Here is a 233,474-nt window from a genome sequence, read left to right as displayed (position 1 = left end):
CTTTACTCCTCAGACTACAAGACAGTGGAAGAAGGGGAGAAGGGGTAGCACAGGGTCTGTGCAGCTGGTTAAGCTCCCAGACATCAGAAGCTTGCTAACCAGGCTGCTTGACAATCCCCTGGCCAGCTCTGCACTGCTAACAAGTGATAACATAGCACACAGCTCGTCATGGTTTCACTTATACCCGAAATCAATAATTATCCTTCTTGAGGATTGAAAATTGCCTTAAAGTTTTTTGCTTCTTTCAGAACACCATGCTACTAGACAAAGGGTTGTAGAAAATACATGAATCTGTGATAAGAAATACATTCAGGATTTTTAAAAACCCTACTTCACTCAGTCTGTACTTCTTAACACACACACACACACACACACACACACACACCCCCAACCACACAACCCCCCCACACACACCCACACACACACCATCAAGCCACTGTGTATTTTGTTAGTTCTATCTCTTTAACCATCTATCACTGCCATCAACTTAATTTCTGACCAGGGACGTGGGGTGTGATGTAATCATGTGGTATAGTTGTTCGAACAATTCAGTGCTATCTGGGTATCCCTTTGCCATCTATCATCTAGAATTTTATACTGCTTTCCAGATCACTCACAGGAATTAAAACTCTTCAGGACATAATTTCTTTCCCAGCAATTTCTTTCCTTGTCAAAACCAGAAAGAGAAGTTCAATCTCTTTACACTGAAAAACCAAAAAGCATTAGACTATAAAGTCATGCTCAGACAGCTGTGCATATGTGTGTCTGACTCTGTATATCTTTATTTTTCTTTCCTGAAATCAAGAGCAATCTTTTTGTGAACACTGTATGTTGAAATTGAGCCTCATCTCAGCTGAAGCAGAGATCATGTCCTTTTGATGCAATACAATACAATCAACATCTGTGGGAAACAAAGCTTCACATCAGGGCTTACAGAGCGCAAACAAGAGCAGCCTGAGGGGGAGATAATCAGTTTACACACAACTTATCATACCCATGTTATCAAGATGGAAAACAGCAGCAGAAATTAGTCTGAAGTGAAATTTCATTTTAGTACTGCTCAGTATGTGACTGAAGAGACCACGCTGCAGTGAGCCCTTAGAAAGCTGCTGGTGAACACCAATGACACTTGTCATCTCAGCACATAAAGGGAGGTTAACTTTGTATATAAACTGAGCAATTAATTTGTCTCAGTTTTATAGTTTTTCCCATCTCTAAAGGCAAAGTTCTTGAACTGCTACTGCTTTTACAAAATCCTCAAGAAGAATCTAGTAGAAAATACAAGGATCTAGAGGATCAAGCACTATGAAACAGTCTATGTCCTGTAATTTGAAACACAAATTGCCATCTCCTGCCATCACCTCTGCAGCAGTGGCTGCTCACACTGCTGCCCCCATATCCATCACCATTCTCTCACACCATGACACAGTGTCAGAGGTAACAGCAGCAGTGGAAAACCCAGTGAGCAGAGGAGCAGCAGGGAAGGTGTGCTGGAAACACGTGGGACAGTGGTAGGTCAGGGAGCAGGGCAGCCACGTGATCTGTAGGTAGGAAGGTCTCCTCGACCTGCATCAGCTGAACACCAGCTGTGGAAGATGTGGAGTAGTTACAGGCTGTCTTATTGTTATGATCTTACAGAAATGCTGCTTTGCTGTTCTTTGGCCGAAGACAAAATGAGGAAAAATGTCAATCTAGAACAAAAAATATTCCTGGTTTTATTTTTTTTTTTTTTTTAGAAAAAGGCATTTTTACTTCTGAAATTTAGTATTTGACACCAAAATTACATTTAATTAATGCTTCTTTTTGAATTTACAACTGAATTTTAAGAGTTTAAAAACAAAGCACACCTCAAAACTGAACGATTTTGCATATTTGACCTACACCTGTGAATCACGTTGGTTCGATAAAAATGGCCTTTGGTTAATGACCTAAGCATCCCTTGGTTAATTAACTATTTGTCCAAACTAACTCACCAGGGTCTAACCAGGGTCCCAGGGGACATCTGCTTCTGTGCTATGAAAACCTCTAAAGAGAGACCCTCTGCCTGTCCCAGTAGCATCACGTTATAAAATATACTTTCTACTAAATTTTCAGGACTGTCTAGTAATCAACTGGTTTGTTTGTTTGTTTCAACATTGCTGTATGATGACATGAAACATCTATTGTTGCATTAATCATAAAAGAGCTCAGACATTTGTAATAGATCAGATGTTGCTAATCTAGTCTCAGAGAACTGAGGTCTGAAATGTTTTCTCAGAGGAACAAATGTCTGTAATTAACTGTATTATGTTAAAAGGTCTGAGAGTAGCCATTTTATCTCTATGACCTGTCCAGTGCCTGCCTTGAAATTGTACCCCTGTAAAGAGACTTTAACAGCATTTTCTTTATTCAACAGCTAGCATGGAAAGAGATTTCTATCCCACGTAACTGCTGTCTGGAGACACTGCTTGGAGCACATTACTTTTTTAAACAAAAAGCAAGCCTTGAAAGAAATATCCCCATTATATTTCAAAAGAACCCCAACTAATTCAGTATCGCTGCTATTTTATGGGTATCCCCCATTATTCTTTCCTTAATACAGAAATTGGACTTCCACTGCATTCAGGAGGTGTCATGGACCAGCAGGCATTATTCTGAGCAAGGCTGCCATTTCAACATTACAGCCTCCTCCCCATGCTCTATAGTCTCTATTGCTATCACCAATGTAATGAAGAATCTGATATGAAAGGCTGCAAAAAATTAAGTACCATTGCCATGAATTCTGTTCCAGCTGCTTGCTCCTCATTTTAAATTACAATCCTCTGCATAGCCACAATATCATAAGCGATAAGGATGTTACAAAAAAGTGAAGAAGTATCAAACTGAGGGAATCCTGGCTGGAGTATAGAGATGAACAGATGAGTAACTCTGATCCTATATGTAAAATAAAGAAGTAAAATGCATGCTCAACAAAATAAACTGCCAGCTGTGACAAATTAGTATTCCTCCTTTGACTGACTTGGAGTTATGCTGGTTTACATCAGGTGAGGATCTGCTCCATGGCTTAGCCTTGTCATGTATCATCAGTAATTTCTTTTCCTGTTATTAATTGTGCTTAGGTATTCTTTTCTACGTCATCATAACAATGGCCTCCTCACTGTAGCAACACTCCAAAATATATTGAGCCTCCTCCCTGATACCTTCAATTTCAGCCTTACACTGTAATGACTCTCATATAAAACAGTCCTTCCTGAAAAATGTAACACTTCTAAAACAAAAATTTAGAGCTCTACCAGTTATTGAGGATCTGACATATTTGCTTTAAATAACTGCTCTTCCTGTTCTAAACAGTTCTGTTGTTTATCACATTTGCTAAGCAACACATTTTCCAAATTCTTAGATTCCAGTTGCAGCTCTTTTACCCTCCTGTGTCCACTGTCAATGCTTCCATATAAGGCTGTGTGTTTTCTTACAGGCAATGCTCTGAATAGCAAAAAGAAGCTTTTCAGCTGTTTCATATGGCTAGTAGTCTTCAGTTTACTAGCAAAAAATGACTGCACATCCCATTTATCACAAGTGTTGAGCCCACGTCTTTGTATTTTCTCTCCAGGTCAACTGGAAAAACAGCAAGCCAGGCAGACAGGACACAAGCAACTGTGTGTACTCATGTAGTCATCCTTAGTGCAACAGCAACTACACTGCGAACTAGCATCACTCAAGTTTATTAAGTTAATTCTCCATGATCCAGCAAACATGAAAGCTTCCACTCTGAAGTTTTAGACATATTTCTTACAGCAACATTCAAAATCTCAGTATTAAGTCAATACCCTGCAAGGAAGATCCCATTCTTTATTTTAAAACAGAGATGTTCAAACAATACAATCCCTGAAAAAGAAAACTGCTAGGTTAAAAGAAAGGGTTGAAGTAAAAATCTTCACAGATAACCTGACAAAAATGTCAACAGAAAGTGAGAGTAGGTGGGTATTTCTTATATACTTTCAGCATCATTAATAGCAACATTACTTGAACACAGACATCAACTGGGTCATCGAGTCCAATTCTCTGCTCTCTCAGGCAATCGTGTTGTATAAACCAGTTCATAAAGCCTGCTTGTATGCTTTTTTCGCTCCACTAATAACCCCATAGATAATCTTTTGCTTTATATAATGCATAAGACTGAATATCAATATTATGAAAAGCGTGACAGTTGGTGCTTTAATAAGTTGCCTAGCAATATTTGTGATGCTGCCATGCATGTGCAGCACTACATCGCAACCATAGAGAGGCTACAGGGTAATAAACCACAAGGATTTATTTAAATCTTAGAGACCAGCGTTATTGTTTGACTCTTATGTATTCTAGTTTGCTAAGTAGCTGCTCGCATACATGACCTTCTTAGGAGATCACATTGCTAAAAAGTCAGCTGAACTGAACTTGTTATATACATGGCTATGTATATGTATGTATGTGTATATATGTACATATATATATGTATATATGTGTCTATACGTATATATATATACACACACGTATACATGTATAACAATACACTTCTACCTTGCCAGTTGTATGCATAATTACTATAAATGGCACAAACCAAACAATTTTGGTCACTGACCAACTAGAATTACTCCATGCAGACTTTTATAAAATCTGCTTCCTTCCCTGCGCATCGTCAATTGATGCCAGAATCATACAAGCAGAAGAAACTCCCCTCTTTCCCCTTATAAATCTCTATATGAAAGGTACGTAACAGGATGAGAAGGCATACAGAAAAGCATCACTACAGTTACTCTGGACTCAATTTCAACAGATTCAATGAAAAAATATGAGACAGCGCTTGGACTGTTTTTTCCCTGCTTTATAACAGTGGCGCGCTCTGAGCTTTGCTGCTTCTGAAAGGATCCTTGCAGCCGTTCAATGAGATTTAAAAACTTGGCCAGTGACGCAATCCTTATAGCACCTTTGACGTTACTGAAGTCTCTCATGCATACTTGGGCCAAGCTTGAGAAAGGTTAAATATGTCTCAAAAATATTACTATGCTGATGTCAATATTATTCACATTACAACTGTGCTAAGAGACCCCCTACCAAGGCTGAAGCCACACTGAGCCAGCACTGTATGCGCTGGTAGCTGGAATTCATGCCTGGCCCTAGGAGCACTCCATACTAATTGATTACGCAGAAGAAACAGAAGAGAAAAAATTAAGTTATAAGGACTCACTTGAAGCCAGTATTAGAAATCACATCTTTTGAATCACAGGCCTTTACAAAACCCAGTCCTTCAGCCTGTATATGCACTGAGCAATGAGAAATAATAATAGACACTGTGAAGCTACCTTAAATAGCATCTCACAGACTTCTCTAGTACCTGAAGATTCTCAGAGTCATAGACTTGTGCTGCATCTGCCACTTTCAACCCTCACTACTGACAAGTTCTCCAGATAGGAAAATTCAAAGGTGCAATTCTACAATTCCATCACCTCTGTCGCAAAGCCACTTTGAGAAATTGCTAGTTTCTTTGCCACTGAGCACACTGATGATATCACATACAGCATGTACATTTCAGTGCTACCACCTCAAACTCAAGAGTATTTACTTTGCTTTTATTTCCCTTTTTAAACGTGTCTTCAACCTCCTACTCATTCATTTCGCAGAATCTGAATATGCAAACACACCACAGTACATCTGGATCATGGATCATCACTTAAGTCTTCAATTCACCAACTAGCTCCTTCTGCTGATTCACAGGCTTAAACTTCAAATAAACACCACTCATTTTACAGTTTCTAAAGCAATCTAATATCAAAGGGAATCATTACATGAAAAAATAGTACTTCCCAGAAATAACAAGTAAGGTTATTCAAAGACATATAAATACAAAGTCACACCTTGAAGAGGCAGAAAAATAATTTCTAATATATGCATAGTTGACCTGAGCTGCAGGATGACAGTTTACACTGCACAAGATTGGCCATTCACCCATCATTTGTATTTGTTCCTCTGCCTGACAGTTTCCCCTGCAGCCTGGGTTGCTGGTATCCATGGCAGCTGGTGCATCCTGCTGGGGACCTGCCGGAAACACCCTTTGTATAGGGACACAAAGAAAGAGAGTACAGTGGGTAGAGGAAAGGAAATAACAGTTACAGGGTTTTGAAGTCAAAAGGGTGGCACTTCAATTTATAATTAGAAAAGGCATGTTAATTACAGATTATTGAAAGTGAAATAGGTCAGAAGACAAAGATATAAGTGATAATTAATGTACCACTAAAACAAACGCTAAAAGCCAAAACAACCCCCCCAAACACTAATTCTCTCAATAATGAATAAATAGTGAGTCACACATACTTTTTATGCCTTTTTCCTCTCTGTTCTCCTCACACAGAGGCAATTGCATTTTAAGAGCCAGTAGAGAAGACATTTCAGCATGGATCTCCAGAGGAGAGGGGAGAAGGGAGGGTTTCCAGAGACTCTGTCCTTAATTCTAGCCACTATCAGCTATATAATATAATTGAGGGAAACAAAAAAAAGTTGAAAAAACATCATGAGAGGGTTCTGCCAGTGGAGAAAATTATTTAAAATTCAATGTTTCAGCTAGTAGTGCCAAAGCGATACAAGGGTCAGAGGTGACTGGTAGCACAGGAACCCATTCTGTCTCCACAGCAAACTCACAAACTTTGAGCATCACAAGTTTGATGATTTCTTTAGGTTAAAGGGCTGCTAGTATTTGAAACCAAAACATTTACAAATAGCATATCTTGTCCCTGAACAAGGAATACCACAGTACACTCTGGGCCTGTAAATCTCTTAGTGGCATTACCACTTAGTGGCAAGCTGGAGCAAGGCAATCCATCCCTCATTACAGCACCACCTGAATACTCCCAGTTTATGCTTGATAGTAATAATAATAATCTTTCCCCAAGGCTTAGTCACTAAACCCAAATATTGTTCTCCTGAACTTCCTGGTGCAGTAAAATCTAGTGGAAGATATGAAAATAAATGTCTGACAAAATAGCCCTATAAGACAAGGTCATTTTAAGCCCTGACTAGTTACTAGAAAGAGACCTATTGATTACAATATGTGACTGATTAAGCCCTAAACCAATGCCTTACAGGACTATTTCTGTCAGACAGTTACTTTTAAATCTTTCTAGACTAAACTGCAACAGAAAAATCCAAGTTTTGTAGTTCATCTATGAGGTCAATGAGAATCATGAAAACTCTTGAAATAATAAAAGTAGGTAGAGCAATTACTGTTATGACTACTAAGCAATAAAGCAGGAATTTCACCGAGAGGATTAATAAAAATCCCAAAACATAAGAATGTTTGACTTGGTGAACATCTCTTTACTATCTATTATTTCTGCTAATAAACAAAACCAAAGAGAAAAATACACTCAGACCCAATCCTAATCATCTAGCTGCTTTGGAAATGCTAAGAATATGACCCACTGCAGTGCTTCACGCAAACGCTAATTAATTTCCTGCACCAAATCTCAATGGAACCATGGAATCCAGGAACAATTTGAAATTTGCAAGCTGAAGGAGATTGTAAACCCTTGTCAAATCCTCTTCTTCCACAGAAAGGAAACCTTGTGCCTGTATATCCCACAGTCTCACACACCACCCCATCTGCCCAATGCAGTCCCAACCAGGGACCATGAGCCCTTGAGTCCTGATCTTCCTTCAAAGGTGCTCATTAGAAATGCTAATGCTTTTTATGGGTAGGTGGGAAAGTAAAAGTGGAGCCATTACTTTGCTGCTTTCATCAGCTTTACTAGTAATTTTCACATTCCCTTTCCTCCTATTTCTTTTTTATCTGTTTTGAATTGGCCATGATTAAATCAATAAAAAAAAAAACCTTACCTAACAAATGAGTTACAGAGAAAAAACCCCAAAACAACCAAACAACAAACCAAAAAAAAAAAAAAAACAAACAAAAAAATTAAATTGTGCAGAGCTTTTACTCTCACTCATAACTCATGGAGTACAAACAGTGATTAGCCAATAATTATCCATTAGCAACAGAATTTTCTTATCATGTTAACACCCTTAGCTAGAAAAGAAGAAAGTCTACAGTAAAGTCTCTAGCATAAATGCCAGTATAAAGCAAGTTTAAAAATCACGCAAAAGCTAAAAAAAAAAATAAAAAAATAAAATTCAGTGAGCTTTTCTGACATTGAAATATTTAATAAACCTGGGATGACAAAAGATAAGAATTTTATTGAAACCAATTTATTTCTAATTCAAATATTTGAACAAAACACTGTGCATTGTATGTAGGTTTTTTACTTGCATTTGCACTATAAAAAGTTCAAGTCTCCTAGGCAATTTTTATATTGTATATTAAATCCACAGAAAATGGGCTTGAACATAAATCTCTCATTCAAATGGAAAACATTATAAAAGCCCAAGCCTTACATTTTAAATCTCCTAGCCTTCCTCTTGAAACTCGAGGACAGCTAAGATCATCTTTTAAGTCTTAACAGGAGGAAAACCACTTCAGGCTGAGAGCATGCTTAGGAAGCTGCTCCTAACTCCTCCTCGAGCCATTCCCCCATTCCTTTCTGTCATGTACTTGTGGCATGTAAGCTCTTTACTAATCCTTCTTCAAATGCAACACTAATCTCATAAAAGATACTTCCAACAGCCTTCCTTCCCCACATTACAACAAAACACAAGGTCCTTGTGACATTCTCAGTGGTCTTGCTCATGTCCTGGAAAAATTCTGGAAATTCATGATATAGGGCTGTAAAAAAAACTGAAGTCAAACTGCTGTGGTTGAATTTGAGGATCTTTCCTGTTTATTTCCTAAGCCTGGGCTTCTATTATTCCTTTTTCTTGTCTGCAGAAAGAGCACAGTACTTCCCCCATCTGTGGGAAGCTTAATCAATTAAGCGGAGTAATTTATGTCTTTAAAGCATTTCCAGATTATTATACAATAAGCAGTCTAGAATTGCATCAGTGGGTTAAGTTATTTGAATTAAATTTACCTGAGACCAACTAAAAGGAGATCAAGAATTTGAACAGAAGATGTGTGAATGCATGAAGTAATCAAGCCTGCATTTAAATATTGAAAAGCAGCACATTTAGAGTTATTACAGCCTGGGATAAGTGATAAACAAACAGTATTCCACCTGAACATATATTCTGTGGTAGAACTACTGAAATTGCAATACCCAGTATTATTCTTTAGAGAGAAATTAAATGCCATGGAAAACTCTCTTTTACATAAATACTGTTTTGCCCATAAAGATACCACAAGCACCCTGCTGAAATACATAACCAATTATTTTAATCAGATATTCCAGCAAAACCCCCACAGCCATGTACATTATGTCCAGTGATGGCACTGATAAGTGCTTGTCACAAAACATTAATTGCATTTCATTGAAAATACTCAAACAGCCTAAACAATTTCAAATATTGTATGCCATTTCTCTATAATTGGTCCAAAGAAGTATTCCCCTCTACCTTTCACATCCATGTGAAGTTAAGAATGGTTCTGTAACTTGATGAAGACAAACACTTTGATGTTCCTTTGTGTTAGAAGAATCTTTATGCAATAAATTACAATTATGTAAATATTAGCCCCTCTAGGGTAGAAGTGCCTCTTTCAGGCATAAGATGATTAGAGCAGAAAAATTATTAGATTTGTCCATGACCATGGACAAATTTGCTTCTTCAGGAAATTCTCTTATCAAAGAGTTTAATCCTATTCCCACTGAAGCAAGTAAATTTGGCCACTGAGGTAAATGGAAAGAGAATTCATTTCATCCATTCAGGCAGTACCCTAAAAGCCCAGATGATAATAACATCCCTAGTATGAATATTTAGTTACAGTCCTTAACACTGTCCTTTCAAAGCCGTGAATGCTTTTACTATTAACATTCCTTTTCTTCTCACATGAAGTCTCAGGCTTCTCTGAAAAACTGCAAAATGTTACTAAACCTCCATAACAGCTGGGCAGCAAGCATGCACGCCCATAATCACATATTGTGGTTAGTGCAGTGGGATTGCCTGGTGACGGGGCAGCACACAATTACATTGCTTTTGGCATTAAAGCTTAGTGGATGATAACTTGATCTGATGGTTGCAAGGCTGCAACAATGATTACAGGATTTGTGAGAGACAGGCAACTGTGGCTGTGTAAGAAGAAAAATGCATATGAAGTAAAGGATGTTTGTAACCCTGATTACATCATGCAGTCCTTTCTGTCCCCCTCACAAAATGCATAGTTTGTACTCTGCTCCTGGAGGCTTTTATATTATGCTTCAGAATCAGTTTGAGGTAGTAAGTAGCAAGCAGGTTCCTCTGTTCCTTTTCTCGTGAGATTATAAAAGGCTCCAATAGAGCTAAACTTTCATTCCTTAGGAGGAGACCAGTTAGCTTATGATTTGGTGTTGCTGTTTCCTTATGGTTTTTCTCATTGTTGAAGACCACAAGACAGACTGGATTCCCAAAGAATGCAAAGGAGATGGTGCCTCTTCACAGCAAGCAATACAGTAATAGCAGAGTGAATTTGAGGCTGTTTGTAGACCTATGAAGTTTTGATAAGGAAAGGGTGAAACAAACATTATTTGAAGATTAAGGCTTTATCCTTAAATACTGAGGCCAAAGACAGTACAATCTCCTGAATAATTTATGCATGTGCTGAAACACGTGAATTAATGTAGAGCTTAATAACGTCTTTTTCTTTTATACCTAGACTAAAATGAAAAGTGAACAATGTTACATTTTCATACTACAACACAGAGCATACTCCTGCTTCACCAAAGGTTTATGGTACCTTATGTATCCAGCACAGAATTAGGACAACATACCAGATTCCAAATATGTTGTGAAGTTTTGCAAATTTGAACTGTTTTCAAGAAGGGAGATTAACATCCCATAGGTTTGACATTTAGTGCTATGTTTTCATTCTGTAACACTTGCTCAAAATATTTGTTACACACACATAGAATCATAGAATAGTTAGGGTTGGAAAGTACCTTAAGATCATCTAGTTCCAACCCCCTGCCATGGGCAGGGACACCTCACACTAAACCATCCCACACAAGGCTTCATCCAACCTGGCCTTGAACACTGCCAGGGATGGAGCATTCACAACTTCCCTGAGCAACCGATTCCAGTGCCTCAACACCCTAACAGGAAAGAATTTCCTCCTTATATCCAAACTCCCCCTGTTTAAGTTTTAACCCGTTACCCCTTGTCCTGTCACCACAGTCCCTGATGAAGAGTCCCTCCCCAGTTGTGGGCCCCATTCAGATACTGGAAGGATGCTATGAGGTCTCCACGCAGCCTTCTCCTCTCCAGGCTGAACAGCCCCAACTTTCTCAGCCTATCTTCATAAGGGAGGTGCTCCAGTCCCCCGATCATCCTCGCGGCCCTCCTCTGGACTTGTTTCAACAGTTCCATGTCCTTTTTATGTTGAGGACACCCCAACTGCACACAATACTCCAGGTGAGGTCTCACAAGAGCAGAGTAGAGGGGCAGGATCACCTCCTTCGACCTGCTGGACACGCTCCTTTTGATGCGGCCCAGGATACAGTTGGCTTTCTGGGCGGTGAGTGCACACTGAAGCCGGCTCATGTTCATTTTCTCATCAACCAGCACCCCCAAGTCCTTCTCCGCAGGGCTGCTCTGCTTGCGTGAAACTAACATCTTTCTTTAGAAGAACAGCAATAATTACCAACAACATTGGTCAGTGTCTGTGTATTTTTTAAAGACCTGACTCCACAGCTGTCTTAGGGGGTGGAGAGTTAATATGTAGTAGAAGATTCCTACTTCAAGAAATGCTCAGCAGATGGGTTACTTTATTGTCCTAAAAATAAATTGTGACAGATGTGCTTCATGACTAACATGCCGAATCCATGAGGTAGTGTGTCTGCATTGAAGGTGAAGAGGGGGAAAACCTGAAGTGACAACTCTGCTTCACATATTGACATGACACTGGCTCCCCCCTGCCGAAAGGTCTATAAAACAATAGCAAGATGTTATTGGGAAGTAGCAACAAAACAGTTACTGTGGCTCAGCAGCTTCTTGCTGAGATATCTTATTCATGCAATTCAGGTTAGAGCCCAACATCATAAGCACTTCTGAGTTGGAACATCAAGGTTAGCAGCGCCCTGATACCCCTGGATTTACACCAACTTGAATGGACTAGAAAAATCATGGAGTGTTATGGGGGCATTTGATGTTTGTACCAGCAGGTGGACACACTTGACAGCCTGTCTGTGGAGTGTAAGTTTCACTTATTTCTATTACACACATACTGTGTTATACACACACTTATATGCATATGTATATGTGTTCATTAAATTCCACAAAGAGATTGATCTTGGTGTGCTCCTTCTCCACCCTCCTCACGGCCTTAATGCTTTATTTTATGCAGAATTGGTACTCATGCCTGGAGACACTGTGGCTGCCCCATCCCCGGAAGTGTTCAAGGCCAGCTTGTATGGAGCTTTGAGCAACTTGGTCTAGTGGAAGGTGTCCCTGCACATGGCAGAGGGTTGGAACTAGATGAGCTTATGATTATGAAGGTAACTTCCTACAGTTAAGAAGGTAACTTTCTAGAGTTCACCAGTACCCAGATGAAGAGATTAAGCCAGTGGTATCTGCTGTTTAAGAGCAACTCTTTGATTGTCTGAACCTAGAATTTACCATTTATGGAAGGATTACTTAAGTACCTACAGAAAGTTACATATTTCCCCCCAGTTTTCTAAGGCAAAATCTTTTGCAGCAGAGAGGGCTAATTGAACTCTTAAGTGATGAAGAAAAGCACTGACAAGTACTCTAGGAGCTAGAATATTCCTGAGCTGCCAGTGACCAGTGGGTCTGGCTCTGCCCCAGCCCACAAGCCTACTGAAGCACCTTATTGTAACTGATCCATGCACTTGAGTATAAAGGAGATTACACTCTCTGTCTAGTCTGAATGTGACTCAGTCCTGCAGCTTTTTTATTATTTTTTTTTTAAGAAGGCTTGAAAACAAAAGCTCTGCCAATCATGTTTGCTTTATCTTATCCCATAGACTCCTTTGTATAAGAAAAGCTGCAAAATACTCTTTTCAGTTTGTTTACCTGAAGCTCCATAAGCTCCATGCCACTTTGAAAGTGTAAACACATATAATGAGAATGCTTTTGTAAAGCATTAACTCACATTTTCACAGTGGCCTGTGAGCACTTTTATTTAATAGGTAATTTTAGGGTGACAAATACATTTATTTTAAATTTTAGAATGACATATATTTTAAATGATTTTCATTTATTTATATTTTTCAATTTAGTTTATATTTTAAAAGATACTTTAAATTTTTAGAATTACAAATACAAATATGACTAATTGTTGTCTTGGCAGCCTTCCTCAGCTACCTCACCTCTACACTGCTGACAGCCCCATGGCTGCAAAGTAAAGCACTACACAACATGATGCTTTCAGCCTGACCTTGAGAAACATTTCCATCCTTAAGAAAGGAATTATCCTGCTTTAGAGAGATGAGCGTGGGTACATCCAGGTATTTGTACACCATTCAAATAGAGAATCTGTTCAATCTTTCCTCACTATTTAGCAATAGACTAAGACTAAAGGTATGGACTTCGGCTTACTCAGCCTGCCACAGCAGATGCTTCAGAAATACACATTACATGCATTAAAATAAACTCCACATTGCAGTTATTGCTCCCAATAAGCAGCCTCTCAAACCCATTCTTACTATGCTTACTGAGGATAGTATATTATTCTGTAAATGATTTCCTACGATTCCAATGTGATAATCATAGGGTAAAGCATGATTTAAAAGGGTTATGCAAAGGAAAAAAATCAGAATCCGCTACTTATTTTGCACGCTTTGTTAGCCTCTCAAAAACAAACAAAACAGAGCAGCTTTAGCAAAGCAAAATATTAGAAAAGACACTTTTATTTTTCCCTAATCTTCAGTTTGATGAGAATCTGCCAGCACTTCACACAGTAACTACTTGTACGTGGCTTCGACTAACAAACTGCTAATAATTTAAACTTTTTCAGCAGTAGTATCACATTTTAAATTACTTTGGAGACTCTCTAACCTATCTGAATGCTATCTGATCTTAACCAATATTTTTTTCACCCTCTTTCAAAGAGTTGATACTGTACCAATGTACAAATCTGCAAATATTGCAGCATCTCTTTGTATTGTTACAAAGAAAAAATCATATAACCAGGCACCTATTTCTAATTTGTGGTCTTCACCAAATCGTGGTCAAAAAAATGTTAGCACAAAGATAAAATAATCACAGATCTCCTTTATGGCTATTCATCAGTCTTGAGAAGTTACCTCCTCACTATCACTTTTAAGACTCGGGACCTACTTTCCAAATGTCAAGGCAATTTCTCTGTAACTTTCCTTTCAGCAGTGCTGAGTCTCCTCTGCTGGTAATTTTCAGGTAACACAAAATTTCAAAATTACAAAAATGAGAACAGATGGTTTGGACTTAATTCTCCCTTTTCCTCCTTAACGCCAGCAGGAGAAGTTAGACTTACAGACAATTTTCTCTATGCTCACATAACTGGTAGGTTTCTCCAAATAAACAGATATTATGCAATCTCTGTTACTATAATTATCACGTACAGAAAACTGAAAAGACAACAGACCAGTGTAGGGTAATGGAAGAAATTATACAAGATCCTGCTGTGAGCAGGCTAAACTAGATTCCATAGTGTAGGCAGGTAGCTAAAGCCATGATAAATTACCACTGTGTGATATATGTTTCTTAAAATTGGAAAAGAATAGACCAAAACCAGCACTAAGATGGCTGTTGTGATGCATGAGTAGAAGGAGAAATAACTACATTAGAAATGTTCCAGATCCCTTTCAGCAGTGGAAATTAATGGAACACTGTCAATTAGCCTGAAACACTTAGCATAATGTATTTGGAATTTGCATGATGGATGGTTTATGTAACTCCATAACAAAATTCAACAGAAGAAAATTGGTTCCTTCAACTTCTGTAACTGTTCCTCACTAAGGTAAAACAAACAGAAAAAAAGTAAATCCATATAAAAACATTTCCCAGGGATAAAGTTGGGCATTTACTCCTGTGTTTAGGCTTTCAAACGCTCTCCAGATGTAAAGCCCTTGCTAAAAAGCCAAAAAAACCATTCTGAGCCTATGTGCAGTACGCACACCTAGCAGTTTCACAGCAGTCAACGAGACTCCTCACAAGCTTACCACCTTAAACCTGGGTGAAAAACTGAGAAACGGGTTCTAGATTTTGAATCTAAGTGTGTTCTCTGCAGTCACTACTGAGCTGATCCATTCAGCTCTGTCACCCTTCGAGCCCTGCATTGCAAAATGCTCCAAACGCACAGCTTATTTCAATAAGACATTTCATATGCCAGATGGACACACACTGGAGTGCCTGAATGAACCGGAGCCAGGTAGCAGGAGTGTTTTCTAGTCATTACCATACTGTTCTCTTCATGTAACCCCATTAGAGCAGAAATAGATCAGTGATAAGCAAATGCAGGATGCTGCAGAGATTGTAGCCACTTGGCAAAGTGCTAGGACCTGTCTCAAGAGCTGGTTCTTGTTAGACAAGAAAAGGAGAAACTTTCCTTTGCTAAAAAACATTTTTCTTCCTGCAAAACTGCAATAAGGCCAAACATGACAGTGCCCCTCCAGGACTAAAGACTGGATAATTCAATGAGAAAAACTACTTGCACGTTTATCAACAACATCTTATGACCCAAACACAAACGTCTCAGACAGCAGAGATTTTGGGTATTTTTCTTTAAAGAAATGCCAAGTCACTGTACCATCTTTAGGCTAATTATTAATTACCAGTGTTTTCCCCTCATGCAAATTCAGCCATTTGTCAAATTCCTTATGGAGTAAGAAGTCAAATAGATAATATAGAGAATATGTTTTAAAAGTATAAAATATTCTGCAAGAGGCAAAACCTCCCTGTGGTTGCTAATTATTAAGCCACATGCTGGTACAGTTATGTAATTGTAGCTGCACATCTTGCCTGCACTTTTTCATTATTTACTTCAGCAAGAGGTGGAATTAAAATAACTTCCTGCATGCCTTCATCAATAAAAAAAAAAAAGTCTTCTCAGACCTGAACTTTATGAAAGCCCCTGACAAAGCCTTTGTCAGATAATGCCTCTCACTGAACATTAAGCATGAATTCTTTGGTATTTGTCACCAGTATAGCTCCTCCCTTCTTCATGAAATTAGTGTTATTAAGTGTAAAACGAATGCTGTGCAGTTTCTCTAGCATAGACCTCCCCCCCCCCCAACTGATCTGTGGGTTGGAAAACATTATATAAAAAAGAAGGAGCCACAGATGGTCCTTCTGTGGCAGTCCAAGATGTTTAAGATCACCCTGCTCCTATTACAAAAGCCAAACAAAACCAATTAAAGCATCAGACACCATGGCACATATCAGAACTACATGTGCAGTTTGTCACTTTAATCATACAATTAAACCATAATCAGGTTACATGGAGCAAGACACCTCATCTTCTAGGGTCCCAGCTGTTCCCTCAGAGAAGTTGCAGCTAGGGGTTACACAGTCATCCTGGGATTTACAGGAAAAGACTTCTTAGCATTACCTTCTTCCTGCTTTCCCCACAAGGGTACTCCTGCAGTGGGTGCAGAATGTTCCCAAAAACTTCTCTCATGCCTACCCACCTCTGGAGCAGAGACCACTTCATAGAGAGGCAAGAGGAAGAGGGGATGGAAGCAGCCCAACTAACATTTAAAGATAAAACGAAGCTGAGACTGCACCTGAGAAGGTGTGTGGGATAAATTTCCAAGGGAAGTGAGGACAGAGATGAAGGTAAGACAGGGCGATCAAAGGGTCACCTGACATAGCACAGGCATGCCTTGACAAGGAATTTGCAGTGGTGTGGAAGGAGGAACTAGTGGAAAGCAGGTAAACACTGAATTTACATTTGAAGCTAAATAGATTTGAAACATAAAAATAAGAGGTTTATTTAGTTATCTGCTTATAATGAAAACAGAAATTGTCCCACTTCCAAGCAGGGAACTTCAGAATTATAAATTATTCTGGATAGGTGGCCTGCTTCCTAAGATATTTAGATCTACTTAAATTCAGTTCTGAGGCTATGGCTACTGAAAAATATAGTTTCTTTCAAATTTCACTCCACAGCAAACATTCGTAAAAGACTCAATATGGGCCTGAATATGACAAAATTACCATTTGCTTAACTATGGCTTTGATTTTCATATGTAATAGTGGCATTTTTAAATGTTAATTTGAAAACGCATAATATATACCCATGGTTAGCATAGGTGAAGAGTTCCGTCACTCATGACTCCAGCTCGAGCACTTATCACCATTCACTTCACTTAGTCAAGTGAAGATTTTATTTTACAACTCTGCGTTACACCCCAGTTTGCCAACCAATTTGGCATACATCTACATTGGTAGAGTGCCCCTCTGACCATGCCTGGAAGCCATCAAGAGCCCAGGGCAGATGAAGCCAGATCCTCTGCGCTCAGACTCCTTCCCTGAATAGAGCAATAGAAAGACCTGCAGAAATTCATGGCTGAGAGGTGGTAAGAACAATTTCTATAACTGCATTAGCTAGAACCAATTTCATGAATGCCCCTAGCCCATTTCTGTGCTGAGACAGGCTATGCGGAACCACCTTTGGCAGTGACTCATATTAATCTATTTGACACTGCATTGAAACAGACTGTCAATGATCACTCAGACAATAACAGAGCTCAAACAAGACAGTAGCTAACAGCCAGAGTGAAAGAATAGTTTTAGTCAAGACAATTTTTTCTTATCAATTTGCAGTTACTGAGGTGTAGAAGACAATATGGAGCAAGGACTTTGGAAAGAAATTTCCAGTAGGTGAAACGTAAGAATTGACTGGCATAAAGGCATTTATTGAGCCACAGACGTGCACCAGTGAGCCTCCAATATTAACTTGAACAAAGCAAGAAAAATATCTATAGGCTTCATGGTCAGTAGCCCTGGCTCAAACCTACTCAGCCAACATGATCTGTATGATGCAGGAAATTCCCTACCCTTCACAGATATCTAAATAACTCTGGGGGTTTGTGCCTTAGGTCCTTCTGCATCAATACACTATTTGAGACATGGAAAATTGTATTATTTCCTTACGTTAGCAGGTGACACAGGACACTCATATTGGATTAAGCACTGAAGTCACTACGAATTAAGAATTTCCACTACATATTTTACAGGGTCAGATACCCTGAAAAAATTAAACAGGTATCATAATCTCACCTCTAGTCTTGGATACGTATAAACATATAACTAAAAAATAAACCAACCCAACCATTCCCAGTCATTTGCTGTCATTTGTAATTGTTGTCTCCTGCTTATGCAGCTCAAATACCAGAGGGCACTTATCAAATGAATAGATTAAAATGGTACAATTTCCTCATTTAGTCCCAAGTAAATCAAGGAAAACACAAGGAAAAAGCCCAACAGCAGAGTTTCATTTACAATTCCCAGCCTTCAACCCGTGACACTAACAAAATTAAAAAGAAGGCCTGCCTAATAATGTTGTTTACTATTAACAAATACTAATACTGCCATCTCCCAATTTTAAGGCAATTACAAAAGGCAATTGAGAATACCTTTGAAAATGTGTTTTAGATTTTGTAAGCAGTCACACTGACATTAGACTAATGGAGTGCCACTAAAATCAGTTAAATTGGCCTGGCTCAAAGTTCAGGAAGCATCACAATATCTACAGCCAAAAAGTTAGCAAGAAGATTATGTCTTATCCAGCAAATATCACCATAAGCCTTTTTCATTCCCATTTTCCCAAAATTTAAAAATACTCTGTGTCAAGGAGCAAACAGATGCCTCATGCCTAAAAGTTGGACAGTTCAATTCCATAACTTGCTTGCTTCACAATTAACAATTAAAGAAAAAAATGATTCTTAGCTTAAACCTTCATAGAAAAATCCTTGTAACAGCCACATCAAACAAAGGGCCTAAGGCTGCATGATTTACTAGCAATTTAAGAGTCACTTCCTGCATGTTGAGACTGGGCATCTACCAATAGTACCAATCTTTCTTTCTTTGTTCTTTTATTTCTGCCTATAAAAGATTTCTATCAATACTGGATTGGAAACAATGTAAGTATATCCATAATTAACCATAAAGTAACTGAAAAATTCAAGTGAACACACAAATCCCACACCCACCCCCCCAAAATTTATTGTTTAAACTCAAAGCTTCACCAACATAGAATCATAGAATCAACTAAATTGCAAAACACCTTTAAGATCATCAAGTCCAACTATTCCCCCATCACCGTCAAGTCTGCCACTAAACCATGTCACTAAGGGTCTCATCTTTTGACCACTTCCAGGGATAGTAAGTCCACCACTGCCCTGGGCAGCCTGTTCCAATGCCTGATCACCCTTTTGGGGAAGAAATTTTTTCTAATACCCAGTCCAAACCTTCTCTGGCACACCTTGAGGCTGTTACCTCTTGTCCTACCCCTTGTTGCTGGGGAGAAGAGATCAGCCACCTCCTACATCAGCTACAGGTTTGGGTTGTAACATGGACTCGCCACTACACTGTTATAGACTCTTACAGTCTATGTCCAGCGACCCAACATGTGCCATCACTCACCTCCACAGGGAGGGCTCTCCCCTCAACCAGCTCCCAGACCCAGGGAGAGCCCCCAGCTGCAAGAGCTCTGCACCACCAGCAACACCGGGTGGACAGGACAAGAGCTGCACAAGAAGGAATTTTCCCTGGAGCCTGTCTCAGGGGAAGATTTGGTGGGATTTGGCCAAGGCTTTGGTGGGGCTTTGGCTGGGGGACAAGTGCACCTGCCACCCCTACCGACATGTACAGAGGATGACAAGCATGGCCAAACCAGAGCTACATCCAGCCCAGAGTCTATACCCAAAAAAATCCTTTCCAGGTTTTTAGAAAACTGGCTGAGAACTGAATGTAGTACACATACTTTGGGGGCTGGTATGGAGTCCATTAGCAATCCCCTTTTTCTGAGCTGCCGCATTTCCACTGTCGTTACGACCCTCCTGTTGCATCCCCCTCTACCCAACAGCACCTGCTGCTACACTGGCAATCATGTAGCAGACATTCTCGCAAGAAGAGCATGCAGCAAACATAAGTGACACTTCAAATTCTGACCCTGTTCCAGTCTTCTGAGTTCCTGCCACAGCTGATTCATTTGGCAAAGCTTTGCAGTGCTCTCAGGAAAGAGAGAGGAGAGCAAGACAGTAAGAGGATGCTCACGGAAATATGTAAGAAAGCTATGTAACATACTGTTATGTACTCTCCCAGCATCCTGTGATGTGCAGCTCAGGCAACTTTTGAGGCAGAGAGCATCTTTGTATTTAGCCCTAAGTGAGTTCCTCTTCCATTAATTTCTTTTATCTGCTCTTAAAAGCTGTGAAAGCTTTCAGAATTTATGTCATCTTATTACAAAGGCTTCCACATCCTGATTATATTGGGTGAAGAATACAAAGACACAAATGAAGATTAAGTTTCTGCTGTGGGCTTATTTTCTCTGAGTGCTCCTTCTACCCCTTGATCATCTATCAGCCTTACTCTCGAAGCTCCCAATTCTAAGGCATTTGGAAAAAAAAAAAAAAAACACACAAAAAAAAAACCACAATCAAAAAAACTCAAAAAACAAAACCCCCAAACAACACCGCAAAACCCAAAACCAAAAAACCTAAACCAATAACTTTATTATTAATCTTTATTCACTCTGTTAGGTGTCCACCCCCCCCACTATGTGCTTTTACGTTTAACCTGCCCGAGCCCACCAGCCATTGTATATTTCCCATTTGAACAGAGATTCACTTCTTGGTGGGATGTTATCTTGCTTACTACAGTCCCCTTATTCTGCTCTTCAACAACGCCTCTTTCTTTCTGTTTTCCAAAATGTTTTGATGAGTACGTTAGTTCTGTTTTTCTGGTACAAGCACCCCGGGTAGTACCCATCCGCCTGTAAGCAATTTTCTTTGGTTTAAAAACAATTCTATCTCCTTTTAAATGTTAAGTGCCAGCATTTTAATTATATTTTTGTTCAGATAAGCCTGTCTGACCTGTGTAGGCTTCCTCTACTACAGACACTTCCATAATTCTGAAAAAAACATTCCCCTCATCCGTGTGAGCTCTCTGCCATGCTCCCAGCTGCACAGAGACCTAACCCCTACATTTTCTTATCTTGGCTAACTTCTAAATGGAGCCAGGGGCTGGAGACTGCAGAAAAGGGCAAGTACAGTACGAATGTTGCATTCTAACCCTCAAGTGATCTGCGATTGTATTCAGTATTCCCATTATCCCAGATTAACAACCACTGTGAAGAATGAGCATAATTCAGGTAAGACTGTTAATGAACTACGTTATTATCAGGCTTATGCTGTTTCAACAGAGCACTTGTTCTGCTAAGTTGTGGCATTTCACAACAAGGACTCAAGTTGATGCAGAGACTCAAATCCTTGGTTATTATCACCAAGCCCTTTTTATCCCCTTGTTCGGTACTTTCCCAACCTGCACATGCGTACAACGTTCAATCACTTTGGCCACTGTGATACTCTCCAGGTAAACAGTCCAATCACAATGTTGCAGACCCTCTCACAGCCCCCACATCCTCTGGCCTACAACACCCCAGCTCATCACCTCAGGGCTTGTCATGCACCAAGGCCTCAGAGCTCATTCCCAAACTCTTTTTCATGCAAATCTTATCACCTTCACTCCCCACACTAAGTGAAGTACTCAATGGGCTTATCTAGGAACTGCAGTAGTATTGTATTTCTTATTGCCAGTAGTCAATGTTAGCAACATTTTTGCACTTGCTGACTTCAATTCAGAGGGCACAACTGCTGCCATTGCTGCTCTGGGAGGGCAAAGCCTGTGTCCAGGGAAAATAAAATAACACCAAGGTTGACAACTGCAGAAGTAGGACCTATTTGCCTTCACCATGTGAAGAAACGTCCAAGCCATGACACCAAGAAATGTGCCCTGTCTGTGCTAATTTTTGCCCACCTTTTGATTTATTTGGAAGCAATTAATCCTTTTCCAACCACCAAACCCCAACAGGCTCTGAAGAGTTATGCCAGAAGATTGCTAATAAATTGTAGTCAACTAAGTACGACACTGCTGACATCTTAACCTACCAGGCACACGGGGAAAAAGAAAAGAAAAATATAAAGATTAGGTGTGCATAAGTGAACAACAGTTTGATGCTTATTATAAACAAACCACACTCTGAACTCAAGCCCATGCAGTAGCTTAATCAGCAGGGAACATAATGGCAAATGAGGGCAAAATTAATCTCCAGTGTTATATCATCCTAAAAAACATTAAGCAACCTTTCATTTGTTTCAAATCAGTAGTTTTCCCACTGCTTTCATAGAAATTATTAGTACAACTATTGCTACATATTTGTTCAAAGCAATAAGAAGTATATAGTACTACAGGAAGGACACAAAGAATACAGGCACTTTCTCATCACTACACCTCTGAATTTATTCAACTTAATCACCAATGTCTTATTCAACTAATCCTAAACAAAAAGCTCACCCAAATTCGTCCTGCTGCTTTGAACTGAGCTGTTTTTCCACACTTAATTCAAATACGCTTTCCCTAAACAATCAGCACAACTTCGAATTGAACAGAAGAAGGAATAAAAGTTCAAACTCATTTATTTTAATGTGCTAGAAAATCCCTCATGATGCTCTGAATGCAAGCGCAGTGATTGGATTAGAGGGGAGTAACTTTGCCCAATTACATGTGACACGTGATAGATATTAAAACGCCATTTGTTAGGTAGTACTATCAGAACAAAAAAAAACCACCCCAAAACCAAACAAACAAAAAAACAAACCAACAAAACACCCACCCCCACCCCCCCAAAAAAAAAAAATCCAAACCACAAAGAAACCCACAAAGGAAAAAAAAAAAAAAAAAAAAAGGAAAAACTACATTACAGTTTGTACACACAAATTAATTCAGTAAGTTCTCCTCCCCACGTGCTTTGTTAGGGCAATGAGTAGCTGTATAGAAAGAGCTGTGTTTTGTTACTTCTATTGTATTGTATACTTTTGTTATGTTTTAAAGTTCAGAGCTTATGAACACCAGCAAAAGCAATCTCAGCTACCCTTCCTATATAAGTTTCAGTCCTGTCAAACAAACAAATTGTTACAGTTCGTGGTCCAGACTTCTAAAGCATTATGCTGTCTGTGCACAATATTGCCTTTCCCTCCATTTCACTCGTTTCACAAGCCCCCCCACCTTTTTTTCCCCCCTTATTATCAATTGATTTGCATTATCTGTTTAAACACAAATGTTACCAACCACCTTACTCCTGTTGTAGATACTAGAGTAGTCTAGAAGACATGACTGTGAATCTCTGGGGTCCTATCCTTCCAGGCTGACAGCTAAACATCTGGTCATCTGCCTAGACAGATGAATTTCTCCACTTTCTGACTTTGTTTTATGGATATTGTTAGAATAATGCCAATAACATAGAAATCATTAAAAGCATTTTGAACTCAAAAGAACTTCAGTGTTCAAAAAATTTCACTTTCTAAAATTTGTTAAACAGCTCTCAAAATGATATAAAGGAAGCACAAGCAGAATCTTTGATATAAAGGGCATCACAAGAGCTTACGCTGTATTGTTTTCTGGGATTCTGCACTAAAATGTGTATTAAAATACTGGAAAGGCAAAGATTCAGAGATCCTTCCTGTACAGTAAGGTGTACTACAGAGACAGAAGGAAATTGATATTGCATAGCAGATTAGAACAAAACAATAATCTTTGATCTGTTAACCTAGTTGCCTTGGTAACAAGTCTTCACCAAAAGCAAACCCCAAGAAGAAGAGTCTTATTTACTGGGGGGACAAGTCGGACTTTAAGTCTGCTTTCATTCAGAATATTTGCCTAATTTTTAATCCGCATCTCAAGTAAACAGCCTTGTTTTCATGACGTGTGCTAACAGTAGTCCCCATTAACAGTCTTTTACAAGCAAAATACAACTATCTTCTGCCATTCAATATTATTCATTTTACCTCTATGAGTAATGAATATAGCTTACCAAATGTTGAAGAGCTTTAAAATGCTTCATTATTCTTAGAAGCTTTGTAATGCACTTAGGAAAAATCAGAAAGGGTTTGGTGGGGTTTTTTCAATATAAAAATATGATGCTTCTTTAAGAACGTATTTCTATTTAACGTGTTAATAGTGGTCCTTAAGCCTTTCTTCTAGCAACAGAAACTCATGATTATTTAATTACTAACAACTCACAAAATGAAAGCATGGTTATATGGCAATATATACGCATGTTGTGGTGAAAAGATGGTCAAGAAATGGTGTTTCTTACCATAATGGTTTCCACTGACTATTCAGTCATAGCTGCATGTATTTTTTTTATTTTTAGAAAATATCAATAGCTAGTGGCAATCCATTAAAAATGTAAATAGAGGAAGGTGAGATTAGATGGGTTTTGAAAATTAGCTCTAAGGATGATGCAAAGGAAAGAACAGCCTCTGTTATAGATATGTCAAGTTAAGGAAATTGGTTTATTTCAGGGCTACTTGACTGTTTTTCATTTATTGCTGCGTCTGCAGTAGAAAAATCCCAATGTCATTTCTGAAGCCTAAATTCAAGTTTGAAAGGATTGAAAACCAATATTTTTTGCCATGCATTCACACTCTTTAATTTTGGCAGTTAATCCTTACACATAATGCATTCAGGTGGCCTGACCTTTCCACAGTCTAGGGACTATCATGTAAGGTGGTGCTTCAATCAAGAAAATAACTATAACCGATCACAGAGTTAAAACATCGCCAACCTGAAACACCAGCAAAACCGCAAGTCCTCTAGTGATCCCTGGAATTATAACAGAATACCACAATAAAGAGCCTACTTGCGTTGCACACATTATTCAAATACTCTTGAAACAATATTTTGCAACATTCAAAGTGTCTGTGTAGCAGTCCAGCTACTTCTCCAAAAACGAACTAATGAAGTTTCTCTTCACTTTCTATCTTACAGACAGACCAAAAGTAAGATTCCTCCCGGACCTCTACCTTCCACTTTGGCTCCCCCACTCCATGCGATTTTAATGTTAGGTTATTTTCACAATTTGTACCAGAAACACAGGTTTAAATGTTTTTCTCCCAAATACTAGCAAAGCTAAGCAGCATGTGAACAAAAGGTGGAACCATTCCTATAAGACATAACTGATATTTTTGAAGACTGCAAGTACCTGAGACATAGCTATGCTGTAATGCATCTTCTTCAAGTTAATAAAACTGAAAGAACCAGATCTCTTCAAGATTGTTACAGGTATTTACTGCCAGTAACAATTAAGCCACAGTAGGGAACTTATGGGTAAACAGAAAACTCTAGGATTAAATTTCAAGTGCATTCAGGCTAGCTACCCATTTAAAGTATATTCCACCAATACCATGTTGTAACCATTACTTTGCCATAGTATTATTACGTTTTTAAAGAAATACACATATCTGATGAAGAGAGTTTCAATTAAAAAATCTTGGGTAGACACCAAGGCTTAGTACTTTAAATGACTATTCTTTAAAAGCTCAATCCCAGGTCAAAAATGTCATTGCAGAAGCAAGAGACAAGCATTTAGAGCTCTTAGCATTTTAAGAAAATTCAGATAACATATGGGCAAAACTAAGGGGAATCAAACCAAACAAACATACACCCCCCCGCCCCAAACCCAAAAACAAGGAAAAGTTGCTTATGAAAGAGAATCGACAGGTTTCAGACTCAGAGACCATTCGACTGTTCTTAGATATCAGTCTTTGCTTTGAAAATCAATGCAAATGGCCAGAGATTCAGTAATCGAGTAACAGAGAAGTCATCTAGCAAAGGCATACAGGCACTTTTCACCTGGCACAGGTCCTGCTCTGTGTTCACAGCCTGAGATGCAGAGTTCAAGGCAGCACTGTCAGTGGTCCTCTATTAAAACATTTCCAAACTAATATAGATCCCTGTCTCCACTTATCAAAGTTAACTGGGCTTTTATGTGATTGAATAGAAACACACTGTCCTCAGGTAGTTTCATCTCTTTTTGTCAGAGGCGGGACCATATTAAGAGACAGGTTTCTTCTATTATAATGGTCTTTCAACAGAATCACACTACCTATCAAAGGAAAAAATGAAAAAAAAAAAAAAAAAGTCATACAGAGAGTCACAGCAGCCTTCTATAAACCCAGCATTTTAAGGACCACAGAGCCATACAGCACTTCCATTGTAAATCTGCAGGAATTCCTTTTAGAAAAGAGATAATTTAGCTACAGCCTTTACAGGTACATGAATTGGAATAACCATATTTCCATTTTGGGTGTCACTATTAGGATTAGGGGTAAAACTGTCTTAGAATTAATTCTTAATCATATTTAAAATAAAAATTCTCAAAATAAGCCTTGCTGATACTCCTAAAAGAATTCCTGAACTATCTAAAAGAAATCTCCTCCTAACGACCACTACCACCAAATATAGGAGGAACAATAAATTTGATGTAAATTTTTAGACAAAAGACTTCCTTTGAGTAAAGACCAATACCTCAATACAGAACACTACAGCTTTTTCAAGTTGCTCTTTTGCACATTTCTGTCTGTACCTTCGTAACACATTGATTAACATGGTGGCTGGTTTTATATTTCTGAATAATTTGTACTTCTAAATTTATACACCTATGGATAGCTTTAAACAAATGAGGATCTACCTGAGCAACATTATTTGTTGCAGTGACAATAATTTCTACTATCATTTAAATAAATCAGGATCAGCTGGTAGTTTCTATCAAACTGTTACAAAAGGGAGTCCTTTTCCATTTAACTTTTTCCTCTAAAGATACAGACAAATTAATTTCTTAGCCAGATCTCCTAAGGAAATAAGATTTATGGCTGAAGTTTGCATAACTTTAAAGACTTGTAAGTCCATTTGTGAACTTCAGCTGGGAAGTAAAAATTCTGAAGCACTGAAAATGCTTATAAACTTCATAGTGTGCTCAGGAGATAGGCCCTTGTGGTCCCTACTGATGGCAAAGAAGGCTGCAGAATGAACTTACTCTCCAAGAGCAGCAAAATAAGTTTAGGTTACAGACGTAAGTTCTACCTAATAAGGAATGCCTTGTGTTTTTAAACATTCTGATTGCCCCTAAAAGGTTTCATCACCAGAGGAGTGCTTAAGTGACATCTTATACTGCTTAGCCAGTGACTGAAGTAAAGCCTTTCACTAGTGAATCCAGGTATTACCTGAAATCCATTATCTGAAAGCATTCTAGCTGGCTCCTTGAGCAGGACTCTTGTTTTTGGTTCAGTTCCTAGCTGAACGTGAAATCTAAAACATTTCCTTATAAAGGCAACATCCCGATTGTGTGCAAAGGAGAATCCAAATGAACTATCACTTTTACTAAGCTTCCCAGATCAAAATTTTACATGGACCGCCAGGAGCTTAGACTGCTTCTGCCATTCGCTCTCCGGATAAGCAGAGGATTTCTGCCTCCAAAGCTCCTTATCCAACCCCATCCAAAAGCACTGAATGTGGTTCAGTGCTATTTCAGAGTAAGGCTCACTCCCTGCATCTCTGCAAACAGCATAGTTCACATTAGCCTCTCAGGATTTAGATATCCACATCTAAATGTGATGCATCTAATTCTGACACCTGCTATCAAACCTCTGCTGTAGACAGCAGCCTTAACTCAAAGAAGGCAGCAGAGTGACAGCCATCAACACAAAAGAAAGGTTGTCCCAACCTGAAATGTCTTTGGAAACTGAATTAACTATCATCTTCATTGAGATTTTGAAAATGTTGTTTCCGCTTCAACAAGAGTTGATTTAGAGAAAACAGTTCCAACTATTAACATTATTAGGTCTGTAGGAATCACACTTTTTATAACATTCCCATAGAATGTCTCATATTCAAACAGAGACTGAATTAGTATTACCGCTTAGTTTCGGGAGACCTCTACCTCACTTCAAAGCTGCCTTTCAGAGCTATCGGTATCAATGTTCAAATGATTCATAGTGTGCTGAAACATCTTCCAACTTCTATTAAATGCCAAAGAGCACGGTGTCAGCTCTTCATCTGCAGCTTTTGGTTAAGGTATATTCAACCCTACATGTAGCATATACATCCCTACTGCAACCTCAGCAACAGAGAAGAGCTGAGGCATTAACTGCAGACACTTAAGAGGTTTTCCTGTGCAAAAAGCAGTTCTAATAGCTAACCAATATTTAATTAATAAAATTCAGGGATCATCTCCAAGATAAGACTATAAATGGGAAGCTGCAAATATATTTAATTGGTTAATATTTAATATTAATTGATTAAATTCAAAAGAAACTCATTATTTGTACAAAGAGGACTTACTTAACAACACAAAATAGTCATCAGCAGAAAAGAGTCAGTGGCTTAATATAGAAAAATAAAAGACCACGGTATCTGAAGCCAAGTACATCTACTTCAGGGTTATTCGGAATACGAAAGAAAATTCCTAAAAACATTCCTTTAGAGTAGCCATTATATTTTGTGCTCGCTCTCTCTCACACACACAATCAACCTGGGAGACATTAGTGGTTTTCTAAGTCTCGATGGTTTCTTTATGTACCAATATATTTTTTACTATTGACATTATATCAGCCCAGTAATGTATGTTCAAGGGAATAAAAGATGTATTTAGAAGATAAAAATAACAAACCAACAAGGGTAAAAACTACATCTACATAGAACTTGTAAGAGAATATATGATATGCAACAAAAGGGGACATCCTTGTTGGAATGAACTATAAGCGTGGTAGCATTAAGCAAAGAGATTACAGGAAATTATAAGCAATGATGTCACCAGTTCAAGGAAACATGCACACTGAACTGTAACCTATCTATTTTTCCCTTTCAAGGTGTTAGACACATTCAGGTTTTTTTAATAGCTTTAATGCCTTTATTTTAAAAGATAAATTATGCACACAGGTTGCTACAGCTTATTTTGAGGCCTAACATAGTGCCACCTTCCTTGAGTTTTCTTACCTCAGTTTTCAGGTAATTTCTTTAAATATTCTGAGTTTCATTTCTGTTTTATATTCTCCAATTTTCACCCTAATACCACATCTCTCTATTTACTTTTCTCCCAGATGCCTACATTATCTCCTTTATCATGGAATTTATCTTTTCATCCTTAAATCTTCTCATTCGCTCTCCACTCTAATTCCTTTTTGCTTTCTGTGATGCAGCCTGACCCTTTATCAACTATTCTATCACCTTCCTGTCTTTCTTCTCTCACTAAAATGACTCCTGAGAGATGCTGTAGACTTGCAGAGCTGCATGAGAGACCCCCTAAAGATCATCAGTGTCTAGAGGACAGAAATTACAGTTCTTGACTTCTAAAAAGATCCTGTTTGAAAACTCTTCACTTTTACAGAGTCAGAAATTTTACAGTACCACCAGGATATTCTGAAATTGTCATTGCATTTTATATTCTTTTGGGGAATCTGAGGACTTTAAGATTCCTTTGTAACTTGAAATATCTAAGTAACTGAATGATGAGATGTGATTCTCTTCTGTGCTGCAAAAAGCTAATAATTCACAGGAGGCTGGAGGAATGAGGAACAACTACAATAAACAATGCCTGTCTACCAGTTCTCAAAATGCAGGCTACATGTACGTATGACAGCCTGCCAGTCAACTGGCTATGAAGGTTTTTATAAATTAACCAGAGGATGAAATTTCAGTGTATGGCCATGTGAAATGTGTTGCTAATTGTAATAAACCCGAGTTCAACAATAAGCCTCAGAAGTATCATTAAATACAGTGTATATTTGAGATTGCAGTGAGTTATGGCTGTATCCAAAGTACAAAGACAAACTCCTCTGATGACAAATTATAAATATATAGATGTCAATGAATGATTTTCAGAAAATACAGTTAATATCTATCAAATCAGTGCTGCAATTCTGAAGAGACATTTTTCAACACTGAACAAAATTACTCTTAATCCTTGCCATAGCTTCAATAACTTGGCTGTTAAACACAGTGTTGTGACATGTACTTCTCTATATAAAAGGCTGAAGTAACAAAAGGAAAAAAAAATAAAATCACAGTTAAACACATAGCTGAACTAAGATCTGATGGTTTTAAATATCCCCACTTGAGGTCTAAACATGACTGCACTGGCCAGTTATCTCCACCCCCCTCTCCCACCCACCCTATTTCATGGCATATGATAGCTAAGAATCAAATCCTTCCATTTTATCATCTGTCCATTCACTGTATAATCTATATGCAACGGTAATATTTTAATAATTCACCCATAATAAACTAGAGGTACCAAAATAACATTTATTATGGTATCTAGAATGCCATTTGTCTATTTTCTACTTCAAAAAGAGAAAAGCAGAGCCACCTTGGGTATCATGAACCCTCACCAAAAATTAGATACCATCATTACCTTTTATAAAACCAAGTAACCTAAAAATACTGAAAATGTAATAAAATGCTCACCATGCTAACAGCTGACACTTGCTGGGAGAGAAAGTGGCTCTTTTATGCCTCAAAGCCACAGCTTGCCAAAGAACCTGTTTACCTCTCATCAAAGCAAAAGGATGTAATAGAGGACCTTACCAGTATAACCTTGCCCTTGGGTCTTACATCCTGCATTCTGATACATGAGAAAGAAAAAAAGACAATTCCTCAGAGAGATTCAATGTCACTTACAGTTCCACAATCAGAAACATATTAAGTCTACCCCAAAAGCAAGAGAAAGAGCAGGAATCTTAATGATGCTCATACACACATGCACCTATTTTTCACCATATTAAACAGCCTAAAAATAAAGCACCATTACAACTGCTTTCTCTAATCCTCTTATGAAGATAAACAATTACTTAACTTTCTTTATCCTGCAAACATCATCCTTAGTCTCTTCACCTTTCAAGACTGACACAGACCTCTTGGGTTATATGGCAACAGGACAAGGAAAACCATACACACTATGTATTATGTTAACATAATAAACCAGTTCTCGATCCACCTCACTACTTGATCGTCAAGCCCACACTTCTTTAGCTTATCTATGAGGATGCTGTGGGAGACAGTATCAAATGCCTTACTGAAATCAAGAAAAACTACATCTACCGCTCTACCATCATCCCTCCACCTAGTCACTTCCTCATAGAAGGCTATAAGGTTGGTCATACATGACTTCCCCCTCATAAAACCATGTTGGCTGTTCTTAATGACCCCCTCGTCCTTGATATGCCTAGTGATGGAGTCAAGAATAAGTTGTTCCATCACCTTTCCAGGGATGGAGGTAAGGCTGACCGGTCTATAATTACCCGGGTCCTCCTTCTTGCCCTTCTTATAGATTGGTGTGACCTTTGCCATCCGCCAATCCTCAGGCACCTCGCCCGTTTCCCACGACTTACCAAAGATGATGGAGAGTGGCCTAGCAATGACCTCCGCCAGCTCCCTCAGCACCCGTGGGTGCATTCCATCCGGACCCATCGATTTACAGATGTCCAGATTGCATAGCTGATCCCTAACCCAATCCTCATCTACCAAAGCAAACTCCTCCTTTGTCCTGACTCCTTCTGGGGCTATAGAAATCCGGGGCCCTCAGGGAGAGTCTGCAGGAGTAAAGACAGAGGCAAAGAAGGCATTCAGCACCTCTGCCTTCTTTATATCCTCTGTCTCCAGGGCACCCACTTCGTTCAGCAGTGGGCCTATATTGCCTCTTGTGTTAGTTTTATTTGCTATGTATTTGAAGAAGCCCTTTCTATTGTCTTTAACCCGACTAGCAAGATTGAGTTCCAAGGAGGCCTTAGCTGTCCTAATTGCCTCCCTACATCCTCTAACAACTGTCCTATATTCCTCCCAAGCGGCCAGCCCCTCCTTACATAATCCATAGATTCTCCTTTTCCACTTGAGTTTGCCCAGCAGCTCCTTGTTTAACCACGCTGGTCTCCTAGATCCCTTACTTAATAAAGTTGTCAGTGTTAAATACTGACCACTGACCTTATGCTGCTGGATATAAGAATATTATTAAGCGAGAAAATGCATGGATTTAATAATATATGCCAGATATTTACTTTAAATAAATATTGTAGAATCAAGTGTTTCAGAAAATTAAGACATGCAATTCCAAGTTAACATAGGATATGGAATGAATGTCTTACCAAGGACAAACACAGCTTATTTCAGGACTTGTTGCACTAACTTCTGTCACCGGGATCCACACCGTGATTCCAATTTTGTCTCTCCTCTCAGGCTGCAGTGCACTTTAAATATTCTGTAAATCAAGAGAAATGTTTTTTCTTGAATGTGCTCTCTAAAAGATAAAAACAGTTCATGCTATAAGACAACTATGAGTGAGTAATTATCCAGGATACTCCCAAGTGGCCAAGTATTGTATACTAACCAGCAAATTACATCTGCTTACTAATACTGATCAAGATCAGACAAAGATTTTCCTATTGATTAACTGAAAAAAATATCATAAAGTGCTAGGTTAAAGAATGAAGTACCATGTTTTTCTCCACATTATTTCCACAGTATTAATGTCTTATTTCTTTTTATTTACTCATAAAAATATTCTACATACTGTAGCTATTTTTCTACAAAAATTTCTTCCAGGTGAGCAATTACAGTCTTCTAACTTTCCTCTATATATTTATTCAGTATTAAGACAAACTATCTTGTGACATCTTGACACAGTTTTCCCACCGTGCAAACAACCTTACTACGCTTTCAGTTAAGCAGCACTTCTAATGTGGACTTCTACTTTACCACCTACATTAATAACCACTTTTCTGGTTTAGCTGTAATGTGAAAAATTTCTATGAAGCTTAATGATTAATAAAGGCGGGGGGAGAGGGGGGGGTGTCCAAAAAAACAGCCCACTTTTTTTTTTTCCTGTTTACATACAAACTCCATTAAGTATCATGTTTTTTCATTCAGTTTGGGTTCATTGTTACCACTGTCAGTTGGATTTTTCAATTATCTCAAAATATTCTATTTACTGGATACATTATTGAATCCTCCACATGCATGCAGCATTGTCCTGATCAAATGAACAGATAAAACATAGCAGAAAGGATTGCAAAAAGCTTCATGTAGAGCTTCCTAATCCTTGTACTATCTCCTGAAAATTAATGAATTCCCTTTCAGACAAAGGAATAGGACCTGTTGCTACTGCAAAGGCTGAAGGTACTCTAGACAACAACAAAGCGACAAGAGGAAGAAGTTATACGTGGTCTTGCAAGGTTAACAATGCAAGAAACAAGGAGTAAACAACCTCAAATTAAACTAACTGCATTATATTCTATAATACAACCTAATCTCTGTGCACATGAGATTTGAGAAGTAGTTTGTAGCCAAGAACTGGTTAGGGTGCCAATCCTTCCACTGCCAGCATTTGACTCCTAACAGGTAATGGCAGACTCCTGCACTGAAAGCAAGCATCCCAGTTGTGCACACAGCACACCAAATGGCCAACCTCCCTCCTGAAGGGGCATGACCAGACACGACACTGTGGTGACTATTATAAGCACTTCATAATAGAGATCATTTAGGGTGCAGCATTGAATAAAAAAAACCCCAACAAATCATCTAATTAAACCCCCAACATCTTACTACTACAGCCAATATGAAACTGGGAAAAATTACAGGTAGCTGCTATTAATCAATACAGAAACAATCAAGAGTTTATTAATTCATATTAAATTCCATTCTTTAGTGAAGAGAATTGGCAGAGAGCAGACCTGAGACCAAATGCCTCAGCAAGGTAAGTGGGATTTTATTCCAAGTGTCAGAAGGAACTACTGGATGGCCGCACACAAAGAGTTGCGGTCAGCGGCTCAATGTCCAGCTGGAGACCAGTAATGAGTGGTGTCCCTCAGGGATTGCTGTTGGGACTGGTCTTGTTTAACATCTTCATTGCTGACATGGACAGTGGGATTGAGTGCACCCTCAGCAAGTTTGCCGATGACACCAAGCTGTGTGGTTCAGTTGATATGCTGGAGGGAAGGGATGCCATCCAGAGGGACCTTGACACGCTTGTGAGGTGGGCTGATGCCGACCTTATGAAGTTCAACCGCGACAAGTGCAAGGTCCTACACCTGGGTCGGAGCAATCCCAGGCACGGGATTTCCCAGTGCTGAAATAAAGACATCTATCCTTGTTTATACTAGTTACCAGCAGCCTACTACTTTACTCTAGAAATATTGCCATCAGGGTGAACGCAATCTGAGCTCTCTCTGAATTGGAAATGGACTGGACATCTGATAACTTTCCCTTTGAGCAAGGATATCTCCCGAGTTTTGGGACTCCTTAGCTGAGACTAAGAGATCCTTCTTTGCCCAAGGCAGAAAGATCCCTTACCTGTGACAGATCCTCAGTGATTGATAGCATGCCGAATTAATGCTAGTGAAACATTACTAATCCATGTAGCTATTCAATATTATCATAAACACTGTATAGATAACACCATTTGGCATAAGCCTATGTCCAAGACTGAGACTGGACCTAGCTGCACCTAGCCTCTGTAAAGAGTTAGAAAAGCAAGGGGGTACACTCTGAGCCTCATGACTCAATGGAAGTGTCATCAAAATCAGGAAACAGGAAGGTATTCTTTACACTTTGTGTCACCGCTCTCTGTATGAATTATTCTAACTCAATTCTAGCTCAATTTTTCTTGTATGTTTCTTCCATGCAGTAATTAATGAGATTAATCCTGCCATCGAACATTTTAAACCTCGGTAAACCATTGTTAAACTTTGTTAAATTCCACTGAATATATTGAACTATGTCTAATTATTATTATACCTCAATATATTTTTGCTGCTTCTGTCTTTCGAGTGAGGTGCATTCAACTCATCCGAGACAGCTGCACAATGATGAAAATGAAGATACCAGACCAAATGAAGAGCCCTTTTGTACAGAACTCAAATTATACCCAACCAAATTGCTAAATATACGGCTTCTGAGATTTAAGGCAAGCAATACAGCCAGGGAAGGACCTGGCTGAGGCAGAGGAGAAGCTACAGTCACTTGATTAAGAACAGGGCAAGCACTTGAGCAAGAGGAGCCATGGCAAGCATGAGAAGGAGCCAACAGCTCTTTTGCCTGTACTGACAGCTAATTCAGCAATCAGCTGTAACACAAAGCAATACAAGCTATGGTGTGAACATCCTGTTCCCTCAGACCAACCTCCATCTGTTGACCTGGTGAAGTGGAAAGATAGTACACTGCTGGTCATTTTCACCTCTAATCTACCAGCAACAGTTTTGCTGAGGAAGAGGCACATTCAGCAATCCCATACAGCAAGCTCATTTTGCTCACCTCCATGGGATGAGGGCTCAACGCTGCTCTGGGAAATGAGATTTGTGGTGGGTACTGTCCACTGGAAAATAAACAGGTGTCCTCCTAAACCAAAAATATACCCCTGAAAACAGGGATGATTGCCAAAAGGAGCGAGTTCGACTGCATCAGACAAGAAGGCACCTAGGTTTATCCATCTGGAAATGACTGCCTATCAATTGATTGTGATACACTGTTCCTTTCCATAATGCTTCTCAAATATGTAGATAAGCAAAATTAAAAACCAGTGATTCAAAAATAAATGTAGTTTTCCTTGAAAGTCTGCTTCCCTTAGATTTCAAGCTTAGCAAAATCTTAGATGCTGAAAAATATGTGTCATTTAGAGTCAATGTTTGAGTCTATAACCAGCCATTGTTTTTTATAATGTAAGGCACAGGGGCTTCACAGCCAGACATATATCATGTGGTGCTCGACGTAATTCACAAATTCTTTCTTTTTCCAGAATCACTTTACACGCATTCAGAAATAAAAAACCACCTTTTCCTAATTTGATCATGTATCTGCATAATGTTTACGAAGAGGCTGTACATCTGAACCTGCCACGTGGTGAGGATATATGCAACCAGCATTACACCAGTGCCAATTCCTTTCTTCCTTTCAGAACAACGTCAGACACCAATTTGGTCTCTTTTTCTGAGGCAAGATCTGCTTCCCAAAGCTTATATCCGAGTGGTCTATCTTGACCCAGTGCAGCTTGGCAGAACTAATAGGGAATAACTAGCTAGTAAAACATAAGGGCTTTTATCTGTGTTCTTTCTTGCCTATAGCACTAAACCACTTTTCTAGTAGAAATCCATGATGCTGCTTAGAATATTTTTTCTGTTTGTGCATCTTAATCTCCCAAAGGGAAAAGCATAATTTATAAAAGCCATAAAACATATAAGTACAGTCTTTGTACAATCATAAATACAGAGTGCTTTCCAACTGCCAAATGGCAGCTTAGCAGATGATTACCTGATCTTCTCTCTGACGGTTATTTCTCACTCTTACACCAAGGAATACTACTTTCTGAATACTGGTAGCATTGTGCAGACATTACTGATTACTTTGCACTGCTGCAGTATCCTATGGTAGTAGCCCCAGATATGGAAATTGTGACCACACATTCCTACCGAAGGATTCCCCAAGGGCTGGCCACAGCAGCCCCACTCAGACAGTCATTAGGATGAGGCTCTAGATGAAGAGCACACTCTTCTGCACAGCATGGGAAGGGAAGGAGCTTCACAGCACATTTCTTACCAATGAATGTCGCTAAGCAGTGCCTTTGCATCACAGAGCAGCTTAATAAAAAGAGAACTATCTCGCATGAGACAGCTGCTGATGACAGCCCTCCTGGACTCAACAGAGACAGACATTAAAATAATGCAGTGCAAACTAATGCAAAAAGCTGCACGCCTGTTTCTAGCTCTAAACAAAGGATGACATAATTTTTAAAAAGCCTTTTTCTAAACCCATCTGGCTGCTGGATGACTAATTATCATGAGCAGCTTCATCTGGATGCTCACAGGTAGTGCAAATGCATTAGAGATGGATGCAGAGTTCTGTGTAGAAGCCTATGATTAAGAAAACTAATGATCTGAGAAGATGATCTGTGGCAGAACTGGTTTGATTTTATTTTGAACTGGCTTTGGAATTCTCAAAGAAGCGTGGGTAAAAGTCCCTGGTAAGTAATTTGTGCTTGCTGATAGATGCTAAATGCCTCTCAGAAAGCATATAAGAAGTCCCTGAAATGTTATGGAAAGCCTGTGGATAAACAGATTATTACAGCCAGCATTTCTTCCAGTTAATGTATCCAACTGACAACAAAAATCACAGAATAATTTTAAGGTTGAAACGGACCTGTGGAGTTCATCTGATCTAACACCTTACTTTAAGCAAGAACTAATTCCACACATACTCTCCTTTTTCTTTACTCACAATATCACAAAATAATATTCAGTGTATTGAACAGTACCAGTACAAGTGCACGGGTACCTAGCAAGGTAGGAAGAACTTATCAGATGACAAAAGCCATCTTTATTCATACACTCACAATGCTGGAACTTAATGTTTTGGGGGTTTGGGTGGGGTTGTGTTTTTTTGGGGTGGGTTTGGGTTTTTGGGGTGTTTTTGTTTTTTGTTTTGTTTTTTTTTTTTTTACTTATTACAATCAGCTTAACACACAAGCCTCATTTCTGTCCAAGCCAGGGGCTTCCTTCTCTTGTGGAAGCAGTAACCAGCCCCCATAGGAGGCAAAATGCTCCACAGGACCAGCAGAAACAGAGATCCCATGGTGATGCAAAGCTCAGTGGAGATTTCAGAAACACTGCAATAGATTTTCTTACTAACACTGACACATACCCAACAACTTGGAGCAACTTTGATTTTAAACCTTTGTGGCAACCTGTGCTACACGGGTAAAATAAAAGGATTCAAACCAGGATTTGTCAGTTGGGACCCTGGCACCTGACAGCAATATTTTCAGTCCAGCTATATCTCTTGCAAGGACTGAAAACAATGATGTGTACCAGCCAAGTTTCAAATGTGGGTTTAAAGCCATAAGATTTTTAAAGCAGAAAATGAATTAATTTTATATAGCGTTAGTGACAGCCATTCTAGCCCTTGCAGCCACTACAAAATGGGATATAGAAAACAACTGATATTTTACTAGCACAGAATATATCATTTGGGAGTTCTAAAAAATGTAATTTGAAATACCCCAGCAGTACCTTATGGTAGCAAAGGTTTACCTCCCCCAGGCTTCCCTTTTCCCCTCAGCCACTGTGGAGGGGTGACATTTCCCACTGTTCATTCTCCCTTGAGCCCATGTCATGCGCTACAGGAATTGCATGGCTGCACATCAGATGCTGGGCTGACCCAGAAGAAAGCAGTGGCTGGTAAGGCAAACTGTATCTGTCCTAAGTTAAATACCTAGACAGCTACAGCAAACTTGCAGCATATCCAGCAAAAACATTATCTGGGTTGGGGTTTTTTTGATGGTTGATTGTTGAAAAGGATTTCCACAGTAAACAAACACTCTTGATGGACACCGAATCAACGCTACTGATGAAAAATGTCGGGCCAGGCATCCTGACCACATTCTCAAATTTTTCCACATTATTTTTTTTACAAAACCGGAAGCTGATAGGATTTGAATGCCATCTGATTAACTCCATGTTATTTTTTGCTTATTATTTGTCTTAGTTTTAAAGGTGTTATTGAAACCTATTCTATGTGAAAACACTGTCATTTAAATAATTATAATCATGAGATGGTGTATAAAAAAAAAAATCTTTCTTTTAACATTTTTCTTTCCCACTCGTATGCTTATAAGTAGGTTTTACTTGCATTGGAATATTCATGGAGTATAAATAATACAAAAAGCATGAAAGCCACTAGAGTGTAGGTAGAAAATTTACGCTCCTTTCTAGTTCTTATCTTTCAGTTAACTTTCTTATAACTGTACAATAACTTGAAGCAAAATCTCTCCTTTGAGAGAAACTACTAAGCAACATTTACAGTTAACAGTGTACTCCGCCTTTTAAATATACATACTGTCACAGGATATTAATGCAACAGTCTCAGACTCTGATAGCATAACACTGCTGGCTATTAAGAGCAGGGGTGGGATAGCTAAAGAAATCCTTGCAAAATCAAGCAAAGGCAAATTCTGGTGCTTAAGCAGATATTATGTGCAGGAAACTTTAAAATAACCTTATTTCCAGTCTCTGCCATGTCAGTTCTCTCTTTATCAAGCACAGCCCATTTTCCAAAACATTGTTTTCAGTTACCTCCCATTGGCTGGGTAGTTTTTCACAGGCATATAACTTTCCTTCACACCTCTACAGATACCATGCATTTAGTAGACAGAGTCTTGAGTTTGAAAACAAAAAAAAAAATGAAAGCAACAACAACAACAAAAAACCCCACCAAAACCCCAAACCAAACAAATAAGCAAAAAAAATCCCCCAAAAACAAACAGTAAGAAATTAATATGTATGTTTTTAAAGTTCTGGCTCATTATTAGACAGTGCCTTTCCCCAAAAACTGTTGTGGGTTTTTTAGTAGCTAATCAAACATATACTGCTTTATAAGCTATTAATATTGTATCTGCATAATTAATACTATATAGCAGTCTCGAAAAAGTACAAGTCAAAGTGAATACACTAATATTTTGAGAGTCATTTAAGAGCCAACCCTTTCAGTACACTCTAGTGTGGGTATGCTATTTAGGGAAACACAAATTGAAATAACACAGCTTTGTTCTCAGCTTAATGGCTATGTCTCCTTTGCTAACTCCAGAATTTTCAAAAAGCTAGCAAGCACTTAAATGAAGGTTTGGAAAAATTAGGTTATTTTAAAGCTCTCCTTTATAACCTTACTTTGCTTTATGAAACTTTAATATGGTATTTCAGTTTTATTCTGAATCTTTTGTTCGCCTTTTTAAGCCACCTAATACAATGGGCCCTCCCAAAGTCCCGAAACTATCCTCCAGCAATAGCTGTTAGCAACCTAGTGAGATTAGTTTTATTGTGGAGAACATTTCTGGGAGACTTTAGATGTTGACTATCCATTTAGCTTACTAAAGTTCTTTTTCAAGACTGGTGGTGAGCATTTTTGCCATGTTTGACTATTCCCTGAAAGAGCTAGCACAACAAAATATGCTAGTAAATAAGCCAGTAATCTTGAACGTCTTCGCCTTTAAGAACAGAACATTAAGCTAAACAAAGCCTGAACTGAAAAAGCCACAACAATTTCCCCATGATAGCTTACAAGATGCAGTCAACATTTCAGGTTATTTGTCCTTTTGGCAACTAATACGTTTCAACATTATATTGTTCATCTCTGAACTCTAAAGACAGATACTGAAGATTCATGTGCAGGTGAGCCTCAAAGGCAAAGATTGACAAAATCTTTTTTGTACATACATTATAGGAAGAGAAAGTAGTTTCAGAAGTGTGGGGTAAGAGGAGAAAGAAGCTGACAAGATAGAATAGGAAAAGAAAAGCAGTAGTTTTTTCCATAACAAGACTCCACCCATTACATACTTATATTTGCTTATAAACAGTAGAGGTATTTATATTTAGGGTGATACTAAAATTACAAAGGCAGTATACATTGCAAGGAGTGTTTCCATAGCTATTTCAGTATTCTTTCATGAGGTGAATTATTAAATTTTTATAAAATTAGTATTGCCACATTTTTTAAAGCAAGGGTGTGCTATCATGAACTAACTGACAACAATATGGAAATGCTGTGTACATTTGCAAGCAACAGACTTAAAATGGTAGCAATGAAGTAACACTACCTCATGTTTGCAATTGTTAAGAGTTATGCACTATCCTATTAAGAATGAATAATATATGATTTTACTTTTTTCTAACCCAGATAGTTCAAATTTTCAATGAGAAGTACAGTCATTAGGTTATTTGGGGTTTTTTTCATTTGTTTTTGGTGGGTTTTTTTTGTTTAATTACAACCTGGTCATACAGAATTTCCTTTGCCAAAATTATTCAGCAAATATGTATATAATTCTGAAAAGCGTTTGGCTTAGAGCTATCAAGTTTTGTACACGGATGTCATTTTGTGCAAATTATCTCAAACATGTTAGTATGTTTCAAAATAAGACAAGATAACAGACAAACTGTTCTAACTTTACCAGTTGTGGCAGATGGCAGGATGCAGAATGTCTGGAGCCTGCCAGATAGATGGCTTTATCTAGACTGGACAGCCTCAGAAGGCATGGTACAACGGATGGCAACAACCATCATTTTCTCCCTCCTTCCCTCCATCTTTTTCTGCTTATACCTTCCACATCCAAATCCAATAGATTCAGATCTTTAATCTCCTGTTGAAGAGAACATTCCCTAGTCTGGCAGCCCAGCTGAGAATGGACATAGGAACAGAAATGCCTCAGCACAGAAGTAGAACTCATCAGCTACTCTCTGACAAAGACCACAAGCATCTTTAGGGAAAAAGAAACAAGACAGGTCATTTTGCATATCTTACTTGCTTCTGGAAATCTGCTCTCTGGAAACCTCTTGAACCTCAGATGACAGGGCTACTAGACGCTCTAACTCTTTTTCTCCTTCATAAGTGTATCTGATTCCTTTCTGAACTCTTAGCTTTGCCCTCTATTGCACCCTGCAACAGTAAATACCATAAATTGACTATTTTTAAGGAAAACCAACCCAACCTCAAAATCTCCAAACCTCTGCTGTAACAGTATTGCCCAGGAACTTCATATCAAAGCCCTGCAAAAAGCAGCATCTCCAAACATAAAAAAATATTACAAACAGAAGTTATCACAGAATACCTCAAGTTGGAAGTGACCTTTAAGGATCAAGTCCAACTCCCTGCTTCTCATGGGACTACCTAGAACTGAACCATATGACTAAGAGCTTTGTCCAAGGCTCCTTGAACTCTGACAAGCTTGGTTATGTTCCTCATGAATACTGCACAGCTACATAGTTCAATTTTAGCATAACCAGCACTGGAGTTATTAAACCTAGTCAAACCATCTATCAGAAGAAAACATTCATTTTCCAAACCAGCCTGCCCCCAACAAGCTTCTCCCAGCCTATAGAAACCCAAATGTGAAAGTCTCAGTGCTCCTCCCACACAGGTGCAAGCAGAGAACACTCTGTCAGCTCTGCTCTGGCCATGGTTGGTACATGGTTCCACAGCTTAACAGAACTCTACTCCTCTCCCAGACGGCCTTAACCACAAGATTAGACATAGGTTATTTGTGTTACTTGCTCCCTAAATAGAAGTCTTCAGTTCAATTACTAATAGCAGCATATATTTAAGTATCATAACTCTGACTTCTGCTGGATCGCACTATTAGACTTGAACAAGGAAAAAGCAGGCAGAGATCACTTTTCACCATGCCACACCTCGAGATAAGCATTTTGAGAACTGCAGTGTATCAACTGCTCCCACTCAGGACTTGTTTGACTCCGAGTACACATACAGAGAGCTGGGACTACATGAACAGGTTTGCTGTGGAGGTGGTGAGGCGTGGGAGAAAACATCCTAAACCACAGGATAAATTTTGCAGCACTTTGGAAGTTACCTTTTATCTCACAGCAAAGACACTCAACACAGGAACTCTAGAGGGCAAAGGGGAAAGAAAAATTTGTGTCCTGGAGAAACAACCTCCTCTCTCAGACCTCTTGGAGGGAAAAAGCATTTCAAATTGCAGTAAAGTCAAAACACTCCATCCAGCCCTTAATAAATTTCTTTATATAGAGAGAGAATTTCGTAGCCAGGGCCCAAAAGTTCCTCTCTTTTGCGATTTTAATGTCAATACAATTTTTCCCTCACATGCACTCTTAAAATACATAAAGGTAGTGTCCAGCACAGCACTGCTTTACTCCAAAAAAACCCTGGACACACCTAGAAACTAAATGTTAAAGATCCTCACCTCAGTACTGACTGCAATGTAAAGGAACAGAAATTCAGTTAGCAAAAACTCTAGCACCCAAGTACCTGGTACAGTTTTACAATTTGTATCCCACATGGTGCCAAAAGCTCTAAAGGGAATTAGGAAAGATGCAATTTTTCCAAGGACATTGTGCACTTTTAAGCTAAAAGAGCTATCATATACTATTTCTTGAATCCCGCTTTCTAAATGTCTGAGAGCAGCCATTTCTGTTTGGCTCTGAAATTGCTTTAAAGAAGAGGGAAAACAAACAAACAAACAAAAACCGAAAAACCCAAAACTAATTTCCTTTTAATGGAAAGCAGCACTTTAATGTTATGACTCTCAACCTTTATTACCAATTTACTGCATATTCCATCCAACTGCCTGCATAGGAAGGTTTCCTTTCGATATACAGCATACCTTAAAAGTAATGAAGGTCCTTTTTTATTCATTGGAGAAAAAAAAAAAAAAAAAAGGAAATTATCCAAGTCTTTAAGATCTTTCCTCTGACTGTTCAGCAAAGGCTCTAATATTTGATTACTTTTCATATTTGTTTGTCAGATGTTGGTTTATATGCATATAAGAGGACTAGAAGATGTCTTCTATCATATTCCATGAATCATAGAACCATAGAAAAGTTAGGGTTGGGAAGGATCTCGTTCCAAACCCCCTGCCATGGGCAGGGACACCATACACTAGACCATGTTGCTCTGTTCAACCTGGTCTTGAACACTGCCAGGGATGAGCATTGATCACTTCTTTGGGCAACCCATTCCAGTGCCTCACCACCCTCAGAGAAAAGAACTTCTTCCTTATTATCTAACCTGTTTAAGTTTAAACCTATTCCCCCTTCTCCTGCTGCTACAGTGCCTAATGAAGAGTCCCTCCCCAGCATCCCTATAGGCCCCCTTCAGATACTGGAAGGCTGCTATGAGGTCTCCACGCAGCCTTCTCTTCTTCAGGCTGAACAGCCCCAACTTTCTCAGCCTATCAGATACACTGCTTAGATTTGGTAGAAGTAAAATCCAAATAACATCTTTTTATCTAACGATTTCTGACTAGTCACAAGAAATTATGGGAAGTCACAAGCACACTTACTGCAGGATACTGGAGTTACATGACAAAAATAACAGCGGTTATTACCGCATTTATTTCCACGTGGCCAGGCAACAGAAGAAGCTGGGTTTCCCCCAACATCCCCTTGAATACATCTGTTGTATCTCTTCCTTGAAAAATACATCCACAAGTGGAATCAGTGCTTCTGTTGCTTCTTACATTGCAACTCAACCTAGGACATTTTTTATTGCCCAAATCCAGATTCTAGCAAACAACCTTGATATCCTCATGCAGCAAACATGGCACCCTTATCTTTCTTTTTAAACGAATAAGAAAGGTCAATCGAATATTTATAAGAAACTGCAAAACTTCAGCATTCTTTAGGCTTAGTGCACTGTACTGAGTATGCTTGACAAATGCTTCAGCTTCTGTAAAACCAGGACAGTCAATAGGATATGTAACTGTTGGTAAATTATCTTCTCCTGGTACTATTGCAGCAACAACTAAACTGCAACAATAAGGAAGTTAGTTGCTGTCTTAGAGGAAGTACCCCAATAGAGTTCCATTTTCCCAGTGACCTAACACTACATTGTTTAAAAAAAAAAAAAAAAAAAAAAAAAAGGGTTTGTATAAACAAAGTGTCAAACCCCATCAGTTTAGAATTTCACAGACAGTACAGCATTAAGTGATGCAAACTAAATAACAGGAAATAGCTAAAATAAAACAAACGCATCTCTTGTGGACATTATCAATTAGAACCAGATTAAAAACACCCATATTCTCAGAAGCCCTTAGGTAAACTATTAATGGAGTAAAGTCACCAAGTTTTCCATGGAGTAAAAACTTATCCACAGAACAAGGGCTTCCCAAACTGTCTTTCCTACACATTTATATCTATTACACAGGGAACACAGGAGGTTCTGCATCAAATTGTACTTTTTAATTAACTTCAACTGTATTCACCTCCAGCATTTTGCAAAGTTAGCTCACTTGCACTCTCCTGGAAAAGCTTTTTTGAGAAAGTATCTGCAAAAGCTCTCAAAACCTAAGTGCTAGGCTAATCTAATAAAAGATCTCAAGCATCCCAAATAAAAAGAAAAGTTTCATAGTGAAACTGCCACCTTCCTGATAAATAGCTTCATATAACCTTGACTCATGTAAATAATTCATAGGATTATGCAGTAAATTGTTTAAAAGTTGCAGGATTTTTATAAATTTTATGAAACCTAAGCATTGTTATTAGAACAAAAGCATTTGCATTTGTTTTCCAGCTTCTTTTCAGAGTTTCCTCTGGGTGGAATAAAAGTGTTTTAAGCCAAGCTGCAGATAGTTACTAGTATAATTATGTATAGCAAAGAAAAGCATATTCATTAAAATATATCTAGCTGTAGAGATTCTCCACAAAGCAAAGACCTATAATGAGCAATAAAATGCTAACTTCAAATAATTACCTTAAAAAGAAGTGGAGCTGCATTACACAAACTTTATATTTAACTGAAATTCAACGTATCATTTAAATACATTTCTATCATGTAACATTTTAGAATCATTAATTCTGCTTTCTTTCTGCTGTTGAATACCAGTGCCACAGACACAGATGAAAAGTGGGTAAAAATCGTAGCTGCATATAGGGAAATCAGGATTTTATCTGGAAATGAAGGAACATCAGACCACCTACAGTCAGCAAGGCTTTGTCACTCAACCTCAGCTCCCCCTAGGACAACCATTCGGCCTTGATGGTTACTCCTAATACGTCTAAAAACCCGACAGTACTAGTCAGTCCTGCTAGGTTTCACTCTCATTGCCACTGAAACTATATATCCAACTTAAGGTTTTCTGGTTTATTACTCTTCTAGGAATAAAATAAGCATCTAGAGACTCCTACGTTTTGTCATGTCACCAGGTAAGATGGACCTATTTGCCTGGTGAGTCACTTGATCAGATTCACAGGCTAGTTTATGAGATTGGCAAAAAAAACCAGAGGTTAATCCCTGGCATTGTTTACCAGCTATACAGACCCTTAACACCATGCTGGTGACAAGGACACAAAGGTAAGCACCTCTATAGGAAAACTATAACACTTGTTCCTAACATTTTCCATTTACTGATGGCTCAGTTAATAAAATTAAGCTTCTCAAATTTTGTCAGTTTTCATACAAAGACATGACAATATGTTTTCTGGTAGGAATTCATGTGTCTTTTGGAAAGTAACTTTGGCTTTTAAAAATATGCCCTGTTTTTTCTGCACCTAGATAGTTTCTTTTTCTTTTTAAAGTCTTGTACTGTATTGTCAAAGTTTTATAACAGTTATCCTAAAAAGGTACTTACAGTAGCTAAACACAGACCAGCTTGCATGATAATAATTTAAAAAAAAAGTTCACAGATGGTACCAATAAGGTATGGAATAAGCTAAGATCTAATGACAGTGTACCTATTAATTTTCATCCAAGTTTACCCACACATACCTGGGCTTTGTATTACCACATTAAATAAATTAGGCAATGGAAGACACTTATAAAAGCAAATGTACACTACGATTAGTTATCCAGAAATGAAACAATTCTGATCTGGAAAATTCTGTTCATTACTGTAGCTTTGCTCATCTAATTTACTACTGTATTTGCCATTAATTCACTGAAAGTCAGATCTACAGCCATATTAACCTCATAGAGTGCAATTCCCCAAAATGGCGAGTTGCGTTTTGCATTTTTTACTTACTGCTAGCTAGCTGCATTACAATATTAAATTTGAAATTTATATTACAAATATTAAGCTGTGTTAGCCCTGGAACAGAAGTTAACTGCTTTTCTCATTAAATGGATTTTTTATTTTAGAGAGCATTTCAAGCTTGTGACAGAGTCAGAAAAAAACTTTAAATGAATGGGAAGTGCAGTACAGACAATGAGGAATATGTCAATGAGGAAGGTATCTTCTGCAAGTATTCAGAAAGCAGGATTTTACTTTGCATTTTACTTTGTCAAGAAGGTGCTGTCACACTAAAACTGTTAAATCTGCTACTTGACTCCAAAACACTCAGTACCTCTGGACTCCCTTAGACAACTCAGTCTTTTTATTTTTTTTTTTTTAATCTAAAGAAATTAAGACAAACACTGACACTCTTACCAGGACTGCTGCATTACACGTCTGTGGTTACGTGGTTATGGAAGAAGTTCTTTTCTGTAAGGGTGGTGAGGCACTGGAATCGGTTGCCCAGGGAAGCTGCGAATGCTCCATCCCTGGCGGTGTTCAAGGCCGGGTTGGACAGAGCCTTGAGTGAGATGGTTTAGTGTGAGGTGTCCCTACCCATGGCAGGGGGGTTGGAACTAGATGATCTTAAGGTCCTTTCCAACCTAACTATTCTATGAGTCTATGTTTCCAGCAGCCATGTTTCCAAGATTCCTAGTACAAAACCCAATAAAAAAATCAAAGAACGCTTCAAACAGGCTGCTTTTAACGTCAGACTCCCTAAAAAAAAAAAAAAAAAGAAAAAGAAAAAAAACCCCAACAAACAAACAAAAACCAAAACAACAAACAAATAAACCTCCTAGTAATATGTGACTAAAAGAGTAAAAATAAAGAAATGTTTTGAACATGCATATCTTTTTCTACATTTAGTGCTACGCAATTTGTTATTCCTTGTTATATTATCAGTCAGGAAAACAAAACAAAACCAAACACTAGTGACTTTTTCATGTGAAAAAGTAACTTAACAGCTAACCACAACAAAAATACTGCATAATATTAAATGCTAATAGTGACTGATGTCCATTGGTCCTTGGATAACTTCATTTGAACACCTTAAAACCCATTAGCAAGCTTTGCACTCACATCAAGTACTTCACCTCATACTCCTGTTTAAGATTACAAGCTTCCATTCAGGAGTATCGTCATAGCACTAAAGCTAGGCTCCAGACATTATTAGGATGTATGAACATGAAATCAAGAAGAAATCAGGTCCTCAGCTGGAAAGTCACAGAAACAACATGTATGCAAACCATTCCAATGCTATCACAATTTCTTGCCACCTAACACTGCCGTATCACTCACCCAAACACTCAACTGCACTGTCAGATCCACCAAACATTTTCAGACAAACCACTCAGCTCTACTGCTGTCTGATCAAAGCAGAACCCAGCAATGCAAAATCCAACCTTCTAAACTCGTAATTCAGTGAACACAGACACAAGATCTTTGGTGACAACATGCAGTTGATTGGCATAATAGACTAAATTCCACCACTGACTAGGAAAAAAATCAGGAAAGGGAGTGGGAATGCTGCCAGAAGTGGTGCACTCCAACTCCACCAACAGTCTCCAAGAGCCCAATATCAACCAGAGCACACAACAAGGAGTGGAAAGGAAATGCACATTTTGCCAGCAGAGCAAGTCTTCCACATTTTTTAGCAGCTCAAAAATTCAACAAAATATAGCAGCCTTTGAGACTGCATTTTCCACAAGAGACAATGTGGATTCCATGCTATACTAATTACACAATTGTTGATAGTACTAGCAAAACTATCTGCCAGTTGGACAGCCTTAGCCCACAACAAAATGCAATGTGTGAAATAAAGTCACCTCTTGAGGCACACGAGATGGCATAAACATAGCTGTTCTAGAACAGTGCAATGCACTCCTGGCAATGAAACTAGCTATTTCTATAGAAAATGTTCAGCAATTTGTTTGAAGAAAAACACCAAAATACATCCTAATCCACAGAGATAAACACATTCTGTGCCAGTTTGTTCAACCAGAGGACTTTCAGATTGTCTTAGTACGTGATTCCTCTGATCAGCCTAAACTGATACTAGATTTTTGTTCATCTGGAATTTTCACAAGTTAAACCTCATACCACCACACAGTTCTGTTCAGTCTTGGAAACTGATTTGTTCTAGTTCTTTTAAGTCTAGAACTGAAGCAAACCTCATCCTTTACTATAGAGAAAAACCACATTAGGAGTTAAGAAGCTCAGCTCTTTGCTGTTACCTGTGAAACATGTTATAGTTGGCATCAGGAGAGAATCAAAAATAGATCAAAGGATGAAATAATTATTTTTTCTTCTGCATTGCAGGAATAATTTCATTGTCTTAGAGTACATGCATTATATTATATGCATGTGTACATATTATACTGGAGAACATTCCTATTACACTATCATCTTTCTAATGCTTGACTACAAGTCATAAGGTCAATAGCTGTATACAAATCAAACCCAAGTAGACTCACTGCAGGTGGTTATTTTTTCTTGTGTTACACACTGCAATGTACAAGAAATATTCTTGCAAATAAAGACGCTTAGAGGCAAAACTCTCCCAAGGCTGTATCTGCCTAATTGCTGCTTGTTACCACAACACGATTAGTAAAAATTGCCTGTCACACCCTATCTATCTTTTAAAGAGAACACAGCTCTTCTTTTACATTGCTAGAGTGTTTCTGACCTACAGTTATCCGACTCTTAGCACCTTCCCATTCTCCTTGCAGCGCATTGGCAGTATCTCCATGGGAATAACAACTACTCCAATGATATATATTATAAATGAGCTCTTTACCATTAGCAGTCTGAGTTTTATAGAAAGAACATATTCTACAAAGCTTTTATGTCAAATATTTGCACACAAACATAACCTTGCACTGAAGACAAGGCTGGACAAAAGGCAGAGAAACTCCTCAAATTGGGAGCAGCAGGAGGCAAAGGGAGCACCTTGTAATGCTTTGATTTCTAATTAGAATGCAAGACGCTTGAGGCAAACAACGTATCTAAGCCAAGCAATTAAGAGTGCTGTTACTGTTCTTCCACTGTAAGACCCCTTGCCTTAGCAGAAGACAAAAAATCATTACAAAATGCTTAATGCCTCAATGTCTAGGTAGCTTTCGGGAAACAAAAAATTATTTCCATCAAAATACAGACTAGAGATAAAAGAATACAGATACAACTAGAGTAATTTCATCTTCTGGTTTCCAAGGAGACAGGTGACCTCTATATACTTCTCCTAACAAGTGTATCAAAGTTACAGGTTTTATGGCTTTACTTGCTGTAAGAAAGTACCTTAATACCACAGAAAAAACTGTCTCCTCCAAAATGAAATTAGTCTTAAGCAGAACAACTTGGGTAGTTAATCAATAAAGCTTCACTACTGCTGTCAGTTCACAAGCTTCCTTTTAAGAGAGCATATACTGTAATGTATGTTGCCAATCTTTATTTTAAAGAAGGAAAAATAAGGTAAGAAAAGCTCCGATATGGAAGCACAGATAGTATACTACAACTAACAGATGATCAGGGCAGTACACATTGGGCAAAACTTCCTGTGATCTGAAATCCATCTTTTTGCAGTCCACCAGCAATTCTTTGAAGCAAACATTTATGTTGCACCAGCAATTCTCTATTTCAGGCTTCCAAAATCTCAAAAGGATTCTGCTTTCTTCCTCAGCCAATTTCAGGGAACCTACTAGAGCCCACAGTACATGTAATCACATTTTCAATACTCTCCTAATCTACAAAAAGCAGATTTGGTTTGGCAAAGCACATAGTTAAAGAGATTCCCTGTCTTCCCTTACTTCTTTATCAAGTATCACTCACACACAACTATCTTTTTCCAGAGAAACTACTTCAAATTTCTCTATTTAAATTTTACCACCCATTTCCAGGCATCAGCACACATTTTTACTGTCTTGTGTCCCTTACCCTAATTTTCCTGCTTTCTTCCACATATTCATTTCAGGCCAAATACTCCAGTAATACAGAGATGAAGATAACAAGCTGCAGTACTCTGGTGTGCTGCTGTGAGTAAACAGCAAGCAAACAGCAAGCCTGGGGTAAGTTAGGGCTAATTTCAGGCTGTCTCTAATCTATCTCAACTGACAGTAATAAGAGGAAACCAAGAGCTCATCAAAATATCTCTAGGTACCAGTTCTACTTTGTAATTGTATAGCAGATGCTCAGGTTCTTTGTGATGCTTCTGAGATTAGCTTTAGAGCCCTATACTACTTGCATAGTAGGACTAGGAAAGTGGCTTTGAGATTCGCCATTGATGATGAGTCCCTGCATCCTCAAACACATACCTGGACACAGGCTAAGCAAAATATCCATGAAATGCACTGAGAAAAAGATTTGTTTCAGGAGACAAGAAAAAAAGCTGGAAGAGACAGTTATTTTGGAGCCGGCTAATAACACATGTGAGAATATCTATGTCTGAAGGTGTTTTGAATGAGATCATGAAAGAGAGGTCCATGATTTTGAGGAAAAATAAGAACTGAGGGAAGCTGAACAACAACAGAGCTATAGGTCAAACTCACAGAAACATTAAATGAAGTGAAATGCTAATAAACACAGGAGGAAAAAAACATCAGCATGTAGTGCTAGAATCAGGGGTTGCAGTGCAAAATGGATTAGCAAAAAGACAAAACCAGCAATAAGAAACCTAAAAAAACAGACCTAGAAAAATGTAAGTTTAAGACTTCCCCAAGAAGGCAAACAACTAATGCAATACCGCAAACACATTCAATACCCGGTTTTTGTTAACCTTCAAAGAAGACTAAGAGATCAGATATTAAGCACAACTGGTTATAAGAAAAACAGAACAAAGAATTTAAAAATGCCAGACAAAACACCACACAAAATCCACACACTCAGAGTCACAAAGATATCTTATGGAAAAAGATTCCTAGTTGTTCTGTTGCCCTTGATCCCATACCTGACAAAACACGCACAGAAAAAAAAACCCACAGAGAAGTGGCCTAGTGAATGCTTACAGTGCCAGTACCACTGAGCAGGACTTTGATCCACTACAAATTCAACAGCAGAACTGTCACCCAGGTTCTTTTACTCACCAGCTACCTGGATCATGGACTTTCCACTATTCATGATGAATTTTACAGACAGACAGCTTCTCTCTTCAGACTTCTTTCCACTACAGAATTCTGGTTTTATACCTTTTCGTTGACATATATGTACTGCAGTATCCTATTTTACCCCTTGATCAGTCAAGCAGGCCTTACACTCTTATTTGGCTTGTAATTCCCTCCGACTGTTTGTATAAAGGACAGTGTTTCACTGCAGAGGACAAATAGAATCACTACTCTTTTATTTTTGAAGAATTTTTTTTTTAGAGAAAAAGTGCTGAAATAACAGTTTTTGTGTTTTCCTATCCTCAAGGCTTTCTGAGAAATGTATATAGCCCATTACCTATAGCATTTTCCTACTACTGGAGGAGCTCTTGTTACACAGATAGAAGGGAAAATGAAGCAAATCAGAAAAAAAACCAAAATACCCAAACTTGAGTGCTCCTGTGTCCAGTGTAAATTCTCCTTTGGAGCACAGCCTCATCTGATTGCAAGACCCTTAGCACTCACAGATGTGTGGTACAACCTGACAAAGGTACGCAGCATCATTGCACTAACAAGATGAACACATGGCTCTTGCACTGATGTCTCTGTGACAGGGCATTTGCCAGAATTCCTGTGCTGATAAGCATTTGATCATACAGAAGCTTACATAAATAGGCAGACAGACCAAGCTAGATAAGAAGAGATGTGACACACACTGACAAATACATTTTGGGGGTGCAAGTCTTACAGCACAGTCAGCAGAAAGTCCAAGGCAAAATGGTATCTTATTAAGGTAAATCACATAGCATGAAGCAAGGCTAAGCAAGGTTATTAATCCTTTTCATCTAATAAAAAATAAAAAAGGTCTGCTGCATACAGTTTAAAGAAAGGTCAGACAAGTATGATCCTTAGCCATGGAATTCTCACTAAAACTGCTGCTCTTACAAAAGGCCTTCTTTTTCCTACAGACAAGCAACAAAGCATCTGTCTGTATTCAAAAGTCCACAAACTAAAAGCACAGTAACAGATTCCAAACCATGTATGCTATAAAGCTATAAATCAAAAAGCTGTAGTATGATTTGGCTAAGAGTGAGTGATTTTATTTATTTTTTTTACTATAATTGAAGCTCTTAAGATCTGTGCCCTTCTTGACTCCCAATAAACAGCTAAGATACATTTGTAGCTGCATGTAAATCTCAATCCAAGGGAAAAAAGGGAGATTCTTTACCTGCAGCAGAAAGTCTTCCAGGGATTCACAGTTGCTGGGTGCAACTTCTTAGGTTAGTGTCACTGAACGTTGTCTTCAGTCTGCTGCCTGGTGAGCTTTTAAGGCAGCAGGATGCTGACAAGACCTTAGCAGTCAGAACACCTGTAGCACTCCAGGAAACTAGGTATCACCAGACCCCTTTTACTTCTCATTGTTCTTTTTAGAAGAGAGTTTAAATGTGACAATAAACATGTGTATACCGGTAGCCTATCATAAGCCCCCCAGATACAGAGCATTTACTGAAATCTCTTCATGGAATGAATCTAATCTAAGATTAGGTCACTAAATTGTGCTAAGATCTCCTTCAGTCTGAAAATTAAAAAACTGATTTTGCATTACACAAGTTGTATTAACAAACTGTGTTTATGGATTAATTTTAATCTGTTTTTCCCGCTTCCAGCCTACTCTTAGAACATTAACCTTCCCAGCTAAATTCTACTATTCACAGCTAGGATATTGCACTTAATTCACAGTGAGTTCTTTGCAAATCAGTCATCTTAGGTTTTGAAACATGGAATTTATTTTATAAATACACTTCATCATCTAAAGGGTTAAATATTTTTAAAATTCTACCATTCAAATGGTTAAAGACGCATACTTGAGCAGCATATTTATTGAGAAGTAGTTTTGAATACATCAGTGAAAAACGTATTTAAGCTGAATTCAAGCCATATGAAAAGTCACGATACGTATACAGCTTTCCTACCAAGATCATGATGTGTCCACTGAGAAAGGCTGTACTACATACATATATGCTGGTTCACTCAGATGAAAGCCAGATTTTCTAAGAGATCAGCTGCCATGTAGAGATCATAGGAGGTTGACATATTTTTCAAGAGAGCACAGCACACAAAGTACTCCCTGTGCTCCTCATAAAGAGAGGCGCTGCTTGGAGAAATCTAGCCCTAAGGGAAGGGAGCGGGTGGAGGGTAGAGCCTTTTCCCTTATGCTATGAAAATGGAATGTAATTGCACAAGGACAGGCTACACACACACAAAAATATCTTTTTATTAGTCCTATTAGTATATATATGATACCGTTCTGTAAAAGAGGTAGTAATCTCTAACCATAAAAATGTGTATGTGTATATTGAGTTGTCTATGTAAAAACATACCTGCATGCTCTTCAATGAAAATTTTAGTTATGATTTGTACTGCTTAGTTATAAACTCTATTTATTTATTTACCAAACTAAACACAGCATGGAAAATAACAGTTATAATTGCTAGGCTAGATTGTCAAGGAGACGGTTTGAGTTTCAGAAAACATAACAAAGAACTAAATTCAGTACTCCGTATACAACTTCCTCAAGGTTAGAAGCAGGACAGAAGCAGCTGGACTAATTACTACTAAGGTTATGGATCTGCATAGGAGAGGCTGTAAAGCTAGAATTATTATTGGATGTGTCTTTTATTTTGGGCAAAATTTACTTGGCTAGCTACCTAGAGAATCAGGTTTGTATCACTGGCTAGGCTTATTATTTGAAATGAGGCTCAGACCAAGCTATGAAGAGGAATTAGGAAAGCACAGGCTAAAGACCTGCAACAATGCTTGATTCTAGCAACGATAAATGGAAATTCCTTTGTACAGGAATCTGAAGTATGCTTAATCTAGACTCATTGCTGCAGCTGGATATCTTCCAGAGAACAATATTCCCAAATGTAACTCTAATTCCAGCTCCAACCTGAGTAAGAGATACAGGTTTTTTCCATCTAATACATTTATGGTGAAAGCACAAGTTAATGATTTATAATCTAAATGGGAAGTGGTCATACAGCCAGGGATCTATTCAGGGCTGAGAGAGAAAGAATCTTTAGCACTAGATCTTTGAAACAGTTACATAGCACTATTACAGGATCATAGAAGGGTTTGGGTTGAAATGTACTGTAGGATTATTGTTGTGGTTTAAGCCCAGCTATTAACTCAAAACCACGCAGCTGCTTGCTCACTCACTCCCCACTTGCTCCCAGATGGATGGGAAGGAGAATCAAATGAATGTAAATCCCACTGGTTGAGATAAGAACATCCCAGTAGCTAAGGTATAACACAAAACCACTACTGCTATCACCAATAATAATAATGATAAGGGGAATAAAAAGAGGAGAGAATATTAAAGAGGAAAAGAAAAAGAAAACAATAAACCCAAATGATGCACAATGCAATTGCTCACGACCAGCTGACAGATACCCACCCTGACCTGAGCAGCGGTCTGGGCCTTCCGGGTAACTCCCCCCTGTTTATATACTGGGCATGATGTTCTGTAGTATGGAATACCCCTTTGCCTAGTTTGGGTCAGGTGTCCTGTCCCTGCTTCCTCACAGCTTCTTGTGCCCCTCCTCACTGGCAGAGCATGAGACTAAAAAAGTCCTTGGTCAAGGTAAGCATTACTTAGCAACAACCAAGAAGACTTGTGTGTTACCAGCACTGTTCTCAGGATAAAGTAAAAAATGCAGCACTGCACCAGCTACTAAGAAGGAGAAAAGCAACTGTTACAGCTGAACCCAGGACAATTATCTAGTTCCAACCCCCTGCCACGGGCAGGGACGCCTTCCACTAGACCAGGTCGCTCCAAACCCCATCCAACCTGGCCTTGAACACTGCCAGGGATGAGGCAGCCACAGCTTCTCTGGGCAACCTGTGCCAGGGCCTCACCACCCTCACAGGGAAGAACTTCTGCCTAAGAGCTCATCTCATTCTCCCCTCTGTCAGGTTAAAGCCATTCCCCCTTGTTCTGTCACTGCAGGCCCATGTAAAAAACTTGTCTCCACATTTCTGGTCAGCCCGTTTAGGCACTGGAAGCTGCTCTATGGTCTCCCTGGAGCCTTCTCTTCTCCAGGCTGAACAAGCCCAGCTCTCTCAGCCTGTCTCCAGAGGAGAGCTGCTCCAGACCTCAGAACATCTCCATGGCCTCCTCTGGACTTGCTCCAACAGGTCCACACCCCTCTTGTGTTGGGGGCCCCACAGCTGGATGCAGCACGGTGAGAGGGTCCCACCAGAGCTGAGGAGAGGTGGAGAATGCCCTTCCTCAACCAGCTGGTCATGCTGCTGGTGATGCAGCCCATCACAGGGTTGGCTTTCTGGTCTGCAAGAGCAAACTGCCAGGTCATGCTGGGCTTCTCATCACCAAATATCCTCCAGTCCTAGAAAGTCAAGTTTCTAGTATGGGAAGGGAATTAACAGCCCAACTGGCTTAGACTGTAGCTAGGGACTGCTCAAGAAAGGACAGCCTATGAAGCTGACATGGGTGTCAGATCACTAAATACAAGCAAAAGCACAGGTAAAAGGATAATAAAAATGTATTAATAAGGTTGGGAGTTATACCAGATGTGTACCTGCTCCACTTTAGCCCTTTAGATCTTTAAATACCCAGCACACATTTCACCCTCTCCCAAGTCCTACAAACTGTACTGTGTTTTTCCCTCCTGTCCACAGCACTCACTTCAGACCTCCAAGCCCTTCAAGATTCAGCACTACCTTCAGTTCTGCAGATGCTCCCAAAATGAGAGTTGGAGGAAGCACGGCTAAATGAGCTGTCACTCCAGTTAAGGCAAGTACTAACTAGCCTGCAAGCCTACATTCAGAGTTAGCTTACAGGAAAGTAGAGAAGCAGGAGTAAGATGAATGCTGCAGGTTAAGAGCCTTCAGGGTGATGTGAGGACTGTGGAACAGAGGTGTAAACACGCTGCCACTGGCTGTTGGGTATGTTAAGTCCCACTGCATTGCTGAAAAATGGGATTAACGTTAAGGACAGAGCTTGAAAAAGGAGAGCATATGCAGCTGAGTGATAGAGCTTGACATGCTCACACAGCTAAAATAAGAGCTTGAAGAAATAGGAAGAAATGTAATGTCACTCCTAAAACCTGCATAAAACTCATGGGTACAGCTCAGGCTGTGACTAGTCAAGGAAAGAGAAACTCTAGAGGTGAAACTAGTAATGGATCACGAACTACTTAAAATGAAGACACATGGAAGAAACTGTAAAGGAGTTACTACTCCTGCTAAAGCAGGCAACAATCCAGAGGAGAGGTTGAGCTGGTGTAAAATTGGAAATGGATAGCTGGAATGCCAAAATTAATGGTGATTCTTTAAAACCTCACAGGGATAAAATGAGGCATGAAGGAAGCAGAGGGAATTAAGCTACCACTCCTTCTAAGACAGATACCAGTTCATGCTACTGGTAAGACTGGATTTTGGAATTAAATCTAAGGAAATAAGAGCCTACTGAGGGCTGATAATGCTCCTTGAGTACTAAGCAAGGCGTAGGGCTGGTTCAGTTAGCATTTGTCTGCCTTCTCAAAGATCAGCTAGACTGGGAAAGGTCTAAAGGCTTGTCAGAAATATCTGCCATAAAGTACTGAAACTTTAAATTCAAGTAATGCTGCACATGAATATCACACACATGCAAATATGTATCTGTGCTTCAAAAACCCAGTAATCATCAATAGCCTGCAGTAAAGTGCTCTTGCTTTTAGCATTTAACAGATGTCTTAATACATCTTACGTAGTGTAGATTGGAGAAAAAATACTGGCCTCAGATTTCAAGTACTACCTCTCTATAATTTGTAAGCATCTCTTGAAAGGCAGAGTTTTAAGTTTTGCAAGGGCAAGTTTTGCCTTAGATGGAAGAAAACCTCCCTCTCATAGCAGCCTTGAACCATTTTTTCTTTTAGACACTGCCAAAAGATGGCTGACATTAAGATCTGCAGATGGTCATACAGTACATGAGAATTGCCTGTAATCTTAGGATTCTGTGAACTCACAAAGATGACTGATGAATGCTTGTTCAGGTAGAGACTAAAGAGTAAGTTAGCTATAATTTGGCTAAAATCAGGTTAGTGGTTTTGGTTACATCCCTCACAATTTAGTAAAGTTAACAGTAAGAAAACATACTGTAAAGGCCCAGCTGTTCCCTGAAAATGCACTATAGACTAATTTTGGTGCTTCCTAATGGGGGAAAGAAAAAACCCAACAGAGCATTTGTATCACCTTACATCTCAGCAAGAGAATTTATATTAATGGGGAAAAAATAGGAGTTGAAGAATCTTCTTTAAAAGTGCAGACTATGAAGTCTTTCAGAATCCATTAGCTTTCTACATACAGAAGCAGATACACAATGGCAATTCCCATTCTAAGGTTTCACACTTTTATCTGACCCCACATGAGGATATTACAGTACTATGATGATTTAAGTCTTTTCTCTTGGCATTCACAGTTCTAGTGATGATCTACCCACCTTCTCCTTCCACAGCCTCTATGTACCAGTGCTCACAATGGTTTATAATCCAGGCTACTGGAGTTTAGTTATATACAACTCACTGTTTTTAATTTCGTAACAGTTTCTTTCATACTTTCAATGCTTTTAGAATTACAGTACTTCCTCCGCATTGCTTTGTGTTGCCCTGCACATTCTCTGTTGTTACCAATTTTATTCAGAGTTGATGCTCAGCATCTTTCAGAACATAATCTTATTTTATAGACATAGGCTGTAATACTTCCTTAGGGCTTGTCTGGTCATTGCTATGTTCCTTGGTTGAGATGAACATAAAATGCTCAAAAAGTCAATGATGTGGCACCACTGAGCCTCTCATGCAGCAGGTGTAACCAGAAGCTAGGATGGGTGTAGCTGTGACAATGACTGAAGGTTAAGCAGCTTGTCACCCTCTTCATCCTGTCACACAGAACATTTGCTCAACCTGCTGAACTGGACATTAATGGCAATTAGCCCTTTCAGCGCCTCCTGAAGGAGATTACAAATCTTCCAGTTCAACCATACTTCCAATTATCTTAGCTGTGTGCAAAGTAGAACTATTTTACCCCAGATAGCCCAGCCTCTTTGAGTTCAAGTCACCCTGAGTTAAGGAACCTCTCCCACTTCTGCAAATACAACCTTTTTCAAAGCAGCTAGAGTGCCATTTTTCCTAACCTGTATTGATTAAGCTGGTTTGGACCACTCTGGGGGATATCAGAGATGGCTTTCAAAGACTAAGTTCCAGTGTTGAAGGATTGTGCAGACTTGAGATGGACAACCACATTTTGGGGAACAAGAACATTGCATAATCTTGCTATCAAGTGTTCTTTCAGGTAAGACTGTGACATCATCTGGCTGGGAAAAGAAAAGTCTGTATACCACTCAACTGAAATGAGATATATTGGTACCGTTATGCTTACAACATAAGTAAACTATTTTATGATTGTCCATAGGCAAGCAAGTAATGCATGGGTAAGTCTGGAAATATCACAAAATGCGATCAATGAAAGACAAAATACTATATCTAAATTCCACCCTGTAAAAGCCACCAATTTCCTGAGGCTGTGTAAAGGTATTATCAACTATACAAAGAATGCTAGAAACTATAAAAAGGGATGAAAAATATATTTGAAACTGCTTTGTGTGGAACCCTTATTAATTTTTTTTCCATGACATAAACAAATATTAGCACATTTCAGGACTTCAGTTTAAAACAAATAAACAAAAAACTACAAACTGCACAATATTTATTATGTTGCCTTAGATCTACAGGGTGTATCAAAAAGTCACAAATTCCACAAAGCAATTAAAGTTTAAGGTAAGATGGAGATGTAGAAGCACGATGCATACTGAACTGAATCCTCACTAGTACTTGCTAAGTTAAACCCAGGTGTATTGGAAGAGGCCTATCTGTTATATTTGATTTTTTGCCCTGACAACAATAATGAAGGTGTTATTCCATGCACTTATGGAATTATAAAGAATTGGTCTGGCTGGTATTTTAGAATATTTAATCTGTTTACATCAGCAGAGGGATTCATTGGCAAAGAAAGCAGGCAGCAGAGTGAATGCTGTAATCTTTTTCTTTAAGAACGCAGTTGGCACAGAAATTGTCCATTTTACTCTGGAGGATGCAATTACATTTCAGCCTTCATGCAAAGCTGGCTTCATGAAATTGAAAAGCCTGTGTATGAAAAGAAACATAACAGCAGGGAAAAAAACAAAGACTATAGCTGGCTATGGATCATTTCTCCTTCTCCACATGGTTTGGGGGAAAAAAATAGCTGGATGCACTGGGTGAAGCCAATCTGCAGTAAGCAAGCTTGCACCAGCCCTGCCGACCTAATGACAACAAGGAGTCGAGGACTGAAGAGTACAGACTCCTGGGGAAAGCAGATAATCAACCCTTCATGTCTTGAAGAAAAGATTTTATGAGCTGCACAAGAGAAAAAAACAAACCAACCAACCAAAAAAAAAAAAAAAAAACCAAAAAAACCCAACAGGCCAAAAACCCCCAAACAAAAAACAAAACCAAGAAAAATGAAAAAATAACAAACCAAAAACCCAACCCACAAAAACCACCAACAAAAAAGGACACAGAAATGGGAAGTCATCCTAGGTCTCAAGGGAGGAAGAAGAAACTTGCTAATCAACTCAAATCCAGCAGCTGAGGCTGGAATAGAGAAGCCCCCCACCTACCCCTTACTCTGCCAAAGCCTTTGAGAAACTGCAACACAAATTGCAGAAATGCTTGAACAGAACACGTTTCCATAAGGAACTGCCAATCTGTTTCTTTTGTTAAAGAATATTAATAAGAAAAATCAACTTTCTGAGCAAGAGGGGAAGACAAAAAATGTATAAGGTAGATTTTCTTCCTTCCTCTCAGCTGGATATAGCAAAACTGACTGTGAGAAAACTGATTTCTCATCCAACTCTGGTTGTACCATAATGAACAGAAGGAAAGTTTGGACTCAGATACAAACTAAAAATACAACTTTTAGGTCAGAAACTGTCAGCTTAAGAAGTTGCACTCCAATTATGTAAGGCTACAGTAAGTTAATTAACATTTATTAAGCAATGTTAGTTCCCAAAGTGAGAAGCAGCAAATCCAGTCAGAAGACTGCTTCTACATTTACACAAATACAGCTTGTGTTGTCAGACAAGAAGTGAATGAAAATATTGGCTTGTAAATTATTGAGGTAATTACTGCATGGATTTAGATACTTTCATTAATGGTAAGGACTATGACAGATAGATGTGCACTTAGAAAATACATGGTGCTCACATTTTATCATCATTTATCCTTTTTGTATGAGCATCAAGTTGTTGAACAGAAGAAAAAGTTTGAAGACCCTTTTGATGAGCACCTTAAAAATGTCTAGTTGCTATCAATAATAAGATTAAAATTCCGTACCCTTGATAATTTGGCATGTCTTGTCAAGAAAAAGGTAAGAAAAAGGCAAGTTATTAATAATAGCCTCTTCGTTAAGTGAAGAAATTTAAGTCACCTTTGACAGTCCAGTGAGGAAAACTACCAATAAAAAAATCATATCACACATTTCATAGTTTGCACACATTTATACTGGCATAAAATATACACTGAAAAGTAGGCATATCTGTCTGCTGTAACAACTTTGTATTTTTTAAATAAAAACAAAAGATGAAGTGTGATAAATTAAGATTGTCCACTGTGTGATTCAGGAGGAGCTGTAAAAGTTTCGTATCCCAATCCTTTCATTCAATGCAACAGTGCAGTACTAAAGTAATCCCCTAATTATCCATGCTTATACCACACCAGGACAGTTTAAACATCATGTGAATGAAATAAATTTGTTTCTGAGGGAAGTGAAACATGCTCCAGCTACCCATTAAATGCTCTTCAACCCCAGTGGGAGTTTGAAACCATGACTGGTTCATTGGTCAGCTTTGAATTGCATTTACAAAAGGAAATCTGTAGTCCAGAGGACTAGATAAACTAAACCTTGAACTAAGATCACGCACACAAATTTCAGAACCAATTCTGCAATATACTGAAATGGTCCTATTGTACCAAATCATAACGCCCATACAGATCACTTTTCTTTTACCAAATTTTATGAGTAAAGGCTGTTCTTCAGTGTAAATATAGTCACCATAGTCTTCACAATGAATTCGGTGGAATTTCACTGGATGTTAAATGGTCTGAGGTGGGCTGCTTTTGAAATAAGACAAGCTTTTATGTTTTGTCTAAGCTTACTATTCAACAGCAACTGCAAAGGTATACTTATTTACTTCAGAAAAAGTATTTTAAATCAAGATTTTTTTTGTTTAAACCACTTCTAAGACATCAAGACAAAATGCTTTTGCATGATTTGCATTAAAGATAAAAATTCATTGCTCACTTGAATTTCTTCCTTATCCACCTAGATACCCTACTGTTGCATAAAAACTTTATTTTCTTTACTATTTGTAGAGTTGGTTATGTGCTGTCCCACTTTTCTATGTAATCATACTCACCTTCTATTTAAAGAAGCCAGAAAACCTAACGAACTTTTCCACAGTCAAAAGATCATTCTCTTCCTTTAGAAAAGCTTATGCAAACGTCTATTTCTTTTAGCATTTGCTCACAGGTCATGCTTACAAAACATAAGTTTTCTAAGACTTCTCTTTTTTTTTTTTTTGTTTCTCTTTTACGGAGACCCTTCAGCTTGTCTATATCTGAGATTGCAGTATCCAAAACTTGCATGAGATGAAGCTTCAACAATTTAAAACCAGGATAATTCTATCCTTAGGGTGGGTAATTCATTCTTCACCTTCCACTTCCTAATGTGGAGGGGAAGGTGCAATCCACTTTCACACATAATCCTTGAGGACAGGCAGATGCCTCAACAAAATTCAAAACAGCTCAGTTACTGACCAAGGAGCTTGTTGGAGTCAGCCCCCTCCAAGTGCAGCCCAGGGGAATGCTGAGACTGGCACAGTATTTTACATGTTCCCTGTGTCCTGTAGACTGAAAGGTGGATACCATCATCCACCTGCAGTACTGCTTAGAATCCTCCCCCAAAGACAGACACTCTTCCACGAGGTTAGCATCTGAAGATACAGCAGATAAAATGACAGAACTTCAGTATAAGAGCATCTCATTTAGATCACATTCCAAAAAGGCAAGACTAGGAATCAGTTCTTCACAGAAAAGGGTTTTGCCCACAGGCTGTGGCTCACAGAAAAACTTCATAGCCCAGTTACAGACACCCTGTGCCCTCTGCCTTACTGAAGCAACCTTAACCCTTCTGGCTGAAAAGATACTGCTCCATTGAAAAGAACTGAAAATTCACAGAGCCAAAAGAAGAATGCACATGACACTTAAGGCTAAGAGTAGCTGACATAGGATGGGGAACATTTCTGTGACAGCTTCAATACTTAAGAAGAAAAGTATGGAACATTGAATCTCAGTTTCCTATGTAGTGGTCTACAGTAGATTTTTCCTCCTGCAGTAACTAATAGCAAAAGCAAACCCTTCTCACATAGCAAACTAGGTGCTCACCATCCTTTGTTTCTTAGCAAACAACCCATATGTTCTCCAGACACTGATAATTTGTGAGAGTTTATTTTTTACCATAAACTCTGGCACAATATGAAAGTTCAACTGCTAGCAATTGCCAATCTTCCCCAGATTTAGGCAACAATATATTTTGGGAGTATGACTCAATAAAGCATTCACATGAGCAAGTAAAGCAGGTGGCCAGGACATAGCACATAGCATCAGCTTCGTCAGAACATCCTCAGAGAAGGAAAATAGCTCTTAACTGTTTGGGGAGATGATCAGAGGGTGGAAGAAAAACTGGTCTATGTTGTAACTATTACCAATTACATAACCAATAAATCAAACTTCACAGTCTATTGCCTCAGCAAAAGATATAGAAAAGCCCCAAATCTACTGTTCTGATCAAAGTGCTTATCATGCTGTTGCCATTAAGTCTCAAAGAAACTCATTTACACACAGGGCCTCAGTCATAAGTTATGCCTGCACCAAAGGAACAGCTTTCCTGAGTTTCTGTCAGAAGTATCTCATACAGCCGCACAATTCATTTATTCACCTGTTTCAACTGCAGTAGAAGAAATCGTTTGTTAGTCTGTTGGGAAGGAGATGTCCAAGCTACAGATAAAACTCCTGCTGTCTTATGCAGATTTACGCTGGGCACTGGGTCCTGTGGTTGCAGAGGACAGAAGACCAACAGCCACTGCACTGAAGTACCGCAAGTCACGCTGCAGCCAAAATGGCATGTTCAGCTGCGATTCTTTAACCTCCTTCTTCACGTGAATTAAGCAGAAGAGGAAACTGAACAATGTTATTTCTGTCATTTGTTTGCTTAGTAACAAGGCTGTGACCAAGTTATAAAAGCTGAGTAGTTTCAGGATAAAGTTTTTCATCTTTAGCCGGAGATTTGAGAAAAGGATCTTACCATCTTTACTCACACAAGCAGTCCAGGAACATTATTGTAGGCAGTTCTGATTCAGAATGATAACTTGGGAAGTGTCTAACTTTAGGGATATGGATTGTCCCATTTAATTAAAACCAGAAGTATTCTGGTGATTGAATCAAAAATGTACATGCATGTGCTTCAACTCTGATTTGAATTCACACCTGTGGGAAAAAGGACTACATGCCCAAACCCTGCCTTGAACCCAGAACAACAATGCATATGACACATGCTCCAGAGGGATTACAAAAAGAGTCAAGGCAACGTAACTTCCAAAAAGAAGTTGCCATTCTGACCTCCAACACAAGGGCTTGATCCCAAAGGTCCAACATGACTGTTGGGACACCATACTTGCAATATTACTGCTTTGGTAACACTTTCTCCAAAATTCAGTTAACATATAAAAATAACAGGTACAACTGATACATAAATATTTACTGCCAGAACCCAAATTTATAACTTCCTCTAGCCTTACTTTTCCAGATTTTTCCCTTTTTAGACATGTCAAATAAAATACAAAAAGTCATCATAAAGTCTTCCTGTTTAAAATCAAGAGACAGGAATAACTTGAGAAAGAAAATGCTGCTCTTAACAGGCCTGAAGAGGAAGAGATCAACATTTGACCTATCCCTGTATTTTCTTTACCATCAGTCCACATCTGGTCATGAGTGTACTAGCTAGAAACCACGGAGCTGAAGCAGAATTTGACAAATGAGGCAGACTGGACTTTTCAGGCTTTTGCAATACAAAAGTTGAACTTTCTGACCAAGTGAATCCTCAGTTCTGTTGAGGATTTATACTATTATTTCAGTTAGCATTTCTAACTTCCCACTTCAAGAACACCTAGCAGAAAGGGCATTCTTGTTGCAATTAATTTACTATTTTTAACCAATACTGCCTTCTGCATGGCCTCTAGCTTATCTGATTATATGTTAACCAAAACTAAAGACAGATCTAAAAGGAATAAAACTTTTCATCAGTCTATAAGGGCACTTGTGAATTTATTTTACTTGCAAGAAGATCCCATCTGATCTATCATTTAATTAAAAATGTTTTACAGACCTAACAACCTTTCAAAGAAGGCCATGACTATAGAAACACTAGTGATAATTATAATTTATAAGGCCCCAAATCACCAGGAATCAAAAAAGGATTTTCTTCTGGGTGTTAGGGGTTTTTTGGTCTTCTTGTTTAGCTGAAGGTTTTGTAACCTTTTAAGGTTCAAAGATAAGGGACTATACCGTCCTCACCAAAAGGTACTTTCTTAGCATTCTCTTACAAATTCATCAAACTGTAAAGCATAAAACCACAAAATATTTTTATTCCTTCTTTTGGTTAGGGAATAGTAACATGCAGCTGTAAGCAGCTGAGTGGAAATACATTAGCAGAACCTTCCTGCAGTCCACATTATGATTGAGGTCTTATATATTTATTCACATGAACTGAGAGAGACCATCAATTATATAAAGGTTCTACTAGACAGTATGATACCAATTTTCAGATTAATTTTTATCGCAGATGATTCTGCTTCTTGAACTAGGGAAGAAACAAAGCTTTGGAGGTAACAGCATTTATATTATTCAGTGCCTTTAAGGTTTGCTGGTTCAGGTTTTATATACAGTCCTGCATACTAGCTAGGCTCTTATCTTTCTCTTTTTCTTTTTACCTGACAAGCCACTTTCAGTGACATTTACCACACCATCATTCCACCTTGCAGAAAATGGGATCTATTTTTCTATGCATTTATAAATACTCAAATGATATAAAGATTTTAATTTTTTTGTTTGTTTTTTGTTTTGGGGTGGTTTGGGGTTTTTTTTGTTACTTATTGACTATAGATGTGTAAAGTATAGGACCAATTCCTATCTCATCTGGCTCCTATTAGCATGTTAGCATAAAAAACAAACTTCATGGCTATATCTGGAATGAATAAGTCACCCTATTTTCAGGAGATTCTTTTTTCAATATCAAGCTTCCATCTTCCCTAAGCTTCAGCACGCGAGAGGAGGACACTAGGAACAGTGCCTCAGAAAAGAACAGAGTGATGGTTGTCTAGGTTAATGTAGGAACACACTTCAGCATATCCCCTTTTTCTAAAAAACAGTTCACCAAGCAATGTAAAGGTCAACACTACTCCTCTTTAACCAAGAATGACTAGCTATTAAAGAGGGAAACACGGCTTTGCCTCCAACCTAGCTATAGCCATAGCACAGCTTAGGGGACACACTGTAGCAGTAAAAGACAGACATCACAGATGATACTTGGGTTACTGGATTATCCTTTTCTTGCAAGGTAAAATGAAAGTGATTATTTGATTGTTTCTGACTGGGATATCAATTTCCTTCTTTCACACCATGCCTTCATGTGTATTTGTAAGATTAAAACTTCAGTAATAAAAGCAGCATCAGCTAACAGGCAAACATTAGGGGAAAGTGTAATAAATAATACCCAATAGCACAGGAACAAAACCACCAGATCTTAGAAGTCAGAAAAGATGGCTTCATACTCAGCATGTTGACTCCATCAACTTCCACTTTACTTTCTTCAACATTTGGTTCCAGTGTCAAATTCTGACTTACAGTTGCATAGATATATGCAGAACTTCAGCTAGAGAGGAGCTCAGTGTAGCTCATGCCATGGCTATGGCTCCTCTTGGTAGCAGGAAGCTTTTTTGACAGTTCTCCATATGTTTATTCACAAGATCAGATTGCTGGCAGTAAGGGATGGAAAGCTGGACAAAATTGCAAAGGGGAGATAAAAACCACTGACTGTGGAGACAAGACTTTAAATCCATGTGAGCAGTCAATAACAAAAACCACAGACCACAGAGCTGGGAATTCAACAGTTCTCCTCAAGCTCAATTCACTCTCAAGACTGAATTATTCACTATATTTTTTTATCTTTTTTTTTATTCCCCAGTAGTGTTTGCAAAAGCTGCTAAAGAAGAGATTGTCAAATTAGAATTAAAGTTAAATCAGAAGAGGCGTTTTCCTCCCTCTTTCTCTAGTTTTGAGGAAGCTTTCTTAAGATAGATGAAAATAGCAGGTGACAAGTTACAGCACCTAGAGTCCTCTCTTAACAATGTGAGGTGTATGAAGATCAAGAAAAAAAACCCAACCTGGCTATCTGCTATAATGGGGTCATGAAAATGATTCATCATCTGAAATAGCTTGTCTTCATGTTATACTGCTTACAGTCTTCTGGGCAGTGTCTTCTACTTTGAGCTCGCATTTCTTTCTCTTCCCTAGGCAATAAAGCTTTGTCCAACAGCAACATGGGAAAAAAACCCTTCCCCTAAAATCCCGTTGATGAGCTACAGTAAATGTAAAGTACCTGTCTTGCTTTTTCTCATAACCTTCATACAAGCAAAGCATTCATTATCCACACTCCTTCAACTCACTTCATAAAATCTAGCTGAGCCCCAGTTGTATCAGGACACTGGCTGTCAGATGTATATTCCTAATCCTCTAATACAGCACAGCTTCTAGTGATGCTTGATGGTATCCAAGAGTTCTGACATACTTTTTTTCTGCTCGGTGACGGACAGGCATTTTGCTCTTCCTCCAGGACCTGCTCTGAGAAAGCAACCAACCTACCTACCATAATTCAGAATACTCTGTAATGACATTTTACCAATTCTGACTTAGAAACAGCTTACAGGCCTCCTGCAGAGGAAAGAACAAAGCTGTGTACTATCCAGTGTTTAACAGTGGTTTTATGCATTATGTTTTAAAAATCTGAACAGATGTCAATAAAGTTTTATGTGACTCTACATAAAAAGCCTTAAGATTGTATAAATACCATAATGAAAATACACCACGACCCCTTCTCATGTTCCTGTAACACAGTATTGAATACTGATCTCAGAATCTTTAAACGTCTCCATATTATTACCTCTATGCAAGAACAGCTATCAAGGTTTCATAAGACATTCCCTCTACTTAACACTAACCTGTGTCCATCTGACCTCTAGCAGCCAATGAGTCAAAAGCCCAAAGGGGGGCATACCTATTTTCTAACTACACTCCCCTTAAAAGCATTCCTAAAACCTTCTGTGAAGAATAACTAATGGACCTTAAGAATAAAGCTGCCCAGAAAAGCATCAGCTCACAAACACTCAGTAGTCATTACCCATGTTACTATTTCTTGTATGTTCACCTAAGCATTTTCTGCTTTCAATTAGTATAAAAAGATACATCCATTAAGAACAGAAGGTAAAGATTATATGCATGTATGAGGGACAGTGAGGCAGAAAGTCTGGCACAGCCAATAACAAAGATTTGATAGGCATATCAATCTTTGGTTCTAGAATGGCATTTCCCTTCTCCAGTTGGACTTCAGCACAAGGGCATCCTTTAACCATAGCAATGTCCTCCTTGATTTCTGCCTTTTCTGTAATCACAGAGTTCATCCACTTTGATTTCTGGAAAAAAAAAAAAAAACCAACCTTGTTTGTTGCGTTACATTTAGTAAGTTGATTGCTCTATATGTTTCCCTGATTTCCTGAAATACACTGGCCTCTTTCTTCCCTTTCGTTAAAGAAAAAAGTATTAACATGATGAGCTATATCCACGTATTTGTGGCCAAATGTCATTCAACCAGTTATAAATAGTTGATACTAATCTTTTATATGTTCTGGTTGCAGCATAGCCGTAATAAAAATTCTGATGCATGTTGCCTCACTTTCTTCCAGAAAGGCATTTGTTTCATCAACGCCTTAGCTTTGAAGACGATTTCATTGCCAAGCAACCCCTGTGTGACTGCCAGAATACTGGGGGAAAGCTTTATTTCAAGAAAAGAAAGAACGTGTCAACTGATGATGACAAGAACTGTTGCAGGTCAAACAGTTAAACTTATTCTGACTTCATGTGCAGCAGTCTTGGGGATTTTTTTTTTCTAACTTCTGAGTACACTACTGTGCGAGGGCTACTCTGAGCTAAACAGCAAAAAATAGACTTATGGTCAGTACAAACTGTAACTTGTAAGATAAAGTTAACAGGAGTGATCCACTGCAATGCCCTTCTAGGACAAAAATTAACCAGTACTACATTCACTAGGGGTCTCAAACATAACACAAGCCCCTGAATGGGGAAAATCTGCAGCTGACACAGGAGAAAACTCACCACAACTAGGAGTTTCTGCAAGAACAGAAACATGCAATCGATGACAAAAAATGGGAGATAAGATCCAGCTCTCACAACAGGAAGGAAAAGTTGCACTTGCTCTGAGACACAGCAGATTGCATTTACTGCTGTTATCTCGAGAGAGAGACATGGGAAATTGCTTAGAGAGTACACTTAGTACCTGCCCAGAGCTTTTGAGAATAGATGCCTTTGGTTACTAGCAGTAATGTCCAAACAATTTAATGGTCTTTCCTCCACCAGATTAAAAAAATTCCAACCCTCACCATCTGTATTACAAACATATCAGCACCTTCAAATTGCTGCTATTTAAAAAATTAGGCAAGATATTTTAGTTAAAGTAGAAAGATACAGAAATTAGTGCTTCATCACCAGCCTGTCCAGAGCTCACTCTGCAGCAAGCCGGATTCCCAAGCTAGTGATGGGCTTGTGGTCCCACAGGATAAAAACCACAGTCTAGTAAATGCATTAATATCACGTTGCAGTTGATCTATTGTCTATCCTGGACAGAGTACAAGCTATAGAGCAGCACAGCCACCTACATCAGGGCCAAACTACCAAAATATAGCCAAATAAGCTGCATGAATAAGTCACAATGCACAAATTGTACAGTAATTCCAAACCTGGTCACACATGATCGCTGGACGACTTGAACTGTAATTCACTAATGTCTCTGCCTGTGGTCTTTGATAGCTCCTGTCTTTCCTCCCCTTTATTAGGCATTGCCAGCACTGTCTAGGACTTGGATTTTGTGCTATGGATGGAAAAGTTCCTATTCCTAGAAAACTTACATATGCACAAGTAATTCGCCAGCCCTCTTGAAACTGGTTTTCCCAGAAATGTATTCTGCTATCTCTGGTTCTACCAAGTTCTCTAAATTTTACCCTTTCTTCGTTGAAGCCAGAAGAGGAGCAGTACTGCTAAAGCCTGCTCCCTAGTTTCAGAGAAAGAGCTGTGATTGACAGCACCTTTGCAGAACTGTACCTGCTTATGCTCAGAGAAGTAAGCATGCTCACAGAAGTAAGCCAGTCACACTGGTATTTCCAGCACCAAATAAATATTTGTGCAGCACTTATTGAGATTAGTAGGGAGTTTCCCCATGTCTCGATGTGAAAACACGTATTTAACGTTATAAGAATCTCTCAGCTTCAGAAATATGACAGCAACAATTGTAACAGCTACACACCATTTTATTACCTATTTTTTTCCCTAATAACAAACCAGTGTGAAAAAGTTGCCTGTTGACTGATGGAATTATACCTGGGTTATACAATCAAGTTTTACAGACATAATTTTTCTGTTAAGAGTAAGGAAAAAAGTAATGGTTTTAAGACACAAGCAGTGCTGCCAAATCACTGAGAGACAAGCTATACCAATATACAATTTTTGTTACCATCTACTCCATTCACAGAATACACCTTATTTCAATGATGTACTTTTTCCTTAAAAGGGAGAAAATTAAATAGTTTCTACTAGTAGATGTTGCTGACTACACGCTTTCTAGAACCGTTATCCACCAGCCTCCAAACAGTAGGCTGAACATCCATACCAGTCTGAACTTCCCAAGCTCATCATGGCCTCTAACATTTGCCTAAACTATAACAAAAGAGGGGAGAGGGGGGGAATCACGTTAAATGTAGCAGCCATTTCTCAGCTTTTCCCTTCATGACACCCACCAGCCTCCCTCCCTACAAGCCCAGAAAGCCAAGCAGCACCTTACAAATCTCCTGCTTGTCAGGATAAACATGCTTAATGGCAGACAGATTCTCAGCCTTCAGCTCCTCCAGAAGGCTCTTCTACCTTTCCCCTCAGGCTATGGCCGGTTGGCAGGTACCTGAGATTTCTCATCGGTGCTTTAACTCTTTCTAACCCATCACCAAGGCCAAACTATGAACTCGCTTAAGATAATCCTCCCGTCCAGAGTAAATTTCTAACGTTTTCCCCTCTGCTAGGTTCCTGACAGTGGGGACACGCATTATTTATCGACTGTAATTTCAAGACAATCAGCTGAGTGAATGGAGTAATTTCTGAACAGGCAGTGGAACACAAAGAACATACGGTATTTACCAGACTGTTAACATTAAACGCCCACCAGCAAGGCGGAGGTCTGGGGCTGGCCGGCGATGGAGGAGATGATGCTGAGGATCTGCCTACAGGACCTGCGCTCAGGACCACCCTCCATCAGACTCTGCGCCGCTTCTCAAGTTTTCCTCCGCACCCCTTTCCAGACACGGCCGGGTCGCGGGGACCCCGCCGCCGAGAGGGCTCCCGGGCAGAGCACGCCCGGGGCTGAGGGCCGCGGGCCGCGGGCCGGGGCAGCGGCAGCCCTGCCCTTGGGGGCGGAGGGGCGCGGCGCAGCCGGGCCAGGCGGAGGCACGGCCCGTCCCCGCCCGCGCCCGCCGCGGGGAAGAGCTGCGCCAGCGCGGCCGCGGCCCTCCCCACCCTCGCGTTCAACTGGTGGGACCCTACGGTCCCCCCGTTCTCCACCCCCGGCAGCGGCGCGCAGGAGGCGGCGGGGCGAAGCCGGCGGCGGGCGGCCCGGCTCGGCCCGGCGGGGCGGGCGCCGCTGGCTAAGGATGCGGGCGGCGGCCCGGCGGCGCGGGCGGCTGCAGGCGGGCGGCGGGCAGCGGCGCAGCGCCTGACCGCAGGGCTCGGCTCCGCTCCGCTTCCGAGGATGCTGCGGGGCGATGCCCGGCGACAGGGAGGACGAGATTTGCGAGAAAGCGCTGCAGCTCCTGGCCGAGCTGTGCTCCGTCGGGGCGGTGGAGAACGAGAACTGCCGGGATTTCATCTACTACCTGCGGGACAGAGCCCGGCCCCGCCTCACCGACTCAGGTACGGCCGCCGCCTTTGGCCTGCAGGCACTGGCGGCCTCCCCCGTCCCCTGGATACCGAAGAAGGGTGAACATCCCCGGCGTCCCGCCGAGGCCGGGTGCCGCGGGGAGAGGCCTGCCGCTGGGTGCGAGCGAGCGGCAGGGTGAGGGGAGGGGGGCTCCCGGGCATGTGTGTGGGGATTTGCCCCGGTTTGGGCGGCTGAGGATGCTCGTCCCCGCTCGGCAGCTTGCCGCTACGCCCTAAACTGCCGGCTCTCCGGTAGAGGCGTCCGGCGAGCAGCTCTTGGAGGGGATGCAGAGCCCTCCTTCGGCAGCTCTCCCCGCCGCATCCCGGGGCCGGCAGCGCGGGCTAGCCGGCAACTTCGTCCCGCCGCTGGGGTCGGCTCGGCTCCGCCTGGCCCGAAGCGGGCCCGGCCTCCCTGCCCAGCACCGCCTCCCCGGAGCTTGCTGCAGTGCCACAAGCCCGGGGCCCTGCCTGGGTTCTTGCTGCCCTCCCCGCTGCACCGGGTTCAGCTGTAAAGACCGGGGGGGGTGGTGGTGTTGGCAGTGGGTGTCATAGCTCAGTTTAGATGCAGCACAATTTAACCGAACTTTCTAATCCTGTGTATTTCACAAGGAAAAAAAAAAGACTGTTTCTTGGTTTCTGTAGCAGATGTGGGGTTGTAGGTCTGATACGATGTACACTGAGTGCTTCTGTGTGTGTGTGTGTGTGTGTGTGGATTACGATTGCCTTTTCATGTCTTGGTATAACACAGAAACTTTAATTTAAGGAAGCTTTTTAACAAGAAAGCTGAGTTCCAGCTGCATGAAAGTGTTGAAATTCGATTGGTGATGTTCTGTACATCTCTGGCTGTAAGGAAAAGGCAAATTGCAGTTCGAAGTAGAAGTTTGTTATATTTCTTTTTATACCGTCAGGTTGAGTTTGCTCAATTTGAGGAGAAATCTAGAGAGTGAAAGGCGAAGTTGATAAAACATTTGCAGTGCTGGAAAGCCTGGCTCAGCTCAGCTGATCCTCGCAGCACGGTATTAATTTATTTAATATTCTCTGACATAAATTAGGTCATTTAGCATGGGGCAGTCTGATGACATGCTAGTCTTAAATTTCTGCAGTTTGTTGAGTCTGAACTAACAGTGCAATTTACTGACAAATGCTTGGATGTGCTGAGAGGCCTGGAAGAAACAAGTAATTGGTGACAAAATGATCTGCTATGACAATACATGAATAAGGAATTTTCTGACATTGTTTGCTTGTATCCAAAGCTATTTGCAGCCATTCTGTTGGGGGTTTTGCGGGGTTGGGTTTTTTGTTTTTTGTTTTTTGTTTTTCAAATTGAAGTGGTTTATGCGATACTTTATAAGGATTCTATGAAATTTGGTAAGTTTAATTGTTTTGTTCATATAGGCAGATTGAATTGCTTTGTTCACATAAGCAGTCATTTTTGTGACAGACACCTGTGATTTTCTGTAATTTTCATTTATCAAGGGATCAATCATGTATTTGTTTGTCAGGTGATGAGTCCAGAAATGTTTTAAATCAGTGCTGACTTTGAATACTAAATTACTTGAAATGTGGAAGGAGACTTTAACCTCAGCTACTTGGATAACAGCTCTTCAGTTTTCTTTCAGAAGCTACCTCCCTTTTTTCTATCAGCCTTGGGCAAAAAGTCTACCCCGCATAATTTTTAAAACACAGTCTGCTCAGTAAAAATTTGTCACCTCTACCTAAAGATTAAAAAAAAATAAATATAAATAATCTATGTTTATTTCTACCTGTTTTGCTTCAACCACTATTACACAACAGCCTTCTGGTATTGTTGCAAACCTGCTCAATTACACAGAGCAGCGGTCCCTAACCTCTGCCAGCCAATGTGCAGCAACAGGGAGCAATTACGCTGCAGGCAGCATCTTCCTGTTGGCCTCAATTTTAACATTTTTATTTTTTGCAGCTGCAGCCAGTCTCAAAGGGTCTAACAGGCAACATGTTATCTGTGAGCCCTGACTGGCAACCACTTCTGTAGGGAAGCAGTGTCAGGAATTTATTAATTTACCTTGTCTTCTGTTTCTTTGATTAAAATACATAGGTTGTCCCAGTAAACTGGCTGCCCATTGGTTTGTTTATTTGGTCCTCAGATATGATGGTATGGGCTGCAAGAAGGCAGGGTATGTGACTTCCAAAATGAAGTAACGCGATTCACAATCAAAGGGTAGTACATTGACCCATCTAAATTTACTTAGTGACTTTCATTGACTTAATGATGGCATTAAAAAGCCCTGACAGCTAATCCATTTGCTTTCCAGCCACTAGTGGTCAAAACACAGGGGGATGAAGAAAACCTTTCCTGAAAGACAGCGTCTTCTTGCTAGAATTAGGCAAAAGGTGAAGCTAGCCTTGTCATATTTTTCCCCCTTTGTGAAGGTGATGTGTACTTGCCAAACTGAGCAACTTGCTCTTAGGCCAGCCAGAAGAGCTACCAAAAAAATGTGGGCAACTTTGTTAGGGCTGAAAAAAGTGCAGCTAGAAAACACAGTCAGCTTTTGTACAGGAATTAAAGCCTGTCCTTAATGGGAGTTTTTTCTGCAATAAAGTGGCTACTTGTCTAAACCCAGCTATGTGGTGGATACAGATGATTTTACAGCACATTTGGTTTGAGCCATTCCTGTATGGAGTTTTTCTTAAATGAGTGGAAGGGTGGCTGTTACAAGTGCAGTAGTTACTGGAAAAATCCAACTCTAGTTGATGGAGGGAGAGCGCTGAGGGGTTGCTGGGCCTTGTACCAGAATTCATCTACTACAAGCTCAACCTCCTGGCACCCCTCGGTCCCAGCATGAAGCAGCCAGATCCCTGGAGATCCACTCACTTCTTGCCTGACATCTGATGCAGTTGGCTGTGTGGCTCTCCAGCATCTGGTCTGAGTATTTGGTGTGTGACTCAGCCTGGGAGGGCAACAGAAGGGAACTTAGATGGTTGTGGTATGCACAGCATCGTCAGGTTTTGTAATTTGCCCTGTTATAGGAACTGCTGCCCAGTGCTTAGAGCGTAAGTTTAAGAGCTGGTGAGTTCTAGGTTTAATGTGCCGGTCTGCTGGATTTACAGGGTGACCTGGGGCATCAGATTTTAAAGGGTTTGGAAAACTAAAAATGCTAATCAGGCATTTGGTGAAAAATCTTAACTTAGTTCCGTAAGAGTTGTATGTCAGAGCACCTTTGAAAATCCCAAGAGGCATCCTAATCATTTACATACCTTAATAAGCTGCTTCTTTTTCTGTTCTGTTCCTCCATTCTCTATTTGTAAAACATTCATAATGTTTCTATATTCTACCACTCATACCGGCATTTGAAAACCGTCACTCAAGATCATGTAATATCACCCCACAGCGCTGGATAAAGCAAATACTTGAGATGAGGAATAGAAGTTGCTTGACTAGAAGAATTATACTAATGTGTTAAAAAAACGACAAAACAAACAAACAAAAAAAAAAACCAAACAAAAAAAAACCCAAACCAAAACAAAATCAAACAACTAAACCAGCAAAGGGGAAAAACAAAAAACAAAAAAAAAAAAAACCCAAACAAACAAAAACCCAAACAACAAACCAGAAACAAATAAACAAATGCATGAAGGCAGAAAGTATTAATGGAGGCTCTGACTATTAGAAGAAGTAATAAGAACAAAACCAGCTGCATTTCCCTGTGCACCATTTGTCTAATAGATTGGTCTTACAACTTCTTAAGTGAAAAACTTGGTGTGGCATAAATCAAACCTAACAGAAAAGTTGTATACTTGTTATTGCTGTTGTTGTAGTGAATCTGTGTTTATAAAACACCAGCTTCCCAGCAATTGCAGTGGGAGACTGGTATTGCTCTTTGTAGACCTGATGAATTTCTGCACTGCCTTTTATTGTAGTGTTTTGCCAACTTTGCAGCAACGTGTGCTTCCTGAATACCTTCCAGTGACTGCTAGATAAGACAATAAAATATTCAAGGCATAGTTGCATGTTTGCTGACATTAGCTGAATATCAGTAAAATTAAGTTATATATAGGAAAAGTATATGAGTTGCACACTGTGGTGCTTTGCACAAAACTTCAGCTCCTTAGCACATTCTGCAGACTGAATTTTTCTTCCTTTAGTCAAAAAGTATGCAACCCTTGAAAACCCGGAATAAAAAGTATACAAAGATAAGAAGAAGCTATGTTATGAGCCCAATACTTACGAAGATAAGGGATATAAAAAGAGTCTAGATCATTAATCATAATGAATTTTCATTTATTTCATAGCAGAAAAATGAACAGGAATAAAAGGTAAGCTAGGAAAAAAAAGCTCTCATTTTCTGTTGTGTTGGATTGCATGTCCTGAGGATAAGCCAGCAAGTCTTAAAATGTTCTTAATTATGTGCTTATAGATACTAAAACATAGTGAATCTTGTGGGGATAGTGATGGCCATTAGGCATAAAGAATGCTATGGGTTATAAGATCAGTACTGTACAGTGACAAAGTCAGAATTTAGTACTTGATGGAGGGTAAAGATAGTTGACAATCAAGAAACTTAAAAATGTGGGAATAGAAATGTGATGGATATTGAAGAAAATGCATGAGAAGGTGCAGTTATAGCCTTTCAGTAGGATTAAAGAATCATAGTAATCAGTGCTGTATTTTTAAATGTATACTTTTAACTGCAGGAAAGAAAACAAAAAGGCCTGACTGGCATAAATGTAGCCTTAGCCCAGCGGTGGAGTGCAAGAGCCAAGACTGTGACTAGTGTCATTCTGGCAGACTTGTCGTTCCCTAGGAAGCTAACACTTGCAATTAAAAAGTATCCCAGCAAGCTTGTCTTTAATTCAGAGCCGAGTTTAAAACAAAACCTTTTTTTCAAAGGTTTTCAGAAAGTGATCTAATTTCTTGCGAAATTTTTGTAACTCAGATGACTTAGTGATTTATTCCCCCCACAGCTTTCGGCAACATATCAAGCTGCAGTTTCATCAAGATGATAAGCACATCTAGATTTATCCAGATAAATGCAGGAAGCATTTTTGGGTTGTAAAGACATGAAAAAGATCTGAGTGGGTGAAACAGCTTTCAGTATGTTTTTATTTTTATTTTACTCGTGATGAGCTCACTGTGTTTTTAATTCTATTTTCCTCCCGCAAAATTAATGTAAAATGCTGCCACTTCAAATTGATAGTATTCTATATGTCGTGCTAGTGCAAAACTCTACAAGATAGAGGAGAAGCGTGAATTGTATTCACTGACATGATGTCAAACAAACAAAGGAGTGTGAGGCCCAAGTTCCTTTGGGTTTCAGGAACTAAAGTACTGTCAAGAATTTAAAAAAAAGTACAATGATGTTATATATTTTAGGCTGAAAGTATGTATTCTTTTTCTCTTCTGTAAAGTCAAGAACATATTTGCAGAAGGTAAAAGTGATTTCCTGTTGCTCTGCTAGTGTAATTCCCATCAAAGAAATAGGCTCTCAGAGGTTTTCCTGTCATATTGGAAGAGCTTAGTATTGTTTTTTCCCCACAAATCTGTTTTAAGCAGATAACTAAACTTTGAAACAAAGTGTAGAAAAGAGCAAATTATGTTCAGAGAAAAGGGACTACCTGTGTGCTTAATAATGTTTGAAGCTGTAGTTAAAATAATTAATTTAAATTAAAGTAAATTAAAGATTGTACTTCAACATCATTGCATATAACAGCTAACCTAAAGATGTATAGATCATTAAGTTATAATTGACACTTCAGAACCAGAGAAAAGGAAGGCTACAAAGATAATTCTTATACTAGAACTGATGTTGGGCTTTGATCAGATTGGATCGTAGTCATATTAAATACTGTTTAAATATGAAAGGACCCTTGGACTACTGAAATCACTTTACAATTTTCAGTGATGCAGAACAACTTTAGTATATTAGTACTTTCCTCTTACTTGAGAAGACGAACATGAGTAGGTTTTCTGTAGTTCCTCTGACCAAGACTCAGGCCACTGGTGTCCTGTGGCTGCTCTTGAATGTTGTGGGATGGTGAGCAAGTGTAACTATGAGAAAAAGACAAGAGGAAGGTGGCCTTCAGCCCTGCTTGGCCTCTGCATTCATACTCAGTATAGATGTGGAAGCCAAGAACATTCTAGGGCTTCCATTTCCATTTTGGTTTCACTTCTCGCCTATATGGGAATTGTACCAGATGTCTGTTGTTTACAGTGTGCTCTTAGGCACTATAGCGTGACATTGTATTATGCTTGTGTTAAATAGACTAATGCCTACTACACCACTTTGTATTTAGTAAAAAAAAAAGTATGTTTGCTCATATGCTATATTCATTATATATATATATATATAAATAGTATTTGAAGCAGTTTTGTGAAGTCATCCCTAAAAGTTTGAATAATATAACTGACTTCAGGTTCAGTTGGTACCACAGTTTATGGAACTCGCATCCAATGTGCAGTGAACGTTTAAGAAAATGGTTATTTTGAACTGTAACAAAAATAGATATCGTTGAAAATAATGAGTAATGATAAAAACATAAACTTTTTTAAGAATCAGGATGGTTAAGTAGCATACAGCCTGTCTTACTCCTGAATTCTCATCTGAAATGCCAGTTTTGTAATGCAAAACATTAGGGTAAAATTTAGCCCTTTATACATGTGACTTTACTTGCCAGTAAAAGCTTATCCATGCATTTGTCATAGCTCTTATTTCCGTGGGATTTGCACATTCCTTCTAGGTAGAGGGGAGAGGGGAAAGAGTTGGCTAATTGTAGGTCATAAGAAATATGCCTAAGCTTTCCACAGGCAACAGTTTGTCTTTGAGAACCCAAAGCTCTGATCACTGAAGTAGAGGTGCTACTGCAACGGATTTATAGGTCATTAATTCCTAAAAAAAAGTAAACTTGTGTTACAATAATGCCATTTTTAGCAAGGGTGGAATTCTAAGTTGTTACATTTTTGTGATTCATTCCTTTAGTGACCCAAGTACAGATGATTTGCCTCACTTCCACCCAGATAGCTTTCTGGAATTTTCCTTTATAAACTAATTAGTGAGAGTTTAATTACACTGACAATTCAGAGACCTAGAAATGTAAGTCTAAAATGGTTGCTGTCAGAACAGCAGATACATTTAAATTCGGTCTTGAGGCTTTGCAGCTCTATGGCATCTTTGTAATAAGTAGAGGTTGAACATAAAACTACAATTTATGTATTTGTGTTTAAAACCACATTTTTAGGTTTTAGTGCTTCCGCCACTGAAAATAATGGTAACTGTTGGCTTAGTGCAAAGCTGTACTTAAGAACATTGTATCGTGCATCTTATGCTATATTTTGTAATTAATTTAAGCGCTTCTGTGGTTTTATTTAGACCAAAGAGATAAAGAGAGATTATTTTGGTCTAAAGCTTTATGTCCGTTTTCTATTACTAACAAAATTTTAGTTCAGAGGGTAAGAATTTATAATAATTAATTAGAAATGGAAGGATTTTTCATAAAAATGTTGTCCATTGCAAGTTAAAGAATCTAATTCCCCAAATCCATCATCTTACAAGGTAAGTCTTTTTTGCGTGTTCTGTAGACTGTTAAGTGGTGAGTACTTGATCCAGTTATTGGAGAGCAGAGAAAAAATTCTGTCCCATCAAGAAAATGTTACATAGAACAGCTGATGGCTTGCACATTTGTTACATTACCTATTATAATCACCCTGAATCTTTGATGTTCCAAGTTGCTCAGTATGTTCAGATGTGTTTTTCTTTTTTGATTTTAGCCATTTATTAGACAGGTAAAATCAATTTGGCTTCCTTTGGCAGACATGTACACTTCAGGATTTTATCTTGAGTACTTCCTATGGCTAGTTGGAATTCAGAAAGAGAGTAGATGCAATCGAAACTGGCACATGCATTTGTGTGTCTCTAACCAATGTACAGTTGATGTGTGCCTACTAAAGATGAATGTTAGAATAATTAGAATAGAATAGTTAGAATACCTAATCAGTCAGAAAATGCTTTTAGATTATTGATGTAAATCCACAAAAAAAAAAAAAAAATCAGACATTAATGATTTTGGAGCTAAAACTTTCAAAGGACATGTAAAATTATAACAAAATAGGATTTGAAATAGGGTCATGCCAATGGAGTTAATGGTTTCACTAATACATATTCAAGATATTACAAAAGGTGCTTATCGTATCAAAGTATATAAATAATTGCAACTTGTAATTCAGTAAGAATTATCCTACTATAATATGTAGAAAGAAATGTACAATGCTAATTAGAAAATGATCAATGAGGTCTTGTGATCTTCTGTTTCCATTTGTAGCAGATTTTTTTATCCATTTAAAAGAATCATAGAATCATAGAATCATAGAATAGTTATGGTTGGAAAAGACCTCAAGATCATCTAGTTCCAACCCCCCTGCCATAGGCAGGGACACCTCACACTAAACTATCCCACCCAAGGCTTCATCCAACCTCACCTTGAACACCGCCAGGGATGGAGCACTCACAGCCTCCCTGGGCAACCGATTCCAGTGCCTCACCACCCTAACAGGAAAGAATTTCCTTCTTATATCCAATCTAAACTTCCCCTGTTGAAGTTTTAACCTGTTACCCCTTGTCCTGTCACTACAGTCCCTGACGAAGAGTCCCTCCCCAGCATCCCTATAGGACCCCTTCAGGTACTGGAAGGCTGCTATGAGGTCTCCACGCAGCCTTCTCTTCTCCAGGCTGAACAGCCCCAACTTCCTCAGCCTATCTTCATACGGGAGGTGCACCAGTCCCCTGAGCATCCTTGTGGCCCTCCTCTGGACTTGTTCCAGCAGTTCCATGTCCTTTTTATGTTGAGGACACCAGAACTGCACACAATACTGCAGGTGAGGTCTCACAAGAGCAGAGTCGAGGGGCAGGATCACCTCCTTTGACCTGCTGGTCACGCTCCTTTTGATGCAGCCCAGGATACGGTTGGCTTTCTGGGCTGCGAGCGCACACTGCCAGCCCATGTTCATTTTCTCATCGACCAGCACCCCCAAGTCCTCCGCAGGGCCACTCTGAATCTCTTCTTTGCCCAATCTGTAGCTGTGCCTGGGGTTGCTCCGACCCAGGTGTAGGACCTTGCACTTGTTGCGGTTGAACTTTATGAGGTTTGCACTGACCCATTTCTCAAGTGTGTCAAGGTCCCTCTGGATGGCATCCCTTCCCTCCAGCATATCAACCAGACCACACAGGTAGGTGTCATCAGCAAACTTGCTGAGGGCGCACTCAATCCCACTGTCCATGTCAGCGATGAAGATGTTAAACAAGACCGGTCCCAACACCGTTCCCTGAGGGACACCATTCGTTACTGGTCTCCAGCCAAACATCGAGCCATTGACCGCAACTCTTTGTGTGCGGCCGTCCAGCCAGTTCTTTATCCACCGAGTGGTCCATCCATCAAATTGATATCTCTCCAATTTAGAAAGAAGTATGTCGTGTGGGACAGTGTCAAACGCTTTGCACAAGTCCAGGTAGATGACATCAACTGCTTTACCCTTATTAATCAGGTCCCACGGACTTGTGCACGTTCAGATTTTTAAGATGGTCTTGAACCAGATCCTCTCCTACAGTGGGCCCAAGGTCTTCATTCTCACAGTCCATGCGTCTACCTTCTAAGACCTGGGTGGTGCAGTCAGAGCCTTTGCCAGTGAAGACCGAGGCAAAGAAGTCATTCAGAACCTCAGCCTTCTCCAAATCCTGTGTAGCCAGTTCTCTTGAAAGCTTCCTCAAGGGGACTATGTTGTCCCTAGTCTGTCTTTTGTTTGCTACGTATGTTTATTTATTTGGCTAAAGTCTCTCTCTGCCCAGCATAAGGGAAGACAGTGTTTGCTGAGTCTGGCTAGAAGGAAATAAAGCAGGTATTGAGTTGGTTCTTGGTGAGTGCTATTCTATTCCCTATAGTAGGGCTGATGTAGGATGTGTAGCAGTGGCATTATGGCAATTGTTACCTGCTGAAAAAAGCTTTTAGATCCATTAGCAACCAAATACAAGAGAAAACAGATGTGGTATTGCTTAAGAAAATAGGGAAAGCTCTGAACAAAAATTCTCGTATCAGTACTGTTTGTTTTTTTAAGCTTTACCAGTTTGCTTGGAGTAACATAAGACACAAGTCTAGACTAATAGCTCCAATTTTGTTTAATTTTATGATTGTCCTCTCTTTGCAGTAGATCATGCTATCAGAAAAGGCTCCTATTTCTGCAGATGTCACTAAGGCAGCCATGGTAATAAAAATCTAACTTAAACTTCTCCATTTTTTTTTTGTTTAAATTTACAGTTACTAATGATGATTAATTTTTGTTCTAAATTTTCTATCTGTTGCACAAAGCAAGAGGTGAGAGACCTCATGGTGCAGCAGGCATAAGCATGAAGCTTGTCACTTGTACTGCACAGGAGATGGGCATGAGGAGCAGGACAGACAGCCAAGCCTCTGACAAGGGAAATATCATTCATGTTCCTAAGGGACCAAAGAGCACCAAGCAGATTTGCTGTCACTCAGAAATTAGTTAACAGAGTTGAAGCCTGGGATTTTGAGGACCTGGCTAGAGAGATGTAATAGTCAGGAAAAGTTGTAGATACACCTTGTTATACCTTTATATGAAGTTACATTTCTGTTTTATATTGCACTAAAATTTGCCTGTTTTCTGAATTTCAAAGCCTTTTGAGCTTCTTCTTAGAAAAAAAGTGAAAGCAGATCTGTCCAAGGGCTTTGACGTCTCAGAGTCGCATCAGATGCTCAGTGCTTTTTTTGTTTGCTTGGTGGTTTGGGGTTTTGTGTGGATTGGATATTTTGGTAAGCCTGACTGAGGAAGCATGATTTGACAGTGACAGCAGGGCTGTAGCTAGGCAGGAAAGAAAAAGCTTGGCCATTGTGGCTTCACCTCATAAGGAAAACCTGTTGCCTTGCCTCTTCCCTGTGCAGCAGCATCACTGTTCTCACAGCTTCTGTTAACTGCAAAAGGTGTAACATTTTTATATCTGCTCCCGTTCTCAAGTTAATGTCTTGTTCCTACCTACCTTTTTCATTCTCTGTCCTGTGTTGTAGTTATGTTATGAAAAATTAGTTGGCTAGTCAAGATGATTTCTTTCGTACTGCTGTGTCTCATACTGCTTCTGTGACCAGTGATGATAAAATAGCTAAAAGCAGTACCCAAAATAGCACTGCACAGGTACAGGTTTGCCAGAGTGATTTGATAGTAATTATTATGTCTGTCCTGTGGTGTAGTGTTACAAGTGAGACCCAGCACTGTGAACAAAACCTGCTCTTTCTTCCTTCAGTGTATTTTAATTCCTTCTTTTCTGTTTTTCTTGGGAGCTGGAAACCAGAACAGACCTTAATATCAAGAGAACCAGAAACATCTTCAGAAACCTCAACTTTTTTTCCTTCCCAAATTGGGGGAAAGCAATTTTTCACCTTCAGGAGCATCTAAATTCAGTCTCAGGATTCACTTCTCATCCTAAAGGCTCTGTGAGCCAAGAGAAGAAGGAGCAGATGTTTTGTTAAAATGGAAGTCTTGGGATTTGACGTTTTCAGTGTTTTGGCTGTTTTGCCTCCTTTTTTTCTGTACCCCTTTTTATAAGGAAGATTTCCAGTAGTAGTTGTTGCCATGATACTAAGCAAGGTGTCATGTTTTACTAAACAAGGTGTCTACTCCAATCTTAAAACTGTGTTTATGGTCATATTGTGAAAAATTATCTCTTCTACAAGTCAGGCTTGTTTACACAGAATTAATGAAGCACCACTTCCCTTATTCCAAAGTGGAGCGAGGTTCTTCAGGTCATTCCCTGTGTATCAAGGCAAACGCAAGCTTCAGCAGTCCTGGAAAAGCCTTAGAATTAGCTCTGTCCTTCCACTCCCTTGTTAGCTGTTCAAATGAACAACCGCTTCACGCCCTGCCGAGCAGCTGATTGGCCTTGGAGGGAAGAAGCATCTGAAGCAGTATTAATGTTTCACTCAAAATCATGAGAGTCAGGGAGGAGAGGAGGTGAAATAGGGAATTCAAAACCCCAAATCAGTACTGTTTTTTATTTCACCAGGCTCTTTTCTCTTAAGCAGCATCTCTAATTGTCTCTCACAATGGATTTCCTCTCAGGACGGTCCTGCTGACTTTGTGGGATTTTTTTGCCAGGGGTAAATTTAACAGTGCACAGAGAGGAGTTCAGCTCTCTCTCTTCCCTTTGCTTGTCTCTCTCCATTCTACGTTCCTTCTCCGCAACCCTGTTAACAGTACCTAGTATGAGGTATGCTGTATGCAGTAGCAAAGAAGCTGTTCAGTCCTTCCATCCTCTGCTATTTTCCTTTCTCAAATCATCACTGTTGCATCAAGACCTAGTATGTTTGCCATTTAAAAATCCCTTTTTATTTTGTCAGAAAGCAAAACAGATCAGAAATCCATAAAATTATAGTGTCTTAAAATGCTATCTCAAAGATATAGGAGCAAGCTAAATGTGATAAAATGATCAGTAAAGGAGTGCATGACAGCAAGATCAGCTGGCTGCATCTGGGAAATACACAAGTCCTTGGACTCCAACAGTAAACAATGCCCAGAACTGTAAAAGAGGAGCAGTTCTTATTTTTCTGTAGCAGTCCCAGCAGTTTGAAGCATGGTTGTCAGCTATTCCAGTGTATTTATTGCAGTCATAGCATCAATGATGTTAAAATAAACATCACCTCAAAGTGGGTATTCGCATAAGATTTTGGATTAATTGTAAATAATAGACCAGGTGCCAGGGTTATTAAATCTGGAAATGTTGCTAATAGATAAAAGCAGTTATCTTAGGAGTAGAAAAAAATCTTAGATACAGAAGTGTTGCATCACTGCCCCTTGATTAACAAGGATGGACCCCTTTTACAATGTTTCAAGCAGTACTCTTGCCAGTAAATGACAGCAAATAGATGCTAAATCCTGAAGTACTTCTGAAATAAACATGAATATTGTTGAGTTTAAAAGTCTAAATGTTGCTTTTTTTGTTGACTTATTAGGAGAAAAGAGGGGAAAAAAAACAAGCTTTTAGTGAGTATTTCCAGACTCAGCAATTAAATGAAAGGAATGATGCTGACACATTTCATTCAAGGTGATGGGAGGACTTAGCCCCAGCTAGAGATATGCAAAACAGCACAAGAGATGTCTGCCTATAAGTCCTGCAAATCAGTTATTACTCTATAGCATATTACTACAAACTTGTCTGATTCAGGAATGTTGTCTAGAGACAGTATGTTTAGTTGACTGGAAAAGATTACTAGTTGGGACTGACTGTGAAAACTTAGGCTCTCTTCTTAACTGTGCCAGTCACTTGGCGTGTGATCTTGGAGGAATCTCTCAGTGCTGTTTTTCCCCTGTCCTTTCAGTTGCCTTTTCAGCACTGATAATGCAGTTAAAATTGCAGCTGATCCTGTGTGATCAGTGGTGAAAGCAGGGCATGTCTCAAGCATGATGTCAGTAAAGTACTGAGCAGAAAACTGTCTAAAAAGCAGACAAGAGAAAAGAGTGGGTCCAAGGACTTAAATGGAAAGTAGTCTTCCTGAATATGGCATGCTCTGTTTTCAGAGTGAACAGGTAGCAAGAGCCTGTATTATGCCGGGGTCTCTCAGCACTTTACTCTTATAAATAATAAACGGAATATATTTTCCTCCTGTGTAGTTTAGCAAATAGAAATGTGCCTCTCTTATCAGCAAGGAAGCCGTAATTGAGAGACAGAGATTTGATGGAGTGCACATTCAGATGGAAATAAATAAAAGCATAAGAAGGATTTCAAAACGTCTGTTTCTGTGCCACCAGGCTTAATCTGAATGTTTAGCTATAGAATTTATTCATGATATCTGTTTGCAAGCTTAGATTTATGTTTCAGACCTAAATCCCAGCCCACACTCTAGCTTGCTTCTGTCTGTGCAACAGTACTAAAAGGGTAACTTGTAGTTAGTTATCTTTAACGTAGCCCAGCATTTTGCCATTTACTGCCTCTTTTTCAGCATGAGAGTTTCAGACATTTGCTTTCCTGGCCTGGGTTGGACTGCAAATTCACATCTTGGCATGATACCATTTGAGACTGAAAGTAAAAGGACTGCTATGCTGGTAATCCTGTTTACATTATTGTAGCAGAAATGCACAATGCAAAGTATGTTTTTTGAAGGGAGAAGCCTTTTTAATGTGCCCCCATTCTCCCGTTTGACACGAACACACTTGGGGTTAAACAATGTATTTTTACTGACTCAGTTTACTTGTTGATAAGGGTATATATTTGTTTACTAATGTCAATATACCTCAACAAGCAGGTTTTGCTCATGTTTAGGAAACTTATAAAACTAATCACCCACCCCTTATATGTGTAAGTCCGCAACAGAAATTGTTTAACAGTGGGGTAGCTCTACTCAGAAATCCGCTAATAGCCTCACTTGCACAAGTCTAGAAGCTTGGAACATGCAGCTCTTTGAAGTGTATGGTGCTTTTCCCTTCTTCTTCCTTTCCTCCTTCCCTTTTTAGTTCCTTTTTGACAGTTGGTTTGTTTTTTTTCCTGAAGTGAATATAATCTTCCCCTTACAAGTGAAATGTTTCATGGTCTTAGCATTCACATTTTAGTAATTCAAAAAGTTATTCCTTTTTCCTACATTCATCTGAGTTTCTATAATTTGGGGGTAAAACTTGATGCAGCTGTCAGTCAGATTTCAAAACCAGCTAAGCCAGACCAACTAAATTTGACCTCATGGCTTCTGTAGCACTACTTTCACTCAAAATCATCTCCGAGAATAAAATTTTCAAAGGAACGTCTGTGAGTGTAACTGCTCGTATCCCACTGAAACGCAGTGGGAATTTGATATATAAGCCCTTCACATATTTTTTAAAATCCAAGCCCCATAGTTTGTGGTTGCATAAAATAAGAAAGGACTGCTGTTCAAAATACTTAACCCAGTGTTATAGCAGGACATTTCGAATGATCATATATTCCATTTCGTCTTACTTAAATAATAAATGTATGCTATAACAAGCATAATGGCAGTAATTGACAAATTCTCCCTTAAAAATGTAAGAATGTGACCAGCTTTCACCTCAGTGCTATGAACTGTCAGTAAAAGTTAGAAATCTGCAGTGTGAAAGGTAATCTTTGCTAACTTAGTGAGGCAAATACAGGTTGTTAAATGTCAGATTAATGGTAGGAACAGTGTTAATTTAAGGGAAATAGGATTGCAGACACTTCCTGAGAGAAGGATGTATACAAGCACCCGTTTCTAGAGAGAAGTTTTAAAATAAAGTTCATGTAACATTATGTAACATTAAAATAATGTTCATGTACAGTTTTAGGTAATTTTTTTTCCTAATATAGTCAAATGATCAGAAGTGTGGGTTTTGGTTCAGTTTGGTTTTTGGCCATGTGGGACCACAAGAAGCAGTAGAAATTGGTGGATGCCTTATCTATCTACGGGTGTTGGATGACAAAGAAAAAAGTACCCAATGTTCAAAAAAATTATCCTGAAATCATTCAGCTGAAGTAGCTGAAAAATTAGCAAATCCCATCAGTGCGTTCCAGTTAGCAAGGAAAGTGGGTTGTAGCTGTCTCTGGGGAGCTGAGAAGAAACCCCCATTACTATTTTTAGTTGCACTTTTTTTCTAGGCAAGAATAAAAACTGCAGAGACCAGAAGATGGAAAAACAGTGACTAGAAATTTACCATCAGTTTAGTCTGTTACGTATGTTCTTTTTTCCTGTAGGAGAATTCTTGGAGTTCTTCAAAACCCAGAGTTCCCCAGATCTGAGAGCAATCCAGCTGAGCAGTGCCTGGGTGAGAAGAGATGAAAGCTGTGGCTCAGTGTTTCCAAACTGTTTTCTTAAGTGTCCCACTGCTGTGGTGTTAATGGTTCCTGGGAACAAGGGGCTGCTGCCAACATTTTCTTCTTCACACTGTTTTTGTAATTCTGAGGGGGAGGTCTGGAGAGGAGCTGTTCTCCCCTTGGAGCAGGCCTGAGGAAGAGCAGCCGGGAGGCTGCAAGAAGAATGCTGAAAAGTTGATAGTCCCTTCTCTACTTCCCATTTGTTTATGTGCACCCACCTGGAAAGGCCAGTGTGCAATGGGGAGGGTATATCAATGATTATAATTGAAGTGGTCTTAAAAAAACCCTTACTGTATACCTTGAGTATAATTTCTCTGGTAAGGTGGTTTTTCCTCTGTTTCTTATTTATTGCTTGGGTGAATCTAATACATTTGAAATTATGTTTCAAAAGAAGGAAGATATTATGCAACTGGTGGTATTTCACTGCAGAATAACCCCCAAAGGGATTTGTAATCTCTTGGCACTAACATCATCTAACAGTGAGCCAAATTGAATAATAAGCTCAGCGCTACGAACACAGGTTTGTAATCAGCCTCATTCTGTGCTGGCTAGCGTTGCCTAGTAATTAATTATTATTCCATATTTATGCTATCAATGACACACAGAGGCTGGCCTAAGCATGCTCAAGCCGCTGGCAGCTGCTGCAGCAGTGTATGTACGTAAGGATATGTTGTTCTCCCACTGTAAACATATGCTGTAGACAGTCTCGTAAAAGATTTGTCAGTAAGTCTTCCCTGTAGTTAAACAGGAGACAGTACATGCTGGACATCAGTCAAAGATGCACAGTGACATGTAGTTTGCTAATTACTATTAATAACTACAGGATTTGGAATGTCCTAATTGGTTTTGGCACAGAAGGTGCATTCTTCTAAGTTGCTTGTCACCTTTGTTTCATCCTAGGGCTCACTGAGAATCTCATATGCAATTAACTGTAATTGCTATACTGTATTTATTCTAAAGTACCCAATAGTTTATTATTTTGTTGTTTGGATTTCAAAATTGGGGAGTTAATGGCTTATAAAAATACAATTCAAAATAAGGGGATCTTCTTTTTCAGAGTAAAAGTTCATAGTCCTCCTGTACTTGAAATTTCATTGACGTCAGGGAGAGTAACTTGTGCATAAAGACGTGTCAGGTGACTGTTTTTACCAGCTTGTGTGGCACAAGGAGAGGAGTTTGATGTGCTGCACACCATTCTGGTTATAGTACTGAATGTCCTTGTTGTGCTGCTACCGGGAGTGGAGTTTGATCCAGTTGAAGGACACACCAGGTGGGCCTAGAGCACTTACTGCAGGGGGATGCTGTATCCACTTGCTGAACCCTCATGTCTAGCTTCAGCATTGGTTGTACCGGGAAGAAAACTACTTAAAACATACTCACCTGTGGTGTGTCTCACTCAAATGAGTGCTACCAGGGTCCAAGTATAGATACAAGGCAAAACTGCAGCAAAAACAATCCTTCCCCCTCCTCCAGTGCTGTGTTACTAATGTGGACACATCCTGTATTATTTAGGAAGACTCCAGCTAAAGATGCTGGAACAAACTGTCTGTAAGACACAGAAGTTGTTTTCTGCATATAGAACTGTGCTGTAAGTCTTGAAAGGAATGCTTTTCCTCCACATATTCTAGGTTACAAGGTGCAAGAAGCACTGAATTGCTCACATGAATATATCTGCCAGCTTGGACTGGCAGTGTTTTCTGTTTAAACTGCCAGAGCTCCAGAATGAACATGGACTGCCTAGAAACCTCAATAAAAGAGAGAGCTTTGCCAAGAAGTAGTCCAGCAAAAAAAGTGAAGCCCTTCATACAGATAAAGGACAGGAAAGGGTTACAGGAATGGAAAGCTGCATAGTCTTCTGGTGTCACCCAGGGTTTGGATGGTGGAGCGCGGGTCTGGTTTTCAAGTTCAGACTGACAACACCTGCTCTTTTCATTTCATAGTGGGTTGTTCAAGGACTAGCTAATCATAAGTTTCCTTGCTGTCCTTGTTAAAGCAGAGGATAGATACTCTTTAGTTCCTCATATTAAGAAACTAGCTGTTCTCATTTTTCTGGAGAAAATAATTTCAGAAGATAAGATACAGATCTAGTTAAATTAATTAAAGAAAATGCAAATCCAGTAGAATGAGAATGTAGGATCTACTTGCTGCAAACACAAAATCTCTTCAAGAGCCTGAATATGCCAAATAATGACAATACTTTTACATCTAAAATATTAGCAATATCTTCTATCAGGATGCAGGATGAAAACAGAGGCTATGTGATTCAAATTTGCTTTACCTGCTGCAAGTGGAAAGGCAAGCCTAAGTATGGACTGATTCCCAGCACCCTCAAACTGGTTTAGATCTTATTTTTAATCCAGTTAATTATTTTGCTATTCTCCATTCAATTAGTTATCAGATTAAACATTTTATATAATATGTAAAATCGTGTTTTGATAATAAAAATTATAAGAGGAATACTGCAGAGTTTGCATTAGAAGAAAGCATAGCAAGATTGGGATATGCAGAATTCCAAGTTTAAAGAGGCTATTAACTTTGGTAGTAATTATGTATATATGTATATACTACAAGAAGATGGGATTGTATTACATGGGGTATGAAAGACTACTACAAATCTTTACTGTAGGAGTCATTTAGCATTGTACATGAATACCATTGCTTGGATTATCTGCTGGAATCTTCCAGCATAGTGACATTTACCAAAGCCTATTTTTTTTTTTTTTTATTACAGTTGTTGACTGTAGTTGCTTTTTGTGACATTTTAGGCTTTCTGGGATCTGCTCTGAAAAAAAAAAAAATAATTTCTTTACAACCAAAGAATTTATGCTTGGCAGTCTCTATGTGCTGCAGAGCACAGTGACATGGCTCTCAGTTATCTGTACCACTTTGCTTCTGCACAGGTCTCTTCGTTGTGGGTTGGTACTTTATGTGTTGGCATTGTGCCTGCTGCCTCGCAGAGAGCAGGTACAGTGGGAGAGATGACAGCTTTCTCAGAACTCAGTTATTTAATTAACTCGTTTATAACTAGATTATTTGAAAAAGCCATACCATCTGTTTAGTGGTCAAAATCTTGCTTGTGTGCTAAGCAATGCTTATTAAACTCTCTGCATCCCTTCTAATTAGTCACATGTTGTTTCACTAGAAGCAACTGGAAAGTTGCTAGACTCAATATTAGAAGTGAGAAAATCCAGGTTCCATTTTCAACTGATTTACCTAATCTCACCTTGTATCTGGGCTGCATCTTGATTTCTGTTGCCTGCTTATAAAAAGACATTTAAATAATACTGACATTTATAGAAGGAGGGAAAAAGCTACTTAGTGATAAACAGTTTAATCATTGTCATAATTTAACAGCTTTGTTCTAAAAGCTACTTGGTAATGTGTGTTGAAAAACACTACAAACAATTCTTCAAATGTCCATTAGGGTTTCTAAACACATTGCTTGCACTGTTTACGTGCCATTAACATCTGTCAGACCCAGATTTACTCCCAATGGTTTTAACTATGTATGTCCAGACAATTGGAGAGCACACAGAAAAATTCTAATGCTTTCTAGCAGCTTTCATGAATAAACCTCAATTAAAAAAAAAAAAAGATAATTTACTCATTCTATCAACAATGGCAATATTACTAATCAGTTAAGGACAGAAGGCTGTGATTTATGTCTCAGATGTATAGCAGAGGTCTCTAAGCTGGTAAATAAAAACAAAATCTGAAAAAAGCTTGCAAATTTCTCTTAAAAATCCTTTAAATTGCATCTTTTCCGAAAAATCTGGATTTGCATTGCTTTTCCCATTCATATGATATTTGAAATTACTGGAGGAAAATATTTTGAATGGACCTTGTCATCATCCAGCAGGGCAGAAGGCATACTGCTAGTTGATGGACAGTAATGATACATGGTGCATCAAAGGTAGGCTGAAGACTTTGACAAGAACGGTGTCAGATAGCTCCTTGTCTTAGGCACTCCTGAATAGTTTCACTCCTGGGCCTACACTAAGCCTATGTCTGCCTGCTAGGAAAAATCAGGGTCTCGTAGGTGCACAGAGGGTTTATTTTTGTAATTCTGAGGTCACTGTGAGCCATCAACTGATGACTGTCATAGAACAAAATCATTTAGGTTGGAAAAGACCTTTAAGATCGAGTCCAACAGTTAACACTGCCAAGTCCACCACTAGAGCATGTCCCTAAGCGCTGTATCTACATGTCTTTTAAATACCTCCAGCGATGGTGACTCAGTACCTGTATTGCCAAGGAGGGCAGCTTGCATTTAGCACTGCTTTCTCACACAACTTGTCACAACTCAATTACAATAGAGCAGGGTTCCTGCAGTAAACCGAGGCTCCAGCCTTACAGATCTGAGAGTTGTTGTCCCCCTTAATATGCTTTGCTCATCAGAACTCACTCTTTCTTTTTTTAAACACCAAATCCCTAGAAGCAGCATCATTTATTAAGTTTATGTCAATGAGCACTTTCTATGAATTTAATATATACTTCAGAATCTTAGCTTTCCACCCATGCTGATTGATCTTAGGTTTGGGATGTACATATGTGAATGTGTATCAGAGGGGAGAGATGGAGTGAGGGAGAGCAGAAAGCAAAGGAGAAACTTTTGAATACACAAAACAATGTAAATCAGTGTGGAGCCATCTGCCTAAGTCTGAAGTGTTTGAAAAATGGAGTGTCTGAACTGCTCCTGTTCATTATCATCAAGGGAAGCAGGTAATCTTCGGGATGCTCTTAAAATTAACTGTTAATTTTTTAATTGCTGAACATTTTTAGGTGTATTGAAGTACCTCTTGATGTATGTTAGATACATTGAACCTCTTCACAGTGGTTGATACTGGGTTCAACAGGCAGTCATTCCTATAAATTACCTCTGGTATAAAACGTAAGACATTCTGATCTTTCCACTGACCTCAGTCCCTGGTGTTCACAAGTGTTTTTTTCCTTATTTGTGCAGAAAGGCTCACAGTGTTTCTTAAATATCTGAAACACTTCCTGCTTATCTTAGGTAAAAAACGTACCTTGCAGCTTTTGAAATCTCTGGACAGATGCAAAGCTAATGATTCACCTAAGTTACTATCAGACTTAAACCCCTGAAATGCTATAGCATTAGTATCTTGACCTTTATGTCGAGATGAATGAAAAACAATTTAACTCCTGACTCAGCAGGCCTTCCTGATTTGTTTTTTCATATAGGTGAGGGCAAAAATAAGCTGTTTTTCCTAAACGCTGAAACATCTCAATCTCAACAGTTGTTAGAATTTCTAGCCTTAACGAACTATTTATTGATACTATTATTTGTAATTTATATTTTTAATAATCTATATTTATAATTTATCTGATTGTTTCTCTAGTCCACAGCTGTGTGTATTGTTGACAGGAAGGTACAAGAGGGATCAGCAAACCTGGAAGTTAACAGCATGTAGGGTTATATCAGTCCTTTTGTTTTTATTGCTTGTTCCCCACCTGTCTCCTTTTAAGAGTTTTCCTTATGAACCCAACAGAATATAAGAAACTCCTGATCTTTAACAGCAACTGATTCAATGAGCGTGTCCCTTTAACCATGTGGTAGGGCCATGTTTCTCCAAGAATAACTTGAGGAATTTAAGGGCATGTGAGCATACTAATCTTCACCAATCACTGACAACGGTTTGCATGACAACTGTGAACACTTTCATCTACATTTTGGGAGTGGCAATCCCATGGGTACTTCACTGATGCTAAAACGCTTTGTTCTGATTTATTATCTTGATTTTTTTCATCTATTTTAGCTCAATAAAAATGCTTAGATCAGCAGTTGTAGAGAGTAAAGCCCTGAATTGATCCCTACAGTAATCTATATTACAGCAAGTTCCTGCCAGTTTGCTGTTCAGTGAGAAAGCTGCATGTTTGGATGCCTCCTGTGTGATATTGAGCAAGAATACTGGCAAACCTCAGAAAGTAACTATTGGATGTGAATATTATTACCATCCTTCTCAGTACTGAAACTTCAGTGCTTTCATTTTTTGGGACCCAGTGTGCAGTTTGAGTACACTCACTGGAATGACAGGATTAGATTCTACTGCCAAATACTGGCCAGGGTGGGTGCATTAATTTAGGGTGTGTGGGCGGGCATCTGTCACTACTACATGGTGTTCAATATTTGCTTTGTTGATCATAATTATGGTATAATAGCATTCTTCTCCATAAAACTGGTTGAACACAGGAAGAAAACCCCCTCAAGCTGTCCAGTTTCAAATTTGCGTTCACAAAGTACAACATGAAATTGCGTAGGTTATAATAATAGTTCAAAGAGTTGTTGCTACTACTTCCTCTTATAGATTATTTTAAGGAATGTTATAATTATACCCAGGAAAGCATAAATCCAGATATGTTCAATTCTCGCTCAAAGCATACATAAGCAAGTTTATATTCTCCTTTATATTTGGATTTTCCAAAATTAGGAGGGCTTTCAAGAGCATCTCAACTTTAGATTGATCACTTTCTAGGAATGAAAAAGCAGAAGAGCAGTCTGAACAATAATTTTTTAACAAATCTATTTCTCAGTTCTATTCTTCAGCTGTTACGTCTTCAAGTGATTTCATTTTAGATTTCTCTTGATTTGCTGCACTTATTTTTTCCAGCTTCATATCTGTTCCACAGTTTTCTCTTAGTATTTTAGACAGACAGGATTTCTAGAATTACCCAGTCATAAATTTGTAAAGGCTTTGAACTTGTTTCTTTTGCTCTCTGGAGATTAAGAGGAATGTGAAAGAAGTACATTGTGTATTTATTCTAACAGTAGACTAGGTCTTGTTGTAAATTACTAATTCATTATCTCTCCTAGTAATAAATATCCCTGTCAGTAAGGCTTCGGTTAGACCCTAATACATATGGATCAGACCAAAAAGCTTCATTTTATAAAGCGGGAACCCTACATTCACAAAGAACAGATTCATAATATATTCACCATGGCTGATTTTCTGAAGTACTTCTGTTAAAAAGTCAGTGTATTACAGTGCATCTGGCTCATCATGAAATAAGGATAAATGCTTTCAAAGCTGTCTTTATTCCCTTTATGCCACCGGCTCCCTTCTAAAAGAAAAATCAGGCTATTTAATGAGTTTAAGATGGTAGTGGTTTGTTAGAGTTTACTTTTAAGGAAGAATAATGTGTAACAAGTGTAACAAGTCCATGACAATCAGTTAATATTATGAAGTCCCAATCAAAGCAGTTTGAAAATATTATGATCTTTCGAGTCTAGGTATTATGTAGGGATGAGAGTGCATTCATTTATTAAAAAAGAAACACAAAGAGCAGCCACACTTAAAACCAGATATAAGCATCTCATTAGATTCATGAAGGTCAAAATAAGTAATAAATTTCCCCTCTATTCAGATCAGTCTATGCAGGCAGTTTCCCTGAATTCCCTTGTGATATTTCAACACTTGTGGCAACCATTTTATGATCTGCCAGTATACACAAAGCAGATGAATTTTGGCTCTTTCTTAAATGTACAGCAAGGATTGTAAATATTGAACCACTGTGATGTGCCAAATTCCCATAATATAGGCTTAGAGTAGCTGATTCTGAAAAGGAAGCTAATGAAATAATTGACCTTATTTCCATTCTAAGCAATCTGACTTTAAAGAGAAGCTTGTACTTTTATTCTACATAAATTGCCCAGAAGAGTAATACTGTCTTTTTCTGTCTGACATTTTTTTTTCCTTTAAAAAATCCCTAAATTAGGAAAGGTTCAAAAATAGACAATTTTTTTTAAGTTGTTCAAATTTAGAAAGACTAGTGGTTTCCACTGAGCTTGTGAAACTTAAAGAGACAGCCAACTGGTAGGTGAAATTCAGTGCTTCCAATGGAAAAGAAAATGGAAATTTGAAAGAAAAATACATTGTATAGATTTGTTGTAGAACTATATGAGCAACACAACTCCTATTAATCTTTATAGCTAGTTCTGTGAAAATATTTTTTCATCATATAATATCATAGACATTGCATTATGGTTGTCTCTGTGTATTTATATATATTTATATATACATGTCTTTAGATATGAATGTGAAACTCAAATTTTGCTAAAGATCAAATAGGTTTTTAAGCACTTCAGTGGTCTGTCCACATCTCCTGTGGCCCTTTAAAGTCATTTGATTCCACAAATTTCCCCACCAAAAGAAAGACATTGAATGAAACATTTAGGTAATTTTATTTTTTTTTTTCTTCCCTTAAGATTGTGCCCTAAAGGGCTTCTTCAAATACATAGCAAATAAAACTAAAACAAGAGGCAATATAGGCCCACTGCTGAACGAAGTGGGTACCCTGGAGACAGAGGATATAAAGAAGGCAGAGGTGCTGAATACCTTCTTTGCCTCTGTCTTTACTCCTGCAGACTCTCCCCGAGGGCCCCGGATTTCTATAGCCCCAGAAGGAGTCAGGACAAAGGAGGAGTTTGCTTTGGTAGATGAGGATTGGGTTAGGGATCAGCTATGCAAACTGGACATCTGTAAATCGATGGGTCCGGATGGAATGCACCCACGGGTGCTGAGGGAGCTGGCGGAGGTCATTGCTAGGCCACTTTCCATCATCTTTGGTAAGTCGTGGGAAACGGGCGAGGTGCCTGAGGATTGGCGGATGGCAAAGGTCACACCAATCTATAAGAAGGGCAAGAAGGAGGACCCGGGTAATTATAGACCGGTCAGCCTTACCTCCATCCCTGGAAAGATGATGGAACAACTTATTCTTGACTCCATCACTAGGCATATCAAGGATGAGGGGGTCATTAAGAACAGCCAACATGGTTTTATGAGGGGGAAGTCATGTATGACCAACCTTATAGCCTTCTATGAGGAAGTGACTAGGTGGAGGGATGATGGTAGAGCGGTAGATGTAGTTTTTCTTGATTTCAGTAAGGCATTTGATACTGTCTCCCACAGCATCCTCATAGATAAGCTGAGGAAGTGTGGGCTTGACGATCAAGTAGTGAGGTGGATCGAGAACTGGTTGAAAGGAAGAAGGCAGAGAGTTGTGGTCAATGGCGCAGAATCTAGCTGGAGGTCTGTGACTAGTGGAGTTCCTCAGGGGTTGGTGCTGGGACCGGTGCTGTTTAATATTTTCATCAGTGACCTGGATGAGGGAACTGAGTGCACCCTCAGCAAGTTTGCTGATGACACAAAACTGGGAGGAGTGGCTGACACACCAGAGGACTGTGCTGCCATTCAGCGAGACCTGGACAGGCTGGAGAGTTGGGCGGGGAGAAACTTGATGAAATTTAACAAGGGCAAGTGTAGAGTCTTGCATCTGGGGAAGAACAACCCCATGTACCAGTACAGGTTGGGGGTTGACCTGCTGGAAAGTAGCGAAGGGGAAAGGGACCTGGGGGTCCTGGTGGATAGGAGGATGACCATGAGCCAGCAATGTGCTCTTGCGGCCAAGAAGGCAAATGGCATCTTAGGGTGCATTAGAAAGGGAGTGGTTAGTAGGTCAAGAGAGGTTCTCCTCCCCCTCTACTCAGCCTTGGTGAGGCCGCATCTGGAATATTGCGTCCAGTTCTGGGCCCCTCTGTTCAAGAAGGACAGGGAATTGCTTGAAGGAGTCCAGCGCAGAGCCACAAAGATGATTAAGGGAGTGGAACATCTCCCTTATGAGGAGAGGCTGAGGGAGCTGGGCCTCTTTAGCTTGGAGAAGAGGAGACTGAGGGGTGACCTCATCAATGTTTACAAATATGTAAAGGGTAGGTGTCAGGATGATGGAGCTAGGCTTTTTTCAGTGATATCCAGTGATAGGACAAGGGGCAATGGGTGTAAACTGGAACATAGGAAGTTCCACGTTAACATCAGGAAGAACTTCTTTACTGTAAGAGTGACAGAGCACTGGAACAGGTTGCCCATGGGGGTTGTGGAGTCTCCTACACTGGAGATATTCAAGGCCCGCCTGGACCAGTTCCTGTGTGATGTACTGTAGGTTACCCTGCTCTTGCAGGGGGGTTGGACTAGATGATCTTTTGAGGTCCCTTCCAACCCTTGGGATTCTGTGATTCTGTGATTCTGTGAAAGGGAATCAAAATTAAAAGGATTTTGTTAAAAATTTACAGAAAATGCTGCTACATCATTATTATTATTCTGTATTTTTTATTATTTTTTATTATTTATTATTCTGTATATTTCACTGTTTTCGTTATTCTGTATTGTCTTGAGCACTTTGGTACAGTATTGCTGTACAGTTTATACAAGTGGTAAATTAAATGCTTCTTTCTTATTTCTTTTAGTGCTCTCAAATGCTTCTTTACTATTTATTGTAACTTACTGGGCTTTCAAGGAGTATAACGGAATTTAGAGTTTGTTGACATGATTCATTTAAGCTGTTTGCTCTTCTGTAACCTGGGGACTTTCTGCTACTGGCTATACTTTGCAGAAGTAAATGGCAATTTCTCTACATTGTTATTCGTAGAATCATAACATACAAGATTAATGTGTGCCCTGGTGGCTTATTCATAAAAATATTCACAAATCTTGAAAGTTTCATACTTTCAGGTACTGCTGAAACCAGGATAGTATCCACCCCTTATTCCATACCATTCACATCATGCTCAGATCCCACATTTTCAATATACCATCATTCTTATCTCACATATATACAGATATATACATCCACACAGAGAGAGAGATAGAGAGATCATTCCTTAGTGCATGGACCGGTCCCTATAATGCTGCTGAGTTTATACGGTCCATGATACCAAGCTCCATCTCTTGTAACAGTCTTTCAGAGCAGGAGAGAGAGTGTGATGTAGTCAATCTGCCAGGCCTCCCCGTGTTTGCACTTCAGCCATCATCCTCCATACCAAAGAGGCTTTAACCGCTTGGCTTGCTTAATTGCAGCACGTTTCACACGCATGAATAACCTGGGCAATAGTGTCCATCGCTAAGTCCACCCCTCAATCATGAGTCCATCTGTATGTTGCATCTCTGCCCTGGTGGCCCAAGGTGTCATGGGCCTACCAGGCTCAAAATAATTCACCCTCCCCTTCAGCAGTTTCTGCAACTTGTTGCTGGGGACTCCATACAGCTGCCTTCCATCTCCAATGTTTCTGAAGCACTGGAGGCACCCAGTGGACTAGATACTTGCCTGTACGGTCCCACACACCCCGCCACTCATGACTCTCCAGCCTCGGGGAAAATCTCTTGGTCCTCCTATATCATCGTCTAATCCTAGACAAGACCCAAACACGACTCCACTTAACTTTCAAGGTCAGACAAACTGGTCATGGGTAAAACACTGTATGTGTGCCAACATGCTGATCCCCATCACAATCAGCAGGCAGGTCTCAAGGGTACCCCAAGGCCATTCAAAACCTTCAGAACTCTCAAACAATGCTGCTGTACTTATCACTGGGGCTGGTGTAGCTGCTGTGCTTGGAGCTGGAGTAGCTGCATTATCTGTTGTAGTCAGAGTTTGAGTAGCTGCTGCACTTGTCACTAGGGTGTGTGGGAACGTCTCCCTCATAGGCTGAATACCCGAGGAGGGGAAAAAAAGATGTGTAATTGCTATAAACTTCTATTATATACCTCCCAAAGTATAGAGGTGGTGACCACACTGGGAATGCAGGCCAGATCAGTTTCGTGATCAATGATTCTATTGTATAACAAGTCATTACCATAAAGTACAATGAAACAAGAACCTTAGCCCAAGGCCCCCAGCTGATAAACACTAACACAGCAAATACCAGCTGTAAGTAAGGTACAACATGGTGAAACTGTGAGATCAAGAGCAACAACATTGAGAGCCAATAAATCAGCATTGTGACGAGTGACTATTAATCCAAAACAATAAATGCTTATCACAAATACGTTTAGACACACTCTGGTCAGATCCTTGGTCAGAGTAGACATTACTGAGCATCAACTAAAAGCATTGGTGTTATCAGCGCTGTTCCCAGGCTGAAAGTCAAAAACACAGCACTGCACCAGCTACTAAGAAGGAGAAAAATGACTGCTACTGCTGAGCCCAGGACAATAACGCACAATTTGTCCAAAAGCTTCTACTACAAAACATGGTTGTTCTTTACTCATTCTTCATCATTCATGTCTCTATTCAAACTTTATATTCTGCGACTCAGGGACCATAAACAGTATGTGCTAAAAGTGTCTAGTCACTTCCTGTGACTAGATGAGAACTTAAATTCTTCAATACCCACAAATACTATTTTCCATCCCCTAAAAAAACTCAGGGTAAACATTTCCAAATTATTAATTAGTAACTCAGTTCACTTTGTGAGTGATCCTACAAGAAAAAGAAAAGCCTTAAGTGTATCGTATTATTTAGTCCAATCAGATAATTAATCTGATTCTATTTAACATGTCTTACCATAGCAGAAAGAGTAGATGGGTGGCAGTATGCATTACAGCTCTTGAGTACAGTTGTGGGAACTGTAACTCTTACAAAGCATCACTGCTCAGTTTTTACACTCAGAAGGACCTAACAGGTCTGATGGTTGTATGTGTTGGCAGTATAAATGTATACCTCCAAAATTTCTTTCAGCATATCACCAGCTTCCCTTTTAGCTAACAAGGTACAAGTGTGTCTCAAATGCCAAATGGCTTTTCGAAGATTTCATATTCATTTGCTCCAGCTACATTCCGGTCCTGCAAGTGTAGCACTCTAACTGATTTTGCATGACAGGATGAAATAGAGCTGTTTAAGCCATCTCCATGTCATGTTACACAGAGTACTTGGCAATCTGTAATCGTATCTTTAAAAATGGTGTTCTCTCTTCTGTTATATTATTATTTATGCATTTTTTTTCCTGATTATAGTATTTTTCACTGGATATTAGAAGACCAAATGTATATAGTAATCATGCATATTTTATCGGCTGTGCAAAGTATGTATTCAAAGAGAATATGGAAATAACCAAAAAGAACCAAGTCTGAGATACAGAAACCTGGATGAATGTTATCGCAGTTGTGTATACGCAGTCCCAACAAATTTCATTTTCTACTATGCTTTGTTTGCTTGTGAAACAGAAGCTTTAGTTTTTACAAGAGGAACAACATAATTCTTTGTCAATAGATACTGCTGCAAGATGTCAGAAAGACAAATGCAAGCCCTTGAACATGACTCCTCTCAACTGTGTCTTTAAGAATCCCTGCTCATTCAGCCAGATTAGTAGATATTTTTTGTTGCTTACAAACTCTAGCAGAATATTACATGTCAGATAAGTTGTCAAGGAAATTTGCATTAATGGAGAGTAAATATATTAAGAGGAGATAGATGTGCAAATAAATTATTCTTAGGACAAGTTTAATTTACTGTGTTACAGATGTTAGGCTTGATCATAGTGAGTATGCTTTTGAGTGTTGTGCTCACGTACAATTTTGGTTGCAAATAATTATTAATTCATATCTAAATATGAAGTTACCTTACCTGAATTACAAACCAAACATACTGCTTCAATAACTTTTCTTCTTAATAACCAAATTATATATCACAACAATTGCTGCTGGAAAAATATGCTGAGCAAGCAAATCTCTACTGCTTATGCACTTTCTGTTATATTTTGTGTGGCTATTTAGTAATAATTTCATATTGAAATTGCGCTATGGAATGTATGTATATTTTAACTAATTAATAATCACCTTGATGAAGACCTAAGATTATATTTCATTGATCTAGTTCATTTATGAAACTTAGTTAATTTTAAACAATACATTACACACATTTGTAACCCGAGCAACACAGACAGAGAGAAAGCACACACTGACAAACTGGAATTCATAACACTGTTTAGGAATAAAAATATAAACAAGTCACTCAGAGGATAAGAACAGTGTCTTAACCAACATAAAAGCTTTATGTTACCCTAAGGCCTATCTATATAGAACACATAACTTGGAAAAAAAAAAAAAGTCACTAAAAGCTGATAGCAGCTTCAAATTCCAATAAAACCCAGTTACAGGTACATTTTTAGATCATGAAAATGTTTTTATTATATGAAACTCTGATACTGATCTCACTTAGGCCTGTTTTGTTGGTCCACATTCATAAATTTCAGGGTCGGAGTAAAAGTTGGATTAATATGTGTAATAAACCTAATATAATTGGAGATTCAGTCCCTTGGTTTTCAGCTGCCTTACTTTAAAGAATTTCCCAGAAAGTTTTTAAACACAGTATTAAAGATAATTAACTGGTTCTGGAATATTTCAGAGAAGAATGTATTAGCTGAGTCTCAGGAGTCTCTCAAAGATGCACCTTTCATCCTGAACAAGTGCCAGCTATGTTAATTAAGAAAAAGTTGTGAAGCACAAATGAAACTACCCTGCAATATTAAGCTAAAACTTCTTCATTAGGTATTTCGGATACTTCCTCCTAAGACTTCTCCTCTGGAAAGTTAGGCTCTTAGACTTCTGTTCTGACAGTTATGGAGCTGAATTATGGCTAACCCTCCATAGATGCATTTCCATTAAAGAACAAAGCGATTGCATCCATGGAGCCAACCACTTTATTACCCAAATAATTATATTACTGATCAGCAGTTCCTTTGATCAAATGTCCTGTATATTCCTGGTTGATCAGGAATTCCCATGTGGTTTTTCTTCTTCATATGTTTGTTCACATTTGCATCTTTTGAAGTCAGATTAATCCAAATAGTTTAGCCTTGTGCCTTTTAACACTGTAATTCCAATTACACATCTGGAGATGCGCATTTTTCTGCATTACCTGTTTGTCTCTTCCATTGTTGGCTGATTCAGATACTTGATTTTGTATAATGTTTCATAATCCAAATAGTAACTTAATAAACACAAGAAGGAAAAAAAAATTCATTCCTTGTTTCACATATGAACAAAGCCACCACTATTGTTTCTGTATTTCGTATCTTTTTCTACTATATAATGTACAAAGTGCAGTTATATCTTAGTGCTTTATTGATATTTTTGTATTGTGATCTAAAAAAGTGTTACCTATGTAGTATCTTACCCCTAACAAAATAATTATCAGTCTATTTGAGGGTGGTCAAACAGTGAAATAGGTTGCCCACAGAGGCTGTGAGGTCTCCATATTTGGAGAAATTTTGTCTGGGCACAGTCCCAGACAGTAGAGTCCCAGGCTACTCTACAGTGTCCTTGCTTAAGCAGGGTGTGGAACTAAATGATATGTAGGGTCCCTTCCCCAGCAATTCTGTTTAATCGGGTAATCTGAAGACAAGAGTATTTAAATGCGTATCATACAGTCTCTTAACATAAAGAATTGGGCTGTACTTTTTTGTATAACAGATCTACTTTAAAATGTAAGTAAAAAGTTTAAAAAAGATCCAGCTATGACTTCATAACCAGTCTTTTTGATAAAGCTGTCATAGAACTGATTGTAATAAAATCTGTCACAAAGAAAAGCCATGCTCATCTCTCCAGTCTGTGATCATAAGTGATGATGTGATCCATAAGCAGAAAATTCTGCATTGGTTTTAACCTTGCGATTGCTACGAAAAAATGAACAAATGTACAAATTATGCTGACAGTCATAGGAGACTAATAAGAAATTGAAAGTCAGTAGAGTAAAAAGGATTTGAACATGAAAACCTGGTCAAAAATTGATTAGTACATTAGAATATCTGTAAGACATGCTATGAGCAAGATATTCAGGGACTCTATGTGTCTGTAGCCTTACTGCAGGCTACAGCTGAGTACCTGCATTGTTATAACTGCATGGAAATAATTACATCTTCCATGCCCTCTAACGATGAAGTTGCAGTCTTCATAGACAAAAAATTAGATGAAGCTCAGTAGTCTCAAGAGTGTTTGATCTGAGGCCACTCTTGAAGTTCTGTCTTCTTATCTTCTACCTCCTTTATTGGTATATGAAAGCATGTAGCGGAGGATGTGCTTGTAAGAATGAACTGCATGTATATGCAATTATATTGATTGATTCCTTTGACCTGTTTTAAAATGCATGTTTTTTACAGAAAGTTTGGATTTACTTTCTATGAACACATTACCCATTATCAACACACTGTAATACTGTCCAAGTATTCTGACATGGAAGAATTTGGGAGTTCAGGTCATGCTGCAGCCATGATCAAGAAACTGTATTTGCAAAACTTTGACTTGGATTCATAACTTAAGACTGTTGGCTGGCATTGTGATTGCACCATGAAAGAGATCAATGCAAGTAGCTGTGGCACAGGGGCCTTCCTTGTGTTCATGAGATTCTTCAGTGCAGAGATTCAAGACCTCTTATCAGTGCAAAGTAGGGACAGAATAGATACAGTAGTTAGCCACTAATGGAACTGGCCAAATGCTACAAGTGAGCACAGATGATCGTCAAAACTGTGGCACACTGAATTTATATGTTGCTTTTTTTTCAGTGGTACTGAAGAAAAAACCCTGTACCTTCTGAAATAACGCTTTTCCTCACTGGTCCCAAAGCCCATGCCTGCTTGTAAGCTGCTCAGCTTTGCCTGTAGTGGTTGCCTGCGCTTTGATTCACAGTTATAGTTTAGACTTACATGAGATACTGCTCTGGAAAACACATTGCCCTAATTCTTGTGAAAGCAGAGTGAATTGAGAAGTAGCTGGATTTTTGAGGAACACTTTCTGTGCTGCAGAGCTCTGATTTTTGTGAGGACAAACAAGTGAAGACTTATCCTGCTTTCATTACAAAGCAGAGGAAATCACTGGCATCAGATGAGTACTGCTGCCACATGGGAATACAGATAAACAGGCTTAGAAAAACTGAGACATATGGAAAGATGGGAGTAAAAGTTACATAGAATACAGTACATAACAGTACAAAAGGCTAATGTAAAAGCAGCACCAGGGTGCAGCCAAAAATCTCTTCACTTAGGACTGCACTCACCTCAGCTATTCAAGAATCCTAAAATAGTTTGGGTTGGAAGGGACCTTAAATACAGATCACCTAGTTCCAGCCTCCTGGCACGGGACATGCCCAGTTGCTGAAGACTGCCAGCGAGATGTGCAATATATGAAAAACGCTGTCCAATGAAAGTGCACAGTTTGAAGCAGTGCTCTTTAGCCCCGCTGTCTTTCACAGAAGTGAGAATTCCAAATGAAAATGGTTCCTAAGGAGTCAGAAAGAAGTAAAATCAAGATGATGAAGAGTAATCCCTTCTTATTCTGTGACTTGGCAAGTTACCTGAACTGCTTATTAGCCAGCTTCTCTGAAAGTAAACTGTGAGATAAAGAGTTCTCAGTGTTGTTATTAAACACAGAGGTATATTATTAAAGCTCTTCAAACTCTCCAAATGAAAAGTTCTCCATATTGTTCTCATGTATTTTATCTCATGATGTCAGTTCTCTCAATGACTGTGTCCTCTGCTAAAGTTATCCTCAAGGTAGGGGACTGTACTGCTGGTCTACCTTTCAACTGGTTCCTCACCTTCACATATTCTTGGCGTTGGGCAGTCTCCAGTTCTTACCTTGCAATCTTCTAGCTGGTTTTTGACAGCTTGCAATTTCTCATTCTTTCAATGCTGGATCATTTACTTGAGCCAGTTTTTTGAAAATGTGACCTCTTTGCAGACCTCTGACATATTTCTTCCTTCTCCTCCGAGGAATCCAAGACAAATTGCTTCTTTCCGAAGGTCTTCTTTCACTACTGCATCCCAGTTCCTCTGCTTTTTAATCAGAGGGAGAGGTTGTGCTCTGTCTCTGCTGCCAGACTTGTTTGCCAGTAAATATTCCAAAAATACCAAGAAGCACTTTTCCACTTTCTCCCAGATAGCCTTGTATGCACAGGAGGAATTTCTTTAATTAATTTCAGCTCTGAAACTCTTCACTATAATTTGAAGCAGCTGCTGTTCTGTCCCCACTGTTAATGAGCTTTGTCTTCATATGTCTGGGAGAAGGACAGAAAGGGCCATGCTGGCTAAAATTGTTTTAAATTGGTTTTCAGTGTGCAAAATAAACCGGACGGCTCCTGGGTGAAACCGATTGTAGTTTCACTGTCCCCTCTGCAGACATTTAATCTGTCTGGCTGGTGAGGGTGAGACTCACAGCAGGAACAGAAGGTATTGACTTGCGCGCTTTTTTGAAAAATACTGTTTTCTTCCCCACCCCTCCCCGCCCCCCCTCCCAACTGACTGAGGCGGTTTCATCTGAAGTGTCGTTCTTAAATAATTGTCCTAGTAGGAGCAGTACATTTCAATCTCATGCCATCTTTTGCAGATTTAGGCTAGAGAGATGCAGCCTGACATTCTGAGCCTATACACACTGTGAAAGATTGCTTTGATCAGGCTGTGTTTATAATTTGAGTCAGGAAAATAGAATTCTTACTAATTGTGTTTAAGGCATGATGCATTGTATAATCCACAGAGAAACTTGTTTCAAAAGCACTTAGAAGGAAAATAAAAGACAAAATGAAAACAGCTGTTCCACTGAGTAATTTTCCCAATGTGCAACTTAAAACAAAGCAAAACAGAGAAAAAGCCTCTCCCAGTTGTAAGTTACTTGTGTTGATACGATTATGGAGTAGGATAATGCTAGGAATGTGGGGAAAAATACAGAAAACTCATCTCCACATTCCTTTTTATACCAGAAGTTTGGAAACAGAAAAAAACCCACAAACCCTTTGGATTAAAAAAAATCCAGAAAAATCTCAGTTTCTTAAGAGATATGGTACCTAACTAAATTATAAATAGCAAGCCATGTATTGATAGTCCAGTATAATTTGCAAAGATAAGAATGAGTGTAAGATGAAAGGAAGGGAACGAAAATAATGAAACAAGGTACTTCAGTTGAATACCTAAAAAAATCATGTCACATGTTCATGTGTGCATATTTTCATGTGTTCGAGTATAATACAGTCCCTGGAAAAGAATGTAGTAAGATCTGGTAAAGGAAATGGAGGTTAACTGCACTACATGAAAATAAAGACAAGACAAAATGTACAGCAGGCATTGCTTTTTCATCAGTAGAAAGTTGAGAGAACAAGTGAACAGCCCTTTTCATACTTAGAATGGCCTTCATCCCACCCCGCTTTCAGAGAGAAAATGTAGACTAAGTTCTGTCAAGATAAGCCTTGAAAATGCAGAGCTGGAAGGAGTACAAAGATGTGATATGCGTGTGTTTTTCTTGTTTCCAGATATCTCAATAAGCTTGCTCTCCTTAGTTGTCACAGCCTGTGGCCTTGCTCTGTTTGGTGTCTCTCTGTTCGTATCTTGGAAGCTTTGTTGGATCCCTTGGCGAGAGCGTGGTCTGCCATTTGGGAGCAAAGACAACAAGCAAGAATCACTGAACTACACAGATACAGAGACCAATGACCATGACTACAGTGAGGATTATCTGGGCCAGCCTACAGCCTATCTGGAGTCCTCCATGAAGATCAGCCACACCTCCCCTGATATTCCGTTAGATGCCCAGGCAGGAACGAAGGAGAACTGTGTACAGAATGTGCGAATGCATCGTCAGGTCACTGAACCAACCTCTTCTGATCGGTCAGTAACTCCAATTTCTCTCTGATATTAATGAATACAGGTACAGTCAAAAGAGCACAGCTTGATTATCCAGTACACTGAATGTATAATTTTTTGCCACATTCTTTTCAGAATAAAATTGCATTAAAGTTATTCTTTGAGGTATGCAAACCTCTTATGTTAAAAGGACATGATCACAATACTATCTCACTCTTCTATCAACTACTGTGTCATTTGTGCCTCTCCCTCAGAAGCTGGACAAGACAGAGCACTGTGTGTCTCTTAAAGCACCAGAAAAGCCTAGATTTAGCTTGTAAAGCATATTCATTTGCACTTAGCACTGTTGCTGAATACTCAGTGATATGCCCTCAAAAATTTTACAAGAGCCAAAGGAGAAAAGTAGGGCAAGATAATGCAGCATTTGGAAGTTAGAAATAGGATTAAAAATCATAGATTTTAGCCACAATCATGGCTGTGGGGGGAATAGTGACTGAACAAGAGTCAGTGGGGTTTCCCGGGCAACTGGAGAACCAGTACAGGAAGGAAGAGGAAAAAGAGGGTAAGTGTGTGTACAGGGGCAGGTGATGAGAGGATTGTGTTTCACACAGTAAGAAAAAGGATCAGCATTTGAAGAGACAGTAGATGTCTTGTGTCAAAGCAGATGTACTTCAGCTATAAAGGTACAGCACTAGCCATAATGCTCTTTACTAGCCTCCTTCCTGGACATGTATAAAAGCAAATTTAGCCAAGACTTGTGCCTGCAGGCACACCTGAACATGGGAATGGTGACAACAGCCAGTTCAGTAATTGCCAGTTGTCCAAAACATGTCTCAGAAAGAATTTGAGAAGTCGCCAGAACACTGTTAATGTTACGCAGTAAAAGATCCAGGTGCCCTTCCTCCTTAGATTAGCATAAGAATGACTTGGGCTTATACTGTGTTAGGAATCTATGGGGAGGTCAAAGCCGCAATTATGGGTACTGAAGCACGCATCCTGCCACACACAAGATTGAATTCCAGCTAAGGACTAATAGCCCACAAGTACAGTAAAGGACTAGTGCTGCTGTTTTCAGACTGCTGGGAAGTACACATGTAAGACTCATTAGCAACAGAAGATTCATATCTGACAACACCAAGAGCTCTCGTGTGTCTTTGATACTGTGAAAGTATTGTGTCAGATACAGACTTCCTCTGCTACAACAGGGCAGCAATTCTGATACTTAATCAAATGACAAATGCAGAGTATCACCACAGCATAGTCGTCTCACAAGGAGTAGCAGCAATCCCAATCTGTAAAAGAGCTTGCCTTAGCATCCTCAGTGCATGCACAATGTCTTCACTCCTGTCAGTCTCTGCAGACCTTGCTCCTGGCAGCTGTTCCCAGTCTGGCTCTCTCTAGCAGGTTTTTATTGCACTGGTTCTCTGCCCACAAGGGCATGACTTGTCCAAGTCCCACTCCTACCCTGTATCATTTGCTGATACAGGCTTTGCACTTTAGTCTTCTCTTTCATTGCCTGTTACTTTTGATCAAGTCTTCTCCAAAAGACTCTTTCACTGGTCAGGAGGGGCCCATCTTCCTTGCACTGCATCCTTTGTTCACCTTTGTCTCTGCTGCTTTCCTTCATACCTGAGTGGTTGTGGCTTTCGCCTGTGACCACAGAGATCTGGCACCAGCCCCACCACAATCCTTGCTAAGCTGTCTCTCCAGCCTTTCTCCCTTCATTTTATTCCTTCCACTTTGGTGAGGAGCATAAGAGTTGAATAATAAAAATATTTTTTTGTAACATAATAATATTTTATCCTGAAATGACTATTATATAGCTATAAAGTTACGTACTTATTATACAAGAAAAAAATAGGTTAGTATATAAGAAGCTGTTCCTGTTTTAAGCATGCATAAACACATATTCACAAGGAATGAATGAACAGTGATAGCAGAGGAACTATTGCTGATTATATTCAACATAAATAGCTTTGGACTAATCCTGTGCTAGCATTTTCCACATGCTCTTTATATGTACAACCACAGCTCATGGTACTCCAAGACTCTGGATGATTGCTGCATACGAATAGGAAAAAAGTGGAATCCAACTCATATAAGATTAGGATTTTACCTAATCCAGTTTTCACATCCCACTACCCCGGCAGGGTTTGCAAATTTGATTTCTGTTACTATCTCATGAAGTGGAAATTTCAATCACAGTAATTGAGTGACTCCAGGTAATAAATTTCACTGGACCGAAGCTAAAAGCAACTTTCCTCAGAGTAATGAAACTAAAGGCGCTTTTCAGCTAAAGTACCACAGAGTTTATTACATCAGGTATGAGAGAAAAAACAAAACAATTGTTGAGGAGGTCAACAAACCATTTCAGACCAGAACAGCCCACTTGTAAATGTAGTCATAGTCATTAACTAAGTAACTAAAATGCAGAGGTGTCAGGAAGTTTCCTCCTTTGTCCAGCTTTGCCTTAGAACCAGAAATCAGCAAGGTCAGCTGGCAAAATAGGCCATATCCTTCTCCCATTTACATAATGTAACTCATTTCATTGGCAATAATCCAAAGACCTCAGTTGAAAATGGTAAGTGATAAGAACATCTACAGTTCTTATATCACATTATACTTGCCAGTAAGGCAGATCCTTTGGATTTGCAATGGCTGTGAATTTGTCACTTTCTTCAGCCACATTTGGAGAGTACATACCACTAGGTTGAGACAGAGGAACAGAAAATTATGTGATATGAGCAGTCTAATGCTGAAGGTGAGCTCTCACAACTGTTGGGTATCATGCTTTATCGCTTTATGCAACTAAAAATCTGACCCCATTGTACATTACAAAAATATGTCAAATGAGAACAGTATCTTTAGTGTGTGTGCACAGATTCTCATCATATTCAACACAATCTGTTTCAATTCTTTCATTTCCCCTTAAGGCATAATTCAATACGAAGACAGCTCAACCTCTCCAACCCCGACTTCAACATCCAGCAGGTTCAGAAACAGGAGCAACTGACGGGGATTGGCCGCATTAAGCCAGAGCTGTATAAACAAAGATCAGTGGACACAGACGATGGCCGGAGGAGTAATAGCAAGGCATGTGGAAAACTGAACTTTATTCTGAAATATGATTGTGATTTAGAGCAGTTAATAGTGAAGATACACAAGGCCATCAACCTGCCAGCAAAGGACTTCTCTGGAACTTCAGATCCATATGTGAAGATATATCTGCTTCCTGATAGGAAAACAAAACACCAGACTAAAGTGCACAGAAAGACCCTAAATCCAGTATTTGATGAAGTTTTTTTATTTACGGTCCCATACAATGATTTGAATGCAAGGAAGCTCCATTTCTCTGTGTATGACTTTGACAGATTCTCCAGGCATGACTTGATTGGCCAAGTGGTAGTGGATAATTTTTTAGATTTGGCAGATTTTCCCAGGGAATGTAATATTTGGAAGGATATTGAATATGTCACCAATGTAAGTATTACAATTTTCTTTTTTGAATTTTTTTGTTTTTGATTTTATTTCCTTAATCTAATAGTAACTGAAATTGTCTGATACATTTGTGAAAGAAACTATCCTCTCTCTTTCTGAAGCTTTGACCTTAATCCAAGGAAATTGATGGTACATTTTCAGTCTTCATTTCTGATTCTTTGCGTATATTAAAGAATGTCTTATGTAGGAGATAGTGGATTTAGTCATTGCCCTGCTGATGAGATAGAAAAGCTGGACAATGTTTTCCATTTAATCATACTTAATCTAAAACTTACTTAAGGAAATACTGCTTCTCTTATTTTGCCTGTCTTTCTGTGTTTTGCATGATTCGCCACATAAATTACAGCATACTGATCAGCCAGAAGTGGAGATTCAAAATTCCTTATGTGGTGCTCTTCAGTCCTTCAGAACACTATATTCTCATAAAGCAAGATACCACCACTCTATAAACCGGGGAAATAGAGTTCAGACAGTACTGTTCCATGAAAGCAATGAAAAACACTGAAGTGGTTTAACTCTTTGTTTAGCATCTTTTTGTTACATAGGGGAACGGGAAACTTAGAAGTCCATATTTCTGCTATCCCAAAGTCTCTGTTATCAAATTCTGTGCAGGAATCCAATTAGTGATTAGGTACAAACCCACAAAAATTACTTTCTGGAAAAGAAAGAGCTTTCTTCTCAAAGCATGAGCCAACCTCCTTGTAATGGTCTTAGAAATTAATCACACTCATACTATGGAGATGAGACCTTCAATGAGAATGATACATTACAGAAATCCTCGAAGGTACTATTGCCAAAAGTCAGTAAATATTTCATTTGCTATGTCAAACTATACTCAAATGTAGTGCACATTTTAGAGTCAAATAAACCAAACATCATTAACAGTAAGATCAAAGTGTGAGTTTGTTAGACCTCAGTTCAGGAAAGCATTTAAGCATATGCTGAGCTGAGTGTAAGAAGCTGTTGAAAAGTAAAGGATGTTCTGAGCCAAATAACTTTCCTGTATTCAGACCCTCATCTTACAACCTCTATAGTCTGGTAGCATGCCTATATTACTGACCAAGTTGATTAAATCCATCTTTCTGTTTGGAATTTCTTTTTGAAAATTGATATTGTCCTTGTTTTAAGGTGACTTCTCAGTGTTCTTAGTCAGTGTTACATATATTCCTGTGTGAAATGTGCTGTGCACCCACTGCACAATCCTCTTGCACGCTAGGATGGAACTGCAGCAGCAGCAGCGCTAGCAGTTCCCTCAGTCAAGGTACAGGCAGGGTCATGGACACTCAGTGTCACAGGAGGATGAACCCTGCTTTTCTATGGAAAGTTGCTGCTCTTCAACTGCAAGGGAAAAGTAAGAAACTGACAGAGGAGGTGATAGTCATTCTAAGTGAAAGCCTGTCTTCATACAGCATTAAGTGTCCCAAGCTCAACTTCCCTTTAGTTTTAAAATCAGCTAAAAGTTGAATGCACATGCACACTGGAGTTAACTTTGATATGTACTAGGCCTTTTTCCATGCTTTAATTTAGGCAAGAGTGGTATTTTCTTTTTAATCACTTCCCCTTACAAAGTTCAGAAGCGATGCAGCATATAGTTTGTAATCAAATTTCCTGTAATCTCTGAAATGAAATTCAGGACTGAAGTAATTTATTAATTCTGATGAATATTAATTCCTGTGTGAAGTGTAACCCTGTTTATTCAAACAGAACACAGGACCTGCCATCTAGACTCATCACTGGGTTTTCAGCTAACAGAGACCTTTTCAAAGCAAATGATGCATAGTACTTAGGAGACACAATCCAATTTTGGGTAATGTGAGTTCTGAGATAAAAGTATCAGATAAATGAAAGTATGGAGTATTCCACTTACTAATTAACATTTTGAAAATTTCAAAGGTTAGAACTTACTCTATGAAGTTATGAGAAACCCTCCAAGCATCATTTAAGAAACCAAGTTTCAGCACTTTTTCCTGTCTGTGTAGCTTAGATATCTTGCAGACTGACAGCAAAAGCTGAACCCTACGGGCTACTCAGTGAAGCTGCTGAAGTGAAAACTCCTGTGGCTGCACTCTAAACCAGGCCAGCAGGCAATAGTAATGAACCTCTGAAACAAATTTCAGCAAAGTTTAGAGCACTGTTGGGCTGTTTATAATTGCAAACAGAAACTGTATCAACTGTACCAAGTGTTCGATAACTTTATATTTGAATGCCTTGTTTTAAATAGTATTTACAGAACAGGCCAACGGTGGGCAAACTTACCAAAGGAAATTCACTTGATGTAGATCAATGAAGAGTGCAGCACAGGAGGGATAAACCAAGGAAACACACTAGAAAAAGGGAAGGTTCATACAACTACACATGAGTTTGTCATGCTTCTGAAGAACACATTCGTTTTAATTCCTTGTGCATCTTATTACACTGCATAACCAGGAATCCCAGAGGGCTTTATTTTACATTCCCCATTTTATTATGTTCTAATCCAATTTGATACAGTAATATTAAAGAATATATTGAATCTTCCTTTGCCGAGCAAAATGGCCTACTTCAAGAGAGCACTGCTGATATGCCTGAAATGTCAGCTTTACTGCAAACAATGCTATTCAATTGTCCTGTTATGCCATATGTTTTCTTCTGTTTTCTAATAAGACTGAAAGATTTTTTTTTATCCAAAACCAAGAGTTTTGATTCTTTGGACTATAACATCTGCTACCATCCCAGAGTTTGAAATTATTGCATAACACAGACGAGTGTCAGCATAAAAACTTTCTACACACTCAAAAGCAATCTCCCCCAAACACAAATCTCTGATATAAAAATGATTGTTCTTCTAATCCCAGGTTGTCTGAGCATAAAATCTCTTTCCTGTAACACTGGCACTTTTTCCAAGCAGAAAAAAGCAGCAGTGGGCTGTTTAATGGAAGAAATAATTAAGTGGATCAACCTTAGATGAACATGAAATGAACTAGATAAGCTTTTTGTGTATTTACCAGACAGGTTACACTGGTTTCTGGCTCATCAAGGAAAAAGATATATGTCATTTTTAGGCTGGGTTCCAGTAGTTGCCATGTTTTGTTCAGTAGCTTCTAAAACATGTTCAGGGTTTGGGGTGTTGGGGTTTTTTTTGTTTCTGTAATGTTCATAGATTGATGGCATTTTTTGAAGAGGAAAAGAGTTGTTAATATTTCCTTGGTTGCCGTCTTTAAACTCAGATGGGATCAGGCAAAAATACATGGCTTGTCAGAAAATAAAACGTACTGTGGAAGACGGGTTGTTGTCAGATGGTCCTTTTCAGGTAAAGGAGAACTTTAAGAAGATGCTAGGTAGCCACTTGCTTAACTTGCTGTGCACCCAGAAAGGAAAATACTTTCTCAAGAATTGCTAAACACCAGCAGGCAGCTATAGAGAGAAGGATTTCTGGAAACTGGAAATCTAGTTCTGGTTCATACTGGCTGTTTGGATTCTCAAAATGCTTGTCATTTGCCACTTGCTAAGCAAGTGGTCTTTCTAGATGAGTATTTAAAAGTAGCCTCCACTTAGAGCAAGGTGATAATCAAAGTAAAGAACAATGCACATTTCTATTCTTACCTGGGCCAGCATTTTCAAAAATGGCTACTCATTTTAGGAGGCAAATTTGTTGCTTTGGTCTTACAGTATATACAGCTTTTGAAACTTATGCTGTCTTTTCACATATAGTTATACTTGAGATCTAGGCATGGTACAATGAAAACTGTTCTTTTTCTGAATGTCTAAACTTATAGATATGCTTTTTAAAAAAATCTCAATTTCATAACACCCCATTGGCACCATTTTCTCATCTCACCCTAAGGTTGTTCAGCCCAGACTAACCTGTTTTCGTGACTCTTTCAATTATATTCTAAAGGGATATTTATAACAGGATTTGCAGTGATTATGCACCTAGTAGTCCATAACTTGTAACTACCATATTGACTCCTACCATTTATCCTTATTTTGTGATTCCTTTGAGGCCCTTTGCTGTATCCGCCTCCTGTAAAGGTGTGAAGTAAATTGAAACTGATAAAGGTAAAATCAGTTGCTCAGATTCAAACCATGGTTTACTCTTTGTTTGCCAACAAATGGAAAGGACAACAGAAAGAAACGATTCAAAAGGTTACTTTGTTTTGAAGTACTTCTGCTTTTGTGTTTAGGTGAACATTCAAGAGTGCAGCATCCAGCCCCCAAATTAAGAGATAATATATGATTATATGATAATATATAGTCATTAAATATTATAATGTATTTCTCTTACAAAAAGAGAGTGAAAATATAGAAGGAAAATACTTTTGAGAGAAAGAGAGATTACAGAAAGACAATGCTGGGTAATACACATAGAATTTGAGAAGTAACATGTCACAGACTTTGGAGAATGTGTATGGTTTGCTGAATATCCAGAAGATAGTTATGGATAATTTAAAACTGTAAAGAGGCATAAGCTCTAAATCAAATTGTTTACTCTGACATTCAGAAAGAGCGAGCATGTGCTTGAAGTTGCAAAGCCAAGAGATTGATTTCGTCTGTTTTTAAGAACCTTCAAGCTCTTTTAGGGTATATGTAGTGGTCAGGAATACTATAGAGTGTCAGATCACGCTGAATTCCTTTCACACAGAACAAGGAAGAAAACCATATTTTCTTTTTTTTTTGTTACGAATGTAAGTTGCATGTTGGTATACAAGCTAGTGTTTTGACAAAGAATTAGAAAGTAGGATGGCTCTAAGTATTTGAAATTCTGCACTCTAGAAATGTTAATTGTTCACTGCTGTTATTATCGAGTTTGCCCAAGAAAGAAAGATTTGAGAATTTGTATTTTTAGGCATTTATGTTGTCTAACTGAGATGCAGCTGGAATCATAACATTACCAGAAGGAAGTTTCAAGTTCCCTGTTTCAGATATGTTAATGTCAACCACAGTATGTGTGGAAGAGAGACAAAAAGAGATTACATTATTTCAGTGGGTTGTTTATGGAAAGCATAATAAAAGTCTAAAATTCTGAAACCTGACCAAACCTACCAGATTTTTTGAGTTCATAACTAAAAAAAAAAACTAATAGTTCTCAAGGGTTGCATTGCTCTGGAGTATTCCTGCTAAGAGGCTGTGAGCTGTTTAATGTGTGCCAAATGCGCATGCATAGGTGCAGGTCATAATACTTAGGGCTTGTACCCTCAAAACTTCCTTCTTTGAAAGAAGTACTGTCCCTAATACATGGGCAGTGGAACAGATGTGGACAAAAAGGATGTCTTGCTCAAGACACGACATTACTAAATAGCAGAAATGAGACCGGATCCAGAATCTGTAGATTCCTGGCACCAGCTTTAATCAACTGTATGTAGCACAGCTTATGTTCTTTGACAGATACTGTAGCTGGCAGTAAGTCAACAAAGTCCACCTACTCTGATTTTAAAAAATGTTTAGCTTGTCAAGATGTTTTAGCTAGTATTTCTAAAATACCTCTTCTGGCAAGTTGCCGGGTGTGGAAGAGCAGTGGCATTAAGCAAGATCTCAGGAAAGCATTTGAAGTGTTTACAATGGTTATCAAAAATTCTTGAGTCAACAGTTTGAGAAGGAACAGAATCAAACCAAATCTGTCCCTTTATGAAGCAGATCCAAGCCATCCATGTTATGTGCCATATCTACTTTTTAGGACTATAGCAGTAAATGGGAAACACTAGTTGATTTTTTTTTTTTTTTTTTGTAATACAGAAATCAGATCCAGTATTAATCTGGTGTTCCATTATATAAAACAATTAGCCTTTGGCATCAGGGAGGCAATCAGTTGTTGATGTGGACAAGTACCTGTTTAGCTGATTTCCAAATACAAGTCTCTCTGGAAGAGATAGAATTGCAAACCTACGAGTCTTGCCCACATTAAAGCATGCCAAAAGCTTAAGGTGGAACAACAGTTATTTCATGGCTAGCCAAAGTAAGGCAGTAAACACAAGAGGTAAGGTTCACCTCACTGAAATTTTACATTTATTTAAAGAACCCCAAAACCAAAAACCAGAATCAAACCCAGGATTACCCAAAGTGGTACAAGAAGCATAACTGACTTCAGGGGGTAGATCAGTGGACATACATCTCCTAAGTCACGAAGGGCACTTTTTTTCACGATTTTTCCTGAATCTTCTTACTTAATCAAATGTACAGAAAAAATGAAAGTCCACTTATAATGAATCATTTCACAGCCAGAAGGTAATAAAAAGTCATAGATTTTTAATCCTTCAAATTTCTAAGGATCACCACAGTAAGGATGAAAAAGCAATTAATTAGCCTTCAGCATCAGTACGACAGGTACAGTGGTCATTGTACAGCTGCTGGTTTTCGTATGGTTTTTACATTATTTAATAACCACATATTTAAATGAGTTCATTTCAAAACAGGGATTTTCCTTTTTCTTTCTGTGTTTTCTTTTTTAATCTAATGATTTTGCTAATTACTTTGTAAGAGAAGATTTGTTAGAAATGACATGCATTTCAATGATGAGGAGAGCACTCAGCCTGCCTAACCAAAGGGCAGACACCACTATGTACAATTTATATAGGGTAAAGATAAAATATTGATGTGTTTTCAGAAAATTTAAAGACAGCACATGCCTACTTATGTTTGGAGCAACTGTGAAAATGGTATTCAACAAAACTGGGAAGGGTCTGAAGTAAAAAGGGGTCAAATGCCTTGAAGACATATGGTATGGGAGGGAGCTAAGCTGGTCCCAGTCAGTGGTACAAGCACTCCAAGCTTGGCTCTGAAACCAATGGAGGCTATTCAGTGCAAGTGATTACCCAACAGCCTTGTAGCTCTACAGGCATGCATGGTCAGAACCAGGATGAATCTTGTAATATCATGAAGCCTCAGCTAACGTTTATTGGGGGTTTGGGGACTAGTTTAAGAAAATGCTAATTCAGAGAATTGTGTATATGTGTATGTACCACTGGAAGTTTGCAGAACCCGGGAGTATGGCCATCAGAATTTACAAGTGAGCTTTTTCAGTCTGGATATTTCTCTACAAAAAGCATACAAATAAACCAACAAAAGAGGCAAATTCAAAACTAAAGCAGACAAAAAAACTCCAAACAAACATTTAGCAGAAACATTTCAGTTAAAGAATAAAAAGTTGGGTTTTTTTTTTTTTTAAGTCAGGATTTTGAGAAATTTCAAAATAAGGTGTTTTGAGTTCTCATTTGAGATTTTCTTCTACTGCAATATTTTAAAACATTTTGAAGGTTGAAATAGGAACAAAATGTCTTGTTTTCTATCACAGCAAAATGTTTCAAGTCAAGTGAGGCATATTGTGTTTCTAAATGGACATAGCTCAAAATTCCTTCTGAAATTAAAAGTCTGGTTTCTACACTGATTCTTCCCCTGCCCATCATATTCTTGAGCTCTCTCTTTCGGCTTTGTATCATACTTGTTTCCCTGGGGCAACAACCCCAGAACAGCAATAGTGTACAGAGGATATTTTCATCTATGCATTAGCCTCATGCTAAAAATTGTTAGATCCAATCCTAAATTCATATTTTTCTATATGTAGAATCCGTAAGTATCCCTGTTCTACACGTTCTTCTTCTCCTTTCTTTTCACTCTCCTCTGCTAATTCTTGTTCTCAAGAAACCTCTCTCTAACCAAGGCTCTCAGGGGTAGCCTTCAGTGAAATAGCTCACAATAACATGCACACTGCACGTAAAATGAAGCCAAAATGTGATCCTGGTCAGCCAAGCCTGTGCCTCAGTTATACCATCCAGAATTGTTTAGTGGGAGCTGCAAACACACCAAAAAAATTGCTCTAGCATTTTACAATTCATAGGCAGCAAATTCTTCCAGCTGAGCAAAGAGCACTCGCACAGCGTTAAGGCTAAAATAGATGTATTAAGGCAATCTTGGCTGTAACCATTCTGCACATAATTCAAGATTCCACTGTGCCACAGCCTTTTTTCTAAAGAGTTACATAACTTTCAATTTAAACATGTATCTAGCCAGCCAAGGAAAAAAATCACTTCAAACATGCATTTAATTATTGAACAGTTTGAGGAATGCTTACTTTGTCTTTTTTTTTCCTATCAGAGGTCATAGAAAGCATTTTGAGAGCTTGTGCATTCATCCAAATTTCTGAAAAATCCTACTCTTTAAATTTAATTTTAATATTTGAAGCCAAACTTGAAAGCATTCTTCCCTCTGAACATACTGTGCTTATGTGAAAAGCCTCAAGCCATTTTTAGTCTTTAATCCCCACAAGATATCACAGCCATCAGGCTTCTTTCTCCACCAAACAGTATTTCAGAGTTTTACAGTTTTCCTCTGTGTGCAGTCTGTTTACCCAGTTCTCATGTTATTTTCCGTGGTCTTATATTTAACCAGTAAGTGGGCTTTTTTGTTATTGTGCATTGTTTACTTAGGGCTTAACTGTAACTGTGCTCCAAATTCTTACCAATACACAGTGGATATTTCTTCAGGGGATAGCCTACCTACTTGGGAAGCACCATACTTGACATGCTGGCATCCCAGCACAGCCCAAAATATGTAATTTCTGGGGTACAGTCTTGACTTCACCATTTCTAGTACACCTGTGTCCCAGGTAAATAAGTAGAAAAGGAAATGCCACTATAAACAGGCTCTTCTCATTAAAGATTTCTTTCCCCATTCAGACTCTTGTTAGAGGATGTAACCTGTCTTATATTTAACCATTCAGGATTACAGGATCTTTCCAGAGTCCTGTTGGAGAGGACAAAACATTGTCTGTACAGGGGGAAGGAATTACTGAATCATAACTGTAGTGATTCAGAGGCATGGGTTTTGTGCTTACAGGCTAAATTCTAGTGCTTGTTGAAATTAAGATTAGATTATACCATTTGCTAAATAATCACACTCTTCAGACCTCCCCACTGCCTTTGTGGCAGGGAAACATGGTAAGTTGCAGCTAATGTTTGAGCTGACTGGTCCCCACAATATGGCCTGTATATGTATCTGTAGCTTTTCTAGTGTTTCTCCTAGTCTAGGAGACTTTTAGCAGCAAATTACTTAGTTTGAAAGAAATAAAAGATTAAACAACTGAATGGACATAAATGAGAGTCAAAACTTTAATAAAAGATACACACTACATTTTGCTAAGATATGATCAAGTACACTTCCAGATACTGTAGAGGCCCTAATTGTCCCTGGGAGGCCTCAGAGATGTACATGGCAGCTTTTATGTCTTCACTCCCCAGCCTTTCACAGCATTAGGGCCACTTTTGACCCTCTGTAGAGAACCTTGCTCAGATTATTGAAGAAGATACATAGCTATGCTCTTCATTCTTTCACTTTGTAAAAGGTCACTTGGCAGACAAACTGTCTGAGGGAAGAAGGACAGAAAAGCATCACTCTTCCATGGTGAGCTGTTTTTCTGAGAGCAGAGCCAAAGGAACTGGCAAAACTGACTAAAAGGTTTTCATCAAGATTTATTAGTCCCAAGTTTACTACCTTTTTACATCAGAGATCTTAATTTTAACTTATTATTTAACTGAATTTTTCCTCTAATTTCGTCTAATGATTAATCATTCAGGAAGATGTATCTGTATCAGAAGCAATATATAAAGTATGTTTCCTGGAAAAATAGGCCACTACCACATCCCTCTGTGCTTGCCTGGGTAGGATTAAACAACAAACACATGCAAACCTTTAAATTCTGCACGAGTCCTCACAAGCATGGACAGACAATTTGCAATGCACACTCAAATTCTAGAATTATGGGTATGATGACTTCCATAGTTAGTCTCACTAAAGTCACTGGAAGTATTCACAAGGTAAATGAAGCATACAGTTGTTAGCAGTGTCTGAGCCTTCCTATGGCTCCCTAGCAGAGAATTAGAATGAGTATTTCACACCATGTACTTTGGTGAAGTGACAGGCTTAAACGACGAGACTCCATTAGCAATGTCTGTGGTATTGTGACATTTGAGATGTGTGTAGCTACATGTTTCTGGCACTTCATTGCTTGATTAAACACCTTGCTCTATTTACTCAAGAAAACAGTAGTTACAAGCTACAGCTTACCTTAGTGAAAGCTTAATCATTCACTACTCCTTTCAGCAGACAAACTCAAAATTAAAGCTACATACACCATCTGGAAGAAGATTTCTGACTAGTGATAACATCTTGCTTGTGATGGGCAGGGAAGCAGAAAACAACTGACAGCTGGAGGGTTTCACAGTTGATTATATGAACTATTGGGATGAAATTCCCCACTCAGATTCTTGGGCCAAATCTGGCATCTTAGAAATAAGAGTTTATTGCAACATCAGAAAACATAACCTTGCTTGCCAAGTAACCGAGTACTAACAGCCACAGTGCAAGTGGCTGAAATCCACAACTTCTCCTAACTCCTAACATTTGCTCTTCTGTTTCCTGCAGTAAAGTTATTTTAAAAGGAGTGGTGAATATCATCCAAAGTCTAATATTTTCTAGTCAAATAGAAACTGGTACCCAAACACTATGAAAGTTAACACAGAGGACTAAAAGAACAATTCCCCATACTGTATTTCATAGAATCATAGAAGTTAGGGTTGGAAAGGACCTCAAGATCATCTAGTTCCAACCCCCCTGCCATAGGCAGGGACACCTCACACTAAACCATCCCACACAAGGCTTCATTGGTATATTTGTTTTCAGAACTCATAGAAATCTTTATGTGTTTTCTTTTTAAATGCATGTTGGGGTTTTAAAAATACTTTTAAAAGCCAGCTGTGTTTTAATTAACCATCTGATCTACATTATGAGAACTTTTGAACAACCCCAGCAATAAAATAAATATGTATGCAGTAAAGGGAGACAAATGTGTACACCAAAAAAGATAGGAAGAAAACAGCAGACTTTGGTTTTGAGCCCCCTGAGAGTTCTTTATGATCATCAGGAAGAAAGGAATCACTTTAAAAAATGAAAACCTTTCACTGTCTCTACTCCACTGAGCACAGAATCTTACAGTAAATGCTAATCGAACAATAAACTTCACTCTACTGGGACCACAACGTTTTATGCAGGTAGAAATTAGTAGTACTCAGGATGAGATCTTGACTCTACTGTAAAGTCAGGCAAAGAATTCCCACCAAAGCTCAGACTTCATGCATATCCTCTTGCTATAGTTTGAAAATACTCTTGTAAACAGTACGAATAACTTGAGATATACAACCAAAAATTCACTACGACAACAGAACAAGCAAATGACCATCCTTTTATTCCTGTCTGCAAAATAAATAAATAGCAGTGACCCTCTCAATAAAGATTTTAGTCTTCTCCTCACCGAAAATTTGATGGCTAAAATATGAGTGAGTTATCAAATTTGGTCCTGGAGAAAGCAGATAAAAATTTCTCAGAAATTGCCTGAGTTCTACATCCACATCTTCAGCTTTTGACTTGGGCAGCAGTCATAATAGAAAGAAACCAGAATAGGTTATTTTCCCTCAAGGTTTCTGCTTGAGTCCCCCTAACCCATTTCTCTCAGTAGCTCAGCAGTGTTTCTCATTTGCCAGCTCCTTTTCCAAATCCTTCACTTAATATAATACACGGAGTGGCAGCTTTCTTGGGAAAGCTATGAGGAAAATTTAATTTAATGCAAAGCTTTTATTATAAAACAATGTATAAAAAGCTTTTAATCCTACCTATAACTGTAATACTTTGTTCATAAAAATATCCGTATTTTCAAAAGCACACAAGTAGATAATAGCATTAGATTTTCATTCTCTTCACCTCCATCCAGTCACTCTCTTGTTCATCTCAAAAATAATTTCTGTCAGGAAAACTTCCGGAGCTAAAGTGGCACAGTTCTTTCCAGACAGCTTTGCTCCAGAAGTCAGGATGGTCAGAGATAACTACATTAAATTCTTTCAGAATTTTGTTTCCTTCAAAAAAATTGAAGTCAGGCCCTTTTAAGGGTCAAACAGTACCCAAAATCATTGGTCATTCTCGAAGTAACAAAGAGTTCTAAAGTGAACTCACCACTTAGGACAAATCAACACAACAGCTCTGATTTCCCTTCAACTGTCAAATTATTTAAATTACAAGCAACTAAACCAAAATTTGGAGAATGCATCTAAGTGACTGCAAAATGCTGTTTACTAAATCACTCACAGACTTTTTAGAAATGTACTTAATAACACTAGTTATCCTGAAAAGAAATAGAACCAGGTTATAGTCTGGGCAGCTCACTGGACTATACCTCACACAAATGCATGTGATGCCATTGGAAAGGCAATAAAACAATCCACAGAAAAAGATCATTTTCCTCTCTAGGTACTTTTCACATGTAGCATGTGTAAAGTAAAACAAGTCAGAAGACAAGTATTCTAAGAGGAAGAAGTGCTGTTGGCTCACTTTTATGGACTTAAAGCACTAAAGCACTTCTATATTTAGTGCTCCCTTCATCTCACATCTTACACTCCCCCCTGTGCATTCTTCAAGAGAGAAAACATGCTCACCAAAGTAGTCCTGAAATTGCCTGCGGTACACGTCTAAATATAATAGGGAGGCACAAGCATATTTGATAGAGAACAAGTATTACAGAAAAAGAACTGTTATCACACTCTGCACAATCATATCTTCCCCTGCTCACACTGTGGGCACCTGGATGGTGCACTTGATTTAATTTCTAAAATGGATTTGTTCCTTCCCCTTCCTTCAGCATCCTCACAATCTTCAGTTTCACTTTAAAACTCTTTTTTCTATACAGCTCCTAAGTACATGTAGTAGTGTATTGATAAACTGCCTAGCAGCTTCAAGATTAAAATTATTTGCAAGGTAGGTGAACAATCCACAGCAACAACATAAATTCTCCTTCACCAAATTCACTTAACCTAAGTGTCCTAATGGCAACAGTCCAGAACTGTCTGTGAAGAAAAGAGAGTAGCTGGATTTGCATGAGCTTTGGGACAGCATCAGCAATTGAGATACTGAGAAACACTGAAATGTTCTTGGCATCACCTAAAAGAAGTGGTAAAAGTAATCCCTCGTTGCTAGATCACCACGGATTCCACAGCACTGATTCAGGAAGGCTTGCCCTGAGAGGTTTTGATACCAGCAGACTGTCAGCATGCTTGACAGTCAGCAAATTTTACAGTCTGTTATGAAATTGTCAGTAGCATCTCTGGGAGGAAACACAGGAGCCTACCTTCTTGCCCATGTCCCATCCCACACCCCAAGAATAGAGCCACCAAACCACCAACTTCTCTCCTGATTCAAATATGAAATTTTCTCTGTAGCATGGTTTAAGAAATAAAGGATGAAAGCAGTGCTCTTTTTTATGCTTCCGGAATGATGCTGTCTTGTTATCATTAATTCTATTGTCATTCTCATTCTTCTTTCCTTCCTCTATTTTTTGAATTTCTTTTGTATTTGAAAACCAGAGAGTTTCTAAGGCTTAAAATGAGACAATTAAAAAAAATAAAATGAAACAGTATCAAAGATTTAGGGGTTTTGTCTATTTTGGCACATTTAATACATGTGTTTTATAGGATTAGCCTTAGCATCCATGATTATATTCTTCCATTTATCTTGCAATTAAAATGGAATCGCTGTGCAAGGACAATCAAAGCAGTACAACTGCGCACTTTTTCACCCAATCTATTAGCAGAATATTGCTAGCAGTGAAGTAGTCTCTTTACCTTGATTGCTTTGCTTTGAAATGTGCAGGGATTTTCATTCCATATGATCCATTTAAATGAATTAAAAAGAAGTAAATGAAACTTCTGTGGAAATTGCTTTTCTGTTGTTAAAAGTAGGTAATATTATAGAGAAGCGTTACTAGTAAAATCCAAGTTGTGAAATTTAGTTGTATTTTCAGCCTAACAGAAGTTACATGGAATGCTCTCAGACATCTTTTTGAGCCATAATGATCCCTTTTAACCACTTTTCTTATATTGGAAATTTCTGTGAATGGTGCATTTGAGTCTGATAAGGCACCAGCTTCACTGTTTATACAGGTTACCTCACAAGCCAACTTTTTGTATTTAGTTGCACCACTAAATAGTAACCAAGTCCATTTCAAAGGTAACAGGATTTCAACATCAGGAAGAGCACACCAAAGATTTCATTGAATTTGGATTTGATATCCAGATATCAGATGAATTTTTAAAGGATTATACAGAGCTTGAATTAATGGCAATACACTGTTCACTGATAGTTATTTTAATGTCTGTGAAAGGAGCCCATTATGTTCAAGTGGTCAAAATCTACAGCCAAAATGCTTTTTTGCTGCCTGTTTATGATGAACAAAGCACATGCGCTTCTCCAGCTTCTGCATTCATTACACTGGAGCCCTGAGCAGAATGAAGCCCTCCTGGCCTTCCCAGGGCATGTACCCAGATATGTTTATAGCAGACCACTGTATCTTCTCTACTGAAATTAGACCAGAGATGGAATTACACAGCAGATGAGAAAATACAACAGGAGACGTCTGTTTTAAAATAAATAAAAAAAAAAAAAGAAAAAAAGAAAGATATCTCAAAGAACAGTTCTGGAAGGGCAAGAAAGACATGGTACTGCAGCTCAGAGTTTGACAGTAGCTTTATGTTTTTCAAGCACATTATATTTAGACTGTTCTCTTTTTCATAGCAGCTTCTTCGAAAACAAAATCGTAGAACAAAGTTTTACTTAGGCTAAAAGTAGATTCAAATTTATGAAAATAGCCTTTCTTTGTTATCTGTCTTGCATACAACCTGTGCTAAGCCTGAGTAGCAAGGAAGTCAGTACAGAACAGCTAATGTAAGTATCGTGAATGTGCCCACAAAACACTATAGGTGCTTACACAGACAGAAAAGAAAATGTTTGGTTGGTTGGTTTTCCCTGATACTGTGATTCTCTCCATCTTTTTTCAGCACTACTCACATACTTAGTTTCTCTCCCTTTCAGAATGATGTGCTCAGAATGCATGATACAAAAGATAGCTGCTTTACACAACACAAAATGCCTGCACCGATTATGACATTCAGTGCTAAGAAAGGGTGAGGAACTGTTCACATGGTGCAAAGCTTTAGTATCATCTCATTTCAGCAGCATGTCTATATTAGCATTTTTAATACAGAATGGCCAGTCTGCGAGCCGTTATCTGTAATGAAGACTGTGTCAGCAGGGCACAAGGGCTGGCTGCTCCATGCATCAGGAGCATGGGGGGGCCCCACTGCTGCTGGGCAGGACCTCGCTAGCCAGCTGCCATCCCCCTGCCCCAGCCAGGTGAACTGGGGACAGCCTTTGGCATCAGTCAGCTCCCTGGGGATGGGCCAAGCCAGGTCGAGATGTTTGCCCACAGATGGACCCAGCTCAGCGAGACCCATGGCCAGGCAGGGCAAGACTGTGGGGAGCTGGAGACCAGCATCCTACCATGTCACTGGGGCAAGGTCCAACAGCCCCAGACAGGGCTGAAATGGGAATCTTTTGGGGAAATGGCGCAATTGGTAGGGTGAGCATAAAGTCCTGTGGGGCAGTCAGGGCCAGTAAGGCCTGTTAGGGCCCTCAGGGCCCTGGCGTCCTGATTTATTGCTTTCAGTTTTGGTACCTGAACAGATAATTGAGTGGTGTTAGAAGATGGAGTATCTTTTGATATTTTAGTGGAGCTGGAAGTGCAGGTGCAGCCATTATAACTCAAGGTAGAGTGAAAGGCCAGTCCATTAATTGCCGTACAGATTTAGTTTAAAGTGACATTTTAATTTTAACACACTAGGAAGAAAATACTAACAGGCAAGGTATTTTGGATTAAAATATTTTGATCAGTTAACTTATTTTTAAAACCAGTTTTCTCCCTTGCAATTTTCCTTGAATGTATTTGAGATTTTCATTATTAGTGGGATATTGAAATAATTGACCCTTACTTTCAACTTAGAATAGAAGCAAGAGGTAACTGTCAAATAATTCATGGTAGCAATAATTTTGTGCATTAGAATGGATTTGCTGCTTCATTCTTTTCAACCTTGCATTTGCCTAGAAGTAGTGAATACTTAACATGTAATTTAGCCTTTCTTGTTACAACGAGCTATCATTTAACATTGAAACCATAAGGGTTTATTTTCTCATTGCTTTCCATCTGCACGATGTTTATTCATCAAGAGTTTCCTTTACAGTGAGCAGGTTGGCCCACCCACATTAGCCTGTATGGTAAGGTATGGTGCACTACAGTGCCATTAACCTCCATTTTCCTTGGGTTTTTTCAGTCTCAGTATTTCAGCAAAAATTGAGGTCTAATCCAAATCAGTTACAGCCTGCTGACAAATTACTGGGCTGGAGACCTGTAAAGAGTGGTGTCCCTCAGGGATCGGTGTTGGGACCGAACTGTTCACCATCTTTGTCGCTGACATGGACAGTGGGACTGAGTGCACCCTCAGCAAGTTTGCTGATGACCCCAAGCTGTGTGGTTCGGTTGATATGCTGGAGGGGAGGAATACCATCCAGAGGGACCTTGAGACGCTTGTGAGGTGGGCTGATGCCAACCTTATGAAGTTCAACCATGCCAAGTGCAAGGTCCTACACCTGGGTCGGAGCAATCCCAGGCACAGCTACAGGTTGGACAGAGAAGAGATTCAGAGCGGCCCTGCAGAGAAGGACTTGGGGGTGCTGGTCGATGAGAAAATGAGCATGAGCCAGCTTCAGTGTGCACTCACAGCCCAGAAAGCCAACCGTATCCTGGGCTGCATCAAAAGGAGCGTGACCAGCAGGTCAAAGGAGGTGATCCTGCCCCTCTACTCTGCTCTTGTGAGACCTCACCTGGAGTATTGTGTGCAGTTCTGGTGTCCTCAGCATAAAAAGGACATGGAACTGCTGGAACAAGTCCAGAGGAGGGCCATGAGGATGATCAGGGGACTGGAGCACCTCCCATATGAAGACAGGCTGAGAAAGTTGGGGCTGTTTAGTCTGGAGAAGAGAAGGCTGCATGGAGACATCATAGCAGTCTTCCAGTATCTGAAAGGTAGCCTATAGGGATGCTGGGGATGGACTCTTCATCAGGGACTGTAGTGATAGGACAAGGGGTAACGGGTTCGAACTTAAACAGGGGAAGTTTAGATTGGGTATAAGGAAGAAATTCTTTCCTGTTAGGGTGGTGAGGCACTGGAATGGGTTGCACAGGGAAGTTGTGAATACTCCATCCCTGGCAGTGTTCAAGGCCAGGTTTGACAAAGCCTTGGGTGGGATGGTTTAGTGTGAGGTGTCCCTGCCCATGGCAGGGGGGTTGGAACTAGATGATCTTAAGGTCCTTTCCAACCCTAACTATTCTGATTCTATGATTCTATGACATGTCAGATACTGATGGACATTCATTAAAAGATTTGGTTCTCATTTTTGGAAACTGCTGCCTATTTTTCCTGGTTTCACCATTGGATTGTCTTGTGAAACTGCCCTCTGTGAGGCATCCCCTGTCTGCCTGACCTACTTGTCCTTCCATTTTTACCATCTTCACCTAACATCAAAACTCATGTTTCCCAGCGAAGCTCTCCCTTACATTTCCTTTTGAGAAAACTGTTGCTCTCCAATTTATTTATTCATATAGAGATCGATTTCTATTTAACTGCTGTTCCCAAGCTTGTCAACATTTCTAAAGTACCGCTGCCTTCTCTGCAGAGGTTTGACTTAGCTCTGTGCTCCAGTACTCTCCTTTAAAACTTTAGCATTTTGAAATCAAACGCACCCTCAAGAGACTTCCCTTTCAAAAGAAATTTTAAGCCCAGTACCAAAAGTGGCAACCTGTAAACACTGACAAGGTAGGATACACTGAAGTGGGATATACTAGAAGATAAGGAGCAGCAAATCTGCCCAAGCACCTCGCTTGTAAACTCACATCTTACACGTTATGACATTTTCATTTATAAATAATAGATCAGGAAGATGAAATTATTTTCTCTAGCTCTCAAGCATTCCCTGCCCTCCACACGTGCACCTTCTGTCCCCAGGTAACAATCAACATGATAAAAGGCAGCCTGCAATGCCTGGAAGAGTCAAAGCAGACTTTTCTGTATTATTACATCTATACTGAACTTCGTGTTACGTAGAAAGCAACAAGTCACAGAAGACTTGCAAAAAGCAGTAACAAATCAAGAAAACAAAACAGTTTTCAGAGGAACAGTTTAACTTGCAAGAAGAAACTTAAACCTTAATTAATTTCTTTCTCTGACCAATAATGCCATCTAGCAAGCCTTCAGAAACAACTCTATGCACACTCTTTCCTTTTCTCAATAATTGAAGTTACTACAGATGTTTTATTTTCAGAATACCTCTTTTCTGATTTTCCCGTTAAATAAATTTCTGACACAGCCATGCATACATAAACAGGACAAGTACTCCAACTTTTCCAATCACATTTCTACTGTTTTTCATTAGCTTGATTCAGACTGTCTCCACAGTTCATCAGTTTAGTTTGAACAAATGAAGAATCATAGAATCATAGAGTCATAGAATAGTTAGGGTTGGAAAGGACCTCAAGATCATCTAGTTCCAGCCCCCTGCTATGGGCAGGGACACCTCACACTAAACCATCTCACCCAAGGCTTCATCCAACCTGGCCTTGAACACTGCCAGGGATGGAGCACTCACAACCTCCCTGCGCAACCCATTCCAGTGTCTCACCACCCTAACAGGAAAGAATTTCCTCCTTATATCCAATCTAAACTTCCCCTGTTTAAGTTTTAACCCGTTACCCCTTGTCCTGTCACCACAGTCCCTGACGAAGAGTCCCTCCCCAGCATCCCTATAGGCCCTCTTCAGGTACTGGAAGGCTGCTATGAGGTCTCCATGCAGCCTTCTTTTCTCCAAGGCTGAACAGCCCCAACTTTCTCAGCCTGTCTTCATACAGGAGGTGCACCAGTCCCCTGATCATCCTCATGGCCCTCCTCTGGACTTGTTCCAGCAGTTCCATGTCCTTTTTATGCTGAGGACACCAGAACTGCACACAATACTCCAGGTGAGGTCTCACAAGAGCAGAGTAGAGGGGCAGGATCACCTCCTTTGACCTGCTGGTGACGCTCCTTTTGATGCAACCCAGGATACGGTTGGCTTTCTGAGCTGTGAGCACACACTGAAGCCGGCTCATGTTCATTTTCTCATCGACCAGCACCCCCAAGTCCTTCTCTGCAGGGCTGCTCTGAATCTCTGAATCTCTTCTGAGCTGAGACATTAACTCAATCTCAATAGCTGTGGGATAATTCATTAGATTCACTCTTAGGCCCAGATTCAGCAAAGTACTTTAGATGTTGGGAATTGAAAATGTATGTAAAGGATTCAAAGCCAGTAAAATCCATAGGATTTCAGCATAGGTTTAAAAATAAGTATGTATATGCAGTTTATGGAATGGAGGCTTTTTTAAAGTGAGGCTCTTATTACAGAATAATTTATCAATAAAGACTTAAATGACTTGATTGACTGAGGACAATCACTGCCATCCTATTTACAGGATATAAATTATGACAACACAGATGCTGGGATTTTAGAGAGATAGGTACATTGACTGCCTGACCAGAAAAGGCCTCTGTCCTTGACTTACTAAGGGCATTGTGGCAAGAGCAAGTTATGCGTATGTTCTTCTCAAAAACGTTAACTGGATTTGTTCTTAAATACATAAAGGTAAAAGGCTTATCCTTTGACTCCAGCCATCACATTCTAATATATCGTGACTAACTGACACAACACAAAGTCATGTCTGGAGGACCCTCCTTATGTGTACTGCAGTGATCTGCCTTAAAGCAGTCATGACACAAGGATGATGGAAACAGGAGAGAAAAAAAAATCCATATCAAAAGATCTTCAGGCTCTGAAGTGGAGATAGGGGATATGCTACCTGCTGAGTGCTTTACTTTTGATCCTGTTTTATATAGAAATTGCCAAGATACTGGGCAAAACTGTGAGCAAGGTAAAATGAGAAAATAAACTCCCTGAGCTCATACTGGCTCTCTACAACTCAGTCTGAAGGAAGGATTCATACTTCTTTCAGCCCTTACAAAGTTGTGGTATTCAGATTTGGTCTGTCAGGCGAGATTTCTGACTGACCATAAGGTGCTTCAGAATTCCTCAGAGATAAGGTAATAGAAACTCTGTTGTGGTATTACCTTAGCATTACTAATATAAATTCTAATAGAGAAAAATCAAGCCACATAGTTAAGCATCAAAGTTAATCTTCACTGTCAAGAGGGCTTTTTTTTTTTAATTGCAACACACAACATCTGTTTGCTGGGTGGCCTAAGTGCTTTCTTCCTCCCCTGCAAGGGTTTTTTTGTTTAGATTCTTTAGCTGCTTAGTCATGCAAGAACCCTCCAGCTCCCTGGCATTTTTATCAATGTGTAGTAGTAAATGCTGTAACACAGACAAGCCCATGGAGTGAGTACTAGGGATTCAGATGTTCATTTTCTTATCCTGCCTTTTTTGTGCATCCCGCCAGACTAGCTTCTCTATATATACACTTTGTACAGTTGTGTAGGCATAATAGTTGATAACCAGTCTGTGACTTGACATGAAAATTATATTGTATACCCAAAGCAGTATAAAATCCAGAATGAATTATATGCAAATACTTCCGCTTTCTTGTATTCCTTCACTGAGGGAAACCAAGCTTCAGAATTTTTTTAATGTTCTTTCCTAGGAAGTGAAATCAGACTCATTTTTGTATACCTAGGTCTAAAAGCTTCTTTACTTACTTGCTTTCGTTTTTTAAGGAAAACATGAATAAAGACAGACAACAAAATGCAAAGAATTGAATCACTCTGAGAAAAATAATATAATTTGCAAATTAACTTAAAACATGAAGTGTAGCCTGACATTGATGTATTGAAAGAATAATTGTGAAGGACCATTCCCTTTTTTCCGCAAACTTTACTTAATCATATCTCTGTAGATATATTTTGATTGAGGCATTAATATTTATCTACTTCACTAGAGTTTATTTATAGAATCATAGAATAGTTGGGGTTGGAAAGGACCTTAAGATCATCTAGTTCCAACCCACTGCCATGGGCAGGGACATCTCACACTAAAGGTGTGAGGGTTGACACACATGACACACCATGTCACCCAAGGCTCTGTCCAACCTGGCCTTGAACACCACCAGGGATGGAGCCTTCACAACTTCCCTGGGCAACCCATTCCAGTGCCTCACCACTCTTACAGTAAAGAACTTCTTCCTTATATCCAATCTAAACTTCCCCTGTTTAAATTTTAACCCATTACTCTTTGTCCTATTACTACAGTCCCTAATGAAGAGTCCCTTATAGGGACAGCATCCTTATAGGCCCCCTTTCAGATACTGGAAGGCTGCTATGATGTCTCCATGCAGCCTTCTCTTCTCCAGGCTGAACAGCCCCAACTTTCTCAGCCTGTCTTCATATGGGAGGTGCTCCAGTCCCCTCATCATCCTCGTGGCCCTGCTCTCTACTTGCTCCAGTAGTTCCATGTCGTTTTTCTGTTGAGGACACCAGAACTTTGATTCTAAGATGTCATGAAAATAGAATTTTCTGGTCATACTTTCTCTATTCATCTTAAAATGTGTAATGAGAAAGCAGCTGGCACTCTTCTAGTCACATGCAAATCAATTAAAATCAAACATTTCTAGAGTTTTTCTCAATATACATTTCTCATAGATATAACTCAAAGTAACTCTATGATTAAATAATCAAAAATGTAAAGCTAACTTCATGAGTTCATCATGTTAGATACTTTAGATTTACTATAATTCCCAAACAGATTCAAAACAGAGTCTCAAAGTTGTTTAATATGGTATTTGTGTATTACTTGTGTCCTGGACATGTACCTCAACTTAGATCTGAGTCTAGACTTCTCAATACAGATGAACAACTTAATAAATCTAATATCCCCAAAACCGGATAGCACTCCTTAAAATGTTTTTAATTCATTTATACTCAGCACTTATACGTAGTATACTTAAAATATCTTCAGCAGAGTGAGGCTCTTCTAACATAAATCTTTGCAAAATTAAACCCCGCACATTATCAAATATTAGAATGATGTTCACTAAAATTCGTCTTGCATTACAGAAGTATAATTCCATTAATTCCAAGAAAGATTATGAAATAACTAAGAGGATTTATTTTTTGTTTAAAATAAAACTGTATTCTTCAGCTAGGAGGGAAAAAATGAGAGAATTTAATTAAATACTGGTAATCAATCCTTTCTGTGCTTTAAAAGCTCAAATGATAATATCTTATTTCATGAAACCTCTGAAATTTTCCTGTTTTCCAGTGACCTTTGCAGAGATATGTATAACTGCAAAAGGAGGTCATATGCTAAGTTAACATTGCCTGAGCTATACAGCTCTGACATAGCAATAAGAACTTATAAAGTCCCTAAAATCACTAGCGCCTTAAAATCGTTTTTCAACAGCCACTTTAAAAAAAGTGATCAAGGGCACCACTGCCTGTGAATGCTCCCATTAATGGTAAGTTGATGAGATGCATAAAAATGCATCAGAGCACAATCCATAATTAGTCTTATTTTTGTAACATACCAGAAAAGTAAATAAGTAGTGTCTGTCTTTTTATAGCTGGGGAGCTGAGGAACCTGGTGTATTTGAGACATATGCTTTAATTAGAATGGCACAGGCACTACATGATAGCAAGCCTGTCACAGCTTGGCTGCTCCAGAAATAAAAACCACAAGTTTCAGAAAACTGTGATTGCCTAACTGGTGGACAGCATACCTTCTCCTAGAGAAGAGGCAAAAGGAGAAATTGGAACCTATAATTTGTGTTGTTTCCTTTCATCCCTTGCTGCCTTTTTTCCATGATTTTACATACCCGTTCTCTGCACCCAAATGTATTTGTGAGAAGGGAGAGGAGAAATCTGATCCCAAATATCGTACCCGTTTGTCAGAAACAGCTCAACAACCAGGTAACTCACAGGTTTCACTGAGAGGGTTTGATCAAGCCTCAGCTTCTTAACAAAGGCTACAAGGAATCAGTGTGAAGCCATTTAAGGGGCCATTGTCATAGTCATCTTAAAGATTATACATCTCCATGTTCAGTGTGCTGGGTTAGACTCAGGTGACCAGAAATGCTTTCTGGGAAAAGCAGGAACAATAAACCTTTAGGTAGAAGCCACTGAAAATTACTCGAGCAGTATGATTTTTATGGTACATTAAATATTTCCACCAGAAATGGAACAAGAAGCATAATGGGAAAGGGAAGTCTTATCTCCATGCTCCTAATGGCAGTGAAAAGGGTCCTATCTATCTTAAGGTTGCAGTACAGGATTCATTCCCTTTGTGAAGATGCAGTTTTCAGGCTAACCTTGTGATTTACCTCTCCAGTTTGAACTCTCCAGTTTGAACTCTCCAGCTGACTTCTTACCCAGTACTGAATATATCTAACTCTCCCAGGTAACACCAGGAAAAGTTTGAAGGAAGAAACTTGATGATCTTGCCCTGTTGAATAAAGGGCTGTATTAATAGAACAAGGGCTCAGAGACAAATCTAAGAGGGATTATCAGAAATAGGCTGTGCAGCTCACTGTAGGACACACCTGACAACATTGAAGTACTCAGCCATAACCCCAAGCGTGAAGCTGAAGACTGGGGCACTGGAAAAGATGACACCAATCTTGTTCTACATTTTTAGAATACAGGAATGAGCAGGTTATAGATTAAAAATGGAGGCAGTGCTTTCATCCTCTCAATGTGGACAGTTTTTGAGGACAATGGGAGAGGAGCCTGGACTTTAGGCACATTTATTCAGTTCTTACAATATGCTACTTGCTGAAGAGGACTAGAAGAAAAATTATATAGGCCATATTCATATTGAAAATATCATTGTTAGAATTTAATTATCTCTTGAATATTTTATTGAAGTTATTAATACTATTAACCAGCTTTTTGGTCTGATTATGTTAGGGCTGACCTGGTTGCTCTGTGATATGCACAGTACAGTCTTACCGCCGCACTAAATAAAGATAGACACAAATTTGGAATGTACAAAGTGCATGACTTGATAACCTACGATATTATGAAATCTTTTCCTAAGCAGGAATTTTAGAATGTGTCTCTGGCAGTGTAATATTTATATCACCACATTTTGTCAAGCATACACAGTAACATGTAAATACTCAATTCAAACAGACGCATAATCCTTGCAGAAGATCCTGCATTCTATGCTTTTTAATTCTGTTCCTTAAGGCTATTTCTTGGTAATACAGTACACCTCCAGTGACAATCCGTGGCTTAAGCCATGTGGCTCAGTGATTTTAAACCAGTGAAGATATGCAATAATCCTCTCTGTGCTCTGTTACACAGACCTCAGTTCTGTTAAGAAACTAAATTTATTACAAAGGACCTGTGTTTACTGGGTGGAAGAGTCATTCCTGCCCGCAACACCACTAATCTCCAGCCAGAGCATGTTGCCTGTACCACTGTACTTACCCAGACGGATGAACACTCACAAGCAAATTCTGTGGTGCAGTCACAGTTTTTGCTTCTCTTTGAAGAATATTCCCTCCTTAAGTTGAACCCTGAAGCCCCAGAAGCAAAGTTTACAATGTTAGGAACAGCTGAAAATGTTGCCCTTTCATTACAGAAAATAGGGGTAAGCAGGGTGGAGTAGCCAGAGCACTGGGAAAAGCTATCTTTCCCAAGTTAGAAGAAGATCTATCTTTCCCATATTAAGAAAACATTTGCAAGTAACCAGTATTATGGAGTAGTAGTTAATTCCCTACAAATCAAAATGAAATTGTGAGAAGACAGGGCTTTTTTTCAGACTCAGAGAAGGATTTGGATGCCAAAAAGTTTATTTCTTTCCTGCTGCTGCCTCCAAGCTTTCCTTCAGTTTCATTCTCAGACTTCCATGGTTAGATTACTGCTAGCATTGGCTTATGAACAGACTGAATCTCACAGTCATCTGTGACCTAGTGCTATGACACATCCAACTTCTAGAACTGGAAAAGACTGAAGAAATTAGAGGCTCTGTTTCCAGTTTAACAATATTTTTCCTGTACAATGCCCAGTGCAATTTTTAAAAAAGCATCAACGAAGTATTATTGTCATTGCAGCATTTGCTGAAAAAATGCAACACAGTGTAGGTGGTGATTATTTTTCAAGCATAAGGCAAAGCTTGTGTATTATTATGGCATAATTCCTAACACTACATTCAACACGTATGATCTCTTCTTTCCTAACCAGTTCATTTATGCAGAGGGTTAACTTTTTCCCCTGGAATTTGTATCTAAAATAACTGCATAGTAATCCATTTACCTGTGAACACGTTGATAAGAATTAAAGAAAGGTTTTAAAATGTTTATTCAGGATGACCAAGTCTGGCATGGAAACTCCATATTTGGTAGTAACTGCAAAGTATTTACAGTACTCGCATAATGAATTATCTTGTCACCATGTGGATCACTAGAGTTGTATAGAGAATGACTTTGCTGTGGTTGACAATATCCAAGTATATCAGATACAGAGTTAAAACAGGTGTTGCCTCAGGGCTTCTTTATGTTCAGGGAAAACCTGAGTCAACAAGGCTGTCTTCTCCTGAAAGTTTGTGGCTGATTCATCAAAAAATAACCTCTCAATCAAAATTTGCCATTGACAAATTCCCCAAATTGCAAAAAGGTGGCTTCGCTCAATAATTTCTTTAAATGTCTTATGAAATTCTGCTCCCCTCAAGAGTTCCTGCATGACAGAGAATTCCACAGCTAGAAACCTCAGCACCTCAGAGTTGGGGATGTACACTGAAATGCTGGAAATTGTTCTTCCTCACAAGGGAAGGATAAGTGAAATCTCTGCTTCCTGTTCCCTAGGTTATAGGAACAAAGCTCCAGCTGACTGCTGGGAAAATTGCAGAGATTAGTTATTCCTCTTGTAATGTTAACTGCAGGTGTTAGCTAAGAGAACTTTCTCCTGGATGTGCTGACATCTTAGAGCATCACCTTCTCAAACAGCACTTTGAAGCTTTCATAGCCCAAGCAAGTCAGTGACACAGTTTGTTGCAGCAGGACTGCTTCCAATTATGAGCCATAAAGAGACACTAAACAGGGTGAGTCATATCAGCCTTCTTGATATCGTCACAACCTTTATTAGCTTTACGGCTACCGTGAAGCACTGATCTTCAGAATTCAAAAGATGATAGTTGATGAGGTCAAGTCAGGGTTAAAAGATAGTTATTACTGATAAAGGGCCTATATCAGCATCTTTCTCTGTCAACATTTTTCTTCAATAATAGCACAAGGAAAGTACTTATTTCTGTACTAACGTCCGTGTTTTTGTTTGGTTGGGTTTTTTTTTCCTTGCGTGAGCTGAGAACTGAAGAATCTTCTCTTGAGCAAGGGGCTGGGCCAAGGGTTCTCCAGAAAGCCCTTCCAACATAACATTTTCTACAGTTCTGTGACAGGGATTCTTTCTGTCCTGCCTGTCTCTCCTCCTAACTCATGAAGCTGCGTAAAGTGACTGTATACGGTGTGGGCATTGGTCTGTACACCACCTAGCTTAGAGACAAACACTGACCTCTTGGGTGCATTTCAAGGTATTTTCATTCAACACCCTTCATTTTTTGGTGATTGACACAGAAGGAGCCAGCTTGGGAAAGGAAGTGAAGCTATTGCACTAAGTGGGCAAGATACACGTATTCCACAACAGCTGTTATTTCCCTTCCTTATAAAGCCTAGAATGTAGCTTTGAATTTGCTGGACAGAGTAACTTTTTTAGATAAGAATGAAACATTGAGGTTACAGGAGGTAGGTCTATGAAAGCACCCCTTCACTGCCCTGTCAAAAAAAAAAAAAAAAAAGCAAATCAAATCCCAAAAATAATTTAATACAATCCTTTATTCACTATATTTTTATACAAGAGATGGATTTTATTTAAAAAAAAAAAAACCAACAACCACCACAAAACAAGAAAAAACCCCAGATGCTTTTGTATGAGAAAACATGGTTTTCTCATTTTCTACTACCTTTCTGAAACCCTGATGCCACTGACACAGGAAAGGGTTACAAACCATTCTGTCAGTGAAAGAGGTGGATAAGGTTACAAAAGGGAGCTTGTCTATGCATGGCACAGCACTCTACTTCTGGTGGAGACTGTCGCATTACCACAGTGACTTCACACCTACCACACCTCGGTTTATGCAAGCTTGAGAGTTGCATAAGGCTTTGACCTGCATAACCAATGTTTTTTTTTTCTGTGAAGCTCTCTATGGGTATCCTTCTGCAGACCAGGAGAGGCACAGAGATCTGGTGCAGCTTGTCAAGGATACACGCAAATCACTACAAACATAAAATAGAACAAAGACTTTCTAGTGCCCCAAGTGTATCTCATCACTTAAATGTGTTTCATCTCCAAGTACTGAGTGCTAGAAACTGTAACCACATTTACGCTTGAGAATTCTGGCTGTCTATCAACAAATGTTGCAACCTTCTATGCAGATGGATGTCTGGTTTTTCAAATATATTTCAGAATGAGAATTCAGCTTTTGCTTGCATAACGGTAGACCCCCAAAGGTATATTTTTATCTTTAGCTCTTGTCATGGGTAGGAAAGTTGCTATTATTGCTTCACATTAGCTTTCTTTCCTTGGAACAGGATAACGTGGATCTTGGTGACCTGATGTTTTCACTCTGCTACCTTCCAACAGCTGGTAGACTGACTATTACAATAATAAAGGCAAGAAATTTAAAAGCAATGGATATCACAGGAGCCTCAGGTAGGAATGAATTTAATAGTCAATGTGGATTTCTGTCCTGTTTCCCTCCTGAGACACAGAATCAGCGCTGTCAAATCCCAGAATGATTTTTGAGAAGAGGGTTCTACACTGCAAGCTCTTGAGTTACTGGAGTACAGGAATTTCAGAGAAATAAATAATATATTTCAGTTTGCTCCATTGCAACCAACAGTTTAAAATAACATGCTTATAACAAGACTTCAAGATTATTACTTCTAAAGTCATTGTGATTCAGAATAGCACAAGTTAGCTAAACTGTGTTCATAACCCTGGGAAATTGTACAGCAGACTATTTGTTACGGCTGTGGCACAGAGGCAGACTGACCCTCTCTAACAGTCTCCCAGAGCCATGGAGCCAATGCTGCTGTTGTTGGTGTGCGGACAAAACAGGATCATCCCAGATTCCTTTCAGCAAGCCTTTCAAAACTTGATGATGAAAACAAGAAAGTAATTTAAATAAGAGTTCATAGATGACTTTTAACTACTAGCAGGGAGTTGTAGAGCTCCCAGAAAGGAGCTGCAAATAATTACCTTTTTTTGCTACAATTAGGGGTTTAAACTTACTTATAATTCTCTTGAGAAATAGAAGCCACTAATTGTTACACTCTTAATTATTTTAACCATACATCAGTAAATCCCACTGTGAAAAATATTGTCATCTTCTGTCTGTCCTGCAAATCTGCACAAGTAATTAGGCTGTTATAAATAGGCTGATACACAGGCTGTTGTATAAAACAGTCATGTATAACACGGTTCAGTGGACATTTTAATACCCTTTGAGAAGTTGGGACACAACACAGAGCTTCTTGAACCTAAATTTTTCATTATAACCAGTCAATCAGGTAAAGCTTTCAAAGCTCTACTGCCTCCCAGGCATTCCATGGTAATAAAGAAGCTCAAATTCCGGTCAGGTCCAGGTGATTGATTCTGCAAGCAGGTATGGGCATACAAGAAGGCTGCTCCCTTGATTTTCCATTTATGTTTGCTTAAAAACAGCAAAAGAAAACCAACTTTGTTCTTATGATTCACACAGATCCCTACGTGAAGGTTTCTTTAATGTGTGAAGGAAGGCGACTAAAGAAACGAAAAACTTCCACCAAGAGGAATACCCTTAATCCCGTTTACAATGAAGCCATAGTTTTTGACGTCCCTCCCGAAAACATTGATCAAATTAACTTGTCGATAGCTGTTATGGATTACGACCGGTGAGATACCTGTAGCTGTCAAATAATATCATCTATTGATTTACAGAATCTTGCATAGTAGTTTTGCATCCAGAAACAAAGCTATATTTTTTTCCCAATAAATGGGAAATTGTCATGTTGAGTTTGGTAGAAGACTAAAATTTCTTGTAACACCAGGCAGAATTTCCTTCCTAATTTTTAAAATACAGATTTGCATCCATAACTGACATAACTAAGCTGCATATATATCTACCTGAAATAACTGAGCATATCAGAGAGTCGACACACTGGTGTTCTGTTTTTCCACATTTCTCCATTTCTAAAATTGTGGTTTATAGCTTATTTGTATTTGCAACTAATTACAGAACACAGGCAACTAACTTTTTATGTTTTCAGGCAAAATTAAGAAACAAATGCACACAGACACACAGTGTGTGCTATAATGGGGAAAATACTAAATTGCTGTGATTAGTGAGAAATGCAAAGAGCAAACCTATGTATTTTATAGTTCCTTATATTTTTCAGGCAATAATTAATTCTAAAAACCAGTGATTATGTTTTTAATGAAATAAATAAATGATATGGTTCTAAAGGTAAAATTTTAAGAAAAAAATATTATGGAACATTTTCACAGTGTAGGTCACAATGAGGTCATTGGAGTATGTCAAGTAGGCAACGATGCAGAAAGTCTAGGCCGTGACCACTGGAACGAAATGCTGTCATATCCTCGGAAACCCATTGCTCACTGGCATCCCCTTGCAGAGGTAAGATTTTTATTTCTTGCTTCCCCATTATTATAATTGTGAATATTCTGCCGTATGGCATTAGAAGTTGGATGAAATTTTATTAACAAAACCAAGATCCACATGCATGCACTAAAACATAGAAAAGGGCTCGGAAACACTGATATTAAAAGTCAGACATAACACGCAAGTTAAGTCTGCTCCTTTCAATTTTAGGGAGAGAGTAATAAATGTATTTAACATATATACATGGGAAAATGAGCATTATACATTGGATTAAGTGTTTGGTTTTGCTTTTTAAATAAGATCTTGGGTAGCTTTCACTGCTAATTGATATAAAGAAATGGACCTTGTTTGCAGAACAACCAAGACCTATTTTTTTATATATAACAACCTAATATGACTTCTTCTCTCGTAACAATATATCATCCATGCCACTAGCACATCTCGAGGGATGCCTAACTGCACTGAAAAAAAAATGTTTAAGTGTCTCTGGAGATCTGAGGTGCTGATAAGAAGCGACACAATCAGAAAAGCTTTTTAAGGTTCCTATGTTTTTTTTGTTTTGTTTTGTTTTGTTTTTTGTCTTTAGGGCCCTATTCAGCAGAAATGTTATGCAGGTCTTCTGCGCTTGGATGGCTGCCGAAGAGGCTTCCTCACCCTTTTAACCTATTCAGCAGAAATTTGGCATTCCTGTTGAACTCTTTCTTAGCCATATCCTCAGGGGCTATTCCACAGAGTCCAGTGGGGTAAAGATGTCCTTTTAATCCCTCTGTCTAATCCTCTCCCCAATACAGGGAATACAAATCCTGACTCATGGTACACAATTCGTCAAAGATCTAACTAAATTGCTTCCTAAGAGTTACCATCACTTACTTGTATTGTTGCTATCACTGGCTAAAGTCAGGCAGTAATCCCAGTCAAAAGAAACTACTGTGTTTTAGCTACAATGTTACCCCCAATGCAGAAGGACAGGAAAGACCATAGTATTCATATCAGGCCACAAACGATGCCATAAGCACCTAATATACAGAGGCAGAGAGTTTGCAGCCTCTCTGAGTATACTTTACTCATCAGAGTGCAGCCATGTTACTAGAACAAAACTGTGGACTTCACCTACTTGTCTGTAAGCACTAACCCTAGGTAGCTGCATAAATAAATTGTTGGGCAATAGGAAGATGCTAAAGATAGCAAAAAAAATCACAGTCTTGCCCTGTGTCCATAAGCAATTACATTTACTGGTGCCTGGGACCACAACAGCACAGATTCACCAGTGAGAACTTTGAGTGCTCCCAGGCTCTGTTGCAGTGGGAATGCACCATACCTCTTCAGTACAAGGGTGCTGACAACAATTAAGTATGCTATGAAAGAAGATCGAGCAAAGTGGGGGAGATCTGCCTATGTGATTGTGCCCTCAATGGCAAGCTGTGAGCTGAAGTGCCGCATTTGAAAAGTCTACCTGGGCATTTGGGAGCTGGGTTTAGAAAACTCATCACCAAGTTCTCAGTTGTAGCCAAGCATAAATAGGAATGGCTTGACATACATGAGGAGTAGTGTAATTGTTACCGTTTCCCAGAATACGAGAAGTGTCTCTTAGCAGAAGTTACCTACATCCTTACATCCAACCTGTCTTCCCTCTGATAAATTTTATTGCAGCCAGAGCCCACAATTAGGTTTTGACAGCTCTTCCCTTCTTACAGGCATCCTGTTCTTTTCAATACATGCCTGGCTAACTTCCTTAGATTGCATTACTGTGGATTGTTTTTCATGTCACTGAGCTAAACAGAGACATTTTTTTCCTTCCCAGGAATCAAGTGGGGGAGGGTGTCCAGCGCATCCAGGCTGTGCAGAGAAATATATACACAGCATATCATTTTGGTTCCTGAATCAGGATTAGACTCAGCGAGAGCTTCTGGAACCTCTGTGGCCACAGCCATAGGACCCTGAATATTTGCTGAATAGGACCCTCAGTCTTCTACTGTGTGAAGAGCTATTGGTTTCAAGTAGCATAATGTTATCCATTTATAGCATTAATTCTCCAGCTGACAATATTGCTACTGAATAGATTATTTGTGTGGTCGTAAGCATTACCCAAATTGAAGTCATAATTTCTCTTCATTAGAATAACCCAGGTTTTACAAGCAGCATGATAGCAATGAAAACCAACAAATAGGGGAAGCAAAAATAAATATGGTTCTTGGATTTGCAAAAAAAAAAAAAAAAAAGAGTGCAGTATTGTGAATGGATAGCTTTCTAAATATTTTTTCAAGAATTACTGATATTTATTTTTTTATGACAAGTTGTGCTCTCAGTCTCATTTGGTGCCTCCTTTCACCTTACAGGAAAGCTATACATTAATATGATTCTTTGCAGAAATCCTTCAAATCTGAAAAACTGAAAAAAGTTCTGTTGGGTGAGAACAAGATACATATGGTATTTGTAATGACAGTATGTTCTTTTAGAAAGGAGGTAACCATCTGTGTAGCAAGGAAGCTGTTAGTCCTCAACCTTTGTAGGTGATTTTCCAGTCAATGTTTCTTAACTGTGTCCATGACTCTGCAAAAACTTGGAAACATATTGCAGGTGGCTATGCTCTGTTATACCAACAAGCACACACATGTGCGGGCATGTGCACACACACACACTGTCATTTTAAAATGCTGTTCCAAATATATAGTGCCTGTGAAGACTTTCTCTATTATTTGTAGTACGATTAACAGAGCTATTTTACATGATGGTATATTGTAAACGCCAACAAATTCTGACCATTAAAAAAAATAATCCAAGCACTGAACTCTTTCACATGATGAAATCTGTTTCCTGGAACAAGAGCCCCTGGGATAAATTTTTGCCACTTAGCCATGCATGGAGTTCTCTCTTCCTTCAAATTTTTGTAGGGAGAATTTGATTGAAGTTTTTACATGAGAAATTTTATTTTAAAAATGCAAACTCGAAGTGTGAGTGTGTTATACAATCCCAGCGTAGTTGCCTGATACGTACTTAGCAGGTAGGGAGCCCATAGTTTGGGTAAGCTGATGTGTATACCCATTGCTTCATGTCTTGTATGAGTTGAATGGTCACCAAGCATTTTGGATTTACAATTTTCCCAACAGAAATATGCATGCGCAGATTGAGTAAAATATTTGAAGTTTTGATCCAAATTCTGAAAAATTAGTTTTATAACTATCAATGAGGATCTTCTAGAAAATCAGAATCTCTGTTCAGTGAGCATTTACAGTAGCATCCGGCAAACCACAAAGGCTTAGGGGTGAGGAAGAAAATTAATTTTTTATTAAATTCTTCTAATTCTTGCTGCCTCATGACTTGCAAATTGTCACTCAGGCTGTGGCATTGCCACATGCTTTTGAAAAACATCTGCCTTTTCATTGCAGTTCATATATGAAACAATAGCTATTTTCTATATTTGGGTACTTTACTCTTCACCTTTATACCCCACTTAACCAAGGCTATTCCCTAGACCCAAAATATTTTGCTGATATGGTTCTGCTGGGACAGTAGAGCGCTACTGTCTTTGGACTGCAGTACATTGCAAGAACAGAGGATATGCTGCTACAAAATCACCTGGAAAGCCAGAGAAAAATATGATCCCAATACTCTTTATTCTTTCTTTTCTGATCTACGAATCTCAGAGGTAAATTAGTAGAAGTCTCATAAGAATAATTTCTAAGCTGCAGCCTTCATTTGTTTTCTTATTTCCTGTAAATACATAATTATGCTTTATGACAAGTATCATAATTCTGACACAGAAAATTCCTTAGAAATGCATCTCAAAGATTTTAATCCCACTTCACTCATTAACAACATGCTATTACACTGTTACTTTTAGTTTTCCATAAGAAACCACCATGCCAGATGAAATGAATTTTTTTATAATGAAAAAACAGCGACACTGATGCACACTATAATAGGCAATTGTGTGATACTCCCATGCCAAAATACTCATAGCACAACCCTTCTGCAGTCGAGTGCTCAAATATTTCTTTATCTGTTTCCGCTGAAATCACAAGACATTAAAAGCATTTCTATTATCTTTTGTTTACTTTTTCTCTGTAAATAATCCTGGCAGTGGACAAACACACATGCATCTCAACGTGGGGAAGCAGGGGCTACCGGAACAGAAAGCAAATATGTAGCATACAAACCCCAGTGCTCAAACTGTTCCTACCAATCAGTGCAGACCAGCTTTATATGCCAGTGGATCCATAAAGCACCAAAGCAGTACATGTAAGAACCTTGTTATATAGAGGTCAACTTTAACTACCAGTAGAGGAACTGCTGGTTCAATCCAAAGTGAGACAACAGTAAAAGGCAATGCAAAGGAATGAAAATAGAGGCCCACCCCTCTTGGCTTGAGGGGATAGATGTTGGGGAGGGGGGTATTGGTTGTTTCGGTTCTTTTCTTTTTGTTTTGGTTTCACACACATGTTTTTAAACACCAAACATGATATGTAGCTATATTAACATGAGCACTGAAAGTTAGAGGTACAAGAGAGATATTTACATGTTTGTCACTCGGCAGCATTGGAGCACTGAAGGGACCTATTTGCCATTAAAAAAATAAAAATAGCTGCAAACTCTCTTATTGCTTTAAATGTAAAAAACAGTAAACAGGAAGGGAGAAAGAGGAGTAGAAATGCAGTTGAAAAATGTTTGACAAAGTTAGGAATATCTGAAATCACTTTACTGTTAATGCATTTCGTTTGAACAGGAAAGTGAAAAAATCATGGACTAGGTGACTTGATCTGAAATGTAATCAAATTAAATGCTTTCTTCACTTCAGAACAGTGCATTGTCAAATGATTACATCTCAGTATCAAGTGAAAAAGCAATTATTTTCATATCTAGAAGAGAAAAAGCATGTAGAGAAAGTAATCCACAGTCCTGCAGAATTTAATAGAAGCCCTCTGTGCTGGGAAAAATGGCAGCGGGACAGACTTCGTAACAGCATCATCTTGCTGTAATTGGAGCAAGGCCTTGCTTGCAACCCTAATTCTGTTCTGAAGTGGTAGCCTTACAGTATGTGAACTGAGCTGTGCAAGGTATGAATTATCTTCTAAGGGCACTGCACATGGCCGAGTAGTTTCAAGAGCTGCTTTTAGAGTTAATTTGTAATACAGTGGGTTGCTCAAGGGACTACAGCTGCAAGTTATCCAGGGTCCTGCAGTTCTCTGAAAGGACCTTCATCTCCTTGAAGGTCCATAAAGTGCACTAGTCCGGATGGCAGTGATGGACACTGTTCAGGAAAGGTATCATCAGGACATACCTCAACTGATGACTGAACACAGCACACATGGCAAAGAGGGGAAGCTGACATGAGGACTTGTAAGCATCTGGGGTGTTTGTTTGTTTGTTTGTTTTGTCTGCGTTTTTTAGTTCCTCCTTTTGCTCAATGTAGACATTGTAAAACCGGAATGTTTTACTCAGTTGCATGCTGGCCAGCTGTCATTTTTAATACCCATTGCAAAGGTGTGTGAAGAGAGGTGTGTTGTTTTGGTATACTTTTGTTTTCTATAACACATGTACATTGTAGTATACTTTATGATTTCTTGTCCAATAAATAGAACTGCTATCTCTATGTTTCATGTCTAATTTTGGAGAGTAGAGCCATACCTGTATCAAGGCTCTCTCAATTAGGTGAGCATTTTGTTCATTTAGTAGAAATAATGCATGATTCCTTTTGCAGTGATGGTTTGAGGGACAAAAAATTTCTTAATTTTATAATATGTATTACAATCTTCTAAACACAAGTAAAAATGTACCGTGATTTATTTATATAAATCTAGTCTGAACAAATAAGTTTTGATCTAAATAAAAACTCTGTGAGAAATTGTGCAATTGTAATTTATTACTATTTTTTAATTAAAATATTAAAGTTCAAGTGATTAGTCAGAAAGCCAGCAAACACTTTGGAATTGTTTTAACTCAGTTTTTTCTCCATAGATGTTGTGTTTTGATAAAATAAATGAGACCAGAGAGACAAAGCCGTTAGCATGACAGTTACTTGACAGCACTTAAACATAATTGGGGGGGGTTGGGTACTGAAATCTCCTCTTGTTTCATCCCAAAGCCACAATCATCATTACAGAATGATTTTTAAAGATACCAAACATGAATCTCATATATACTTAAGAAAATCAAGATGCTACAGAAGTCCTTCTACCAAGTGACAGTGTGTTAAATTACCAAAATTAGTATTTAGCATGGCAGGCTAGCAAAATTAGCAATCCTCCTGTCAACACCTGACATGTAGCTCGGGGAAAATCCCAGTGGTCCCCTGGCAGAGCCCAGAAACAAATGGAAAAGAGAGCACAGATGTATCTGGTCTAACCACACAAACCGCACCCAGAAATGTGATATGCTTGTCCTTTTTTCTTGTCTTTTTTTCACACCAACTGAAATTACATATCTGTCAGCAAGGGTTCTAAATGTGTGTGACGTCTGATTAAGATTGTCTCTTTAGGGATATAATCAGTCTCTTGTCAGCTGGAAGATACAGGCTAGCACATTAATAAAGGGCAGCTGACATACAAAATTTGGCACAAAGTAATTTCATGCAACTAAGAATTGAATATAGTTCTGTTCATTTCTTGGAACTATTTGATATTGCAGACACATGGAAAAGAAACAAGAACAGGCCGTACTTCTGAAGTCGATGTTATCCTTAATAATGGTAGCACCTTCAGGTCCTACATAGATTCCTATTTTTCTGCATTACAAACAGATACCTGTGCATGGTGCTCCAGACAGCTGGCATGCTAGATAACAAGAGAGGTGGAAGATTAACGAAGGATACATGTATAAGCATTTCATCCCTGGCAAGGAATGTAGTGCTAATTATCCCACTCTGTCCCGTAAGCTACTATAAGAGTAGCTATAACACTCCTACAGCAGAGGGGACGTATGAACTTCAAAACCGTTTTTAATGTATTTCAAAAATAGTTTTGCATGTTTCCATTTCTTTGTTAAAAAGCAAGCAATACCCTTTCCTCTGTCAAAAGAGGTCCATATATGTCTCCTTTCAAGACATTTTTCCTGCATAATCACCCTGTATGTCTTTATACATAGCCTACAGACTTGAAACAAAACTCCAGTAAAACTGGAACAGCTGAACAACTGATTTCAACAGCCTGATAATGAACTGAAAGTGAAAAGCCAAAGGTTGAGAATCCTCACTGAAAAAGCCTGATCAATATCAAATAATGCATCTCACATAATGCTAAACCTGAGAAGCTTAGTGATCCTGCACAGCCAGTATCCAGTGAGATGAAAATTAAGGGAGACACCTTGTTAATAATAAGCTTTCCTAGCAGCTGACTGTGACTTTCCACAGGGGAATGCCTGGTGAGGGTATGCAACAAAATTTGTCATGGTGCATCCTGACAGAGTGTTCTCTATGTAAGCAACATGAAGGTTTTTATAAGCCTTGTATAAATTCTAAGCAAAATAAGAAACCACCTTGTTTTCTTGAAACAGTAGATTGGTCAGGGTTGAATTCTTCCCCTACATGGGTTGTGCAAATAGGAAGTTCCAACACTCATAACTGAGACCCAACATTGCCCCTCAGTAGTGACAAAAGCAAAGTATTTCAAGTCACCGTTTTTATAACCCTGATCAGTATTCTAATATTGCCATTTAAATACCACCAAATAATTTACTGGCTATATCATTTCCAAATTAATTAACCACACCATCCAGAAGGTCATGGCCTGAAACCACTTAATAATTTGCAAATAACCATTAGTGAATTTATGTTCCAATACAAGCTCAAGTAGGAAAAGCTGTAAATTTCCATAATGTAAGATGAGCCTCTGCAGTCTGGTTCAAAGACACTAAAAAGAGCAGCTTTAATATTAAAGAATCATTTTTAATTGTGAGAAATGTTAATAAGCCTTACTCAGAAAAACAAAATTGTATATTTTTGGTCAGTTAATAAAATAAGTTTAGGCCATCATGAATGGTAAAAGACTTCCTTAAGTGGTGCTATGCCTCAAAGGTAGCAGAAACCTACTGTAGACATGGGAGGGTGATTATACCCATTCCAGTACCACACAGTGCTAGCAACAGAAACTGGGAACAAACATTAATGCATTTCTTGCCTTTTTATCCAGCTGTTTGTAAATGTTTCAAGACTTCTTTTTCTATACTACTTGAACTACTTGAAAAGTTAAAGAAGTGGATTGAAACAAGAGGAACTCTCAGTATGGCACTGGAGCTGAATCTCCTCTTGGTAAGAAAGAGCAGGAAATTGTTTCCTCCTACTCTTAGTTTAGATCCACATTAAATCAAAATTAATTGTTCCAAACACTGTCAAACAAGCTCACTCAAGAAAAGAAATTCCTTCCTTTCATCAGGAGCATCTTTAGGCGTGGCTCTGCTGAACCACTTTTTTGTTTCCTTCAGTCTGAGACTTGGGGTGACATTCTCTCCCTCTCCCTTTTCTGCTATCACCTTGCTAAGGCAGATTAGCGCATTTCAGCTAAACCTTCAAAAGTTCTGGAGCTTTTCAAACAAGATCTAAGACACTTTGCCTTTGAAATTCTATTGCAAGTAGAACTTACATCTAAGTTGCATCTATGTGTCTGCCTAACAAATTTTCATTTAAATTGTCCACTGGTTTTACTGTGGGTTTTTTTCAACTTCTGATAGCTGCCTTCTCTTCCCTCATCACCTTTCCCTCAGTGACTTTTACTGGACAGATTACTTCAGTCATTTTCATTCTTCATATACGAGAAAACTTTCCCCCAACACATTGATTTCTCCTGCAATTTTCCCAGTAAGACCAGGTCCACCAGCCAAGGCCGGTAATGAGCTGTTTCAGCCTTTACTCACGTGTTGTCTGCTATTAACTCTCAGAAATAACATTTTCATTAGAAATATTGTATTTTGTCTTCACATAATAGACCAAAAGTGTAGGGACATAAGGGCTGCTACTGAATGTCATAACATGGTAGAATAAATTGCCAGATTGCAATTTAATTAGTTAGTAACAGCCATGCCTGAAACACTTCTGATGAATGCTGCAAAATTGAAGGTGATAGCAAATCATAAAATCAATAGCTACTCATATCTGCTCCTAAGGACATCAAACATTTGTCGATAATATGAATTTTAAAAAAGTACATTTACAAAATATTTCAGGCCATGACATAGCTTGAAATGTCAGAGCATTCTGACACTTGTCCAAAGTAATGTTCAGGAGCACAGAGAGCAAATGCACAGGCAAGAGAACTGTATTTAGAAAAGGTGTTAGCTGCCATAGGATTCAGGTGAACTGACATACTTATGCTATCCAACTGCCCAAATAACAACAGTTAATTAATAAATACCTTCTGGAAGTTTCATTTAAACCAAATGCACAGCAATCTTCTAATACTACTGGCCTTAAAGAGGTTTGTATTTACTGCTCTATATTAATTTCCTTTACCCTTTGCCACATGCTGTACCTTCTTATGAACTGTTTCAAAAAGGATAATTACATGAGAAAAAGCAAGAAAAAAACCCATGAAATCTCTAAATCATTATTTGTTTGGGATTCTTGAGTAAAAATCACATTTTGGGGGGTAAGACAAGTCAGATCTTCAACCTGTGAGGAACACAAAACATCGTGCATTTAGTACAAACGATTGCTAGCTACTTGCAGAAATAAAAGAATTAGCTCATTTTCTGTTCTGTCAAGAACCTATCATACATCCTTTTAGGTATATCCTTCTGAATCAATTCTTGAAAACATGCATGGAAATGGTATGTGTACAGTATGCATGCTCATATGCCATACAAAAAGAGCACTCCATACGTATATCAGAGAAACACCCAAGTACATAGTCAGCCATGGAAAACAGAACTAGGGAAACCCAAGTCAGGCAGGCTAAGTCTGTTTTGCTTTAGACAAAACTGTAGCTCATGTATGACGTGGGAAATATCAAACCAGCTTACAGCCACCACTGCCCTTCTCTCCTAAATTAGTTTCCTGTAGGAAATCAAACTTTTACTCACATCTCATGTCTAACATACTATTACAGGAATAGCTTTCACAATGCGTTAACAAGCCTCAATTTTTATCACGAGTTTACCCTGACTCTTCCAAGCCCTCAAATACCAGCACACAGTGATTTTTATGCAACACAGTCTTCAACTGAAACCTGAGCTTTTGGACCCAAAAGATTCAACATAAAGCTTAAAAAAACATAGTCCCACCAAAACCACAGTCATGCTCCATGACAGTGAACCCAGATAGAGATTATTAGAATTATACAGTGCTTCTGTAGCAATTCATGTATCTATGCATGATGCCACATTACCTTAAAAGTGACTTTAATTCATCTTTCTGCTTTAAGTGCTCCAACAGTGGTTTTGTCTGTTTTGAATTTCAAACTAAGTGCCATGGATGTGATGTAGACTGTGCCTAAGATAGCATCCAGGTTGTAATTACTGCCTAAGATCTAAATTACAAAAACCTGTCACACCATGAAAAGATGTAATTATCGGAAAGATCTTGTATGCACAGTTTGTCCGCATGCTCAACCATCAATTAAATCATTACGACCTAGTCCTGCTCATAAATAGAATTTCAAAGATGCACAAATTCCTTAACGGCAAAAATTTGTTTCCAAGAGAAAAGTTACCACATTTATTGTGTGACTTAAGAGAAGTATATTTCTGTGAAGATCAGGGCTGCAAGTAGAGTTTTTATGTCTTTCCTCAATGAAAGGACATACAATTGCCAAGTTGCTAACTGAGGGGTAAAATCAAATATTGTTTATCCACTGCAGGTAAGTGGGATAAAAGCCAATTCAACTCAAACCTATGTGCAATGCTGAGTTTTGTAGAATGCCACACAAATCCCATCTGCATCTGCCATCACCACTTCAGTCTGACAGCATAGCTTTTTTACTTTAGAATTTTGCCCAGACTTCCAGTTTCTACCTTCTCTAAAGTAAATCTTTTTTTTTCCTGCAAATAGATTGTCGTGGTTTAAGCCCAGTTGGCAACTCAGCCACTCCCTCACTCCCCCCCCCCCCCCAACCTTCCTCCCTCAGCTCCCAGAGGGATGGGGAGGAGAAGCGAAAGAATGTAACTCCCACGGGTTGAGATAAGAACAGCCCAGTAACTAAGGTATAACACAAATCACTGCTGCCACCACCAATAATAATAATGATAAGGGAAATAATGAGGGAAGAGAATACAACCGCTCACCACGTGCCAACCGATACCCAGCCTGACCCAAGCAGTGATCTCACCCTTCTGGGTAACTGCCCCCAGTTTCTATACTGGACATGACGTGCTGTGGTATGGAATACCCTTTGGTCAGTTTGGGTCAGGTGTCCTGTCTCTGTTTCCTCCCAGCTTCCCCTCCTCCCTGGCAGAGCATGAGACTCAGAAAGTCCTTGGTCAGAGTAAACGTTACTGAGAAACAACTAAAAACATCAGTGTTATCAGCGCTGTTCCCAGGCTGAAAGCCAAAAACACAGCACTGCACCAGCTACTAAGAAGGAGAAAAATGGCTGCTACTGCTGAACCCAGGACATAGCCACACACACCTGACATTTGTGAAACCAGATATGTTTACCAAACGAACAGGACAGTAGAACAGTAGCAGAAACACACAGTAGTCCAGGGTTTTGTGTCAAACAAACTCAAAGGAGTGGTATATATTTGAAGAGACTAAAAAAATATTCTTAGTCTCTTCTTGTTCTCTTTCCTCCTACTGACACCATTTCTATGCCAAATGTGACAGCTCAGAAGCAGTATAACGCCTGGGATGCTCTGCAGGGAGTCAGTGGAGAACTCAATGCTCCCTTCTGGGGAATTCGTAGAAAGAACCCCCAGACTAGAGCAGGTGGAGGAGGCATTTATTCTTCTATGATGGGCCTTTACAGCCTTCACTCTACTCTCAGAGCCTTGAAGCTGCTGGAAAAACTGTGTAAGAGCTTTCTTTTCCCAGTTTTTTCCCTTCTGATGCAATGTCTAAAATACAGATCTTCTCTGACACAAAGACTTCTTTTTCTCCAATGTAACATATTCTTCATCAGTTTACTGATGGTCAAAAGGAGTTACCCAGAAAGGGAACTATTATCCAACTTTCCCTACTCTCATTCTACTGACTTCAATTTTGCTGCAGTTATATTGTGGTAAGAAACCTGTGAAACAGTTTCAACAGAAGGCCAAGTGCAAGGTCCTGCACCTGGGTTAGGGCGTTCCCAAGCACAGCTACAAGATGGGTGGAGAACAGGTTTAAAGCAGCCTTGAGGAGAAGGTCTTGAGGGTGTTGGGTGTCGAGATGCTCACCGTGACCCAGCAGTGTGTGCTTGCAGCCCAGAAAACACCCTTGTCCTGGGCTGCGTCACCAGCAGTGTGACCAGCAGGTCAAGGGAGGGGATTCTCATGCTCTACTCTGCTCTGCTGAGACACACCGCCCCCCACACACACACACACTCCTTCATCCAGCTGTAGGGCCCTCAACACAAGAGGGACATGGACCTGTTGGAGGGAGTCTACAGGGTGCCATGAATATGCTCCAAGGGCTGGAGCAGCTCTGCTCTGGAGACAGGCTGAGAGAGCTGGGCTTGTTCAGCCTGGAGAAAAGAGTGCTCCAGGCAGACCTTAAAACAGTCTTCCAATACATAAAAGGGTCTACAAGAAATCTGGAGAAGGACTTTTTACAAGGGCATGTGGGGATAGGACGAGGGTGAATGGCTTTAAACTGACAGGGGGGAGATTGAGATTAGTCATTAGGAAGAAATCCTTCACTGTGAGGGTGGTGAGGTACTGTCACAGGTTGCCAGAGAAGATGTGGATTCTGTGATTATATGAGCCACGTAGACATTTTTATTAATTCATTTAAGATAAACCTAGCTACTCTGTTTACTTTTCCATAGCATGAAAAAGAGCCTGGGAAGTCAGGTGAGCAGCTGGTTTGGGTTTTCACGTACCTAACCTACGTTGTACAGCTAAGAGAGACTAATGCTAAAAGATAGCATTATTGAAGTCACTAAATTTCTGTTGTCTGTCAGCTGGCAAAGTACCTCAATGGAAACTACATACCTGTGTTTGAAGAAATGTTATTCTGATCCATTTTACTGCTTAAGTCAAATGTTCTCCAGCAATCTGCAGAGCAACTTGAAAAATACGTTTACAGTTGTGTCTTTTTTAGTAAGAGATCAAAAAGTTTTACGACTATTTCAAACTTCACATAATCATTATTATTATTCAGTGGTTATGTTCTGATAATTCTGCAAAGTTTACCATGTTAGGCGTTAGAAAAATGCCTGACATTGTTTCCAGTATGCTAGCTGAAGAAGCAATCACCAAACATCAGGAAAATGAGTGAGAGAGTGAGAATCAGATGACACAAATAGGAAGAGACACTGGCTACTTACATGCACATGGAGAAAGAACTTGGACTGTACTTTTAACTATTATGGTATGGCCAAGAGCCACCTAACTCTGGATCATTTTTCAGGGGACAAGAATGCACACATGTTAGCCTGCATCATCAGTGGCCATTAATACTCATGAAACACAGATCTGAAATGCTTAGTCCTTTTCATCCGAGTGACAGACACTCACCCAAAAGCTGAATGAGTGGCTGGGGTTCTGGGTGGGGTTCTTTTAAAAAAGTACATCTATCCCTTGTTTTATGCATGCCTGTTTTGTTTTCTTTTTCTTTTATTTCCCTCTAGATGTACGAAGTTTCAGCTTGTAACAGTTCCATTTACTTCAGGTTTTCCTGTACACTCAAAAATCACAGTAGAAAACCACTGTGAAGACTCCAAAGCTGGGCACTCATAACCTCTGCAGATTTCTTCTCTACTCATTTGTTCCCAAACTGTGATGAATGCTTCTAGGAGTGGCTAGTAATAATTAAAGTAATAATAGCAGTTAACATATGTGATCTTTCCTTTCAAATCTGAAGTATTTGAGTACTCCCACAGCATGCATAAATATATATATGGATATATATGTGTGGCATCACTGAAGGGGACTAGCATTCTAGAAGAATGCACTGGGCACAACAACAGCTACATGAAGTAATGCCTCATTTCCACTAAGTACCACCAATACAGAGACCTCAGGGCTTTGCAGTATTTCCATTGGTCTACCTTCAACTATTAAACACAATCTTTATTTGCTAGGTAATTCTATAAACAAATTCTCTTTAATGTTATCTTTTTTAATTAGATCAGTCATAAGTCTGTCTTCAACTTCCTGGTGTCATGAGCAATGGCCATCACTACCGATTATGAAGAGGACACTGAAGACAACGAAGACAACGAAGGTCACCTTCTTCTATCATCTATTGTCATGCCATTCACAATGTCTCTGAAAAAAAACCTTTTGCTACATTTCTGAATGTAGCAAAGAAGAATTTCTGAAAGGCAAAGATTTGGGGTTTGCTGAACTGGTTGAATGAATTCGAGCATTAGTATTGACAAATGTATGCAATCTGATATGAAAATTATGTCTTCAGTCACTGACACTTTTTTTCATGCTACCTACTCTGAGCATTCTTCTACTGTGCCATGATTTCTGTTCTGGAAATAAAAGTTAAATGCATCTCCCTTAAGCCAATAAAATGAAAAACACAGGGCATATCTAGGATATACCAAGAAAAATACTGTGTATGTCTGTTTCTCATCTCCAAGTAATCTTATGTCATTCATCCTTTTACATGTAATTTCCTCCTTCCTCTGTCTCCCTGTAACTCCTCTGGCTGCACATACTTGGAATATTCTCCCTGGGTATGCATATTTTCCATTAGAAGAATATTTCTCCTACAGACACATAGAATTTATTCAAAATCTGTCCCACTAATCATGTCTCCTCTAGCAAGATGTATTTCAAAGGATAGCCATTTTCCTTTATCTTCTCAGCAAGAAGTAATGCTGCCCTTGTTCCTCCCTACTGCACCAGAAAAGGTCCCCCAGAATAACACCTTCATAGGATGAATTTTGCATGGATCATTCGTACAAATGTGAATATTTATACAAATTCATAAAAATGTGTTTGAAGCTGTAAGTCTTAAACATAACAACAGAAATGAAGATCAATGACAGATCATTTCCAAGAGGCATAGCTGCGAGACTGTTTCTAGTATTTCCTATCACTAAAACTGGATGTTAGATTGAAGTCTCTAAGTTTAGCTCCAGATGCAGGCCTATCCATAAACACTTTTGCCTATTTATACTGAGGTCAGACCCAGTGCTGCCTCATACGCATAAGATGCTGTCCACAACTTCAACTGGAATCCCATTAGATGGTTTGAATTCTGTCAGGATGATGAAGTGGACAGGGTACCAGTAACAGAACAAGAACACAGGTTTTAGTCACAGAATCACAGAATCCCAAGGGTTGGAAGGGACCTAAAAAGATCATCTAGTCCAACCCCCCTGCAAGAGCAGGGTAACCTACAGTACATCACACAGGAACTTGTCCAGGCGGGCCTTGAATATCTCCAGTGTAGGAGACTCCACAACCCCCCTGGGCAACCTGTTCCAGTGCTCTGTCACTCTTACAGTAAAGAAGTTCTTCCTGATGTTAACGTGGAACTTCCTATGTTCCAGTTTACACCCATTGCCCCTTGTCCTATCACTGGATATCACTGAAAAAAGCCTAGCTCCATCATCCTGACACCTACCCTTCACATATTTGTAAACATTGATGAGGTCACCCCTCAGTCTCCTCTTTTGCAAGCTAAAGAGACCCAGCTCCCTCAGCCTCTCCTCATAAGGGAGATGTTCCACTCCCTTAATCATCTTTGTGGCTCTGCGCTGGACTCCTTCAAGCAATTCCCTGTCCTTCTTGAACAGAGGGGCCCAGAACTGGACGCAATATTCCAGATGCGGCCTCACCAAGGCTGAGTAGAGGGGGAGGAGAACCTCTCTTGACCTACTAACCACTCCCTTTCTAATGCACCCTAAGATGCCATTTGCCTTCTTGGCCACAAGAGCACATTGCTGGCTCATGGTCATCCTCCTATCCACCAGGACCCCAGGTCCCTTTCCCGTTCACTACTTTCCAGCAGGTCAACCCCCAACCTGTACTGGTACATGGGGTTGTTCTTCCCCAGATGCAAGACTCTACACTTGCCCTTGTTAAATTTCATCAAGTTTCTCCCCGCCCAACTCTCCAGCCTGTCCAGGTCTCGCTGAATGGCAGCACAGTCCTCTGGTGTGTCAGCCACTCCTCCCAGTTTTGTGTCATCAGCAAACTTGCTGAGGGTGCACTCAGTTCCCTCATCCAGGTCATTGATGAAAATATTAAACAGCACCGGTCCCAGCACCGACCCCTGAGGAACTCCACTAGTCACAGACCTCCAGCTAGATTCTGCGCCATTGACCACAACTCTCTGCCTTCTTCCTTTCAACCAGTTCTCGATCCACCTCACTACTTGATCGTCAAGCCCACACTTCCTTAGCTTATCTATGAGGATGCTGTGGGAGACAGTATCAAATGCCTTACTGAAATCAAGAAAAACCACATCTACCGCTCTACCATCATCCCTCCACCTAGTCACTTCCTCATAGAAGGCTATAAGGTTGGTCATACATGACTTCCCCCTCATAAAACCATGTTGGCTGTTCTTAATGACCCCCTCATCCTTGATATGCCTAGTGATGGAGTCAAGAATAAGTTGTTCCATCATCTTTCCAGGGATGGAGGTAAGGCTGACCGGTCTATAATTACCCGGGTCCTCCTTCTTGCCCTTCTTATAGATTGGTGTGACCTTTGCCATCCGCCAATCCTCAGGCACCTCGCCCGTTTCCCACGACTTACCAAAGATGATGGAAAGTGGCCTAGCAATGACCTCCGCCAGCTCCCTCAGCACCCGTGGGTGCATTCCATCCGGACCCATCGATTTACAGATGTCCAGTTTGCATAGCTGATCCCTAACCCAATCCTCATCTACCAAAGCAAACTCCTCCTTTGTCCTGACTCCTTCTGGGGCTATAGAAATCCGGGGCCCTCGGGGAGAGTCTGCAGGAGTAAAGACAGAGGCAAAGAAGGTATTCAGCACCTCTGCCTTCTTTATAGCCTCTGTCTCCAGGGTACCCACTTCGTTCAGCAGTGGGCCTATATTGCCTCTTGTTTTAGTTTTATTTGCTATGTATTTGAAGAAGCCCTTTCTATTGTCTTTAACCCGACTAGCAAGATTGAGTTCCAAGGAGGCCTTAGCTGTCCTAATTGCCTCCCTACATCCTCTAACAACTGTCCTATATTCCTCCCAAGCGGCCAGCCCCTCCTTCCATAATCCATAGATTCTCCTTTTCCACTTGAGTTTGCCCAGCAGCTCCTTGTTTAACCACGCCGGTCTCCTAGATCCCTTACTTGACTTCCTACTCATTGGGACGCTCCGATCCTGAGCTTGGAAGAAGCGGTCCTTGAATGCTAACCAACTATCTTGAGCCCCTTTACCGCCTAGTACACTTTCCCATGAGACTTCCCTTAGCAGTTGACTGAAGAGGCCAAAGTTGGCCCTTCGGAAATCCAGAACTGTGGCTTTGCTAGGTATTCTATTCCTCCCACACAGGATCCTAAACTCCACCATCTCATGGTCACTGCAGCCAAGGCTGCCATTGACCGTCACCACTTCGACCAAACCCTCCTTGTTGGCGAGTACTAAATCTAGCAGCGCTGCTCTCCTAGTTGGTACGTCCACCATTTGCATTAAGAAATTATCATCAATGCACTCGAGGAACCTCCTAGACTGTGAATGACTGGCTGTGTGAGTCTTCCAGCAAATATCGGGGTAGTTAAAGTCCCCCACAACGACTAAGGCATGTAGTCGCGAGGCTACTTCCAGTTGCCTGTAGAAAGCCTCATCAACTCCTTTGTCCTGATCAGGAGGTCTGTAATAGACCCCCACAACTGTATCACCCGTGCCAGTCAGCCCCTTGATTCGTACCCACAGACATTCCACTTGCTCCTCATCTGACCCTTCATTTATGATGTTGGCTTCTGCAAGTGTAAGTCATAGCCCATGCCTCAATTTCCCTCTCTGTAAATCAGGAATACATCTTTTCACCTGTGAAATATATCAAGTTGTCTGGATGGCAATGGCAACAGTAGTTCAGTGACAGTTCATTCTATAATTGAAAAATATTATTTTTGCTATTAATCTAAATTACTCCATAAAATAACTCACAGAATATTGAAAAATATTTTTAATAACCCACTATTACAGTGTTCCCAATTGTAAATAAGCCATTATGAAATTTCAAAAAACATTTGGAAAGGGAACATTTACAAAAACATAATAAACATCAAAGAAATTATAAACTTTTGAATTGTTTACAAGTGTGATAATCCAAACTACTGGCAATGTCAAAGGACAGTAATATTAGAAATCATAAAAATACTTGTAAACTTATAAAGGAAAAAAATTCTTTGAGAATTTATGTTATTCAATATTATTTCCAAAATAAGCTTTCAAGGATTGAACAACGTCCATGGAGACCTCATAGCAACCTTCCAGTATCTGAAGGGGGCCTACAAGGGTGCTGGAGAGGGACTCTTCATCAGGGACTGTAGTGACAGGACAAGGGGAAATGGGTTTAAACTTACATAGGGGAAGTTAGGTTGGATATAAGGAAGTTCTTTACTGTTAGGGTGGTGAGGCACTGGAACAAGTTGCCTAAAGATGCTGTGAATGCTCCATCCCTGGCGGTGTTCAAGGCCAGGTTGGACAGAGCCTTGGGTGACATGGTTTAGTGTGAGGTGTCCCTGCCCATGGCAGGGGGGTTGGAACTAGATGGTCTTAAGGTCCTTTCCAACCCTAACTATTCTGTGATTCTATGATTCTATGACTTCAGTAATTAATGTGTAAACATTCAAGATAAGTTACAGTTAAAATGAAATATTAAAATGTAGCATAGCTTGTAATTTTCCTGAAGTAACAACAATTTCTTTTTCTTCAGGTCTTTCTGTATATCATCACATAGCTATTTGCCTCTTTTCAGCATTATGCCATTCTTTGACATCAAATGACAAACACAACACTTGACAATTATGAAGCATGTTGGAATGGATGATTACTTTCAACTTTTCATGAAAACAGCCTCTTTGGAGTTGGGATGATGCACACTTCACAATGGGATGCTAATTAAAGATGAGTCAAACCAGCCAGGTATAAACTAGATTTTGTAATAACAGTAGGTATTAACTAGCTATAGCCAGATCCTATGAAGAAAATGTGAACTTCTGGTCTGAAGCAATAGTCATACTCTTATAATTGGAGTGGATAGTAGAGAAATGAGGAAAAAAAAAGGTATATAGGATCTTCAATTTCTTCATTATCGGGGGGCTGCAAAGCTACAAGCTGCCAGCTCCAAAAAGAATACAAAGCACCTAACTAATGTGGTAACAAGTAAGTTAGACTATAATGTAATAACAGGTTATGTGAGAAGAGCGTGGTGATACTGCCTATTTTTCTGAAGTTAGCAGGCAAGAAATGGACTGAAATGGAGTGGCTTAATAAGTAAAAAAAAAAAAAAAAGAGGACACAGTCAGGGTTTTTGGTAATGGGAAGAGTCAAACCCGTGTTCTGGTCCAAGGCTGTTTCTGAGTTTTGTTCATTGTGTCCTTCATATTAAAGATAACTGTATATCCAGGGCTTCTTCTGGCACTGATTCTCCACATATAAATTTGGCAAGTCACTCAAAACCTTAGTATTTCACAGATCTAATGCTTTTGCAAACCTCACATAAGTACTTTAATAGAGCAAAATATTCAAAACTGCAGCTTTGGGTTTAAGCACCTGATTCCATCAAATGCCTACTTCATGTGTTTAAAACATTATGATCATTACTGACAGAAACCATTACATTTCTTTTATCGGTGTTACATGTGGCATATCAAAGACGGACTCCAGCTCCGGTGAAATCTGAGGACCTTTATTTCGTGTCTTGCATCCCTTTTATAGTCTGCTAAGTGCTAAGCAGTAACTTTCCACACTTTTACTCCCTTATCATCCTGATTTAGCAAAACTACTAAGGGTTACAAATATTAACACTATTTGGTCTGTCTTTGGGATGTACATCCTGCTTTATCTTGCAAACCGCCTGCTTTGTTTGGCTAACCGATCTTTACCCTTCATTGTTCTCTTTACAGTTCCCAAGGCTTAGGCCCCAGAAGGGCATTAACACCTGGTGTTTTCTTCACATTCCCGAGGCTTAAGCCGGTCCAGGGCTGTCGTGGTTTAAACCCAGTCAGCCATAAATCACGCAGTCTCTCTCTCACTCCCCCCCCTCTTCTTGCCCTCCCACTACTCTCGGAGGGACAGAGAGGAGAATCAGAAAGAATGCAACTCCCACAGGTTGAGATAAGAACAGTTTAGTAACTAAGGTATAACACAAATCACTGCTGCTACCACCAATAATAATAATGATAAAGGAAATAACAAGGGAAGAAAATACAGCACCTTACCACCCGCTGACCGATAACTCACCCCACCCCTCCCAACTGAGCACTGACTCATACCTAGTCCAACCCCGCAGTGCACTAGCCCTTCCTGGTAACTCTCCATTACATCCTGGGCATGGCGTGCTGTGGTATGGAATGCCCCTTTGGCTATCTTGGGTCAGGTGTTCTGTCTCTGCTTCCTCCAGGCTTTCCCTCCTCCCTGGCAGAGCATGAGGCTCAGAAAGTCCTTGGTCAGACTAAAACATTTTTGTTATCAGCAATGTTCTCAGGCCGAAAGTCAAAACACAGCGCTGCATTCAGCTACTAAGAAGGAGAGAAACGCCTGCTACTGCTGAACCCAGGACAAGGGCAAAAGCACCTGGTATTTTCTTCACTGTTCCCAGGGCTTAAGCTGGACCAGGGTGTTAACTCCTGGATCCATTTCGTTAGCTATTTCTATCCATCACCCACAGTTACATATCCAGCATTTTTCCTTAAAATCAAGGTAGTACCAAGATGCTGAATGAGTATCTCAGCTTTCACGTAGTTTTTGAGAAGGTATCTGAAAAAAATCTGTGTTAGGAAATCAGAGAGTAAATTAACTCTACTGTGTTAGGTTTTGGAGACCTTCAGGCCATCTGCTGAGAAAGTGGAAAACCACAAAGGACTACTAACTCCATCTAATTTCTGAAAGGAAGCCTTCTATTGTCTCTGCTAGAAGGCCTTTAGGCTAGACTAACAGAGTTTCTGTCTCAAACAACTGTTGCTTCCTAATTGCAGTGAACAGACCCTGTTAGAGATATACATTCCGTTCCAGAGCACTGAGCTTGCTTGACACAGTCCTTCATTTTGCTTATAATCTAACAGATGAAGGCATTAGTACAGTCCCTTAGTGACTAATTAAAATATTTTAGTCAAGTTTTACTGCACTTTTCATGCAAAAAACAACTACATGTTGCTCTCTTATTAAAAAAAAAAAGGCACAAATATTCTGAATAGGCTCCAACTTTATGAAAAAAAATCATCTATTGCTGCCCTCTTTAATTCAAGCAAAAACAGCTTTTTTGCCTATTCTTGCACTGACTCACACTACCAGGAATATTGCCATTGACTACAGTGAGGGAAAAGTATATCTAGTTTAATAATACACGCTTCAGCTTGTAAAATACTAAGTCAACAAGTTAAAATGGTGCATTTCTGTTCATTTAGTTTTCATTTAGTGTTCATATAAAATACAAGGACCTCAACACATAGAGTAGACAGAGCTAAGACGTTAACAAAAGATTGTAATGTTTCTTTTCGTTCAGTATTAAAAAACCTAAATCCTTGTCTAAGGATATTATTAACTTATTATTAACTTCTTAGTGTGCAAGCCATCCTTTTTGGAGGAATATGTTGCATTCACGGATGTCAGAATAGAAGTAGAATGACTGCATGGTGGCAAAGGAAAGTATTAATAGTCTCTGTCAGATTCCATTATGAACCACAGACAATTCCTGCCATCTCACATTTTTAACCATTCAACATCTATATTCTGTTGCCTCAGCTCATCAGAGACTGGAATGACAGTGTTCAATAACAAATTAATAACTTTCCCAAGGGCTTATCATTCCCAAGTTAACAAATGTGACTTACCATGCAATCTAATGAAAAGAGTTCTGTTATTTAGCAGTCATTCTGCAATTAACTCACTTGCATTTTCAGATTAATTACACTGGAATCATGTGAAGACTGTATTGCAGAACCTTCTTGTCCATTTCTCCCATTGATAACATATTATTAAATGGAAACTTTTTGCCCATATCCTGCCAAGCAAGTGCATGGACATTACTAAAGTGAAAGAGCAGTAATTAATACTGCTAATGATTCCTTTTACTAGTCTTGTTCTCCTATTATGAAACAAACCCCTTATCTTTTTGACCTTTCTGCGTCAGAATCCCCTATGTGAGAAGGATGAGAATGTTCTCTATCAGAATTCCTTTAACGCAAAATTATCAGTTTTTACCAATTAAGTATGCTTCCATTTTTGATGGCCAGCTGGGAACATAGGGATGACACTAATCTCCAGCAGAGGCTTAGCACAGGTCCTTTTGCAACACGAGAAAGTAGGCACTCAAGATTACTCACCACTTCTGAAAATCTTGTCCATATAAGTGCAACAAATTCAGGGGTATAATTTTAAACAGCTCCAGTTGCTCAAGACATTTCACGTCTGTATATCTGTTTGTCTATACTATATATATGCAGTATTTGATATATTTCACAGTCATTCAAGAGATCATGAGTAAAAATGTCTAAGTGTTGAGCTTCTGCAACACATGCCATAATAAATACACCCCCAGTTTCAAGCCTTTTTTATTTTAACAAGGTTTTGCTATTAAGGGACTTTATTTTGTTCCACTGTGCTTTCTCCTCACAGCAAATTCAGAATGGTCTTCTTGCTTATCTTTTCTACACTACAGGCAGTCTTTTTAACCTTAAACAACATTTTAAATGTTCTGCTGAAACTTCAGGGGTTCTGCTGAAACTTCAGGGGTTCAGCAGATACTCTTGAACCACATTACTCAAGGGCTTCTGCCCACAGTTTGGAATAAACGTCTGTATTTGTAGAATGCAAATATCATGTAAATCATGCCTGTGATTCTTCATCATATGGAGAAAAAATAAAAATTACTTTGAATAATGAATCAGAAAGCAAAACAGCTAGAGTAAAAACAACAACATTAAAAAAAAGCAGCAAGAGAGATAGAGAGGACAGGAGAATACCATGGAATAAAAATGAGACAGGGCTAGAATCAAAAGCAGTGCTGTATAAAAAGTTATGACAACTTTAACTGATTTTCAGAAAGATCTCCAAAGGCTCTAAAACAAATTAAACAAAAAAGCACAGCCACATAAATTTAAATAGAAATGGATATGGAGCAAAGTATTTCATCTGTTATTTCAGGATGTGAAATGAAACTACCCTACCTAAAAAACTAAGAATGGGGTTTATGAAATGCTACTGTAGTTTATCACATCTGCAGCCTGTATTGGTTCTAAATATGTGCTGGTTTTGGCTGGGATTCTCTTCATAGTACTGCGACTCTGTTTTGGATTTGTGCTGGGAACAGTGCTGATAACTGAGGGACATTTCAGTTCCTGCTGAGCAGTGCTTACGCAGAGCCTAGGTCTTTCCTGCCTCTCACCACACCCCACCAGTGAGCAGGATGGGGTGCATGGATGCACAAGGAGTCAGCCAGGACAGCTGACCCTCGCTGACCCAGAGGATATCCCAAGCCATATGGTACCATGCTTAGCATAAAAATCTGGGGAAGAAGAAGGAAAGGGGATGCTGGGAGTGGTGGTGTTTGTCTTCCCAAGCAACAGTTATACATGATGGAGACCTGCTTTCCTGGAGATGACTGAACACCTGCCTGCCCATGGCAACTGGTGAATGCATTCCTTGATTTGCTTGCATGCATGGCTTTTGCATTACCTATTAAACTGCCTTTATCTCAACCCACGAGTTTTCTCACATCTACTCTTCTGATTTTTCACCTGTCCCACTCTGAGGGAATGAGTGAGTGGCTGGGTGACGCTTAATTGCTGTCTGGGGTTAAACCATGACAAAAGATGAACCTGCATCAAAACCTCTCTTGTCTGTTTCTGCTGGGAAGTATTCTTAGCTTCCATGGTCTCTGATACTAAGAAACCATAATAATGTAAGCAGATAGAATATGCTTTCTTAATATCGTCAGTTGTAATCAGTATAGCTATAATACCAAAATATACAATTTCAGAAGACATGAAAACTGCAAATCATGTGTAGTCCTTAAACCCAGGCCTAGGTCAGGAGGATGTCATACCATCAAAGAAATATGGGATAGACTGGATCTTCTGTTACTTCATTATATCCTCGGACATATCGGAGGGAGTACACTTGTTTCTTTACCCAAGAGGAGATTGGATAATCACATATGCTTTTATGACCTTAAGTGTCACAGAATAACCAGCCCCAGGTAGATTTAAATTGGCAAATTATGTTTATAACTAATGAAAACAAAATACAGCTTATTTTCTATTACCTTTCTAGAGATATTTAGCTTTAAAAGACAAGATCAGATAAAGTTTAAATGGGAATTAATGTATGTACTGAATGAAGCTATGATAAAAATAATTCAGTATTAGCCATGTAGATATTTATACTGACACACACACTATACCATATTCAATATTGGAAAAAAGATGCATGAGAGAAGCTCTTTTTCCAAAGTAATTGTCACCCACAAAAATTGCTAAAAATAGAGCCAGAAAAAGCAATCTCTTTCCATGAGTTCTGTATTTCCTTTCTTTCCTCATCCCTACCCTTTTGTTTTAATTAAGGTCTTTTTATGGAAACTAGATTTGTTTTCTTATGAGTTAATCTATTCCTACTGCTCCTTCCCTATCTTTGGATGCAATCCCTATGTTATGTGGTATTTCTGCATCCGTGAATTATATGACATAGTAGCAATAAAACTGAAAGTCCAGCAGGGTTTCTGTTTTCAAGCTGACATCCTGATTGTAATCACATAACTGCATTTCTTCCATAAATTTCTTCTTATATCTAATATTAAGTAGTCTCTTTATTTTAAGGTTATTAGTCAATTAATGGCAAATATGCATAGAAATTATCTCATCATTTTAGTACATTGACAAAAGGAATGGAAAACTAACAAACTGATGAAGAAAAGAAATTGTATGCCTTTGTTCTCCATTTTCTGCATTTTCTTCTGTTTCTTTTTTTCACAATCCCTCCCACAATTACTGGCCCAAAGTTTTCAGATTCTTGCTTGTATTCAAGCTCTGTAAAAAAAATAAAAGAGCACAAACCTATGTTAGCCTTTACTGACACCGTGATTTTGTGCTTTGGGGTTTTTTTACTGACTTCGAGAGTGTTAATAATTAGGGGGACCTTAGGCTGTAGGCAAGTTATGAAAAGAACCCCAGACCACGAACGTTACCAAATAAGTGCTAATTAACTGTTTACTTCTTTGTTTCTATTCTACATAAGTTTATCCTTAGGAAAAAATGAGGTTATATTCTTATTTAGGCTCATTTAAATTTATTAAGTATCTGTAACCACAATTCCACCATTTTATATTTAGATTATTGGTCAATGATCATTGCTTCTTGTGCTCTACATATTTATGTTTTGATATGTATCAAAATTCTTAATTTGAAACATTTTACCTCACAAAAATTTTACTTAAGAAAGAGAGATTTCCAGCAACTATTCAACTTCTATTAATTTCAAATTTAGCCTAGAGGGGTCAACACAGTGTAAGAGCTGTGCTCAAAATTCTTTACCAAAGTCAATGTTTTTGTTTCTAAGACTCGACTTTCACCAAAGGAGTTAAAATTGCTATTAGGAGAGGACTATGGATTCTTGAATGCTTTTTTTTTTTATTTCTGTTTTTTTACAGTTTATTTTTTTCTTTATTTTTGGAAATATGCTGTGTAATATAAGGTACAAACCCCATCATTTCTAGATATGTAGAATCCATTAGGATTGCTAAAAATATAAAAAATAAATATTACCATTAATTCTGAAAGCAAATTATCTATTGTTATCTTGTGCCATAGGAGCTCTGAGAACACACCAGAAAGCAGCCAGATTTTTTTCTACCAGGGTTTCTGATTACAGAGATGAGTCTTTAGGAGCTGTATAGTTACTATTATGATTTCTACAATAACCCATCTGACAAATAGTGTGCAATTCCCCTGTTCTCTTTGGGCTTCTTTATGAAGCCCAAAACCACCTAAAGGGATCATGCTTTGTTTTTTTTGGTTTTTGTGGGTTTTTTTTTGGTTTTTTTTTTTATAAAAAGGAAAAGCTGAAGCCTTAGGTCTGTATATTCCTGATGTGAAGAAAGACTGTCAAAATATAAAAGATATCAAACATAAGGTGATTTGTAATAAATAAGGAATATGAACAAATAACGATTAGATTAAATAGATCATCCAAGAGTCTCAAGCAGGCACTATTGTTTATTATATATTTGTAAAATTCCTAGAACATTAGATCTCATGTCTTTGACGGTATTCAATGTAAATATTAAGTAAATACCACCAAGGCTATTGCAACTAGGTTTTAGAAAAAGCAATGCCATTATGAATAGTATGTTTTCACTCTATAGGATCTTCTTGCTTATTACTGCTATTAGAAAAGTAAATCTACTAAGAATGAAATAAACAAGTTTTAAACCAATACATTTCTCTCCTGTTAACTGTTTAACAACCAGTTGAACACATTTGTAACTGGGCTATATGTGCAAATAAAAACCACAAGCAATTTGTTCAGCTGCTTCAATGAAAGTATTGTAAGTAACTGACATTCAGGCATACAAGATGTATGTCTAATTCTTCTTTCCACTATACTTCTCTAGGACTAGCACAGGAAACTGAAATTTCTTGGTAGTACAAGCTAGAATACAGACAGCCAGTTATTATCAAGCTACTGATAAATGAATTATTACTATTACACAGTTGGGGAAAGGATGTTGTTTGCATATTTTCTGTAAAAACAAATTACAAATTCTTTATAGATGTGATTATTACATGATTATTAGTCTAGGCCAACAATTTATACTCTCGAGGCTGCTGGGAACTGCTTCCTCTATATTAGGTATCTGAAGTGTGTTATTTTTAGTCAAGGTCACAGAGAAGTTTTGCAGTTCCCTGATTTATTAAAAATTAATTTAAACAATAGGAAATGTTCTTAAAAATATTGCTCGCTGATGCATCTAAACACTACCAAAACAATAGCAGCAGGATTAGTCATCACTATGCTGGCCTCATATTTCTCAGGGAGAGGGTGAAAAAGGCAGAATGGGACGCTAAGAGGGCATATTTCAATGCGCATCTAAATAAGTGTTTACATTTAAGCCTGTCATTAAGTCAAGTTTTACTCACACAAATTTTAAATGCAGATCTTTGAAGGAAGAATAACCTCTCAATAAATATTAAAAGAAGAATTTTTAAAATAAAATAAAATAAAGAAATAAAATAAAATAAAGTTAAATAAAGTAAAATAAAATACGTACCTTATTGAAAAGTGGCATAAAGCTGTAGAAATATGTGTAGAGAGGAGCTCAACAGGTCAAAGAGATGTCTTGCCCATCCTCATTTGTACAACAGAATCAATCATGCCTAAAACATTCTTGACAGATGTTTGCCCAGAACTGCACACAAGCCTCACTACCACTGCTTCCCCAAACTGATTATTGAATTCAGTTGAGTCCAGCTAGGAGCTCCAGAACAATTACAAGATTAGCAGTCATTCTCAGTTACCCCTCTTCAATTCAGTTCACAGACCCCTCCAGAAGAACACACAGAGAAGATACAGTGCTTCCCAGTCACTTTAAGCTCACATGATATGATCTATGTTGGCACAAATTTTAGCTGTGCAGTAAAAGTACAGGTAGTAAAGGGTGCCTGTCCTGGATTCAGCAGTAGCAGTCATTTCTCTCCTTCTTAGTAGCTGGTGCAGTGCTGTGTTTTGACTTTCAGCCTGGGAACTTTGCTGATAACAAAAATGTTTTAGTCTAGCCAAGGACTTTCTGAGCCTCATGCTCTGCCAGGGACGAGGGGAAGCTGGGAGGAAGCAGAGACAGGACACCTGACCCAAACTAGCCAAAGAGGTATTCCATACCACAGCACGTCATGCCCAGGAGGTAACGGAGTTAACTGGAAGGGCTAGGGTACTGCAGGGTTGGACGAGGTATCGGTCATTGCTCAGTCAGGTGGGGTGGGGCGAGTTATCGGTCGGCAGGTGGTGAGGTGTCTTATTCTCTTCCCTTGCTATTTCCCTTATCATTATTATCATTGGTGGTAGCAGCAGTGATTTGTGTTATACCTTAGTTACTGGGCTGTTCTTATCTCAACCTGTGGGAGTTGCATTCTTTTTGATTCTTCTCCCCATCCCTCTGGGAGTGGGGGAAGGAAGGGGAGGGGAGTGAGTGAATGAGCTGTGTGGCTGGGTTTAAACCACGACAGTGCCCAGAAGCTTTCCAACTACGTCTTTGTCAAATATGAAGAAATAAAATTAGGTACCCTTAGCAAAATACTGTGTTGATGAAAATGAGCTGGAAGCCAGAATTCAATTTGCTGAATAGCTCTCTTGAATACAGCTACAAAAGCTGTGCAGGTGACCAAAATGGCCATGGAGTCTTGGTATCATTAGCATAAATAAACACTAATGGGCAAGAACTGACAATGGCAAACTATTTCCAGAAAGCTAATTGGTCAATATTCATTAAGAGTGAATAGCTTTGAATTCTAATTCATCTCTTTTCGAAAGTGCAGGTGTTGTAGTGTTTTGCAAAAACAAATTATTAATACCACCTGTAGATGCAGGAACTGAGTTACTGAAGTGAAATGAGATGTAGATGCAGGAACTGAGTTACTGAAGTGAAATGAGATGTCCGCAGCCATTTAGCAAGTTTGTTTGGAAGGCAAATATATTCTAGGGGTGTATCTCCTGAACATGCCAGCCTGAATGTTGGAGAGAGCTTTTGCACGTTCCTATTCACTCTCTGTAACTTGGGTTCCCTTTTCAATTTCAGCATATTAGTCCTAATTCTATGCCAGTCTATAGTCAGTGAAATAGCCAGGTACCAATTATATGGTATGGACTGAAAAAATAAAGAGTCCGGTTTGTCATGCTCAGATTTGGTATTGATGCTAAATTAACATGAAAATTGCACACAAATGATGGGCAGTTAGGATCTGCTGAATTGCCACTACAATAATGTCAGAATATATGACATAATTTTTTTATCAAATAAGTATTTTGCAGTGGGAAAATAAAATGTAATTGTCATTTGATAAAAATCTAGTTAAGATCAGGAATCACAACTGTAGTATCTGCACTAAAGGAAATACTGCAAAAGGAAAAGTTGCTGACTATGAATATTCTCCAGTATTAGGTTTTATGTGATAATATGTGAAGTATGAAGCATAAACATTTTTCTAAATAAAAAAAGTAAAGAGTAGTTGCCATGGAGATGTCATGAGTTGCCTTGGGGCTTGAGGAAACACAATTAGCTTACAAGATGGCTTTCAAAGACTTCAATTTGAACCTTTTGGAATTTCAGCCATGTAGTGATCTGCTGAAATAATTATTTGTGCTCTCTGTATTTTTATTTGTGCACAAATAATTATTTGTGCTCTCTGTATTTTTTCAGACAATATATATTACTGTGTGTTCAAAAGTAATTATGGAGGAATAGCTTTCATTCTGATGTTTTGAATTGAGTTTATAGAAAAGAATCCTTCAACTTCTTAACACCAGGCTAAAAATGTAACTAGTTAGCACAGAAATATTTTTCTCTTCAAACATTTCTGATTTTGCAAACTTGGAAATTGATTTTTCTTTCACATAGGCTGCTCCTAGCAAAAAAAGAAATAATAATGATGAAAAAAGAAAAATTCCACACTGGCTCAAATATTACCTGAAAATTGCTGCTTGCTAGTTTGCAGTCTGTGACTTGTGATCCTTGTTCAACAGGATGCAACAAGGGCAACAGAGAAACTTGAGTTCTATAAAAGTGTAAATTCCACATGCTGAAGACTTTATTCTTTGGAAATGTTTGCAACTTTTATATTTATGAAACTTAGTAACTTTTGGGTTTTTTAAATGAAGATTGGACTAGATGATTTCTAGAGGTTCTTTCCAACCTCAGTGACTCTGTGATTGTAGTATAAATAAATCTAGTCGAGATTTCTGACACTGCCACCTGCATGCACATGTGTTCTGTAAGAACAGAAGCACACGTATGCATAAGAGGAAGCAAAGAATAGAAAGTAAGTTAACCCAGTACTCACTACCAAACCACATTGTCAGACTAACCTTGAAAGTTAGGGATGTACTTTTCTCAGATCTTCCGACACCTGCAAATCTAAATGTGAACCCCCTCCTCACCTAACAAAACATTCAAATGTAATTCTCCTATCCATTATCTTGCTTATGCAACATCTGCTAAATTCATGTGCCCTAGTCTGGCAACTGTGAAGTGTGTAAAAGGGCTATAATTCTCGAAACTGGAGAGGATTAATTCAGTACATGAGCTGAGAATATTTCTGAGGATGCGCAAAAGGTCACCCTGCAGGACCTTCACGCATGAAGGTGCTGTAGGTTAATAGGAGGATGAAAATGCTATAGGATAATAACACTAGTTCTATGACTGCTAGAGAGAGTTACCTGAAATTTAATCACAAACTGAGCCAATGTCCTAAGCTCACTGGGACATAGCACATGGAGACTGAAGGACCAAGCTCTCAGGCATTTCATTATCTGAAACTGAGTCAGAGAGAGACAGTTTCTAGTTTCTGAAGCTTTAGAGGATACAACTGGCCTCTTCAAGGATGTTTTGGTTATGGACTACCAATGACAAGCAGTCCCTGGTCACATTTCCTCTGTCAAGCTCTGCCAAAGACCATGTCATTCACAATTTACTGCTTTAGAAAAAGGGGATTGTGTAAGCACAGGACCTTCGGTCTGCATAGCATTAATAAGGCTCAATAGGAGTGGCTTTGTAAAGCAAAAGCGACTGCTGAGGACCAAACACCTGCAACTGTTTGACCATCATTTGAGTTCTGTTCTTCATAGCATGCTTTATACATTGATGCATTATTTAGATTCCCTTTGCACCTATATAATTTCAGCATGTAAAAAGTAACATATCACATTCTTGTCATAAAGCACTATAAAAAATTACATTCAAATGTATTCCTACCTATTGTCCATTTTCCCAGACTGAGAAGACCTTTAGCTGATTTAGATGACAACCTTGGGAAAAAACAAACCGCAATTAATTTAAAAAGTCTGATCAATGAAACTATCCTTTAAAAATGTTAGGTACAAGAGAAATGTACAATTGGCAAAGCATTAATAGGAATTGTGAAAGCGGCACTACACTGAACACAAAAGATACAGATAGCACATTGTCCTGGGTTCACCAGTAGCAGTTTTTCTTCTTCTTAGTAGCTGGTGCAGTGCTGTGTTTTGACTTCCAGCCTGGGAAGAGAGCTGATAGCACTGATCATTTTTAATTGTTGCTCAGTAATGTTTAGTCTGACCAAGGACTTTGTGAGTCTCATGCTCTGCCAGGTACGAGGGGAGACCAGGAGGAAGCAGAGACAGGACACCTGACCCAAGCTAGCCAAAGAGGTATTCCATAACACAGTACGTCATGCCCATGGAGGTAACTGGGAGTTACCCAGAAGGGCACAGGCTGTCTTCGGGGAGGTCGAACTCGTTCGGTGGTGGTATTGTATTCTCTTCTCTTGGTATTTTCTCTTATCATTATTATCATTGACGGTAGCAGCAGTGGTTTGTGTTATACCTTAGTTACTGGGCTGTTCTTATCTCAACCCGTGGGAGTTACATTCTCTTGATTCTCCCCATCCCTCCGGGAGCAGGGGGAGTGGGTGGGGGTGGAAAGGAAAGAAAGAGGTAGAAAAGGGGCTGGGGGGGGAGTGAATGAACGAGCTGTGTGGATCGGTTTAAACCATGACAATTCTTTTTGGCGCCCAACCTGGGGCATCGAGGGGTTGAAATAACGACAGATCTGACCAGAGTGTGTATAATCGTATTGCATGTGTTCTGGAGCTTGATCCTGTTCCAGTGCAGTCTGGATCAGTCCATGGCAGATGGGCTGTGTTTCCCCCGCTGCGGCAGTCGGTTCCAAGTGTACTGGAAGCCCCTCCAAGTAAAAGCAAACTGTGGCCTGCACTCTGCTGCCAAAGGAATTGAGAAAAATGCATTGGCAATATCAGTCGTGGCATACCACTTGGCTGCCTTTGACTCCAGTTCATACTGAAGTTCTATCATGTCCAGTACTGCAGCACTCAATGGCCGTGTGACTTCATTCAGGCCACGATAGTCTACTGTTAGTCTCCACTCTCCGTTAAGACTTTTGCACTGGCCATATGGGGCTATTAAAGGGTGAGTGGGTCCTGCTGATCACTCCCTGACTCTCCAGTTCGACCCCCCTGAAGAGAGCCTTCTTTAGGGGAGATTGTCTCATTTTCACAGAAAATGATTGAACAATGTTACTCATTTAAATAAAGTAATTATCTTAGACAACTTTTCATTACACAAAAGCAAGCAGGTGCAGAACAAGCATTAGGATTTTAGGTGAATCTCACATGATTTTTAAGGACATTTTTTAATATGACAACTCTGCCTCCATTATTATCGTAGAGGGGCTCTCTGCATGCTGATTTCAGCCTTCCACATGATTCCTATGAACTTAGCACTTGCTAAACCTCCAGCATCAAGTAGCAGATGCTCATATCTTTATTGAGATCATGGAAAGTTCATATTTCTCCACAAATGTTCTCGGTAGTGAAAAGTAAGAAATCAAAAAGGACCACCACAGTGCTCTCTCCATGATTACACAGACCAAAGCTGAATTTTGCAGCCTTCAAGGATCTATGCATCTTTCCTTCATTAAGAGGTGCATGGAAGTGCAAGGAGTATTTTAACCTAAATGTCTCTGCATTGAGGTGTGGATTTAATGACATATTATTATTAGGAATGTCTTTTGGAAAAAATATATGCTTCCAAACAGAAACCTGAAGAGATTAATCATTCAGGCTAAAGGATATTACGTGCTTTTAACACTTAAGATGAAATGAGCTATTCCTGACTGTCAGATATACTGAGAATCTTTGTATTTTTAATAATTTATGGCTTCCTTTAATTGTCTGAACTTATTTCTCAAGGGAAGCCAATTAGCTTTAATACATCTTTGCATATCATTTAATATAAATAAAAGAAACATATTTCTTGGTAGGTTTTCAATGCAATGACAACCTCTTCTCATTTTCCTCCTTTTCTTTAAAACAAGCTGGTAGGTCATATTGGAGATTAATGCTCTGATCTGAATATGTAAGAGACAGGTCTCCAGAAATAATTCCAGAAATATTAACAAATTTTCTATTTGTGCACTGGAATAAAGTCATGTTACAAAATGTTTTAAGATCCTCTGCAGGAAAACAGTATTAATTCTACAATAATTACTTTTGAAGTGCAAATATAATCTCAGACAGTCATTAGTAATGGCACTACACAATTGTTTGACAGTAAAAAATTATTTTAAAATAACAAACAATTAACCACACACATTAGTGCATCTGACTTAAGGACTAAACAGTCTGCCTTTACTTTGTGGTGCTGTGACTAACCCTTTCCTTGTACCCCAAATAACTTCTTACAGTTGCACTGAATTGCATCATTCAGCGCTAGCAATCACAACCACTCCCAAGCCTGCAACTGAAATAGTATTCGACTTACTAGCAGAAGCTGAAGAAAATTTCAGTAATGTAGCAAACGGAATGAACAGCTCAGGAATCCAGAAAAATAGAGGTTTGTGAAGAAGTCATTAAAACCTGAAAATATACTACATTATACCTTGATTGCTACTAGCTTTTTGCCTAGTCATATTACATATATGCAGAATGTCAGAGACAACATTGTATTTGGTTAATCATCAGTAGTAATTAACAGTCAGTCCCACTGTGAAGGAGTTTTTAGCCCTGTTGTCTGTCTAAGCCCCCAGTGATGTAATGCACGTTCAGGGAAGATGGGCCAAGCCTCTAAAACAGATGACTGCTCTGAAGAAGTGCTAGATTTGTCGACGGACCTATGCTTGCCTCAGACACAAGTTCTTTAATTTCTTCTAGTAAAATACATAGCATGAACCTACCAAATATTTTAGTCTTTGAGAGGAAAGATCTGATCAAAACAAGTATTAGCAGTGAAAGCCAAGTACCTAGACACCAAAGCTATAAACCAGTACATTCACCATCAGTAAGGGAAAATTATTTCTTGAAATAGTATTCGAAAAAGATTTTAAATGGGTAATGCTGGAACAGAACTGTAACTTTAATACTGTGAACAGCAATTTGGATATCCTCTCTAACTAAAGTATCATCTTTTCTAAACTGATGTGTTTCAAGATAAATTATATCAACCATTACAAAATATACTTTTTCATCTCTTAGCAGTTGGACATGAGAGCTGTGTTCTTCCTTAGCCTATAAAACTCATTAGATGTTTTTTCTCTACAATAGAGTTCAATTGTAGGACATTTGAAAAATGGAAGACTTTCCGAAAACACAATAACCCTATAAAGAGATTTCATGAGGTTGAACCTGGAAACACTGTCTTTTTTATGCTGATCATTTTCCGTCCTACACGTACAGCCATTCAACCATGTAGCATACTCCTTGGTAACATATGAAAGTGTATTAAATTACACGAAATTTATATTCAATTTATTAAGATTCTGTAACTTTCTAATAAAATTTCATATATGCATTATGACTTGAGTTTCTGATACAGGTTATTTTCTATAATTGAACCACAGAACACTACAATTCTGGAATATAACAATCTATAGGTTCTAATTTATCAATTAGTGCAATTTTTAAAGAGCATAATTACAATTACTGTACACATTTACAATTCCATACCGTTTGAACATGTTTTCGTAAAACAGAAAACTGTGAATCTGATAGTCTTAAACTGTGAATTAAAAGGTAATTTCAAGTCCTTTTTAAGCTGTATCTAATAAGAAGTTGTGTCCTGGGTTGAGCAGCAGCAGTCATTTTTCTCCTTCTTAGGAGCTAGTACAGTGCTGTGTTTTGATCTTTTGGCCTGGGAACAGCGCTGATAACACCAATGTTTTCAGTTGCTGCTCGAATGTTTGGTCTGGCCAAGGACCTTCTGAGCCTCATGCTCTGCCAGGGAGGAGGGGAAGCTGGGAGGAAGCAGAGACAGGACACCTGACCCAAACTAGCCAAAGAGATATTCCATACCACAGCACGTCATGCCCAGGATGTAACGGGGAGTTACCCCGGAAGGGCTGGGGGACTGCAGGGTTGGACGAGGTATCGGTGGGTGCTCGTCTGGGGGGAGTGGGGCGAGTTATCTGTTGGCTGGTGCTGAGGTGTTGTATTCTTTCCTCTTGTTATTTCCTTTAGCACTATTATTGGTGGTAGCAGTAGTGATTTGTGTTATACCTTAGTTACTGGACTGTTCTTATCTCAACCCGTGGGAGTTGCATTCTTTTCAATTCTCCTCTCCATCCCTCCAGGAGCAGGGGGAGGGCAAGAAGGGGGGGAGTGAGTGGACGAGGTTTGTGGTTGGGTTTAAACCACGACAAGTTGTTACACTTATTTATCAACAATACCAGCAGTGATGAAGCGTCAGGTAATTTAAAAGTGCATTTATGGCATTCACATCTTATTTTCATGTGTCTTACCTTATTAAAAGCATTGATCCCAAATTTACATCTGTGAAATTTTGATGGGTCAATTTGTGAGTCCAAACAGAAAAAAATGTGCAAAGAGAATACATAAAGCAAGCATTAAACAAAATTGTTTTCACAAAATGCTATTCTGATTGAAGTGAAATAAGAAAAAAAAAATAAAACAACACAAATTGTAAATTCTAGCAGTAATTAATTTTTGAACACAGTCCAGTTCTTACAAGCCAGTAAGAAATGCTACCAAAGAAATACTAGTCATCTGTTATCCATGACCGTGTATTACCTACCAAACTTATTCCTTGCAATGCTGCACGGTATCCCTTGATTTTTCTGATTATATGATTCTCTTAACATACTCTTTTGTTAGGAAAATTTCAAGAATAATGTTGAATCACAGGATGTAGGAAAGCCCTCTTTATATATAAAGGTATGTATATGCAATCAACTATTTTATCAAGGAATAAACACATTTGGGAGGCAGGAATTCAGGTTTTTCCTCTTCTACAGACTAATAACTGTGGAGGATTGGCTTGTCGAAAAAGGTCAAAAGGTCACGTTCCCATCAACGAGCTGAAACAAGACATCTGTGTAGAACATGGTGCAAACCTCTCACGCCAGATAATGAGGAAATGAAGGACACCGGCAAACAGCAACATACTATGATCAATCACAGCCAAGGCCACTAAGTGATAAGTGCATGAGAAGGAGGATGGTGGGGGGGTGCACAGTGTAGCTGCAAAAATGTAGAAGCTATAAACCAATGATCTTGTAACATGTAAAAGCTATAAGCCAATAATCTCTCTGTAACCAAACTATAAACATGCAAGCAAGGTATATAAGTATCCATCTGCTTAGCAATAAACGAGACTTGTTGGTCATCATCTGATGAGCTCGTCTCCCGGCGATTCCTGCAAATAACCACTAATCTTGAACAATATATATTTACTGAGCAAGACATCATATGGCACAGAAGGTTTACGTGAAACAAATTCTGCCACCCATCAGTCTTCTTGTTATTCTGCAATACTACTGATGCAAAATTTATTCCTCTACTGCAAATTCCGTTGCAGAATCTCAGCCTAAAATAAAAGTACTAATAATGACGTGAACAAAATGAAAAACAGTGCAGGAGGACTTTAATGAGTCTATAAAAGGTCTCAAACAAAAAGTGTTAAGAGGTGTGTCCTTACTGAAGAAAACTACAGTGTAAAAGAACTACCACAAATTTCCTCTAAGCCAACTGCTTAGGAACTGCCAGATGTAATTCCCTTGTCTTATTTCTGAAACTGAGCTAGAAGTTCTGATCATATGCTATAGGGATCATTAAAAATGTGCTGAGACGAATGAGGGTCTTGCAACACTGTGCTACTTCCAGCATAGTATGTCTAGTGGATAGCAACTAAGCTCGGGCGAAAGACTGACTTATGTAAACACTGTGCTATCAAACATCTGTACAAAGACTTTATTTCTTTCCACAGAAAGATCTATAGGATATTATCTTGTCATAGATAATGACCCTGAACACGACAAAGCAGGTCTGCTATGATTTTAACATGCCAGGACTACAAGCCAGCAGCATATGCTACCATAAGTACCTGTCTCATGGCAGCATTTCCATCAGCGTGTTTCTTTTGAAAATATGGTTCAATATTCTTTTAAAAATTCTATCCTATTAGCAGGCAAGGCTAACCAAACAAATTAAAGCTAAAGCCTCAAAATACACTTAAACCCAAGAAACTGTCTACATATGACCTACAAAAAATGCAAGTAAAACTCTGATGAAAAAAATTATGTGAGAAAAAAGAGTGGTGCATTTATTGAAACAAGCACATAAGATGCATCATTGTGACTCAAGGAGTCCAGTGAAACCTGAAAAAGTATTTTAGAACATTACAAGTCATTGTCTTATGTGAGAGTCTTCAGAATTAGAAACAAAATTGTGTTCTCTCACAAAGGATACCAATTGTTTAATTGCCACCAACAAAAGTTTAAAACCAGAAACCTGAACTAGGGCACCACCTATGCCACTGTCCTAATTTGGCTAACAATGACCATCAGATAACTACAAACAGAAAATACATGAAACTGAATCTTTAAAATAACATCATTAATGAGATGATAATGTTAAGTAATAGCTAAAAACATAAAAAAAAATATTGTATAGCCTGCTTATTTACCAACAGTCCTTATCTTAAAACATGCAAAGCTGCTCGCTAGGCCTAGTGATAGTCTAAAAGATTAAATGCTTGCTCAAGAAATTGCTCTATAATATGTAGGTGGGGAGGTCTGTAAATTAATTCTTCATCAGTAGCCCCCTGAAAAAAATATTCCTCCATATTTCTGCAGAAGTCAAGTTTCCTGATGATGCATTAACAACACTCCCTGGAAGAAACTTGGGAATTTGCATGCTTTGTGGAAACTTATCACATCAATGAGAAAATCCTGCTCTGAAAGCTTTTATCTTTCTCCTTGAATGACAGTCGTACTTCTAAACTATCATCTGGAAAATAGCTTACTGGTATTCTCACTTCTCTTTAGGTCTGTCATAACAGACTGCCAGCTGAGAAGGGTTTGAATATCCTCTTCTGAATGCTTCTTCACATGCTTACTCTCTTCATATCACAATGTATTTGTAACAGATTTAGTTGATCCCAGGTTCCAGTTCCATTCCAGTGTTTTTCTGAAGCATACACCATCATATAGCTACCTTTGAAAGAACTCATCAGTGCTTGCCAGAGACTCTAGTGCTTTGCTATGCACAAATGAATGACTTCCGTGAAAACTAAAGAGCTGCTTAATGAATAAATTCATAGAAAGTTCTGGGAACGATAGTGACTGTAGACTCAAAGAATTGCTAGGTCTCCTGTGAAATAACTGTAACCATTCCCAGCCTTCCTTTTTTAATTTTTTTTTTTTGGCTCATTTGTTTGTTTCTGGTTTTGTTAAATATCACAGCAGCTTTTTCCTGGGAAACTACTTTACAGTAACACAAGGGGCAGATTTACTGTTTGAACCTCATGAGCTTGCCTGTGAAAATCAGAAATTGGTAAAATCCTCTTGAACCATGTCAAATGTCGAAGTGAAAAGTCAGGAAAACTCACAACAGGATAGAAATCCTGTGTTGTTGCTTTTTCTTCCTGAAATATTCAATGTTATTGTACTGGTAGTCATTAGAACACTTCTGAAAGTCAATTAAATATTCTAAACAGTGAACAGAGTCCTCAGCCATGACAACTAAGGTCAGTTATTTAGCTCAGATCTTTTTGATAATACTGCTTTACATACAAGAATTGCAGTTCTATTACATATTTTTATATATTTTATTGAAATATTTTGTTTGAATGAAATATATTAGATAAAGTTGCAGCCTAATCTACCTCATTTCTTTAATGTCAAGATACTTGATTTCAACAAGTACACAGTACATAGAAGTTTTGCTGTGTGAGGCAAACATGTCTGAGTTAGACACCTCCAGAAAGCTTTCAAACCTGTCTGAGAACAATAGGATTCTCCCACCTTAAAGAAATCCTCAGATGTCACAAAACTGGCAGGGCAAATTTCATGACAGTCATTTAAGTACTTACATGTGATTAGACCTTTAAATCTCTGCGCAAATTTCTTCGTCCTTAATAATTTCCTTGCAAGTTATATCCTGCTATTCTATCAGTGTGATTGTGCCACATTACTGAAATGTGTGCCTCAAAGAGCAATTCAGCCCCATCTACCTTTTTACAGTGCTATAATAAAAAGTTCTAGTCTCTCTCCTGCAATTTAATCATATCCATACCGTTTAAAAAGACAGGAATAATATGGGTCTCCTATACTGGTCTATTTTACACTGTAATACCTGCTGATATTTTAGAAATTAATCTTTCCCAGGCTGATAATGGAATGTGAAAGAAAAATCACAGTTATCATCAATTATCTGTGCAGAAAATACTAACTTTAGTACTCTTCTATACATTCATTTGTCCTTTAAACAACAGATCATCAAGACCTTACCTTGGAACTGCAATATTAATCATACTTCAGTTATTTGATTCAACTTAAAGTGTTACAGATCATTTTAGAGTTGTATATTGAGATTTTAAATTAAGCTAAATTACCATATTCTGTAGAATTATACATGACTGGTTTTGAAGAAGGTGCCTTCTCCTTTCTAACAGCATGATTCTAGGAGAACAAGAACATAGATAACCCCATTTTTCTAGTACAGAGTATGTCAGATTAGCAGGTTCCTCCTCACATTAGGTCTTTTTATGAGTGGACAGATAAGCCAGACAACTTTCCCACAGCCATAAAGAAAGTCTATTTTATGATGAGGGTTTCAATCAGCGTTGTAATATCTTGGGCTGGACAACCCTTTCTCTTCCTCTGTTCGCCAGCTCTGCCTTAAGCCATGGATATCTACAGTTCTCCTCATGCCTTTCCAGAGCTCTCATTCAACCTCATTTCAAAGAATAAGAAGTCTAATGACACCGGCAAGCCTCACCTTGCCTCTTTTTTAATTCTGAAAGTAGGCAACAGGCAAAGGGATAGCAAACAACACTGTGTCCCAAGTACTAAAGGCAAACTGAATGCAACTGAGGGAAAAAAAGGACCACATACACAACCTCCCCACCCCCAAATAAACAAACCAATCAAACAACCAAGAAAAAAAACAACCCAAAACAAAACAAAAATCCAAAACAAAATAAAAATCCAAACCCCACCAAAAAACCCCATGGGATAACAAGAAGCTAACCAAAATCCCTAGGCACTGCCTTCTGCTCTGAATTGTTCACTTCAAACCCATATTCCTGAAATACCTGTCTGTCTACTGAAAATGGATTTCCTCACTCAGTTAAAAATTGAGGTAATCATTTTTTTCTTACATTAAGATAATTTTTCATATCTAAAGCATGTAACACACTCATCAAATACCTTTTGTATCCCAAAGAGCATAAACAAGATGCTAAAAGTAATTAAATGGCCTAAAGGAAACAGCTAAAGGATTCATGAGAAAGGACTCACTTCCCTCAAAAATATTACAAAACTTATTTGTATTTTATTTGTATCTACAGCTCTTTCAAAAAGCAAAATTATTTCCCACACTGATATTTTTCCCCATCAGGAGTTATCAATTTTATTTTAAGTGCCTCATGTAATTTCCATGAGAAGCTGCTCCATGGTCTAATAGCTGAAGATAGAGAAAACACGCCCAGGTTAAGAATGCTGTCTACCTGGTACCTGTTCATACAACCCAGTAATTATCCTTTTTCTGAAATTTAGTCCTCAAATGAACTTAATCTGACTTCAGTCCTATTAGGGGGTTGGAAGAAACGTTAAAAAGATGACAGGAGATGACAGGCAGCATATCCTTTTTCATAGAGAAATGCTATATGAATTATTAATCTGACCCAGAAAAGATCATAATCAAAGACTAACAAGGGCCCCTTGAGCACTGTTGGTGCATAATTCTACCCTCTGAATCTTGAAAGCTTAGGGAACCGATACATGAAGGAACAGAGCAATAAAGCAAAGTGTATGTCACTGATAGTAATTTTAAAGGACTATTGTAACATCTACTATAGTGTTACTTACAAATAAGGATGTATTTTCAATTATTCCTCTATGAACATTTCTTTTAAAAAACAGGAGATACTTATAATTACTTAAAAATGTTATTAAGCAATTCCACAATGTTGAAGAGTTAGAGAGCCAAAATGTGCCCCTAGAATTTAAAATTTCTTAATTAAAGAACCATCTCTTTAGAATGAACAGAACAGTTACAGCCATGTACAAGGAAGACTTCAAGGCATCTTAGCTTTTTTCAGTGCTGAATACTATCAGTACTGTGGACATCCTCAGACATGGAAAGTGCCAAGTCATGTCTTTGCATGAGTGAAAAACTGAAGAAAATAAGTAACTATCGATTTTATCTCAAGCATATTCAGCAGCTGTAGTGAAGTTGACTCTGCACTTGTCTACTATAAAAATAAAATGTTGATATGGGTTGCTACTGTGGAATACACACACAGCACAGCACTTACAGAACCCTCAGGCTTGGTCGTCTTTCTGATATACATTATTATTTATGCAACAGATTTAGAATTAATTATTTGCACTACATTTTTGGTCAGGTACACATCGCCTTGTCTTTAAAACAAGCTTTCCATTTAACTAATTTCTCTCTTTTTTTTTTTTTTTTGACTCCATGTTTCCTTGTAACCAGATCTTGAAATGTAAATTTTGTTCTGTAAGTTCAAAAACAAAAAGGAGAGGTATGTATGAATGAGCTTGAAGCCCTCATTGTTCAGAGGAACATCTTAAGAGCCTTCAAGCAAATAAAACATAAATTACTAGAACAGACTTCAGAGCAGCCAGCAGTATTAAGTCAGCCAAAACTTAGCTACTTCAGTATGTATTGTATGAAGATGAAAATTTTTGGTGTGTATCTAAATCATCCCCATATTACATAGAGTTTTGTTTCGAAACATGTCAGAGGGTGTACATAGGTAATCTTTATAACAGTAGTTTCTGAGCACTCCACAAGTTTTTATGATTGTCACTTGCTAAGGAAGTACTTTCACAGAAGGAAAGAGTTTGAAGGTCCAGAAACTTAAAAGACTGCAAGTACCTCACTGCCCTCTTAAAAGTGATTTTCCAACAGCAACTCAGACCCACAGCACTGAAATCTCCAGCACACCAAGGGTGCAGCATACATTAGAGCATGGAACTCGTTTTCTTGTTCTAATCACTTTTTCCTTAATGATAACAGAAAAGTTTAGAAGACAGGATACGTACACAGATGTGGATGGTATTGGTTTTGAGATACTTATAAATAACTTTCTGCATTCTGTCATCAATGTTTTTGTGGTTTGAGTTGCTCAAGAATTGCTCTAGACAAAGATCAATCCTGCAAGGTGCTGACTTGTGGTCCTGATCCAGTGCATAAAAAAATTGCAAGCAGAACTTCATACAGTCAGCTGAAGCTAAACACATATGTTACAAAGTGTTTCGCTCAGCTGGCACAAAAATATTTAGCATCTCACAAGATTCAGTCCCTATGTTTAAAATTTCTGCATGGATATTTATTTGTGATGCAAAAGTCTCTGATAAGAAGAGGAAGCTAACCTGTATAGACAAGAAGACGAACATTCCTGGCACACAGTTTCTGTGCAAACATCCCTTCCCAGGCTTTGCAGGTATCTCTGACATCCACTGCTGCTTACTAGATTTATTTTTAAATGCTGCAAATTGCTTTTGGAGTTCCAGTCCCAGATACTGATTTCCAAAATGCAAAGCTTCTGAAAGAGTTTTGCGTACAACTAATTCTCAACCGTGTTATGTGATTTTTTTTTTCCCCTCCAAGATCTGGCATAAACGGAATTTATTTTTAAAGGAATCTGCAGCATATTGTGTATAGACAGAGACAAGACAGCAACAAACGCAAATGAAACATTCAGAGGAATATTACTTGCACAGTTTTTGGCATTCTAATATAACTTTCACTTTTATGACACTCTTTTATAGCACATTTAGATATGGGCAACAAAACACCAAGCCTAAAAATGTTACCGTTGGCTTCAACAGGTTCAATAGCAATTGAATAACCCAGCATCTTTATGGCTTCCAACATCAGAGGTCATAAGAATTCCAGCAATTACAGAAAGCATTCTTTAAATTTGAAATCAATATCATTTGGGCACTTATATCTGAAATCTCATCAATATAAATTCCCATTTACCATGAGAAGTATTCGAGGCAAGGCGGGGAAGTCTGCTATGTGGGCTTTGTAATCTCGCTGTAAACACTGTTGGAACCCACTGTATTATTTCAGCTATCAAACTGTTACTTTAGCGAGATCCACAGACTGTCACATGTCACATAATAGGCTAATTTTGGCTATTTCTGCAGCTCCAGCACAGTTCAGACCAGCTCTAGGAGCAGTCTGCAGTCACAGCAACAGCTGCCTCAGGCCTCTCAGGCATGTGTTGAACAAGAATCTTGATATTCTCTGAAAGTGTGCAGGCTCAAACTCCCAAGAGACCTTCTGTCATGTCTCCCTAATCGAGGATGTCACCTTCCATCTGATCTCAAGAAGTCTTCTAAAAGCCACTACTTGTTAGCTTTTCTGCACCTGAATACCTATGTTGACCCCCCACCCTTGTGTTTCGTGCACTCAATTCGATATTCAGTTTCCGTTAGCTCTGCCCAGATAGACACTGCAGAAGCACAGCTGTCCCTAAGTTTTTTTCTCCCACAGCCTTTTCAAGGGAAAGACTCACATTCCCTTAGTAACAGCTTTCCACATTGATTTTAGGAGCAGCGTTTCTGATAGGCATCTGCTACTAGTTTCTTCTAGGGCATCTAGAACCCAGCTTACCTGAACAGTACCATAATCTAATTACCCCATTACCTGCAACACAGCCAAACACATACAAAGACAAAACCACTGTTCACTTACATCTGGTCGCCCATGCAACTAGCTTTATCAGTTTTTAAGTGTTTGCAACAGCACACCTGCTGCTACATTTATTTTCCCAGAAGACCCCACATGGCCATAAGAGTTTGTGAGCAATGCCAGCCTCCTCGCTGGTCATGTTTTGCACTGCCTCCTGCCTAGCCACTGTGAAGTTTACAGTGATTAACATAAAATTTACCAACATAGGCCTTTTTCTTGTGTGATAATATGAAAACAAAAAGAATGCACACAGAGTGTAGCAAAGCCCCACCGTTAGATATGCAGGTGAATGTTGGGTAAGTCAGCTGGAAAAGTGGTTTTGAGGCAAAGAGCCCATGGGAGGAAGCCTGTTTCTCAGTTTTTGCTCTTAATCTCCATGTTCTTTCGTTCTCTCCTTATCTCACCAGAACAGAGATAAGAACACAGTTGTGCTGTGAAAACAAGAAATTAAAGGTTCTGAAAATACTGAGATCATCATCCAAAATTGCAGAATATTAATCTGTGATATCTCAATTTTCAACAAAACTCATTACTAAGAACATATTTACAATTGAATTACTCACCCTCAATGATGTGCAATGTAAAGAATGGGGAAAACAGTTGTGATCACTAAAGAAGAAAATCAGTATGAACTACACATTTCTGATAGATTTTCAGCAAACAAACCTCAGACAGTATAAAAAGCAAATAATCACTAATAGGGTCTAAAAACCATCTTATTATATAATGTTCTATTACTTTCTGCTGATGAATTTTTAAATGGAAAATATTTTCTCACTTCTCTGCCACAAATGCAGCTGGTTTTGTGCCAGGAGACAGGTTGTCTCTAAGGATGTACACAAGCAGAGACTAACACACACAGACACATGTTCATTGTTTTTTCACAGAATCCTTTAATTTTTGGGTTTTTTTTTCCTTTGTTGCTCTCAGTAAAAGTAAGATGCAGCCTCCAATAATTTAATTTTTTCTGTTTATTTCAAGTTTGAGCTTTAATGGATTCTTCCTAATTACTTCAATCTTTGGCATTAAATTGAGTTTAATTAAACTCTTGAGTATAAACCTATGTGGTTGCTTTGGGAGGGGAGTATTTTCTTTTAGAACACCTTTTTTCATTGGGCAATGTGAGTAAAAATATGAAAATATTTTGCATGCTGGAAAACAATGCACAGAAAGAAGGTATGTGGATATGTGTATACTCTAGGGTCTGATGCAGTCATCAGAAACTTGAGAGATTAAGCTGACCATCTGCAATTTTCATGCAGCTGATAGGATAACTCCTTGGCCTTCAACCTGTTTACTAGCCCCCCTAAATCTGTGCATTTCCAGCTCAAATGTTTGTTCAGACTCTGTTGCCATAGCCCTTCTGACTCTGAAATTCTTGGGAGTTTCTGTGCCAAGATTTTTACAGCCAACAGCATTTCAGTTACTTGACTTGCATAACCTCTTCTGTCTTGTTTTATAATATGCATTTAACACTCAACCCCCCCCCCCCCAATCCCTTATGATGGTGTTCAGAACAGCTAAACAGGGATTTATTGACTAGATTTCATACTCACTGGTGAACAGATCTGTAGACATTTATTTCTGCTTCCTGGACAAAAGTGGTTAAGGAGCTTTCTAACTTTTAAATTTACATTCATTTTAATTAATTTTATTTTTAATTCTTTGTGCTCTTCTGCAGTTCATGTTTTTTATCACAGAAACAAAAAAATGTGGAGAAATCTAGTGGTGATGGAAGGTATATTAACTGCAGCTGATATTACAAGTAGTACAAAAAAACAGAGTCAATGACAATTTTATGCCAACTGAAATAAGACAGTGCTTTGGTAACATATCTCAAGATATATGCTATATATATGATAGCAGTTTATTTATCTCATAATGTTTTAAGTATAATATTTAAAACATTTTATCTTCCAGATCGAATTAAGTAGTATGCATCAGGTGGTAGAAATTCTGTATTGGTAACTGATAGAAAAAAAGCTTCTTGGAGGTTGTTAGAAAGCTTCTTTGCACCTACCAGATGTGCTAGATCATACCATCATGGTAAATAATTTCATGCTTCCCACTAAAGGAATTCTTCATGCATTTTAACTCACTAATATTATTACTCCTAGGTCTATCAATCACAAAACAAATCAGTGACTCTTCAGACCCAACAAAAAGAACATTGGACAGCTATTTTGTGATCATGCACCTCAGGAACTGCAGTGCCATTTCCTCCTTCCCTGTAACTCAGTCCCAGTGAAACACACTATCCTGAGTCATGTAAATCTAGATATAGGCAAAATGTATGCATTCATTAGAACTTCTGACAATGGCACTGCTGAACATCACAATGCTAGCAATGAACCTTTCCAAAGATAAATGTACAGGGAGATCAGATCAGAAAGCAAAATTAAAAGAAAAACCTCAATTTTAAAAAAAAAAAAAAAGAAGGGAAATCAGATAAGCTCAGTCTTTGATGAGTTGTTTTTAAAACAATACAAAATCAGTTGACTACAACATTGCACTAACATGAATTCAGTCTTAAGTGACATAAAGAAAGATAATAATATAAATTTGCAATTGATATAAATTGGATGAAAAAGAAAAAAGCTGAAGCAGGAAGGAATTATACCTTCATTTCTTGCAATTTATTAAAATAAAAAGAGAACTACAGATTAATGTTGTTCTGTAGCAGTTCTCTTAAAAGCTGACAGAAAAATTATTCTCTAAAGACATTGTGTGGTTTATGTGGGAGAGGAATTAAATTAAGGAAGGAAACTTGCAGACTTGCAGAAGAAAACTTGCAAAAACTTGCAGAAGTGAACCAAACTACTGCACTTAAAAATAAACATATCAAATGCCATTTCAGCTACACCGTTCAGACTCATGATTCTAACTTGCACTGGAAATCATAGTGGGATGCTGGAAGTACATAAGAATACAGATGCCCAGAGCTGTGAAATTCTTTATGTATTTTTAAAGGAAGTATTGAAAACTGTAAAAGAGTTCATGGCACTGTATCTTATAGTCTGCTTGGGTCTCTGCTTATCGCATGACACTAAAAAGGTTACTGGTTCTGTCCTGGAAAAGTATCAAAATCCTACTAGCTGGAATACAATATTTAATGACTGCGAAGATGACACAAATTCTGTCACTGTAAAACAGACATTATTACATTCACTCAGTTCAAAATTGAAGTGGAATCTAGGTATTTTTTCATCTTAAACTATTTTAAGTTGCTTTGACATTACAGTATGTTGTGGTTTGACCCCAGCTAGCAATTAAGCATCACCCAGCCACTCACTCATTCCCTCAGAGTGGGATAGGCGAAAGAATCAGAAGGGTACACATGAGAAAACTCGTGGGTTGAGAAAAAGGCAGTTTAATAGGTAATGCAAAAGCCATGCATGCAAGCGAATCAAGGAATGCATTCACCAGTTGCCATGGGCAGGCAGGTGTTCAGGCTCAATCATGCATAACTGTTGCTTGGGAAGACAAACACCACCACTCCCAGCATCCCCTTTCCTTCTTCTTCCCCAGATTTTTATGCTAAGCATGGTACCATATGGTTTGGAATATACTCTTGGTCAGCAGGGGTCAGCTGTCCTGGCTGTGGCCCCTCCCAACTCCTTGTGCACCCATGCACCCCCATCCTGCTCACCGGTGGGATGTGGTGAGAGGCAGGAAAGACCTAGGCTCTGTGTAAGCACTGCTCAGCAGGAACTGAAATGTCCCTCAGTTATCAGCACTGTTCCCAGCACAAATCCAAAACAGAGTCCCGTATTAGCTACTATAAGGAAAATTAACTCTACCCCAGCCAAAACCAGCACACAGTATCATAACGCTGAGTTGTCATCATAATTTATACACATTATACACATTTCTCATATAAGCCTGGCAAATTAGAATTTTTCTCCCTCAGCAGTTCGATATATAACTGGGTTTAATTATTTCATAAAGACCAGAGAAAAAAATGTAGGTTTGGGAAAGGACTTTGAAAGCAGGTTTTGGTTGGCCTATTGAGTTATTTTATGAGGGCTACAATAGACAAAAACAGTTATGGAGATCTCTGACAAGGCTGAAAGTAGCACTCACCAGCACTGTACAGTTAATTCAAGCAGAGTCAAATGAAAAAGCCATCTCTGTATCACAGTTAATGGGAAATCTGAAACTAGAGCGGGTTCAGAAATTAGCTTTGAATCAGCAGCTTGTTTTAAAAAGCCATGGGCTTACAAACATTTAATGCTTTCCACTGATAAAAGAAGACAGTGGGAATCTCCTGCATAAAATTCCCTCTTCAGCCATAATAGTATGAAGTGCAAATGCTTGAAAGTATGTCCACAAAGTCCTTGCCAAAAAAAAAAAAATAAATAAATAAAAAGAGCTTTCCTTCCCCCAGAACAAATCTTTTCTCAAAGTTGTCAACATGTTCTGAAGAAACAAAATAGAAGTGCAAGCTTTTTTAGGACAGGACCATAACTGTAGACATTACAGGTAAATTGGATAAATCATATGAGATTAATAATGTGACATTCCATGAATGCAACCACAACTGATTGTGGAACTGTTAACACTTGACACGCCAAAGTTGAGCTAAAATCTCACTCAACTGAGAATTCCTGTCTCAGTGTAAAATTGAGCTTTATTTTCTTAAAATCAAGATAAAACCACTGTGCTACTCTATAAAAAAAAAAATAAAATTCACTGTCAGCTACAAGTGCTTCCAGGTCAAATTTGTACTGTGGAGGGACACCTCCAAAAAACTTTGCAACCTACACACTTTATTCACTGCTAACTTCTGCAGTATGCACTCCCCTAGTTTGTCTCAGAAAGTCATGATCTGAATAACCTGTTTCTCTTCTGATGCCACATATAGCACAAGACATGTCCTGATCTGATTTCTACTCTTTTGAAATACTTGGGAATTTTTATCTGGGTTAAATAATGTCAACTTAAAACTCTCTTGCCTTCTCCTGAACACATGAAGACATGGTGGGTATTTAGAAATACTTTTTTATGATGACTGAGATATACAATGGAATTCATACATATAACAAATTAGATAAAACTTCATTATTTACTCATCAGTCTGTAAGGGACTGCAGTACTAGTAAGACACAATGAGTGATACATACTGAAAACTTCAGCACTTATAAATTTTTCCTTTGTGACAAATGCTCTTTCTGCACTTGATGATGATTCTACTTTATGCAAAGGTTTTTAATTACCCCTGTTCAAGTCCCTTTTGTTCAACACTACAGAAGGAATTATTTTCCACTTGTTTTTCAGATAGCTTGAGGGATTTTTGAAGATCACAACTACTGAGATTACTAAATGGACAACACTATTTACAGGAATGAACTACTGCTGTACCACCACAGTTAGTGGAAATCTGAAAAAGTATGATAGATTTACATTGCACTTCATAACTTGACTATGTAATGTTTCTATGAAGATTGCTTCTTTGAGAAAGAACACTGTAAAACTGTGTTTTCCCTCTGTAAAACTTAATAATTACATTCCAATAAACCACACACAGGGACAGCAGCACCCAGCTACTCTTCCTGTACATAATCAGGCTAAAGAATACAGTGACAGGCACGCAACAGCTTAGGTTGTATCATGTAAAATATTATCTGTGTAATATTAGCTGCTGTTCTCTCTTGAACAGCAGTGTACTTGTGTATTTTTTAATTTATGCAAAAAAAAAAAATCATACCATTTTCCTTCAAAACTCACATTCAAACTTTCTTTTATTGCAATGTCTAGAACAGCAGTGCCAAGCTTTGGTCTCTTTCTACCAGTGCTTACCAAACTTATCAAGCCACTCTTCTTTCATGACTTTGGGCCTCCTGCCTGTTTACCTCACTGGGCTTTTGACTGCTTTACCCCAGAAGCTTCTCAAAAGCAAGGGCTATAGTACTGCGCCAAGTATAGAGTACCACATACATCACTTCATGACTAACTAAGGACACCAAGCTGGGTTAGAGCTTGGACACAAGACTGATTTACGGCAGATTCTCAGTTAACTGCAGTAATGGACTGGGAGGTAAAATAGATCACTTTAAATTTCCTTCAGTGCTACAGGCTAAAAGCATGTACATTATCTTACTGCTGGTCAGCTGACATGCCATAACTTAATTAAGTATCTCAGTCCTTAATTTTGATGTTGCAGCAAAGATTTTAAAAAGGCAGTGGAAAATTGAGTGGAGACACATATCTTTTCCATGACACATTTTGCCTTTTTTTTTCTTGCCGCCTGTTCTGACTGTATATTATGGTTGGTGCAGAAGTACATTGTTCAGCTGCAGGGGCTGCAGGGGAATGTCCGCTCCAATGCCTGGAGCACGTCCTCTTCACAGACCTTGGTGCCTGCTGAGTTGTTTCTCTTACATGTTCTAACTCTTCACTGTCTGCTCCTGCACATAAATTTTCCTCTTCTTAAATACGCTATCACAGAGGCACTACAACTGTTGCTTATGGGCTCAGCCTTGGCTCGTGGCAGGTCTGTCTTGGAGCCAGCTGGCATTTGCCGTATTGACCATAGGTGAAGTTTCTAGCAGCTTCTCAGAGAAGTCACTCCTGTAGCCCCCCTGCTACAAAAACCTTGCCACAGAACCCCACTGCAAGTGGAAAAATTACCTCAAAATTTTCATCTCTTGAGCATTCATATTTTGCTTTATTTTTTCTGTGATAGCTTGAGCTTTCACTTGCTATTTCTGTCTTCAGCATATTATTTGGTAATATAAAATCTGGGGTTTTTTTTCTTTTTTTTTTTCCTAGTATGAATTTCCCTTGCCTCCATATTTCTTCCTCATAATAACTTCAGATTTCTGAGGTGGCAATACCAGAAAAATATATTTATTGTTTTGAGTAGGGAAAAGATAAATTCTGAATGAACAAAGATACTAGCCTTGCAATTGAATCAGAAGACAGGGTCTTTACCAGCCAGTGTCCTTTCTGGTACAGTGTCTGCTCCAGGCATTATACCATTAATGGGGCATTTGAAACTTCTAGAATGGTGATAGTGGTCAATTTTATTAAAACTAATTGATTGCATAGTAGGCAGTCTTAAGAACATCTCCCCAAAATACCCTCATTATCTCTCGGTGTTCATTCAAATTGCTACTTCACTGGGAAGTCATTGGGCTTGAATGTGGACTAAATTCTAAGCAAATATTGATGACAGTGATTTTATGATTAACAGGAGCAAAATATTAATTTACATAAGCAGTTTAATAATGTTCAAAACTCTGCTGATCTTATTCTAGAGTTTTGAAGAAGATTAGTGTGACCACCAGAAATACGGAGCAGATCTAACTCCCAAGAGCTTCATGAAAGCCTCAAGCTCTAAGTTATTCTGAGGGTCAAGATTCAGACGAGGGTGAATTCAGAAATTGTGGCTGTCATCATGAAAAAATCACGAGCACAAATAAAGAGTGCACAAGTACAAAGATGAGGCCTCGGTGTTTTTAAAGTGCATGCAATCTTGACCTGGAGAAATCAAAACAGCACAGTTCATCTGGAGCTTACAAAAAAAGATGGATTCACTAATTAGAAGAGAGTTGCAAAACATATTTGAAGTAATAACCTGAAAGAGAATAGCCAATATGGATTTCAAAGGGAAAAGTTTCCTTCACAAAGATGGTTATAAAAGGTTATGGAGTTGATTATGGCAACTTGTTTAAACTGTTTGATATTCAAAAGGCATTTGATGATACATCTCCTGCTGAAAACCATAAAAAAAATAAATTTGGGTCACATAGAAGGAAATATCCTGTGGTGAGCACTAATTGCATTCATCTTTTATTTATATATGGAAACCTCATAAAGCATTCCCTAGCCCAGTGTCATCCAAATACTTTCCAGATTGAGCTATATTTAAGACTCTGCTCCACTTCCTAGAGATGGAGGTTCTGCCACTCTCTAGGATCTGGCTCACTAAAAATCCTAAAACTCTAAGAGCAAAAAGATTTGCTATTCTTCATTATAAAAATAGAAAGTAGTAGATTTTCACCTTACCTTACACATCTGGATCTTTCTGACAACTCTTGCCTGACAGAAAGAAGCGTTTTTGGATGCAAAGACAGACTTTTTATTCTGATTTCATAAAAGCAGGGTCATATTTCAGAACCTGGACCTCTGCACATACTTGTGTCCATGTATACATGCTAATGCTGTATTTCAAGTCATGGCTTATGGTCATCAGTTACCAACAAGTACACTTCCAATGGCTATCCCTGCGTCCTAAGCATTATTTTCATTATCCATCTTCCAGATATTGGGTTAACTAAATGCAACGTCTATTTTTGTCATTTTCTTCATTTTTTTCGTTAGCACACATTCTGCTGGTTCCATGCAATGTGTCTACTATTTCATAGGACCAGCAATATCCTTCTGAATTGTCATTTTACTAAGGATCAGTGTTACAGAAAATCATAGAAAAATTTCATTTCTTTTTTAATTACTCCATACAGCAAATTACAAACAGAAAGTATTGTTTCTTCCTTATACATGTAGTTATAGGCACTCACATACTGTAGCTATATGCAAATGCATAAGTAACCCAATTTGCAGAGATCGTAAGTAGCACCTGTATTCCCAAATGTCTTCACTGTGAGTTCTGGATAATATGTAACTTTTGTTAACAGTAAAAGAGTTAAAGAATATGTGGATATCTCAAGAACACATATATATTAGCACAGAAGATTTGAGCAGTTCAGGTTTAACACTTTATGCATTATAATATCTGATGAAATAGAGAAGCTATCATTGGTTTGTAAAAGTTGGAAAATTTAAAAATAAATGTAATAAAACTCATTATGTGAATCCATTAGCTAAAAATGTTTGCCCTTCTCAAAGTATTTTTTCACAGATAGTTTAATTAGAAAGAGGAAAAATGGGTAAATTCTTTTTCAAAAATCTTATTGCAAAATACATTCCTTAAATTGCAAGGAATATTTTACCTGTTTTATTTGAAAACCCAGAATTTTCCTCATATCTATTATCACACTAAATAATAAAGTCAAAGTTATAAAAAGAAAAAAAGAAAAAAAGGGGGTTACAACATTCTTTCACATTCAGAATATTGAAAAAAGGTCATACACGCACCTAGCTACCTGACTAGCTGCCATTTAAACCAACAGAAAAAACATTGTATGTTTGGTACTGGCAGACATGGTAATTATTGCCTGCATATCTCTGCTCGTCTGGGCCAGCTGGCACAAAATGGCTTATGTCCACATTATTAAACTTTCTTTCCCACCAAAACAGGCTTCAGTGAAACTGCATAGCATGAAGGCTCCCTGATCAATGCTTACACCTGAATCATGCCCATCTCTTGTCTGTGAAAATGGAAGTAGCCTCAGGCCGAAATAAAGCAGGACACCTTTTTAAGAGTGTGACTATACAGACAATGAAGCTCAGATACATGCCAATGTTCCCTGGCACTATTTAATTTACTAGAATCTATATACCCTGAATGGTCTTGAATTGAAAAATTAGTTCTTTGTAGAAAAATACCTGGACCACGACCAGGTATTCTATACAAATTTAAGCATTGTGGAATCTGAATATATTTGCTGACATGAAATAGCAGTTGCAAGGGAACCAGCTGGTCTAGCTAGCTTTGGGCTCAAGTGGCATAATCATTTCATTTTACGTATTCTTCCTCAGGATGAAGGCTCAGAGAAGGGAGAATGACAACACAGCAGTTCTTTTACTCCACTTCCTCACATGCTAGTCCTAACAGTTTTATTACAGTACATTTGAACAAAATGAAGAAACAGTAGTCAGCTAAAAGCATCAAAATAACCATGACTGAAAGACAATGTGAAGTATTAAAATATTAGTTCTGTATATGTAGCTGATCAGAAGTCTCCTAGAATTGTCCAATTCCCACAAAGGTCAGTGGCAGCATTCTCAAGTCCTTGCCCAGAATTCCAGTCACTGGATTATTTTTTCTTCCTATGTGAAGGAAAGTTTCTGCACAATATCAGCACAGAAACTGAGATGCCTAATGTGACTCACTTCAGCGTAACAGCTGGTAACCTGCAACCTATAACATACAGCAGTTTCTCAATTTTGCCTTCATAAATACCCAAGCAACCTACTGATGTTATTCATCTTCCAGTTAAATTTTACTTTCCTCAGTTAAATCTTGCTGTTTGTTTTAATTAAGCTCTCTCTTTGCTGGTTAAATGAGGTTTAAAAAAAAAAAAATCCAATAAAGTTCATCTTGCACCAAAAAGAATTTTTCCATACTAACAGCCGTCCTAATCTTGCATCTCTTTTTAAAAGCCACTCTTGCTTTCCACTGTTTTGTTGAGCTTTTCAAAAGCACCAACTTCAAAATCTTCCCTTCTGCAACCCTCTTTCTGCATATACTATGTGTTGTATATACTACACACTGCATATACACAGTATGATCACATTATTCACAAACTTCTGAACATTTTTAAAGATTTCAGTATCATAATCAGAGCCCTAAGGGCCTGTATGGTGCCTTCAGGATTTGTGAATGGTTTTGATGTCAAGATGCTCATTCAGGAAGCAGCCAATTGTGCCACGTGGACTGCATCAGGGAATTAGATGAATCAGGCATCTCTGGGTTAGAAGTTTCCTGGGAAAGCTGCCAACAATCACATCCTGGAAAACTATTTCCTACCTAATTCTTTCATTTTGACATGTTTCGTAATTGTTTTATGACCCCATTCAGTTTTCTGCATCAACTGGGATGATAATATTACCATAACAACAAGCCTCTATCTAATGAGAACAATTATTCAGAGGTTATTTCTTGTTTTGTGACAAATCATAGGTTTTCACTGCTTCCTTTTTCTCCAGTGACAGAATATCAAGAGTGACTTCAAAGCTCCCTCATCTCAGGAAGTTTCTTGTAAACCCTAAAGTGTTCCCTTACAAGGCAGAGGCATGGTGTTCTGCTTAAGCAGAGCAGCAGGGAACAGAAGGGGCTTCTGCTTGCGAAAGTGAAAGGGCTGATGGAATCTCAGCTGCTTCATTCTGAGTCACATAAAGGCTAAAAAAAACACCAAAAAGTCAACCAGAAGTCATCATGATAAAGGGCTAAATGTCTGAAGAAATTAATCCAAGTGAAACCTCATTTACTCTAAAGTAATCTACAACCTCATCAAGACTAGTTATCAAAGGAGATTCTCCGTAACAGAGCACATCCTTTTCCCAGACAAAGCCCTGGTGTGTTTCCTGATGTAATATCTGACTATGATGCATAGAGAGATTTGTGAAAGGTGATGAGAGGTCAAATTAAAATGATAAGCCAAAATCATAATAAAGCCGGTGTCTAAATTAACGTAATAAAATCAAAATCTAGTTCCTTGATTTTATACTGATTCATGTCTCTTGCAGCACATTTCCTCCTACTGGAAAACATGCATACACTACATAGGGTAAAAAGCACACACCTATTGGCAGAGGAAGACATAAGCTGTGCTAGCTGGCTTGCTAGATACATCTACACTCTGATAGTGATTTGACTGATATGATTGTGCCTGAAAGAAAGACTCTTCAGAAAAAATGTGGTCTTTGGGCTGTTCACATCTCAGTCTCCTGCACTCTGAGCTAGTATGCTTGTCTGCATGCACAATTGACCTCATGAGCACCAATTTCTGTGTCAGTAACTACACTAAATTACTTTAACTGTAGCAAGGCTGAGAAGCATGTAAATTAACAAGAAACAAATAATAAATAGTGTAAATTGTGCCATCACAGAAAATGAAAGCAAAACAACTTCATATAACTGAATTTCATATCCATTTATACTGACGTAAGGCCTCTGAAAAGAGACGCACAAAAATATCTGGAGACTGGTGGAAGAGGCTTTCTGAACAGGGATTAATAAATAGCGGTAGAATAATTTTTGCTTGGTTGTCTCAATCTTTAAATATAAAATTCACAAAAAGCTTTTATTCTGAATAATTTCATCACCAGAGCTAATTTGCTATCCTACTATATTTTTCTTTAGGCTTTTCTGAAGTCTTACTTTCCTTCACATATCCACAAAAGTAACAATGCAGATATTTCTAAGTTAGTAAATTGATCATATACTTCTGTAGGTGAACACCTGAACAATCTTGCTCCATACAGTCACAAGATAGATAGATAGGTATGTTTCCTGACATATTCCACCACCAAGGCTCTTCTTAAGAAGTAATCATGTAAACACCTAGACCGACAATTAAGTCATAGCATTAGAACGTCTATTAACTACGCAATTTAATTAACACTCTGTTGGGTCTTGGTTAAAAAAACACTTATAGATGTGTCTAAGTCCACCCCTATTCAAAAGTGGAATGAACAGTATATTTTAAAATGTAATCCTATTTTATAAATTCAGTCAGTATGTTTTTCTGGATAGGAACGTCTTCTTCTATCAGAATTTGTGTTTAGTTTATGTATGTTCTTGTATTAGTGATGTACATTACATAAATATCTCATATTGCAAGAATATGTGGGACAAGCTTACTAGTCTTATAGAAACACAAATAAATTCAACTTGACTGTACATGAACTAAATCATAGGATCATAGAATCATAGAATAGTTAGGGTTGGAAAAGACCTTACAATTATTTAGTTCCAACCCCCCTGCCATGGGCAGGGGCACCTCACACTAAACCATGTCACCCTAGACTCTGCCCAGCCTGGCCTTGAACACTGCCAGGGATGGAGCATTTGCTGCTTTTTTGAGCAACCTATTCCAGTGCCTCACCACCCTCACAGTAATATCACCCTTATATCCAACCTGAACTTCCCTTATCCAAAAGTTTGAACCCATAACCTTTTGTCCTATCACTACAGTCACTGATGAAGACAAATTAAAGTGTGTTCCCTAAATCATTAGGTTATCAAAGATAAGAGATAGCAGAAGCTCACAGGATCAAGGCAGTATAGTAGTTTTAGCATAGAAACAATGCAAAAAGGCGTAACATTCATTTACTAATAATGTTACTAGACACTTTTGTGAAACTTTGGTCCCAATCATGTGAACAGAAGTTTTGGTGCAAACTTTGGTGACTAGATATGGCTTTCCCTTTTCTCTTTTTCCTCTTCTTCAGTCTCACCAGTTCCCCAGAGAGATAAATATCCTCTATAATACCCTGACCCCTTGGATTTCAAAGAAATAACTGTATATACTGAAGTTTTGCTTCAGTTAAACTTAGAGGGTTGTTAAATTTATCAAAGAATAATGTATACATATCGAAGGGTAAAAATAAAACTATTTAGGCATATGAAAATATTGCCCATTTAGCCTGAAACATATTCCAATTCAGAGTAGAAATAATGTATTTCAATGACATACTGATTAATTAAAAATGAAAAAATAAATACCTCACTGTGAAATAATGAACGTTGTAGCTCCATACAATAAATTTCATTGAGGATTTCACTTCACAACAGAGAATCAACATGCATGACCTTTAAAAAATCAACTTCTAAATACTAATTGGTGTAAACTGCATAGACAGCTATGGCAGACTATGATAAAAATTACCTTGCCAACAATATCCTGATGCAGTCTTCTCCTATTTCAGACCTGCATATATTGGGTGGTATGCTATAATCTTTCCTCAGTAGCATGTTTCAAAGTTTGTAATGCTACAGACCTAGAAGATAAAAACCCCCAACATTATTTAACAACAAAGAGCGCAAATTTGTCTGTCCTATCAATGATCAGTTTTATACAGAATTTGTCAACACGCTTATATGATTTATGTGAGAAAAACTTGCTTGAGACTAGAAAACCTAAACCCATTAAATATTAAAGAGAGTCAGGCTAGAATTAGTTCCTTCTGCATAAAAAAGTGTTTGGAGTTTTTTAATTGTATCCTTTCAATCTCTAACAATCCTGCTACAGCCAGGTAACAGTTTGAGTTCATTCATGAATATTTGCGTCCAAAGTATTAGACACATACAAAACTGACTTCAAATAATTTTTATTTATGATAAGATTTACATTCTACTGTGAGAAAAAACTCAAAACAACCCACAAAAGAAACAACCCAGACTATCTGTTTCATTTTGAACATCACTCCACTTTAACAAGTTATTGCATAATAGTAACAGAGCAACCACGAGACATAGTTTGCTCAGCTTTTAAAAAGATTATGGAAAGAAGATATAGAAAAAAAAAATCACACTAGAGTACAGTAACCTGGAGGAAAAAATAGTGATGGAATATCATCAAGAAACATTAGTATTTTGTGTTTTCCTGGTCACACTAGCTTTATATAGATAGAATGTGAAATTCTTAACAAATATTTGTACCTCTAATTTCATCTTGGTACTTCATTCAGCATATTTTCCTCTCTTTTTATAATTTTCCTTTCTTTTTATAATTTCTCTGTACTTCGCTGTTGCATTGCAGTTAGGTACAAAAATTCACACCTTTTGTACTGCCAGAGCAGTCCTTAGACATGGACTTTCTAGAAAAGATACAGTAATGTCACTGTTCCAGTGAACTTTCAAGAGAGAATATTGGTACTAAGGTGCAGTATATATATCAAGTGCTTAATAACCGTTGAATCAGCTCCCTTGTCTGCCCATTAGTGTCTGAGATCAAAACAGGATCTCAGGAATTTTGTGTATTGCTCTGTGTAAACAAAAAACATGAATGGACACAAAACAATCTTTTTGTTTGGTTGGTTTTTAACTTCTAAGTAAATTCACCTGCACAGAAATTAATTGGACAGGTAGGATTTACTTTTTTTTACAGAAAAGCTTACTGTTAACAGTTAAGCTGGCTTACTAAATTACTCTAAAATCTCCTTTTAGCGTAATCCTATCCAGGCATCCCTTCTGAGAAGAAAAAGATTTAAAAAAAAATTAAAAAAAAATCTCTTCCAACACTTACATTGCCACTGGGACCCAAGTGGCACACTGTTGCTTTCAGGTTATTCTAGTCTCTAGAAGTCCACATCTAGAAGTACCTAAAAGATCCAGTGTGGAAGAAACACCCTTAAGAAAAACTTAGAATATTCACAACCCTAAACTTGAAAAAGCTATTAATTTCATGTTTTGATCAAATGGCAATGTAGATTATACAATCTTGTTGGCACTAAGTGATTCATAAAAAAAAAATGCCAAATTTAATTTAATATTTTTCTTAATCTTTTAACCATATGCTACACAGATAAGCCCTAGAAATGTCGTTATGCCACCTTAATATCTACTCAAAAATCAGTGCAAATTTTAAAAAGTTTTTCAATAACCTATATTACCTTTTTTGTCACAGATACTTGTGTACATATGTATGCTTGCGGTTTTTTTTTTGCACTTTCTTGTTCTTTTCTGAAGAAAAAATCAATATTTATGTTTTTTCCCGAAAGACTTCAGAAAAAAAATATAGAAAATAATATGTGCTATAAATAGCTATAACCATATCAAATAGTTACCTCTATTAAATAAAGTCATGAAAAAATCTGATTTCCTGCATGACTGACCATAGGATGCTTCTCATAAACTTATTTGTCCAGGCTCTTCAGACAACATACTGAGGAACATGAGTTCTAATTAGAGGTGGTTTGGAAAGCTTTCAAATAAAAACTAACTAACAAACAGAACTGTCCTTGTTACCTTCAGCACCAGATGAAGGTTGCTATCACCCTGAAGAACCTATTACTTAGGCCTTCAAAAAGCCTGCCTGTGCCCATCATGGGACAGTATGAAGTGTCCTCCTGAATCATTGAGGCTGAAATTTTCAAGTAACTATTGCCATGAGCCACTTTCAGTACATAAGGGAAAGTTCCCACAGGCTATCAGCAACGAACACTTTTCCCCCTTGCAAGATTGCCAAGAAGATGCATCAGTGGCTACATGCCTCCCTTCTCTTGAAATTAACATCCTTATAACACTGCAAGGTGGGAACAGATTCTCTTCACACAAAGCCTCTCTTCTTGTTGCCATGCAGCAGAAGAATCCAAGAAAGACTAGTCCTTCAAAACAGTAATTTTTTTAGATACTGCTCTACTATTGTCCATTTTTACTTTTTCAGAATCTTCTGCAGTTTTAAAATCTGCTAGTTACACAGGAGGATTTTCCTTCGTCACAAAGTTATTGTATCCACAAGAAAGTGCCTTCAGCCTGTGGATCCTAGATGCTGTTGTGTCAAACATTAAAAATATGAGCATAATCATTGATATAGCTCTTCTTACCTGTATATTCTTTCCATACTCCCCCCAAATGAATAATTTAAACAGCAGCATGCCTTCACCTTCGAAATTCAAATTAATTTTTCCTCTGTTTCAGTAGTGTCATGGTTTAAACTCTGTCAGCCACGCAGTTCACTCTCTTACTCACCCCTTCCCCCCCCCCCCCCAGCTCCCAGAGGGATGGGGAGGAGAATCGAAAGAATGTTAACTCCCACGGGCTGAGATAAGAACAGCCCAGTAACTAAGGTATAACACAAATCACTGCTGCTACCACCAATAGTAATAATGATAAGGGAAATAACAAGGGAAGAGAATGCAATACCACCCACCAACCGAGCCCACCCAAGCAGTGAGTGAGTGCCCTTCTGGGTAACTCTCAGTTACCTCCCCGGGCATGACATGCTGTGGTATGGAATACCCCTTTGGCCAGTTTGGGTCAGGTGTCCTGTCTCTGCTTCCTCCCGGCTTCCCCACCTCCCTGGCAGAGCATGAGACTCAGAAAGTCCTTGGTCAGAGTAAACATTTGAGCAGTAACTAAAAACATCGGTGTTATCAGCACTGTTCCCAGGCTGAAAGTCAAAACCGCAGCGCGGCACCAGCTACTAAGGAGAAAAAATGACTGCTACTGCTGAACCCAGGACAAATAGAGAAAAAGACGTTTCCTTGTCTCACTCAACTGCAGCTTACTACAAAGGCCTCTGTTAGTATAAAAGAAAATCTTGATTTTGCCATGACTTTGTAACACACAACCCATCATACCAGTGGTGGGTATGAGTGCAAAATGGGTGTCTTGAATAGTTCAGATCTCCGCTGCAGTATTCACAGCTCCTTTGCCTGAAATATACCAGCAAGTGTTTCAGAGCTCTTGAAGAAATTTTTCCAACTTGGTTTGATTAATGAGTATAGTCAGAACCATCTTACAAGGCTTGTATAATATCTCAATTAATTGCTTAATGTTTCTCTTGCTTTGGGAAATTTGATTAATGATCTTCAAATAATACATCTGGTCATACACAGAAGTAATCACTCACTCCTCTAATAGAGTATACAGACCATAAAGGCACTAGGATTGGTGTAGATAGTGTACATGCAGCCACACTGCTCCTGCTGTGTCTTTTGTTCTAGCACACAGTATCCATTTTAGGTGATTTTCAACCAAATGTCTTTCTATGCTTCATGCAACCCTTTCACGGTTTCAAATGCAAGTTAGTGCAACTCCCAACTTGCACTGGACACATACTCAATTTTGTACAGACTGCCTTTTTAGTGCCTGTACTAAATACTCATTCAAACAAAGAAACCATATTTTTCAAATATTAAGCAAACAAATCATATTCTTCAAACTTCACCAATTTTAGCCTTCTCTCAAGGATTTTCTAACTCTACCATCCTGATGTCTTTTTCCCCAAAAAGCCATTGCAGGTCTATTATCTTTGTATAGAGAAAAAATACTGAGTGGTCAGAATAAGTGAGTAAAAAACTGTCTGCACCATTATATGAGGCCCTAGCACTTTGGCAAAGGATGATTTGGATGACCCTGCACGCTCACAGAGACAATTCCAAGAAACCATCCGTTATTGCATGCACATGCCTGATCAAACAGGTACACCTGTGAGTCATCCGATTTTATAATTTCAAATAAAAAAGAGCCATTTCTATCCTGTGTATGCCAATGGTAAGTTATCAGCTAAGGAAAGAAATCACACAGAAAATTCCTCTGCCGTATTCCATTTCTCTCCATTCTCCGGAGAGAACAGTGCTGAGATTGTGCATTGCAAGTGTCCAAAAATGTACAGCTTACAATGAGAAAGTCTTGCTCAATACAACTTCCAGAACACTTTCAGTCTCTCAAAAGCAGTTTCTGTCATGAACTGCAGCTCTAATTCCTGTAATTTTGAAGCACTTCAAGAAGGCCACTTGAGTGCTCTGTCTTTCTGCCAAGGAAGTATACTACTAGAAATCCAAGAATATACAATTATGAAATTTTATTTTATTAGTTGAACTCTGCATCTTTGACAAAATGCCTTAAATTGGGAATTCAGTTTTTATATTCTCATTGTTAAAATTGGATTTGAGAATCAAGTCTTGGGCACCAACTTTCAAGTTAAAAAACAAGGTGATTTTATAGAATCATAGAATCACAGAATAGTTAGGGTTGGAAAGGACCTTAAGATCATCTAGTTTCAATCCCCCTGCCATGGGCAGGGACACACACACTAAACCATGTCACCCAAGGCTCTGTCCAACCTGGCCTTGAACACCGCCAGGGATGGAGCATTCACAACTTCCTTGGGCATCCCATTCCAGTGCCTCACCACCCTCACAGTAAAGAACTTCCTCCTTATATCCAATTTAAACTTCCCCTGTTTAAGTTTTAACCCGTTACCCCTTGTCCTGTCACTACAGTCCCTGACGAAGAGTCCATCCCCAGCATCCTTGTAGGCCCTGTTCAGATGCTGGAAGGCTGCTATGAGGTCTCCCTGCAGCCATCTCCTCTCCAGGCTGAACAGCCCCAACATTCTCAGCCTATCTTCATACGGGAGGTGCTCCAGTCCCCTGATCATCCTCGTGGCCCTCCTCTGGACTTGTTCCAGCAGTTCCATGTCCTTTTGATGTTGAGGACACCAGAACTGCACACAATACTCCAGGTGAGGTCTCACGAGAGCAGAGTAGAGGGGCAGGATCACCTCCTTCGACCTGCTGGTCACGCTCCTTTTGATGCAGCCCAGGAAACAGTTGGCTTTCTGGGCTGTGAGTGCACACTGCTGACTCATGTTAAGTTTCTCATTGCCCAACGCCCCCAAGTCCTTCTCCGCAGGGCCACTCTGAATCTCTTCTCTGCCCAACCTGTAGCTGTGCCTGGGATTGCTCCGACACAGGTGTAGGACCTTGCACTTGGCATGGTTAAACTTCATAAGGTTGGCATAAGCCCACCTCACAAGCGTCTCAATGTCCCTCTGGATGGCATCCCTTCCCTCCAGCATATCAACCGGACCACACAGCTTGGTGTCGTCGGCAAACTTGCTGAGGGCGCACTCAATCCCATTGTCCATGTCAGCGATGAAGATGTTAAACAAGACCGGTCCCAACACTGATCCCTGAGGGACACCACTCTTTACAGGTCTCCAGCCAGACATCGAGCCATTGACCACAACTCTTTGTGTGTAGCCATCTGGCCAGTTCTTTATCCACCGAGTGGTCCATCCATCAAACTGATATCTCTCCAATTTAGAGAGAAGGATGTCGTGTGGGACAGTGTCAAATGCTTTGCACAAGTCCAGGTAGATGACATCAACTGCTTCACCCCTGTCCATCAGTTCTGTAGCCCCATCATAGAAGGCCACCAAATTGGTCAGGCAGGATTTCCCCTTAGTGAAGCCATGCTGGCTGTCACCAAGCACCTTGTTGTTTTTCATGTGCCTTAGCATGCCATCCAGGAGAATGTGCTCCAAGATTTTACCTGGCACAGAGGTGAGACTGACTGGTCTGTAATTCCCCGGGTCTTCCATTTTCCCCTTCTTGAAAATGGGGGTTATATTTCCCTTTTTCCAGTCGTTGGGAACTTCACCTGACTGCCATGATTTTTCAAATATGATGGCCAGTGGCTTAGCAACTTCATGCGCCAGCTCCTTCAGGACCCGCGGATGGATTTCATCAGGTCCAATGGACTTGTGCAGGTTCAGGTTCTTAAGATGGTCTCGAACCAGATCCTCTCCTACCGTGGGCCCAAGGTCTTCATTCTCACAGTCCCTGCGTCTACCTTCCAAGACTTGGGTGGTGTGGTCAGAGCATTTGCCAGTGAAGACCGAGGCAAAGAAGTCATTCAGAACCTCAGCCTTCTCCAAATCCTGTGTAGCCAGTTCTCCCAGTAGCCTCCGGAGAGGGCCCACATTGTCCCTAGTCTGTCTTTTATTTGCAATGTGCCTATAGAATCCCTTCCTGTTATCTTTCACATCCCTATCCAAGTTTAATTCTATCTGGGCCTTAGCTTTCCTAACCTTGTCCCTAGATTCCCAGACAACGTCCCTGTATTCCTCCCAGGCCACCTGTCCTTGCTTCCACCTTTTGTATGACTCTTTTTTCCCTCTAAGTTTCCTCAGCAGCTCCTCATCCATACAAGGAGGCCCTGGCCCTCCTGCTGCACTTCCTTCTATTTGGGACACAACACTCCTGAGCTTGTAGCAGGTGATCCTTGAATATCAACCAACAGTCTTAGGCCCCCCTGCCCCCTAGGGCTATATCCTACGGAACCTTACTAAGCAGGTTCCTGAAGAGGCCAAAGTCTTCTCTCTTGAAGTCCAGGGCAGTGAGCTTGCTGCACGCTCTTCTCACTGTCCTGAGGATCTTGAACTCGACCATCTCATGATCATTGCATCTAAGGCTGCCCTGGAGCATCACATTCTCAACAAGCCCTTCCCTGTTGGTGAGCACAAGGTCAAGCATGGCACCTCTCCTTGTCAGCTCCTCTATTACTTGCAGAAGGAAGTTGTCTTCCACACAATCGAGGAACCTCCTGGATTGCTTGTGCTGGGCTGTACCGTCGCTCCAACAGATGTCAGGGTGGTTGAAGCCCCCCATGAGAACAAGGGCCTGTGAGCGTGAGGCTGTTTTTATCTTTCTGTAGAGTGCTTCATCCACAGGTTCTCCTTGGTCAGGCAGTCTGTAACAGATCCCCACAGTAGCATCTCCCATTGCTGTTCTCCCTTTAACCCTGACCCACAAACTCTCTGTTGACTGCTCACCTGTCCCCAGAAATTTTAATCAATATCTCAGTCACTAGAAATTGCTCCTAATACCTCCATACACTTGTGAAAAAATAAAAGGACTTTCAAACTCTGAGAAAGATTAATTAAAGCTAAAACTCCTTCCCCTATATGCATTATTGTGTTTTGTTCACAATTTATATTCATAAAATATTTAAAGATCCTTGGTATAAACAGACAGACACATGATGCACTTATGTGCAGTATATGGTGGTTATTAAATGCCATGTGAGAGTCAGAGAAAATAGGATGTTCTGATATTAACTACTTTTAATCACATTATTATGTATTCACCTTCTGAAGGAATGTGTTATATTTGCATATATCACAGGAAAAGAATAGAAACCAAAGATCACTTAACAGCATCAATATACTCAACTTTTCCAGGCCAGACACTGAAAAGAAGTATCATTCACTTACTGGGTGGTTATGCATGTCCTCCCTCACGCCCCCCAGTACAAATATTTAATGATTTGTGGTGATGCATTTCTAAAATGCTTTTCCAGACAGATCTGTGGGAGCTATTCTGGGTACAGGAAGGCACCTTCATCTTCTGAGACTGCAAATCTGAAGAAGTTGTCAACAAATTATAAAGTAAATTTTGGAATCAAGGCAAAAGGAAGAGTAAAAGGTACTGCTAAGGATATGGCTGTTAAGCTATTTGTAGTGCTTTCAACTGACAGCATCCATTTTTTATCCTCCTGACCTGAAGAAACTAAATGACAAAATACCCATTTGAGGTAGTTGGTGACCAATCATGTCTGAAGCACTCAGGACATAAAATTCCAGTGTTTATTTTTGTTCTAAGTAGTTTGAAGGGCATCTGAGAGGTAGAAGATCATCAAGGCCTATCCTATGATGGATATTCTGCTCTGAATTGTCTACAGCATTCCCTGAATAATGAAAGAAAAGTGGAAATAGATTGGAGATTTGTGGCAAAACTTTAAAAAACAACGAAGAAAGTGATTATTCTTCCTGGCTCAGCAGCAGAAGAGCATTCATATAGTAATATAAATTCGTATGTGGAGATACTTTGATCCAACTGTCTGCCAAAAGAACCCATAGGGCAGTCCAACTTGGCTCCACAGCTCTGTCTCAAAGGAGGTAAAGTAGCAGATGAGGCTGAACAGAATATGTAGAGGCAGTTCATGAGCAAGCACTCAGACTCAGAAGGTCATGGTAGAGCCCACGCCTAGGGCCCAGAACAAGGTCCAGTTCCACAATTAGAAAAGATAGATCATGCTGGTGGATGGCATAAAGATTGCAGTGGTAACCAACTGTGCGGCAGCACCAAAACAAAACCATAATAAAGAAAAGCAATTAGGCATTCAGCCCTGAGGAAAAAAAACCCAAACAAAAAACCTTCACAATATTTTTTTTCTATTACTCAGTTGTTTCAGAGCTGTGTTTCCTACATCATTCAACCTCCTTCCCCAGTCTTAAACTGGAAAAAAAAAATGTTGAAAAAGAGTGCAAAAAACTATTGCATTTCTATGCAACTGAAAAACATCCCTGTCAAAGCCCATCAACTGTTTGGCTATTGTATTACTGATTCCATACTGTAACATTATCTATGTTTAAATTCATGTTATATAAAATTCTTGGACAAGCTTTGGTATCCTTCACTTCAGTCAGTAATGAATTAACATTATAAATATTGCTCTATTGAAAGCATTTCTATATTGAAAGCATTGCTATATTGAAAGCATTTAATTCTGTCTTTGTGTTCACAGACAATATGCCTGATACCTGGGTGGATTTCTATGTTATTTCACTAAAGACTGTTAGTAAAACAATGAGTTGCATGTAGTATAAAAATCAAGTTATTTAATGTCTTTTGAATTTCCTGCTGGTAATTCTTATTGTCAAAACATCATATAACACAGCCTTCACTGAAGAGCAATAGAATGTAGCGTTTAACTGAAATTGTTGAGACTGTGTTTAGCAAAGAATGAGTAGTAAATTATTCTGTGTATTTATTACTCACATTAAGCATTGCAGAAACATTGCCTATTCTATTAATTAATAATTTGAAAACTACTTAATGCAGAATGCGGTGAAGAGACAGCTTCTTAGAATTTGACTGTTTCATCTGCAGAATGTAAAATTAAATTGCAAAATTTCACAGTCATTTGCTAGGAAATAGACAAGTAGCCTTCCTACTCATCACTTCACTTCTGCTGTGCAGCTTCCCCAGCTATTCCTGCACTATCCTCGCTGCCAACTTCTTGCAGAAGCCAAACTAAAAATAATCTAAATACAAACATGCAGTTGATCAGCTAATGTATCAAATTCTGCCTATCTTATTTTACACTTGTCCACAACCCTGCTGTCATATTTGTGCAAAAGCTGGCAAATTAGCTAACATTGTTGTAGCTACAATAGCCTAAGGATATAAGTCAAGCAAGATTTATTGGAAGACATAAAGCTTTTTATCAGATCATGTGATGCAGCTGGAAAAAAAAAAAAAGCAAGCTGTCAAATACAGAAAGCCTCCTTCTAGGTTAATTAGCTGGCATATACATATGTATACACAGGCCAAGCAGACGGAGTTAAAAAGTGACAACATACAGACCTATGTCCAAATTTAGTCTCTTTTGTTCCAATTTTTCTGCAAAATTCACATCTTTCAGAAATCCCTGGGATGGCAGTGCTGCATCAGATATATTATAATCAGTTTTGGGAGAAACGAGATTCCTAAGCCCCCATAGGCAGTGATGAGAATTAAAAGCCACAATCTGTCCAGCTCCCTCTGTTTGCCAGCTGTAATTAAATAGACCTCCACAATTTATGTTTTCTCCACAGTATTTTGCATACAATTAAGGTTCTTCTAAAATTAATTTATCAAAACATGTTTGCCTTCTACTTATAGAAAGACAGGGCTTCTGTTTTTTTATTTAGCACCCAAGAGTTCACACTGAAGACTGATGTTTGAGATTACAGAAAACTATGTTTGAAAATTGTAAACTGGCAGACGTTCCTGAAATTAAGACAGATGCACCAGAAGTACATTCTGCTCACTATTTTCTGACAGTATAAAGAGTACATTAACTTATAAATAAAAGATTTTACCATGCTTGCAATTGCAAAATTTATGAATGCTCTTGCAAGTGTGTGTGGTCCAGTGGAATTCAACTCCCTGAACCAATCTTTTACAAACACACAATAAACTTCCTTCAGGCAAGAGAGCTTCTTTTTTATTTATGAGTATATAGTTAACATTACAAGCAGCTATGAAAGGGAAGAAAAAGGAAATCAGAACATGTGAAGCATCAGGACCCTCCAAAAATAGGTAAGCATACTTTTGAAAAAGATGCTTTTAAAATTCAATTGGAAAATCATTCTGTATTGGACACTCTTCAGCAAAAGAAAACTTGCTGGTTTTGGATTAAAAAAAAAAAACAAAACTTTTACAATGTCAACACACTAGCATAATGATATAGTTCATAGCCATCAACACTCTTTCCCATACCTTTTCTAGATGTGTCATTCTTATGAACAAGTTATATGAATACAAGTGAATACAAAAGTGAGTGAACGATGGAAACCTCACCAAATTTGCACAAGTTCCTCAACTTGGTTCTCAAGACATTAAAGGACTGGAAAAAGCTGCAGGAGGGGAGCACTGCAGGCATAAGGCCATTCTGACTAAACTGCACTACCTACCTAAAAAGGCCAAATTAAAGCCAAAAAGAAAATAAATCTGACAAGAGCTCCAGATCCAGGGATAATTACCACTTATTTCAATGGTGTAAGCAGGAATGAAGTTAGAGAGGAATAAATTACAACTTAATGGCAGACTAGTCCAAAAAAAAAACAAAAAAAACCACTGGTAGGACAGAATCCATGAAAATAAAACTGAATTTAGTCACCATTTCTACAGACTTCAGGGGTGTCTTTACCACCTTAAGCATCATAAGATGCTTTACCATCTTAGCAATGTTCCCTAGCTTTAGATAGTTCCTTACTTAAAAATATAGTTCCATGTGAAGATTGTCTACCCTAAGGACCTAAATCTGGCACAAACTATCTGCACACTTTTCTATATTAAACCACTTTGTGACCTTTTTCCACATGTGAATTATTCAAACCAGAGATCAATCACTAAGTACATACATTTATGATATAGAATCGTATTTTCTGAGTAAGTAGTCAACCAATGTCATCCATATGTCACAACCTGGATAAAAAAGGTAAAAGTAGTTTACAGCTATTCTACAGTATCAAGGTGTCCTGGGTTCAGCAGTAGCAGTCATTTTTCTCCTTCTTAGTAGCTCGTGCAGTGCTGTGCTTTTGACTTTCAGCCTGGGAACAGCGCTGGTAACACCGATGTTTTTAGTTGTTGCTCAGTAATGTTTACTCTGACCAAGGACTTTCTGAGTCTCATGCTCTGCCAGGGAGAAGGAGAAGCCGAGAGGAAGCAGAGACAGGACACCTGACCCAAACTAGCCAAAGGGGTATTCCATACCACAGCACGTCATGCCCACTATATAAACTGAGGGGAGTTACCCAAGAAGGGCTAGGTCATTGCTTGGGTCGGGCTGGGTATCAATCGGCAGCTGGTGAGCGGTTGTATTCTCTTCCCTTGTTATTTCCCTTATCATTATTATCATTGATGGTAGCAGCAGTGGTTTGTGTTATACCTTAGTTACTGGACTGTTCTTATCTCAACCCATGGGAGTTACATCTGTCTGTGAGCATGGGGGAGGAAGAGGGGGAGTGAGAGAGCAGCTATGTGGTTCTGGGTTGCCAACTGGGTTTAAACCATGACACAAGGATGTTGCTATAGCGAAAAGAAGTATCTTTTACTAATCAGGTAGCTGTGGAAACTGTTTCTCATTGAGCATAAATTGGCAGTTGCTACCTGAAGGAATCACCCTACGTGTTTCAGGGTAAATTAAAATTCTTCTCTAAGAATTAGTCTGTGCAAAAGTCCTCCTGGGCAAACTGATTTTTTCCATGTGCATTTTCCATTTTCCCTACATTCAGTTAGATTGTAGAGGATTTGAAATTTCTCATGGGATGATGTTCATTGAAAACAGGTAATTGGGATAGCACAGATTGTGAAGCTTTTGAGCAGCAAGAATAAAGGCAAACATTCTGTTTGTACCACTAGCATTACAAAATCTTTGTATCACTTTTAAAGTTTATTAGCCCAGTTGTAGACAGAAACACTAGGTAATTAAGTAGGTAAAAAAGACTCTGAAGTGTACAAGTGCATTCCCAATAACTACTTTGGAAATAGTTCCCGTAATAGCACTCAGTGCTCTGTGGCATCTTTCATCCAAAGTGCATTTCACCTATCATGTTTATGACTAAAATGCAGTAACTATGAAAAGCATAACAGCTGCTTAATAATGCCAAGCAACCAGGTAAAGTTCAGAGGGAGAAAGGAAAATTGGTTTCAACTCATTTCAGTCAATGGCAACTTCAAGAAGAAATAAATTATTGAGAATGTACTTTTACCAGACCATCCAGCTGAAGCCACTCTCTGTGTTACAAAGCATATAGTTGGATGTGTAATTACCACTAACTAGTTGACTAGTTTTATCCAAGAGCTCTCTTTTTCTATATCATATCATTCCATAACAGTTGCCATACCAGCTCAAGACAGTTTACAGGTATGCATATTCCCATTTAAAAGCCACAGTCTTACTTAGCCTGGATATGTGTCCACGTTTGTACCTTAACACATAGACCACCTTGGAAAGTATGCTAAACACACTGATGGCTTCACAACAGTTTGCCAAGACAAGTGCCAGCCTGATGAACTCAACAGAAATTCAAGTTTCTACCAAATTAACAGGTTCTAAGAGGCAGGGCTTTTTGTTCCTACCCCTACATGCTATCATAAATTGTTCCTGTTTCCATTTCAAATTCAAACAGGTTAGTTTAATTTGTGGATGGTTTCAGCCTCTTTGACTGCGCACTAGAGCAGAACGAAAGAGAAACAATGAAATGTATTACCACTAGCAACTGTGAGGACATGATACTAGTGGTCCAGTATCTGTCACCTCCCTCCTGAGACAAGTACCTGCCCATCCTGAACTGAAAGAGCTGCTGAAAGTCAGGACCATTGCTGGACCAAAGCTTAGATCTCACAATTAGGTCACACATGCGGCATAAGCAATCACCAACAACTTATGTCCCTTGGCTGTGCATGTAAGAATTTGCTGTAACCCTGTCTAACTGCTGACAATCACTGAATCATATTCCTGTTTTTCTACATTTAGCAGAATTATCTGCATGCATTACAATATACAGAGGGCACAGGTTTGACCATCTGGCCATAGATGTCAAGCTGAGATGTTTTCCAGTAGCAGCATCTGTTTCTCTGCAAAAAGCAGAGTGTTTGCAGCTTTGGGCCTGTAATATGGTAAGGATATAAACACATTACCCAGGCTGCCACATCTTCCTTCATTTTTTTTTTTATTCATATCTAATTCTCTAGTGTTTTCTTTCTTTGTAAGGCTGTTCATAAACATATTTTTTTCAGTAAAGATTAATAAGGAGCTAAAGCTTATCCTATATATTTCTCCATATGTGTTATACCACATTCACCCACCTGATACTTGAGCCAAAATCGTCAGAGATGGTTTTAGAAGTCCTTAGCACTAGAAAGAGGAGCTCATTGGCTTCCAACAGATTTGTAAAGCAACAATTCCTATATTAACATCACTTTCTAGTTGGTCCAAGTTGTCTCCTGTCTGTATAATAGTTACAGGTAGAAAGTTATAGAAAGTAACAAAAAAGATACTGGTGGCCAAGTCTAATTTGTCACTTATACCATGTCAGGCAGTAACATCTTTTTAAATCACCTTGCAGGTAGATATACACAGATAATTTTGTCAGAGGATATAAAAGAATAAACAGAACACCCATTCATGTATAAACACTAACACAGCCCATAGGATGACACACAAATTCTCTGCCTAACTCTGCCACGACAGCACAGCATGTAAGAATGACTGCACTAACTGCTTATCCCAGACAATTCTCAAAACTCACCCCACTGTGCTCATGGGCCCAGTACAATGACAATTCTACAGAGACTGCACAATCTTTCTGTGAGAGGCAGAAGTGCACAGAGCAGACAGTGAGTTTTGGCAGAGCATTTGGAGGCAATACTTGAATATCATATGCAGAAAAGGGAATATCTTGCTGTTATACCAGCAGGCCTAAAAGATGCAGCATTATGCTGGCTCCCAAGTGTCAGGATGACAATGTCCCATTGGAGGACTATACTGATTCAAGTGCAGAAAAGATATCCCTTGTGTACAGATGCTGCTTGTCCTCTGTTGCAGAGAACCACAGCAGGAATTTTATGTTTGAACATATGGACGAGTTAGTCATGCCCTATCTACCCAGAGAAACAAACAGAGACAGCCTGGAGAGCTTTCAGGGCAAAACAGTTTGTTGTTTTTTTCCTATGACTCAATAAAAGGCCATGATGGTGGCACTGAATTTCTGCTTTATTCAGTCAATAGAAACAGTTTCTGATTGGTCAACTGAGGGCTAGAGAGATGGAAAATTTTACCACATATTATGTCCTACTGGACGGATTCAGTCCTTTTTGGCTTCCCTTTTCAGACGTGTTCTCTTTCTCCCTAAGAGAAGAGTCTATGGGTTACATATTTATATGACAAGACTGAATTGTCTTCAGCAGAAGCTCACATTTCAAACCACACAATTTCAGTGAGCACTGGGCCCTGACAGGTCGAAGGGAATAGATCAAATCCACTCGATAACAACACTGCGGTATGTTCTATGCTGTGCACAAATATATTTGACCTTTTTCCTGGATGGAAGTAATTAATTTCGGTACGACAAAACTTGAGAATGGATTCAGTATAACAGTGATAGTACTGCTAAACAACAGGTTGACTTCTAAAGAAAAATTGAAGAAATGTGTATCTATTTTTCATGACAACTAAACATGTTTTTGACCTTTTCAATCAGCATAGTGCATGAGCTTTATTATTCATCATAAACTGAACTGGCACTAGGACCACCTCATCTGATACACTGACTTTCAAATGTGATAGCTCTAACCTTAGAAAGAGAATAAAGACCACAAAATCCATTTCTTGCTTATGTGTCATGATTAGAGTCCATTTTCTGCTGGTTTGGAAGATACTATTTCTAATCTGTAGACTTTTTTGAATGTCTGACTTTTTATTCAATTTTAGAGACTGGGTGAAGCATAATATGAAGCTTACGTTAAATGGAAATGTGAAGGTGTCTTGATATGATGGGGCTTTGAAAAATGTCAGTTTCCAAAGTTGCACAACTGACTGCTCTGCATACCCAACAAATACGCCATCTCCTGAGCTGGAGCTTGTTCGTCAGGAGATTTCTCTGAACTAATGCTCATATTAATGTGCTTAAAAAAAAACAAAGTTCTCCTACTATGTACTTATTCTGTACTCAGTAGCTCAGATCCCCCTGCTTTGCACCACAGTTGTGAACAGTTTATTTTGCTTACACTCAAGGAGATTATAAATAGGTTAACAGAGATAAAAAAGATTGATGAAATGTATTTTTCATACAGGATTAGAGTGAGACAGAAACCCATACCTGTGTATCTCCATTTGAAGTCAGAGTATCTCTCTTTGGCTCAATTCATGGATGCAATTCTTCATTTTTAATTCATTCATAGAAGTATGTTTGAACATTGTGAAAATTTAACCAACTTTTCCAAAAGTAGAAATCTCCAATACTAACACGTAGAAATCTGAGAGCAGCCTCTTAATGAGGCTTACCTTGCAACCAAGATTCAGCTGATAGCAAGCAGATATAAATAGCAAGAAAGATAATCACAAATAGTTTCTTCTTTAATCATAATCTCAGCTTTTAAAAACATCTATTCAAAATACCCCTTTTTTTTTAAGCATGACTCCTGAGTTTCGAGTTGCCCCCTTTTCCTTTTTTGGTAATGTGAAAAAAACAGCATAACAAATTTCAGTCACCCTCATCAAGTTCCACATGGCCCCTTCAGGGCCTTTTCTGTCCTAGTTCGCCCAGTTCATAGACATTTTCTTATCTTTTAGGTTTTGGGTAGATTTAATTAGACACTTGCTAACACAACTCCATCCTATTCAGTTCAAGTTTCCAGTACCGTAGCTATCATCATAATCTCTGAACATGTCATCAGTGATCACTTGGAAGTTTAATGTAGGGTCAGAGTTTCAGTATTAAAAAATATAACCGAAAGTCCTGAATTCGTTGCTTTAGTCTCAGAGCACAGCACCCTGTTACAAACTCTCTCTGTATGTCTCAATGAACTACAGAAGTATGCATTATTCATCATCAGTAAAAACATTTTTTTCGACCAGTTAGTGACATTAAGTCATCTCAAAAGCAAAGCTAGTCTAATAAGTTTCGACAGTTTTCCCAGGTATGTAGAGATCCCTTCTCTCTTCTTTGCAGCATATAGACAGACAGGTTATGAATCCATCTCTTCAGTGCAATGATAAATGAAACAATACTGAAATACGATGAAATGTTGCCCTATCAGTCTCTAGTATTGCTCTCCCTCTCCCCGACAAAAAAAACGCAAACAATAGCCAAAAAAAACCCCAAACAAACAAAAAACCAAACAAAAAAAACCAAACCAACAAACCCCCCAAAACCCCACATCTCATTATAGGCATTTAAAATTTTTTAAATATTTTTTCACATTTTTACCGTGGTAAGATTTAATGTGATATTTAGGAAACAGAAGTCATACATCACACCTAACATACCTATTTCTAAGCTAAATACAACCACAAAACCACAATTGGCATTGTCAACTGACCTGAGCTGGGCAGTTGACATCACCATTTCGTGTAAATACTCTGAGTTTAAAACAACATCATTTGATTACTATACTTTCGCAAATGGGTTTAATGAACATGAACATTCAAGCAAAAGAAATTTGAGTGAGAATATTCATGAGCAGATTTCACACTACAAAACAAGAAAAAAAGAGGAAAAAAAAGAGTTTGTATTGAATTGTACAATTCAAAGTTTCTTTAGTTTCAGAGTTATACAGATCTAAGCTTCAAGGTAGGGGAAATGGATCAACAGAATATCCAATTCTAAGTTTTACAACAAACAAACAAACAATTCAAAATAATTACACATGGTTGGTTTTCACAATGGCAATTCTGTGACCTGTGTCCAGATCAAATACTGTGGATTATTTCAGTACTTTACACATACGTCTCCTCCAGCTCCTCTGCATCTTCAGAAGTACTCTCATCACAGTCTCCCCAGATATCCCTACCCCAATCCTCCGGGTCTGTACCCACAATCAACTTCCAAAGTTGGATAATACTGGGGTTTGGGTTTTTTTTTCTCATGCCAGCATAATTTCAGTTCTTTGTTCCAATAAACATGTTCACTCTCTTTCTCCTTTCAGTTCATATTTCTGACAGTCCATCTGCAACTGCTTCTCCAAATCATTTGTTGCAAAACAGTCCTGTGCCTGCACGAGGCACATGCCCAATATGGTGCACATGCTTTCTTTACCATCTCCACCATATCCACAGCACTGTATGATTCTCTCTAGGAGAGTCAAACCACTTCTCTTTTGCCCATTGTGCGCACGGGGTGAAAGGATACATCTGTGCCCCCCTAACAATTCTTCTATGGACATCCTACCAACTATGCCAATTTCGATGTTGCTGAACCAATAAAATGAGGCTAAGCAAAATTTATTGCTCAGACTCAACTAAAGCTCCACCAACATCAGTTACAGGTTCAGGGTGTCACATGGACTCACCACTACCCTGCTGCTCTCACAGCTGATGTCCAGCGACCCAGCGTGTGCCGTCACTCACCTCCACAGGGAGGGCTCTCCCCTCGACCAGCTCCTGACCCCAGGGAGAGCCCCCGGCTGCAGGAGCTCTGCTCTGGGGAGCAGCGGCTCAGAATGGCTGCCCTGGGGGCTCCTTCACACCCTAGGTCAGTCTGACCTGTGACCACCTGTGTTCACGTACCCTATGGGCTCAGGGCCTGCTTCCTGCCCCTGCACTGCCAGAGCCACCGTCTGGAAGGCCCAAAAGACACGCACAAAAGAGTTTTCCCTGGAGCCTGTCTCAGGGACGGATTTGGTGGGATTTAGCCAAGGTTTTGGTTGGGGCTTTGGCTGGGGCTTCAGCCAAGATGCTCCCAAGATCTGAGGGCCCTCCAGCTCCTAAGGCCGGTCCTCACTTGCTCCAGCGGCTGGCACAAAGGGCTTTCCCCTTGTCCTGACTCGTTTTGCTGGCTTCATATACACTAATGCCTGTCTCTGCAGTTGCAGGCACCTAGCTCTTGCTTCACTCATATGCATGGCGTAGAAAGTGTTTTTAAGTAGAAAAATATTTAAGAAAATATTTAATCAATAATTGTGTTTCTCTCTGTCCTTTTGGACCATCTGAATCACACTTCCTTATGTATGGTTTATCCCATTCAGAGTTTGGAAATAGCGTGTTTCAGTGGTGTTTGCCTTTCAATTCTAAAGACTTGAGAGCCGCCTAGTGGAGGCTTTTCTCTGAATCCCAAAATTCAGCAGTCTTCATTCGTTATTGGTATCACTACTGACACTATTCTCGTAGCTGAACACCACTTAAGGACGCCAACTGGATTTCGTATGTTTGTCTTTTTTATAGAAATGTGAAACACCCTCTAAAATATAAAAGTGAAAGTAGTTTACAGCAACAACAACAACAAAAAAGAATTGGAAATGTTGGATTAATTAGAATCAATGACAAAAATATTTTCTAACCTCACAGATCCCAGCATTAGACAACCTACATCAGTGGTATAGTGGCCAGTACTAACAAGGAATGTGAGTCTGTAGACCCAAGTCTGAACAAAAATAGAAAATACAGAAGGCAATACACTATATATATAGTTAATATAATGCATCATTATTTTTTATCAGCACCAAAACTTTATGAATTAGGCAACTGCAAACTAAGCAAAATTGCAATTACAAACAAAATCCCATTATTTCAGATGGCTATACGTTTTTCTTTTGTTTTGCTCGTAACACATTTGATTAATGATCACGAGGTGCAAAAAACCACAAGGCACATATGCACTCATGTATAACTTATGCATCAGGCTGAGTAACACTTATTCTATTGCATGTTTGTACAAGGTCAGTAATGTAGAAAGCTGTAAATCAGACTGTGTCTGATGCTTTCTTTCAATCTTTCTATTATTGTTTTACATGCAGAAGTAAACCAAAGATGAATAACATAACCAGCCCTGTTTTAAGCCAGTCTTGTCTTCAGGAGTAAAACCTGATGTATATGTATACTTATATCTGTACCTATACCTATATCTGTAACTATATGTATATGTATATGTGTATTACTTAGATCTAAGACACAGGAGTGGGGTCTTCCCACCTTTTGCAGGTAAGAAAATAACATTTTCCCACATCATTAGGAACATAATTAGGAATAGCATTAGGAGAGCATGTAAAAGCCAAGGAAGAAAAGTGAGAGAACTTGGGAGTCAGGGATGATTCCAAAACTCAGAAAGAAAAATGTGAGGCTGTGTTTACAGTGCACACTGTGAGTCTATCAGCATAACAGACATAGACAGACCCAACAATGACACAATGAGGTTTATGTGTTCTGGCTCTGGTGTGACAACAACTGTGTCTCGTGGTTCCTATGAGGAACTAAGGCATGCCTACAGGAAGCTTCTGTCGGACTGGAGGTAAGTAAGTCAGAAAAACTGAGGAAGACCTGGAACAGGAAGCTACAACAGTGATGTGAAAGAGCTGGAGATCTGCAACGAATCAGAGAGACTCATCTTCAACAAGGCAAGGAAGTGCCTTGAGCAGTAATCTCAAGGTCTCCATGGCTGAGGTCCTATCTCATGATAGATACAATTTTCCCATCATGTATGTGATGCAGAAATGAGATTCTGTGGAGAACTCAGAGTTCACTACATCCCCGTTGACTATAACAGGACTTGCAAGTACCATAGAGTGCTGCATATTGCTGCAAAAAGCCTGACCTATTGTGGTCCTGCTCTAGTTTTACCAGCTGAAATGCTAGAAAGAAACTGACTTTTAAAACAAAAACACCAACAAAACATAGTGTGTAGTAGTGTAAGGATGAAATAATATCTTAAGGAAATGACATTTTTTCCCCATCCAGCATCTGAAACCAAAACCATGACATAGATGAGGAGCTGAAAATGGCTATTTTTCATTTGGAAACCTCAAACAGCTGTCAAAACAGAGACACCAAATGGTAAAAATGTCAAATAAGTGCAGCAAAGATGCACCAATGACAGGAAAAGAACACCGTCTTACCCAGAGAGTAGACAAAAACAGTGAAAAAGCATATACACTTATATTGACATACTTGTTTCCTTTCAGAAGTTTGCCTGTCAAGTCAGCATAATAATAAGAAACCTATTCCAGGAGTATTTCATAAGAGAAAAATGTTCCTTGAGATAAGAATAATCTTTCTGCCCTGTTGGCGTGTAACACCCTGTGCACTGAAATTAACTTCTTCCCAAGCATGCCAAACAATCCTGCTTTAAATTATTATCATGAATGCATATATATTTATTAAATACACAGCTAATATGTAGCTGGAAAAAATGTATATGAATATATCTAGGCAGAACAGAACTGAAAAAATATAAAACAAATAAAAAAAAAACAAACCCACCAAAAAAAGCCATCAACAAAAACAAAACCAACAAAGCTCCATTCTTAACCAGATGCTGTAACATGCCCTCCCAGAATACAGCATCTGACATGGACCATCATTGCCATTTACCTAGAGATTGTGGTTTAATGAGCATGGGAATGTCTCATTAAGAGAAATCCTTTGAAGATTCTGGTCTTTCAACTGCTGGCAATTCTAAGCAATGATGGAGCAATATTACAAAATCCAGGGTTTTATGCAACATGCTTAACCTTATAAGGTATGCTTAGCAGTTCAAGATATTTTGCTTTGTAGATAATTTATCCCTGTTTTAAGATGAAAGAAAGAAACTATATATTTAAATCTTGACTTTTAAGTATGTTTTCTTGAAAGTTTGTCATATTTTGCTTAGGGCATTTTATTTGGTTAGGTGGTCTGGATTCAACTATTAATAAAGTTGCTGTGAACTGATAAATGGCATTGTTCATCTAGTGAAGTCTGAAGAATTGTTTGCAATTATAAAAGAAAAAAAATATGTAATATCTCTTCTAAGGAAAAGCTTTCCATAAGGATTTCTGCTAGCAGTGATGCTTCACCATGCTCCAAGAGACTACTGCCTTATATTAGATGGCAACCTAGATTACGAACTGCAGTGAAAAAGAATATTAAAAGTCATACATTTGAGTTGCTGCTTCACATTACCTTAAGATAGGACTTGCAATCACAACTTAAGTCAGGCTTGTTCCAAACTGCAGGCAAACCATGATAGATTTTATTTTACACAGATGTATGGATCCTCCCTCTACTAAAGGAAGATATCAGCCTATTGAATTCCACAGTTTTCACCTCCTGATCATTACCTTACATTATTGTGATAGACATACCAAACTCAGAGAACAACTCAGAAGGATTCCAGGTTCACCCAGGAACTTAGAAAAGGAATTGGTTTTCTGTATTGTGCCCCAGAGTTGAAGCTGATCATTTTGTGGAAGACAGCACACTTTGCCAAGACATACCATAGGACATAATCAAGAAAGACCACACTTCCTAGGATGTCTGTTCTCAGTGCATAATGCTTTAAGGATGCAAGCAGGTAAGCTTTTTTTCCTCCCAGACACAAGCTCTGGAATAAAGTGAAATAATGCTGGAGCATAGAACCAGGTGCATCACTTGGTATAGAACCCTTTGTGCATCACTGATTTCACCTTTAAATAGAAACTGGCAAATTATTTATGCTTAAGATGAAGCAATATTAAAACAAAAATACTCATCTATGCATTTCTGTAAAATCTGCCTGTAGAGCATTCATACCTTGCAACAACGAAGCAAATGGAAGTAAAAACCTGCCTGCTGTGTCACATTTTCCTGAATTCTGGCACAAAACACATGCTCACATACAAGGTAGTCAGAAAGAAAAAAAAACAGGCTATGCAACCATGAGGGGAAAAGAAATGTAGAGAAAAAAAATGGAACTTAAAAACAGTGAAGAGGTGGAGAATCCTGAGAAAGACAAACAGAGACATCCTGTTTGGCTTCAGATACAAAGAGCCTTCTAACATCCTAACACACAGTTTCCTAGCAAATGCAGTGTTGGCATAGCCATGTATATTTCCAGAAAAGGCTTTCACTCATGGAAATGGTGAAAAAGAATAAATAAACATTTCTTCAAATGCAATAGACCCACAAAAGTTAATTATAGTTAATTTTTAAATCATCCTGAGTGGAATTATTGTTGCGAAATAAGAAACCTATCAAGGACTACATTAAATTGACACAAAACTGTGTTAAGTATTTTGATTTTATCTGAAAAGTACTGAAGGACAAGGGAAAAAATTAAAAATATTTTTTCGGTCCTACTGTCTTCCTATAAATAGGTTGAATACTGGAAGTGAAAACAATTGCTTTAGATTGTTTTACAGTAACAGCTGTGGTTGTTGAAATAGCTACAGACATTATGCAGATCTCCCTGTTAAAGAGTGACCGGTGCTCCACTGACTTTGAATCTATGCTGACTTAGACCAGCTACACACTGCACAGTGTTGGTCACATGGGAAGGCAGATGGGAGGAAAAAGAAAGGAAAACAAATTATTTTTGTTTGTATTTAATAAAATTTGGCCTACAGGCTTTATGTGACTCAGTACTGAACATCTGGGATTGATCAGAGGATCACAGACTGGAAAACAGTCATATGGCTTCTAGAAATAAACACATTCAGTTCCTCTTCCACAATTTATTTTTTTAATGACAAACTGAAACTGCCATTTTAAGTCTTTTTAATACTTGCAGCCACAGTATTTTTAACTTTTTAGTAATTTTTAGTATTACTTTTTCACATCATGGCATCAGACAGCTCTTAAATTGCATTTAATCCTGGACTGGCAGCAGTGTTTGGGATTGCCATCCACACACACACACTCTTAATTCCCTACTATTTTGCTTCAGAATTTTATGAAACAATGGTAGTCCTGCAACTTCAATTTTTATTAGTTCCTTTCCTCACAAGCACCATGGGAGCGGCACAATATATGATGCAAGATGCAGCATTGATGAATTACATTGACCGGCGTTTCCTGTCTTTAGAGGTATGTGTTTGTTGCATAATTCTGCAATACTGCCTAACTGCAGAGGTTTGAAAATGTATGAAGTCTCTTCTATGTATATGAACACACAACAGTTTGCATGATAAACAATACAAGGGAGATAAATTTCCAGCTTTTTCAACTAAGTAAAATTGTAGCTAAACCTTTAGCTATAATGATTCCTAATTGCCACATTATTATTTGCTACAGGATATGATTTCATAAAGTTATATTCTTATTCTGTTATCACTTGTATTTTTTTACATCAGTGAATTTAGCTAAATATGCAAATATTTATAGTACTGTCACAGTCCATCATAGGGAATAGTGTAACTGTATTGTTATCAGTAGAAGTGCTCAAATATTAATAAAGATAATGAGGACATTAATAAGTATCAGATATTTTTCCTTTGTACAGATGAGCTTACCTGGAATAAAGTTTAAGGCACATTTGTGTAAACTAGCAGCATATTTGCACTTTAACTAGGAGCTGAAAAAATTCCCTCAGAGCTGCGAGGCTGAAATAGACATTTGCTTTCCATTAATTATACAAAAGCACCAGTACCACCTTCTTTTTCTGAAGCAGAAAAATACCAGAACTTCAAAATACTTTTTCAGCATTGGCATGCTGTAATCATACATAGTAAATTTTAAATCAATAACATGTCCTTGACTCCTGACTTGTGTTGCAGACTCTTAGAGAAGCTTTAACTTATCTGATCTTGCATTCCCTTTTTGTACAAAGCTCTCACTGGTCTTATCACAACACAGAGAAACCAGAAGGTTTAGCCTGGTATTCTGCTCTCATCGTATAGACTAACATTTAAATTTTCTTAGCCACTGTAGGAATAACTTCACGTGATAATTTCCAGTCATTTAGCACCCATTAAAAATGATGCAATTCTACTTATGGCATTTGGTGCAAGGGGCAAGAACGAAAGAACAAGAAAAAGGGTGAGGCAGATATTGAAAATACTTAAATTGTAGAAAGTACAATATCCTGGAAACTTATGGTCACATAGAAGTAGGCGGGGGGGGGGTGGGGGGGTGGGGTGGGGGAGAGGACACGACACAATGAGCACTTTTCAAAACAAACCAACCACCACTGCCAAGTATACTTGGAACACCTGCTTTAGCAAAATCAGACATCCCCTATTGAAACACCACCTTAAATAAAACACATGAAACCTGTGCTTAAAAGAGCAAATCAGAATAACCAATCTAGCAGTAGGTCTACTGTGATTCTGTGTTCGGGTTTATATATCGGTTCAATTTCTTCACCTTCCCAAAGGCAGTTGGGCTTCTGTTTTCAGGCCACCTATGATCTTCACAAAAGCAGCTGCTTTAGAACCAAGAAACCACTTTCCTCACCTTTAAAAACATTGATAAGCTGAATCTAGGTATAAAGAAAGATCTGTTGCTGGGTTTGTTTTGTTTTTAAATACAGCAAACAAATTGACAAAAACCCCAGCAACCTTCTCAAACATAGGATTTTGATTTTCCATTTTAAATGAACGAAAACCAGCCACACTAGATAATTTCTTGGTCAGAAGAGGTGTATTTATGTGAAATGTTCACGTTTTAGATTTCTGTCAGAAAAACTTTTGTGACCACTTCACCAATGGTCGTACAGGAGCTCTGAAAAGTTTCTGGAAAGCAAATAGTCAGAGATCACATGCACTTAAGTGTCTCTGGCTGTTTCCACCAGAGCACTTTTCCCACTTTAGGCAACAAAGCAAAGTATCTGGTGGTCAGTAACCACATCAAGAAAACAAATGTGGGGTTTTTTTTCCAAGCTGTGAATGCTAATTCTAGTCTAATATGTCCATTTCATGTAGATAAACAGCGACAGACCACCAGTTTGAAATAGATAAGTGGGCAGGGGGACTGGAAAAGAAAGAATAGTGTAGTCTTTAAAGTAATCATGAATGAGGTTGTAATCATATGTCAGAATATTCATGTCTCTCCATATATTTTCTTCCTGTGTTCTAACTCAAGAAGAGGCTGGAAAAGTGCAACCAAGACATACTGGATTACGTGGAAGAATTCCGAGACTTTTCGAAGACAGTACTGTCACGCCTGGCACGACTGAATGGTTATAAGGCTGAGGTTAAAAGTGAAGTAGAGAATTTGCTAACAAGAATTGAACGAGCACAGAGGGACATTGACTATTTTGGATCTGTCACAGTTTCTAATGCATGTATAGAAGTACATGAAGACCTGGTGAAACAGCAGCTATTTGAAGAAGCAGAAACAAAAAAGAAACTTAAGCTCATGCTTAACGCAAGTAAGAACAGTCTACTTTTCAGAACTTTGATGTGAATGAGCTGGTGCATGCATGCTGATGCAGGGATAACAGATTTCCACAAGTTATGTGAATACCACAGATAATTGCAGGGAGCTTTGCATGTGTAAATATTGAACAAAAAAAGCAAAAAACAAACAAAAAAATTAAAAACCCACTACAAAAATAGCATGGGAGAGGGAAGGAAGAAAGCACAGTTCAGACACTTATTTTGCAGATACTCTGCTGCGTATCAAAATGGTTCGTTGGAAGCTGCTTTTTATTATAAAGTTATGTAGAAAGCCTCTGAAGGTACACTCTTGCAAAGTCACAGAAAAAATGCCAGTGCATTTCCGAGTATTGCAGCTCTACCAAGAAATTAATGGTGGTCTTTGTTTATTGGCATGAGCAGGGGTCAAAAGCTCAACTCAAAGGTGAACTAACAACTTAATAAAAGGACTTAATTAATTTCTACACTCTGCATCTGTTTTACTGTCCTCTGTTATTCTTTCTCTTCCTCTCCCCTCCATGTATTTTGTCATGAGAACACACTGGTTTAGATGCAAGCAAAGCTCAGTTCCCATCTGAAAATTAAGTGTTGAGGTACTTAGTATGAAAAATATATACATAACCTATACCTTAAAAAAGAAAAAGTTTTATAAATATCTTTGCCTTAAGAAAGTTGGTTATAGATGTAAATTATATATTGTAGACATATTTGAAGTAGTCTGTTTCCTTTCCATTCAAAAGTAGTAAGAAATTAAACAGTAAGAAATATAAACTGCCTTTTTTTTAAAGCTGGGTGAAAGATCTTTAGCATCATTAATTCTACAATTCTACTACCTTCAACACAGATTTAATTTTACAAATAAGTTTAGAACTTATAATAAAAGATTAATAAGGCAGATGGTAACAGAAGCAATCACCTATTCTAGTTCTAAGATCTAGTATTACACCACAGTTGAATGCTCTGAATATCAAGATTTCTTTTTCCATATATAGATTCTTTGAAAATTAGGCATTTTTTTTTGAGGCAGAAAAAATGTTGGATTCTTAAACTGACTGTGGTAAGGACACTTTGAAAAATATACCTTTACAAGTTTTAGAGAGAAAGAAATTACTTTTCATTTCCCTTATTGGAAATTATTAATTTTATTGCAACATTTCATAGCAACTTTACTTTCATCAGTACTAGTCAGATGCTTGTCACATTGATGCCGATGGTAAAACTAGTCCCTGTGCAGATTTTACAGCACTTAGAAAACTTAGCAAGACCTAGCAAATAGCAGCTCTGCTTCTATGTTATCATATATTAGCCAGAAGTTACAATATTTTTGCTGAGCTGTTCCGAAACTCTAGCAAAAAAATGTGGTTTAAGTCCAACTTTGTTTTTGGTTCAAGTTGACACAGACTTGAAAATAACAATCAAGTAGAATCACTGGTTTTACATGCAGTAGGTGACACCTCATCCTGCTTTGGTGGGAAACGCGAAATGATCTGTGCATTTTGGGGTATGATAAGAAACAGTGAGCTTTGAAGATATTATTGTGGAGGATGTGGAAAAAAAATAGTAAACTTTTTTCCCACTGTAAATGCCTCTGTTTCTCATCTTCCTCCAAGCTGTTAGGAAAGCCAGAGAGTGAAAAATCTTCTCTCAGAAAGAGAGATGTTATTCATAGATTTCTGTTGGCAATCATGTTACCTCTCCTGCAGAGGAAGATAGTGCTAAGGCTAGCTAGGTATTTGGATTCAACAGTTTTTTTAAGTTTTTAGAATCTGTCTAATCAATAAATACTAGCTTTGGGAAAGCTTGCTCAAGGAAGGTGCACCTAGAGTGAGAATTCTCAAGAAAAAATCCATGCTGTAGCAGCATATCTAAACGCTTTGATTAGAGGGTATCAGTACACACAAATGACATAAAGGTTGCTCTCTACAGACAATTGGAATCCTGCCACTGACTTCAATAGATTCATATCAGGCCAAACAGCGAGGCTAGTTTTGCTTTCCTTATTTCATCTACTGCCAGAACTTTCTGCCTTAGGGCTATGTTCTGTTTACTAAAATGGATGCACTTCACTAAAGGCAATTCTTTAAACTTCAAATAGCGTCTCTTGTAATTTATGTGTGCCTTTGGTAAATGAGTTTGTTAATATGCTTTGCAGTAGAATTTTTCCTGAAAAGGATGATACTGGATAAAGGTCTTGGCATCTGGATGCCCAAGCTTTTGACAAATGTGGTGTTTTTTGGTTTCAAACATCTGTTGAAAGTGCATACAAAATGTAATGAAGCCAAAACTATGACTTGCTCTCTGATGGTGCCAATTTTGTGCCTATAGCAAGCTAAAAAATTACGTAAATCTACAGGCCATGCTTGTAGCATAAGAGTTGATGACACACTTAATTTAAAGCCCACCTTAATGTATAGGCATTCACAATTAATTGTGATATATATTTGTCCTAGTTCCTTTGTTTTGCAGGTGTTGAGAAGGGGAATGGTAAGATTAACGAATGTTTTGACTTTCTCTTATAATGATCTATTTTTATTTGACTTATTATTAAAAAAAAAAAAATGAAAGAGGCTAACAGACAGTAAGAGAATTCCTGAAACAAAAAGCCTATACACATGGCATATCAGAAAAATGGATTTTAATTAGTATGCCTTCATAAGAAATAAGTTTGATTATTTTACTATGTTGATTTAAAGCAGAAGTAACTTCTCTGAAGTAAAAATTGAAGCCCTGTAAGATCTGACAGGAATAATCATAGAATCACTGACTATGCTCTTGCTCACTTTTCAGGTACACAAATAGAATCTTTTTTGGATAACACTGGTCTAATAGAGTAGAAAACAACACACTATTGTAATGAAGATATGCAGTTTCGTTAGGAGGAGATGCTGAATATATTAAGTAAAATTAGCTTCAACACTACTTAGCATAGCCTTGTTGCTGACACCTTTACTGTTATATTAACGTACATCTTCTAGTAGGATTAAAAGGAAACTAAGTAATTCAAAGAAAAATTCGAATAATTTATTTTCTTGTATTTGGGTGTTTCTTTGCAGGTTGTGACCACATGCTTGCAGGTATTAAGTCCCTAAAGATATTTAAGAAGACTGGAGATAAGCATGGCTCTTGGATGAAAGATCCTGGCAAAAAGCATGCAAAGATCTATTTATTAAATGGTTCTGTAAATAATGTTATTTTGGAATTTGCAAATATCATGACATTCATGGAAAGCAATCATATGCTAAAAGCTCGCAAAGTCACCTTGCCATTTCCCTGGCAAGGAACTGGCCACATCATATATCAGGGTTTCCTGTTCTATCACAGATACGGCTCCTTAAATGAAATAATTAAATTCAATATCCAGAAAAGAAACATAACTGACCAAATGCTATTGCCAGGGGCTGGAAGAATTCCTGCTTATCAGCTTTCTCCACCCACAAAAATAGATCTTGCCATTGATGAGCAAGGGCTCTGGGCAATACATGCAGAACCAGAGACTGAAGGAAACATTGTAATCACTAAAATCAACCACATAACCATGGCAGTAGAGCACACCTGGGACACATCATGCAATAGCAAGGATGCTGAAGCAGCTTTCATGACATGCAACACACTCTATGTTGTGTACAACATTCCAAGTGGAGGCACCTCTCGCATACAATGTGTTTATGATGTTTTAGGTGCTGTAAATACTTATGAAATCTCAGTGCTGCATTTTCCAAAGCGTCAAGGTAGCCATTCCACTATACATTACAATCCTAAAGAAAAACAACTCTTTGCTTGGGGTGATGGATCCCAGATCATTTATAAGCTGCACACAAAGCAAAAAGTTTAGAATGCTTAGCAACTTTTCAAGTACACTTAAAAGCTATCAGCCCCACGTCAAGGTGATCAGTAAAATGTATTAAAATTACATTATTCCCGTTTGTTACAACTTTCACCTATTTTACATTCATTTAGGCTTTCATACCCAGTGATCTTAAACTAATGTCCAATTAATAGCATGTAAGGACTCTGTTAATATGAGTTACATGATGATCCAACACCACATACATACACACACTGCCAAATCAGTCTAAAAGACTAAAGATAATTAGAAAGAAAAAAACAAACAAACAAAACCCCAAAAAACAAACAAAACAAACAAACAAAAAAACCCACCACAAAAAACCAAAATAACCCACAACCCCAAACCAAACAAACCAAAACACAAAAATCCAATCCATTTCTGCCACATTCTTTTCCTGTCAGAACTACATATTCCACTTCAGCACCACAGAAATCAAATCAGAAGTCCTTCCCGTCCAATACAAATTACTTGACAACTTTCCCTACCCTGAAGCTCACTGTAGGAAGCCTTGTAAGCACTAGAAAATCACATGCTTCCAGGGAAATTATCTATAAAGATAATTTAAAAGGAGAGGTTTATTTTATTACAAAGCATAGAGGTATACATCCTCAGAAATAAGGTTTATTTCTAACATATGGTTCTTGCCCATTATATCAAGGCTATTCATTATCGTTGAACATCTAGAATATTTCCATGACATTTCCACACTTTAGTTATCCATACAGCTGTACAGTCCAATTTTGATCCTGCTAATACATTAGCTGCAGTTAAATATTCACTTCTGACAGCTTCAATTTGCCACCTTTCTTTTTTTTCCCAGTGTATCACTGCCTGTGTGTCAGAAGGAATGTTCCTAGATGATATCTTCTGCATCAGACACTATTTTAAAAAGTTTTACATATCACTCATTCAGCATCTAGTTGTGAGGCATTTTCTCAATACTTCAAAGCATTTCCACCACCCATAACAGAATCCTCTTCATATGACTCCAGCAAAATACCTATACAGAAAAGGTGGCCCTGATGAGCATAGTGGTGCATGTGAGGGCATGTCAGTGGTCATTTGTGGATTTCTAAGTACCAGATGAACTCTGGGCAAATACAAATGCATTTTTGTTTCAAAAATAAAATTAAAACCAAACAAACAAGCAAAACACCAAAACAAACAAACAAAAAACCCACAAACAAACCCTAGGTCTTTACTTGTGAAATGCAGGTTTTTTGGATTTGATGATAGCTGCATCTTTGTTTAGTAACAACAAGAACAAAAAAAATGGCGCTTGAAAGGCAATCCATAGCTGTTTGCACAGAAAGCCCATTTTGTTCTTTACACTGAAAGAGCTGTTGGTCTGTTCAAAAGTAACTTCAACAGAGCAGCCAGACATCAGGGAATGATCTTGAAAAGTAGTTCCAGCTAAGAGTGCATGGACTGCTGAGTTGCAACAGTGCTACTCTGCTTTTAGCAAATAAACTAATCATTCTAAGCAGCCTTAAAGACTATAGCATTATTTCTGTGATGCAGAAGCCATAGGAAGCACAGTTAAAGAAAAGATATCCTCAGGCTGAAAGTAAGGTGTGTTGGAACTGTGCCACTATGGGTCAATGGCAGATTCCACTATCTGGCTTCCTGTTCCTCACCTGTAAAATTACAAACACAGAAATAAAAAAAAAAAAATATATATATAAAAATATAAAATATAATATAAAAATATAAAAAGCCACCTTAGAAATGCTTCGAGATCTTTTACTGCAAAAGGATGTGCAATTTTTTTAATTAACGAATAAAGGCTTTTGATGCAAATACAGATTGAGTCTCCTCATTAGAAAAAGGCATTCTTGGAATATACCATGTGCCACACAATTAAACAACAAAGAAAGCCAATGCTATTGTATTGTGTAGAGAGGTCAATAAGCAGCCCTCAAAAGTTCAGGCAGGGCTCTTGCTGAAACTCGCTGGCCTGGAAATCCAACCTTCAAAACGAATTAAAGGTAATGCCAACTTTTGACAAAAGGAGAAAGTTTTGTAAAGATGAATTTCACTAGATTAATTCATACTGAACAAACTGAAAAAGAAAAAAAAAAAGAAATAACAGTTTTCTTAAATCTGAAAACTGAGGTTCATTTACTCTCTGATGTTGTTCTAAGGTTATTGTGTTTCAGCATGTTTTTCCAAAGGAAACAGCTCAGGCGTTTCTGGAAATGAGCATGAGGAAATAAAACCAAATTCATAAGGAACTGAGCAGGTATCGCTCACCTCCAAAAGATTTGTAGCCATTTGGCTGAGGAGCATGTCCTGCTTCAAACTGAGGCTTGAGCATTGCTAGTGTCAGAGATGTGGAAACCCAGCTCAACGGGATGAACTCACAAGACTTCCAAAGAACAGGTTCCACACTGGCTTTTTGAAAGCAGACCAGTTGGTCAAACCATCTCAAGACAATCCACAGCTCTTACCCCTTCGGAAGGTACACACCTCCTTCCCAGAGGGTGACAGAGTCAATGCCTTGACCGGGACATGCTTGTGAGTATTCAATGCCTTCTGCTAGTGCAAGGTTGGGAAGAAATGGTGTCAGAGATTTTCCCACCATGAATTGCTAGGGAAAGGAGAAGGTAGGAAGAAGAAAACGCTGGACTAGACTAGTTGAGTTGGAAGGGGCTTCCAAAGAGCATCTAGTGCAAACTGCCTGTGCCATGCTGCAGGCACACATTCAGTTTTTCCGGGCAGGTGGTCCCATGCGTTGGCTGTCAGCATGTCAATACAGCAGAGAAGAAAATGGTGTGAAATTTTCATTAAAAAATTGGTATTTATTTAAAACTCCATTGCGGATGGTTCGGATAGGCTCCTTGTAGCATACAAGAGGACAGACTGTAAATCCATTTAATCTCATGGGAAATCAGTCCTGCCTACCACAGCCACTCTATTTCCACTCAACTGAAAAACAGAGCCTTCTGACAGTACTCCCTCTGCAACTCTTTCCATCTCTTGCCCACAGCCCCCACTAGGAAGAGGATAATATCCATAATCTTCAGTTTTTAAATACTGATGACCTTTTCATTACATTTATAAAAGTGTGTCACAGCCCGGATCAAAGATCACAATGAGTGAATCTGGACTTGAGCGATACATGTGGCTGAGCAGGGGCTCTGTCAAAGGGTCAGGGTCCACCTGGAGAAAAGCCCAGTGCTGGACTCTGTTTCGTTCATGATCCCGAGAGTGAAATTAAGACGCAAACGAAGTCAAGTATTTTGTGGACATGTTAATCTGATTTGTTTAGTTCCCTCGGGAGATGCAGTAGTTACGAATTGCATGTTTGTTACAACACTCCAAATTAATTGAACGAGACAAGGAATAATACAAGGCAAAACTAAACACATAGCAAAGCCACATAACAAATAAAATCAAATTTGCTTAACCCATGGGACTCCCGGAAGCCGGCAAAAAGGTTCAGACTCCTGTCCTTTCCAGGTTTGGACAGGAACATGAGACATTTTTTTGATTCCAGGTGTGATTCGTTTGACTATTTTACCTTTTTGTGATTACCTTTTCCTCCTTTTATAATGAGCTGGGGGGAGTACCTCTGTTCTTCATGTCACGTCTTATATGTTCCTGGTGCACCAGCTTCCCTGCTCTTGCAGCCAGCCTTTCAACTGCACCTGTCTGCAGCAATTCATGGGATAATGGGCAGGGATTCCTCACACCATTCCTCCAGATAATGGATGGAAGAGACTTAGCTCTATCCCACTCATCCCTCAGGCAATGGAGGGTGCAGTCCCATTTCAGCTCTTTACACCCTTCTCCCAGGCAATGGATATTGGTTATCTTAACTCCTCCCATCCATCTCTGAGATAAGAGATTGGTGGAATTCCATCTCATCTTCTGTTGTGTTTTAAGCCCAGCTGGTAACTGAGAACCTGGCAGTCACTTGCTCACTGCCCCCATTTCTTCCTCCCCCGCCCCCCCTTCCCAGAGGGATGGAGAGGAGAATTGAAAGAACATAAATCCCAGGGTTTGAGATAAGAACAGTCCAGTAACTAAGATATAACACAAACCACTGCTGCTACCACCAATGATAATAATGATAAGAGATATAACAAGGGAAGAGAATACAACTGCTCACCACCCACCAACCGATACCCAGCCCAACCCGAACAGCGATCTTGCCCTTCCAGGTAACTCCCCACAGTTTCTATACTGGCCATGACATGCTGTGATATGGAATACCCCTTTGGCTAGCTTGGGTCAGGTGTCCTGTCTTTGCTTCCTTCCGGCTTCCCCTCCTCCCTGGCAGAGCATGAGGCTCACAAAGTCCTTGGTCAGAGTAAACATTACTGAGCAGCAACTAAAAACATGGGTGTTATCAGCGCTGTTCCCAGGCTGAAAGTCAAAAGCACAGCACTGCACCAGCTACTAAGAAGGAGAGAAATGACTGCTACTGCGGAACCCAGGACAGCTTCTCATACCAATCTTTGAAACAATGGACAGTGGAGTATGATTTTGGATCACTCTCTCACAAGGTCCCTTTGTGCGGTCTGAAAGGTAGGGTTTTGACAGGAATGGGGAGTCCTTGAAAGCAACTTTAATCAGCCATATTGATGCCCATGGGATGCATTATGGCCTTTTTGGTATGTGCCACAACCCTTCTCTGTATTTTGTAGTGCACCAGAGCCCTCTGTTTGCCCTCTGAATCCCTCAGTCCACAATTCTGGGTTGCCCTTAGACCTCTGTGTGCCTTTCTGCATACCCAGGGCTGTGTGTTTATATAGCATTTTGTCACAAAGTTCTCTGCATTTACTCTCTTTTCTCTTAAATATAGCTTTTTCCCTTTTGTGCATCCCAGGCCTCTCTCTTTAATTTCCAGCAAACTGCTCTCAGGAGCCAGGACATGCCTCTACTACCCAAGCTTTGGTATCCCCAGTCTCGGAGGTTAATGGTGGTGGTAAGGGCTTCAGCTGTGGGCATTGTACCAGCTGCACCTGAGCTTGGGAGTGAAGGACTGTGCTGATCACAGAGGCCATGTGCTGGATTGGGCTGTGCTACTCAGGGTTGTGTTAGGGTCAGTCTGGGACAAGCATTGCCAGCAGGAATCAAGACTGTGGCTGAAACTGCAGACAAGGTGAAGAAGAGTCCACATTTGGGGCTGCAGGTCCTGCACATGCAGGACATCCCAGCAACTGAGAACACCCCAGACAACGTGGCACATGGTAGGTAAGCCCAGGCGTGCACCAAGACAGCACCTGGGGAGACCCGCACTGGGGCTGGAGGAGGATGCAGCACTGCAGTGCTAGTAGGGGAAGGTGGTGCACTAGGACAGTACAGATGTCACACACAGGCATGCAGGGATGTCCAAGCACTGGGAGCAGCCTGGAGGGATTCAGTTCTGGACAGAGGGGCTAATGGGTGATAGTAGTGCTGCAGGGTGGGAGTGGAGGGGGAACATCACAGAGCAGATCCCCAGCAAGAGATGGGGCTGCAACTGTTGCAGGTGGGGCTGCCTCCCCTTCATTTTTCTAGTGGAGCCCCTCTGTGGGGAGGCAGAAGGGCTTGTGCATATGTAAATGGCCTTATTAAAGTAGCAAGTT

General features: G+C 38.8%; 2 protein-coding genes and 1 long non-coding RNA gene across 7 annotated transcripts; 2 read left to right on the top strand and 1 right to left on the bottom strand.

The window, feature by feature from the left end:
* Nucleotides 1–1,627: 1,627 nt before the first annotated feature.
* On the bottom strand, nucleotides 1,628–71,559 carry LOC136017575 (uncharacterized). Its single transcript, XR_010613989.1, has 3 exons — nucleotides 71,334–71,559; nucleotides 32,169–32,281; nucleotides 1,628–1,691 (listed from the first exon to the last, which is right to left on the bottom strand). It is a non-coding gene; the product is annotated as an uncharacterized LOC136017575 (long non-coding RNA).
* A 312-nt stretch (nucleotides 71,560–71,871) lies between these two features.
* On the top strand, nucleotides 71,872–155,016 carry SYT9 (synaptotagmin 9). Of its 4 annotated transcripts, XM_065683193.1 has the most exons (8): nucleotides 71,872–72,101; nucleotides 107,015–107,366; nucleotides 110,276–110,822; nucleotides 138,361–138,481; nucleotides 139,533–139,704; nucleotides 140,318–140,447; nucleotides 141,019–141,175; nucleotides 142,234–142,317. In XM_065683193.1, exons 1-7 carry the CDS (start codon nucleotides 71,954–71,956, stop codon nucleotides 141,124–141,126), a joined length of 1,578 nt encoding a protein of 525 aa, XP_065539265.1. In that variant the 5' UTR covers nucleotides 71,872–71,953; the 3' UTR covers nucleotides 141,127–141,175; nucleotides 142,234–142,317. The 4 variants fall into 4 exon arrangements, with proteins under 4 accessions (XP_065539265.1, XP_065539267.1, XP_065539266.1 ...); XM_065683195.1 differs by lacking the exons at nucleotides 141,019–141,175; nucleotides 142,234–142,317 and adding an exon at nucleotides 154,626–155,016; XM_065683194.1 differs by lacking the exon at nucleotides 141,019–141,175 and having other exon boundaries at nucleotides 142,234–146,277.
* A 66,232-nt stretch (nucleotides 155,017–221,248) lies between these two features.
* Nucleotides 221,249–229,673, top strand: OLFML1 (olfactomedin like 1). Of its 2 annotated transcripts, none has more exons than XM_065685939.1 (3): nucleotides 221,249–221,760; nucleotides 223,759–224,044; nucleotides 227,105–229,673. In XM_065685939.1, the coding sequence occupies exons 1-3, from the start codon at nucleotides 221,635–221,637 to the stop codon at nucleotides 227,881–227,883; spliced, it is 1,191 nt and encodes a 396-aa protein (XP_065542011.1). In that variant the 5' UTR covers nucleotides 221,249–221,634; the 3' UTR covers nucleotides 227,884–229,673. The 2 variants fall into 2 exon arrangements, with proteins under 2 accessions (XP_065542011.1, XP_065542010.1); XM_065685938.1 differs by having other exon boundaries at nucleotides 223,756–224,044.
* The last annotated feature ends 3,801 nt before the right edge of the window (nucleotides 229,674–233,474 follow it).

Source organism: Lathamus discolor, chromosome 6, assembly GCF_037157495.1.
Source record: "Lathamus discolor isolate bLatDis1 chromosome 6, bLatDis1.hap1, whole genome shotgun sequence".
Taxonomy (NCBI): domain Eukaryota; kingdom Metazoa; phylum Chordata; class Aves; order Psittaciformes; family Psittacidae; genus Lathamus; species Lathamus discolor.
Note: the sequence above shows the minus strand (reverse complement) of the source record. Positions and strands in the feature narration are given on the sequence as shown.

Coding starts and splice junctions, on each gene's coding strand:
- SYT9 (XM_065683193.1), top strand. CDS start 71,954: ATGCCCGGCGACAGGGAGGACGAGATTTGCGAGAAAGCGCTGCAGCTC. Junction 107,367..110,275: donor GAACCAACCTCTTCTGATCG/GTCAGTAACTCC, acceptor TTTCCCCTTAAG/GCATAATTCAATACGAAGAC. Junction 139,705..140,317: donor GCTGTTATGGATTACGACCG/GTGAGATACCTG, acceptor ACATTTTCACAG/TGTAGGTCACAATGAGGTCA.
- OLFML1 (XM_065685938.1), top strand. CDS start 221,635: ATGGTAGTCCTGCAACTTCAATTTTTATTAGTTCCTTTCCTCACAAGC. Junction 221,761..223,755: donor GGCGTTTCCTGTCTTTAGAG/GTATGTGTTTGT, acceptor TTCTAACTCAAG/AAGAGGCTGGAAAAGTGCAA. Junction 224,045..227,104: donor TAAGCTCATGCTTAACGCAA/GTAAGAACAGTC, acceptor GTTTCTTTGCAG/GTTGTGACCACATGCTTGCA.